Raw genomic sequence first — 288358 nt, 5'->3', positions numbered from 1 at the left:
AATTGTTAACGTTAATTTCGTTTAATATTAATAATTGAATTGATGCGCACATTTTCAGATATCCAAAATTATTATTTATTTAATATTTCATGAGAAATGTTACTGTTCGCAACATTCTAAAAACTTTACAAACAATAGTATTTAACCGCTAGTTCGTTTGTTTATCGCTATGCGACACGCGAACTCGTATTTGAGATTTGGTCATGAAAATTATATAAAGCTTGCAAAGAGCAATTGACAGGAAATTACAAATGTAATTATTTTCTATCAGTTCAATTTCTGATGCAATCCCAACATAGGGAATTCAGAATATTAGATTTTTAATATTGGCAGTAAATAACAAAACATAATTTTAATTTATATTTAAATTTAAAAATTTGCTCCTTGAAATATACGAAAAATATCCCTAACATATCCTATAAAAATCCTTAGGATATTCCACAGGATCTCCCTGGATTCTCCAGAGGTTAATATACGGCTATCATTTACTCTTCCTCAGGACATCCAGAGGAGATCTGAGGATTACAATAGGATATCCTGAGGATATCCTACATGTATGTCCTGGATGCCCTTTGGACGTCCTAAGGACATCCTTGTGCTGTCTGGGTTATATTGCTATGTTGCTGCAATATTATATTGCAATATTTCTGTAGGCGGACATTTTACTGTTGCTGCAATATCATTACAACGTTGCAGCAACATTTCGCAACGTTTCTGCAATATTGCAATCTTGCAGAAAAATGTTGTTGCAATGTTATTGCAATTTTTCCAGTGCTGTATGGGTTAAGACCGTCTTAAGCACAATCTTAAGATGTCCTAAACCAATCACAGAGCCGTATTAGCATCTTAAGACATTACTTAAGACGGTCTTGAAATAAGAACTGACTATGAATACCAGCCCTATGGTATTTCCCATGAGCTTTCATCACTGACTACGTTTACACGTTACCTTTATGCGGCGCCTACAATAGAGATTTTAAGTCCTAAGCCTTAAGAAATTGACTAATCACAGTCAAGTATGAGAAGAATACTCGACTGTGATTAGTCAATTTCTTAAGACTTAGAGCTTAAAATCTCTATTGTAGACGCCGCTTTAATCGGGTTTAATAACATCTGTAGTTTTAAAATTGGCCAATCACAATCATTCCATTCTCAGAGGAATAGTCGTGATTGGTCAGTTTTAAAACTACGGATGTTATTAAACCCGATTAAAGCGGCGTCTACAATAGAGATTTTAAGCCCTAAGCCTTAAGAAATTGACCAATGACAGTCGGGTATTCTTCTCATACTTGACTATGATTGGTCAATTTCTTAAGACTTAGGGCTTAAAATCTCTATTGTAGACGCCGCATAAACGCAGTCACTGCCGTGAAGTTGACGATGGATGATGCGATAGATCGATCGATATATCGTCTTCTCGATTATCGAGCCACTCGTGCGTATCGATCGTCTGATTCTCGCATCGATCGATACGATATATTCGATATGCGCTAATGAAGAATCGATTCTTGGGCGAGTCTCAAAGGTAAAGGGGATTGAAGACGAGGAGTGATTTTGCGCGGGTTTGACAGACTTATTAGCCGTGCTGTCACCTTATCGCGAAAGGAATTCGAGGGGGATTATTGTCAAACCCCCCCCTTCCCCCCGCCCCCCCAAAAAAAAAACCATCGAATATATATCGAAGCTTGGTAAATCATGGAAAAGTGCCACCTAATACGAGTTGATCGCGTCGTGGAACGAGCGTAGTACATGAACCGCGATTTGATGTACTTCACAATATACTTTATGACGAAGGAAAAATAGAGGAAAGCGTGAAGAAAATCGCGTTTAAAAAGTTCGACCGGTACATGACGTAAAAGCGTAGGAAAGCCGCCCCCAGACCTCGACGTCGCCGAATCGCGCCGGGTAGTCGCTGCTGAACGAAACGCGTTCGTTCATTGTCTATCATAATCTAGAAAGAGAAAGGAAGATAAGGGACAGCAAAGAGGGCAAAAGTTAGATTTACTTAACCCAAATTTGTCCAGTGGAATCGGCCGGGTGAAAATAAGACGCCACGTCCCCCGGGCTTCGTCGCTGGATTTTATCGATGGTGCACGAGAATAGATCAATTGTAAACTGTATCTGTTTTCAGCGCCGGCTATGAGATCATTGTACAAACATCATGACGGACACTCGCCCTTGCCGCGACACGAAAGTCCCTCCCTCTGTCTCCGCCGAGTTTTCTCATCGGTGTCGCGCGACGAATACATTGAAGGAGCCGCGAAGAATGCGCGAGCGTGAGCACGAGTCGAGGGGTATCGGTGTGTGAAAAATCGTGCGGGATCGGGACGGTCGGCGAAGCATAGTGCCGAAAATTTGAAGCGTCTAAGTGTCTCGGCAGCTCGGTCAACCATGAAGAAGCAGTTTTTCCGGGTGAAACAGCTCGCCGATCAAACCTTCTCTAGGTAGCTGACTCAACGCCAACCATATTAATCGCGTTCTCCCTAAACTTCAGCTACAAGTCGTATCTACGTACTCTATATATCGCATTAAATTTCAATTATCTTCAATTATCTTCTTTCTTTATCAATTACATATATATATTACATCCTAAATGGGATAATAACTCCTTCTGCCGCTATAAAATATTTGTACTCTTGTAATACTATAATTGCGAGCAAAGAAGGATCTATATATAAATGTATATTTTATGTTAGGGGTGATGTGTCAAAATTATGGACAGATTATATTTGACTAATAAAATATGAATTATATCACAAGAGAGAGATAAATTCTAGATTAAAGTATTCCAAAATTGATTACTCGTATGGATATTGAACAGATTAGAAGAGATAAAACAGAGTTTGTAAAAAATAAAAGATAAGATTTTCTTGCAATTAAATATAGAATATTTCAATGAAATTTTATTTCTTATATGAACAGAGCTGGTAGAACGGAGGTATTAACGGATGATTTGGTGGCTGCCGACAAGCATGTTGAACAGATAAGAGCAGCTCTTACCGGTCTCAGTAAAAGACTCGGAAACCCACCGAACCAAGCTATTACGCAAGACCAGGTTCTTAAGGAGAAGCGTTTGGTAAATAAATGAATCTTATCAGTGAATATAAAATCATTTATAAATGAGAATAAAATTTTAAGTATATTTAGCATAAATCTTATCAATAATTGTCATTATATCAAAATTTAAGATTTATTACTATATTTCTTTTATTATTGAAATTGTTTAACAGCGTTTACATATATTAATTTTATTTTATTTCTTAGAAAAAATGCTCCGAGTATATACTCGGGCAAACCATGTTGGAAAATGCTGGTGAAGATGGCCTCGTGAGTTTTGTATTAGTAGAATGTGGGCGAGTACAAATGTCACTGGCTAATGAAACCGTGGAACATGAGGCGAAAGTCGAGCAATATGTAGCTGCTCCGTTGCAGCATATTTTAGATACCGATGTACCAAATATATTGAAGCATAAAAGGAATTTAGCACGTCATATTTTAGATATGGACAGTGCTAGAACAAGATATTTTCAAGCAATTAAACATAGCACTGGTAATAATCATTAAATTCCAAATCTTTGTTCAAAAAGTTTATAACAATAGCGTATAAAAAATATTGAATTTAAATTTTACTCCTTTTTTTATCACATTATTATTATTTCCTTCTGGTTTATCTTGCATAAAGCAAGTATATAAGTATACAATATAATTTATAAGATTATTATGAATCTGAAAAATTAAAATTTGATATATGTTAATTAGGTACAGGTGCAACAAAGATAGATAATTTGAAGGAGGAATTAGAAGATGCCGAATCAAAAGTTGAACAATGCAGAGATCAATTGGCTGCAGAGATGTTTCAGCTTATGTCGCGAGAGACTGAACTAGCTCAAACAATTATCCAATATATAAAACTTCAGCGAGCATATCACGAAAGCGCATTGCATTGTCTTGAAGATCTTATACCTGGATTGGAGAGTTATATTAGTAAGTTTCATGTGCTTTTCAAAATCATATACAGTTATAGAAATGCTTTTATTATAAGGAAAATTCTTGACAAACTAATAATTTGTAAGCACAAATGAAATATAAAATGATTAATTGCAGATGATAACGAAATGAAGCCAGTCTATGGATATCCTCTGGAAGAACATCTTAGGGTGACAAATAGAAAAATTGCACTGCCCATACAATTATGTGTATCCGCACTATTGCGTTTGGGTATAGAGGAGGAAGGTCTTTTTAGAATAGCTGGTGCCGCATCGAAATCGCGACGAATTAAGTTAAGTCTAGATGCCTGTTGTCTCAGTTTAGCGACAGCCCTTGAATACAAAGATCCACATGTTATTGCCGGCGCGTTGAAATCATACTTACGCGAATTACCGGAGCCTCTATTGACATACAAGCAAGTATCGATTATTTTGAATCAAGACCACAGTACTTATTATCATTCAGTATATAATGTATCTATAATTATTCAGATTGTATCATGAATGGATGGCTGCGGCAAAAATCACGCATAATGACACAAGGTTACGAGCTCTTTGGGAGGTATTATATAAATTGCCACCAGCGAACTTGGAAAACTTGCGGTTTTTAATTAAGTTTTTAGCTGTGCTCACGAAGAATCAAGATGTAAATAAGATGACACCGCAAAACATCGCTATTGTCATTGCACCAAATCTGATTTGGAGTCCGCAAGAGGACGCAAATACGATAGTGTAAGTAATTTTATATACATTATATATTTATTCATATATATATTTTTTTAAATAATTATGCTTAATCAATATTATGTTAGTAAAAATACAATTGCAGGATGAATATGAGTACAGCGAACAACTCTAGTCTTATAGTAGACCAATTAATTACATATGCAGATTGGTTTTTCCCTGGCGAAGTGGATTTCGATCTAGAGATCGGCATTATAAATGATACGGAAAGTCAAAATATTGGTATGCGCCGTTGTGTGTCCAATTGTAGTCTCAGTGATCACGGCGAAAGTCCAACGCAAGGCAGTCCGAAACCAGCGGCGCGTCGAAAGAATAAACCGGCACCAACACCGCCAGGTGGCAATACTCCGGACAGACATGAGAAAAGAGACGACAAGCCGCCCCCGACGCCGGACAAACCACCGAGAGTGTTGACATCTACTCTAAATCGATCGACCTATAAAGCACAAAAGCACGAAGTAAACACCGAATTGATACGACGCGAAAGTAATACAGAAAAGCATGACAAGCATGCGGAAACGGATACGAAGTCGCAATCAATTTCGGAATCGATCCCGACGGAATCAATTCATTTTGTTGATAATTCCGAACAGTTACAGGAAATCGGCGTTCCCCAAAATGAAGTCTTCCATGACGTGGAAAAAAGTACCCAAGAACTGCAAAGATATGACACAAAAGTAAATATACCAAGTGCAAAAGAGAAACCAAATGGAAACTCATCCGATAATGTTGCTAAGATAATTACAGAAATCGAGCATAGTGAAATTATAGTGCAGAAACCAAAACCAGTGCCTACAGAAAAACCCTCCACATTAGAAAGGAGAAGACCAATTGCGGCACCAAGAAGTATAACAAATATTGTGCATAACACAGGTAAAATATTTTTCTTAATGTTATTTTATATCTATATTAATTCATATGTATTAAACTTTCGTATTTGCTGTGATGTTAATCTATATCTGATTATTACAGAAGAAGGCGTTGAATTACGTAAAAAGTCAGATAGCAATGTTACAAATATGCATGTGTCTTCGAATGAAAGAAGTGGTAAACCTGCGATCCCTGAACGACCACCTGGTTTAGTTCGTCCATCAAGTCTCATTAGACAACAGCTGCGTCCCACTAATGATAATCTAGAAACAGATCCAGGGGTGAGTAAAAAAAATTTGATGTAGTTAAACTTTTATTTCTCTATACACATATGTGATAATCATTTGTAACAAATGTAGCTACTACAAGTGGACAACAAATAACTGCCTGGGTATTACATTTTGAAATAACGTAAGCTATATTTGAAGTAAAAATAGCACACTGATTTGATCCAAAGCTTTTTCACACATGTATATACGCTTTCTATTTTATGTATAAAATCTATATATCTTGTTACGCGGTAACTTTTACAAAATTAAGTGTTCTCGTTAAATTCTTTACAGCCTTTAACACTGGAAAGGGCTCATGTGTACTCTGTGGACAAACAGCAGGTCAGTATAATACAAGTGCGTGGGGGGAACAACGTCATCCCGGACATGGAGAACACTGGCAACACGGCAACTTCGAACTTGCAGAGAAGTCCAAGTGTGGGTAGCCGTCCGTCGTCAATGTCATTGTATGGTGCTGAACGTTCGGAGAAGCTTGAGAAGCTGGACACGCCGCACGAACAAACCAAGGCACACATACGAACTAGATCGGAAGGTAATATTATGGACGTTCAAACACAGACCAACACAGTGGTGACGATTCTTAAGTCGCCACAGCAGAAGCCGGCTTCGCCGAGAGTTCATCAGCGACCGCCGAGGCCGCAACCACCGCCACCGCCGCCGCCTACCACACGGCCTAAATCGGAACAAGAAAGCACTAATCTCTAATGGAGCTCGATACGAAATGCAAGAGACAATCGCGACTTTGAAAGATATTGCAGATGTCTTTATTTTTAAAGACGAAGATTTTACACGTATAATATCACCAATAAAATCTATACATGGACAAAAAATTACTGAAAATCTTCGATTGATGAGAAGTATTATGATTGTATTTATATAGAGGAACATCGTATTCGTCCATCGAGGATTGAAAAAGAGGCGAGTATATTCATAGATTTGATAATATTCGGACAAAGTTACTCTATTTTTCCCGTGATCTCCCTATTTATATGACTTCTTATCGTATTCCAACGGATAATCTAATGAAAAGAGCGTTTTGAGAATTGCCATTATACGCTAACAAGAAGAAGATCCACATAAGTATGCATTTGGACGTTTAGAAAGCGTTTTGCACTTGGCAGCTTTTAGTACGCCATGCGTTGTATCCGAACCAATTTTAGGTATACATCTAATTTCGTAATCATATTTTTGCAGCTTATTACCAATTTTTATACTTATTCCGAATAAGAAGAGATAAGCTCTAAGAATAAAAATATGAGTTTACATTACATTTCTATTGTAAATATTGAAGTGCACAAAGTGTGCTCAATATATAAAGTTGAAGTGTTATTATAGAATAAACTTTAGTCTGCAAAATGTTAAATGACATCAGCGTTTAAAATACAAATTTTTAATTAATATGTCCATTTTAAAAGGGAAAAAACGAGTTAATGTTTGAAAGGACTGATATGATCAGTATATTGGAATTGAATCAATGGGTGATATTTATTAGTGAAGATTGTTTGTTAATCAATCGTTATAAAATGCTGAAAAAGAAATTGAACGCATCGGCGCCTTATATTTAATCGATTTGATGCATGACTCTGGATTACTGTTAATATCTGAAAAGTAAAAACAATTCTTTTAATATAGTTAAACATTAATTTTTATGTTTAAATCACGGAATATTTACGATTGTATGCAATGAACTTGTGATCTTGATTATCAGGCTAAAATAATTATGCCAGTTGAGTCTATATCAGATATGTATCTACAACAGAATATTTTTCAATTATATACAATTATTATATATTAACGCAATCATCTTTGTTAGTTTTCTCTTTTCTCCAAAATAATATATACATAAACTTCATAATTTGCAATTAAATAATTTACAATAAAATTTTCTAAACTTCATTTCTCAGAAATTTTCACTGCGCTATTTCATAGATTCGAATAAAAGTCGTACCTAAAAAATGTACCTAAAAGATCCCGAGTTTATTGCACTTTGTTCTATCGAAAAAGAATGATAGATTTGCATTTTTACAAATTTTCGCGAGCGCTTTAAATATATGGAATTATTTGGAAATTATTTTGTATTCACAATATTAATTAAGCAGCGAGTTAAATTTATAAAAATCTAGCCAATGACAAATCACGCATTTACCCAAGGTATGCTTAGGCTGTGAATGTAATGGACTATTAGAGGAGTTATTTGTACATAAATAAAGATTTACTCTCTATTAGAACGAGGCGAATGGATTAAAGCTACTTCTAGATTATCAATCCACTGGATTTATTAATATATATGCAAACATAATAACAATCGTGCTATTACATAGAGCGTATACATGTATACACTAATATAGTATTATAAAAGAGCTGCAAGATGCTCATCGGCGACGTCTTTAGGAGTCATACCATCGTTATCCGCTATAGTTTGAGCTCCACTCGAAAGTAAATACTTCACCGCTTCTGCATGACCACAACTTGCCGCATAATGAAGGGGCGTTTGTCCATCCCGATCTTGTGAATTGACATTCGCACCACTTCTGATCAAGTATTCTACGATTCCTACGTGACCGCGATCCGCGGCCCAGTGTATAGGTAACAAACCATCTTCATCCAGCGTGTTCACGAGCGTGGGTTCGCCGTTCAATATTTCTCGCACTTTTACCTCGTTACCTTCCTTGACCCAATCCAAGAACGTCTTATCAACATCCCTCAATTCCGCATCTGTATTAGATAACTTGCTAACAGAAGTCCATCCTGTAGAATCGGCTGTCGCCTCTTCCTCCCACGACGGATTTATCTTTGCGATAGCATGGATGTAATTGGCCATCGCGGTCTCGCGGCTCATATCTCCGAGATTTTTCCACGCTTCCCATTTATGCTTAGCTTGCACCTGATACCAATTAGGCCTCGGTATGTCGCAAGGACCCATAGTCGCTTGTTTATACAGACCATAAAATCCAAGTAATTGACCCGAATCTAATTCCGATACCAATGTTTGGAGATATTTGGCAGCTCTATTGAAGGTTTCCTCCAGATCAGTTATACTTAAATCGCTCCCGGCCATCTCAATTTACAAATTTGCAATGTCTTTCAGTTAAGCACTATTACCGTTATTATTGTTATCGTTGTATTTCTTTATGGACAAGATTAAATCTTTTCCCTCCAAAGAATGCTTACGTTCCAACACTGAATCCATATCTTGTTTCTTCAAGAATGTTATATATCCATTGTTCTGATGGAGACCAGTTTGTTTATCGAACAATACAGTGGCGTCGTGCACATATCCGAACTGAGAGAAGTATAAAGCAAGCTGGTGACGACCTACTGTCCAGGGAACATTAGCAACGTGAATCATATATCTTATGAAACCATTACTAGCCATGGCAGGTGAATGATTTACTCGTTTATTCCCGATGTATATCCAACAGATGTATCGTATGATCTTGCATCAATTCGTGTATATTAACGTTGGAATTTGCACCAAGATTATCTAGCGTTATGTGCATACACGAGAGTCCCCACTTATTCAACAAATGCTCTATGGACCAATCGGCGCTGCGCTCTTGATATGTACAAAGGAACCTCGCATGTGGATTCTTCTCCAGTAGAAAAGCTACGACTACCACTATATCTTCAAACACGGTGGGTTCGTAGAAGCAGTCTGAACCAATAATCAAATCCAACTGTCCAAGCGAGAACAAACTGGATAGAAAGAAGCCCCAGGTGATGCCAACGATTCGTACCTGATCTGCAATTCCGTTCAATTCGCAACACCTTCTAATGTGCTGCAGAGTTCTTGGTTGGTTTGCAGAATCACTCAAGGTTACAATTGCGCCGCATTTACTTGCAAGAATACCAGGTAACGAAGTACCAGCACCAATCTCCAAGACACGCTTGCCGAGCAGATTTTCCCTGCGTTCCCAGAGATACCAGGCGAGCACACGCGCACAAGGCCAAGTGTAAAAGCTATAATTAGCCTGCAGCAACTGCAATTAGTAATGAAATGTTTGTTTTCATTCTTGAAATTGGTGCTTCCTGCAAATTACATATCTCATATATCTAAAAGTTTAATTTTTTGCAATTCTAAGTTATATATAAAAGTATCTTATAATATAATTTTAAAACAAAGTCTCAATTATAAATAATATTTTTAAGACACACTTGCATTGATATTTTAATAATTGTAAGTACATCATTACGTATGTAAACACGCTATAAGATACCGAATGGATATTGAGTACATTAATAATAACGAAAAGTTTTACGATATTGACAAAAACAGTAAGAAAGATGCGAATCGTATAGAGGAAGCAAAGAAGCAAATATATATAATAATTTTCTACGAGACGGATCTCAAGACAGATTCTCTCGCTAGTCGTTCTCTCGCTAAATCGTTCGCCTCGAAGAACCATCTAACCAAACAGCACCGTAACACCGGTAGCTCGCGTTCACCGGGAATTAGCCGCCCATAAAGTCGCATGACATACACGCTCATCGTTTCCTCTCACCTCTGGAATAAGAATCTCCAAGCTCTCCTCGCCTTCGTCGCCTTGCGCACAATTTTGCGTCTTTCGCGACTTGAAGATGTATTTTTTCACTTGCTCGGTCACTGCATGATCCCCATCGGACATTAGGGCGCGCGTGGGTGGTGGAATCGTGTCGTGCGAAATACTCTCTTCTAAACCGGGCATTACGTCGCACGCACGCGCTCTAATCGTCCCTCATCGTGTCCATAATATCGCGCGTCGTCCAATTTCCAAAGCCGGTCGTGGATTCATTGAGTGATGAGAATATATGTTATCTAGAATTGTAGTTGATGGTGAAATCGTTATGCGGCGTTTACAATAGAAATTTTAAGGCCCTAAGCCTTAAGAAATTGACCAATCACAGTCGAGTATTCTTCTCATACTTGATTGTGATTGGTCAATTTCTTAAGGCTTAGGGTTTAAAATCTCTATTGTAAACGCCGCATTAAGCTTGCCGCTCGATATAAATAGTTGCATTCTATCTTTCTCTCTCATGTATATTTCTATATTATCAAACAATTGTGATAAAAAGTCGAGGAAGATAATATTATTTCTTATAATTTTTTTCTCAAATTATTTCTATTAAAAATATTTTTCAAGATTTTTTTACATTAAATTTTTTTTTTTCTTTTTATTTACTTTGCTCTTTGTTACGCAAAATTTATTTATTATGTATTGTATGCATACATGAATAAACATTATCTTTCTAAAGCCAAAAATATATTGCACAAGATTTATAATGATTATTTTACGTATATAATAATTCATATATAAAATAGACAAGTTTATTTGTAGTCATCGTACAATATTCCTTTTGCCACTGTACTAGCTGTTTCCTTATCCAATAATTTTTCTATGATAGCTAAGCCAAAAGCAAAGGCAGTCGCTGGTCCTCGACTCGTTATAAGATTACCTATAAAAATATCGAAATTGATATCAATTTGAATAAAACTTTGAGATGTACTTGATAATAAATATATAGTAAAAAAATATTACCATCTGTCACTACTTTATCCTCTAGATACTTATATTCATCGATTAAATCATTTTTCATGGCTGGATAAGAAGTGATTTGTTTTCCTTTGCCAATACCATGAGCCTTCAAAGCTGTTGGAGCTGCGCAGATAGCTGCTATCAATCTGTTTTCTTTCTCTTGTTCTTGTAATAGCTTTCCAACTTCTGCCGACTAATGAAAATATTAATTTTAGATAATTATGTAATTATATATCATAACATACAAAATACTCTTAAGTAATCTTACAGATGCAAATGTTTTAGATCCACCAAGACCACCAGGTAATATAACAGCATCATACTTTTGATTTTTAGTAGCATCAGCGAAATTAGCATCTGTACAGATTTTAACATCACGGCTACATTTTATACAGTTACCATCAGATAGACCAGCTATGGTGACAGCAATCTATTCAATAATTATAATCATTGTATCAAAATTTAACAATTATTCCATGTTGATTAAATTAGCGAAAAATATTCTTATTCCAATAAATATAAATATAAAACAATTAAGATTCTTACAATTATCAAATATTGATATGCAAGTACGCAATATTTTTATGAAAAAGATTATGATAAAAGAATAAAAAAAATTAATATATATATCGTATAATTTTTATTTTCCAGGGAATATTATATAGATTCTCACAGATGCTACGAGACATGTTAATCATCTAAGATAACGTACCCCGGCACGTCTTAGAACGTCGACAGTTATCACGGCTTCCATTTCTTCCGTTCCATCGGCAATTAGCAAAATTGCGGTTTTCTTTGCCATCTTCGTGCAAAAATTTTTACGTGTTATTCCGTGGACGGACCGTGAGAGGTTGAAAAAGACACTGCTCAACATTGACAATGGACGCGTTCAGCTTCAGCAGAGGAAACCGTTCAGTAGCAATCAAACGTGATTGGCTCTTACTTTTAGAACCAACAAATCAACGTCGAGTGTTGACATGATAATAACTGAGCGCTTTTTCTGCCGAACGCGCCCAATGTCTCACACACACACATAAAAAATATTACCAATGTAAGCCCGTATCAGACTAAGCATTGAAAATTGAAGATTAAAGATTGGAATTTGACTAATCAGAATAAAAGACACTAAAATTTCTTTGTCTTAATTGGTCAAATTTCAATCTTCAATCTCAATTTTCAATGCGTAGTCTGATACGGACTTTAGGTCTATTCGTTTTATTTTAAATGCCGAAAGGGAATGCAAGAAAATGCGGCTACAATATTGCAGCAATGTTACAATCTTGCAAGTTGCAATGAAATATTGTTGAGACATTATTGGAATATGGAATTGTAATATTTTATGAGAATGTTACAGCAACATTTCAAAAACATTACAAAAAACAGTTTTCGGTAATAATTATTCGGACAAATAATTATCCGAAAAAAGTTAAAATTATCCGTTTATTGTCTACTTAAGATATGGAGTTTAATATTTATATAAATAAAGTTTTAATTTTTATGAATTAAATTATTTAATCATTATCAATTTCTTAAACTTGTAAATAATTTATAAAATAGCGATGTTAATTAAATAACAGAAAATTGTTTAATAGTTCCCATTTTTATATAAAAGCAAAAATTTGATAATAATGTTTTAATATGCAAAATATTTCAAATTTAATAGATAAACTTGGAGAATATATGAAGACATCCAAGAGAGACGAGAAAAAACTCGTTGTAATTGCGTAAATTCACAATCTTTTTTCTTATCTCTCTTGGATGTTTTTATATGTTCTCAAAGTTTATGTATTAAATTTGAAGCGTTTTGCATATTTGTAGCAATGTATTTAAATATTACAAATACATTGCACCGTAACATTATTTACTGTAGTCTTACATTGAAATATTTCTGTGGGCGGACAACGTTGCCGTAGGCTTGCAGTAACATTGTCGAAACATTTCGCAACTTCTATGCAATATTATAATGTTTCAATGTAAGATCTATGCAACGTTTTTGCAATCTTTCGGTGCTGTATAGGATCTTTCATATGTGTACCATATATACTATATATATTTGTTATCTTGATTTATGTTTGTATTGTACTTTACGTACATGTGTGACACAAATATTCTTATCGCGTTACGTTTGACTGTTGATATTTGTTAGTCTCAAAACTAGAAATTAAATATTCATATATTTCGTTCAACATATTTCGTGTAGATTAATTCTTGTCAATAGAATCATTTTTGGTAAATCATCGCATTTCTGTCTAATAAGACAAATATTCGGTCAATATATGCATATTAGGTCACACCTCGCTGATAACTTTGACCTTGACACATGTTGTCAAGAACATGATCCTGAGTGACTTTTCCTTGTAACTTAATTGGCGATCTCTTTTATAATTTCTGAGATATTTAAAGTTAAAATTTAGATAATTATATAGAGATAGGGAGACATCCCCGATTTCTATAATTTTGTAAATTATTAAATAAATAGAGAGGAGTGTTCTGAGTAATTCCCCATAAGAATCAAATAGCGGTCTCTTATAATTTCTGAGATATTTAAAGATAAAATTTGATTCAAAACAAAAAATTGACGTAACCCAAATCAAATTTTAGTTTTAAATCAGAAATAAGTTTGGGTTAGGTTATATCTTCCAAAAGTGGAACCCCTCTGTAAGAGGGAGAAGGGGGAACGCGGAACCCACTGTGTCCACGCATATATACTTTACAACGCGAAGCGAGGTCCATCCCACGATTGTTGTATGGATAGGAAAATGTATGCGTGGACGCAGTGGGTTCCGCCCCCTCCCCGCCCCTCCTTGGAAAGGTTCCACTTCCGGAAGATATAACTTAACCCAAATCTATTGCTGATTTAAAACTAAAATTTGGTTTGGGTTATGTCATATAACCCAGACGAAATAAATTTTCATTTTGAATCAAATTTTAACTTTAAAAAATATTTAAAATATATATCTCAGAAATTATAAGAGATCGCCGGTTAAAGTAAAACTTTTCCTTGTCATATAAGGAAAAGTTACTCAGGCTCATGTCCTTGACAACATATGTCAAGGTCAAAGTCATCGGCGAGATGTGACCTAATATGCATATTTATCAAATATTCTTATTAGATATTTAAATCATATAGTACTTGCGTCATATAATTGTTTAACACGTGAATTTTAATGGTTTTTCGCGCAAGTATACAATATTTGACACACTTTCACGATTCCGTTCCTGACATATACGCGTCGCCCGTATCGCTAGTCGCCAGTTCATAATTGCATTTCATTTCATGCATGATGCGTATGATGCATTACCCAAAGAATATAAAGACGTCTTCAAGGCGTCTAAAAGACGTCCTAAAATTATTAAGACGTCTTACAAAACTATCAGAAAGATGTATTTATGACATCTTTAAGATGTCTTATATCCTGTTTTATGACGTCTTTGAGATATCGCTTTTAAGCCATCTTTGAGATATTGTCTTTAAGATGTCATATATAGGATTTCTTTGAGACGTGTGTAATTTTGATCAGTAATATAAATATTACAGTTTAGATAATAATAAGGAGCTGGAGAATTATAATATTTATTATATTTTTTGATCTTTATTTATTAATTTTATTTAATTAATTACAATAATTAATTAATAATATAATAATTATAATTAATAATTATTTAGCACTATATATAATTTAACAATTTAATAAAATATGCAATAATTAAAATATTTTATAAAATTTTTTTATTTGTGTAATTAATACGGTCTTCTGCGTGTCGTAGCCATTCTTGAATCATCTTCTGTTCTTCATGAAGGCTGCATGCATTTTGACCTGAGATATACCCTGAAACAGATATATATATATTTATATCATTTTTTTACTTATCCTTGTTTAACATTTGGTGAACAATAAGGCGGATAAAAGTTTTAATGCATCATGCGCATCATGCATGAAACGTGTGTGACGGAACGTAGCCAATAAATTCCAGTTAAGCAGTGTAAAATGTAAAGGCCATTGCAGGTAAAAAAATTTTAGTCGTAACCGTAAAGCCATAAGTAAATCGACTAATCATAGTTCAAACATTCTTATTACGTTTTCGAATGCTTGATTATGATTGGTCAATGCTTATAGTCTTACGATTACGACTAAAACTTTTTAATGTGCAATGGCCTTAAAGATAGCAGTCTTCGTGCGTTTTTCGTAGAGATCGGTGTTCATTCGCAATTCGTAAAAATGAGTGATCGTAATGTTATGATTGTCTCGGCTGTTAGAACACCCATAGGTAATAAACGAAGAATTATATGTAATACTTGCCAGTAAAATTAAATGCAGTAATTTGATCAAGTTATCAAAGTGTACAAATTGTTGTAGAATTTAAACTACAGAAGCAAAATTGTGAAATATGTTGTGCTATTTAAATTATTCCGAATATAAACAATAAAAATTAAAATGTCTTATACACTCATTCAAGTTATATATGTATATATATACAATATATAAAAATATACCCAGATAGCATAAGGATCTCCTTAGGACATCCAAGAGGCATCCAAGACATATATGTAGAATATTCTGAGGACATCGCATTTTAATCCTCGTATCTCTGAACGTCCTAAGGCAGAATAAATTATAGCCGGATATTAGCCTCTGGAGAATTCAGGGAGATCCTGTGGAACATCCCCTAGATATCTATTCCGTATCAGACTACGTATTGAAGATTAAGATTCAAAATTCAAGATTGAAATTTGACCAATCAGAATAAAAAAATTGTAGTCCCTTTTGATCTGATTAGTCAAATTCCAATCTTTAATCTTTAATCTTCAATTATTAATGGGTAGTTTGATATGGGCTTAAGGATTTCTATAGAATATGATAGAGATATTTTTTGTACGTTTTAAGAAGCAAATTCTGAAATTAAAATATAAATTAAGATTGTGTTCTGTTATATTTACTGCCAATACTAAAAATTTAATACTGAAAATAATTCACGTTCTTTGATATGTATGTGAATAGCGATGCCGTTCAAACCCAAACTGATGAAGATCAGTAAATAGATCTTTTTAAACTCTACAACTTTTATTGGAAACAATTATCTATAAAATTTATATTTTTCAAAATTTTTCACATAACCCGGTTTCCATACCTTTTTCTCATCCTGTATATAGAATATTGAGGTGCATCAAAACACAAAAACGAAATTTAGCTTATTTTTGAATATTTACTTAAAATAGTTTTGTAGTAATGTAGTAAAATCTAATTATAAAATTTATAATAATCCAATTTTTTTTATTTTGTAGGATCATTCTGTGGGTGCTTGTCTTCCTTGAAAGCGTCAGAAATGGGAAGCATTGTTATTAGGGAAAGTCTGAAAAGAGTTGGATTAAAAGGAACAGAAGTTTCTGAAGTCATTATGGGACAGGTATCTAATTTGTATAGATTAGAAATAATAGAATGCATATATTTCCAAGTTTATCTAAATTTATATACATCTTGTTAACGCATACATTTGTTAACGCATATTTTTAGGTACTTGCTACAGGAGAAGGTCAAAACCCTGCAAGACAAGCAGCAGTCAATGCTGGCATACCTATTGATGTTCCTGCTTATCAAATAAACATGTTGTGTGGCTCTGGCCTACAGTACGCACAATCTATAATATATTGTATAATATATCCATTCTTAACCATGCAATAAAATGTATTTTAAATAACATAAAACTCTATAATATATTATGTAAATATGTTATAGGTCTGTAATAAATGGTTATTCTTCCATAAAATCAGGAGAAAGTGATATAATTGTGGCCGGTGGTCAAGAAAGCATGAGCAGAGCACCGCATGCCATTTACCTCAGGAATGGTATAAAAATAGGGAATTGTGATTTAATTGATACAATGATGAATGATGGTTTAACAGATGCTTTCTATAATATTCATATGACAATCACAGGTAAAACAAAAATATTACAACTGGATATAAACTCTACTATAAAAATTAAAATTTTATACAAGTGTTTTATCATATACATCTTTTTATTATTTACATTTTTGACAGCTGAAAATGTTGCTGAAAAATATGCAATAAGTAGAGAGGCACAGGACTGCTATGCGAGTAAAACTCAGCAGAAAGCAGATACTGCTATTAATGCTGGATATTTCGACAAAGAAATTATTCCGGTAACCATTGCAGGTATAAAAGAATCTATCGTTGTATCTAAGGATGAATTCCCAAAATTTGGAACGACTGTAGAGAAACTTGCAAAATTAAGACCAACATTTAAACCGGTATATAAATATTACTTTCTATAACATTTCGTACAATTTTATAAAAAAAAATTCAATTTTTGATATTATTATATTCGATTTAGAATGATGGCACAATTACTGCTGGCAATGCATCTGGTATGAATGATGGTGCAGCTGCTGTAGTTCTTATGTCTCAAGAAGTTGTTGCAAGTAAAGGAATTTCACCAATAGCTAAAATTGTTGCAGTAGCAACGATTGGAGTTGATCCTCAGATTATGGGTATTGGCCCTGTTGAAGCTGTTAAATTAGTGGTTAGTATATATCTATGGTATTTTCGAATTAATTTTATATTATGCTAACATAGTGTAAAATGGAATATAATTATGTATGTGTGATTGAAGATACATTAATTTTTTTAGCTGAAAAAAGCGAATTGGTTAAAGGAGGAAGTAGATTTTTATGAGCTAAACGAGGCCTTTGCAGCACAAGCAATTGCATGTGTTCAAGAACTCGGACTAGATCCTGAGAAAGTTAATGTAAATGGTGGTGCTATCGCTCTAGGTCATCCTATTGGCATGTCAGGTATACATTGAATTAATATTGAATTTATATATACATATATATGTAACGCGGTCACCTTGCTCGACGCTCGGATCGGCTCGTCAGTGTCCGGGTTCGAGAGGAGGGGAGACTCAAGCTTACGAGACACAGTATAGGTAGAAACGATACTTTATTTAGTGAGAGAAAGATAGATACAGCGTGCAGAGCCTGGCGATGTCATGCGTGGAGCGGTGTCGCTGGTATTATTCTGTACATAGAAGTATTACGGTAAAATTATCGAAAACTGAATATTTTACGAAATATTTTATTTTTTATATCAAAATATGTTAGATTAAGATATAAAATAACTCAAAAAGTACTTAATAAAAAAATACTTTATTATAGTGTTTTGAAAAGCTCTCGATGTCAGGTACAAGAATACTAAATAAAAAATGGGGGTTTCCATTTAAGATTTTAAAGTTGACCTTTACATGATCTTCAAATGATTTTCCAAGGTCAAATCATTGTCACCATCTTATGGCCCCCTTGAAGCCACACAACTTTTGTTTGAAACATTTTTCTCTTCCGGGCTTGGTTTTTGAGATATTCAACTGGATGGAGTAAAATGGGCCACCCAGTATATATAACTTTCTTCAACAAAATTCTCATTTCATAAAATTTTGTTGCAGGAACAAGAATATTGGTCACGCTGTTACACATTTTAAAAAGAACTGGAAAGAAAAAGGGCGTCGCATCGTTGTGCATTGGAGGAGGAATGGGCATTGCCATGGCTGTTGAAAGAAAGTAACGCATAAATTGATTTATATATAAATCTTATACGAAACTTTATTATATTTTCATTAAAGTATATTTCTTGATAATAATAGCATTCCTCTTGTGCAATATATGTTGAATAATGATTAGACATTTATTATAGAATAGTGTTCAAGTTGCGTGTTTATTTAAACATGCAACTAGTATTATACTATATCCAGTTCTTTTTTAATGTAATAAAATATTTTTACAATATACAATTCACAATATTTTATACATAATGTAAAAGTATGTAAATCGTATAAAATACTATACTGTGTATAAATATCTTATGCTAACCTAATTGGTTAGCATATTTTAACCTTATTTTACCTAATTTGAAGATAAAATATATTCAATAAAAAAAGTAAATCGTAATCCAGCGTCAGATTATATCTACATCCTAAATTATATAATAATATAATATTTAGGGTGTCCGACAAGTAAGTGACTAAATGAAAGGTGGAGATAAATTGGGTCAAACTGAGTCGAAAAGTCCTGAACTATTTTTTTTTTATAACGCTTAATAAAGGAATTATTATTGAGTAAAGTCTGGCCAATCAGCGCCAACCTTTAGCCGGGCGCATGTTGGTGAGACGCGCGAAGTGTGTCCCTCCACACTATCAGGCGCGCGGTTCACCGACGTGCGCCCGGCTAAAGCTCAATTTCGTTATGCATAAGGAAATGGACCAATCAATTTCCTTATGCTTGTGATTATGCGCTTATGCAAAAGTGTGTGATCCCCGCTTTATCCTTTAGTGGCCGCGTTAATATACTCTAAAATAAATTTAATTTCTTAAAGTCTAAAGTTATTATCATTTATTTCTTTCTTCTTTGCGAGAATAATATTTTACATGTGCGCGTATATGCATAAAATAATTCCAATATTTATAAAAAAATATTTCAATAATATGTATTATACATATTTTACATAGATAATACATAAAATAGTTATAATAATTTCAATAATAACACATATACCCATACAGCACAGAACATTGTAATTACATTGCAGCAATGTTACAATCTTGCAAGTTGCAATGAAATATTGTTGAGACATTATTGGAATATGGAATTGTAATATTTTATGAGAATGTTACAGCAACATTTCAAAAACATTACAAAAAACAGTTTTCGGTAATCGCTAGTTCGTTTGTTTACCGCTATGCGGCGCTCGTTGCGTTATCTATCCCGCATTTAAGTTTCAGTCACGATGATTACATAAAGCTTGCAAAGAGCGGCTAATAAGATTAAAGATATAACTATTTTTATCAGTTTAATTTATCCGATACAATCCCAACACAGGGAATTCAGATATTGAACTGAGTGTTCAGAAATCGGACAAATAATTATCCGAAAAAAGTTAAAATTATCCGTTTATTGTCTACTTAAGATATGGAGTTTAATATTTATATAAATAAAATTTTAATTTTTATGAATTAAATTATTTAATCATTATCAATTTCTTAAACTTGTAAATAATTTATAAAATAGCGATGTTAATTAGATAACAGAAAATTGTTTAATAGTTCCCATTTTTATATAAAAGCAAAAATTTGATAATAATTTTTTAATATGCAAAATGCTTCAAATTTAATTTAGATAAACTTGGAGAATATATAAAGACATCCAAGAGAGACGAGAAAAAACTCGTTGTAATTGCGTAAATTCACAATCTTTTTTCTTTTATCTCTCTTGGATGTTTTTATATGTTCTCAAAGTTTATGTATTAAATTCGAAGCGTTTTGCATATTTGTAGCAATGTATTTAAATATTACAAATACATTGCACCGTAACATTATTTACTGTAGTCTTACATTGAAATATTTCTGTGGGCGGACAACGTTGCCGTAGGCTTGCAGTAACATTGTCGAAACATTTCGCAACTTCTATGCAATATTACAATGTTCCAATGTAAGATCTATGCAACGTTTTTGCAATCTTTCGATGCTGTATATGGGATATCGTCCATATACGTATTAAAATAAAAAAAAAAATCACGCGCAGCTAACAAAAAATATTAATAAATCTATAATATTTTCGTATTTTTGATTAAAACGGCCGATTGATATATGTCCATGTTAAATCCACAATTATGGATCTATAGCACGGACATGCACCAATCGACCATTTTACCATGGCACCGAGAAATGGATCCGGCCACGTAGTTCCGCTGGTTTTAAAATGGATCCAGTTAACGCCACTGTACCAACTAGAGAAAGCGTTACAGGAGAAACAGCGGCGTGGCCCCTCTGAGGCTTCTCTCTGATTTTATATTATATATAATTTTAAATAAGAAGCTTTTTGTATAAATTAAAGGCGACGGAATCATTCTAATTATATATATCTTCATTTCTACATATAATATTTATTATTTATCATATATTTTGTCTACTAAAAACTATCCCAAGTGCTTATACGACTCATTGGTCAATAGCTTTACCGCTTGAGATCGATGCGTGACTTATTTACCAAGTCAATTAAAAAAAAATAAATTAAAATCTCTCATGAAGGGAAGAATGCAAAAGACTTAAATATGCAAGTAACGGAGAACAACAGTTAATACTTTAATTCTGTTATAAGCGGCCAATTTTTCCCGACGAGACAGGCGCGAAATCGTACCGCGCATGACCGGAATCGATGTTACTTCGCGAGTACGCCTGACCGCGTCGCTACCGTTCGCTGCATTATGGCCGCCGCGTTTGGGTGTTGTGGACACTGATTTTTCTTGAATTTTCTTACGAGTGAAAGAGACTCTTGGAACGGTTAGTCATCGCCGTCATCATCGTACCCGTCGAATCGAACGATCGTCGCGCATTAGCCCGTGTTTGCCTGTCCCTCGAGTTTTTAGGCGGCTTGTGAGTGAAACGGGCGGTGTGATCATCTCCGCCGAGGAAGGATGACGCGTGTACGTCGTTGAAAGAGAGAGAGAGGCAGTCTGCCGGAAACAACGCGGGTAAGTTAATCGGCATTTCCATACAGTCCAGTATTCGCTTTGCGGCCCCTTTCGTTCGTATAAACGTCCGTGGCACACGTGTGCATTTTTGTGCCTTGCGGAGCGACGCGACGACGATCGCGTCGAGTCGATCGCAATCGCGATCTCGATCGCGTCAAGATATCCGCGTGCGCGGCCTTGCGCGGAAACATGTTCCTTTGCATCGGATTCGGATCCGCTATTTCATTGATCGGGAATTGATCGTCGCAATCCATTTTTTAATCGAACGAGGCGTTTAAGTTTACGCGCTTGTTAATTAAACTGTTTGAATTGCTTTCACCGTGACTCAAGACCACTGTAAAAAAAAAAGAAAGAGAAAAAGAGCATGTGGTGTATGTGAGAGAGAAAGAGGGAGATAGAGAGAGAAAGAGAGAGAAAGGAGAAGGAAGAGAGAAAGGCATAGGTATAATTATTAGTTGGATTATACTTAAACACACAGAATACAGTATATACATCTAATGTATATATTTAATAATATATATATATATCTTTTAATACATACTTAATAAAATAAGTATTTTAGTTTTGCAAATTATTTATAATTCATGAAAATATATATGGGACGTTCCATCTAAAGTGGTCACCCCCCTTTTATCTTTTAAACTAAAGGAGATAGACCATAACAAATATATATATATATATATATATATATATATATATATATCAAATTAAATGGTTTAAACTGAACTCTATTATGAGCATAATAGTTGCTTACAAAAACTATATGCATAATTTTTTTTTAATAATGTGGATATTTTGAGACAATGAAAGTTGTAGCAAACTGTTTGAAACGAATATAACAATTTATGATTTAATGTAAATATTTTACACATTATATGAATTTTATCGGCTTAAAATATCGCGGACGTCTATCTTTTCATTTTCGGTCCCGATATGCCCAATTTCTGACTCGAGATCATATGATCAATCTCTCTAACAAGTCAAAAGTTGCCCATATCGCAGGGGCAAAAATGAAAAAGCAGACGTCGCCTGCGATATTTTAAGCCCAATATAAGCTCGTATAATATATAAAATATTTATTAAATCACACATCATTGTATTCGATTCAAACAGTGCTACAACTTTTATTGTGTCGAAATATTCACATCGTTATAAAAAAAATTATGCATACTGTTCGTTAACACAGATAGCTTTCGTAAGCAATTATTATGCTCACAATAGAAATGAGTTTAAACCATTTAATTTGATATGTATTCCTCTCTTTTAATTTAAAAGATAAATGGGAGTGGCCACTTTAGATGGGACGTCCTATATATATTTTTATGAATTATAAATAATTTGCAATTATTTTATTTTTGTGTCCTGAATTCCCCATTGCAATACTTCCTACTTTTTAGGATACACCTGTATACAGTGTCCTAGGCCACCCGTACACCCCTTTTCTTTCAAAAACTAAGCATTTTAGAGAAAAACGTTTTCAACAAAAATTGTATGGTTTTGAGGGGAACATAAGATGGTGTCATTGGTTTGATCTTGGATGGCATCGTTAAGGTCAAGTTAAGGACACCTTCAATTTTTTAAATGGAACCCCCTATTTTTCATTACGTATTCTTGTAGCTTATCTCGAGAGCTTTCCAAAACACTATAATAAAGTATTTTTTCATGAAGTATTTTTCGAGTTATTTTATATTTTAATCTTACATATTTTGATATAAAAAATAAAATATTTCGTAAAATATTCAGTTTTCGATAATCTTACCGTAATACTTTTATGTAGAGAATAATGAGACAAATCAATTAGTGCAAAAAAAAAAAAAAAATGTAAATAATTTTCTTAAAAACAATTATTTTTTATACTAATTGATTTGTCTCATTATTCTGTATATAAAAGTATTACGGTAAGATTATCGAAAACTAAATATTTTACAAGATATTTAATTTTTTATATCAAAATATGTCAGATTAAAATATAAAATAAAAGTACTGAAAAAGTACTTAATAAAAAAATATTTTTTTATAGTGTTTTGGAAAGCTCTCGACATAAGCTATAAAAATATGCAATAAAAAATAGGGGGTTCCGTTTAAAAAATTAAATGTATCCTTGACTTGACCTTAACGATGCCATCCAAGGTCAAACCAATGACACCATCTTATGTTCCCCTCAAAACCATACAATTTTAGTTCAAAACATTTTTCTCTAAAATGCTTAGTTTTTGAAAGAAAAGGAGTGTACGGGGTAGTCTAGGACACCCTGTATATGTATACGTGCGCGTGCGTGTGTATGTGTGTGTTGGTTTATTTATTTGTTTCTCTTTATTCTAATTTGTATAAATTAGTAGGATTAAGTATGTTTCAAGAATAGATATTATTTACGCTTTTTTTTATATCAAGAAATTTTATGTTTGATTTAAAGATATATTTGTCAAAATCCAATACATACTCGTAATAAACTTGTAGACAATATTCAAGGACATTCTCAAGTCATACTTTTATATTATATGTATATATAATGTATTTTTATTTCGTAACGTATAATGTACAAATACTTTAAGACTATAGAAAACTTTCTCAAATAGAGAAAGTTTCATATCTTTTGTATTCATTTTTTTTTTTTTTTTTTTTTTTTTTTTTTTTTTTTTTTTAAGACACTAAACATCTAAAGACACAAACACAAGCATGTTAGCGGTTAATATTTTGTCAAAGTGTCTTTCAATTTTATCGATAGCATAATATAACAGTACAATCGATATCATATCATTATTATATTGATACGGTTCAGGGGGTGGATGATAGGAATTTACTGAAAATCCAAGATCAAAGGCATTCAAAACGCTGGAGAAAGACGGCGGAGCTTCGGAGGAGGGGGAGATGTCTACTGGCACCCAGGGTGAGATCCGGGTTGGCCCCTCGCATCAGGTTTGCCAAAATATATCTTGAAAAACTTTCTAGCTATTTAGCTGTATCGCACATTGTGCCTTTTTCAAGGCGTGTGCTTATTAGCATAGAAGTTTATGACGTGGTAAGGGGCGTGTGGATCGCGCGTATAAAATCACAAATCGTTATTATCGTGCATTAATTGGTCATTGTTACATCATGACTGTATATGACTATATAATTGTTATTATGACTATATAACTCATCCTATATATATATATATATATATATATATATATATATATATATATATATATATATATACAGATACAAGGACAATTTTTATGCAGTTTTAAATAGCATTGATTTTTCTTTTGTGATAATAAAGTCTTTCTTGCAATAGAAGATAATTGCAATGTCACGGAGAAACATACATTGTGCAGATTAGATGCCTAATTAAATAATTAAATTTATTGATTTTAAATGATTTATTGACATTAATGATTGAATTATGAATATATTATATTAAATTATGAGGAAGAAGCATATAATTTAATACAAATACTTTCACATATCTATTGTACATACATTACATGGCAAGGGACATATATGTATATAGTATATCTTATCAGACATAATGTAATTTTGTTTTATTTATGAAGATTAAACAAGAAAATACGAAAAAAGAGATTCTGGAGATCCTCACACACTCCTTACAGCAATAAATATTAAATGTAAAAACGAATGTAAAAGAGAGAGAGAGAGAGCTGCACATATGTGCACGCGTGTGTGTGTGTGTATGTGTGTGTGTGTGTGTGTACGTTGTATATATATGCATGTGTTACACATGTGTTTAACAAATACGCGCGCCTGCACGTACAAACGATTCATTGAGAGATAGTAAAAATTGAAGTTTATTTTCTGACGGACGATAAAAAGAGTTACGTAAATATACATATATATATATATATACTATATATGTACACATATGTAATCTAATCTGAAATGTATGAAGTATCAGTCTTGAAGTTTCTCGCGAATAAAACCGATAAGAGGTACCCAGATCGACATATACACGACTTCTCATAGAAACTCGCTTTTTTTTTTTTTTTTTTTTTTTTTTTCCCATCGAATATCGTACACCGACTTTAAAAATGTTGCTTATATTATAAATTTGACGTGTTAAAATCAAATAAGCATATTTAAGTTACGGTCAAAGAGAGATGTGTTATAGTCGTAATCTTACATAAAAGCGCGCGTGTGATATAAAATTCTTTTTAAAATGATCACAAAAATGTCAATGAGATTAAATCTGTTCCGATTTCGATCCCGATGGTTCAACTAAAGCATCACGCATTAAAGAGCTTGGAATGTTTCAGGTGTAGACCGATTTTATCTGCAAGTATGTGAAACATATTCGTCAAGCTCTCGACGATATTTGTTGTATCGTAGGAATGATCGCCGCCTCACCATCAAAATACCGATATTCGAATAAACCGAGAAGAAAATCTTTCTTTGCAATGCGCTGCGCATGAAATACATACTTTGAGAGTAATGTGTAATGGTGGTAATTGCAGTTTACATTTGGCGTTTGCGATGGCATTTTCTTAATTTAGGGTGGTATTTAGTCACGGTGAAGTAAATTAAATTGAAACGCGTCCGAGATAAGCGGATGAATTCACCTTCGCACTGTTTATACTTGTTGGCATACAACAATTATTCGCGATTGCTTACTTGAACCATCTGTGAGCACGAATATTGTCCCGAAATCTAACGAGTCTCCTTTCGCACCTTTCACACCTACCGTTTAGAATATTCTGTGTGTAAGATATTCAAAGAAGATATACAAGAGATATTTTTAAAGTTACATCTCGATAAACATCGTCAAAGTACGAAGATAAACTTTGTTTTCAATCAATAATCGCGTCTGTATGTACAACTAATCGATCATTAGTAAGTTTTACTTTGCCTATTTGTCGCTTTCCTCTTCTTAATTACGATTACGGCGGCCTCTCTCTAGAATTATTTCACTAAAAATAACTCAATCGGCGATCATGACGTGAAATGATAAATACATGATGCAAGTTATATTTGTAAATACATATAATTTGTATCATTAATCCGTAATTATCATAAGTGCCGTGGATAATTATCACGTGCTAATAAAGTGGGCGCGCTTGCGTGCGAATTTATCTCGCGTGTATATTTATATATATATAGAGAGAGAGAGAGAGAAAAAAAAAAGTAAAATTATACTATCCTCTAGATGAGATTTTCGCATATAATGCTCGAAAACGAAAGCCGATAGAAAGAGAACAAATCGCGGTCTTCTTAATTCTGTCTCTTTACGAATGCAAACAGAAAGAGAAAGAAAGAAAGAGAAATGGACAGGCAGATTTATGTCGATTAGTCTTTGGGAAAGTTAGTCCCTTGAGAAGGCAGGCCATTGAGAACGCGTAGGTACGTCACTCTTAACTAACTTGCTTTGGCATTATCTGTGCTAACCCCGCGCAATCCCGAATTTTTGGGATTTACAGGAATTGGTTTCTTGTCAGGCCCGTTTGCCTGAGTATCGGCCGGGTATACCTCCCGGAGAGCTGCCACCCGATCCAGAATTCTCCAAGGAGCGCGAGGAGCTAAGATGGATACCGGCGATGGCGTTGGACGGGGATCTGCTCATGTACTTGAGGGCGGCCCGTTCAATGGCAGCGTTCGCCGGTATGTGTGACGGCGGTTCACCGGACGATGGTTGCGTGGCCGCCGCCCGAGACGACACTACCATCAACGCGCTGGATATCCTGCACGACTCTGGCTATGATCCCAGTAGGGCGCTCCAAGCACTCGTCAAATGTCCCGCACCGAAAGGCATCGACAAGAAATGGTCCGAGGAAGAAACTGTACGTTTCTCGTTATATTTATGACTCGTTCATTACGGGTTTACGGTACAGAGCACGAGAGAATTTCTAACGGACGGATTTTTCCCCGCAGAAGCGATTCGTCAAGGGTCTACGGCAGTTCGGAAAGAATTTCTCGCGTATTAGAAAGGATCTTTTACCACACAAGGATACGGTAAAGATTAATGTTTTACTAGACTTTTCTCTTTTCGTACCTAACTGTGCTTTTTATTGTGGGTTCATCCTTCTTCTTTCATCCCATTTCTTCTTCTTCTTCTTCTTCTTCTCCTTCTCCTTCTTCTCCTTCTTCTTCTTCTTCTTCTTCTTTCTTCTTCTTCTTCTTCTCCTTCTTCTCCTTCTTCTCCTTCTTCTCCTTCTTCTCCTTCTTCTTCTTCTTCTTCTTCTTCTTCTTTCTTCTTCTTCTTCTTCCTTTTTTCCCCCCTCCTCCTCCTTAATAAAGCAAGGCAGTCAATAAATGAATATCGTGGAAATAAAAAAAAAAGAGAGAGAGAGAGAAATTACAATAAATATCATTAGAAGAAATACATTTTATTATCAAAATAAAAAAAGAATTGTTCCATAAAATTCTGTTTTAAATAAAATTGAGAGCGCCCAACATTTTTCTTTATAGGAGCGTTTTTTTTTAAAAGATATATATTACAATATAAAAACTATGATCGCACACATTCCGATTAATAAAAATTACTTGTCGCATACATAAGTTTATTTTTTCAAAATTATTCGCGACGAATATACGGGCGATGAATCTTTTGTATCCATCTAATAACTTTATTACTCGAAGAAAAAATTTTATGATGTAATAAAACATCTATATTTTTTTTTTTTTTTTAACGCTTAATCTTTGCACAGCCGGAGCTGGTCGAGTTCTATTATTTATGGAAGAAGACACCGGGCGCGAATAATAATCGTCCTCATCGACGACGCAGGCAGAGCTCGCTACGGCGAATCCGCAACACGCGTAACTCCCGTGCCGGCACACCCAAGGAGGAGATCCCTACGCCTACCAAGGACACACCGCCAGCAGTTAACCTTAGCACGAAGGAGACCGCGTCCGAGGTTGAGACCGTACCGGTCGGTACCCCGGCCAGCCACAATCCAGGCGGCGAGATTAGCTCCGTGACCGAAGACGACAATTCGGAGGAGGATAGTGACTCGCGCGACACTAATACGAACGGAGCGGCGCATTCGTGCCAGCATTGCTTTTCCAGTAGCTCGAAAGACTATCAAGTAGCCGGTAAAGATCGACTATTGCTCTGCGCGGAATGCCGGGCGCACTTAAAGAAGACTGGGGAACTGCCGCCCTTGCAGCCGTATCTGTTCCGCCCGGTGCCCGCGGAATCGCCCGAGAGTCCCGGTAGGATGCGCACGCGGAATAAGGCTAAGGAGACACCGAGACCAGCGAGACCGCGACGAACCGGCGGCGGCACAGACACGCCTGATCAAGAAAAGCAGCAACAGCAACAGACGCCTGATAAAAACAAGAAGAAATCGTCCGGCAAAGCCGACACGCCCAAGAAGGGTCACAAGCGCTCGAGTCAAACGGACGATACTTGCAACGACGAGGATAAGGAAGCGCAAAAGCGAAAACGCGGTGGCGGCGAACGGCCCGATAGCCCGTCCGAATCTCTTACAACCGACAGTAACTCCCTGATGGATGAGCCGGAGAGAGAGACGGAAGGTGACGCAAACGAGAATCAACCGACGCCGCCAACGGTAGCCGGTGTAACCGGTGGAGAAGAACCCGTCAGTAGTCCGGCCGTCACGACGCCCGAGGAGCCGTCCGAGCCAACGCCAGCATCGACTCCGGTACCGGCCGCGATACAGAGCCTGCCGATATCGGTGCCGGTGATACATAATCTGGAGAAAAAGCCTTCCGTCTTATTGGATCAAGAACTGGTAGATCAAAACAAGATAGCCGACCAGACGGAAGGCGTACCATTGGTCATGAACCAAGCACTGAAACTAGAACCGTTGCCGATCGATTCGACGATGTCACCAACTATGTCTAACGAGGATATGGGCAAGGAGCCCGAAACGGCACAGTTGAATTTGAGCACATCTGCGCAATCTGTTGGGACGGGTCCGAGCGACACAGCAAGTCCCGCGGTTACGGTTCGCAATCTATCGCAAACTATACCGAATATTATCACGAGCGTAGGCTCACAGGCAGCTATATCAAGCTCGCAAATTCCAGTGATATCGCCCGGTCATCAACAGACCGGCACTGGTACCGGTGGACTGCCGACAAGTCTCAGTATGCAGTACGTGCAGCCGCCACCGCCATTACCGCCGCCACCGGTACAAAACGTGCCGCAGAACCTTTCACAGAACATGCCGCCGCAGATGACGCCGAGCAACTTGCCGCCGAACGTGCCGAATATGGGACCAACAAATCTACGCCACATAACCGAGAGCTTGCCAACTTCGGCGCAAACACTGCCGCAAAGCATGTCGGGACCGCCACCGTTGAATCTCAATATTTCGCAGAACGTATCGGCCGGTATCAGTGGCTCGATCGGCCAGATACCGCAGATGCCACCAATGTCGAGTTCGCCATCGCAACCGCTCGGTTTGACCGTAATGTCGTCCGAAAGTAGAAATGCCGAAAGAATGATGGACGATAGACTGTCAGTGAACGATCGAGTGCGCGATAGCCGAGCTCCCGACTCTCGTATGATGCCAGAGCGCGTTTCGGAACGAACAATTGAGAACAATGAGTCGGAACGATCGGAGCCGAGCAATTTGTTTCAGCCGATACAATCCGGCGGAATGTTGCCGATGGAAAAGCCCGCGGGTATCTATAATTTATCGGCCGGTACACCGCCGATGGAGCCGCAGAATTTAAAGATAAAGCAGGAGATCGTACCACCGGAGCCGGATCCTCTGCAAAGCTTGAAGGAGGTTAAGGTACCGGGCTTCCAGAGCTCCAATTTTCCAGGTCCGAGTTTGGACAATATCAAAAAGGATCCCGATGGCGCGAGCAAACCGCCAACACCAAGCAAACATTCTATGCCGCCAGTTAGTCAGGCGGTACCGTCGATTCAGCCGATCGCGGCATCGCCGACACCGACGCCGAATCTGCCGCCGCCGCCCAGTTCGATACCTCAACCGGTAATGCATCCGGCGCAACAGCCGAGCCCGCATATGGCTCATCCCTTCCATCCACATCATCCGCTGATGCACCATTCTTTGTTCACTGCTATGCATACGTATCATCCTCATCCCTATCCAGGATACGCACCAGGATACCCATCCTTTCCGCCTTACGCTTATGGTCCGGTACCTCATGCCATTCCGCCGCCTTCGCCGCAACGAAGTCAGGAAAGCGGCAGCGCTATGATGGCGGCGCATCATGCCAGCACCAGCTCAAGTGTCACAAGCAGAGAAGAGGGAGAGAATCTAATCGCGAGTCATCACCATTCGTCTAGTATGCATCAGCAGCCGACGAACTTGCACCACGACAAACTATTGACCATCTCTTCTCACAGTTCTCACAGTCATTCATCATCCCACAGCTCGCATAGTAGCCAGCGCAAACCGTCGCTCGTTTCGGCTACATGTCTAACCTCATCGGCTAGTTCCGCGCATCATCATCATCGTGCGTCGCAGCCACAGCAACCGCAACCGGTCATACAGGAGCCGAAGATCGAACAAGACATGGAGATCGAACCGGAAGAGTCCGTTAGTCCTCGTGGACCGTCGCCAGAACCGCGAATTGAGGATTCCGAGTGTCATCGTTCGCAGTCGGCGATTTTCCTGAGGCATTGGAATCGCGGCGAAAATAACTCGTGCACGCGCACCGATTTGATGTTTAAACCTGTACCCGATTCAAAACTTGCAAGAAAGCGCGAAGAACGCTCGCGGAAACAGGCAGAACGAGAACGAGAGGAGCGTGATCGCGCCGCTGCTGCAGCTCAACAGGCTAGAAAAATGACGACACCGGAGAAACAACCCGAAGTATGCAAACCACCCAGCCGCGGACCCCTCGAACCAGTTGTTTCGCCATACGATCGTTACGCCGCGCGTCCCGGTTCTTACGCGGACACGCCGGCGCTCAGACAATTGTCCGAATATGCTAGACCGCACGCCGCTTTCTCACCCGCCAGACATCCCGCCCCGCCCGATCCGATGTTACATTATATCTACGGACGTGAGGCTGCAGCAGCACAACGGTTGGAGTTGGAGCATTTGGAGCGCGAAAAGAGAGAACGCGAGATACGCGAATTACGCGAGAGAGAGCTGAACGATCGATTGAAGGAGGAATTGTTCAAGGGTACGCCTAGACCGATGCCGGCACCGCCGGTTGATCCACACTGGCTGGAGATACACCGCCGATACGCCGCCGCCGGTCTAACACCAGCCCCTTCTGGACCACCCCAGGCCTTACATCAGTTCGGTCTCTACGGCGCTCCACCGGGTCCAAGTCAACTCGAGAGAGAACGACTCGAACGGCTAGGTAACTATTGATTAAGCTAACATTTCATAATATTTTATAACAGCGAGTGTAGAAGTACAGACTTCGCGTCGACAATCATTCGTTCGTTCGTACGAGTTATAGAGTTTACAAAATTGGGATTGATTTAAGAATATATAGTCAAAAGGATGATAGAAAAATCGATAGGCTGGGAAGAAAGATGGATTTAGATTGAGAGCGCCAAGTTATTTCAGAGATGCGCGTGATATAGTTAAACGTAAATGTTTAAATTCTTATGGCCGATTTCTTCAGCGCCAATTAACTGCGGTGACAAGATAGCTAATCTTGGCTCTCTGTGTAACCAATGATATATTATTAGAAGAACACGGTCTTTTCTCTCGAATAATTTTATCCAACGGTTAACTGGAGATGAAGAAATCGGGCAACGATGAGAATCGTATCTATGATCTTCGAGTTATGTGATCGAAGCGCTGTCGCGTTTAGGGATTCCGACTGCAGCCGGCGGGGGGCCAGCGGGTGGAGCGGCTGGCCATCCCGTGGCGGCTCATCATCACGGCCAGTTGGAAGAACGGCTGGCTCTGGCCGCTGACCCGATGGTCCGATTACAAATGGCTGGCATCTCGCCCGAGTATCACGCTCACACTCACGCGCATACGCATGCGCATACGCACTTGCACTTACATCCGGGACAGCAACAGGCCCAGCAACAGGCTCAGCAACAGCAGGAAGCCGCTGCGGCTGCGGCTGGATTTCCTCTGCCGGGTAGGTCCTTACACACAGGATGTTTCTTCTAAGCTTCTCCTGAAGAGCTTCTCCTTTTAAGAAAACGCCGCTCTCGCTTATTCCTCGTCGCTCAACAGCCGTTTCTCATTGATCGTCAACCTACACTTACCGTCTAGGTCGAGACGATCCTTTATTTTCTGCACCATATCAGCACGCCTGCGAACTTCCGGTTGCTCGACTCTGATCTTTGGCTAGTCGCTTATCACCGTCGCAGGTGCAAGTGCGAGTGAGTGTTGTCGAGGAATAGGCGCGAATGTGCGTGTGCGTGTATCTTAGAAATGAGAAGTAACATTTCTGGGATATTTTGTCGGTAGTTGAAAGAGGGTTCGACGGTTGCAATTTTCGCGCATAGTTTCTTCTATATTTGCGAGATAATCGAATATGCTTCCGCAATTTTGTAACGCGTCCCTACTAGTACTCTTGTAAAACAATTATTACACGAGGCAATGTTTATATAATTAAATATAATAAATATTTTATAATGTTTTTTTTAAATTCATCTTGTTTTTCTAACACGGCGATATCTTCGTTCACAGCTGCGGCCGGCGCCAATTATCCTCGTCCCGGTTTAATGCCGCGCGATCCTGCTCTGGCACTTCATCCGGCGGAACTTCTAGGAAGACCGTACGCGGACATGGCGGCGCATCACGAACAGTTGCAACGACATCTCATGATAGAGCGCGAACGATTCCCTGCTCATGCATCTCTCGTGGCTCATCATGAAGAATATCTGAGGTTTGTAGGCATTTGAAATCACTATCAAAACTTGCCTAACTTCTTATTGCATAATGCAATGATTTAAGGTAGCGGGGTATCCGCACTAACAAAAGGTGTTTTTTAGACAACAGCGTGAGCGCGAGCTTAAAGTTCGCGCGCTGGAAGAAGCCGCACGTGGATCGCGTCAATAATTATATTTTTTATTTATGTACATATAATATATATATATAGTTTCTTGATTGCGTTTAAGCACGATATATTAATACATATATGTATATGCGCGTATGTTGTATATATACGCGTATATATTATATATATCCGAGCGTTCTTTCAACGCATCGATGAGTTGAAGATTAAAAAAAAAAGTCAGATCTCGCTCTGTAATCATATATTCTCTAAGATCAGAAATTATTTTTATGATCTTTCAGGTCGCACAATATAAGCGATGGATATATATATATATATATATATATATCCATCGTACGTATATATATATATATATATATATATATATATATATATATATATATATATATATATACACGCGCGCAGCGAGCATAATCATTGTAATTCTCATTATTGTAAATAATACGACAAATTGATTTTTCCGGTGCTGTAACGCTCAGTTACTGGTACTTTTTAGAATGATCACGATTTATATATAAATGGCAGATATGTAAGCCGTTCAAGTCTTTAAATATAATATTGTTAATTCTTATATTTCGCTATTGACAATATCACAGTTTGGTGATCTTGCCCGGTTTATTCGATTGAACTTGCTTTTTTATTTGATTTTAAGTAGTATATATGCCAAAGCGCTTGTACAAGGTAAAATTCTACCGCGTTCTTTTTTTTTTAATCCTATGTATATGTAAATATTATATATATATATATATTTTTTTTTTAATATTTGTTCTCGTAAATAGTAAATGCGCATAGTCATCGTCATACAAAAAGGGATAAAAAAAGAAATTACAGATTGCTAGAGAAGGTAATAAATCAAGCGATCACATAAAACGAACGGGATCTTTCGTTTGTACATCTTTTTATATCGAAGAACTTTTGCGATATTTTAACTAATTTTAATTATTACGCTTAATAATGAAAAATAGTTGAAACAATCTAAAAGTTATGTCTAATAATTAAAATTAATTATAACGATGTAAGAAATATCATAAGTCGTTCATTGATAATAAGTTAGGCTCGTGGATTCATTTTTTGCATTTGTATTATTGATCAACTACTTGTGCTATGTCATCAAAGACTTGCAATATCCAACAAAAGGATATCTTAATAGGAGTGTGTGTGTATATATATATATATATATATGTATGTATGTATGTATGTATGTATGTATGTATGTATGTATATATGTATACACACATATAATATACATTATATATATAATATGTATAATATATATGTATTCGACATGTTAGTAAAATAATTAAACTTCAATTATATATTTTTATGTGATTATATGATATGATCAATATACAGAACGTAGAGATACAATATGTATATAGATCTACACGGAAAGTTCAACATACATATATTTAAAAAAAAAAATATTTAACATGATTTTCTGTCACGTTATAAATAAACCCAAATGTGTACTCGTTTTTTATCCTGCTACATATACACACTATTACAATAATTAAAGTTAGTTAAAAAAAGTTTTTTCAGATGTATAAATAAAATGTTTCACTTGTTTCAAGATTGCTTGATTCATTACCTCCTAGTAATCTGGATTCTTTTCTCTTATACGACGAGTTGTTTCAACTTATTTTTATTATTGTGGTAGTGTATGCATGTGTATAAAAAGATGGGAAATTAGTACATGTTTGCGTTTACTTATAACGACAGAAGATTATAAATTCAATCATCAATTACTTAATTAAATAGCTTCATTAAATCAAATCAATTACACAGTGTAAAATGTACATGTCTCTCAATGGTCACTGGAATCATAAAATCATGCTATTTTGCTATATCAACATTTGATATTGCCAAAGAAACATTATTCGTAAATTATACAATGATAAGCGTTTTCTTTTAAATCCATCGTTTAGTTTTCCACGTCAATCTATCTTGATCGTATCACACAATAGTATGAAAAATGTAATCTAAGTTTATTTATCATTTTATTAAGTATCAGACATGCGTGTATATGTAGACACTTTTATTTAGATATATTCTTTTATTGGATATTGCAAATCTTTGATAATAAAGCAGTTGATCAGTGGTAAAGACACAAAAAAAAGGAAAATAAAAAAGAAATACTTACCGTTGAATGATTTTTCAGAATGGTGTTTCTTTGACAATATCAAATATTGAAGTAGTGTAATCTTATGATCCAGTGACCATTGAGAGACGTGTACATTTTACACTGTGTAATTGATTTGATGTTGATGAAACTATTTAATTGAATAAACATTTCATACAAAATTCGAATTGACTCCTGTCTTCTTCTTAGCTATTCTCTTTCGAGTTTTAGTTAATTTTATGCAATTATTGTGAAGAGAAGATTGTAACGCCGCAATTTAATCGATATATTGCAATACACAGTAAGATGTAAATTCTTTAGCGTCTCACAGCAATATAATCGCGTTAAAAAGGACAAAATCGGGGAAACGAATCGCAAACATGCTGTGCAACGGTATGATAATTAGTTTTGCAGATAAAATTTGTTTCCTTTGCCCTACTCTATCACCCGGTCGCTACGGTCATCTACGTTTTTTATTAAGCATAATGCGAAACGCAGCCGTCGACCACTTTACATGGAATGCATCGCACTCGGCGCGCACACACGTGTATATGTGAGAGGCAGGGATGAAGCTGTGAATGTATTATTTCAATTCTAGCGCAATCGTATTTTTATATATATATATACACACAAATTGTAAGTAGTAAATTAAATTTTTGAAGATACGAGAGAGGGTAACGATATGGAATATAATAATATTAGATTATAACTTTGATTTTCACTTTGATGTTCTCGCAAATTTCAATGATGAATTAATTATAATACATTTACCCCACAAAAGATATAATATTTATCATAATTTTATCATAATTTTTTTTATATTTCCGCATTGAAGCGTTTTTTCTATATTTTCGTTGCCGCAACTTTCGCGTATTATGGTAGACATCAGAAAAGAGAAGAGAAGGAAGAAAGTACCGAAAAGGAAAGAGAGAGACAGAGAAAAGATCTTTATCCTCTGATCCTACACATGTGCGGCTCACATGAGTGTCGAGTTTAGCTGGGAAAAAGAGGGAGTAAGAGAGAAAGGAGAGGGAGGAGAAGAACGGCAACGCGGAACTGAGGGATGTAAGCATGCGTGACACACTAGAGATGAAGAAATTTCATATTCCAAAGGAAAGGAAATCGGCTGCGGATCAGTCGCTCATTAATAAAGGCAACGTTTTCGTGAACAGTTTGAGATCGTACCTACAACATGGCAACGCATAGGAAAGAAGAGCCGACGAAGCAGCGATATCAAGCAAACGCTCGAGAAAGGGATCGCACTCATAGGTGAAGAGTATTTTGCATTCGCATTTTAAATTTTTTAATTTCGGAGAACGAGTGACAGATAACGCTTGATGATATATAAGTCAAACGTTTGAGGAAGAATGGAAAGCATCGATTTATACGAAGATGAAGGATTTAGAGAATTGCGTGTAAAATCTCTTTCGATACAAATGCAATTTATCTTTAAATTCTTCTATTTAACGTAAATATGATGCGCGAGATAAATGTAATGGATATAAACGACCATATGCGGAGACACAATTGAAAGAATACAATCTTCATTGTGCAGCGTGAACACGGCTTTCAGCGTCCTGAGAACTCTGATTCCGACCGAACCGGCTGACCGGAAGCTATCGAAAATAGAGACTTTAAGATTGGCTAGCAGTTATATTAGCCATTTGGATGCTATACTCATCGCGGGTGCCATAGATCAACCCTGCTCGCGTCTCCTAAAAAATGGAGGCATTTGCTCGACAAGGCCGCAAGTTTGTACTTTTTGCTTGGCAATGCATAAAAAATGTGTAAGTTGTAATTAGTACTTTTGTAAATTACGTTTTGACATAGTATTCTCTATTTTATATTGTACATTGTGGTGTATGTGTGTATGTGTGTGTGTATGTATGATTGATGGAATATTTTTCTTTCAATACAAAAAGAAAAATATATAAATATACATAAATTATATATATGAGATATACACAAAGATATTATATATATAAATTTACAAAATTATATATGTGTATATAAATTTGTAATTATATATCTTTAATTATAATTATAAATATTTACAAAATTATAATTATATATGCGTATTTTCATAAATTATACACGATCTATATATATATATATATATATATAATAGGTATATATATATATATAATTTCGTAATTAATACGTATATAATTTCGAATTTTGTGAATTTTTAATCCATTTTTTTCGTTTTATTTAAATATATTAATTATGCGATTATAACATTTTTATCTTTCTATTTTGAATTTGTAGAGTTTTAACGTTTCACAAGTAATTTCCGATTATCCAAATGTTGAGACAGCGCCGTGCATCTTTACGCCAACGAATACAATGTGTTTCGATATAGATATAAATGATATTTAAAATCTGTGAGTTAATTATATAATATCTGTATATTTGTTGTAAATATTATCTATGATTATTTGTAGCATATGTTATAAGAATTATATATTAACTTAATTAAGAATTATATTAATTACATATTCCATAAATTTTACATTAATATAAATTTTTTAATAATATTCTGATTTTATGGGATAATAATGTAATTCATATATATATATATATATATATATGAAATTTTTATATACATATATCTAATAATTAAAAATAATATTGACACTTTTTACATTTCTAAATATGAGAAAAAGTGTAACGATTATAATTTTGCTATCAGAAGATGTATTTAATTTTCAAAATTAATATATCTAAACTTGTCAAAAATTAATAACAAAACATTATTTAAAATATTTAAAAAAATCATTTTTTTCGAAGTAGCTGTTGTCGATAAAATACTATAGTAAATCGTCTCAAGTATCATGGAATTATTTAAAGATGTCGCTACTTTAATTTAGCTTTATTCTACAAATTATTTTTCACATGCACAGTTAAAATAATTTACAAAAAAAAAAAAAAAAAAATTGAGCTATCTATCGCTTTTATATATTCCCTTTACATTTTCTTTCGCACATATTGTCAAAACACTTGAGCGTCAATCTGGCGCTAGTCAGTTTTATTTCGATACAACGTTAGTCAATACATCTCATACAATTGTACGAGCATGTAATAATATTTTGCGTTTTTAACAATCAACGCGCATTTTTTTATGAAAAATAATTTCTCCGAAAATTTTTAGCCATTTCCGTAATATAATACATTCCATTAATAACGATAGTTGTCTCGATCGGAAGTCAGACTTGGAAAGATTGCAAGGAACAATGCATTGAGTTCCGAGGTTCATTTTAGTTTCAGTTCCCGTTTTTGTGCATGTTTTCTCGTTCATCGTTCGTATTTTAGTATTCTATTATTCGAATTTCTTCGTTTATACATCGATTCCGACAACTGGACGATGCTCAACATCGATAACGACGTGGATCGACGACTGAAAAATCACGTATTCTTGAAGTTTATCCAATATAGGACGCGAATCGAAGTGTAGCGTGTGAGGACGCTCATCGAATACATTCATAACGTATTGAACGTAAGTTATTTATCTGGTTTGCTCCTCGATGAATAAAATATTTATTTATTCTATTTTATTTTTTTAATTATATCGAAGCAAAACAATATCGAGAATGATTGTTCTCGCACAAAGAACGCAGCAAGGCATATATATGTGGCAAGAAAAAAAAAAACATTAAATAACCAATAAAATTTTCTAAAATAACAAAAAGTTCAATCTCTATATGTTATTTCTTATTGCACGATTACTCCTTTGCCGTATTTTTTGTGTACAATAGTTATTATAATCCTTTGCATTGAAAAATCCTGTCTTCCAAATACTTTTCACAAGCACACGTCTCATATGTGGTTAATCTGTTATGATATCACGATCTATTAACGTGCATGAGACGTGTTTGACATTCCTGGTTCGAAAAATATAATATCTGTTGGGAGACACGACCCCAACGCAAAGGATTAAATAGTGTATTGCATGCAAATGCCTATGGATTAAACATTGAAAGGAGAGTAAAATACTAGATAATATTAATTAAATGAAGAAAAATTTTAATATTTTTTAATACGTTGATTGCCGTCAGATCTATGTTACATTCTGCTGCCACTTTATGATTTCGTGCTATTAGCTATTATATCCAGTCACGATTTTAACACTTCAAAGTTTCTGGGACCCTAGATTAAATGCGCGCGCCTACTGCGCCTGTCGAGAAATACATCGCTAGTTATATCTCTGTTAGTAAAACAGACACATATCTATACTATAGTATATAAAAATATATCTATATATTAGCATATACAGGGTGTCCCAAAGCACCCTTGACAACGCTCGTGAGCAGATAGAGTACAGTAAACTGAACAGAAAAGTTCCGTACCATTTTTTTCTATAATGCTTCATAAAGGAGTTATTATTGAGTAAAGTCTGGTCAATCAGCGCCGACTTTTAGCCGGACGCACGTCAGTGAGCCGTCCGTCCGTTAGTGTGCGTCGCTGTAACGACGGAGCGCTCACGCACACTACCAGGCGCGCGACGCTGATTGGCTAGACTTTACTCAATAATAACTTCTTTATTAAGCGTTATAGAAAAAAATATTACAGGACTTTTCTGTTCAGTTTACTTTGCTCACGAGCGTTGTCGAGAGTGCTTTGAGACATCCTGTATATATACATATAATATACAATATATATACAGAATGTCCTAGATCACCCGTTTGAACAAAAATTGTATGGTTTTGAGGGGAACATAAGATGGTGTCATTGGTTTGACCTTGGCATCGTTAAGGTCAAGTCAAGGACACCTTTAATTTCTTAAATGAAACCCCCTATTTTTTATTTCATATTCTTATAGCTTATGTCGAGAGCTTTCCAAAACACTATAATAAAGTATTTTTTCATAAAGTACTTTTTGAGTACTTTTATTTCATATTTTAACCTGATATATTTTGATATAAAAAATAAAATATTTCGTAAAATATTCAATTTTCGATAATCTTACCGTAATACTTTTATGTACAGAATAACGAGACAAATCGATTAGTAAAAAAAAATAATTTGTTTTTTTTTTTCGCACTAATTGATTTGTCTCATTATTTTCTACATAAAAGTATTACGGTAAGATTATTGAAAACTGAATATTTTACGAAATATTTTATTTTTTATATCAAAATATGTCAGAATGAAATAGAAAATAACTCGAAAAATACTTAATGAAAAAATACTTTATTATAGTGATTTTTTTTGGAAAGCTCTCGAGATAAGCTAGAAGAATACGTAATGAAAAATAGGGGGTTCCATTTAAGAAATTAAAGATGTCCTTGACTTGACCTTAACGATACCATCCAAGGTCAAACCAATGACGCCATCTTATGTTCCTCTCAAAACTATACAATTTTTGTTGAAAACGCTTTTCTCTAAAATGCTTAATTTTCGAAAGAAAAGGGGTGTAAGGATGATCTAGGACACCCTGTATAGGATGAATGCGATTGAATTTACCCTCCATCGATAAAAGATGCGCGCGCGCGCGCGCGCAATCTAATAGTTCCGCAATTCGACTTTACGCGGCGTTGCATCATTGGCCGCCATCTTGTAAGAGTTGCCTGTCCGTAGTGTTTGGAGGTTTACGCGAGACGGGACAGCAGCTTCTCCGCCGGAGGCTGGAAGTGCTGCTGAAGTGATCGGTGCAATCGGTCCTTGGCAGTCCCTGGGCGTCCAGGTGACCTCGCGCGAGGCCAGGGTACCATCGAATCGCCGGGACAGCCGCCAACGGATCCTCCTGTGCATTCGAATCCGTCGAAAGATGGTGAGTGTCCGACGTTAACACCCTCGAAGGAGGGAAAGAGAGAGAGAGAGAGAGAGACAGAGAAAGAAAGAGAGAGCGTGTAGATATTTATCGAGGCTACGATGTGTTTTTCTTGTTCCACATGTGTCGCGCAACGTCGTTGCTCGTCACGTACTACGTGCGCCGACATTTTTTTTTTTTTTTTTTTTTTTTTTTGCAGTATCCCATATTAACCTATAACGAATATAGAGCGGACAGAGCGATCGCGAGATCGCTCGTCGACGGGGACGACAAACGACAAGCTACACTCGATCTCTGTCGAAGCAACCCGCGTTCGAAAGTGTCTCGTTCGCGCCAAGTATTTCTCTCTTCTCTTTCCCTCCCTCCCCCCGCTCCCCACCGCTCCCCCCTTCATCTCCCGTTGCTCTCGTTTCTCCGGAGGCGATCTCACCTGACGATCTTCCGCGTCGCGCGGATATAGAGCGTTTGGGGAAACGGCCGTTCGCGCTCTTGTCCCGCGATCCTCGTCTGTCGTTTCTCGCACCTTCGGGTTTTGTTGTCGCCAGAGACGGGGAGGGCGGAGATCGGATTCCGCGAATCTGTCAGAATTTTTAGGCATTAAATCGTGGATACGTGAAAATGGGACCGTACGGCCCGCATTCGTCGCGCATACATTTCGCGAGTGTAAACATAGATGGATGATTTTCGGACGGCGATGGAAGAATTCGAGCGGCGATGTCACGCTATGTGAGATAGCGTTCTCTCTCGCTCGAGACAATGCACGAAGTATGTATGTCGCTCGCTTGTTTGTACGATTGATTGGTTGGTTGGTTATTTGTTTGTTTGTTTGTTTGTTTGTTTGTTTGCGCTTTTGGCTGTCATCGAGAGGGTGGGGTAGCGCCGCGCGCGCGGGTACTTCCCCGGTTCTTCTCTCTCTCCTCGCACATGTCTCTATCCGCGTCGCGTGTTTGCGCGTAAAATTTTGCGTTAACTAGAATGTGTCGACGTGTCGTCTACGATCGCTTACCAGTCAATATTCCGCGCGCGTAGCGCTTCCCCTCGCGCCCCGAATGCCGATCGCACAGCTGCACGCATTATGCCTAATCTCCGCGAAATCTCACTCCAATCGAGACTCCTCTTTACTCTCGTCTCGATTCCTCCTCGAATAGGAATCTCTAGGGTAATCTTCGTCGGGGTTCGTTCGGTGCGATGGAGATACTCGAAGGTGTGTGTGTGTGCGCGCGCGCGTGTGCGTGTATTGTAAGCATATGTACCTGGTTGTTTGACAGATTTACGAAAGAAAGGAATTTAGAGAAGAATTAATTTTAATTATAAGAAATAAAATTTAGAGAGATATCTTTTTAAATCTAACACATTTTGAATAAATGAAAAGGAATGCTCATCAAGTAGAGAATGCGTATTAATTCGAAGTAACACGCATAGAGGAGAATGACAGAGATACAAAATACAGATACCGTATATACAGGGTGTAACAGAGCGACCGTATCAGCAATTTTTTTTTTTTTTTTTTTTTTGAGGAAACAACGTATTTTCGTGAAAAATGTTTCATGCAAAAGTTGTAGAGCTCTATGTGGCGCATTGTATAATAATATTAGTATGACCTTGAATAGTACCGTCAAGGTCATATAAAAATTACTTTGATTATTTTTAATGGAAACCCCTATTTTTTATTGCATATTCTTGTAGCTTATATCGAGAGCTTTCCAAGACACTATAATAAAGTATTTTTTTCATCGAGTACTTTTTGAGTTATTTTATATTTTAATCTGACATATTTCGATATAAAAAATTAAATATCTCGTAAAATATTTAGTTTTCGATAATCTTACCGTAATACTTTTATGTACAGAATAACGAGACAAATCGATTAGTATAAAAAAATTATTGTTTTTAAGAAAATTATTTACAATGTATTTTTTTATTTTTTTTTTATTTTTTTTTATTTTTTCTAATTGATTTGTCTCATTATTCTGTACATAAAAATATTGATTTTTATGATTTTTTAAAATGTTAATTCTAATACATAGGTTCTTATGCAATCTCATTTCCACCTTAATGTTGCGTTGCGTTGCAATTGGGTGATTTCTTTTTCTCTTTTATTCGAGACATAACGGCTTTTTCATTTCTCTCCCTTTTTCCAGTTCCATCATTTGAGCGTTATCGTATCCTATACAGTATATCATTAGTGAAATCTAATAATTTATTATCTCACTTGTATTTTCATGTTTTTTTTAATTCTTCTTCATTTTTTTTTTTTTTTTTTTTTTTTTAATCTCCTTGAATTGAATTGATTAAAATTTATCGTGATTCGTCACGTGGCTTATGTATATACTTTACGCCATCTTACATTCTTGATTTTACCGTGAAAAATGTTAAACTTTCTTGCCATTAAATGTTGTTCATAAATATTTAATTAATGATGAAACGCGCGCATTATAAAAGAAGGAAAAATATCAATTGTGAAAATCATTGTATCGATATCTTTTCCGGCCAAGTCAAATGTATATAGGTAAAAAAATTGCAATATTTTTTCACATTAGATTCATATATAAAGAAATACACAAATGTCTATGATGAGGAAAAAGAAATGTAAAAAGAAATTATAGATGCATGTAATTTTGCGTAGCAAATAAATAAATCGAGATTAATCTTTTCGTTACAAAAAGCCATTGTAGTAAACTAAAGGAATATTTTCCGCTATATGTGTAAATGTATTGCAGTGACTCATCGTGTTTTAAGTCGCTAAATTTTAATAGTCTCTTAGTGGACTTACGATAATTTATATGAATATTTTGTTTATGTAATACGATAAAGTTGTGCTCTTTCAACTTTATACGTGAGTAGGTATGATACTTTAATAGCATTTCGCTGCGCATTTGATTCCAAAGGTGAAATATCTACGCTTTCGGGAAGCATGAGAGAAATACAGGGTGTCCTAGACCACCCGTACACCCCTTTTCTTTCAAAAACTAAGCATTTTAGAGAAAAACGTTTTCAACAAAAATTGTATGGTTTTGAGGGGAACATAAGATGGTGTCATTGGTTTGACCTTGGATGGCATCGTTAAGGTCAAGTCAAGGACACCTTTAATTTCTTAAATGGAACGCCCCATTTTTTATTGCATATTCTTATAGCTTACCTCGAGAGCTTTCCAAAACACTATAATAAAGTATTTTTTCATTAAGTATTTTTCGAGTTATTTTCTATTTCATTCTGACATATTTTGATATAAAAAATAAAATATTTCGTAAAATATTCAGTTTTCAATAATCTTGCCGTAATACTTTTATGTAGAAAATAATGAGACAAATCAATTAGTGCCAAAAAAAACAAAACAAATAATTATTTTAAAAAATACATTATAAATAATTTTCTTAAAAACAATTATTTTTTTATACTAATCGATTTGTCTCGTTATTCTGTACATAAAAGTATTACGGTAAGATTATCGAAAACTGAATATTTTACGAAATATTTTATTTTTTATATCAAAATATGTCAGGTTAAAATATGAAATAAAAGTACTCAAAAAGTACTTTATGAAAAAATACTTTATTATAGTGTTTTGGAAAGCTCTCGACATGAGCTATAAGAATATGAAATAAAAAATAGGGGGTTCCATTTAAGAAATTAAAGGTGTCCTTGACTTGACCTTAACGATGCCATCCAAGGTCAAACCAATGACACCATCTTATGTTCCCCTCAAAACCATACAATTTTTGTTGAAAACGTTTTTCTCTAAAATGCTTAGTTTTCGAAAGAAAATGGATATACGGGTGGTCTAGGACACCCTGTATAAACTTTCGGCAATCCCTCTGTATGTAATTTCCCACATTCCCGACTTGTCGTTCTTACTCGACGAGAGTTCCCTTAATTAACGATCGATGTTAATATATGTATACAACTTATCGGCAGCGCGTTTCCGAATGTTTCTGTAGCGATATCGCGAATGTGTCGGCATTTAATAGAATTGTAATGATAGTGTACGAATATAAGGCGAAGGTCGAAGCATTGTTGAGAAAGAGCGACGCACATTTGTAATTGCGACTTTTTTTTTTTTTATTATTTTTATTATCTTTATTTTTGTCAATGTACGAATACATTCATACGAATGAGTAATCGATCGATTTGCATTTCGAGAAAGATGAATTATTATTGAAGCGTACTTTCTGACGGTGGAACAAAAATCGTAAAAAGCTATGTATTAGAATTAATAATTAAGTAGAGATGCGTATTAATAGTGAATTAAACCATACATAGAATGAATATACATTCTTTGAGGATCTAAATTTTTTCTTCCATTTATTTTACAATATATATATATATATATATATATATATATATATATATATATTTTATTTATTTTTACACAGATTTTCCATTTGTCAAAAGCGATCATATCGCAATGTCGAGCATGCCAGATACTCGACTATTGAATATGTAAAATCGTGCGATGATTAAGATTTTAGTATTACTTTTCTAATTCTATGTCGAGGAATCTCGAGAGAGAGAGAGAGAGAGAGAGAGAGAGAGAGAGAGAGAGAGAGAGAGAGAGAGAGAATCGTCGCCCTGTGCGATATGACGAATAAAAAAAAAGAACTGATTTGATTGTTGTATAGAGTTCGGCTTCGACCGGTGGTACGGAGGGGTCTAGTCCTGCCTCTAGCCCTGCCTCGGCCGCGAGTCTTACGATGGCTGCGCCGAAATACGGTACGTTGGTACCGAATCGTATTTTCGTAGGTGGCATCTCGGCGAGCACCAGCGAAGCGGAACTCGCACAGCTCTTCTCGGCCTACGGCAATGTCAAAGCTACGAAAATTATCTCAGATCGCGCCGGCGTGTCAAAGGGTTATGGCTTCGTCACCTTTGAAACAGAGGAAGAAGCCAAGCGACTTCAACAAGAGGTTCGTAATTGATTGCGCCTTTTGACGATTAACACGATTGAAATATTGTACATATCAAACTTATGCTCTTCTTCACTGACCTATTTTCTTTTTACTCTAGGCCGAATGCATTGTTTTGAGAGAAAGGAAGCTTAATATAGCACCCGCGATCAAGAAGCAGACCTTCTCTAGATCCTTCGACGGTAGTACCGGTTCGCCTCCCTCCGTGCCTACAAGTACTTACTATTACGCGAACGGTATGTTATATATATGTGTAATTGCATATGTATGTATTATATATATACATTATATACTCAGTGCAATGATTGAAGACTGCAAAGCTCGCATTTTTAATCGTTTCTCTCTCCTGTTACGTTATATAGGTATGGGTCTCGCTTATCAGAACGGTATGACGTTCTACAATACGGCAGCTGCCGCACCAGCGACTTCTATCGCTCCACCTACGGATCCAGGAACGATTTATCAAGCCACAGGAGTGTTTGGTAAGCATTACTCGAATATCATATATATATATATATACGTTCGTACAGTCACCGTAAAATTTGTTGCAACAGAACGAAAGAGATCGTACGAATTTTTTTAACTGTTTAATCAAATTGTTAATTAATTGTGTATCTATGAAAGACAGAAATAAATGTAGATAATTCATATGTCGCAAGACGAATTTGTCTAGCAAATGCAAACATATACAATCTTTGCTTAATCGAGATACGAGTCATGCTAATCATTGATCTTACGACACACAACCGGTGCAAGTTAAATTGATTAATTTTTGTTTAAATGTTTTTTTTTTTCCAGGTCCTCAAGCTGCCACAAATCATCAAACATTTGCTCCTGTGATGTATCCATGTCCAGCCCCATCGTTGTACATGCCGCAACAATATCAGTATTCGCCTATGCCGGTATGTAAAAGAATATCGATCGCTTCCCGATCGTTTTTCATACTCTCCTCTTTCACTCTCCAAGTTTAGCTGTTCCTGGGTTTCCCTTCACACGTGTAAACATATAGATAGATCCTAGCATAAGATTCTGACCGTCTTTGTCTGTATCTTTATTAAATGGTGTATATCGGTTACGGTTTGATAGACAAACGGTCTGATGGGAGAAGCCATACCACCGGCGTTTCTACCCAACCCTCAGCAAATGCCTACTTACGTCCTTCTCGACGCTATACAGTATTGAGGTCTAAAGGTATAAGGTCTATGGCAAAACGATTAGCATGCCGCTCGTGTCATCTCTTGAGCATTTCACTTTTTTTTCTTTTGCCAATTTCTTGATGCACGGCCTATCGATGCATGTTCGTTCATCGCCTTTATTGTCTCACGATTTGTAACTTGCATTCACCGATCTCAGAACATTCTTAAGCTAATTTTTGATGATTTATAAGTTTGTTATAACCGCGAAATAATTAAATCTAATCCAAATGAGTTGAAGAATGCATTTTGAGAAATGTATAAATTTATAGCAAAAAGAAAAATTAAATAATATACGATCTGATTAATAACAATAAATAAAATAAAATAATATAATGATGATAGTGAACGTAAATGCATCATTAATAATGATATAATTTTAATGACACTTATAATGAGACTGATAGTGTGATAATGATATTATTAATAACATAATAAATGATAACCATATTTATAATCAATTAAAGTAAAAATTTATGTGTATATAAATTAGTAATGAACAGAAAAAAATCAATAATCAGTAAATTTCAATAATTAGTGCTTAAATGTATCATAGATCTATTCGATATGGTTTCTTCATTCTTTTTTTTCTTTATCGTTTTCCTCATTTGTTTTAATTTTTATTAATGCATAATTATTTTTTTAATAAATTATGATTAAATATTGTAACAGATATATTAAGATGCTTACCGATTGTGTATTTATTCAGCATGATCGCCTGCTTCATTTTTTCTTCTGTAGTTTCACTTTCTGACTTCTAAGTCGCATTCGACAAATCTTTAAGTAGCACACGATCTTTTCATACGCAAAAGGCTTTATTGAAACGATATTGTGTAATATTATCTTATAATAGGTTTCTTTGCGAGCCAAATTCTCTTTCTTGACACTTGGAAAAACAGAGCGAAAATAGAATATACTGAAGATCACTTCCTGTAATTTATCGAGAATGTATTATAGGCAATATATAGGCATGCACGCAATGTGGGTTTTGAATGGCTTAATCTGAATATTTTCTTATTTTATATAACAATAGAGAAGAGTAAAAAAAAAAAACGATTTACATCAAAAATTGCTAATAGTTACGCTATGTAATAATTAACGCTTCATCTATCAATGCAATCCCTGATTGTTTGACTTGTTTCTTACGTACACATCTCTTTCCTAACTTGGAATAATCTAGGAAATGACAGGTCATTATGGAAATACCTCTCACACATATCAAAGTATAAAGCCTCATTGTGATTTTCATACAGCTATATTTATAGACTGGTTTATTTTCATTAAAACAGGGCTATTCCCGTAATCTTTAGTTAATTAATTCGATCAATTCACACCATTTCTTTCTACTTCTATCTTTAAATGAAAGTAGAGAAACATCATATAATTTAAATATTTTCATATAAGAATAACATTTATATTTTTTTTTTACCGTTATGTCTCTTACATATGACTCTTGATCTATTTTCTGTGTTTAATACATATTTACTTTTCAATTATATTACTTCATTGAATAATACAGATTAAACATAAATGAAAATCTTAAATTTTTCAGTTACAAATATGTATATTTCTTTACTTAAGACTTGAAGAGATTAAGACATTTGCAAAAAAAAAATAGATTTTTGCTTAACACTGAACCATACATACACGTACAAGATTTCCCATTGTTGATTTATGACATTGTTATTTTCGTTTTATAATTGATTGAGATGGAAATAATGAAGTAGTATGTTGTAATTGCAATGCTTAGTTTGCTCGTCAACTTATAATTTAAAATTTAGGAAAATGTAATTTATATTATACACTCGAAGAGAGAGAGAGAGAGAATAAAACTTTTTTATTCCCAATTGGAAAATGAAATACAATGAAGAATTGACTAATGTTTACGCGAATAGCTGCCATAAATATTTACATCAGTGTTGACGTTTCCAAACAACTGGATATTTAAACGTATCTCTGCCTATTTTGTCTACAGTACGAACCGTACTACGCAGGAGCGGCGGCCGCCGCCGGGGCACCTCAGTACTTGTACGCTACTACCGGTTCGCCGAGCAATACGAGCAACGGTGGTGGTGGTGGTGGTAGTGGTGGTGGTGGTGGTAGTTGCAATAGTTCCGGCAGCAACGGCAATAACGGTACAGGAGCGACCAGTCCGCCAACGGGCCCGCCGCCGCCTCTCCCACCTCAGCATCCGACGCACTTTTACGCATCTGCCGCACCGCCCCCGCATCATCATCCACCTGTGCCAGCGGGTCCACCTCCTCCCCCAGCGCAAGTGGATCATCTGTACTATCCTTTTGCAACTGGACCGCATCCCGCGCTGCCGCCGCCGCCGCCGCACGCGCCTATGGGATTGACTGAACAGCAGCTATTGCTGTACGCTACGGACGCCACATCGTGCCAGCAAACCTCCACGTCTGACAGTCAGATTGTTCCACAAGAGGTAAATTCATCTTTTTCTATGTATATCACCGGATTTTTTTTTTTTTTTTTTTTTTTTTTTTTTTTGTTTAGTCATTTAGCGTTTAACGATTGTATTCGGGATGAATCTCTTTGGTGTCGCTTCGAAATTTCTACAAAAGTAATATCATTATTGCAATTATTTACTATCGATAGAACAATAGTATATATATATGTTAGTAATTGCTATAAATAGACGTTATGAATGTGGACGTTACGTTTGCTACGAAGATTTATTCAATTATACTGCATGAGAAGATTGGAATTATGGTGAATGATTAAGTGCGACAAAGAGCGTGAAATGAACGATAAAGAAATGGAATCAGTCGTGAAATCGGGTTCCGATGAGTGGTCTCTATCGCCGTATAATGAATGCTCATCGTTGCTGAATACGCGTTTCTTTTTTTACCATGCAGCGTATTGAATTTAGACAGACATTATTCTGTGAAATAAAATCGTAGGATTCACGTTCAACGCTGAGCCACTCGGAGCAACCGCACGGTGAAACGCAACAGGCCTCTTCAGGCTCACCGGCAACGCCTTTGGTGCCCCTAATGCCCGTCAAATTCCCCGTGTCCGGTCGTTATCATGCTAATTATCATCCGATCGCGATACACACCGCACCGCAGAACGATAGCGAGGACTGTGCCGCCAGTCCGATGCATTGTCGCGCCATTCTCTATCATCCGACTGTGTACATTTCTCACGCACACGCACCGCCGCCCTATACGCATCACAACGCATCATCCGGCAGTCTCCTGCCGACACCGTTCTCGGCCTCACCGCGTCAATCCAGCTACGACATCAACACGAAGACACACGCTCACAATTCCAGAGACTTCGGCGGCAATAAGTATATGGGCGGTCAGGGAGGTAATAACGGTTTACGCGGTCAGGGAGGTCAAAGTCACGGCTATCCAATGAATACACATGCACCCAAATCGCAGAATATACAGGGTGGTTCACAGTCGCACAACAGCGGAAGGTGTAGCGGAAATGGGGGGGCGGACGGTTACTCACACAAGTATTCGACGATAACGGTATCGTCGCGATTGCCAGTTCAGTACAATAGGAGGACAGCTGGATCAAACGTGGGCTCGTCGGCGATCCTCAGATCCGGCAGCGGCGCCTACGGCTCGAGTCAGACCGCGCACAAGTTTAACCACCCTACGGCGTCCAATTACGGTAGCTCGTACAAGTCGAGCAACGCGAATATTATTCACGGCTATGAATACTCTTCGAATGGACGCGCGAGAAACTGCGGCGACGATCACTATTATGAAATCGGCGCGGCGGGTAACAACAAATCGATGGGCAATGGTGGTTACGGTTCTATGGGTCGTAGAAATTACCTGTACAATAACAACTATAGAGGAGGCGCTGCCCGATTGGACTTGCACGTTGGGAACGACAACAATGGTCGGCCTAATAACAACGACGCTTCTAAGACAGACAACGCCGCCGTCGTCGTCACGTCCACGACGTCGACGACGACGACAGCATCATTGTCCTCTCGTCTGTCTCCAGCCGAGCGGGCAAATACGGACGCGTCGAAGGATGCTCAGGAGAAACCGGCGAGCCCACCGCCAGCTCCGTACTCACCCATGACACGACCCCTTCCAACTATCTCACCACCCACCCCCCAGGTCCAGTTTTATGCTCCGGTCCAAAATCGGTATCAGCCGCCTTCCATGCCTTCGTCGCAACTGCAGCAGCAACAGCAACAGCCTGCCAACAGTCAACGCAGCCGGTATTCCGTGGGTCAGACATTGGCTAATCGGAAGCCATCCGACAAGTACTCGAACGCTAGCGGTTCATCGCAGACGACCATGCTGCGACAAAGTGCCAAGTACAAGGTGAACGGTATAATGCAGACCGCGGCCACGACGATGACGAGCAAGCTCGCCGACGACAATTTGGGAGGCGCCGGCGATGGTCCTGGTAGGCTACCGTTATCGCCACCTAATACACCGCGGACGAGCGGCCATCCGGCAGCCGGTGATCAAAATCAATTAAGCGATACGTGCCATCAGATGCAGGCGCTGACTTTGTAGACTCTTTCCATCCACCCCCGCTCTCTTCTTTTTTTTTTTTTATTTTTTTGTTCTCTGCCTCCCTTTTGTTGTCTTCTTATCGAGAGTATATATAAATATATGTATATCTTATAAGGGTCTAAAGAGAGAAAAAGAAGCCACGCGCGACCTAAGATACGATGGCTTGCGAAAACTGTGAAAAACAGTAAAAGAATCGAGACATGCAATATACAACACATATATACACATACACGCTACGGTATAATTTCTCTGGTGATCTCAGACTCGACATGTTAAAATAAAATTAGACATTCAATGTAGAAACGAAATCTTTTCGAGTTCGATAGCTTTCTGATCGGTCGAGGGTGATTCTGACGAAAGCTCTCTACACGCGTGAACGCGATCTATACAGCCCATGTATAGAGAGAACAGGATACGATATATTATTAATTGTTACGTGAAAGGAAAGAAAGTGAAACGAATGTATGTATCTAGAAGAAAAAAAAAAAAAAAATTAAAACTTGAATGATATCCGATGGGAAATGTGTAGCGGAGTATTAATAAAAAGAAAACTCTTATCTTAAGACATACACACAACATGTACACACATAGATATGTCATTTACATATATCTACGTTATATAATATATATATATTATACTATTACAGTATCCGATGTTATATGCGTGATAGGCTCGACAAACCATGAATCTCGCGAGCAAGGCTAGATTAGTTAGCAAAAGATAGAACCGAGGAAGAAAAAAAAAAAAAGAAGAAATAACGTTATCGTACAAAAAGATGAGCGATTTGTCATGTGTTCAAAAATAAAAAAAAAAGAAAGATAAAAGGAAAAACAAAGCGAAAGGGGTAACAGGAGGGCGAGATAGGATTGATTTCATAAACGGTTGCTCAAGGCACTGCCACATCTTCATTCATTTTTTTTATTTTTTTTTTTTATTTTATTTACCCCGAAAGATGCGGGGGGGATGTACCCGTACTTATAGTTTTTTTTTTTTTTTCCCCTCTCTCTCGTTAGAGTAACCGTGAATATATATTTCATCTCGCGTTCTTTTTCTAATGTACAGCGAGCTGATAACCGGATTCGTTATTCTTTTTTCGTTGACATATTATCCTGCGCTGAACGTTATACATGTAGCTGTTAAATATTGGGAGGGAAAAAAAAGAGAGAGAGAGAGAAATCGTGACCCAAGTACGAGAAGACGAAACGCCCTGTACCCAAATGAAAATAAGGTAAGATATTAAAAGAGGAGAGAAATAATAATAATGAATTTAAAAAAATGTGTCGGCTGTGAGCTTCCAAGCAAATAACAATAATTAAATTATTATAAATATTAAAGGTTAAATAATATTCTACCTAATTGTTACGAAGGTGAATTTCTTTTACCTGTAAATGTGAAACAAATTTGTTATCTCGTATCTCACGTAGCTATGATTGTCCATTTGAAGGAGAAAAAGAGAGAGAGAGAGAGAGAGAGAAAGACATTAGATTCGTGGACGCCGTTATATAAATGTTTCGCGGCGCGTACATTACCTGAAGATTTCGGTGGACATCCGTATCGGTACGTAGATAGAAACCACACGAACGCGACAGATAAGGGCCTACGGGGAAGGCGTAGAGATAACATCCGAGTGAACACTGTTAACACACAAAAAAAAAAAATTAATTTATTGAAAAAAAGCAAGAGTGCCTTCTATTTGTTTTCGTAATTGTATTGTTGAACATTTGTTGCGTTACGTTCCGAGAGCCTCTAATGTTGTTATAAGAAAAAAAAAAAGAGATGTTTGAAGAATTGTTGTTCCTCTATTTATTTATTGATTTATGGGCATATGTTATGCTAATATGCCCAACTATGTAGCCCAGCGAATTCGGAAGTGTGAGAGTATGATATACTGTAACAATAGATTTGGAGAACTTTGTAACGTGAAAGAACAAACGTCAAAATGCAAACAACAAAGTCGCATGATGATGACGTTGCTGTTTGGCTGAGATAAATATTAGACAGAAAGAAGAGGAACGAGTGAAACGGGTTGCATGAATGAGCATTATTTGAATGAATGAATAACTTAGGTAGAAAGAGGAAAATAAAGAGAGAAAGAATGTGTGTGTGTGTGTGCGTGTGTGCAGTTTATTGCAACACCTAGTACTCTACGTATAGGCAGAACGCAAGAAGAAGATATCCTCGCATGTATACATATATGTATGTGTATGTATCCATGAATGCGTATACATTTATACATATACACACACATGTACGTATGATGATATGTATATCGGAGCGATGATATAACATATATATATATATATACCGAAGTATGCAAAAGAGATACGCATTATTTAGTCGTGTGTATTTGTGCTCGCGCGCGAATCTGGATAGGTGGCTGTGATTTATTGCGTGCAAGTACAGATTTAAATGTGAGCATACGTGTGGCTCGTGTAACTACTCGCACACAGCACACATATTTCATATATATATATATATACTATACATATTATATGTGTATCTATATAAGAAGAAAGAGCGATAGATTGTTAAAAAAAAGTGCAATTCTATGTTGATTTTGGTACAATAAAGCTAACAAATCGAATATTGTTAGATTAGTAAACGAGTATTAAAAAACATGTACTAAATTTGACGTAGAATGGTGCTGACTTGATCGAATATAAAATATATATACATATATAATACATTAAACAGAATATATACTATAGTTTTAATCTAAAGAGAAAAAAGGAGTCTAAGATAGACGCCAGAGCTATATGTAGTAAAAAATATAGGATCTACGAATGTATTATACGCAGTATACACAATGAGTGTAGATTCCGGATCGTGGAATGCCTCTAGTATATCCCATGCGAAAAAAATTGATGTGGATGAAAGCGAAAGCGAAGAGTACAAGCTTTCGAGAGTAGATAACAATGTAATTTAATATAGTTATTGTCTTAGGGAGATTATGTTACTTCGTGAAGAATATCGCGATTGTACTTAATACGAATACGTATTGTTATCACGCATAAGATATTTTCCGCAAATTGATAGCAAAATTAATTGCACACACTGGATATATTGAATACAATCGGAAGTAATAAGTACTTATTATTGTGCCTTTGTTTACTGTGGGTGACATCATCTCAAAATAATTATAGTTTATTTGATAAGATATTTAATTGTTTTTTAAATTCGTTAATTATTTCTTAGAATTATTAACACAATGTATCCACGTGGAATTATAATTTGCTACGACGTAGATAAGGTAGAATCGACCCATTAATTCTTCAGAGAAGAAGCATAAAACATGGTGCATTCCACGATCCAAACGCGCGCGTACCGGTGAGATAAATTTATGTATTAATAAACATAAATTATACACAAAATGGCATACAGGTTATATATATCACAAAGGTTATATAAGATTTAAGTGCTCTATCATAATTAAAAAATATGTTACGCATAAAAAAAAAGATGCAAGTATCTAAAACAAGATGTTAAGAATAATAATAATAATAAAAGACAAAACATCTGTGCATGGAAAAAATCATAGATAGAGAAAAATTAGTCAAAGAATGATATAGAACGAATCTATTGTAAATTTCTTCTGCAATTATATAATAATAATTATATATATATATGTATGTATGTATGTATGTATGTATGTATGTATGTATGTATGTATGTATTTATATATATAACATATATATATGTATATTAATATATACATATATACACATTTATAGTGTGTGTACATATATATGATTATATATCGACATGCATTTTATATATATATATATATATATATATATATATATACAGGTTGTATAATCGTGGCATTCATTTCGGTAACAGTTTTTCTCACGAATTTAAAATTTAATGTTTTCGTAACAAAAATGTTGAAATTTTAATAATTTAAAAAAAACATTTTTTAGAAAAATAAATAAATAACGAACTCTCTTCATTTAATTTTTGAGCGGCTTTAGTAAGATAGTAACAGATATGTAATATTTAATATTGTGTAGAAAGAGATTATATGTTCAATTTAATTTTTATTAAGGAATTTTTGTTAAGGAAAATGCCACTCTCTAATTTCTTTAGAAAATCTGTAACCGAAAGGAAGTACGATAGCTTGAGCCACCATGTATAACTATTAATAACAATCACAATAGTAAAATAATACAATGATATATTAATAGCAAATCTCATTGAAATAGTAAAACATGCAAAGCTCGATCGTAGACTGTATTCAGTCTAAGTGTCTACAAGCACGGTGAAACAATCGGATGGGCAAGAACGGTTGGTAGAAACAAGCGTTACTCTTTGGCCATAAATAACAAAACTGTATTTTTATTGATACTATAATACAAAGATCATATAAGTCTCCTCTTGATGTAATATCTTACCCATACGAAGAAATTCGAAGATTAATTATATCGCAAAATGTTTAAGACACGATTGAGCTTCTGTCTCTTTCTTTCTTTCTTTTTTTTTGTAATTTTACAAAAGAATCCATTTTAACAGTTACATTAAAAAAAAAAATGGCACGCTTCTCCACCGACATATATCGATACTGTTATATAATAATATAATGCGCTACTTCCCAAATTTATTTTTAAATATATAAATCGAAACGGTACATCTGTCAACGACAAACTACTTGTTAAATACTTTACGATACATCGAATATTTTACTAGAATCACAATTATAATCACATCTGCAGGAAAATTACTTCGGACGTCGAAGTTAATCTATGTTATTTCTAATTCGTCGATGATATACATCTGTCATTCTGTAACATACTGTAAATGCTTTCATTATGGCAATGTGGCGGAGTTCTCGCGCATCGATCATATTCAGATTCATGTTGAGATAAATCGAATATAAAGCCTAATATATATTTTTTTTTTTTCGTATTACAAGTGATAAAAATATCCAAATAGAATAATATAATTTTGGACAGTATAATTTTTGTAGTCTAGCTAATAGCTACAGTATTGTAAAAAACGATTCTTTGCTAATATAATGAATAGCAAATATTATTTCAAATATATGAGATACTGCAAATAACAGTATGAAACCGTATGCATGAAAAAGTCTATAATACCATAGTGCGGTATCTTATATCGCTATGCAGTTAATCACAATAATACTTGATTCAATATTTCTTTCAATATTCCAGAAGTTGCAGCAGTTTAAATTATTGTATATAGGCTTGTATATCGCGACTATATAATTTATAATTCGGTCGTCATATGAGATGTCAAAGCTTGAACGCGAGTAGCGTTGCAACTTTTACAGAGAACGTGATCATCCAGAGGATAGCAGCCACGTCCCTCCGAATCAGAAGATAATACTAATCCGCAATCCTCGCACTTATAACACTGAATATGAAAACTTCGATCTAGCGCCACTACTCGCACAGTCTCATCCTGACCAGGTTCGGGCATAATGGGCAATTTACAAACGCAGCAACGCGGGGCGAATTTCCTACGTAAACAAGAACGCCAATTAGTGACTAAAGAAAAAATTAAACGAACAATTATGGAAATAATTGAAATTATGCGAAAAAACTTACTTATGAAAACATTGAATGCAATGTATCTGATTCGTAGCGTCCACAGTAAATGGTATACCATCAAGACTTTGTCCACAAACAACACAGGTGAAGCAGGAAGGATGATACGGTTTACCAGTAGCTCTCAATATTCTGTCCAATATTGGTCTGGTACAAACGCAACACTTCTCCAGAGTATTGAGATAGTCCTCTTCGCAGTAGGGCTTTCCTTCCAACGAATAGAAAGGTTTTCCTTGTAGATTAACCTTGCATACAAAACAGCAGAAGCAGTTTATATGAAAAACTTTATCCATCGCCGAGCATCCAGTTCCCTCTCCCTCGACCTTGCGTCCACATTGCGCGCATATGCCGTATATATCATTGTCTTCATTGTTATCTGCCATTCCTTGGACTAATAGATCCGTGAGAACATCAACCTACAGATAAAATCAATAGACACTCGATTCACATGTTCAATATACATCACTATAATTATCTATTGATTAATTGGTGTAGTTGATTTATTCTAATCAAATAACATATTGTTATTACAAATAATCTTATATTAAATCATATGTGTGTCGATTTTACTTTAATAATTTAAAATGCACACATTGACAAAAATTAACATTTCAGATATAGTATGGAATTTTGAGACTCACTTCTTTAACAGGAGATACTTTGCCCTGTGGTTGAGTAGATGCAGCTGACCCGTAGCCAGAATACATTGAGTAGTTGCAGGACAATTGCGATGGTGGTCTGGGGTTAATCGGTTCGTATATGGATTCATACGTCGAGCTGGACTGAGAACTCGGACCGTAGATATCTGTAGGGTAGTTGCCCGATGGAAAATCGGTTTGATAAGTGGCACGTCGCAGCTCGCTGTAACTCGACGAAACCGGACTCGGTGGCGGAGGCAGTTCCTCGGGTGGCGGTGGAAATGAATTCCCAGGTATGCAAGAAACATATTCTGATGGTTCTGGCGGTGGTGGTAAATCATCTGAAATCAAAGATGTATTACCTTATATTGTTATACAAAAAAATTGTTTAGAAATTGTATTTTTAGCTTCTTAGGAGTATTTGAATATTAGACATTGAAATTTTTATAAAAATGTGATCACACACGCACATTCAGATGCTATCAATTTTCCACAAATTTATATATATTTAATTAATTTAGAAAAATTGTTACCGTTGCCATGTGCAGGAGGGACATTGCAGTATGTGTTCTCTGTTTTAGAATTCCACTGTATGTTACTATATATAATATCCTTCTCACTTTCGCTAGGATATTTGTATGTAGGAACTGGAATGGGTACTGGTGGTTCTATATTGCTGTACACCGCGTTTCTGGACGCTCTGCTCGCGCGATCATCTACAGGCACCTGTGGAGCCGGCATATTTCCAATATTGGAATAATAATTCTTCTCATCATATCTGTATTTTGGTTCAAACTTCTCTTCTGGCTGACATGCATACAAATTGTCATTGTTCTGATAAAGTTTTGGTGCTTCCGTGCCATTCGTAGGTACCATTTGAGAGAAGTCGTTCTTTATATCCAGCGGAACATACGGAGAAGGTGCATTCATGTACAAATTCGAAGTCTTGTCACTTGAAGCCGTATTATTGAGAACTGTGCTATATGATGGCATAGGCGGAGCCTTTACGGTATAACTTTGCGGTATCTGAAATAAATATTTCTATGTCTTTCGAAGTCTCTATAAATAACTCCAATATCCGATATATAAATGTATTTTGTTACCATTGTTGCATCCGTGTTTGAGAGGATGCATGCAAATTGAAGAAAAAAAGAACACTATTTTATAATAGTGTTCTATAATGAGTTAAATGTTAGATTACAGGAATATTCACCTGAGGTTGAGATTTTTTTGGCTTTGGCGGCACTGCTGGTCCAATCTTCTTACCAGGTTTAATAGTCTTGGCCGCTTCATCGGCGTGATTGATCTGCAAGCTTGCAATTTGTTGCTCCAGATTGCCCACGTTTGACATTTTTCTATAACACAACAGGTTATGTTATCTATATGTACAATCTTTATGATGCCACTTATATCGTCACAAAAATTTTATTGAACATGATTTATTATTTTTGAAAAATTGTTGAGTGCGCGAGAAATATCTTTAGCATAAAGCAGTATATGAAGATAGAGATCTCCATACCACAAGTCACACAATTGAAGGGCTTTGACAGCAAATGGCAATGACCCTTTGCATCTACACTTAAAACGCGACTTTAGCAGCACTTTGTACAATTAAAATGATATAGGGATTTAAGAGACAGAGATAAAGATAAAGTAAAGAAAGTGCGTACACACAAAGTGCAGTTAAAAAGAACAGACCTAATGACCCCCATACGAAACGTCACCGAATTATCGTTATTGTTTCCAATTTATATTTTGTCAGATATAACACGGATACGCACGTACACAATCAAATTATATAATAATACAATTTACCCGCAAGATACGTACTCGGCGAGTACTTGATTCGTCGAGAGGATACTCCAGGAATTTTTTTTTTTTTTTTTTTTTCTCTCTTCAGCTCAAGCTTGGTCTTGTTCGCCTTTCGATCAGGGCGTGAACGGGGCTCTCTTAGCAAACCGACCAGACATCCGGAAATCTCGTGTCTCGTTTTATCTCTACCACACCCTCGCAACCTGTCTGTCCTGATCCGTTCGACAACTCGCGACACGCCGTTTACCGAATTTAATTTCTGATGAATCTCACGATTCTTCGAATCCGCTCAGACACTACCGCGTGTACTATACTCGGTATATTACATATGCTATAACACTATATACATACCTGTCTCTCTGTCAGAGTGCGGACCAGTTTGAGCTGTTCGACAGTTCGGATGGAGTAGGAGAGGATATATGTATATATATATATACACCATATATAGGGTGGGGCATTTATTTGAGACACCTAAATATCTAAAGAATTAAGCAAGATAGAAAGAAATGTTTCGGACAAAAGTTGTTCGGTTCTAAGGGGGTCATAAGATGGTGCCATTAGTTTGACCTTGGGTGGAGGCGCTTCGGAGATTTCAATGTCAATCTTGTTTTTTTAAATGGAAATACCCCAATTTTTTTACATAAATCGATTCCTTGCAATATTCTGCATAAAAAGTTATAGGGGTATGATGGCCAAAAGTTTAATAGTTTATGAGATATTTAATATTTTATTTTATTACTTTACTTCGACATAAATTTAGATATAAACTATGAAATATCTCATAAAATTATTTATTGCGCAATAATTTTACCTTAATATTTTAAGCTCAAGAAATGAGAGACATCAATTGGTGTAAAGAAAATAAAACAAGATTGATATTGAAATCTCCGAAGCGCCTCCACCCAAGGTCAAACTATAGTGGCAACATCTTATGACCTCCTTAGAACCGAACAACTTTTGTCCGAAACATTTATTTCTATCTTGCTTTATTTTTTAGATATTTAGATGTCTCAATATAAATGCCCCACCCTGTACATGTATACGTATATAAGTGTAGTATGACGCATGACACGTGTGCTTCGTCACCAAACTTTTCAGAAACAAAATGTGTAATTTTTATATTGAAGCCACTTGCCACATTTTATATTGCAACAATTTATGTATAAGATAATAGGTAAATTACTTTTCTACCTCCCCCCTTCCCTCTTTCACTCTCTCTCTCTCTCTCTCTTGCCCTTAATATAATTTCATTTTTCTTCTTTATCTATAAAACATTAATAGACACTTTACATGTTTAGTCATAATTTACCGAAAAAAAACGTCTGATATTCTAATGGATTTCATCCAGAGTTGGATTTATATGTCGGTAAAAGAAAAAAAAAATCTGATACTTATATAGAGCTTCATATATCTTGACGCCAGAAATTGCGAGCTGCATCTAGCTAATCATGGAACAATACTTCCCATACAACACCGAAAAATTGCAAGTTGCATAGATCTTACATTGAAACATTGTAATATTGCATAGAAGTTGCGAAATGTTACTGCAATGTTACTGCAAGCCTGCGGCAACGTTGAAATATTTCAATGTAAGACTACAGTAATGTTACGGTGCAATGTATTTGTAATATTTAAATACATTGCTACAAATATGCAAAACGCTTCAAATTTAATACTTTGAGAACATATAAAAACATCCAAAAGAGATAAGAAAAAAGATTGTGAATTTACGCAATTACAACGATGAGTTTTTTCTCGTCTCTCTTGGATGTCTTTATATATTCTTCAAATTTATCTATTAAATTTGAAGCATTTTGCATATTAAAAAATTATTATCAAATTTTTGCTTTTATATAAAAATGGGAACTACTAAACAATTTTCTGTTATCTAATTAACGTCGCTATTTTATAAATTATTTACAAGTTTAAGAAATTTGATAATGATTAAATAATTTAATTCATAAAAATTAAAATTTTATTTATATAAATATTAAACTCCATATCTTAAGTAGACAATAAATGGATAATCTTAACTTTTTTCAGATAATTATTTGTCCGATTTCTGAACACTCAATTCAATATCTGAATTTCCTGTGTTGGGATTGTATCAGACAAATTAATCTGATAAAGATAGTTATTATACCTTTAATATTACTAACCGCTTTTTGCAAGCTTTACATAATCATCGTGATTAAAACTTAAATACGGGATAGATAACGTAACGCGCGCCGCATAGTGGTAAACGAACGAAATAGCGATTATCAAAAACTGTCTTTTGTAATGTTTTTGAAATGTTGCTGTAACATTCTCATAAAATATTACAATTCCATATTCCAATAATGTCTCAACAATATTTCATTGCAACTTTCAAGATTGTAACATTGCTGCAATGTAATTGCAATGTTCTGTGCTGTATGGGTTATAGTTTTTTTTTTTTTTTTTTTTTTTTTAGGTATCTTTGAATTCTAGTGAAGAGGAGAATAAATTTTATTTATTATTTAATAAAGAAGAAAAAGGAAAAAAAAACAAATTGAACATCCGTTATACTAATGATGTATTGCGTTTGAGAATTTTCCTTTTGTCCGGGATTACCAAAAGATGAGTCACCATAGAATGTCACGATTTTTAGTTATTCAGATACGTATTATAATGGATACCAATTAATCGTTTGAAAGATCAAATGACATTAATTTTAATCAGAAACAAACGAATAAGATAATATTACAAAAGCGTTGATTATTTTTCTTAAACCATCGCACTGTGATTATCATAATTTGCTTTTGTATTTTGCCCAGTTCTAGAGAACGGTAGTTAATTATGGGAGAATTACGTAAAAAAACAACGACTTGCTCGTGCATCGCTTTTTTTTTTTTTGCCATTCACGTCGTGTCAAATTTAAGTCTTAGCGATTGCGTAATCGCTTTTACAATGTTTATTTGTATTTCTCTGTTATCTTTTGTCGCAAGCGGAAAGATACTTCGTTGTAAATTCTTCTACGTTATTATTTTTACTGCTATCTTATGCTGTTCACGTAATTTTTTTTTTTTAATGTTACTAAAAATATAGACCATGATTATCGTTTGTAATTCTTTCTCATTCTCTCTTTCCCCCACACAGTAGAATAAATAATTGAGATACAAAATATCTCCCACGCACGTTTTCTATTATTATTATTATTTATTATATCTCGATGAAAATTTTTCCTACCGTTTTCTATTTTCACGAATATGTAATTCTTTATCGATTAATTACGGTGCTTTTCCATGTTTTTAGCTACATCAAAAATAAATAAATTTAATACATTTTGAGATTCGTGAATTTATTGCGCATAAAGCAAACTTTTAACTTTTTAAAATATAATTGATAATTTATGAGTTAAAGTAAAGATTTGCTCTGTAGAATTAAAATTATTTTCATGAATTTTTGTGATGTACAATTAAAGTCGTGATACACAATCGCTATATAAATTAATTAAATTTAATATCAGATATAATATTTACGATTTTACGAGATTAAATTATATTCTAGAAGACAAATCTTTACTTTAACTCGCGTACAAATTAATTATTTTATATTTTAAAAGGCTAAAATAAAGAAGCTTGTGCGCGCAATCAAATTTATGAATCTCGAAATGTATTCTATATTTGTTTACTTTTGACATAGCTAATCCGTACAATATCTTTTTATCGTTTGCATTGTTTATCACTACGTGATCACTTGTAGTGTTTTTATAAATTTTTTTTATGATTAATGTCAAACGTGAGACTCTACAACACACGAAACGGAAAAACGGATCCGTTCGTCTCGAGTATCTAATCGTTGATGTGATGAAAATGCTTGTTGATATCAATCGACGAACGAGACATATATTATCTATACTTTTGTCATTGAACATAAGTATGTATATATATTACATCTAAACGCTACACATCTCGATTTCGTTTATCTAACTATATTATCTAATTACATTATGACTATCATATTATTTTCGTTTATCTACACTTTAAGCTGTTTTTTACTGCTGTTGAAAGCGCAATTGTTGAAGGATATTTTTTATAGGAAATTTAGAGAACAGCAAAAATACAACTTTTAAAATAGTAAAATAACATTGTATAAATATAACATTTGCTTCCTTATATAATATAAAATTCTTATCGTGATCTTGATACTAACAAAAAGATCGTGGAATTTTTTTGTACGCCATCCTATAATTAAAAAAGTAATATCAATATAATTATGGTATTAATCCACGTATTATTCTCAGCGCTCCGATTACATATACAGGGTGTCCCAGTTTAAAGGACCCACTCAAATATCTCAGAAACACTGCGTTAAATCGAAAAATGTTTCAAACAAAAGTTATGTGGCTTCAAGGGGGCCATAAGATGGTGACAACGATTTGACCTTGGAAAATCATTTGAAGGTCATGTGAAAGTCAACTTTAAAATCTTAAATGGAAATCCCCATTTTTTTATTTAGTATTCTTGTAGCTGACATCGAGAGCTTTCCAAAACACTATAATAAAGTATTTTTTTATTAAGTACTTTTCGAGTTATTTTATATTTTAATCTGACATATTTTGATATAAAAAATTAAATATCTCGTAAAATATTTAGTTTTCGATAATCTTACCGTAATACTTCTATGTACAGAATAATGAGACAAATCAATTAGTATAAAAAAGAAAAATGTTTTTAAGAAAATTATTTACAATGTATTTTTTTAAACAATTATTTGTTTTTTTTGGCACTAATTAATTTGTCTTATTATTCTGTACGTAGAAGTATTACGGTAAAATTATCGAAAACTGAATATTTTACGAAATATTTTATTTTTTATATCAAAATATGTCAGATTAAAATATAAAATAACTCAAAAAGTACTTAATAAAAAAATACTTTATTATAGTGTTTTGGAAAGCTCTCGATGTCAGCTACAAGAATACTAAATAAAAAATGGGGGTTTCCCTTTAAGATTTTAAAGTTGATCTTCACATGACCTTCAAATGATTTTCCAAGGTCAAATCGTTGTCACTATCTTATGGCCCCCTTGAAGCCACATAACTTTTGTTTGAAACATTTTTCGATTTAACGCAGTGTTTCTGAGATATTTGAGTGGGTTCTTTAAAATGGGAGACCCTGTATATACATATATATTTCAATATTGCATTCGAGAATTATGATAAGAATGTAATATTAGATATTGCAACATTCTGGAATTAATTTATAACAGTGTGTGCGCGGAAGAGGAAGGAAGGACACATAATTTAATGCTGTTCGTCTATGCCGATAAACTTGGGGATCTCCCAGAAGCGTGTCACGTGCTTCTTTTCGTAATTCAAGACATACACAACTTTTCATTTACCATGTAAAGTCCGATGTCACCCGCGTATCAATGAGATAAAATAGATAAATAAAAGGATCTTTCGTTGTCAATAAATACCTCTCCGAAATATATATATATACAGTATAGAGTCAGAGATCATATAGGTTATATTGTGACATTAGAAAAACATTTATACTTTAAACATGTCAATACACATATACAGGATGTTAGAAAAGTCTGGAAACGGTCAAATATCTCGAAAACGAAACTTTTCTGAGAAAAATGTTTCGAACCAAAGTTGTAGAGCTCTAAAAGTGGCGCATTATATAATAATATTAGTATGACCTTCAATAGCATCGTCAAGGTCATATAAAAATCATTTTGAATTTTTTAAATGAAACCCCCTATATTCCCGAAGCTTATCTCGAGAGCTTTCCAAAACACTATAATAAAGTATTTTTCCATTCAGTACTTTTTGAGTTATTTTATATTTTAATCTGACATATTATTTTGATATAAAAAATAAAATATTTCATAAAATATTCAGTTTTCGATAACCTTACCGTAATACTTTTATGTACAGAATAATGAGACAAAACAAGATCAATATGGATTAAACGATGAAAAGAGAAGAAAAAGTTTCATGAATATTAATACGACTGCTGCCGTCTGCTCCGAGATTAGGCTTATTGTTAGTTACATCCCTGGCAGCCTCTTCTCCTTCTCCCTCCCTATTACTTGGCCAAGTTCGCAGCTGGCAGCTTGCATTAGTACGAACAGTCCTTACGCAGTGTTTGTACTGGGTATGCTGGTTACGTCGTAGCCATATAAAATTGCGACAGTCGCGAGTCGCTAGTGATCTACGATCAATGATCGCAACACGTATATAGGTAAATAACATTAAATTATGATGTGACCTTCAGCTTTATGAAATCACGATTCTGTTGTTTTTCATACCTTTCTCGAGATTTGAAAATTTATTTATGTCAACTCGCTAATTTTTGCAAAATCTGTATCTGCGATCTAGAATAATAGAGATCTACTAATTTACATGTGATTTTTTGTTTCATATATTATTAGCATTCTCTTGCCGTTTTGTAACGAATTTTATTTGTGTAATAATCGATGTTACAGCGAAAAAAAACACACGTGATCGTTTAACTCTATTTATTTAAAGTTTTGTAGGTCACTGATTATCTAAAATTTATCTATCTTTTTTTTTTCTCGAACCCTCTGCATCAGGATATGTGTCTTTGCTCAATTACATCATAAACGAAAAGCTGACTTTATTTCAATAAATAACAAGATGTCTTTTTAGAGTATTGTATCAATACACAAAATGCAGAATAATTATGACGTGAAAGCCAGTGGCGATGCGACCATTGTCACAACAATGCCACATCAACGTATGCACGAAGCAGAAAATAAAAGGGCCACTGAGAACACCTCCTTATCCCCGAACAACAATCAAACCTATTTTGCTGATGAAAGAGTGCCAGTGCCAGAAACAGCAAGTGTAAGTTGATATTGTATTTTATGTACGATTTATAGACAATTGCTAGGCATAATTATTTAGAGCGTATTGTTTCTTTCCAGACTCTAACACTTGCAATTTGATATATTATCAGTATTTGAAATTTTTAGAAAGCTTTATAGTTTTATGATTTTATCTCTTAACATAAACTATAAGCGGAAATTTGTTTACAGGCAGGATTTAGTTTTAGGAAATTATGGGCTTTCACAGGACCTGGTTTTTTAATGTCTATAGCTTATTTGGATCCTGGTAACATAGAATCAGATCTACAATCTGGAGTGGTGGCAAGATATAAGGTACATCTTTGGCAAAGAATCATTAAAATTAAATGTTGCTTGGAATGTGTTTTATTTATTTCAATGTTATGCAAAAGTTCGATTAATATTTTTGCAATTACCTTTTTTGTTTACACTTTCGCAATTATCTTTTTGTTTACACTTTCAGTTATTATGGGTGTTATTAAGCGCTACACTCTTAGGTCTTGTTATGCAAAGACTCAGTGCGCGTCTTGGTGTAGTAACTGGTCTACATCTAGCAGAAATGTGTTACAGACAATACAAAAAAGTACCTAGATTTATTTTATGGATAATGATTGAAATAGCTATTATTGGTAGCGATATGCAAGAGGTAATAGGAACGGCTATTGCCCTTTATCTCTTATCAAATAAAATGTAAGTATCTCTGATACAATTAGTTAATATTTATCTTCAATGCACACATAAGCTAACATGTAAAAAATATTTTTGAGATTAGAGTGGAGATCTAGAACATTTAAAATGTGATTCGCGTTATTAATCTCTTCAGTACTGGATGCAATTAGTCGTTATTTAAGAACTTGAAAATTGTTTAACTATACGAAATATAGGGGAATAAATATTAATATTTTATATAGTATAATCAAAAACAAATTATAATCTACAAAATCTACACGATACACATATTTTGCAACTTATTGCAAAATTAAAATATCGTATTATATTTACATAGTCGCATATATAATGCATTTATTCTTTGCATGATTGTTACTTTTACTTGATTATTATTTTGTTTGCTTTTTGCTTCTTCTTTCTCCAAAGCTTAAGATCGTAGGTAATGCACAATGATTTTGTGAAATATTGACATGTGGAATATTTTTCCCTTTTGGATTCCAGGATTCCTATATGGGGTGGTGTACTTATTACAGTAATAGATACATTTACATTTTTATTCTTGGATAAATACGGTTTGCGGAAATTAGAGCTTTTTTTTGGTCTTCTCATTTCTGTCATGGGTATTACTTTTGGTTACGAGGTAGATCTATTTCTAGAATATTTCATTGCATTGCTTAAAGTCTGACATTATGTTAAACTGGTTTTTTACATTTTAGTACATTGTTTCCGAACCTTCTCAAATAGATGTTATAACTGGTATGTTTGTCCCATGGTACAATGGGATGAATTATGATAACAAGGTGTTACTTCAAGCTGTAGGAATCGTTGGCGCGGTCATTATGCCGCATAATTTATACCTTCATAGTGCCTTAGTCAAAGTAAGAACAATAAATAGTAAAAGTATATACTAATTTAACTTTTCGACTTTCCAAATAAATATACATGGGAGGTTTTCATTTTTTTTTTTTTTTTTAGTCGAGGGATATCGATCGAAGACAACCCGCAAAAATCAAAGATGCGAATATGTATTACTTTATTGAGGCCTGCATTGCATTGTTCGTTTCATTTATAATTAATGTGTTTGTAGTGGCTGTATTTGCTCATGGCCTTTTTGACAAAACAAACAACGATGTTGTAAGTATAATATAATACAGTTATTAAAAATAAATATAAATATAAATTATTATGAATAATACACACACACACACACACGCGCGCGCATATATATATATATATATATACTATACTAATTAATTCCCGTTTCATTTCAGTACAAAATTTGCGAGGCGAATAATTATACCCTTGGCATGGAGACTTTTAAAGTAAGTATTTTTTTTAATTTTATTTTAATGATGTCTGTAGCAATGTGTAAACAATTTTTTAATTGCATATATTTGGGGAGAAGGCATGCTTTTCTCAAATATATTTTTTCTTGCAAATTTCAGGAGAATAATGCGACGATAGATGCTGATCTTTACAAAGGAGGGATCTTTCTCGGTTGTTCCTTTGGCGCAGCCGCAATGTATATATGGGCTGTCGGTATTTTGGCCGCCGGCCAGTCGTCTACAATGACGGGCACTTATGCCGGTCAGTTCGCAATGGAAGGGTTCCTGAATCTGCAATGGGCTCGTTGGAAGCGAGTCCTCTTCACTCGAACGATCGCTATAATTCCTACGTTCTTAGTAGCGTTCTTCGCCGATATGAACAATTTGAGTGGCATGAACGATATCTTGAATGCTATAATGAGTTTGCAATTACCATTTGCTACCTTACCTACAATTGCTTTTACGAGTAGTGTTCAGATTATGGGTGAATTTCGAAACGGAATGTATGCAACTCTTGGTTTTTGTATCCCTTATAATATTTAAAACATTATCTTTTTTTATGATCACAATATGTTATCTGTTGCAGAGTAAACAAGATTGTATCGACCGCACTATCGATTCTAGTTATAACGATAAATATATATTTCGTGATACAAACTGTTCAAGAAGACTTGCCCCAACATTGGGCTGTATTTCTAGGCATGTCTATATATGCGATTTTGTATCTTATTTTCTGCGCCTATTTGGCTATTCATATGGCTGTGAGTATGGGTGCAAGTTCTCTCGGTAATTATTGGGTATGTATATATTTTTGCTTATACATAATACTTGTTTATTGTGACATTAAATTATGCATTAACAGAGTTAAAACTTCTCAGTATTTTGTTAATTTACTATACATCTTGGAATTTTTATTTTATAGTGTCATAATTGTAATAATATTCTTTATTAATTTACTTTCTCATATTTCAGTTTGTCACTAAATACATTGGTACACCTGTGAGCCCAACACTTGGTATATCGAACCCTGCTGTTTATGCCAGGTAAGGAAAATTTTAGCGATATTCATTTGTCATAATTGTGACTAAATGCAATTTTACCAAGTAACACTTTCATGTCCATGCAGTGAGATATTTTAATCGGAAAATTGTATGTGAAGAACTAATATAATTTTGTGCATATAATTATACACAAAATATTTAGCGCAATTAAATAATTTTATGAAGAAAATTATTTGTTGGTTACATGTATGTGTATATTTGATATATATGTCCCTCTTATGTTGCACGATTCAGCATGTACATACACTAACAATTTTTTGTATAGAACTTACTTTTTTGCAAAATGTAAAATTATCAATAAAATATATATTCATATTTTATTATATAAAATAAGTTTGAAAACAACAAGATGCGTTTTTGGTGTTTAAAACTAAAAAACCTAATAAAATACTTGATTTGGTGCTTGAATATATATTTTTCCTAAGACCAAAGGTTGTGGGAAACGTGTGTTGTGAGAATGATTAGTGGGAATATAAAATTTGCTCTGTAGTGTAATTTTTGTGCCGAATTAACACAGATAATTGCAAGTGATGAGCCAACTGATTTGTGACTCACCATGCTTTTTGCACCTTTCTACCGTAAACGATAATTAATTCTGTATTATCTATACTAATGAGATTGAATTTCAATGTTTGCATTTGTTTGGCCAGGCAATGCAAATAAATCATAATTTGGTATGCCAAGTGCTCTATTTGCTATAGATATTATTCTTACTGTTCAAAATCTGGTATATGTATATCTTAGCACGCTTTTACATATAAAAGAATTTTTTCTAACAAATGCTTTTAAAAGACCCTTTTAAAACACCATATGTTTTAATTTTAAATGTATAATATTAAGTAAAATTTTTATATTTACATTATTTTTTTACAAGCAAAAAACTTTTTTGCGATTATAACTTAAATGTATGAACTATTTTTTTTATGATTTCTGAAAATTATCTATCATTGATTACTACTATGTTAAATGTGTGTGTATATATTTTTATAAATTTATTTACTTAATGCTTTTAAAAAGAGATATAAATAGATATAGACGACATAAAAAGTTACTTTCATATATGCTCATGATTTAGAAAGAGTTTTCTTCATTCATAGTTTTCACAATACGTTGGAAACATCGTTAAACATTTAGTCGGAATAATTGAATATGCCAGACAATATGCGACTCTTGTATATTCCACAAACATGCGAATATAATGTCACGTTGGAAAGGTGTTTGTAATATCTCGTGACGTCAGCATGTGATGCCCCATGGTATGTGTACGATCAGTTATTCTCAATATATTGTGCAAAAAAAATATATTTTTATATTAAACAAATGATGCTTTATCATTGTGATATGCTTTATCTCCATTATGCGATGATAATTCTGCTGTAGCGTGAAATATCTTTGTTGTTCTACTGTCATCAATTTCTTTGTTCGGTTCCATTAATTCTTATTAATGTGTCTCTAAAAGAAACTCATGTATGACGAGTGATTAACTGGAACTATTTTCGTTGCATGCAAAAATTTTTAACACACGAAAGTCTGAGCTTGAAACGTTGACTTGTCTCGTCATAATGAAGGTAAGGATGCTACATTGAGATTTATAGTGTTGTCTTGATTCAACTTGGATCTATTTCAAGATACAATATATTTAAAGTATCTTAAATGTTAAATATATTGCAGAACAAATCCAGCATTCACCATTCAAGAAAGTTTGCGTGGCAGTTTTACATCAATAGCAGAATACTAATTCATTAATGACAACTATATCTGTAATGAGATTATGTATAAGCGATAAACGTCTTCAATCATACAAGACGTAATTTTTACTGCCTTGAAGAAGAGGAAATATTAACATTCCTTTATTAAAAACATTTATTTTGAATAGAATAATTTATTACATCAAGGAAGAACATTGGATAATTTAGACAGTAATTAACACATATTGGTTAAGATAAATAACATAACATCTGAATCTTATATATTTGACAATCAATTTTTATTCGAATATTTTTGCTTTAATGATATATTTCATAAGTTTCTGACATATACGTATAAAAATTTTCAATTTGTTGCAAGATATCTATATTAAAATGTTATTTTTATATAAAATATAGTTTTGATAATGCATAATTATTTAATTGCATATATAATATGTGAACAAATATCATTTTCAATTAATTTTTATTGGTTTTTATGCATATAAAATAATATTTACTTACTATATATATATAAATAATACCTGCAATCTTTTTAGTATGACAGCAAATCCATAAGTTTATCATCGATTACACATCACACTATTTATATATTAAAGTTTAAAGTATCACAAAAATACTTCTAATCAGAGATAAAATACATATACATCTTTTCTTTTATTTTTATATAAGTACTCTAAAGTAATTACTTGCATCTGTTATAAGATGCTCGATTTTAAAACAGAAACATGTTCTATATATCAAATCCCACATATATTTGCAATATTTCAATGAATATTATATAAAAATAAAAAAAGATACATTCTTATAAATATACGTTGTAATTTGAATTACTACCACAGTTCTATTTACTCATTGATTTTCTGCAACTAAATGTTTCTTTATAGGCAGTGTTATATATACACATTAGCTTTTCACACAAATTTACTATTGTATTGTATGAGAAACTTGTTGAAACTCAATATACTATGACTAGACAATCATTGCAATATCACATGTATTGTATAGTTAGCAATAACAGTAATTAAATTATACAATGATTCTATAAGTACAGTAAAAAAAAGTTTTTATTTCTTCTCATTCAAATTTTTGCTGCAAAATTTGTCCATTGCATATTGTATTCTGCAATATATTGAATTAATCACACATACTGAGTGTTTATTCTACATTCAATTTTAAGTTCAGTGATATAACAAGATATCATAAATAACAATTATCACATAATACATATGTTTTCTCTTTATAAAAGTACCTGATTATTTGTCTCTTTTAAGTCTTAAAATAAAATAATTCTAAAATTTGGAGATATATCCATTTGTCTATTTGGATTTAATATCTCTTAAGTAATAGAGTGTAGTATAAATCATTTTATCTCGATAGTCAGACTTGATTTTTCTCAGTTTCAAATTATTAATGTGTAAAAAGCATTTTGCAATGAGCAAACCAAAATTCTCAAAGAAATGTCGCAAATATTAATATTCTTTCACGAAAATAAATTGACATTTAAAATACGCCTATAATATAGACAATAATAATCGACGTTAATGATGTAATGAGTGTAACATATCACATAATGATTAATAATAAAATGTATAATTTTAAAAACTAGTAGTTGTTTCTCGCACGATATTGTACAATAAAAAAAGTCAATGATCAAATCTTGTCATTCATCATAAAAGATTGTTCTAAAAATATAATATAGAATTAAAAATGTTATTTAATAATTTAAATTGTTTTTTTCATGTATCTAATATTTCATCTCGTTTCTCTTGACATGGCAAAACAACTTTATCTTGCCCAATTTTATTGTAGGCATTATAATTAATAATTAACATTTTTCAATGTCTTGCCATATTTTTGACTAATATTCATTATATGGCATCATTATAATCATTATATGTCAAACGAAAATAATAGTGTCTATGTTCTTTTTTATGACGCCAGTATATAAAAGCTATTATTAATAAAACTAATAAAACTAACATTAATATAGACGACGCCAAGATCGCTGAAAAAATCAAAAAACAGAATTTTTAAACTTGTGATGATATTCTGTATATAAACTATATACAGAATATATGTATAGACTGTGTGTGTGTGTGTGTGTGTGTGTGTGTGTACTGTATAGAGCAAATCGTAGATATAGATATTCAATAGATAAATAATAATTACCAATAACGTCGCTAGGACTTATGTCCTCCCAAGCTATTAAACATTCTTTTTCCCAGTCTTCAGGTACAACATTTCTTGTTAAATTGATGAATTCATCTAAAGGGCATAATGTATTACAGCCTGGTAACGTCATAAGTATTGGTTCCATAGTACTATTTTTATAAGAAATCTATGGATAAGAAAAATATATAAAATATGCAAAGGTAATTACAATTTTTATAAGTATTAATAATTTCACTTAAATGACAAATTTTGTATGAATGTTAAGTAAAATTTATACCGTTACAAAATATTGGTTTTTAGAGTTTGTCCTCAATTCTATGAGAATCATAGCAGTATAAGGTGGACAGTGAGGCTCAAATAAATTCAAAGTCATTAACATATTTGCTACGGTCTCATCATGAGCACTGTACATCCATATCTTCCTATCAGGTTTTAAAATATTTTGTACTTTCTTGACCATGTGATCTATCATTTCTCCAAGTAGTGAACCTAACGACATATTTTTAAAGTAATGTATAATTTAAAACAGCAAAAACAGATAATAAGTATCTTCGAAATAATAGTATAAAGATAATAATAAATGATTTAAAAATGTACAAACACAAATAAATATAAATATAAATAAAATATAATAAATCATTAATAAATAATTAATAATTTGGTACCTGACTTTAATCTTTGAAGTATTATGTTATAAGCTTCTGTCGTGAAACTGAGCGCAGCGAGAGGTTTCATCTTGTCTGGAAACACAGACTTTGTCCATTGAGGTAGAGTTTTGTTGTATAAGTTCTGAAAAATGTATATATTATAAATGTATACTTATATATATCAAATTTTATTATATCCTCAGTCAAATCAAGTAAATTACAATCGTTATCGTATATAATTGAGCATATAAAATATTAACATACCTGAATATATAAAATATTGTATAATTGATTAACTTTTTCTAATGAAGATATTTTATCTCCACTGTTCTCAGTTAAATAGGCATAAAGCTTTGCATTCACTTTATTTATACGTTTCATTTCCGGCGATGTTAAGACTTTTTCCAGTTCATAATTATATCGCCGACAGTATTTGCTTGCTTTCAACACATAATCTTGCTTTTCTGGAATTGTATGCACAGGAATCGGCATCCATTTGATATCATCCCAGATCTGGTTCTTCACTGGCGGATAAAGTCCTGCCAGATTCGCTTCCGCCGACATTAATGTACGATCTACATCCGTACTTTGAACGTAAATGTCATACGGTGTATAAATGTTGCTTAAAAAGTGAGAATATCGTTTCCTTAGCCAGCATCCAAGAAGTAAGTGTTGATGTTTTCCAAGCTATATTTTTTTAAATATTGGATATCAAAAATAATGTGAAAAGTTCTTCAAATTTACAATAAGAAAAATAATTCCTGAAATTTATTAAATAAATTTTTTCACTATTATAAATATTACAATTATTTTTTTATTACAATTTTGTCTACTACTCTTAATCTTTATTGAACTTCATTTATTGTGCATTTATTTTCTTATTTTTTTCCTATTTATTTTCTTATTTTTTTCCTATTTATTTTTACAGAATACCAACTGTGCCAGAGCAAATCTCAGAGTATTATATTTCATAGAGAAATATTCACACATGATAAGACAATTGCAAAAAATATTTGTAAAATGTTATAAAACATGTTTGCTTTCCTATATATAATGAACTTGATAAAATTATCTATGCTTATATTTGTGAACTGCAGCTATGATTGTAATTTACCCTTACTTACATTTGTCAATTGTCCATATGGAACTGGCCAGGATGTTTCATTATAAGGATCGTTTTTGTAACGTCTAACAGGAGTCCTATCACCATGTCTGTACAACTGTAAATATGGGCAAGCAATTTGTAGATAAAATATGAGTCATTTATCCATATTCATATGTGAACACGATAGAATGACTTTAAAACAGAGATAGTGAATATTACAAAATAATATTGCACAAGTATTTACAGAATAATAATGTTACAAAATAATATATTACACAATAAAGTCAATTTTCAAGTTATAAAAACGAAAAAAATAATATATACTACGCAGTAGTAATAAAAAAAATCAATTTTCGAATTAAGAATGAACATTTAATGTATAAAAACAAAAAATAATATTGTGCAGTAATATTTTTCGAACTGATAACTCGCTCACTTACAACATTTGCGAAAACGATCGTGCCCAAATCGAGATCATCTGCGCTCGAACAGCTGGCGACAAAAATACTCGCGAATATGAAGGATACTCTAATGTTCATCATGTCGAGAGAATTTCTCTCGATATGGTTTTGCGAGCAGCCTCACGTGAAGATCGCACGTAATCAAAAGGGGGTTTCTCGTTCGGAAGTAGTGAGGCCTAGGATCTACTAGAATCGATAATATCCATGAACGATTATAAACTGCGTATATATTTCTGTAATGTGCTAGTTGATGCAAACGAACCAACGGTTGACGGCCGTGGTCAGCGACTGATCACCACTGACGGCATTGACCACTGACCACTGACCACTGATCACTGACGGCTGACGCGCTGACGGCTGACCACAGCTGACGGCCGTGGCCGTGCTTATACCTGTGCTTATATGGCACACACATATACATATGCGCAGCTTCACATTCGCATGCATTACAAAACAGGATGTGTTGGTGTGTGTTATGCGCTTTGTTACGAAATGCGTAATGGACCTTACATACCAGGATGCCACAACGGTGACCTATGTGCAGGAACTATAAAGTATTATCTTATATCGCTCTTGTATCGTTGAATGAATTTATCATGTATTTTCTATAGAATCATATTATATGTGTGAATCACCAACAAAGGATTATATTAAAAAATACACATGTAGAACACATTTGAAATGATTCTAAACATTTCCAGTATTTTAACATTTAATACATATATATATAAGTCAAATTTATACATTTTTATTTTCTACTTTTTAAAAATTATTTTAAGATCAATTATATATATAATCATATTTATTTTTAAAAATGTATCTAAATCATGTTTTATACATATATCATCGTTTTTATATCTTCAAACCTTAAGAAAATTTCTTGCGATTTATTTCAATTGCAACTTTTTGCATTCGCAATATTTCAGAAATGTACCTACATCATGTTTTTTAAAATATTGCATTTGCAATATTTCTGAAATCTTTCGGAAGGTCCTCTTTTGTAATTAGTATTAAGGTTATAGTCTATTTACTTACCGCTATGCGGCACGCTTTTCACTGGTCTATACTCGTATTCAAATTTTTGTCATGATCGCATATAAAGCCTGCAAAATACGGTTAATAATATTATAATTATTTTTATTAGTTTAATTTTTTATGCGATTTCCGTACCGGGAAATTCAGATATGGAACTGAATTTTAGAAAATTGGACAGATAAATGTGCAATTTTCACTTAATCGGACAATTTTTGTCCGAATCAATAAAAATCGTTCGTTATTATCTTAGTTTAAAATATAAAACAGAAATTAACTTCCATATATAAATAAAATTTATCGTCATTATGACGTCAATTTGCTACTTGGGATATGTTTCAGAAATATTTCAGTAGTATTATCGAAATATTGCTGAAATCTTTTAGCAAGATTGCATTTTAAATGATTGTGCATGGACATTGAAACATTGCAGAAATGTTGCAAAAACGGTCGTGAAATATTTCTGTAATATTGTTGAAAAGTGTAATATTTCAAATGGAATATTGCAGCAATGTATCAGATGGGGTAACATTTTTTTCTATAACGCTTAATAAAGGAGTTATTACTGAGTAAAGCTCTGGTCAATCAGCGCCGACTTTTAACTGGGTGCACGTCGGTGAGCCGAGCGCCTGATAATGGCGGCAGCGCGCACTTCATGGCGCGTGGCTCACCGATGTGCGCCAGCTAAAGGTTGGCGCTGATTGGCCAGACTTTACTCAATAATAATTCTTTTATTAAGCGTTATAAGAAAAAAAAATGTTACAGGACTTTTCTGTTCAATTTAACCCACTCTACCTACACATTACGGATGGGACGATTATTATCAGACACCCTGTATATACATATATGTACATGACTTGCCATTTACAGAGATCCTTTAGCTACACTTTCTATACTTATTTTCTTTCTACTTTCCTTTCCAAGGAAAAATGTGGCTAAAAGACTCAAACGTTCTCACTATATCAACAATAATAGCACGAGAAGTTTATCTAGATTAATTTTTCTGAAGAGAAAATAATCAAATGTAAAATTTGAGCAATAATAATTAAAAACTTGTATATTTGTTCACATTTTACACATATGTACATAATATCCACCACAATCGTTTGATACATATAAATGTTCCTTTGATCGTACAAGTATTGTTTATTAATAATGATGCTGTGGCCATAACGCTGATATATACTTTAAAAACCCCATATTCTTAAACATCTGCATTACATGTAAAATGCATATATTAATATATATTACTATTATATATGCTTTTACACATATACAAAAGGATTTGTTTTCCTTGCATATATTACAATTTATGAATATACAACTATTTATAATACATACAATCCACCTTAGATACCATTGAACTATAACTTTATATTTTTTTTATTTTAAGGTGTAGCGGAAGTTGCCTACTCCTTTCTAAAGTATAAACGTTAAAAAATAGATTAACAAAAAAATTAAGAATAAAAGTTATCTCTATCTTGCCTGCATATTTTTTGAACAGCAATAATTATAAAAAATTATAAGAAATTATCATAGATATATTATGAATCAATATAAAGTCAAATAAACAAGGCACATACAAAACGATAAAAAATGTTTATATATATTTAATATTATTATTTGTTACTTTATAAAAATGTGTGATATCAGCAAATTGAGCCATTGGACTCTATTTTAATAAAACGTCACTTTCTTATTAACATAATTGCAAATAAAAATGACTTTTGAATGAAACTTGCTGAGAATTGGTCGATTTATTATTCACTGGAAAATCTATATATGTAAGAGAAAATCTGCAACTTCCGAAACAGGCCGCACATATGCAAAAATATACAGAGATTGATCTAGTAAGTTTTATCACAATTCACGTTTACTAATGTAATCGTAGATTGCATTAGGACAGTACTCTTTACTTCTATAAGAAATATAAAATTATAAAGTATGTATGTTTATAACTCAATATTAGTAATCCGAAAAATGGAAATAGGTTTTCAGCCGCGTAGGAGCAATGGCCGTAGCATCACAGTCTTCGTTGGCGATAGCGCTGCGTAAAATTGATTAGCAGATGAGCGACAAATGGCCATAAAATTAGTAAGGCGAATAAACGCGGCGAACATTCCTGCAACGGCCACCATTTCGCATACGTGCGTCTAATGGTGTTTTCCTGAAAAGAAAAAGAAATATCGACATCAACATTTCTTAATAAAAATATAAAAGAACAAAAAAGATAATAATAGAAGAAGAAAATATAATAGAACGACAATTTAAATATAATTTCTTATTCTATTATTTCACTAAGATGATATAATATTACTTGATTTTTATTGTAATTATAAATATTCTTTTTACATAATGAAATGACGTTACGTACCGTCTGTGGCGCCATCGCTTGCAGAGCTTGTCCTTCCAAGCTTCGGACTCTAGCCGTTATTCGGTCGAGATCTCTCTGTAAATGCTGCATGGTTGTTGCAATCTGATTTAGAAATTCGGCGTTGACTTTATTATCGTCTTTTTTCGTTTTCTGTCTACTTCTCTCTCGCTGGCTCTCCTGTATCTTCTCCGCGTGACCATTAACGTTGCTGTATCCATTTGCCAATTCAGTGTTCTCTTTTATAACACTCTCTGTATTTGAATGATCAACTCCGTTATTTGCCATGGTTTGTACCTTTTGAGAAGGAGCAGTGAGCTTAGATGCATCTTTTTGCATTTTCTCAGGTGCTGACTGCAATAAAATCAAATTGTCCGTAAGATAAAATGGTGGCGTAATATGATGTGTAATATGATGTGTAATATAATGTTAATGTCATACCTCAACAGTATCTATAAATTCTTCTTCTTCACCATCAGTATCTTGTGGCAGTGGGCTTGCAGTACGACTGCTGGTCGGACTGGTTTCCAAACTACTCGTTATATGTCGAGAAGTATTGCAAACTCTATGAGGTGATGTTTCTCTAGACACTAATAAAACAACAAAAGTAACTTTAGAGACAAAAAATCGTAGAAAAAATTTCTCTGGATGGCATTATATTGAGTCAAAGAATTTGGAACAAATATTATCATATTGATATAATGTAGCAAGTGTGTTCTTGTGTGTTCAAACAATCTATATCATTTATCATTTAAATATTTGATGTTTACAATACTTATCTTCGACATCTCCAGTTTTTATCTTTGGTAAACGTAATATTTATATAAATAGTAATATTAGCTTCTTATTCTTTTAGTACTTAATTCAAACTACCTCTAATTATAATCCTCTAATTGTTTTGAATATATACACACAACACACAAGATTGCTGCTAAATATATTAACATTTGGACAAGATAATAATAAATATTTATATATTGTTGCAAAAAAGAGGAAACAAACCTAATGGCGAACCAGACAATGGTGATCCTGGTTGAGAGCGTATACGCTCCAATACTGGTCCCACGAGTAATTCCAAGTCTTCGGCCGGTACACTTTCGTAAAATGAATCCAAACTACCGAGAAACGTTGCCACATTATCCGTATAAGACATAGTTTCGACAATCTGTAATTAGACAATCTTGTTTCATATACTCTTCGTCTTGCATTAATTTTATTAGATCAGATTCAAAATATATATTTACTTTCGTCAGTTCCTCCACATAATTGTTCATGGCTTCCATACGACTCATATTGCCAAGACGCGACCACGCGTCCCATTTCGCCTTTTTGACTACCTCCCAGAATGCGGGTTTACCTTGTTGGCAAGGTCCCTCGATCGCTTGTTTGTAGTATGAATAAAAACGCAGCATAATCTCGTTGCTAGGTTGATACGCTCCTAAAATATTATATTATTTGTCAGCATATTTTGTATATCAGAGGTACAGTAAGTATATTGGACAATATTAAGATAAAGTGTTAAACATTGATGACTATAGGTGAAAATAATCCTTTTCTAATTCTAATACAGCATTCATAATTTTATAAAGTAATATCAATGCAAGATAGCTATTAAAGTAATTTTTATGAAAACTGATCATTATCCATCTTAGCAGGTATCATTAAGGCAGAAATATCCATTAATATTCAAATACCTTATGTCTCTACAGAATCATTTTTACATAAGATGTATATAATTGTACTGTATCGTATTTATATGCTTTTTTGTGTATTTTTATAGATATGCATCCATAATACAAGGGTATTAAGAAATTGGATAGAATAAAAAGTTGTTGTTTGATGAATGCTTGCTAATATAGTAGTCAAAGATAATTAAAGCATTTGTCAACAGAGTTGCATAATTGCTGGTGGAATAAAGTCAATTATTGTGATCGGTGAAGAGGAACAATCTAGTTTTAACCACCAAGCATGGTTCAGCTAGTCTTGCACAGTTAGAAAGTAAAGTGGGAAGTAATACAATCACTTAGCTATATGAAGTGGCTGGAAAGTATACATGCAATATTCAACATCAAGGCCAAACAGCAAAGAAATGCATATGCACTTAAGTAATAGTAAGAATGTGTATGGATTTAAATAATATTAAAGCGATGTATCTTACAATATTGATGGTAATATTGACATTTATTATTTTGATTTTAACAATTATATGGTATCTGCACAAAAATTCCTAATTATATATAATTGTAACTTCTAATAAAAGAGAGAGAGAGAGAGAGAGAGAGAGAGAGAGAGAGAGAGAGAGAATTATTTTCATAAAAGATATAATTAGATTTCTTTTCTTTATGAAAAAGAAGATAAATAGCACAAAAATATTATTTGCAAAAATATCTGTGATTTTAATACTTTTACATCTCAGACTATATTACATATGCGCAAATTAAAGAGATCGACAGATCTCCTTATAATGACAACATCTGGCAACAAAAAAGTAGTGAAGTAAAATTGCTACCGCGTATTTATTAAATGTGAATTTTAATAATCATGCATCGTGTGACGCAAAGAGAGTTTCTAATGTGAAGTAAACCGGGTTCTCTCGCAATTGCTCGAGTAAAGGTTGAGGATCGCGATCGAGGAGTTTCTTCCGCAACGTGCACGATAATAAATACGTTGCACATCGCGAAGACTGCGGGAGATTTTCATATTGCTTTCGACGCCGCAAGTGAGAAATTGCATTCACTTTCTTCGACTGGCGTGATTCGTGATCTCGCGAATTTCTCTGCACGATAGCGTGCAAAAATCCCTTGTTTCTCTCAATTAGAGAAACTCCTCTGTAACCGGGGAAAAAAAAAAAAAAAATATCCGACAGAAATATTTAAAAACACATGCATACGATATCAGTACAAGAATATGACGTAACACGTGTATATGTAACAAAAAAAAAAGCGTTATTTTATCATTTACATCTTTTTAGCCCAAAGAGATTAAAATTTGTATAATTTATTTCAATTCTTTTGTCGCTAAGAAAATGTACGAAAAGAAGACCTTGTACCACTTATCCTTTGCATTATCATGAATAAATATAAAAGCCGTGTCGACTCTGATACTGCTTAAAAATCGGCTGGACTTTAACCAGCGCGCAATTAAGTATACGTGCGACCAAAGGGAGAGAAACGAGAGGAAAAAGAATCAACACACAAGCGAGAGAGAGACAGAGAGAGAAATGCAAAGCAATATTGCTGCAATCATTTGCTTTTACAAATGCAAAAGTGAATGTAAGAAATAGATAAAAATTTAGGAAATATTTATTTTATAAAGATCTATATACATACATAGTTTTATATATATATATATATATACAGGGTGTCCCATAATTCGCGGATCACCCGCTATGTGTAGATAGAGCAGATGAAACCGAGAAGAAATGTCCTTTACCATTTTTTTCTATGACACTTAATAAAAGAGTTATTATTGAGTAAAGTTTGGCCAATCAGCGCCGATCTTTGTGAAGTGTGCAGCGGCGCACACTATCAGGCGCGCGGCTCACCGACGTGCGCTTGGCCAAAGATCGGCGCTGATTGGCCAAACTTTACTCAATAATAACTCTTTTATTAAGTGTCGTAGAAAAAAATGGTAAAGGACATTTCTTCTCGGTTTCATCTGCTCTACCTGCACATAACGGGTGATCCGCGAATTATGGGACACCCTGTATATATATATTGTAAGAATGAATAAAATATATATATATATATATATATATATATATATATATATATATATATATATATACGATTCTCTTTTGAGATGTCCGATAATTTACGATGACATTAACGCAAAGATTAACAATAACGATAAGATTCTTCATAAAAAATTACCATTTTTCGGTAGATTCCTGATGACGTTTACGGCAGCGTTGAATTTTTCCTCCGTCGACATATTTTCTCCTCGATAGTGAACAAACGACAGAGAGTGCAATATTTTGATTTTTCTTCCTATTTATTCTTTCGAGGCGCGGTATCACTCTTCTTTGTTTATTCGCGCGATGCGCTCGATAAGAATGCGTATCTTCTCTTCGCAGTCAAAACACTCCCAGAGGGATCACCTTAAATCGGAGCGCACTTGGCCGACGACGTTTGGCGACTGCCTGCTGTTGATATCGCGGTGACTCGCGACTCGTCGTCTTCTCCGTCAAGAATCGGATCACACACCGAACCGATTCTAGCTCCGAAAGAGAGCTGAGAAAGAGTACTAGAATCGCAATTGTTATCGCTCACCGCCGGTCATTTGGATCACGCGATGGCTACAACGATAATAATGCGAGACGATGACTGACAGATCATTACTGGAGATTATGCTATACCGATTGATGATTGGCGATCGCCCGCGATACCCGTGCGCCAGAGGATTGTCCGATGTCCGAGAACATCTTGGGCGCGTTCCATTTAATAACGACCGCAACGCTCGCGATATTATTTCATCCTTGTTGTTCACCGAAAGTTAAACGAAGACAAATAATGCTCGCGAGCGTTGCGATCGTTAAGTGAAACGCGTCCCTTAAGGCGCCTTTACATGGCAGCGTAAGCGTCGAGCATCTGCGCAGAAAATTGCGCAGAATCTAATTTCAGGCTAGAATCTATCTCGTTTAAATCCTGCGCATTTTTCTGCGTAGATGCTTAACGCTACCATGTAAACGCACCTTTACGCTGCCATGTAAAGGCACCTATTAACAGCAAGAAGCTGGAATCTATCTCATTCAGATTCCTGCGTAATGATTTTTGTGTAGACGCAGACGCTCGACGCTCGATGCTCGATGCTGCCATGTAATGGCACCTTAAGGCCGATATTACATTTGTCGTACGACAAACTTTTTAAGCATATTGATTGGCTGCAAAATAGAAACTTTCTCGAGTCTCTAGAAATTAGCTAATCAATGCGCTTAAAAAGTTTGTCGTACGACAAATGTAATATCGACCTAAGGCTGTGTTCCGATTCACCCTTGCACCCGATATTATAGCATACGTGACATAGGTCTAGTTTCCACCGAAGTATTAATTCGCATCTCGTGCGGCGTAGAACCAAATTTAAGTCGATGGAAACACAACTGACTGCGTTTATTTCACTCCTATTTCGATCTACAAGCTTTGTCGGACTAGCAGCGAATTGACACGAAATTTAGTCGGTGGAAACGGTTGAGACTAAATGGTGTCAACTTTTATTTTTCATTATTTTATAATCAATATATAATCGATATATAATCGGAAAATTAACAAAAAGATTGTCAAGGGTTATGTTTATTTACATTCACAAGCAAAAGTTAAGTTGGCTCTACTGAAATATCAATTTTTCTCGCTTCTATTCTACTTTCAGTGGAAACAGTACATTAAATTCGATGCGCACCGAAACAGAATCGAATTGACGACTTTGGTGGAAACTAGACCATTGACGACTTCGGTGGAAACTAGACCATATACTATTATATCGGGTGCACCGCTAGCAGCAGCTAGCCTGTAGCAGAGAGAAGTTTTTCTCTGCCTGTAGCTACAAGAATAAGTGTGTGTATAACGTGTGGTTTATGCTGTTTTACACCGATAGAGTTTTTGTAGTATAGGATAGGCAGATGTATAATTTCAAAACCCGAAATAAACAAAAGGGAAAAAGAGTGGCTCAAACTAGATTATATCTAATATAGTAAATCTATCTTTATTAAGTATATTTTAAGTTTTTTATATTTTTGAAAGCAATTATCTGAACTATATATATAATGTATATAACATAACATATGTGTGTTTGTCAACAGGTTTCAAGATTCTTAAAGATGACTTCGTTTGGTCGTGGACGTGGATGGTCTATTCAGAACCAAAATCCGAATAAAGAACAGAGCCTGCGTAGACCAGGAAATGCGACTTATGGCAACAATTTTGTCAAAGATATAATAGATAAAATAGTTACCTATGATATACATGAACATATCTCGCCGCAATTGATTCAGGAGATTACAGACTTGCTAACCAGCGCAGTCAACAAAGACAGTTTAAAGTATTATTCCAAAAATTCTTCTCTGATAGATTCAAGAATAGTTATTTCATCATTTTTTAACACAAAATTACAAATTTCAGGGATACATGCGATAATCTTTGGAAGCAAGCTATACTTTATGACTCGCTTACTGCAAAAATAGGAGTAATATTCAGTGATTATAAGGTTGCATTAATAGAAGATAATAATAAAGAAAATATACGAAGTCGTTTCTTACGTCTCTTACAGGATAATTATATATGTAAGTATTTGATAGTTTTTTTAATTTCTTATTTAATATATATATCAATGTTATGCTATATATTTAGATTGTTTTCTTAGCTAGGGAAAAATATAAAATGCAAGATGAAAAGAAATTTGCAAATATAATATTACTTCATGCGGAAGTTTTTTATCATATGAGGCTTAGTGATGGTGGTAAATTGAAAATATTGGCTGAACCATTAATTCAATATTTGGAAGACTTATTGCAAGATAATGTCAAAGAAAATATTTATTTCATCATGATACAGGTGATATTTTAAATATATATACATATATACAAGAAAACAATGCTTGCTTATTTATCAAAATATGACGTTACAACTTAAGAGATCTTATTTTTAGATTCTTAGATCTGGTAAAGATCTTCATACAGTATGTCCAGATCGATTAGAGAATTTAATGCTAATAATTAGGCAAATGTTGGTGAAGGAAAACAATTACGATTCTCAGAATCGTGCAATGTTATTGTTAATGATAGAGTTAGTCAATAACAAGTATGAAATCAATGATGTACAACTAAAACACTTTTATCTTTCAAACATCAAGAGTCTCTCCTTTGAATATCCATTTTCTCAGAAAGAATTAAGAGTAGTTGCAGAGGCAAAAACTGAAAATGGTAATTTTATTAAATACTAAGTTAATGTTTATCAAATATTAAGTTAATGTTTATCAAATATTAACTTTATCAAATATTAAGAAAAATGTATGTAAATGACAATTTTGCCATCATTACTTGTAATATTCATGATGCATAGTAACAACTTATTCCTCAAACATAACAAATCATATTAATAGTATTCATAATTTGACTAATAAAAATTTTTCATTTTTGGTTATTATTTTTTTTTATTTTCTGTCTTCCTCTACTTTTTTAAATAAAAATATTTTATTTTCAAATTTTACTTTGATATTTAATAACTTTTATAAGATGACAATAAGTGATAAAATTTCCTTTTTTTATTTAATTAGTATATTGAAAAATTTTTTTATATTTCAGATAATGAATTGCGAGAAATTGATAACAATCAACGAATTATAAGAGAAGAAATAAAAAATGATTTGTCTGAACAAGCCAGTTATTCAAAAAATCCTAATATTCCAAGAGCGATACGTGGATCAGGTGGGCTAGATATGTCAAGAAAAGGAGATAACATTAACACAAAATTAAATTCATTAAAAGTAACACCCAAGCAAAAGAATAATAAAGGCTGGGATCATGATGATAGATTTCACAAAGATTATGAATAATACGTACATTGTACAGGTAAATATCCTAGTTTAAATAGAGAGAATGACAAAATAAATTTTATCGATTAAATATTTATAAATATTTGTAAATGCGAGTAAAATTTGTTTTATATTGCAGTTTTGTTAACTGGTACATAAACTAAATATAGTTACAAGATTTTACAAAAATATGAATACTATGGATATATATATATATATATATATGTTATATATATTGACATAGTCACACAATTAAAACATGATAAAAATACTTCAGATTAATTTCTTAGCTGACGAAAACAATCTCTCTGATACTTTGATAAAGGTTATAAAAGTAATATGTAATGTTATATACAGAAAGTGTTTTTTTATTACAGGAATTATTATTTGGTTAGAAAATATTGAGTTATCTCTCATCTCAAATAAGCAAGTCTCAATTTTAATGTTGGAACTTAAAAGCCATTTATATAAAATCGTTCTATTGTTGCTCGCTCTCATTTGCTCTTAAACTTTCTTTATATAATAGTTCCTGAGCAGAGAATATTATTATTATTATAATATAAAGTTAATATTTGTCTCATAAAATTGTCTTGACATATGCGTAAAAGTTTCCAAATATGATGCTTTATATTTTATATGCACAAGAGTTAATTCTGATTGTGAAAAGATATATTAATAACATCATTTATTTTCACAAGTTTTATAAATAATTTATTTTTGAACTTGTATATACATTGTCATACATCACGTTTGAACAATATTTGCATCCGAATCTTTAGTGTATCATTTGCTAGTGAAATTTTATTTCAGAGTTATTAAACATTTTTATTTTTTTTTTATTTTTGATACTTTATATATATATATATATATATATATATATATATATATATATACACACACACATATACACATATATATTTATAAATTATTTCATAGAGTCCAAGAATATAAAGATAAATTTACGAAATTATCTAAGTATCTTCTTTTTTTATACGATTATATTCGAATATATTAGTCTCTGGATATAGATGTATCTCTCTCCTCTTTGTTTTTTACCTCATATATATTTTTTATAAATTATTTGAGATTATCTATACAATTTATTAGTACAAACCGATATAAAACGATATGAAATACTATACAATATATTGTACATTACATATATAAATAAACTGACTGTAATTCTACTATTTTCCAATTTGAATTTTTCGATTTACCACATTTTTATTCTCAAGATGCGTTCAGTTTGACACTACGAAAATTTCAAAGCGTTTGATTATTTAGGAGCATGATTTCGGCAAAGAAGTCTTTCGTCTTGATTGGTCGATCGAATGCTTCAAAATTTCTATAGCATCGAACAGAACGCCAGAAAATTCAAATATAGAGGATTTAGGCTGCGGTCGAGAAGACGCTAGAAATGCTTCGAAACGTTTGGTTGACCAATCAGGACACAAAGAATAAAGATTACTTTGTTCTGATTGGTTAATGCAACGCCTCGAAGCATTTCTAGCGTCTTCCCAACCGCAGCCTTATGCGGCGTCCACAATAGGTGATTTAAGCCTTAAGCCTTAAGAAATTGACCAATGACAGTCGAGTATTCTCTTCATACTTAATCGTGATTGGTTAATTTTTTAAGGCTTAGGGTCTAAATCACTTATTATGAACCGGGACTTATACGCATGCTACGTATAAAATTAATGACGCATGCGTGGAAAAATCCCACGATCGAGGAACGTCGTTTCGAGATTTCGATCTTGACACATGTCACGTAAAGTGAGATCGACGTCACATGGAGACGCAAATTCAAACGCCTTTGCAATCGTAATACCGGATCACGTATTTCGTGTCATATTACAAGTCACGCGCGAGCGCTGATATCGCGAATCGCATTTCTATCTTAATCTGTAAGTAACGTTCTATTCACTTGCATTTCGGCGTAAATGCGCATCGGCAAAATCGTGACGTCGTTTTGCACGACTGTTTTCTTACGTTTCTAATTCCGATGTAATATTGTTCGATTTAATCTATTGCAAATATACTCATCGTACATGTCATTGTTTGCGATTAATCCATGTTATTACAAACGCGGAGGAAAAGGGGTTATCTACTTCGTAGTATGTACAAACATTACACACAGCGTATGTTTATTCTATCTTTCAGGTAATTTATAAACATCGATACGCATAGGCTTTGTTACAGCTTGCTAGACAAGGCCCGAGTCTCATAAGCCATCATTAAACGGACGCATCTTGAAAGAGATTGAAGAAAATCAGGTGGGGAAAAAAAACTTGTAAGAGAGATACCATAGAATAAAACAAATTTATGAGCATCTTTGTCAATTTTTCGAGTAGTTGCATTTAATTATGTATCTCACTGATTGATGCATATAATTAAATTGAATAATGTGAGATAATGTCATTTTTTTTTTTAGTGTGCAAGATATCTAAAACAAACACACGAAACGGGTGTTTCTTTATCAATGAAATTGATCTGACATGTCTTACACTGAACTGGAACATGGTTATCAGGTAAATGTGCTTGTAACTCTGAATAAAATTTTGCTCTTGACAGATGTCTAACATATTTTGCTTGCAGGGTCTCAGGAATGCAAGCAGACCAATGTTCTACATAGGAGATATAAATACAGTGCAACCATCTGTTATTTCCTCAATCTATCGTTCATCGAAAAGGGTAAATTGAAAATTACTATTTTACTATTCTTAAAATTTAGTTGCAAGAAGAATTTATTAGCATGTGTATAAAATGATATAAAATGCACATTAAAATCATATCTTTTTATTCTGACAAAAGCATATTATAGATTATATATAGTTGTAGAATTTTATAGATATAAAATAAAATGTTTCTTCTTTTTTTATTGTATATGACATACAAACAATTATTTATTTTACATTTTTAATTATATGACTTGTATAATTTATTTTACATTTTTGATTATATGACTTGTATCTGATGATATCATGGCAACAAAAAAGTAATATAAGATAGAACTCACATATTTGTAATAATTAGTGATTATTAAAATAAGAAATAGATTAAAGAATGATAAAAAAAATTAATTGAGATATTTTTTTTATTTGTATTATGTCATAAAAACGAATATTTGTATGTAGGTATTAAATAAAAATTTATTTTTGTAGAGGTTAGAAATATGTGCATGTATGCGTGTTTATAGATGCTTCTTATACATTTAAAAACACAACTGATCTATTCATACTTATTTACAATATATTTATTTTTAGCAAGAATAAAAATACAATATATGAATAGTTATGTAAACAGTTGTGTTAAAGAAATCTTTTGCCTTTACAGACTCTTTTTAAACATTTAAAATATATATTTACATTAATAAATCTCTATTTAGTGGAGTGTGTGAATGTAATTGGTAGAAGAATAAGTTTTGTGATGTTTGGACAGATAGGAATTTATTTCATTATAAGACAAATTATTCGAGCACGAATGGTATGCATACATGTATAGTATAAGAAACTAAACCTAAACTTTCTAATAATGCATGTAGTGCAGATATTTAGTCATTTTGCTCATTGCATAAAAATAGAACAGAAATGTGTTTATATGTTGACTACATTAAGTGTAACGATACTAACATTAACTGAATTATATATATATATATATAAACTTCTAAAACTAGCTCTGATAACATTGTGGCAAGTTTCTACAAGTTACATTTCATTATTCAGCAAAGATTTACCATTTGTTGTTTTAATAATGTACATGAACATAACTTGTGTGGACACAATGCACTTACAACCTAAATTATTTTGCTAGAAATGTAGCATACTATATTATGCATTACATTTTGATGCTATATGAATGTACTATCAAATATATGAGTCTTAAGTAGCAGTGATAATGTTTAAATGTCATTTACACACACTCACACACACAAGAATAGAACTGATAATTTTTATTCAATCTCTTTATCATGATATATTACTATAATCATATTTTGTGATCAATATTGTGACATCGGTTATTAATATAAAATCATTATCTATTATCAGAAAAGTAGATATAGGAGAGAGATTATCAAATTTTATAACATTCTTGAAGATATGTAACAATGATTTCAAGATATATATGTATATATAATACACATACAGAGTGTCCAGGAAGTGTCCAGGAAGAAAGGTCAATATTTTGGGAGGTGATGGCATCGGTCATTTTAAGCAAAAATGTTTATATGAACAAATGTCATATTCGAAAAAAAAAATTATAAATTTTATATTTATATTTTATTTTTATAAATTTTTATTTAAGGATTTATTATGAATTGTAAAAAATTTAACGAACAATAAATTAGAAACAACATGTAGTATTTCTTGCTTATCAGTAATTTTGCAATTATACATTCAAACAGTTTTATCTCGGAAACCGTTTGAAATAGGACACTCATTTATATGAACATTTTTGATAAAATGATCTATATCAGAATATTGACCTTTCCTCCTGGGACACCCTGTATATGCACATGTGTGATAGACTCTCTTACAAAAAGATGTATTTAAGATTAGCTATATTCAGTTTATCATCATGTAAATGGATTGTAAAAATCGTGTCTCTGTGTTTTTGTGCAATATACATATTTTATGTATATCTTATAATCATAAAAATAATTAATTTATATAATTGAACAGAAACAAGATATTTATACATATATATAATGATCAAAGATTTATATTTTTTTAATATTAAAATTTAATGTATTTATATATTGTAGTTATCTATGATAATTTATCAGAGATACTATCAATTAAATTTACTATTATGCGAAAGATACTTCTTCTACTTATTTATTATAATAATTTCAAATAACAGGAAATGAAGATAGATTTTATCATATCCAATTTTTTTTAGCTTGCAGCAAATTTTTTTTTTTTTTTAAATGTGATATTCTTAAATCTTTTTACAGTGATTAACAAACACTTTCAACTCACTTGTTGTTGCATGACTTGGTATTGCATTTTTTATTGATATGAAATGTAATGAAAGATAATAAATATAATACAGAAATAACAAGAAATAGATTGAAAGTAAATCGTTTATAGGTGAACAAAATTTTCATATTGAATCACGAATTTAAAGAAAATTTTTATCACATCCAAATTTATGTTTCACGCTTTGTTGCTTGATACATATTACCTTTCTATGTAGGCAATGTCATATGTGATCAACGTGTAACTTGCTTATTGAAAGATCAAACTAAAGAATATAATGAATAATCTTACGAGAGTTCGCGATGAAAATTGTCCTGCTGATGACAAGCCTAGATTTCTGTCCTGTCTAAAGGCATATTGGGTGAGCACTATTTAGCTTGAAGATTTTATAATCTTCGTCCCTGCTTGTTACATATCAGAGTTTAGCAGTTTTATATTCATTTTTAGAAAATATGTTATATAAATATCAAGCTTTATGTGTTCTACTTTGGCTATTACTGATTTTCGATATGGTAGCGAATTTTATTTCAAATTTTCTATATAATTATGTTACAATTTTCTTATTTATTAATATTGATTGTATCACCAGGACTTATATACACAGTGTATTTTTATGAGCAAATGTTACTTACTTGTTTGTTCTTTTTTCTAGCCGGAACTGCCAGAAGGATGCACTCAAGATGATGCTTATATGGGTGGTAGCGATGTGGAAGGAGAAGGAAAACAAGTTTTGGTTGGAATATGTGCAATGGCGAAGAAATCGCAGAGTAAACCGATGAAAGAGATTTTAACAAGGCTTGAAGAATTCGAGTATATAAAAATTATTGTTTTTCCAGAAGAAGTGATATTGAAGGTAACATATATTTTTATTGTAGAGAAGAGAGTCTATGTTATACAAAATATACGTCTTATATGTCTGTTCTTGTTTATAGGAACCTGTAGAAGATTGGCCTATAGTTGACTGCTTGATAAGTTTTCATAGTAAAGGTTTTCCTCTTGATAAAGCTATTAATTATGCGAGTTTACGTAAACCGTTTATTATTAATAATCTTCCAATGCAGTATGACATTCAGGTGTGTACTTTTTATATTTCAAAATAGTCTCTAATATCTTTGCATATTATATATATAAACCATATTATCAAGAAAAATTGTCATAGGATCGAAGAAGAGTTTATGCTATACTGGAGAGCGAGGGTATCGAAATTCCACGGTACGCTGTTCTTGATCGAGATTCGCCAGATCCGAAACGTAAGTTGTAAAATTGATTTTGATTGATAAAAATTATTCATTGTAAGTACTTGTTTTTTAACAATTTAGAGTTTTGAAATTGAATAATACACACACACACACACACACACACACACACACACACACACACACATTATGGTGTATCCAAATAAGTTTAGAAATTCTTGTTAAATATACATATATTCAATTTTTACGTATATAGACTATAGAATATATTTCAGAGCACGAATTGGTAGAATCAGAAGATCACGTAGAAGTGAACGGTATTACTTTCAACAAACCATTTGTGGAAAAGCCAGTATCCGCCGAAGATCATAATATATATATTTATTATCCTACTTCTGCTGGTGGGGGCAGTCAGAGATTATTTAGAAAGGTATTATCTTTTCTCAAGTTAAATATGTAACAGATTTCTTATATGCAAATTTATAGGAAGCAAGCATTATTTTTTTAAATGGAAAGAATTGAAAATTTGTAAAAATATACAAATATATTTATGATAATATCTATTCATTATACAGATAGGTAGTCGTAGTAGCGTATATTCACCAGAATCTCGCGTTCGTAAGAGTGGATCTTATATCTATGAAGATTTTATGCCTACCGACGGTACTGATGTTAAAGTTTATACCGTGGGACCTGATTACGCTCACGCTGAGGCAAGAAAAAGTCCGGCTCTAGACGGAAAAGTTGAGAGAGATTCGGAGGGCAAGGAGATTCGTTATCCAGTGATATTAAGCAACGCCGAAAAACTTATTAGTAGGAAAGTATGTATGGCCTTCAAGCAAACGGTTTGCGGTTTCGATTTATTACGGTATGTATGAATATAAATAATCACTATCAATTATGCATGTAATGTAATCAGCATTATGCAAAGAATTAAGCCATCTTTTTCAATTATTTTTTGATAGATAACGATAAGTGTTTTGCATGCGTTAAAAGATACATTCTCTTTATGTAAATTTCTTTTGAATACATGCGATGTTACTATGATACATGTTACGTTATATACGTCGATAATTATCGATGTAATTATCAATGTTATTTTAGAATATGTATCGCGTTACATATTTAATAGCTTTGACTTCCGTTGCGACAGTAGCTTCAGTCGGGCAAGCAATATTGACTCCGCGAATACATCGTGTTTTCTCGTATAAATGGTTGAAAGTTAAATGATACAATTGATACAAGAAGTATGGTTTTACTTGTAGAGCGAACGGTCAGTCGTTTGTGTGTGATGTAAATGGATTTAGTTTTGTAAAGAACTCGAATAAGTATTATGATGACTGTGCTAAGATTTTGGGAAATATGATACTAAGAGAATTGGCTCCTACGTTACACATTCCATGGAGTGTTCCTTTCCAATTGGATGATCCTCCTATTGTCCCAACCACATTTGGTAAAATGTTAGTATAATCGTAATTCAACACTATAACTAGTAATGTTATTAATATCAAAGTATATTATTAATTTTAGTAAATATTTATTTATAGGATGGAATTACGCTGTGTGGTAGCGGTTATTAGACATGGTGATAGAACTCCAAAGCAGAAAATGAAAGTAGAAGTGCGTCATCCAAAGTGAGTACAAAACATCTGATATATATTGATTATTTTTATTAAAAAATATCAAAATAAATATAATATCTTACAGATTTTTTGAGATATTTGCAAAATATGATGGTTACAAGCATGGTCATGTTAAGTTAAAGCGACCCAAGCAGTTGCAAGAAATACTTGACACAGCTCGTAGTTTATTAACAGAAATACAGCATCGTGCAGCGGGACCCGAGCTAGAAGAAAAGCAAGGGAAATTGGAACAACTCAAGAGTGTCTTGGAAATGTATGTATCAATCAACAACAGTATAGTGCAAAAACTGTAATCAATCTCTTGTGGGACTATTATTAATATTATATATAATTGAGTAAATTGCATGTATGATAAATTTGTAATAAGATTATTAATTGCGTATTGTATAGGTATGGACATTTTTCTGGCATAAATCGTAAAGTACAGCTAAAATACCAACCGCGAGGACGACCGCGAGGAAGTTCCTCCGACGACGGTAGCGATCTTAGTATGCCACATTTATTTTCTAACTATATTTTATATGATTATATATGCACTGTATATATATTGCATATATATTTTTTAAATAGATATATTTTAATACAGAAAAATATATAGATTTAATATAGATAGATTTGAAAAGATTTAAAAGATTTCATGTATATAGAAATATGCATAATTTTTTTCTGCCTTTAGATCGACTAGGAGAACCGTCTCTCGTTCTAATATTGAAGTGGGGCGGAGAATTGACGCCGGCTGGACGTATTCAAGCGGAAGAGCTAGGACGTATATTTCGCTGCATGTACCCAGGTGGTCAAGGTAGACACCTTAGTGGTTCGTATCTTATGTTCATATGTTTGCCATGCTCGCTTTTAAGTTTCTACACAGTATCGGAGATCATTTTTCTATGTCAACTTTCCTCTGTTAGCTGAATTTGATCTAGGTCTTTATTCTATATATATATATATATATGGATTTTATAATCTAAAAGTCTCTAAGTTTTTAGTGCATATTAATATCGGTTGTACCTTAAGAAAGCTACTTTGTACAAATTGCAAAAATATTGGACTTAAAGTTCGGCGTGTTATTATTGAAATTGAATTTTGAAATATTATTATATATAATTTAACTGTATTTTGTATCTCAAGAGATTCACAAAAACTACTCATGTGAATAATTTTAACACCAAGTTTAATAAAAAAAATAATTGCCAGTGTAGCGATCGCTGTGGCATTAACAACTGTATTGGCAATCATATCTTAATAGTTAGTAGTAAAATGTAGTAATTACATTCTCTCTCTCGAGTCACATATAGGATAATTTATCTCAAATGTTATTTCAGAGGAAGAATCAGAGATGTTACCAAATCACGGTAACCTTTTATTTACGATCCACGCTTATTTCATAGTTCTCTATAGATTATATTGCTGTCTTTAGAAATAGCGATGTTATGATAGAATCGGCAGCGTTAACAGTAAGAGTACAGTTGCACAATTTTGTATCTTTTTATTTGAATACTCGATTCAACTGCCATTTGATTCAGCGAGACGAGTTCTTGGCAGTTTAAAGAGTTGCATGGTTTTAGCATTGTACACTATGCTAATTTGATTTTGCTTCTTCTATATACTGATGAATGTTTCTTTGTTTTTAATGGCACTACAACACTATAACACATTAAATGTTATTTTATTTTTCATACAAAACACGTATTATATGCACGTACTATGTACAATATGTTTCTCTGAAAATGTAATTTTTCATTAAAAATTACATTATAATAGCACTAGGAGAGTTTTAAGGTAACTGTAAAATATTTAAAGACATGAAAAATTTCTTATGGTATCTTTCGCGTTGTAATACAATATGTAACATTAATTATAATATCACAATTAATACATCTATTTTACCATAATCTCGATGCCAAAACTTCGATAGGTTAACAGTCATTTTTAACAATAATCTCTGAATTATTGTTTAATTGTTGTTGCATTCTCTGTAATTATTGTTGTATCTCGAGGAATCTCTCCATTATATTGATATCCCTTTGTGTTAAAACATAGGTGAATATGCAGGTGCGCAAGGATTGGGTTTGTTACGTCTGCATTCCACATTTCGTCACGATTTGAAGATCTATGCTAGCGACGAGGGACGCGTTCAAATGACTGCGGCAGCTTTTGCAAAAGGATTGCTTGCATTAGAAGGAGAGTTAACACCCATTCTCGTACAAATGGTGAAAAGCGCAAATACCAACGGTCTTCTGGACAACGATTGCGATAGCAGTAAATATCAGAATATGTGAGTAAAGATATTTTTATTTTTGTGCCTAAAATAAATGAATTCTAACTTTTGCTCTACATATTCGCGGCGTTTATCATTACAGGGTAAAAACGCGTTTGCATGAACTGCTTCAACAAGATCGGGAATTCACCCGCGAAGATCGCGAACAGATCAATCCGGGAAACGCATTGAGCATTAATGCTGCTTTAGATTTCGTCAAGAATCCAGTCCGATGTTGCCAACATGTTCACATTCTCATTCAAAAGCTTTTGGATATTGTACGAATTAAGAAGGAAGATCCGAAAACGAAGGACACGATACTTTATCATGGTGAAACGTGGGAACTGATGGGACGTCGCTGGGGAAAGATTGAAAAAGATTTCTGCACGAAAAACAAACGCTTCGACATCTCCAAAATTCCCGACATCTACGATTGTATAAAGTACGACTTGCAGCACAACAATCATACGTTGCAGTTCGAACACGCGGAAGAATTGTACACGTACGCTAAATCTTTAGCCGATATAGTAATTCCTCAGGTATAATTTATTTTTGCCGCTAATAATAATAATAATTTTATTAACGATTTTATTTTTCTACATGCGAAATACATATGTTATATATTAATGTGCAGGAATATGGTTTGACGGTACAAGAGAAATTAACCATTGGCCAAGGTATATGCACACCCTTGTTGAAAAAGATACGAGCAGATTTGCAACGAAATATTGAAGAATCGGAAGAGACTGTCAATAGGCTTAACCCTAGGTATCGAGTTCTATTTTCAAAGATCTTTTTTCTAGCATATATATTTTCTTTAGTAAATAATAATTAATGCGATCTTACCATAGATATTCCCATGGTGTTTCGAGTCCTGGACGTCATGTACGTACGAGGCTATATTTCACGAGCGAGAGTCACGTACATTCTTTGCTTACCGTGTTGCGTTATGGTGGTTTACTCGATGTAAGTAATCTGCTAGAGCTAAAAAAATTTTTAAAAAATTTTTTTTCTAATTTTTGACATATCGATTTATAGGTGGTAAAAGACGAACAATGGCGACGCGCGATGGAATATGTCAGCATGGTCTCCGAGTTGAACTACATGTCACAAATTGTCGTTATGTTGTACGAGGATCCGACCAAGGATCCGAGCAGCGAAGAACGTTTCCACGTTGAGTTACATTTTAGTCCTGGCGTTAATTGTTGCGTACAGAAGAATCTGCCGCCTGGTCCTGGTTTCAGACCACATTCGCGCAACGAGAGCAGTCATAATATAGTAAGCAAAGATTCTGAATTATCTGGCTAATATATTAAAAATAATAATACAAATAAATTAATTTTATATATTGACTTTTTTTTTTCAAGGGAGAAAGCGGTTCTGGCCAGGACACTAGTTCACAATGTAGTACTCGGATAGAGGAAGAAGATGCGGAATTGGGAATTATCGAGGATGATCTTGTAAATCCTGCAGTGCGAACTGTAAGTGGTTTACATCACACAGTTACATTTTTGACAAGTGAGAAATTGTATGAGATTTATTAATCACTTTAAATATTTTTGCGATGTGAAAATTTACTTCTAGAATACATCTCCGCCGCTAATGGAAACGGATGCTACGGACTCTATGTTGGACAGTCCGACGACTAGCCGTGCAATTGACATGATGGATCTAGATCCGAATATGATGGACGAACCGTACGATAGTGGATTCTTACAAAGTTCGGCTCCGATTCCCATCAGGTTTGTTCGCTGTTTGGGTGTTTCTATATTTCAATACAAACATTTTCCATGGATAATAATATCTAAAAAATTATTTTTATTTGCATTACCGTACGTGCAGCGCTAGAACCGTGGCCGGACATGAAGCCGCTAGACTTGGCAGCCAGTTAGCGGCGAGTCAACGACAACGACGAAGCAGGGAGACGGGGACCATCATGGAACCGCGCGCGCGAAGCTACGATCATCAGCGGCAAGAGAAGCCCGAGAAAGGTAAGTGTGCTTTATTGAATGCAAGTTATTTGTATCAGTGAGCAGATTTGCGATAGATTCTGAAATAAGTGTGAAGGATGCTAATAATAAATCAAGCGATATGTTAACTTGTCGAGATGCAATGTTAACATATTAATTTGCTATGTGTATATGTGTACATGTATACGAGTGCGCGCGCATACATGTACGTATGCACACGAATTTACGGAATGTGTACATAGACATATACAGTATCCTTAACACGATAATGGTTTGTGCATGATTATAATTATTAATTGTTATATTCTTTTATATATACTTGGATTTTTTCCTTTATATATACTTGGATAGAACCAGTAATCAATATTTATGGTATGCTATATATGAATGCCTCCCTTCCAAATTATGTAACGGCTCCCTCTCTACGAAATTGTATACCAGTTTCATACCATGAAATTATATTTTATCACGAAATAAATTCTATGTTAGTAACAATAGTTAGTAACAATAGCAAAATATATCGGAATGTTTATACCATATTTAGTATTCGATATTCTAAATTGATGAATCGATAGTTTGATACGGATAATTATATAACTTATATAATAGTTGAAATTGTGTATGAATAATCAGTTTTTTGGAATATTTATGAATGATTCTGAAAAAAATATATCAAACAAGATACCGGTTTATTCATCTAAATTTCAAGCTATTAAATTTGTAACTTGATATTTCTTATTATCTATTGAGTAAGTGAAAATAAAGATTATAATATCGCCAACTTATACTATTTTTTAATATCATGTGTAGATAGGATTTGGATGTACCCAAACGATAGTACTAGGGATATCTCTATCTTCTTTTCGAATAGTATGTCATTTCGCATAATAAGCAAAAACAGAATGACGTTGAATTTAACATGTATTAAGGTTGAAATTGTTGGACTATTACACGCGTAGAGCTTTTAGGGCTAATTACTGGCAATTGAAATGACGGTGGAACGTTGCCATAGTACTTTTTTTCTGTGTTCTGCTATCTTTTTTTGTAGCTGCGGACAAGCTGCAGTATCAGAGCTTGGACGCGGTCAACAAGGAAGGTATGTTCATCGGCCACCAATTTTTATACAGAATGATTCTTCAAGATAATTCACAAATGAATCTTCTTGAAATGATACTTTAATGATTCTTCTTATTTGCCATAATCGAGTAGATCATTCTACTTACTCTTTCCTTTTTAAATACGATCTCTTTTTTTTATATCTGAAACTCATATGCATACGTTGCAATGAAATAATTCCCTATAGTAGACTAGTGTGTACTGGTTAATCTTATACCTTGGCAAATGTAGCACAATTCTGATATGAAGCAGATCATTTTACAGATTTTTACTTTTGTTGCAATTAGAATGTGCATAGTAGTTGAACAATATATCGATATCAGAATGCTTCACACACACATTATCGGTACTTCGAAGTGCTGATTAAAGCAACTCTTTCACGCCTTACATATATCTCGTAGCTGGTAGTCTGTGATGTATCTCATCCCTTCCTCGATAAATTAATTTTCTGTATATTTTGTCTACAAATTAATTTCTCACGATATGTTGCAGTTTATATTTATCGATATTTCATTACTTTTATTTTAATCAGTTCTGCAAAAGTATATCGCACGTATTCTCTGTGTAGACGAGAGAAAAATTGGTATCTTTTTTTAATAGCTAAATCTTTAGGATATACATATATCGGACGAAGTGCGAAATACGGTCTGGTTAATCTATCCGGTGGGGCGATCTATCCGAAAAAGTTTCTAATGTATCTTGTTTTATATAGTATAGCCGAAAGAGATGTGTATTTTGCCGAAAGCCAAAATAGGAGACGATGAGTTCCCAGTTGAAATAACTCTTTGCTCAGCGATAGTTGTGCGCGTGGAAGCCAACTAATCAAAATATATCGGCGACTGTCCGGGTCACACGTATACCTGTGTAGCGTGTCATCCATTCAGCCTGCCATCCCAAATCCTAGATTCCAAAATCGTAGCATCATCATCATCGTCATCGTCATCGTCATCGTCATCGTCATCGTCATCATCATTATCATCATCATTATTGACTCTCTACAAGCCTCGGAAAGATTCATGCGTATTACACGCATATAAACATATGCTTGTATACTGAAACCACTTTCGAAATACCATTTAATTTCATCAATATTGTCGAATTTTTCTTAATGAAAAGTAATATCGCATTAGACCTCAGTTATCATTCTCAGCATCTTTTTTTTTTTATATCTGCACATTTCTGCATATATTTCATTTCACATAAGTTCATCGTCATTGTGTTTTCATCTTTCATTGCTTCCACTTTCATTGAATTTCTTCCGAATCTTTCTGTTGATATTTCTTGCTTCTGAATAAACAGCTCATAAAGCGTGTGACATCTTTGTTTCGGTTTTTTTTTTATTTGTACGTGATTCATAAAAAAACGCATTAAAAAAGAACTCGGATCGACATACACACATGCACACATGTTGACATACCGTATCTTTCTGTTGTATCATCAAGATCGTATACTAATACCGTTCAAGCTTTGGCTATTCAAGCTTTGACATTCTAATAAATGTCAGAGTATATACGAGGCAGTCTTTAGTGTAAAAGGTGTCGTGTGGTTTGGTTGGCTTACTTGTTGCATGGCTATCGTGTGCCACGGTTGTTGTATTGTGTGCACACTCGTGAATCTGACAAACTATAGCTATTAAAACTATACGCGAAAAGGGTGTCGAAGGTATACACTTTTCTTAATTTACTTTATTTCTCTTTCTCGGTGACGAATCTTTATACGAAACATCGTAATAATCTAAATATCTAAAATATAATAATTGTAGTATTTTTTCGATTATTGAAGTATTTTTTGTTTAATGAGAGATTATTAAACTGTTATTTGAATTACACATATATACAGTATGTAATAGAATAAAACCTTCTTCAAGTTAACAAAATTTATATTATGTATATACAGGGTGTCCTATTTTAGAAGTTCCACCCTCATAACTTTTCAGGATCAACGTTTGAAGGAAAACGACTCGGATAAAAGTTGTAGGGAACAAAGGGGGCTAATCTAGTAGTGACCTTGGATTTGACATTAAAGGTCATTTTCAAGGTCATTTGAAGGTTAACTTCCGTTTTTTAAATGAAACCCCCTATTTTTCATTACACATTCTTGTAGCTTATCTCGAGAGCTTTCCAAAACACTATAATAAAGTATTTTTTCATTAAGTACTTTTTGAGTTATTTTATATTTTAATCTGACATATTTTGATATAAAAAATAAAATATTTCATAAAATATTCAGTTTTCGATAATCTTACCGTAATACTTTTATGTACAGAATAATGAGACAAATCAATTAGTGCCAAAAAAAGACAAATAATTGTTTTAAAAAATTCATTGTTTCTTAAAAACAATTATTTTTTATACTAATTGATTTGTCTCATTATTCTGTACATAGAAGTATTACGGTAAGATTATCGAAAACTAAATATTTTACGAGATTTCTAATTTTTTATATCAAAATATGTCAGATTGAAATATAAAATAACTTAAAAAGTACTTAATAAAAAAAATACTTTATTTTAGTGTTTTGGAAAGCTCTCGAGATAAGCTACAAGAATATGTAATGAAAAATAGGGAGTCCCGTTTAAAAAACGGAACTTGAGCTTTAAATGACCTTGAAAATGATCTTTAATGTCAAATCCAAGGTCACTATTAGATAGCCCCCTTTGTTCCCTACAACTTTTATCCAAATCGTTTTCCTTCAAACGTTGATCCTGAAAAGTTATGTGGGTGGAACTTTTAAAATGCGCCACCCTGTATATATTTCAGAGATTATTATTAATACATATCTTACATATTAATTTCTGAATTGTTCACAGAAAATCTCCATAAAAAAAAATACGCGTACGCAAAGAAAGCGTAAACGAGAAGTTGATTACAAACTGCATTCTTACAGCATTAAAGCTTGCAACAACATTGCTGCAACATTGCAATATTGCATATTGTAGTTTAAAGTTGCAGAAATATTACAAAGACATTATTTTACAATATAACTTTAGTAATGTTACAGCAATATTCCAAAAATATTCCAAAGAAAGTATTCGATAATTGCTAGTTCATTTGTTTACCGCTATGCAGCGCATATTGCGCTATCTATTCCACATTTAATTTTTAGTCACGATGATTATATAAAGTTTACAAAGAGCGACTAATAAGATTAAAGATATAACTATTTTTATTAGCTTAAATTGTATGATATAATCCCAACACAGGGGACTCAGACATTGGACTAAGAATTCTTTTAATAGTTTCCATTCTTATATAAAATCAGAAATTTGATAATAATTTTTTAACATGCAAAAGATACTTCAGATTTTAATAAATAAATTTTGAGATTATATGAAGACAAGAGAGATGTGAAAAAACTTGTATGCGTAAATCCACCACAATCTTTTTGCATATCTGAGTATTTCGGATACAAAGAGATTGTGAATTTACAAAATTGCAAATTGAGTTTTTTTCTTATTTCTCTTAGATATTCTTTGCCACTGAAGGAAGTCGAATGTGTACCGAAAAATTTGCAATTTATAATTTCGTTATTATTATAATACAGAAAATCTATATACACACTAAATCCTGATTCTTATATGCCTAATTTCTTATTATTTTTTTCATATGTTAAAGATATTATGTCGATAAATATACATAAAGCATTATTGCATATATATTATATTGCTATGTTGTTGCAATATTATATTGCAATATTTCTGTAGGCGGACATTTTACTGTTGCTGTAATATGATAACAACGTTGTAGCAACATTTCGCAATGTTTCTGCAATGTTGTAATCTTGCAGAAAAATGTTGCTGCAATGTTATTGCAATCTTGCGGTACTGTTATTATGGGTTATAATATCGATGACGCTTGAATCTTTTACCGCGTAGCAAGAATACAGCATCATTGATCCAAAGATTCGTCCCGCTCTTCGGTAAATTGATTTTTTAATCGGCTCTTTCTCTCTTTTGTTTTTTTTTCTCCCTTTCCTCTCACGACGTCGTCATTCACCGAATGCTGCGCCGTGTACACCCCTCTGATAACGCTATCACCTGGATCTATATGCTGCGCATTTTGCATCCCTCTCTTCCCCTCTACGTATCGCATCGCACCGCACCGCATCGCACCGCATTCATTATCAGCCACGAAGCCGACTCCTTTGGTGGAATCTCGACGCGACGAACTGCCGAGGAAGCCGGTGTCCCTGTCGCAGTCGTACAGCTCGCCGGAGCTGCCGGTCTCGCCAAACGAAAGTTTCGCTTCCTCGTGCTCGCTTCATAATGCACGCGACGATAAAGAGCCGCCGGTCGTCCCTTGCTCGTTGCTCAATCCGATCCCCAGCAACGAGCGGACTGTCACCAGGTATCGGAGTCTCGGCAGAAAATACGAACGATCATATTCCGAGGTGACTTTGCTCTCGAGACCCTTCGAATTCTACGGTGAGTCCAAGAAAACGATAAACGCGAGATGACGAAGAGACCGTTGTACAGAGTAATGTACGAAAAAATTGTCTAGTCTTAAATTTTTATTTATTTATTTATTTTTTTTAATTTTTCATATTCTTTAAACTCTTATTTGCACTAATATAAATTTTATACGATTAGATTATTTTTTCGTATGTTTTACTCTGTACTATCCGTAAATTTAATATCGGATTCAGCAAACGCGGAGAAAAACTTGATTTGTGAAATTAATGTGAAAGTGATCTCACATGTGACTTGTCATATCTTTTTCTGTTATAATACCACAATTTAGATATAAATCGAACTTATATTGTCATCTCTCTCTTTTTTTTATAAAGTATTACATAAGTAACGTGAGGTGAATTAAACGAAATTTAAATTATAGAAAGAAACAGAATATTTACTGTTATATACAGGATTGGGAACGTTACTCTATAAAAGTGACGCGTTACTGATTTTAAAAGGTAGCGCGTTACCGTTACTTAGAAAATAACGATTCGTTACTTTTTCGTTACGTTTTAGTTTTTTGTAATGCTAAAATAAGCTATTAGATTATAAAATTATTTAATGATCAATATTAAATGTAATAATCTAAGTTACAATTAAAAACTTTAAATTAGTCTCTATACAGCAAGCGTTTTTTATATTATAACTTATTTAAGGATTCTAATTTTTTTATATTAATATCTTTACTTTTTAATACATTTATCTTTATAGGAATTTAAATTGTAATTTACAAATTCGAATTTTGTCGAAAATTTTTATCAAACATTGTTTTTAAATATTGATAATATTATTAAGAGTGTATTCCAATATTCACTGCCAGTATTGTAAAATCTATAATTTACATTACTATAGATTTTCAATACTGGCAGTGACTATCAGAATGCAGCCTATGATAGAAGACTACAAAATATTTTTCAAAAAATACATCTATCTACTGAATAGATATAAGATAACGAAGAACGAAAAAGTAACGATCGTTACCGAAAAAAAAGTAACAGTAACGGTAACGACGTTACAACGCGTTACTTCCCAACCCTAGTTATATAAATGACGTAACAAATTCTGCACATATTTGCAAATTTCAGTTCTGTATGAATACGTGTGTGGTTTTTTTTTTTTTTTTCCCCGTACTATCGCCAATTTCTATTCGTCCAATAATTTCTTATTCCGTATGGATCATTCCCATTAATTAAAGTTTATTGAGCTTTAATTCTAATCCTCTGTTTTTTTCTTAATCTATTTACAGAAAAAGACGGAAGGAAATTATTGCTTAACATTAAGATTTATGGGAACGATCTTATGTTCACTAGCCGATTCGCTTTGCTCATTATTGCCCTATCTTCCTTTTTACTGGTATCTTCTTGAAACGCGAGCACGAATGCAAGCACGGGCACGAGCACGAGCACGAGCACGAGTCTGTCGTGACAAAATCTAGAGCTTTATTACGTTTAGCCTTTACGGCTTTAATAAAGATGCACTCTTTACTTATATAACAATTTCATGGCGTTCACCACTATCACCACCATCAATACCAATCCACGAGATTGATCGTCATCATTGTCCGGAAGTGTCTTTCAACGTCTGACTATCCTTGGTCCGTCCAGATACCCGCGTCCTGGAGCCTCATTCCTCTTCTCCTCTCCTAGACGCGCGACCTCGGATCATTCAACCTGATCCTACCTGCACAGCACGGCGCCACCGACACAGTATCTCCGGACAGATGAGTTATTTCAAGCTGTTGGGCTACAATGTCAGCAAGAAGCTCACCGGCTCGGCTAACAGTCTCTTCAGCACTGCCGTGATAAGTGGCTCATCAAGCGCGCCGAATCTCAAGGATATGGTGCCGCCGCATACGTCCGCAGTCGCCGGTGAGTAATTGGCGAATACTCGACATCTGTGTTATATTTAAATAATATTTAAATAAAAAATAATATTAATTTTTATTTTTTTACCGATAGCGATAGAAGGTTTCGGCGGGGTGCCGCCCATCAGACCCCTGGAAACTTTGCACAACGCATTATCGCTACGTCAACTAGATTCATTCCTGGAGATGATGACAACCGCTCCGTTGTACCGGACTCCGGCCTCGTCACCGCCCAAGTCGTCACCGGCTGGATCGACGCACGAGTCTCTCAATCCACCCCTCGGCCACACCGGAATCATCCGCGAGTATCACTCTTCCGATACGGAAGCTGTCAGGTATCATAAAAAATTACAAGTCTATAAATATCGAGGGGCTATTCATTCAGGAAATCATTGAAGCATTCTGGTATAAAATCAAAATCGAAATCACGAAATTTATTAAAATTAGAAAAAAAATTTTCGAAATCAAAGTCACAAAAATATATATATATATATATATATATATATATATATATATATATATATATATCATTGAAATAACTTGAAATTAGAATGAAATCTCTGAACTTTTGAAATCAATATGAAATCACGTAGAATCAGAAATTATTTCAGAAATCACACTGATCGGATCGTATGAAATCACATGGTTTTCTAATTGCTTGAAGTATTCATGAAATCGATAAAATCATTTGAAATCGACTTCAATCTGAAATCACTTGTTCATCGCACTCACTAATGCATAGCCCCTCGATAAGTATATATCACGACTTTCTTCCTTTTCACGTGACTCGAGTTTCACTTTCCATTGTATTTTGAGTAAAATCATTTCTTTAAACATGTTTTGAATTTTACGATTTATGCACACGACGAAAATAAGTATTTCATTACAGATATTACCTAAATTTGATCTAGAATTTATAGATATTATATTTTATTATTCGATTGCTATAGGAATCATATGCGCGAACTACGGCAAATTTAATTTTCATATTACTACATTATTATCTCACAGGTATATTACGCCGACCTCGATACAGTATAAGCAGCCCGGGGAAGCGGAAGTGTGTGACATCAGAAATATGCCATCGCCTACCAGTCCGAACAGTGCGTATTCATCTTACAATCATCTTGTGTGTGATGATAATATCAATACTACTTTAATAATCTTTATGCATTATTTAGGTATAGGATGGAGTAGCGAACCGCAATCTTTTCTATCTTCCGAGCCATCATCACCAGCGCCAACGTCGACAGGCGAATGCAGTATGTCTATAAGCCTGATCAGTAACGAGAGGTGAGTCTTAAAGTACATTTATGTGATTCATTTTTTCCTAATTTAATTTCTTCATTCCTTTTATACCGAATTAATCTGATTGTGATTAACTAATCTCGTTTGCATTTTGCAGATATGTTAACTTTATATTACTGTATATTTATCTATAAGTTTAACTTTCGTTAAACTTATTTTACGTTTTTCCTATAATATCTTATTACTAATAGTAGTTTAATGCTAATAGTACTAAATAAATAGTACTAAATGTCCATTTCGAAACAACGTCTCTCCATTCGCAGCGCTCAACTCTTTATCCCGCCAAAATTCTCCCCGACTTCTTGCCTGGACGTCGATTTTAACGAATTTTGTATGCGTCTCGATCAAGAGAATCGAGAAAGTCGCGGCAGTGTCTCATATACGGATTATTATAGTAACGAGGACGGTCAGATACGCAAAATCACGCAAATGCCGCAAGTGATGCAGTCAGGTGCCAGCAGCACGCAACCGAAGCTTGTATGTAGCGATGAGTTTACCTGCGAAAATATCGACGACGATGAAGATCACACGCTAACCTTGAAACAAAGCGAGGAGCAAAAGAAACAAGACGTTAAATCGATATTCGAGCAAAGAGATAATGTTAATCCTGTAAAGCAGCAGCAGCTAAGCGGCAGCTATAAGAAAATTGGACGGTAGGAAAATAGCGGAATACCCAATTATATAATATAGTTAATATTAAAGTGAATATACATTTATCGCTAATATCATCATTTGCTTATTCTAGCTTCCTAGTGGAAAGTACGGATATATCGCACGCTGATGTCAGAATTAAGGAAACCGATAATGCTTCCGACAAAACAAAACTTATCACCCAAAAATCTGATCTTTCAAGCGCGGCAAGATCTTCCGCGAGGAAGGATTCCAAAAAAAGCAGCGGCTCACACAACACTTGTCAGAAGCGGAAAAACTTCTCGCGCTCTCAAAGCGTCACGGCTCCAAAGTCCGTCGTGCCGAAATCTGAGCCGAGTTTTAGTTACTCAAGACAGAGCTCTTTCTCGACCATGTCGGATGCGGATTTGGAAAACTGGAAATTGAACATAGATTCGACACTGTCTTTGGAAAAAAACCAACAAGAAGAACCTGTACTCACTGTAGCCAGTAGTCTTACGGATAGCTCTAATATTACCGTGGGCTTCGACATTAAACAGGAAGAAAAGAAATAAATATCCGGTAACAAATTAATGTTCCGATTTTCCTTTTCACGTCTATGGTATTCGATCTATTCTTACTCTGTAACATCACGTTATCAGACCTTTAGAAAAGATAGTTTATCTTTCCTATAGACTACCATGAGAAAGATATTAAAATATTCAAAGTAACATTTAGCACAGAACAAAAAAGTTATTTTGATGTTTTATAGCATTCTTTGTTAAGGCTGATAAAAATAGGCAAGCAAGACCACTCATTTAGAGTGAATTATACGATAGTGAATTTATCCGCCCATCCCTTTCCTTTTATTTTTTAATTTGTATAGTATTATAAGATAAGATTTATTAAATTAAATAAACATTATATATTATTTCTATTTTAATTCGGAGAACAGTTATTAATTTTTGAAATTGTGTTTTGTGACTTACAAAAATACTTTTTATTTATGCGAATAATATAATTATGTTGGTTGATCTTTTCGTTAAAGATAAAAAGTAATGAACAAGAGTAATAAACATTCAATTAAAATTCTATGAATTTTATTTAAAAAATCAATAAATTATTTAACTGATAGCAACAAAATTAACTTTTCAATCTCGTATTTTTACCTGCAGCGTATTTTGTTTTAATTTCTAATTGTGATTTAATCATTTTATATAATGCATATATTTTAACATAAAGATAATTCTTTATAAGTATTTACTTTAAAAAGAATTGAAAGTAATGAATTTTTAATCAACAAATAACATAGAGTGACGATGCAACTTTGATTATTTGATTGCTTATGATTTTAATGAAAATCTTAAGCAGATAATGTTTTCTGCAACAATATTTTTGATTAGGATCATCGCTGTTGACTGTGAACCATCCGTAATTACGCATAGAATTATCTCTTTCTGAAGAGATTATTGCAGATGTACAAATGCTCTATTGATGTAGATAAATATGATGATTATGTGATAGATGTGCTTCAATTAAATATAAGGAATATATCACTAGTATTTCAGGATATTAGAATATATATCTATGAAGGAAAAGATACAGAGAAGAAGAAATATGTGATTACCAATATTACTACAGATCGAGAAAGATGTATAAAAATGTATACTTACTGGATATAACATGTTCTTATTTAAAAAATTAAAGGATCTCTATTACAATAATATTGATGTAAATTAATAGTCAGATGCTTGAGGTTACCGAAGAGGCTTAAAACATAGATTAGCTGATTCATTTGAATTTGGAAAGCTAGTAACAAATATTACGTTCCTGATATTTGTTTTCCTTATATAAAAATAATTATCAAAGTTGTAGGAGAATTTTCCGAGCCAAAGAATACTTCGGTTAAGCAATATAGTATTGTTTGAAGTTACACGAAAAAAAAATCGTGTACTGATATACTTGATATATGATTTCAAATAATAAATTAACAAAGAGAATATATAATAAGTACTATATATAGATATTAATACGTGTAAAATAGAGATACAAAATATACGTAGGTGTATACTCATACATAACACATACATATCTATATTACACAAATATTTTAATAAAATAATTCAGAATGAAATATTCGGTGATATTCTATTTTTCCTAATATATGTTTAAAATTACGAATTGATATTTTTCATAATCTTATTCGATAATTTAATCTTCATATCGTTTAATAATTCATTTTCTATTTTTCACAAATATATACAAATAGATAAGAATTTAATCATACTATTTGAAAGACGTCAAAATTTGTAGAAAAAATGGAAAAATACAATATACAAATATGATTTTTAAATTTTTTGTATATATAGTTACATGAATTATAAATATAATTATGTATTGCGTAACTATATAGATATATATTATTGATATTTAATTTTTTAATACTTGTTATTATATCGGTGCTAGCGGTGACTCGCATTTTCATATGACAAACTTCGTTTTTGTTCGCACAGAAATAATAGTCGCAACTCGGTAACAATATCGTCGGTGATTTTACGGCGATTATTTTTGATACTTCCTGTCTATAATTGGTTTCACGTCAAATCAAAACGCAGAGTCAATTTGCGATTTCAGCGGACACGTGCTCGCCTCTTGTGTCCTTTCGAGGGACAGCCAGCATATTGTTCACGAACGGGAGAGCGGTCGGTTCGATCTCTCGGAGCATATTTCTAGGGGTGTGTTTCACCCCCGAATCAATTAAATAGATATTAGCCGTGTCACTTGACGCGGTAAGTGAAAGAGAGATAAAGATCGCCGCTTACAACGAGTACGTATAAACATCGCGCGTCAAATCGGATTCCGTGTTTACCCCCGAAGTGACTTCGACGAGGGGGGTGCATAAAGTTATTAGTTATGCCCGGCGCATCCCCCCTTTGTCTCGCAATATTTCCTCGCCCTTAGAACGCTCTAATTACGTCGCGTACCGCTTCTCCCGATTCTTTTTTTCTTCGAAATCCCTTTGTGTATTTTCGCCTCGCAGCAACGTGACGCTGACGAATGGCTTTACGATTAATCAGTCGATGTTTCAATTTTTGCTGAAAGTACAAATGTGTCATTTGCATATCTAAATGTTTTGCAATGAATTTTTTTTTTTTATTCTCATAGATAATAAACGTTTCGACGTTAAACGATTCTTACGTAATATGTAACTTATGTAATAATTTTTTCAATAAAAATTGCAATAAAGATTCGAAACGTGAATAAATTGCCTAATATAAACGGAATAACTGAATCTATATAGGATTTTGTAAGCTCGCATAGAGAGCGACGTGGATGTTTAATACAGCCCCACTGTAATATGCACTATATACATAACTGCAAGCTGACGCTTCGGATCGATGTTTTAGGCGTCGGCGCTGGTAAGCTTCAGAGCTTTTCGCCGTCATTTTCCGGAGCTACCGATTCGATATCTATAAAATCACATATAAAATTATTGCGTTTTATTTCTACAGCTTGTAAAGCGAATTAGAAAAAATTCACAGGGAGTGAAATCTCTCGGAGAAGACATTTATTTTTGGAATTTCTATAATCTATTTGGGATCAAGGATTTTGGCTTTATGAAGAGGTAGAACTAGGAGATATATTTTAAAATCATAATTATTTGGTGATAAGTCATTCTATCGCTTTTCAGTACTCGATATTACTTGTAGTGTAAGATATATATATTGCTTTTATTATTAAAATTTTATTAGATACATATTATTAGTTCTCTTTTTGTACGTTATGTATTTATTCTCCTCAAGTTTATTTAGTGAAAAAAAAAAAAAAAAAAAAAATTATTTATTTTCATCTGTTTATACAAGGTGTCCCAGAATTACCGCACCACTTGTTTATGACAGATTATTTGGAGATGATTTTTCCTCAGCGAAAATGTCGAGAGAGGTGATTATCTTTTGCAAGTTACCAATTTTTTCCATCATATATCATTGTAACTAAGTCTTAAATTAAAATTCTCTCTCTCTATTAAAGTAAATTCTATCTGAAATTAACTAAAGCATGTAATTTTAATTCTTTATAAAGTTTAGTTTGCAAAAAGCCCTTCTTTTTGAGTCGCTTATAACACGAAAATTATTGATATTTCGATATTTTTGTTGAGGAAAAATCGTCTCCGAACAATCTCAAAAATCTGTTAGTAGGTAGTGCGGTAATTCTGGGACACCCTGTATATTCAAACGCTATCTGTATCTTAACAATTATTTTAATCCTAGATTTCTCACGAAAACTCTAATAGCGTTTTTGAATGTAGCAGGTTTAATCGCTCTTAGAGCGATTAATGACGTCATTGCATCGTCTCTGCCAATAAAAGGCTTGAATTCATACCTATACAGCACCGCAAGATTGCAATAACATTGCAGCAACATTTTTCTGCAAGATTGCAATATTGCAGAAACATTGCGAAATGTTGCTGCAACATTGTTATGATATTGCAGCAACAGTAAAATGTCCGCCTACAGAAATATTGCAATATAATATTGCAGCAACATAGCAATATAATATATATGCAATAATGCTTTATGTATATTTATCGACATAATATCCTTAACATGTGAAAAAAATAATAAGAAATTAGGCCTATAAGAGTCAGGATCGAGCGTGTATATAGTTTTTCTGTATTATAATAATAACGAAATTATAAAATGTAAATTTTTTAATACACATTCGACTTCCTTCAGTGACAGAGAATATCTAAGAGAAATAAGAAAAAACTCAATTTGCAATTGTGTAAATTCACAATTTCTTTGTATCCGAAATATTCAGATATCCGGATGCAAAAAGATTGTGGTGAATTTACGCATACGAGTTTTTTCACATCTCTCTTGTCTTTATATAATCTCAAAATTTATTTATTAAAATCTGAAGTATCTTTTGCATATTAGAAAATTATTATCAAATTTTTGATTTTACATAAGAATGGAAACTATTAAAAGAATTCTTAGTCCAATGTCTGAGCCCCTGTATTGGGGTCATATCATACGACTTAAATTAACAAAAATAGTTATTATATCTTTTTAATCTTACTAGCCGCTCTTTGTAAACTTTATATAATCATCATGACTAAAAATTAAATGCGGAGTAGATAGCGCAACATGCGCCGCATAATGGTAAACGAATGAACTAGCGATTATTGAATACTTTTTTTGTAATATTTTCGGAATGTTGCTGTAACATTGCTAAAGTTATATTGTAAAATAATGTCTTTGCAATATTTCTGCAACATTAAACTGCAATATGCAATATTACAATGTTGCAGCAATATTGTTGCAAGCTTCAGTGCTGTATGGGAATGTAAAATATAGTGATTAATTGAACCGGGTTAGGTTAACCGATTTATTCGAAAACGCTATAAAAGTCTCCAAAAAGTCTCGTCATTCTATATTATACCGTATATTACGAAAACAGCACGATTACCGAATTCGCGAAAATACAAATGGGACAATATGGAGCGAGCTATACGTAAACGTAGCCTCCTCTAGCTTCCGCACGTGTTCGTCCGATCCGATTTTGATGTGTCGCTAACAATGCACCGACCCCGTTGCATCGTCGCCCGCAAACAGGGTCACGCCTTTGAACGAAATTATGGGATTTCGTCACGGGTCTTTCCAGACTTTCCCGATACTTATTACACGGATTCGACGCAGATATCCCTCGAACAGTTGCGACGAGAGGGTGAGCGAACGCGAAAATCGACGTGTTAGATATTTGAGATATTACGATCTAGCGTATTAAAAGTAGTGTCTGGAAAATTAATAATAATTAAATTGTTCACAATTTATAAGTCGTAAATTCATTGTAAATTTAAGAAAAATTATATCGATAATAAATTTTGTGAATTATATATTAACTTAAATCATACATTCAAAATTTTTGATGCATCAATCTGTATTCAATTCTGTTAAAGTGAAAAATGAGCTTTTTCAGATATTTTTTATTTAATTTTTTATTTTTGAATTTCGCTAACTTCTGTGATGTAGCTTCGGAATAAGAGGCTTTATTAAAAGCTGCTAGAAATCTAGATTTTTCAGAATATCTGTTAGATTTCGAGGCAATTTATTGATGATTTTTTCTATTAGAATTTTGGGGATTGTAACTTAATATTTTTCATTTGAAAAATATATATCGATGTATAGCGAATATAAATCGACATTAATAAATTAAAATTCTGTTAAAGTAAAGCATTAACGTTCGTAGCTTTCCAATTTACAGATTCTTTTGATACTTTATTTGGATATCAGTTTACCTTTAAAAAAAAAAAAAAAAAAAAAAGAGCTAACAAGAGAGATTTTTAGAAATTCAAACAAATATATTTTTATATTATATTTTTAGTTATTTGACAAACTGAGTTTTGACTTTTGCATTCTATTCGTGTCCATCTTTCATGTTTCGGTCAATATCTGCGAGATCAGCTCTCGTAACATCGGTGGGTCGTGTCGAAGCAAGCACCGCCCAACAAGGTTGAAAAGGGATGAAGAGGGTCCAATGTCACGTTGGCATCGCGGCGCACGCGTTTCGCGGCGAACGGATTCCGTGCATTCGGGGATTCCGGGGGCGGTTACCACCGGGGATGTGTCCGCGAAATTTCCGAAAATTCGCCCTCTCATGCTCTCAGAAGAACGCGACCCTCGGGCCCCGAAACGTCGCAGGACGTCGTGGTCCCCAGGTGTGTGTGTGTGTGTGCGTGTGTGTGTGTGCGCGCGCGCGCGCGCGCTCGCGGACGCGTACTTCTTTTTAATTTTTTTCCATCCTCCACGAGTGAGCGAATCTGCTGGTGCATCTGGTTGCCGGTGGACAGAAAACGGGATATGAGCTACACTGAACCGCTGTGGGAGATCAATGGAAATCAAGCACCAGTGAGTCCGCGGCGAATCCTGATATCGCGCGCGGTGTTCCCGATTTATTTGTGATAAAGAACAGGACCACATTCGCGTACAATTATTATCGATATAGAAATATATTGTATTTTATAGCGCAATATTTATTTATTTATATCTTAAATTATCGAAAAAACATCGCCCGCGGTAACAAAAATTATTCATGCAATTATATAAATATTATCGTTGAAAATCAATTCGTGTTATATTTTAATAATTAACACGTTAACCGCCGAGATTAAAATCCGCTTCTACAGGCAACATGCCTTGTTACGAAACATATTTTGATTTAAAAACAAAAATAAAATTTCAGAAAATCTTTCTTTCTCGAGATCCGGATGGCAGTTAACATTAATTTTATAATATATGTAATATCAGAAAAAAATAACGATATTATATAAGTTATATATTCGCATAAAGCTGAAGATTCTTAGATATCCAACGCACAAATGCGTCAAAAGACGTAAAAGTGTATAAAAAGTGTCCTAATGTATTAGACGCGCTGTAGATATCTTTCAGATACCGGCTTTTGGATTTTTGCGTGGTTCGTGTTGCCTGGACCAACCGATTCTCTCAGATGAAATCTATTCGCGACAGGTAATCGCGGCGGAAATGTCGCAGTACGTCGGCGGTGATATCGCCAGCTACCCGATGTGGGATAGTTCCGTGTTATATCAAGCACAGCCGTCTACCCATCCGCACGTGAACGAGCACGGATTGTATAGGCAACCCTGCGCCTTATTGCACCAGAGGTAATCCTTTTCACACAAAAGTAAGCATGAACCTATTTATTTTTAATCAGAACGCGATATCGCTTTTCGTCTTTATCACGGATACTCGAGTACCATCCGAAAGGATCGACAAATTATGCAAATATCTATGACACGATTGCTAATGATTGTTTATTCCATCGCATCGTGACGTCGAAAGACCGATTAACAAGAATTAAAGAATCATAAAAATTAAAAAAAAAAATAAAAAATATATATATATATATATTTTTTAATTTTTATGATTTTTTCTAAATATTCTCTTAATATTTCTAAGGGCGGACATTTCAATGTTGCCGCAGACTTGCAATAACATTGCAGAAACATTTCGCAATTTCCATGCAATATTACAATGATTCAATGCAAGGTCTATGCAACGTTTCTGCAATCTTTCGGTGCTGTATGGGTATGGATATATATATATATATATATATTTAATTTTTATGATTCTTTAATTCTTGTTAATCGATCTTTCGACGTCACGATGCGATGGAAAACTGTTTTTTGTAATGTTTTTGAAATGTTGTTGTAACATTCTCATAAAATATTACAATTATATGTTCCAATAATGCCTCAACAATATTACATTGCAACTTGCAAGATTGTAATATTACTGCAATGTAATTGCAATGTTCTGTGCTGTATGGGTCCCATACAGCACAGAACATTGCAGCAACATTGCAACAATATTGCAACATTGTAGCAACATTGCGGCAATGTTGCAATGTTGCTGCAATATTGCTGCAATATTCTGGGCTATATGGGGTAGTGTCTATTCCCTGGAAAACATGGAAAACTTAGAATTGTCAGGGATTTCTTTTGTATCTGTGGGAAAAATCATGGAATTTTATTAAAACTCATTGTCAGGGAATTTTTTAAAAAATTCTCTTTTTTATAATTTTGTTCTTGTATTGTAAGCAGTCGGCACAATTCGCCAAATTGTGAAATAAGTGTTTAAAATATATATAAATCTATACACACTATCTCTGATTATATATATTCAATAACAGTCTTAACAAAATATTAAAGATGCAGTTTATAAGATACATATATGATTTATTGTAATTTTTAGTAATAAAAAAATGAAAATGTTATACAAATGAAAAATGTTTACTTTATGAAAGTTGTTTGGCTTCTTTTAGTACATTTGCAAATTTCACACTTGAAACCTAAATGACTCTGTATTTTTCCTTCGTGTGAGTAAAAAAAATGCATGCAATAAAAAAAAACTAAATTTTAAAAGACTAACCAACAAATCTTTAAAATATTCTCTTCATCTGGAGGTTTAAATAAAAATATCTGGAAGTCCAGAAAATTTTCAAGGCATTTTTTAACAAGATTTAAGTAGACATCTTGTATATATTGCAAACTTCCGTTCCCGATCAGAATCGCGCATGGATACAAAATAGATTCTCGGGATTACCTCTGATTACCTTGCCGCGAATGGATGTTCAAGGAAATTACTTGGTTTGGAAGCGGCAAGAAACATCTATTTTTGTGAATTTTTTTGGACAAACAGTTACTGCTATCAATTTCAGGTCTATACAGATATTTTATTCGACTTTATACAATATCCATGAATTTTTATATATAAAAACAAGCTGAAAATTATGCAAATTAGAAATTTGCACATTGCTTCGTCATAGAGGAATTTTATTTCGCTCACAAAGCTTAAGCTCTTTAAAGACAAACGAGTTTTGCAATTTTGGCTTTCTCATAGAGGAAGCAAATTCAATATCAACTAGCCTTTAACTCTGTTAAAAGATATAAAAAGATTTAACTCGATATCTTGAAATTTGCGAAAGTTACAACGTGTACAGACATTTCTCAAAAAATTCAAAATTTTATAAAAAATGAACCCTTTCATCGATACTCACCAAATTCAATATCAACCATCCTTTAATAATACTCTATCCATGTAAAAAAATTTAACTTGATATTTCAAAATTTTCGAAAGTTACAGTGTGTACAGACATTTGTCAAAAAATTCAAAATTTTATAAAGAATAAATCCTTTCACCGATACTCACCAAATTCAATACCAATCATCCTTTAATGTTTCTCTATCCGTATAAAAAAAATTTAGCTTTTTTAGAAAATTATTTTTTTATTATAAAAGAATAGTTGTAATAGAAGTTATAAAAATATTTCGTCGCGTTAGGTTCGTCTATCGGCGTGCAGGATACCGCCTGTTGTATTTGTCTGAAACAAAATTTGAAAAGGTTTTATCTGTTTAAATAAGATTACGCTATGGATGAACCACGTTATACAAAAAAAAAAAATGCAAAATTGAGGAAATGACAGGACTTTGAAAAAAAAGTTGCGATTTTGACCAAAAATTTTTGTCTTAATTATGCAAAACAAATAATTAAATTTAACAATATCACTAAAAGTATTGGTTCATCCAGAGGAGAATGTATTTATCTACATGCTTGCACAAGGACAAATCGATTGATCGAATATTTTTTGAGTTATGCTGCACGCCAGTTTGGAAAAAGTCGTTTCGAGAAAAACGCGTTTAAAGTTTGGGTATTGAAAAATAACAATTTTTGGAAACTTACAGCTGTTTTGCGCTAGTCAATATCAACAAAAAATTTGCACTGTGGTCCAATAGTTAGGTCTAGTGTTTTCATAATTCTTAATATGGTATAATAGCCTTCATTGAAAACACCAGCAGCTATAAAAGCGGCAATCTCAATAATCTTCATGCCGAAATTCAAGTGTTTTGGAGCTGAGTACCCATTCTCTTTTCCACGTGACCAATACACTCACTTTTCACTACTTGAAAATATATTTACACAAACATACACAAATTTACACAGACGCGCTGACTCATAAATACCGGCTCATGTTCGGAGTCTATTCATACAACGGACTAAGCGGAGAAACGCGCCACGCGTTCTCCGGTATACCTGCATGATGCGTAGCTATAAAATCGGTAGCCTCGTTAATATTTCGAATTTCGATCTGTAGCATCAGGGACATATTTTTCAGGTGTACTACTATTGATTTACGCATTTACAAAAAAATCTATTTTTTTGACCCTCCAAATCAGATAACCCCTTTAATTGAGAATATGGAATTTTCAGTCGTTATACGCCAAATGGCCGTTCGCCGAATCTGCCGTCGTCAACGACGAAGAAACCGAGGCGTCGAGTGGCGACGGTCTCCCAGAGGAGAGCTGCGAATATCCGGGAGAGGCGCAGAATGTTCAATCTAAATGAGGCTTTCGATAAACTCCGCAGGAAAGTATGTAAAATGCTTTTTTCTTCTAGAGAAAAGACACTTCGGGATTCACGTTTCCTGTGTATGTGCGATGATTTCAGGTACCGACGTTCGCTTATGAGAAACGGCTTTCGAGAATCGAAACGTTGCGCTTGGCGATCACGTACATCGCTTTCATGGGGGAGCTACTCGGTATCGAGCCAAGTAGTCCGAAACCGGAGTATATACCACGAGAGTATTACTTGCCGAACTGAATCTCTTCCTTGTCTGTCAAAGAGATATTGATGTCACCCGATGCGAGACTTGTCAATATTCGAAATATTAATTCGGCGAAACACATGGTCTTCCATTATTGATTAGTATTATAGTGTTAAATCAAGAGATGCACAATTTAATATATGTCCGTATATATATATATATATATACAGGGTTGGGAAGTAACGCGTTACTTGTAACGCCGTTACCGTTACAGTTACTTTTTTTCGGTAACTGTAACGGTAATGGCGTTACAAATTTTATTTGTAACGGAAAAAGTAACTTCGTTACATTTTTCGGTAACGAGTAACGAATTTAACAGTTACTTTTATCGTTACTTTTTTCAAATTTTTTGATTTATTTAAGATATTATTCTTGCTATTGTGCGTGATAAAATTTTTATCTTAACCGTAAAGCCATAAGCAAATCGACCAATTAGCATTCTTATTATGTTGTAAAAATGCTTGAATGTGATTGATCAACTTATGGCTCTTGCAGACCAGTGCGATGACGCGACGCGCGATATCCAATGAGAGCTTTATCTTTTCGGAAAAGAGCTCTCATTTACTACCAGTTATAAGTATCTTGCAACGAAAATTAGAAAATCTCAATAAATCTGACCTTATAGATTGCCATTCATTAGTTGAAGCTATTCAGCAAGGTTTAAATAAAAGGTAACTTATTAATTTGATTAATACATATGTTATTTAATTTTAAATAAGGATTTAATTGAAAAATATTATTTTATTTTAAACTATTGATTCAAAAGTATTAATTTCAATAAAACAAACAATGTCGCTTAATTTACTATATTTGATTTTAAATTTCTTACAATATTTGAAACAAAAGAATTAATAATAGCGGCATGTTTACATCCAAAATTTAAGTTAAACTGGTTAACCGGAGAAAAAAGAAAACGTGCTGAAAATTACTTGGAGGATTTATTGGGAATCCGATCAACTGAAAATTCTTCAAAAGCTGGAAAATCTGACGATCACGATGATTTTTTCATTTTTGAGCAAAAAACGGTGCAAAATGAATCTGAGCAAGAAGAATTGCAACGGTTTTTAAAATCAAATAATTGTAATATAGAAATGTTAAACGACTATCCAAAACTTAAAAAACTTTTTATTAAATATAATACAGCTCTACCAAGCAGTGCATCTGTAGAAAGAATGTTTAGCATCGGTGGCTCTGTATTAACACCACAAAGAGGGCATTTAAATGATGATACTATGGAGCAACAAATTTTATTAAAAATTAATAAAGAATTTCGATAAAATTTAATCATTTATTTTGTAATAAACCTTGAATGAAATCTTGCTTATAATTTTTTAAAAGTTTTTCTTATGCAAAATAATTTATTAGTTTGTATTGTAAAAAAGTAACGGAAATTGTAACGACTCGTTACTTTTTAGTAACTGTAACGGTAACGAGTTACTTTTTAAAATTAGTAACGAGTAACGGTAACGAGTTACTTTTTAGAAAAAATAACGGTAACGGTAACGAGTTACTTTTATAAAGTAACTTTCCCAACCCTGTATATATATATATATATATGTATATATATATATATATATATACCATATATGATACTTCTCCCATAATATTATACTCGATCCTTTTATCCTTCATCTTTTCGATATTATATTTTGCGACATTGTTAAAAAATGATTGCAACCAAAAAAGAAATGTAAAAATATAATTTTTAAATCTAATGGAATTTTTTAATGATTCCATAAAACATTTGATCTCAATAGTATCGAAAAGATTAAAATCTCCGTTAATCAAATCTTTCCTTGTATACTACGCAGACAATAATCTTATCTCGATTATCGCGAATCTTTTGCGTGATTGGAGGAGACGATTGCAAGATATGAAGGGATAATATAAATTAAATTTCTCTGATGTCTTTTATTATTCGAAATACAGAAATTGTACATTGTAAGATGGGGGTTGCAGCGAAATAATGAAATGTTTTGCGATTTTTCGTGCCAAGAAAATTAATATCGAGAGATTATAAGATTAAATTAGTTTTTCCAATATTAATAAAAATTTATTTATTCGAAGTTACTCTTGTTGAAAGGACATATAACTCCGTCTAACACTGCTGTAATTTCTCAATTGAATAAAACAATTGCTACATGTTGCTGATTATTGTGTAAAACAAAAAAATGTGAGTGTAGTATAAAAATCCCAGACAACACAAGGATGTCCTTAGGACGTCCAAAGGACATCCAGGACATACATATAGGATATCCTGAGGATATCCTATTTTAATCCTCGGATCTCCTCTGGATATCCTGAGGAAGAGTAAATGATAACCGAATACTAACCTCTGCAGAATCCAGGTGAGATCCTGTGGAACATCCTAAGGATTTCTATAGGATATGTTAGGGATATTTTTCGTACATTTGAAGGAACAAATTTAAATTAAAAATTAAAAATTTAAACATAAATTAAGATTGTGTTCTGTTATTTACTGCCAATGATACTAAAGATCTAATATTAAAAATAGTTCACGTTGTTTAATATTTGAGGCTTTCATGCTGTACATGAACATATTTTAGGGTTTGGCTTCCGGGTTTGAGTCGTGTAATATTTTCTAAATAATCCAATATCTGAATTCCCTATGTTGGAATTGCATCAAAAATTGAACTGATAGAAAATAATTATGTTTGTAATTTCCTGTCAGTTGCTTTTTGCAAGCTTTACATAATTCTCATGGCCAAATCTCAAATACGAGTTCGCGCGTCGCATAGCGGTGAACAAACGAACTAGCGGTTGAATACTATTTTTTGTAAAGTTTTTGGAATGTTACGGACAGTAACGTTTCTCATGAAATATTAAATAAATAATAATTTTGGAAATGTGTGCATCAAATTCAATTATTAATATTAAACGAAATTAATGTTAACAATTAATTCTTAATCCTACAGACATTCAGGGGTTATCCAGTGGACATTTATAGGACACATTAATACTTATTATAATACTTAAGGATTCTAAATTATATTAAATAACCGACACAACTAAAAATAATTATGTATGTATATTAAATTTTTATAAATATATTTATAATAATATCTTAAAACATCCTACAAATGTCCCGAACTGTCCTGGACATATTCAGGATGATCCTGAGAATGTTTTGTGCTGTCTGGGATAAGTTAAAATAAAGATTTAAATAATAATAACGTTATCCGATACATATTTTGTTAGAAACTACTTTCGGATGTAGATTCTGAAAATTATGTCGAATTGCCAATCATGTCTAGATTTACAATGAGAAAAGCTTTGTAAGAGCTAGAGAAGAGGAAAGACCACACATTCACTTTTATCATTTGTATAGCATAAAATTGTAAAGTCGGATTACGCGATTGCGCGCAATATTGCATTCTGATGTATATATATAAGGTGCTTTTATTTAATAATTTATATATATTTAGTATAAAAAAATATATGTATACCTATACCTAATGTATTGATTGTTTAATTTAATACAGGATTGAAAATTTGTCAACAATTCTCTATCATCATATGAGTGTAAAGTATTAAGGTCCGCTTTGGCGGCAACGTGTCATTTAAACGAGCGAGACTCCAAATTAAGAAAAATTCTGTATGTGCATCGTTCGATAGCGATTCGTCGCGTTACCGTTGGTATCTACGTCTGACCTTTTATCAGCATTCCAGAGGAAGAGCATCGAACCTGCTCGAGGTAACTGTTCAGCTTACTCGGTGTCGGTATACGACGAATATACCCGCGTCGATTTACCCTCCTTATCGACCCTACATTAAAAGAATGAATCCTTCCGTGAGATCAAAAGGCCGACAAGAGCCGGCACTATACTATACGACAGTATCGCTTAAGAGAGTGACGGAGGTGGGGAGGGGAGAGGGGGGGGGAGGAGAGGATAAGGGGTTGACCGAGAGGAACCGGTAGCCACCCAAGAAGAGAAGCGGCTTTCTCTCTGTGCCGACTCGATCATTTAATAGGACTCCCTCGGCCCTTTTTTTTTTTGCCGATCCTCTTTATCCCTCAAGGTTGCCACTAAGAGATCGTCCCAGCGAACGAGCGAGAGGAGGAGATGTCTTTTGCGCTCGAACGATGCAGGCGAGCTCGTTAGGCTGACGTCTCAATTTTAGATCGGCTATCGAGAAATCGCAAAAGGAGGAAGGAGAGAGGAAGATATCGAGGGTGGATATTCGCGTTCGAACGAACGCTAGAGCGGGCCACACGCATTTGTCTTTCACGCGTGTCACAAGCAAATATTAATATATACATATATATGTAAGTAAATGCACAGATGTATGTAGATACATGTATGTATGTGAACATACGCATTCTAGATGCCTGAAATAAAGACAAGTTCGAAGACAAGAGAATAAAGTAACAAGCAAGAGAAAGAGAGAAAGAGAGAGATGCGATAAGAGATAGCGCGCAGAGTAAAAGAGCTCTCTATCGGTTGCGGGGGGGACACGGGAAGAGAACGGGAGCAGGAGAGGGATGAAGGGATGGAAGGAGGTGGAGGGGAAGGGTGAAGAGACAACGCGCGCGATGGTGGAGTCGAGGGTGAGCCCTGCGGGGAAAAGAAGAAACGCGAAGATAGAAGCCTTGGCTCATAATAGGTGGAGAGAGGCCGGCGCCTCTCGTAGCATCACCACGTGGCATGCGGCCAACTACTGTCTCCTGATCAATATGCTTACAGGCTACCTCGCCTCTCTTTCTATCCCTTTCCTCTCGCGGCCTCTCCCTTTTGCGCCTCTCCGCGGCGAGCGGCGGCGGATCAGGAGGCCGCGATGCGACGCGTTGTCATCACGGCGATATCGAATATATTCGCTTATTCGTACGTCGAAGGCACCGGGATGTCGTGCCGTGCTGTATCCTCTCGAGATCCGCCGCGTCTTGACACGATTGAGAGATCTACACCGTGGCGCGTTTCCGTAAATTTCATCGCATTCCTTGAATAAAGTTGAATACAAAATTATATAATTTTCAAGTAATTAAGACATTTGTACTATTATATAACGGCATATACACTTCTTTTCAATTTAAAAAAAGAAGCTATATTTTTCAATTTTTTTTAAGTCCAGATTACAGTAATCCTATTTAAAAATGTATTCGATAGAGAAATATGATATAACAATTATATCGCGTCGATTCATTGTAATTATTACACGCGAATAATTATTATAAATATATCAAGATATCGATGAGAGAGAGAGAGAAGAAATTTCAGCGTGAAGAAAGTCTCGAATATCTAAAGTTCGATAAACCGCGTAACGCGTCGATCTTCCTCTTCCACTTTTTATTTAAGGTTATTAATTACAACCATAGTCACACGTTTCGACGTGTATAAAAACGAATTACTTTGTATCACGAATAAACTTACAAATTATTTTCGCGTCTCCTGGTAACAATTCTAGCTACCAAGAACTCCGTGACAAATGTCCCGAAGCTTTCGACCCTTGCCGAATGGAACGGTCATTCTTTTCCGCTTTTCATTATCGTATCATCGGCAAAGTTTCTCGCCGGTAGTGTCCCGTTGACGCCTAACAGGTGGTCTCGGTCGCTCTTTCGCGAACGGTGGACGCCGTTAATGAGATACACCGAGATCATCGCGGAGCTGCGATCTGCCGTCACGGTACCACGCGTTAGACACGTGGTGACTGGTTCGAGTGATCTGTCAGTTTGCCTATCTCCCTCTCTCTCTCTCTGTATTCTTCTCGTCCTCGGTCTCAATAAAAGTGCGAGTGATATATATGCCGCGACTACCATCAAACATGACGGGGCTCTCTTTTCCTCTTTTTTTATTCAACATTTTTTAAATCATCGCCGACCCTGAAGGAATCGTGCTGTCATCATCAGGGTCGACTTTACACATTCATATATACTCTTATACGGAGACTTTAAATATCTCGACGGCGTTTGCGGCGAATCGCGAAGAGCTATCGCGTTATAAGGGTCCACCTATGTAAAGTTACCGAGGAGTTTAGTCGGCCGTTGTAGAGTACCTATATCGCGGTGGGTGGGTGGACAATATCTCGTGGATCGCGCTCGACATCGTCGGTGATGGTAGTGGTGGTGGTGGCGGTGGGTGGGTGGTTGGTTGGTTGGTTGGTTGGTTGGTTGGTTGGTTGGTAGGCTGGTTGGTTGGTTGATTGGTTGGTTGGTTGGTTGGTTGGTTGGCTGGTTGGTGGTGGTGTTGGTGGTACTGCTGGCTGCTGCTACTGCTCTGCTGCCGTTGCTGCTGCCGGCTCACAGCCGCTGGTAATGGTACGGCGGTGGTGGTGCCGGTATCGGTAGTGGTAGTAGTAGTAGTAGCGGTGGTGGTTGCCCCTCAGTGTCCGGCGCGCCTCCGACAAGCGTGCTTCGGTCGTTACAAGAGGATCCCTCGATCGCGCTCTCGGCGTTCACCGCGGATGACATCGGCCAACTTGCTGCCGTTGTCGTATAACAGAGAGACAGCCAACAAACAGGATCGAGATAATAACGTTAAGCGGGAACGAAAGAGGAGGTGAAGAGCGGAGGAGAGCGCGTCGGGGAAGAAGCCGGGAGGAATCGGGACGAGGCTACGATCTAACGTGTACGTGGAATTACGCGGTTCCTTCCTACGTCGGATCGTTGTCGTCGCGCGAAGAAGGATGCGATTAGCATCGGCCACGTTACGGTGCTCGTCGTCGTCGGTGACGGGGTGCGCGGTGACAGATTCGCGCGAGTCGCTCGCGCGGGTCAGGACGGACCGCCCGCAACGTTTGCCGCATGCGGCAGATAGGCACGACGACGAGTCCTGCTAACCGGCGAGTCGCAGGATCCTACGAGCACGCGGGAGGGGTGGACTTCCAGAGGTGAAGAACACGAGGATCGCACTTTCGTAGCGCACCGTGAGTCTCACGGGCGAAGGCCCGGTTGATCCGGAGCATTGGCATACACGGAGTCGCGCCAGACTTTTAAATGGTGCATTATTATTCCGGGGATCTTAGCCGTAGTGAAGAGTTAGGTATACATAGGAAGTGTCCGAGGAAGTCGAGAAGACCCTAGTCGATAGCGAGCGACGTCGCCGCTTCGTTCGTTCCGAGGAGCCGATGTGACAGGGAGGAAGAAAGAAAAAGAGAGAGAGAGAGAGAGAGAGAGAGAAAGAGGGAGAAGAAAAGGGGTTAGAGTAGCGAAGCGAAGCGTGCACACGCAGCCAAGTTCAACGACCCGTTCGGATTAGCTCGCGCGAACGAGCGGAAGGTCGGCTCAAGGACGCTGTTCAACGAAGAGTCCGACGAAAAAAAGAAACGTATACTATCGAAGGAGGAGAAGAAGAGAGAAGACGCGAGATTAATATACGCAAGTACGAGGAAGAAACGCGTTTATGGGTGAACGTGTGAACGCGGAAGCGAAGCGAGCGCGAATGGCCGAAACCACGAGCCGCGTGCACCGGTCGGTTACGGCGATCCATCGCTCGGGTGAGATCGATCCTCAAGTGCCGGCAACCGGTAGTTGGTGATGGGGGTTTTAGGCGAGAATGCCTTCTCCCTGTCTTTTCTGTCGCTGTCATCATCACCGTCGTCGTCGTCACCGCTACGCGCCGTCATCCCCTACGTCGAGTCGTCGAGTTATTCTACCTCGCATCGTCTCGTTCTTTCCAGCGACCGCCGTCGTCGTCGTCATCGTGTTCCCTGCAATTCCCTGGCACCACTGCCAAGCCGGCATAGCCGGTCGCAGCCAAGAAGCAGTACGCCTATTAACGGTAATCCGAAGAGTTTCGTCATCGCGAGACATCTCCCGCTCTTCGGTATCGAATGCGTCATTGGTAGCGACGTTAACGTCGTTGACGTCGTCGACGAGGAGTCTGACGATACCCGAGGAACAACGCCTGGGGTACCGGCATTGGTTCGGGAACAGAAGGAAGAAAGAAAGGAGCACCGTAGCAAGAGAAGGAGGTGGCGGAGGTGGTGGGGGCGAACGAGGTGACTCGCCGTCGAGATGCACCAGGTGCCACATAGAACGGAACGCGGCGGCACCTCGAGCGAAGGCCGAAACGATAGGAATTCTTGGAAGCAACAGCAGCAGCAGCAGCAGCAGCAGCAGCAGCGGCAGCATCAGCCCTCCTCCGAGTATAGTCACAGCCAAGTGCTGCAGCAGCAGCAGCAGCAGCAGCCGTCTCGATCTTGCGTCCGTGTCCGTGCTCGCGCCCGTGTTCGCGCCCGCGCTCGCGCTCACGCCCGTGCTCGCGTTCGCGCGCGCGCCCGAGCACGCCGATTGTCCAAGACCTCGAGCGGGAGCGCCGATCGGACGACGGCGACACGCACCGGCGTGTTACGGCGGCAAGACGCCGGGCCCAACGTGGTGGTCCGCGAGTCCCCGCCGCTGCACTGTCCGGGTCCGGCGCGTACCGTCTACGGCGGCGCCCCGCCGTTTCTCCCGTCCAATTTGTTGCTCATAGGACTGGCCCTCTGTTGTCTGGCCCTGCCGGCGGTACAGCCGCGCCTCAGCGGTCACTATCAAACGTGTCCGGGTTGCCCGCATCAGCAGCCGCAGCAGCAGCAGCAGCATCATCATCATCATCATCATCGTCAACACGTGCATCACGACGGTTCGGCGAGGAGCGGCTTCTTCAAGGACACCGCCGCCCCCAGCCCGGACGATCTCAGGCTGGAGGCGATCAAGCACCAGATCCTGCAGAAGCTGGGTCTGAAGGCTCGTCCGGACGTTAACAGGACGTTGGCCACCGTGCCCCGGCACTTGGCCCTGGAGACCCTTTACCGGGCGGAGGCGCAAACGCCGCCGCGCTACTCCGACCGGTCAAGGGTCGATTACGAGAGTGAGTACCCGGGCGAGTTCCTTTACGGCGGCGACGAGTATTCGTATAGGAATCTCGATCAGGAGACTACCACCACCGAGGGTAACGCCAGGACTACCGCGAGGTCCTATCAGGGCTACGACAACGTTCAGGAGCTCGACGATTTCTACGCTAGGACTTCGGAGATCATCACCTTCGCCGAGCCCGGTGAGTTTACTCTCGCGTTCTTTCTACGGATTTTGTCAAAAATTTTATGCCCGTACTTTCATTTCTTTATGGATATACGAGCGATATCGAGAGATACTACAAGTATTATCATATATAAATAATACGTAACACGTGACTATGTTCACGTGATTGTTACGGCGAGCATTCGATTTTCTCATTAAATACACCGAAAGACAAAGTAGCAATAGAATTTTGATCAGAAAATTTTGAAATATTCAACTGTTTAAATATACAATATAGAATAATAGAATATAAATGTAGAATAGATTATAAATATAGAATGAAAATATTTAATTATTCAATATAACGGAAGAAGGTAAGAATATATGAGACATGATGGAAATTTATAGGTATTATAAAAATGCGAGTTTTAGACGAATACGTCAATTTTAAATATTTAACAATCTATACGTAATTTGAACTTTATATTTGTATCTATACGAAGGCATGTTTCAAGATTTATCGATTATACAATAATTATAAAGAGATCGTAAAAAAAAAAAAAAAAAAAAAAAAATAAAATTTAACCGATTATATAATTTATTTATATTCACATTTTTGTCGGAGTTATATAAATGCACAAACATTATATTTATGTTTGTGACAATATGTGCAATGACGTCACGATTGACATAAGATATATCTTGCTTTGCGTGTAACGTGTCTAGGAAATTAGATTCGCCGGTTATATCATACCGGTTTCCATCACCGATATCTCACGTATCCCTAACTTTCTCCTCTGTACATCCTCCGTACGTAATACAGGAATTTAACGATGAAAATCCGTGAGAAATGTCGCGTACGCTCCTGCGGTCAATATCGAACAACCCGAGATCTAAAGAACGCGAATGCCCTTGTCGCGCGCGTGCGGCGATTTCCAATGCAGCAATTTTAATGTGTAAAGCCTCACTTCCAAGAAAACACTTTCCAACACGCCGTCGGTAGGAGATGTCGGTGCTCGAGGCAGGAGAATCCTTGAAAAAGTTGCAAAGATTCCTGCGAAACAGAAACGTAAATTGCAACCGGGGACTTAGATACAACTTTTGTCAACTTTGCTCGATAAGTGTCATAGATTTTTCCTCCAATCAAAATATTCCATTTATGATGTGTAAGAAAATTATTGTACGCCGGATAAAGGACGTTCGTTGAGCGTATATAGACATAAATATTCGATTTATAAATTAGAGGGACAGAGAGAGAGAGGAAAGAGAGAGAGAGAGAGAGAGAGAGAGAGAGAGAGAGAGAGAGAGAGAGAGAGAGAGGAGAGAGGAAGAGTTACATATGTCATATGCCCATACAGCACTGAAACTTGCATGAGGGTGGAACTTTTAAAATGGGACACCCTGTATATATTTCAGAGATTATTATTATTAATACATATCTTACATATTAATTTCTGAATTGTTCACAGAAAATCTCCATAAAAAAAAATGCGCGTACGCAAAGAAAGCGTAAACGAGAAGTTGATTACAAACTGCATTCTTACAGCACTAAAGCTTGCAACAACATTGCTGCAACATTGTAATATTGCATATTGCAGTTTAATGTTGCAGAAATATTGCAAAGACATTATTTTACAATATAACTTTAGCAATGTTACAGCAACATTCCGAAAATATTACAAAAAAAAGTATTCAATAATCGCTAGTTCATTCGTTTACCACTATGCGGCGCATGTTGCCCTATCTATTCCGCATTTAATTTTTAGTCATGATGAATACATAAAATTTATAAAGAGCGGCTAGTAAGATTAAAAAGATATAATAACTATTTTTGTTAATTTAAGTCGTATGATATGACCCCAATACAGGGGCTCAGACATTGGACTAAGAATTCTTTTAATAGTTTCCATTCTTATGTAAAATCAAAAATTTGATAATAATTTTCTAATATGCAAAAGATACTTCAGATTTTAATAAATAAATTTTGAGATCATATAAAGACAAGAGAGATGTGAAAAAACTCGTATGCGTAAATTCACCACAATCTTTTTGCATCCGGATATCTGAATATTTCGGATACAAAGAAATTGTGAATTTACACAATTGCAAATTGAGTTTTTCTTTTTTTCTCTTAGATATTCTCTGTCACTGAAGGAAATCGAATGTGTACTGAAAAATTTACATTTTATAATTTCGTTATTATTATAATACAGAAAATCTATATACACACTAAATCCTGATTCTTATATGCCTAATTTCTTATTATTTTTTTCATATGTTAAAGATATTATGTCGATAAATATACATAAAGCATTATTGCATATATATTATATTGCTATGTTGCTGCAATATTATATTGCAATATTTCTATAGGCGGACATTTTACTGTTGCTGCAATATCATAACAACGTTGCAGCAACATTTCGCAAGAAAAATGTTGCTGCAATATTGCAATCTTGCAGAAAAATGTTGCTGCAATGTTATTGCAATTTTGCAGAAAAATGTTGCTGCAATGTTATTGCAATCTTGCGGTGCTGTATGGCTGTGCTATGATTATTATTTAATCGCATTATATATTGGATCAGCGTCTCACGTAATAGCATATTCGATAAATTTCATTCATGTTTCGGAATTGCATTTACACTACTTTTGAAATATCGCAAAATAGAGGGATAGAAAGGCCAAGCGATTTATGAAACTCGACTCGACGAACAATCGGCAATATAATTTGATGAGTGCGTACGCGAATTATAAAAATCGAAGACCAACGGCGCTTCATTATCGCAACTATCCGCGTTCCCCTTCTTTTGCCATTTATTTGATATAGCCGGGTGGAACTATTGAATTAAGCTGAATTCGTTCGATGCCAAATCGCGCGAGGAGAACTTACTGATCCCATGTCTGATTGGATGACCCAGTCACTCGATGAAAGTTTTTCCGAAACTTCTCTCCCGGAGCGTCTCTCGATACACTTTAATAAAGATCGCTTGAGTGATCGCATATCGGTATGGATCGAAAAATATATAACGCGACCTTCCGTTCTGTCATCCATTTAGTGCCGGTTTACAATTGGCTATTTAAGCCCTAAGCCTTAAGAAATTCACTAATCACAATCGAATATTCTCCTCATACTTGATTGTGATTGGTGAATTTCTTAAGGCTTAAATTACCTATTGTAGATCGGCATTTATCGATTATACTTGTAACGATTATTCCCCCTCTTCCCCCTCGAATATAGCTCTGCCAGGATTATACCGGCTCGCATTTAGTCTTTCATTTGCGGTAACATGATCGATGCTCGTTGTGGCTATTTATGATTCTCGCGCATCCCTTATGCTAAAATTACAAATGTACAAATGTTTTATGATACTACGATCAGTAGTGTGTAATGTGTAATGTGTAATATTCACCTAAGTATCAATAATATATAATATTAATGTAACATAATGTAAATATTATGCGTAACGCTTGAATAATCTGAAAGAATTCCAAGAATAAAGCAAGAAGCTGATTTTTCGGAAGAAATTAAATTTTCAAATTACAATAAGAGAAACATAAAATTGTTCATTCGTAGTCTTGGCATAAGGGCGACAATATAAAACTTACTCGAATCATGTATAAAAGAATATTTCGAATTCTTCTATCGAGAAATATTTTAGGAATTCGGGATAAATCTCGTCTTTGTGAAAATCTTGAGGTTGGTTAGAGAAATTTTTCTAAATATTAACTTCTTCGCTGTTACCTTTTTTAAATTGTAAACAAAAATATACGTTGAAATTTTTATTTATGATATGTTACTGTTTATCTATAATATATCAAATTTCATTTAAGTTTAGGAAAAACACAAGTTTCATTCTGCTATTGTACTTTGAAAAATAGAGCGAACGTGACACTTTGTGTATTAAATAACAAATACGCGAACGGAATTGAAATAGCAGTTGCAATAAGCTTGGGGGTCTCTGATAACAGGACGATTTCCACGAAACGCCAAACAACACGTCGCATGTTCAACACACGTAACTGCGGTTTACAATTCTCGATTTGATATAATTTGTAACAAATGTATGTGTTTATTTATTACTCTTACATAAAGATTACTCAGTTATACAAATATTGATATGCGCATAAATTTTTATAATTTACGAGACCTGATTACGATGTTAATTAGACAATAGTTGCTTTTTGCTTCCTCATAGAGGAAGCTTTGTTTTCGCGACAACATTTTTTTCGAGTTTTCTACCCTAATGTGTTTAGAATGGTTCCAAAACGTCGAAAAATCGTATTTCTAAAAAATGTCTGTATGTATGTACGCAATATATTGTACAACCTCTAACTTCCGCAATTTTTGAGATATCGGGTTAAATTTTTTCTACATGGATAGAGTATCATTAAAGGATGGTTGATACTGAATTTGGTGAGAATCGATAAAAAGGTTCATTTTTTTATAAAATTTTTGCTTTTTTGAGAAATGTCTGTATACATTGTAACTTTTGCAAATTTCGAGATATCAGGTTAAATTTTTTTAGATGGGTAAAGTATTATTAAAGGATGGTTGCTACTGAATTTGGCGAGTATCGGTGAAAGGGTTTATTTTTTATAAAATTTTGAATTTTTTGACAAATGTCTGTACACGCTGTAAGTTTCGGAAAATTTGAGATATCGGATTAAATTTTTTTATCTGTATAATCTATAACGATTATATATAAAAATAAAAAAAGTGTGTAAATTAGAAAATAGCATATTGCTTCTTTATCTTTTTATTTCCTTCACAAAGCTTCCTACATGAGGAAGCAAAAATTAAAAAAACCGCATGCTTAAAGCAGCTTAAGCTTTGTAAAATAAAATGATGAGGAAGTAATGTGCATGTTTCTAATTTGCATAACTCTACTTTTTATAGACTTTCGTATTTGTAACTAATTTTTGTCGAGATTAAGATTATCAAATCGCGCGTCTCGGAAACGTTTACGACAATAAACCTAAGGCTGACTCATCGCAAAATTTCAAGTGGCTCGTCATGCTTGTAACTTTTCTATCATGATTCCCATATATTATTCAGTATAACATCATTTTAGTTTCGCTTCCGTAGTTTCGCCTAGTTCGCGCTGGGTCGAGTCGCGTCCACGACGTTTCGTATATGTAATTGCGGAAAATCGCGGTCAGATTCTTCTTCCGGATCCGGTTGATGAAATTTTTCGGGATAAGAGAAAGATTCTTCGGATGATCTTCGCCGGTTAACGAAATTTGCGTGCTTCATTGACGAAAGGCAGAATGGTATCCGTCGTTCGTCGACGAGTCGCTTTGACAAGCACGCGTCCCCGCGGGGCCACACACTTGCAGCCACGTGGCCCGCCGCAGTCGCCGCGAGTGTTGCGACAACACAGAAGCGGTCTATAGTTCACTCCGTAGTTCATAGCGACTCTAAGTTTAACAATAAGTGTAATAGAACCCCAAGGTAGAAACGGTAATGTTACCGCGACTCGTTGCCGCGCGGCGTAGCCGGCGCTTGCACCATTAAATTAACGAGCCTGTATGAGTTTCGATATTGGGTCGTCCTGTTTCGCTCTGTTCCGCTCTGTTCGCCCTTGCGGAACACAGTCGCGTAATGTTTCGGGACGCGTTTCGCACTAGTTCTCTATGTAAAAAATATAGATCTCGAAAAGTACAATTTTTTAGAAATAGAAATATTTTAAAAATTATATTAAAAATGTATAAATTTTAAAAATATTCACGTGAGAGATATTTTCAAAATAATAATTCTCAAGAATAGAGGTATGTTTTTTTGTTGGTGTTCTTTATAGTATTTTATTTAATTCTATTGTTCTAAAGAAACCGTCCTTCTCTTTTTCCCTGTTTTCATTTATATAGATAGATTATGGGAAAAATGTTATATTAAACGAGTCGGCAATAATGATTATATGAACGATGGAAATTCGGCTTAACTACATTTTACGGCTCGAAATCGTTCGCGATCGATACGCGAGCCGTGTCGGCGGGAAATCTCGAACTTTTCTCGACCCGCGCGCCCGATATCGATATCTCGGATTCTCTTCGCGCGAAAAATGAGGCAGCAACACACACGAGCGGGTTTTTCGCGGCGCTTTCGCCCATCCGGATCTCGGCCTCATACGAAGATTTCCCGTTGAATTTTCCGAATATGTCGCGCGCTCAGGCCTATCACACACACACACACACACAATACGCCATATGTGATACTTTAACGTTAATGTCGCCGTGTCACTATACATAGCCGATGAACACGTCATTCTTTTTGAAGAAACTAAAGAAACTATAAACGACCACCACACCACACTGCATCGACCGCGGACGGCCGGCGAGGGGCGCGAGTCGCGGGGGTGGTAGCGGGCAAAAGTTTGTGTTCCATATTTTTTTTTTTTGTCTACGTGGAAAGCGCGAAAAAAATGCCGCGAGACAATGCGACTTCCACACTTTGTAATCGTAACGATATATCACACCTCCTCCCGCTCGGTTGAATCAATATAACCGAATCGCGCAGTCGGTTGTTAAACGATAATTGACTTGTCGTGTTGTCAGAAATTTTCTAAGCCGACGTGCTACCTTTCTTCGCTTTTCTATCGTTTTTGCGGAAATTCGGACCTCATTCTCGGACCAGAGAGTTAACGTAATTTGTAATACGACGCGAAAACCGGAAGATAAATCAGGGTTTGTGTAATTTTTCACACCTATTTTTCACACCTCTCTATTAATTTGTTTCCGGCTAATCGATCGTTTCTAACACATTTGCGATTGAAAGGGTGAAAGAAATAGTATAATGTAATATATATATATATATATATATATATTTTTTTTTTTATGTATAATATATCTAATATCAATTAAACAAAAAACGCATACCACTTATGACACTTGGAGAATTTTTACTGAAAGAACTATTGGAAGAATTTTCAAACTCAGGTGGGTCATAATCGGTTAACTGGACTATGCGATTCTGCAGGATGGGCGACGTTTCCCTCGAACGATGGAGAAATGATCCTGACGGGAAAGTTTCGCTTTTAGCGCCACCGTAAAAAGATACGTAACGCTCGCCGGTACAGCCTGTTAACGAGTTTTCTAATAATAACCGTGCAAGTTAAACTGTCGTCGAAAACAATTTTACGATCATTGTTCCACGTATCGTCCCATATCGCCATTTTGCTTGCCAAACGTTGATCGATTGAATCTCCCTTAAATCTCTCTTATGGAGTATGACTCTTATTCGGTATATGATGACGAAGTAAAATCCCTTCTTACGATCGTAAGGATCAACCGTTTGATCCTTGACCGCGAGATTAGTATCCTGTGTGCGCTCTTTTCTCTCTTTCTCTCTCCTAATCGTATAAATTGAGAGATAATAGAGGATAAGTATACTCGATTGCAATCATTATTACTGAATTATTATTAATAATAAGATTTTGATTTATTCTTTATGTAATTATTATATGAATTAATATATTTTTTTATTAGGCGTACAACTTTGCTTCCGCCGTTTTTTTCCCCGAAATTCGAGGCTTTATTGTAAAAAACTGGTTGTACATTTATGATTCAAAGTATTGTCCACTCCCAATGATCGTGCCAATTCTTTTTGACTTTGACTCGAGTCTTCATTAAGTAATGCCTCCAATTCTGCATCTTCGAAAACCTTCTCTCTTCCACCGCTATGCCGGTCTTCGACGTGAAAATCACCGTTCTTGAAGCGTCGAAACCACTCGCGACACGTTCTTTCGCTAATAGCGGCTTCGCCATAAGTATTTGAGAGCATTCGATGAGCCTCAGCCGCAGATTTCTTCATATTGAAACAGAAAATTAAAACCTCCCGCAAATGACGAGAATTTGGCTCGTAAACTGACATTTTCAATCGAGAATAACTTTATGATGCAGACACAAATCGACTAATGTTTCTATGGGGTTATGTTGACAGATGCCCAAGTTTAATCGCATGACGTCTATGATCTATTTATTTCGACCACTACTTACCGCTAAAGCCATCTATAAGAAAACGGCGGAAGCAAAGTTGTACACCTAATAGTATCTTATAAAAGCGCGATTATATAATAATAATAATCAAAGTTGGGAACGTTACTCTATAAAAGTAACTAGCGTTACCGTTACTTGTTACTGATTTTAAAAAGTAACGCGTTACCGTTACCGTTACTTAGAAAATAACGATTCGTTACTTTTTCGTTATGTTTTTGTTTTTTGTAATGCTAAAATAAACTATTAGATTGAATAAAATTATTTAATAATCAATATTAAATGTAATAATCTAAGTTACAATTAAAAACTCTAAATTAGCCTCTATATAGCAAGCGTTTTTTATATCAAACTTATTTAATGATTCTAATGTTTTTATATTAATATCTTTACTTTTTAATACACTTATCTTTATAGGAATTTAAATTGTAATTTACAAATCCGAATTTTGTCGAAAAATTTTATCAAACATTGTTTTTAAATATTGATAATATTATTAAGGGTGTATTCCAATATTCACTCTCAGTATTGTAAAATCTATAATTTACATTATTATAGATTTTCAGTACTGGCAGTGACTATCGGAATGCAGCCTATGACAGAAGACAAGAAAATATTTTTCAAAAAACACATCTATCTATTGAATAGACATAAGATAACAAAGAACGAAAAAGTAACGATAAAAGTAACGGCTAATTCGTTACCTTTACCGTTAGAAACAGAAAAAAGTAACGATCGTTACCGAAAAAAAGTAACTGTAACGGTAACGACGTTACAAGTAACGCGTTACTTGCCAACCCTGATTAATAATTATGATTAATTATTATTTGTCATATCGCTAATTATAAAATATGATTATTTTCAAACTCTTAACAACACAAATAGGCCGAGCATTAAGTATGTTCTGTGCCCAATCATTATTACTGAATTGTTATTAATAATAAAATTTTGATTTATTCTTTATAATTATTATATAAATTTATATATTTTCGTAGTATTTTATAAAAGCGCGATTATACGATAATAATAATTATGATTAATTATTATTTGTTATATCGCTAATTATAAAGTATATGATTATTTTCTCGAGCTCTTAACAAAATTACATAAATAGACCGAGTATTAAGTATCCTGTGTGTTTCATCCATGACTAAATATTTTTTAGTTATGATTTTACCAATATTACGAGAGACGATCCTCTTTTCTTATTCTATAAACGACCGATCGAATTCAATAGGATAATTTATCGGATATAATCGAATTAATTCTTTTCGCTGATCCGGTTATTCGAATCTGCCAGACCGACGCGAAAGGGAAAGAAAAAGGCGATGAGATAACGTCCTTTCACGATAATGCAACGGGGGATTGTATGAATGCAATCGACAGTACGAGAACTCGTAATGGACTTCGTCGGACGATCGAAAGTTTCCGCGATGGAGGCTGCCGAAAAAATTCCCATCGTCGAAACTTGTTTCGGTGAAAACCTTTCCAGGCGTTACTGCAAATTACGAAGGGCAGATATCTGCGAGGAAAGAAAAACGATTATCTAGAAACGTAACGTTTGAAAAATAAATAATAAGAGAAATTACGTATATCGTACCCTCTTTCCAGGTACTCCTTTAAAAGCAACGCGTTACATAAACACAAAGGAGTAATCTCAGTATTCGAAATAATTGAAAAATATATATTTATATAAATATAAAATAAGATCTTTAACAATCTCGTGACAAATGCACATTTTTTATCTTCCAAAACATGAAATAATTTATCAACCAATTTATATAATCTGCATCTTCCGATGCAAAAAATGCGACACCACCATGATACTTTTATTCGTATACGAGAATCGATACAGATTGTCAGCATACGCCCGTGTAAAGCGGGTACACGCGTGAAGAGGTCTTTTAACTGTCAGCAAGAGCGGTAGCAGCAACAGCAACAGTAGCAGCAATAGCATCACGAGGACTTTACAACCCGTGAGTAACGTTCCATGCAAAAACAACGTTTATATTCTCGCCACCCCGCCTTCAGAGCGGGTGGCCATACCGAAGCACTTGGACCATAAGATACCATAAGAATTTATGCGTCTCACTCAACAACGCCACCAACAGCATTACCATTTCGTCGTCGTCGTTATCGAAGATGCGAAATCCCGAACGACGACGACGATGACGATCGCAAAAAAGAAAAAAAAGCAGAAGGGAAGTTGGATAACGGATAACGAGAGATGAAGAGAGTGCAAAGCGGTTGAAAAAAAAAAAAAAAGAAAAAAAATTAGGATGCTGAAAAGGGGAGGGTATCGTCTATGGCGAGCTTTTAATTTTTATAGGGGATAAAGGGCAGGATACGATAGATTTTTTTATTTAAAATTATAAACGATACGTGAACATTTGAGACCGATTTGTTTTGAATTCGTCGCCTCGTTATCGAATATCGATCGCGGAAGGATCGACAGTAAAGACATCGAGGATGAGCCCAAGATATATTCTTGATATTATTATAGTATAATTAGATGGAGAAGAGGGAAGCTATTTTCCCATATAGCACAGAACATTGCAGCAATATTGCAGCAACATCGCAACATTGCCGCAATGTTGCTACAATGTTGCAATATTGTTGCAATGTTGCTGCAATGTTCTGTGCTGTATGGGTTACGACAAGGTACAAGTCGACATGGAAAGGGAAAGAGAAGACGCTCGATAACTCGCGACATCTTTTAACGACATATAGGATGATATCGCGACAATATACACGCTCGTCTACGTCCTCTCTCTCTCTCTCTCTCTCTCCTTGTTTTTTCTTCCCTAAGCTCTTGCGTATTCTCTCTCGCGCGCAAATTCCATCCCCTTAGACGCGGCCATTCCACCGCCATTACCAAACGGTGCCGTAAGCCAGCAGTCGTAATTTTGGCGGTTTATTGTACCTCATGCGTTTCTCATGTTCAAGAGGAAACCATTATCTCTGACAGGGTGCATTGCGTATAGTGTATTAAGCAGTCGCGACCGATGACAGACGGCCGAGTCCGCTCGCTTGCCCGATGGTCGGAGATCCCCACGTGACCCGCTGCCAAGGATCATTTGCCCCGCATTTGACCTCCCCCCCCCCCCCCGATTAATTACACGTAATCCTGCGCCTCCGGCTGAGCACGCTCGCGTCGAGTCGCAAATCGCGAGGATTTTCAAATGAAAAATAGGCGCATATGTGGGATATATAAAAAGTACTCCTCTTCTTTTAGAAAATAATGCTGAAAGGTAACGTATGAATAATTGAATAATTTCTTAAGCTTTTTTTTTTTTTTTGAGGGGTGGGTGTGGGAGGCGCGAGGGGGGGGGGGGAGAGGGTATAAAGCTCTCGATTATATTTTCTCGTCTCGCCATCAATTTACCGGTCGGCCAAGCGAAGATCGCGACTGCCAACTTTGATGATACAGCTTGATCGACTACTTCGATTACTTACTCACACGCGAATGTGAATTGCGCATCGAGAGGGATGATAAATCGCTCAAGAAGATTCGATTCGCTAACTCTTCTTGCGAACCCTCAATAACACTTAGTAACAATGGAATAACAATCTGAACTACGTATTATTTGCGATGGTGCACGAGGTATGCATGCGACAGTAGCATGCGACAATAGAGTTTAATGAGACACGTTGGGCGTCTTGAGAAATTATGCAAGACAGGACGCCTGTTATCAATAACGATAAGACGATCTTTCATCATGTAATAGTATTGCATGTTTTTCTGTTGACTAGATTAGATAGACTTAGATTTTATAATAATTTTATAACTATACTATTATAATAGTGTTTTTTTTTTTCTATAATTCTACACTGTTAATATATATAAAACAAATAAATATTTCATGCTTCAGAGATACTTTTATTCAAATAAATATGCCGTGATTCTGAGAGAAAGAAAAATATATTTTGCGCATATACACTATTTGTATTTATTTATGTTATGCATATTATAAATAATAAGAGCATGCATAATATAAATAAATATAAATGGTACGGAATACGCGCGTACAGGATATATTTTAGAACCATGAAATATTTCTCTATCGTTTTTTTTTTTTTTTTTTTTTTTTGGCGAACAAGATATTTGGTTATATGACTAAATGATTGACGTTAAATAAAATATATTGTATATACAGGGTGGATCCGAATATTCCGGCTAGACTTTGAGATTTTATAGGAAATTTAATTCTGAACAAAAAATTTCCTATAAACATGAATCGAAAAATGCTTCTTTAAAAAGTTAGCGTCCAAAAACTTCTGAGAAATCACAGTTATTTTATAAATTTTTACAAATATCACACACAAATATTAGAGGTTTAAAAAATGCGGAAAAGAAAAATTTTTTTAATGGAATAACCACAAGCCAAATAAACGTTAAAAATTAGCTAAGGCCATAAATGTATTTTTAAAAAACTTTACCATTGATAGCCGAAGAAATGCTTTTTTGTACATTTGAAATTGGTTATCTCAAAACCTATGAAACGTATTATAATCATTTTGATCTCATTTGAAAGATAATTTGGTTCTCCACTTTTTTTCGTTTTTCACTTTGTATATACAGGGTATATCATAAATACCGGATCAACCCTTAAGGGTAGATTCCTGAGATAATTTTAAGATGATTTTTTCTCAGCGAAAATGTCGAGAGGGATCATCATTTTTTGCAAGTTTCCAGTTTTTTTCATCATTTATCTTTGTAACTCAGCCTTAAATTAAAATTCTCTCTTTCTATCTATTAAAGTAAACTCTATATCTGAAATTAACTAAAGAATATGGTTTTAATTCTCTTATTATATATTATAATTCTCGATTATATATATATATATATATATAATCAAGGTTGGGAACGTTACTCTATAAAAGTAACGCGTTACCGTTACCGTTATTTGTTATAAAAAGTAATTCGTTACCGTTACCGTTACCGTTATTTAGAAAGTAACGTTTCGTTACTTTTTCGTTATGTTTTTGTTTTTTGTAATGCTAAAATAAGCTATTAGGTTATAAAATTATTTAATAATCAATATTAAATGTACCCATACAGCACCGCAAAATTGCAATAACATTGCAGCAACATTTTTCTGCAAGATTGCAATATTGCGGAAACATTGCGAAATGTTGCTGCAACGTTGTTATGATATTGCAGCAACAGTAAAATATTCGCCTACAGAAATATTGCAATATAATATTGCAGCAACATAACGATATAATATATATGCAATAATGCTTTATGTATATTTATCGACATAATATCCTTAACATATGAAAAAAATAATAAGAAATTAGGCCTATAAGAGTCAGAATCTAGCGTGTATATAGATTTTCTGTATTATAATAATAACGACATTATAAAATGTAAATTTTTCAGTACACATTCGACTTCCTTCAGTGACAGAGAATATCTAAGAGAAATAAGGAAAAATTCAATTTGCAATTGTGTAAATTCACAATTTCTTTGTATCCGAAATATTCAGATATCCGGATGCAAAAAGATTGTGATGAATTTACGCATACGAGTTTTTTCACATCTCTCTTGTCTTTATATAATCTCAAAATTTATTTATTAAAATCTGAAGTTTCTTTTGCATATTAGAAAATTATTATCAAATTTTTGATTTTACATAAGAATGGGAACTATTAAAAGAATTCTTAGTCCAATGTCTGAGCCCCTGTTATTGGGGACATATCATACGACTTAAATTAACAAAAATAGTTATTATATCTTTTTAATCTTACTAGCCGCTCTTTGTAAACTTTATATAATCATCATGACTAAAAATTAAATGCGGAGTAGATAGCGCAACATGCGCCGCATAATGGTAAACGAATGAACTAGCGATTATTGAATACTTTTTTTGTAATATTTTCGGAATGTTGCTGTAACATTGCTAAAGTTATATTGTAAAATAATGTCTTTGCAATATTTCTGCAATATTAAACTGCAATATGCAATATTACAATGTTGCAGCAATGTTGTTGCAAGCTTCAGTGCTGTATGGGTAATAATCTAAGTTACACTTAAAAACTCTAAATTAGTCTCTATATAGCAAGCGTTTTTTATATCAAACTTATTTAATGATTTTAATTTTTTTATGTTAATATCTTTACTTTTTAATACACTTATCTTTATAGGAATTTAAATTGTAATTTACAAATTTCTATTTTGTCGAAAATTTTTATCAGACATTGTTTTTAAATATTGATAATATTATTAAGGGTGTATTCCAATATTCACTGCAAGTATTGTAAAATCTATAATTTACATAGATTTTCAGTACTGGCAGTGACTATCAGAATGCAGCCTATGACAGAAGACTACAAAATATTTTTTCAAAAAACACATCTATCTATTGAATAGATGTAAGATAACAAAGAACGAAAAAGTAACGGCTAATTCGTAACCGTTACTATAAAAATGTAACGACGTTACCGTTACCGTTACAAACAGAAAGAAGTAACGATCGTTACCGAAAAAAAGTAACTGTAACAGTAATGACGTTACAAGTAACGCGTTAATCTCCCAACCCTGTAATATTATTATACGAGATAAAAAACATTTCAATTATGTTAAACATTTTCCATTTAATATATACTTCATATTTATTCGCTGCGTTGTGTTTAAACAGCTGATGGATCGCTTTATGAATATTACAGAATTACAATGACATAATCCGCGAGCGCAAACAAATCGCATCGCGATGGACGGACGAGAGCGCGGTGCAAGACAGATCGACGCGACGCGACGCGAGGCGTCGCGACGCGGCGCGACGCGATGGGCGAATTGACGCAGTATTTCTCAGGACGTTCGTCATTGCCCGGATGAGATCCCGTGGATCAGGGAGAGGGAGAGAGAGAGAGAGAGAGAGAGAGAAAAGAAGAGACCAGTGTCACAGGCGCAGGGGCTGGCCATTATGCGCGCTCGACGGTTGTTCTCTTTTAAAAGGACTTGGCGGCGGATCTTTTCCAACAATTCTTTATGAAAGCTCGAGCATTCGTGGGCTCGTAACTCGCGGCTCTTAACAGTCACCGGCGCACACAACATCCCCTATTTAACTATCCTCGCGATTCAGCGCATGTTTTAGACGCTACCTATTCAGAGACGTGCGCTATTTATTAAGTCTGATTCAGTTGGATCGTATATAATATCCTCCCGCATCCCTTTCTCTCCTCCAAATATACTTGAAATCGTATCTTTTACATATTTAACATACTCATAAAGCTTGTCATACGCTGCATTTCTATTATCTGCATCAATTTTTATATCATCTTTACTTGATATACTAATACTTGTGATTGGAATCATTCATTTTAATCGCGACAATTTATTCATTACATTCCGTTATTAATTATTAAGTATTTCTTTATTTGTATTTGCTCCTTGATTTTTATTCTTACACTTGTTTCTAAGATATTCAGCAGATTAATCTTAATTATATTAACAATAAACTTTTTTTCTTTCCATTTACATTTTACACACTTCAATTTTCTCATTGCGTCATTGCAATTGTATCGACTGTAATATATTATACTCGTACTAATCCGTACACGATAATAACATATTAGCGTAAACATCGTCCTGGTACTTCGGTTCGCGCGCAAATTGAGTTCAAGTATCTTGGAAAAAAAGTTTAATGTCGCTAATCCATCTACGGGCTTTTAACGTGGATACTTTATTCAAGGCCGCACCGTGAGAGCTAATACCGTATAGAGACGACTACTGTCTCTCGCGGATCTTGAGGGGGATGGGGGAGATGGGGGGGGGGGAGGAGGGGAGATGGGGGGAAGGGGAGGGGGGTATCGCTGGGAGCCGATACAGATGAGATGACGAGAAAACGAACGATATCGATTCCGTTTACGTTTGTTCTCGCAACAAGACGCGACGCGCCGGCACTTGGTTCCATTTATCCTCTTTTACGATTGTGGAAAGATTGCCGCGGCGTATATAGGCGGGCGTATATATTTTCGCGCAACGCCGCGATTCTATAAAAACGTCCTGCCAAATCGTGAAAGAGGACGCGATAAAAGTTGCGCTATAAAAAGTCGATCGAGATACGAAGAAGAGGAGCCCGATAGGCAGTAAACGACGTCGTGGAGTGGTGAAAAGGGGGGAGGGAGGGGGAGGGGGAGGGGGGAGGGGGAGGTGGGTTAATTTTTTTCCCCTTTATTATTTATTGGCGTCACGCACGCACGCACGCACGCACGCACGCACACACGCACGATGGCCGATGACGTGAGATTTAGCGTGACGACTTTTCGAGAAATTCGCCAATTTTCCCTCCCACGTAGGAGAGAACCAAAAGCGTAACATCCCGCGCATTCGATGGAATCGAGTTCGTTCAACCTGTGGGAATTCCGAGGGAGAATACAAAGTCGGACGCTATCCGACGCGGGGGTTAAAATTCTCTCTCCCGCCCCCGCAATGCCGCGAAGCGACATGCACTGTCCCCTCTCTTCTCTTTTTCCCTTTTGCGTTTATCTCATCTCTCCTTCTCTATCTCTTTCTCTTTTATCCTCTTGCTTTTTTTTCTATTTCTCGTTCTTTCCATCCTATTATTCTGGATCTCTTTCTCTCTACCTTTTCCGCAATTCTTTCTCCATCCCCCCCCCCTCTCTCTCTCTCTCTCATCTCTCATTTTTTCGTTCTCCCTTTCATCCCTTCCTTTTATTCACCTCTTTTTCTTCTTTTTTCCCGCCCTTTGTTATCTCTTTCTCTCTTTCTCTTTCCGTCTGCTTCCATCCCTCGATTTTCCTTTTCCTTCATTCCTCTTGCTCTCTTTCTCTTCAGTCTCTCTTTCGCTTTTTCTCTCGTTTTGTCTGTTTCTCTCCCTTTATAGGGAGTATCAGGACCGAGAGTTTGACGGTTCAGGATGGGACGAAAAGGTTCCGGATGAGTTGGAGTGGGGCAGGGTCGAACTCATGGACGAACGAGCCGACGGATAGGACGGCTGGCGCCTGTAGTCAGATCGATGCACGTGGCTCCAGCTGGGCGCCGCTCTTCGTATATCTCCTACACCCCCTTTATTCCCTCTTGACTCTCCTCATCCTGGTACATTCTGCGCTTCAAGATAGAAAAGGGCAGGTCACTTCCTCTCGCTCTCCCTCTCTCCTTTTCTTTCTACGTTCACCCTTTCCCTCCCTTTTCTTCCCTCTTGTGTTTCTTCCTCCTTACGCTTCCCTTCCGTCTCTACGCTCTTATCTCTCCTCTTCCGCCCTCCGTCGTTTTTTCTCTCTCCGGCTCCGCGACCTCTCTATCTATCTCTACGCGTTCATCTCCTTCCCTCTCTTCTCCTTTCGCCCCGCTGTCTCGCATGCTATCCGCCGTTGTATCTTTTTCTTGGCGTTGTCTTTAATTTCTCCGGTGCACGTTCGTCTAATGTAGTACCAGGAGCCGCGCGCGCAATCGCGCAACCCTCTTCACGTAACGCGCAACGTAACTCATCGTTCCACTTCGACTCCTCCATTCTCTCGCGTGTCGATTCCCCCCTACGGTTCTCGATCCCCGAAATTATCCATTGTAAATAAATCGGCCGATTTCTAGCAAAACTTTGCAAGCAAGCGCGATATCGGCGCGCCCAAGCATTGCGCGATTCTCGAAGGAATCTCTCCGCGCGTGTGACTTCGACACTTGACGATTGTTTTATGTAAGTCGACAAATTGTATCTCGCGCTCGTGTAACTTTGAGAAAATCGAAATCACACGAAACGATATCGCGTGATCCTGAAACTTCAGGACGTCTGACCATGTCTGATCGTTTCCACTCGCTCCTCCTTTGCGTGAGACATCGGACAATCGCTCGCTCGCGATTCCAGCTCAAACCGCACCAGGACCACACCCAAAGGACCGATAAAGGATACTGAGATTTTCTTTTATTTTACGAAAAACGGATACGCGTTATCGATACTCCAACGAGTCCGATCGATGACAATTAATGACGACGGTAATCGTCGCGACGAAGCGATTTTGGGATATGTGTTCACGCGTGTAACATCACGCGCGTATAATACGTCTCGCACGTGCTTTAAACAGCGGGTACGTAGTTGCGAGCGACCACGTGGCGATAGATCTGGATCAGGGTTACTAACTGGCTATATCTGACCCTCTTATTTGACTGGTCGTATTACGGTCAATCGCCTCAGCCCTACACAATACGAGTCGGTATTGCGCTTGTATACGTGGTACTATGTCTGGAACACGTCAGTAACATGTCGCGCTGTAATTAGATTCGCATTGTAGGCCTGCTCTCAGGTTGAATTTCTTATCCGTTGACAATACCTAAGGGTATATGTGTACGGGTACGTGTGTATTTGGATGCGAATGCGGTATTATTTTAAACGTTTTATATTTAGTTAATATAATATTTTGTTGTAACATAATGTAACTTAACGTATCTTGAACCTAAGGCCGCTTCAACACCCATACAGCACCGAAAGATTGCAAAAACGTTGCATAGGATCTTACATTGAAACATTGTAATATTGCATAGAAGTTGCGAAATGTTTCTGCAATGTTACTGCAAGCCTGCGGCAACGTTGAAATGTCCGCCCTCAGAAATATTTCAATGCAAGACTACAGTAATGTTACGGTGCAATGTACAATATTTGTAATATTTAAATACATCGCTACAAATATGCAAAACGCTTCAAATTTAATACATAAACTTTGAGAACATATAAAAACATCCAAGAGAAATAAGAAAAAAGATTGTGAATTTACGCAATTACAATGAGTTTTTTCTCGTCTCTCTTGGATGTCTTTATATATTCTCCAAGTTTATCTATTAAATTTGAAGCATTTTGCATATTAAAACGTTATTATCAAATTTTTGCTTTTATGGGGCTTAAATGGGAACTATTAAACAATTTTCTGTTATCTAATTAACGTCGCTATTTTATAAATTATTTACAAGTTTAAGAAATTGATAATGATTAAATAATTTAATTCATAAATTCACAAAAATTAAAATTTTATTTATATAAATATTAAACTCCATATCTTAAGTAGACAATAAACGGATAATTTTAACTTCTTTCGGATAATTATTTGTCCGATTTCTGAACACTCAATTCAATATCTGAATTTCCTGTGTTGGGATTGTATCGGACAAATTAATCTGATAAAAATAGTTATTATATCATTAATATTACTAACCGCTTCTTGCAAGCTTTGTATAACCATCGTCATTAAAACTTAAAATACGGGATAGATAACGCAACGCGCGCCGCATAGTGGTAAACGAACGAAGTAGCGAGTATCAATGTTGCTGTAACATTCTCATAAAATATTACAATTCCATATTCCAATAATATCTCAACAATATTTCATTGCAACTTGCAAGATTGTAATATTGCTGCAATGTAATTGCAATGTTCTGTGCTGTATGGGCAGTGGATATCTCGAGAGTCACCTGAATAAGAAAACTCACCGTGAAACCTCACGGACTTCCGGCTTTCCGCTCTAGTAATCACTCTCCTATCCGGCATCCTAACTACGAGAACTTCCTTCCGTTCCATATGACTTCACTCTCTCTCTCTCTCTCTCTCTCTCTCGCGGAATCATACCCGCCCTTAAGCGCACTCCGTTTCAAGTAATGCTTAAAAATTGCACTCTCTTCGTCTCTTCATCAATCTCAGCCAGGCGATCCCCTCGCTTCCTGTTACATCCTCGTTCCCTTGTCTCGTTCGTTCCCGTCTCTGGTAACAGTTGTAATCCACCTTACGCCCCCTTCTTCCGCGCGTCCTGCCACGAGCCAAACTTCTACTTCCTTCCGCACTGATCTAGTCTAATGCACTTTGCTGGTCCACGCGAATTCGTTTCCCCCGCTGCGATGATTGATTCGCTATCCGTTCGATCGAACTTTTCGATGCCTACGACTTGCGTACCTGTTCAAAATGTAATAAATACTCAAGAATCGTTTAACGTTATTGAGTTTATTTACGGTGACGTATCTTCTCTCAAATAAACTTTATATTCAATTTTATATATTATTGTAACTGATAATTGATTTTTTAAAATTTAATTTATGAAAAAATTTTCTAAATTTTATTTATTTATTTATTTATAATTTAAAAATATTACTATCCTTCGAATTTAAACAAAAAAATCGACTTTAGATCGATTTTTCCAAGAATCTACACAGGTAAAAGATAATATGGCAAACATTCTGTTACTAATATTTTTTTCGAATTAGTATCTCGATGAACCAATCTGAAGGACTATGGTACACGATCTGTCCTTGCGAGGTCCTTCCTGGTCTCCGGATGATGAAAATTCACGAAAAAGAAAATTCTTCTCGAAGCCTCGTCGTTATCTCCGTCCACCGCGCCGTCGTCTCCGTTTCGCTGTCTGGCTTTAAGTTGCCTCAGCAGTTTTTTGCGGGATCGGCTCATTTGGGAAACGGCGAAATAGGGTTCGCTCGACGGTGCTTCTTCATTTATTCATCCGCCGACGATCCTCGCAACGACGCCGATTCGTAGGACAGGATGTGCGATCTCTCCTCGCGTCTCCTCGTCCCGATACATCGAGACGGCCACGAATTGTCCTAGAAATCGCTGCTTTCTCTCGCTATTTCCTCGGCCTTCGAAGCCCAGGGAGCTTCGTGTTTATCCTCCGAAGGCTCATCCTATCTCCGACGATCTCTCCGACTGTCGCGGCTCCAAGGACGAACCCGAAATCTCGTCCGTCGGCAAGTTGTCAGTGACAAACTATGTGAGCTACCGACTTACAGTCGGATTCTTCAAGTAGTCTCCGTTGCCGCCCTTTCTTCCCAATTTCTCTCCCGCAAGAATTATAGTCTCCGACGCTTCGTCGGGGAATCCACCCGCGTGTCGACGGCGGAAACAAACCGCCCTTGATATCACGGCACGTATCGTCAAAATAGCAACTGGATTTTCGTATGAGAAATTGTCTTTGAGTCAATGGTTGAAAAGGGCGAAAGTAACTTTGCTTTATTATATAATGTTCTATTGAATGTCTCACACTGACGAGAAGAATCGTTAATTTCTAACGTGTTGCGATTGCTATTGTATATTTTTTAATACTAAAAATTGTGAAACATAAGCAAAATAAAATAAGATGAAAATTGTGCAAATTAGAAACTTGCACATTGCTACCTCATCATTTTATTTCGCTCATAAAGCTTAAACTCCTTAAAGCAACCGAGTTTTTCAATTTTGACCTCCTCATAGAGGAAGATATCTTAAAATTTGCGAAAATTACAGCATGTACAGACATTTCTCAAAAAATTTCAAATTTTATAAAAAATAAATCCTTTCATCAAATTCAATATCAACTATCCTCTTTAATAATACTCTATCCATGTAAAAACATTTAACCCGATATCTCGAAAATTTGCGGAAGTTAGAGATTGTACAAACATTCCGTACGTACATACAGACATTTTAAAAAAATATGACTTGTCGACGTTTTGGAACGATCTTTCTAAACACGTTGGCATAAAAAAACTCGAAAAAAAAAAGATTTGTCACAAAAACAAAGTTACCTGTATAAGGAAGCAAGAATGAAAATGGAACTGTCAGAAACTATTGATGACGCGGCATTAAATGCTGATATAATGCTGTCTATATCGTTGAACATAATTATTATGACTGTCATTATGACTTTATGATGGAGTCGCATCGAAGACTAGACAGCGAGACGAGGTGGAAAATAACGATAAAAAACTTTGAGAAGAATTTTATTCCATTAGGGATTTTGATCAATCAGGAATTTCACAAGAATTAATCATATTACAATCTTTCGGATTGATCATCAAGATACTGATTTTAAAATGCTAATAAGAAAAAGCTTCTGCTAGATTTAAGCACATAGGCAGACTTAATCTCATTGTCAGCCTAACGTAACTTTAATTTTAAGTTACTAAGGATTATCTTTTTAATTTGACTATATCGATTTACCTTCTCGTAAGAGCATATTTGACGGGGGGATAATTCCACTACTCGATCAGTATGACCAGATCGACATTGTCGGCAACGCCTCTTCCTTTCCCCAAACCTTTTCCCTCTTTCCCTCCATTTCTCGATCGTCGTTTTCCAACCATCACCCCTTTCTTTCCCTTATTCCCCATCCCATGTTCTTTCATCCTGTCCTTTCCGAACGTTTCCTCGATCTCTTTCGGTGCCATCGCGCGTTTTCCTCGGTATCCTATACTGCGACGCGTTTCAAATGGACAACTTGGCGACGGAGAGACCTTACTTCGTCTCACTGACATGCGCGTGTGCGAAATTTACGAGATTCTTCGCCATCGAGAAAAAGAGAGAAAGAGAGAGAGAGAGAGAGACAAAGAAAGAAAAAGAGATCGCGCTAGCCCCGATTACGCGATCAAAGTAAAGAATACAAAATATACAAGGGGGCACGCGGATATTTTCATTCCATTTCGTATTCAACATGATATTTTTTTAAATAGGAGATACGTGAACCACATGATAAATCTGATCTAGTTTTTAAAAACTTTTTTATAAGTCTTTTCGAATTTAAAGTTTATATTTACAAGGATTTTTAATATTAAGAACTAACAGGATATATATATATATATAATAAAAAAAAATACCCGGTTTTGCCCCAACACGAGAAAATAACAAATACGGCGGCTGTATATTCCGGCGTGCAAAGTGACGATCAAAACTAACGCGATACACTTTCTAGTATGTACAGAATGCTACATTTATCGAAACAAATGCTCTGCGTATAAAAAAATCCGTAACGACTCGATTTGTTGCCCCGATATCGATCTTTTTTGGATCAAAAAATTTTGAACTTTTTTCAAAAAAGAAATATCGTGTGCACGTGGGCACGATTCTCAAAACAATGATGGCATCAATCTATAACTAATAATACGAATTAGCCAAAGATAATAGTACTTATCACGATCAACCGTTTCTGAGATATCAATATTTTTGTATGTTAGCATCATGATTGACTTGGGATGCGTTCCACTTAACGATCGCAATGCTAGCAAGTATCATCTATCTTTGTTTAACTTTCGGTGAACAACAAGGATAAAATGATAGCGGTGAGAGTTGCGGTCGTTAAATGGGACGCGCCCTTACTGACTTCTACGTGTCGCATGCGATGTTTATCTCAGTGTTTATAAACCGCGTTCTGAATGTTCTCATTCAATTTCCATACATACTTTATAATGGAAGATATCACCGGCAATCAGTCAGTTCTAATGAACCGGCGATTGCGGATATATATGGTGATTACAGTTACAAAGTATCGTGCTAAAAATGTCAGCGTATTACTCTAATGAAGTGGAACATTTAGACAGATTATCTTCCTCTCACGTCACATGCGACGTAGAAGCTAGTAAGTCCATTATAATGCTAACATATAAAAATGTTTATATTTGAGAAACGGTTGAGCTTTCGATCTATGTTTACTAAGATTCTATCTACCATATAAATATTGAATGTTTTTTTTTGAACGAAAAGGGGTGCGGGACACCCTGTCCTCAAAACCTAAGCATTTTAGAGAAAAACGTTTTCAACAAAAATTGTATAGTTTTGAGGGGAACATAAGATGGTGTCATTGGTTTGACCTGGAATGGCATTGTTAAGGTCAAGTCAAGGACACCTTTAATTTCTTAAATGGAACCCCCTATTTTTTATTGCATATTCTTATAGCTTACCTCGAGAGCTTTCCAAAACACTATGATAAAATATTTTTTCATTAAGTACTTTTTGAATTATTTTATATTTTAATCTGACATATTTTGATATAAAAAATTAAATATCTCGTAAAATATTTAGTTTTCGATAATCTTACCGTAATACTTTTATGTACAGAATAACGAGACAAATCAATTAGCATAAAAAAATTATTGTTTTTAAGAAAATTATTTGCAATATATTTTTTTAAACAATTAGTTTTTTTGGATTAGAAAGCTCTCGAGATAAGCTACAAGAATATGTAATGAAAAATAGGCGGTCCCATTAAAAAAATTTTAAGTGATTTTTATATGACCTTGACGGTGCTATTCAAGGTCATTCTAATATTATTATACATATAATGCGCCACTTAGAGCTCTACAACTTTTGCATGAAACATTTTTCTCACGAAAATGCGTTGTTTCCTCAAAAAACTGCTGATACGGACGCTCTGTTACATCCTGTATATAATTATATTAAATAGTAGGGATGATTTGGATTGTCTCTCCGTATATGCGCCCTTGGAGACAGGGGTAAAACGGAAGGATGGTTGGGGACAATATATCAATGTCTCAAGGACGAAACTAGGATCTACGAATCTAGGGCCGTATATCTAAGGTTTAAACTTGGAAAAAGCCCTGACCTTTTTTTACTATGTCACCCGTAGTGCTTCCAAGGAAAAAGCTTTCTATTAAATTACGAAACGCGGAACCGAGGGTTCTTAAAAATGACCGAGAGGCTTTGGTAGAAAGTGCCGGCGAAAGATTTCAATAGTAGGACGACGCGAGTTATCTCGCGGCAGATGGCTGACACAAGGTTACGAGGAGTTTGCCAATCATTGTCGAAGCAAAATACTCGAATCGTACATTCGTGAATCTAACATTCCAATTTAGATCCGACGTCCGGGAGCCTATAACTGTTTCGAGAACAATACCGGAATCGCCAAAGACAGCACTATTTCCGAAATATCCTTCTTTTCGTACGTGATGATGTTGATTGCAACCTCATCAATAGCAATGTCATAGACCTATGTAGTTTTCGTATACTGCAGCTTTACAACATATTTATTTAAACGCCCCGATCCTCGAAAATTATAAACCTATTTTGTTTTTGGAATCAATTTTTAAAATTTTAGTTTGGATCAATTAAATTTGCATGCATCATGCGATTTATTATCGTGATCTTGCTATGTCGATACGTCATCGATAGGAAGTTTAGTTTCAAGCAATAATTTTGAAATCTGTTTAACATCTTTTAGAATTTCATTTTATATTTTTACTCTCTATATTTTTTTCATTATAGAGATTATACTACTGTCTTTCTCTGTCTTTGTCACGGAAAATCGCATTTTACTCATCGAGGATATGATAGGCGCGATATAAGAGGCCTATAACATTCGAACCTTGGCCGTGCTAATAGACTGACTCGCTCGATAGCGTTCGCTCCCCGTTACAACTGCACTATACTTGATCGGTACCGTTCCTCGCACTGGTGGTAACACCATCCACTTGTAATTTTCGACAAATCTCAATTTATCGCACAAATAATCTTATTTCTCTGACATCATGTACGATTTGCAACGAGTCGTGGCGAGATTTTATTCGAACGTTAAAAATCCAGATCTCGATACAATTTTACATCTATAGATGCAATTGTTGGCACAAGATACTGTTCATATAAATGATTATCAAAAAATAATATATTGTGAAATATGTTTGCGTGATAAAAAGCATGTCATAGAAATACATATTTTAATCGTTGATCAGTTAGAAAAGAAAATCTTCTTTGAGATTAATTTGAGACGTTTAATCGAAGTTCACGCGAAATATGTTATAGGGGCGCGATATTTCTACCGCTCGACGTTACGGATATATAACAAAAAGCCGCCACGGGTCGACGACGCATCGCGTCGTCTCTCTCGAAATGATATTCATCGTAGGATAAAAAAAAAAGTCCCCTGTGCGACGAGAGGAGAGAGAACGGGGCGCAGATTCCGTGGTGGTGTCGCATTGCGGCGTACGGGGGGCAAAAGTACCACCCGATGTACCGACCTCGAAATGTGCGACAGATGCACTCGAAACTCGAGCGAGGCCATTAGAAAATCGAACTACGAAAATGTAGAACACGCGACCCAGGGATGGACAGATAGATAAAGAAAGAGAGAGAGAAAGAAAGAAAGGGCCCAAAGAGAGAGAGAGGCTCCTGGAAAAGGAGCGTGCGAAAGATCAAAGATGCGAAACTCTTTGTACAAAGAGCCGAGGTAGAGTGAATTAGCTCGAGATGTCGAGAACCCAGAAGATAAGTGGCCAAGTGTCATGAGTATCTAAAAATCTTCACTAAATCATTTATAAATCGAACAAAGTAGTGATTTTTTGATAAAAATGTCTCTGACCAGAGTAAAACAGACAATTGCGATACCCTTGTGACACAATTAGAAATCTGTTACATTAGACCGATCGTAGTGGAGAATGAGAAATTAATTCCTGATAACAAATGCAAATTGCAGTATCCAAAATATCCAAGTAGGATTTAGTCCTTCCAAGACTTACTACGCGCCCATTTCTTTCCTCTCCTCTAATTTTTTAACAATGGAATGCATAGTTGTTTCCTTCCGGATATCTGGTACAATCGAAGGGGAACGAGGGATGTGTCCGGGACACCCTATATGCGAAGAGAAGAGATGCCAGTATGGGAAGCCAACACGTAATTTCGGCGTCTCGTGAGCCGCGATTGTGCCACAAGTATTCCCTTACTAAAAATCCGTACTCTTGTTGTCGATCACGTGCCAAGGACGTAGAGCATTCTGGAGCCGCGTTTTATATATCACACTTTTTCCTCTATATCCGCATATCCGCCTCGATTTTCTTTCATATGACAGGACCGAACTTTACTCAGTTAGACGTGCGTTTAACTCGTACGATATTAACGCAAAACAAATATTACATCGTAAATATTAATGTATTAGTATGTTATATATTGTAACATAAACATTTATAAGAAATTTTCTAAAATTGCAAACATATAAAAAATTACAAATCAATACTTGTATTTATGATAACGTTTATATTCAGCATTCCTTTTTGACCAGACTGGTACCATACAGCACCGAAAGATTGCAGAAACGTTGCATAGACCTTGCAACATTGTAATATTGTATGGAAATTGCGAAATGTTTCTGCAATATTACTGCAAGTCTGCGGTAAAGTTGAAATGTCCGCCCTTAGAAATATTACAATGTAATATTACAGTAATGTTACGGTGCAATGTAATATTGAAATGCGTTGCTACAAATATGCAGAATGCTTTAAATTTGATAGATAAATTTTGAAAATATATAAAGACATCCAAGAGAAATAAGAAGAAGAGATTGTGAATTTACGCAATTACGAGTTTTTTCTCTCTTGGATGTCTTTATATATTCTCGAAGTTTATCTATTAAAATCTGAAATATTGTGCATATTAAAAAATTATTATCAAATTTTTGGTTTTATATAGGAATGGAAACTATTTAACAATTTCCTGTTATCTAGTTAACATCGCTATTTTATAAATAATTTACAAGTTTAAGAAAATGGTAATGATTAAATAATTTAATTCATAAAAGTTAAAATTTTACTTATATAGATATTAGACTCTGTTTTACACCTTAAATAGACAATTAACGAATAATTTTAACTTTTTTGGATATTTATGTATCCGATTACTGAACAATCAGTTCAATATCTGAATTCCCTGTGTTGGGATTGTATCGGATAAATTAAACTGATAAAAATAGTTATATCTTCAATCTTATTAGCCGCTCTTTGCAAGCTTTATGTAATCATCGTGACTGAATGCGGGATAGATAACGCAACGCGCGCCGCATAGCGGTAAACGAACGAACTAGCGATTACCGAAAACTGTTTTTTGTAATGTTTTTGAAATGTTGCTGTAACATTTTCATGAAATATTACAATTATATGTTCCAATAATGTCTCAATAATATTACATTGCAGCTTGCAAGATTGTAATATTACTGCAATGTAATTGCAATATTCTGTGCTGTATATAGTCTCAAATTAAATTAAATTAAATAATAAAAATTAAAAAAAAATTATATGAAAAAAATTCACAAGACACGCCAAAATCCTGCATATGCGACTTTAATTTGTTTAATTAAATTTAAGTTTGGACTAATTCTTTTTTTCTCTTCCCGAATATTCTATATCGCGTGCGTAACGATATAGCTGTTTAAGCAGCAATCTTCTATTATTAAGATGTATATCGCATATATATATATATGCCCCGCTGCATCTCCGTTCTCAATTCCATCCTATAAGGGAAGGAGAATCGAATCGTGTACATTCGGGCGTGGTGCCTTAGCGAAGGACAAGAGTGTTACGATCATCGATATTGTTTTACTGTGCTCTCCTTGAATTTCGCAAAATCAATTAGAAACTCTTTCTCTTTTTCTCCTCTCATATCTCTTTCTAATATTTTATTTTATTTTTGACGTAAGCTCGTTTTATTTCGTCTCCATTTAATCCTCAAATCCGTTTCCGCAAACCGTTTACACAAAACCGTGATCTGTTTCGAAAAATCCGCGAAGAAGAACACACGCATACATATACATATATATACGCACTTTTCTAATAAATTTTTAACCTAGAGGAGACTCGTCCCAAAAAAATGTGTAATAGTGAAAAATAATAATACGAAATATAATGGGGAATGAGAGAGAGAGATGCTCCGCCGCAAGTTTTCGCTAATCTATCACGAGTCATTACATCCTGGTTACCGGCTATCGCAAAGACGATGAAACAGCGATAATCGCGTATCGTCGTACTTGGATGCTATAGCGCGCGAAGCGGCGCAGCTAGTTGACTGCGGAGACGAGGGTGCGGGTGGTTGGTGGTGGCGGCGACGGCGGCGGCGGCGGATTACAACGGAGGGGTGTGCGGTGAAAGGCAAAAGGCAGACGGGCGGCAGACACTCTGTGCTTATCCCCATCCCGACCCACCCCGCTCGGTCCGTGACTCACCAAACCGTTAAAGGATGAAGCCGCCCTGCTTTCACTCTACGCGCACCGCACACAGACGCTCCCAGGTGCACACACACACACACACACACACACACACACACACACACACACACACACACACACACACCCTCTCGGACAGAGGACAGGGAGAAAGAGAGACGAAAGGTGCGGTGCTTTCGAGTGAGCGAACGTTGAACGCACATGCACATACATGTATGTGTACGAGTGTGTATGTATAAGGGTGGAAAGCGCAGGAATCGTATATATAATTATGAGCAAAGTCTTCGAGGAGTAGATTTTCTCTTAATCAAAATGTTGAGGCATTCGTGATTCTTTATACTACAAGGGCGATTGAAAAAACATATCTTCCGCTTGGGTAGTTATTTAAGAAATATAGCTTTTGATTATATAAATGCGATTGAACAATATTTGTATTTATATTATTGTTCAATTTAATATTATATATATTTAATTATATATATATATATATAAAGAAATAAACCTTATTTTTTAAAAATATTAATTTAAGACATAATTATTAGGTGTACAACTTTGCTTCCGCCGTTTTTTTTCCGGAATCATTTCCATGTCTTTGAGGCGTTTTGAAATTGCTTGTTGAGTCACTCCCAATGATCGTACTAATTCTTTTTGACTTTGATTCGAGTCTTCATTAAGTAATGCCTCCAATTTTGCATCTTCGAAAACCTTCTCTCTTCCACCGTTATGCCGGTCTTCGACGTGAAAATCACCGTTCTTGAAGCGTTGAAACCACTCACGACACGTTCTTTCCCTAATAGTGGCTTCACCATAAGTATTTGAGAGCTTTCGATGAGCCTCAGCCGCAAATTTCTTCATATTGAAGCAGAAAATTAAAACCTCCCGCAAATGACGAGAATTTGGCTCGTAAACTGACATTTTCAATCGAGAATAACTTTATGATGCAGACACAAATCGACTAATGTTTCTCTGGGGTTATGTTGACAGATGCCCAAGTTTATCGCATGACGTCTATGATCTATTTATTTCGACCACTACTTACCGCTAAAGCCATCTATAGGAAAACGGCGGAAGCAAAGTTGTACACCTAATACAAAGACGTATCTTTTAATGTCAAATAACAAAAGATTTTACTAAAAGCACTACACGTGATTTTTTACAATGAAAGTTCGACATTTGTTACAGAATTTGTCATTAATGTTTAGAGATTCTAAAACATTCTGTATACGAATAACAGATGGCGAAAGAGACGAGAAGAACAAAGCCTGGAAAAATCTATCTGAATCATTCGGATGCGACTTTTTTTATCGGGAATACGCCGGAAATTAATAGTTGCATGCATTGTATATATATAATTGTTCCTTTTTCAGAATGATTTTTAAATTGAATCATTAATTTAATGTAATTTATGTCTGTTTAATTCTCTCTGTTCTTCCTAAATTAAGATACACGTATACTCTGTTCCAGGGCACACGTTAAACGGCCAACCATTGTTAGAATTCCCAATGTCAAGCGGCGAACCGGCATTGGAACCTTTAAGAATCAAAAGGGCCACCCTGTGGGCGAGAGTTGAGCTGAAACACGCTCATCACTATCAGCATCATCGTCACAATCAAATCAACCAAAGAAACATCACTCTCTGGGTGTTTAAAGTACATTGCGGTAACACGACGCACCTTCGAGGCAAGGTAATTTACTTTATAATCGATAATTTTATACAAATCTTTGACACAGATTTTAGTATCACGTTCTTTCTTAATTCTTTAATCCTAAATTTGACTAATTTTTATCGACTATATTTGTCTTTATATATTTATATTTTCTACATTAAAAAAAGAAGAATAATTCTAAAGTAGTGAAAACTCATCCCCTCCCCGGTAGTCTTAGAATAATAAATCTCTCCATCTGAGATGAGCCGTTTAACTTACAGGAGCTTGGTCAACATCTGGAGATGGTAACATCTCTCGTAGTGAACGTCGGCCAGCTCGGCTGGCAGAAATTCGACGTGACGAAAGTCGTCAGCAGATGGTATACGAACTACTCGAAGGATAAGCTGACGTTGCTTGTCGATTGCAGCGGGTGCGGCTCGCACGTCCACGTATCGACCTTCGACGGGTATTCACCGCACGTGATCGAGTCATCCCTAAATCCGAAAGGTAATCCTCGAAGAACCTCAGTGAATTTGAGAGAAAAATCGCGATAGATCCATTCTATGGAACTATCTCTATACGATGTACGGTAGAAGATTCCGAATATCATCTTGCAAATTAGCTGTAAATTTTTATTAAAAAATTACTAATTAATCATTAATATAGGAAAATAAAGTTTAATAAGAAACATATCTTAAAATAATAAATAATATAAAATTAGTATAAAGAAATTAAAATTCCGACTTTAACCAATTGTTGATGAGTTAATCGTGAAAGTGATGGCACATTTTGATCGATTTAAAGCGCCGTTGAAAATTATTACTCCGCTTCGACGCTTTGACGTGATAAATAATTCCACGATTATGTATAATTTTCTATTATTATTATTTCTATCTTATACACGCGTGGAAGCATTCAGTAAAATTTGAACAATATTCGATAATGTATATATCGCCTTTCAGGGGATCACGATCCGGACAGGCCGTTTCTAGTCGTGCGTACGGATCCGGCGGCTGTGAAACGTGTAAGAAGACGAGCGATCGAATGCAGCGGTGCAGTAAAGGGCCAATGTTGCAAGCAACGGTTCTACGTGAATTTCTCTCAGCTGGGATGGGATGACTGGATCATTGCTCCTCAGGGGTAAATAAACCGAACAGCAATAAGAATCATGTAATGATATATTAGCCCTATCGCGGTAATGTCATGCTATTATACCGCAAGATATTTCCAAAACGCGTATGAGTCAAGATATTTTTAAGATATCTGTATAGATATATATATTTTATAGATATATATATATGAGAAATCTAAAACATTTAAAAAATTATCCATACAGCACCGCAAGATTGCAACAACATTGCAACAATATTTTTCTGCAAGATTGCAACATTGCAGAAACATTGCGAAATGTTACTGCAACGTTGTTATGATATTGCAGCAATAGTAAAATGTCCGCCTACAAAAAAATTGCAATATAATATTGCAACAACATAGCAATATAATATATATGCAATAATGCTTTATGTATCGACATAATATCCTTAACATATGAAAAAAATAATAAGAAATTGGTCTATAAGAGTCAGGATCTAGCGTGTATATAGATTTTCTGTATTATAATAATAACGAAATTATAAAAGGTAAATTTTTCAGTACACATTCGATTTCTTTCAGTGACAGAGAATATCTAAGAGAAATACGAAAAAACTCAGAAATTACAATTATGTAAATTCACAATTTCTTTGTATACGAAATATTCAGATATCCACGGATGCAAAAAGATTGTGGTGGATTTACGCATACAACGAGTTTTTTCACATCTCTCTTGTCTTTATATAATCTCAAAATTTATTTATTAAAGTTTGAAGTATCTTACATATTAGAAAATTATTATCAAATTTTTGATTTTATATAAGAATGGAAACTATTATAAAAGAATTCTTAGTCCAATGTCTCAGTCCCCTGTATTGGGGTCACATCATACGACTTAAACTAACAAAAATAGTTATTATATCTTTTTAATCTTACTTGCCGCTCTTTGTAAACTTTATATATGCGCTGCATAGCGGTAAACGAATGAACTAGCGATTATCGAATACTTTTTTGGTAATATTTTCGGAATGTTGTTTTAACATTGCTAAAGTTATATTGTAAAATAATGTCTTTGCAATATTTCTGCAACATTAAATTGCAATATGCAATATTGCAATGTTGCAGCAATGTTGTTGCAAGCTTCAGTGCTGTATGGGTAGCGTCACATGCGTATGGGCATACACGCTTTTCCCGTGTTAATCACCGATATACTTGACAGATATTACGCCAATTACTGCAGAGGAGACTGCGCGGCCGGTCACAGGACGCCGGATACATTCCTCAATTACTACACCCACGTAATCGAGGAGTATCGGAAGATGGACCGACTGGCCGGCATGCAACCGTGCTGCGCACCTCTCAAGTTCTCGCCTATGTCGCTCATCTACTACGGCCCGGATTCGAATATCATCAAGAGAGACCTGCCGAAGATGGTGGTGGACGAGTGTGGATGTCCTTAGACCAAGCAAGAGCGCGCGACTTAGGAAGGACGCTCGTAAGAAAGTTTATCGTGCTATTTGGCGGTAAAAGTAATCGCGGGATCATAATGGCAGGCCCGGATTTGATCCGGCAAATCGGTCCAGAAACCGTCCGAATTTTGCGATTGGTTGAGATTTTCAACGTATGAAAACCGGCGAGTATATAGGAAATCGATCGAGCGCTGCGCGAACGATAGTTAAGTATACGTGGCGTTCGAACGAGGCCCATGGGAGATGCGGTTTTCTGAAAACGCGATCTCCCGAGGGTATAGATCGGTTTGCAAAGATAGTCAAAGGGACTAGGTAATTTTGCTAGATTTACACGCCACGCCGATGCGATTACGATTCGCGCGCGTGGCGATAAAATAAAATTGGCCTTTCTAAGGTTCGAATAAATAGAGTAGATTTTACCGGGTGTAATATGTAAAAAGAGAAGAAAAGGAGACACGGCGTCTCAGTTTCAAAGCGTCGTTTACGATATACATATACATATATATATATATATAATATATTTATCTATATTCGGTTTATTTGTATGCGACAGCGTAAGAGAAAATGATGAGGTACGTGAAAAAATATTCACAGAGTCGGTATTCTTATCCAAGAGCTTAGTCTTTCTTTATTGATTGCGTGATGAGAAAAGAGAGAAAACGAAAGAGTGAGAGAGAAAGAGAGAGAGAGAGAGAGAAAATAAAATGATTGAAAGTGAAAGACGCGACTTTTTTTTTACGATTATATATATATATAATAAGCAAACACATCTATATACTCGGACGCATATATACACACGACGTGATTCAACCAAAGTATATAAATATTCGTGTACGGGCGCGTTAAGATTTAAGTATAAAAATGATAAAAGAACTCAATCTAATTGCCTTGTTTTTTATGCAAGACTTATGAAAGTATCGAGAAAGTAATGGTTAAAGAGTAACAAAAATACTGTTTAAAAAAAGTCAAAATTATACATACATAATATATATATATATATATATATATATATATATATATATATATATATATATATTATAAATATAATACACACATGCGTATGCACGCACACGCAGACTCATGTACCGATATACATTTATGTTATAAATGCAGAATGTGCCGGGGTCAGAATTGGAATTCAGGGAACGGGACGGGCGGAGCGAAAAGTACTCGAAGGTTACAAAAAAATTGAAAAGAAATTATTATCCTTTACTGTTTTCAAGCACAAAATTGACCCCAGAGACTATGACCACCGGTACGTGATGTTGCGGGCGTGCGTATATTTCGAGAATTTTTACGAACGAACACACCGATATGTAATTTGATAATTCGCAAAAATATATGACGATATATATATATATATATATATATATATATATATATATATCCGGTTACATACGATTAAACCGAAACTTGCACACTTGTGCACTAAATCTTGCACCGTAATATTAAGAGCAATTTCTTCGCAGTCTCTTCATTCAAATGAAAAAAAAAAGACTATACAGGGTGTAACAGAGCGCCCGTATCAGTAGTCTTTTTTTGAGGAAACAACGCATTTTCGTGAAAAATGTTTCATGCAAAAATTGTAGACCTCTAAATATTATATAATAATATTAGTATGATCTTGAATAGCACCGTCAAGGTCATATATAAAAATCAGTTTGAATTTTTTTTAATGAAACCCCCCTATTTTTCATTACATATTCTTGTAGCTTACCTTGAGAGCTTTTCAAAATACTATAATAAAGTATTTTTTTTTATTAAGTACTTTTTAATTCATTTTATATTTCAATCTGACATATTTTGATATGAAAAATTAAATATCTCATAAAATATTTAGTTTTCGATAATTTTACCGTAATACTTTTATGTACAGAATAATGAGGCAAATCAATTAGTATAAAAAAAATAATTGTTTTCAAGAAAATTATTTACAATGTATTTTTTTAAAACAATTATTTGTTCTTTTTTTTCGCACTAATTGATTTGTCTCATTATTCTGTACATAAAAGTATTGCGGTAAGATTATCGAAAACTGAATATTTTACGAAATATTTTATTTTTTATATCAAAATATGTCAGATTAAGATATAAAATAACTCAAAAAGTACTTAATGAAAAAATACTTTATTATAGTGTTTTGAAAAACTCTCGAGATAAGCTATAAGAATATGCAATGAAAAATAGGGGATTCCATTTAAGAAAACATCTATGACATTGACCTGCCCTTCAATAGGTCACTCAAGGTCAAGTACATATTTTCATCATCTGTCCCCCTTCATGTTCTACAACTTTTGTCTGAAACATTTTTCCGTATCTTCCATATTTTTCGAGATATTTGCCTGAGGAGATTAAAATGGGACACCCTGTATATATACATATATAGAAGCTATAACGATTGTATCACCGCTCATATAATAAACTCGTAAAAGTTTATCGGAATGCGTGAACTGGAAGAGGAGCGTGTGTCGTTGACGACGAGATACGTTTCTAACGACAAGATTATTAGAAATAATAGTAAATAATAATTAAAAAATGAAAATTTCGAAAGAAAAATAAATTTGGAGAGTTTGCAAAGTGATCAAATAATTACGAAATAACGAACAATAATACGACAATAAAAGAGAAACCGAGGGGAAGAAAATGTCTCAAATATAGGACGACAATTTTTAAGTGTGATAGCGCACATTCTTTTTCAAAACAGTTCGCCAAATGCATCTCGACGAGATACATCCGCATCGCGATTTGCTCTTCCGAAGAGATGCGTGCGATTAAAAGAAAATTGAGAAAGATATAAATGAAATTTTTTTCGTGGGATAGTCACGTGTTCGACCCACGCAGCCTTACTGGGCCTTATTAAGGTATCGTCGTACTATTACTAAATTATTATCGAAGTAATGATAAAGCGTAAGTGCGATAATGACGGATAATCAAATAGCGGAGAGAGAATAACGATAAGAAATAGGTTATGGAAAAGCGACGGTGAATGCGAGTCTCTTATCGCATTTGATCGATCTGAAATGTGATGAATGAAAAACGAAACAAAGCAAGAATTAACGGGTTGCAAAAAAGCTCATGAAGAGTATGAGAAAATTGCGAGGATGCAATCCGCTAACGAAAGGGTTTGAAAGTAGAAAATTAGAATTGCCGAGCGATTGTCCGTTTTCTCGGTGCGATTTTGACTGAACTTTTTTTTTTTCCTATTGCTGAAGTGCAAGTGAAGTCTGCAACAATGTATGAATGCGCAATAGGAGACGGATAAAAAATCGAGTGATAGAGAGAAATAAAAAAAAAAGAAAAGAGAGAGAGAGAGAGAAACTGAGAGAGCGCGAAAGAAAAAAATTATAAATACAAATAGACATTCCGACGTTCAGCTAGAGAAAGGAAAAACTAATTGCGTCCACAATACAGTTTACGAATGACTTTAAGCAAGCGTATTTCTAGCACTGTTAAGAAATATTTCTTCGAATTCCTCTACTTCTTCATCTTCTACTATATAACTACAATACTATTACTTCTTCTTTTCTACTTATTTCCTTAAAACGGAGAAGCTCTATAAATGCGTACAAGTCTCGATAAAGAAAAAAAAAGAAGCCTTTAACAAGCTCAAGGAGTGTGTTTACGATTACTGTATCGATTTTAATGTATAATAATGAAAAAAATAATAATAACAATGAGTGATGATGATAAAACATAATAATGAGACAACAATAATAATATTAATATAATAACAGTAATAATAATATTAATAAAAATAATGATGGTAATATATTAATAATAATAACGGCAACAACAATGATAATAATAATAACAATAATATTAATATTATTAATGATTATAAAATACGGTAATATATAATATATTACTACAAAAATATTACCATAATAATAATAACAATAACAACAACAACAACAATAATAACAGTAATAATAATATGATATTTATTAATAAGTAATAATTAATACATAACAATAATAAAATAATAATAATAAGAATAATAATATATTATAAAACTTATAACAATTACACACACACACACACACACACACACACACACACACACACACACACACACACACACACACAGAGTAATAATAATAATCATAATATATATATATATAGTACCGATATATAATAATATTAAAGATATTAATAATATTCATAATAATAATACATTCTAATAAAACAGAAGATAATATAATAATAATGATAATAATAAGAAAGACACGAAAGAACGGAGCGCGGGCATCAAGGCTGAGCCGACGAAAGTCTACCCTCCTTAATTTAAGAATGAATTCCAAGGGAAGTGAGAGGTATTCGACGCTTTGAGTCACTTTGTGATTATTTGAGACGCTGATCTCGTCGATCGATCCGACGGGCGATGATACGTTACCTTCTCGGCACTGTGTATAAAATTAAACAGGAGAAAGAGTAAGAAAAAGAAGAAGAAGAAGAAAAAAAATAAATTCATAATTCCCCTCCCCCCCCCCCCCCCCGCCCCTCTCTCGTATTATCGTTCCTGATTCTATATAGATCGCTTACATGTTACTTGCGCGAGAATAATAAACGAAAAGTCACTATCTCTCAGTATATATTCGAGTAGATTAGCTAACTATATAATTAATTAACTTAAAAAAAAAAAAAAAATGGAAAATGGAAAAAAACGTCTTTTTTATCTCTCTCTTCCAGTAACTTACCCGCTAATTTGGAAGATGCGATGGTCGCCGCTCTGGATGCGTGCGACGCGCCGCGGAAAACACACACGACGCAACTCGACACTCAATTGCACTGACTTCCGCGGGAAGGGAAATTTTTCGAGCTTCGAGAAGATGCGATTTGCGATTGCATCCGTTTTTTTTTTTTTTTTTTTTGACGAACGAAAAATTTGAGGAATGTCGCGCGAATAGCCAGTCAATCAAATAGGCAATCGTCATCGATTACGGAAAAGCCGATCTTCGACTATATAGGATACTAGAAAATTATCTCAACCGAATGAGAGCCCCATCGCAAATCTAATCGCGCTCAAACGACATAGAGGAAAAAAGAAATGTTTTACAAGCGTTCGCGAGGGAAAGATAGAAATTTAGCGCATTTACGCGAATATGTATAAATTCGATGCAAAGTGCCCTTGCACTTGAATGCCTTTTTTTAGCGAATTCTCGTCTCGGGGGCTTGCGCGCGTCGAGTCGTGCATTTTGCGTTTAGCGAGTATAGTAATAGAGGGAATTTCGAAATGTACTGATATTTAATAGCGCGCAGATCTTTTTTAGGATACACGCATAAAATGTTCATCTAACTATACAATTTTGTAGTGCAGGTGAAAGTGCCTTATAACGGTCCTCCACGAACGCGAAGCGAATTCGTTACGCGAATTTTCTCCGCCCGCCGACCAAAACGAGCGAATTGTCTTGCGAGGGGAATCATTCGGAGCCAATACAAGATCTGCCTGCGATTAACGCAAAATAATAACACGATCATCACGCGTCTATCCATACAGCACAGAACATTGCAGCAACATTGCTACAATATTGCAACATTGTAGCAATATTGCGGCAATGTTGCAATGTTGCTGCAATATTGCTGCAATGTTTTGTGCTGTATGGGTAATCGGTTTCCAAAAGTCGACTGGAAAAAAGAACATTCGCGCGATCGTTAGCAGCGATTCTGAATACGAAACGAGATGCAGAAATAGAAGGGAAGCTACTATGTGTGCATGCGTGTATATGTGTGCTGTGTGCGTGAAAAATAGAGAAAGATAAGTAGTAAAGAAATTGGAAGAAAAGAAGAGAGAATGCGAGAAAAGTTTATTATGTCCTGCAATACGAAACCAAAATACGATTAGAAATTCTAGACTGTAATATAATATACAATCTAATAGATATAATTTTACACGATATAATAATTTTTAAAACGGATCTTGCAATAAACATACGCATAAATTCTAGAAATTATTATTTGAAATTCGGAAAAAATCCGAATATAGTGTAATAATTAAAAGTGCTATTTCAAATTGCTATTTGAATAAAATTCACGATACGAATAACGTTGAAATAAAATTTCAAAAATAAATAGTAAAAAAATTTTTTTTTAAATTCCGCATTTGACAACAATAAGATAACTTTATTTTCCAGAATGTAAAAAAAAAGTGAAAAAAGGTATATTTAATAAATATATAATTGCAGGCTGTGTGTGTATGATGAGACGATCTAAGAACCGAGTACACGAAATACGTAACTGTACATAACTCAAGTTTATGAGAAAAAGAGAGATAATGTAAAAGGGAGAAAGAGTGAGTGCGAGAAAGGAAACGAAAGAGGAAGCGGAATGTAGTGACGAATATCCCGACAGAGTAAACATGTCGAAAGTGAGTGATATCAAAATAAAAAATCATGTTCTCTCATCTTCTCGAGTTCTTAGTTTCGGCACGGCGTCAGCCGAAAAGGAAAAAAAAAAAAAAATCAAAAGAGGGAAACAAAAATGTGTGTCGGTGATTTTTCCCGCGTCCGGGCGAAGATTCCTTCTTTCTTCCCGTCGCATTTGCTGCAGGGTCAACGCGTCCGTTGCGAGATATTAATTATATATTTCAAAGATGGATGCAATTCCGAAATAAAAACCCCTTAAATATGTCAAATGTGGTCGCAAGTTGTTAATTAATTTTGAAAAAGAAAATACGTTTCCCGATCGTCCTTTTACATGTCATCCTTAATCTCGATTATTTTTCATAATCTGATCCTTTCCCATACAGCACAGAACATTGCAGCAATATTGCAACATTGTTGCAATGTTGCTACAATGTCGCAATATTGTTGCAATGTTGCTGCAATGTTCTGTGCTGTATGAGTTTCTTATTTTATAATTCAAAATTAGTGGGAAATAATTTTACCATATATATGCATATTACCATATACACATATCACAATTATATAGGATGGGGCATTTATATTGAGACGCCTAAATATCTAAGAAATAAAGCAAGATAGAAAGAAATGTTTCGGACAAAAGTTGTTCGGTTCTAAGGGGGTCATTAGATGATGTTATTAGTTTGACCTTGGGTGGAGGCAATTTCGGAAATTTCAATGTCAATCTTGTCAATTTTTACAATTTTTGAATTTATAAAAGCTTAATCAAAATATTGTTGTTTGAATCTTTATTCGATAAATATGCTTCAATAAGTTAAAGATTGCAATTTTAATAAAACGAAAAGATTAAATCTCTAATAATATACAAAAATTATACCATTTACATATAAGAAATAGAGAGAAAAATGAGATAAACAGTGAAAATCATTCATCTTGGTATCTTCAAATCAGGATTTTCGCGACTTTACCTAAAATTTCAAGAATTAATATACAGTGATTGCGAGATATTTTGCAGCTTGAGAAAATTTGAAAGGTATGTGAAAATATGGATATATATATTCTTGTATTTCACATTAAATTAAAGAATTCTTTTCTATGTTCATTCCTTTTTACAGAGCAAATAAATCTCATCTTACAAACCGATTTTATCTATTTATATAGAATATATGTATATAAGATATGTACAATGCTCTCTATACACTACTCTATACACTTCATAACGAGTTTCTTTGTACAGATTTCTCATACTCTTTTCTTGATATGTCAGTTACAAGAAAAAAAAAAAAAAATCTTTAGCGAGCTCTCAACGATTTTTCACGCCAGGGAGATCGAGCTTTTTTCTCTTAGCGTTCGTCTTCGATGTCAGAGCCGGTAAGACACAGCCCTTCGATTCAGGGATCAGAAGCCCTTTGTGCTCCAACCGACGAATATACGTGGTGTTTGGTATTACCGAGATCGGTCCGAGGTAACGCAATTCGCGCGATCGATTTATTTGCAGCGGTCGATCAACTCGATCTTCCCGCGAATTGTCATTCTTCGCAGCTTCCAGGTTCTTGTTACTGTTCGTCGCTCTCCTTTCCTTGATTAACGTCATCTGCCATCTAGAAATGAATAATGCAAATTATTTGTAATACTATAAAAAATGAGATAAGATAGAGAGAAATCTCTGTACAAAAGTAAATTATAATTTTATCGTTTTCTGCGTTTTTAAATTTTGTTAGAGATCTATTGTAATATTTATAGTGTATTAGATAACTCAGAGATTTATTTCAGATTCAGTATTAGCTTTACTTTATTTTATTTTATTTTATTATATTATATTTTATTCTATTTTATTTTATTTTAGTTTATTGTATTTGAGCAGTTTGGTTATTAGATTGTTTCTATATTGAGCGTTTTGAGTTTTAGGTATTAGCTGTTAATTTTAAATTTGTCTGATTTTAGTAATTTGAAGTTATTGGTTCTTTGTAGATTTTATAGCAATTTCAATTTTAATCTTGAGTTTGATATTAATTTTAATTTTGATTTTGATTCTAATTTTAATTTTAATTTTAATTTTAATTATGATTTTAATCGTGATTCTAATTTTAATTCCGATTTTGATTTTGATTTTAATTTTACTTTTAATTTTAGTTTTAATTTTAAAGGTAATGAATTAATTAATTTCAATTCAATTTTTAAGTTTTAAGTTTTAAATTTCAAGCTTTAATTTAATTCAATTTCAATTTTAATTTTAATTTTAATTTTAATTTTAATTTTAATTTTAATTTTAATTTTAATTTTAATTTTAATTTTAATTTTAATTTTAATTTTAATTTTAATTTTAATTTTGATTTTGATTGTGATTTTAATTTTAATTTTAATTTAATTTAATTTAATTTAATTATAATTTCAAGGTCGAGTTTTTGATTTGAGGATTTTAAATATTGTAATATTTATAATACACATTTATATACATATATTATTTCAATGAAATATATAACAATTATTCTATTATAAAAATTTATTATTTTTTGTTTCGATATAAAAGCTAACTAATTTGTCATCAAGTTAAATAAATTCATTATTAATTTAGACTAACTTTCCGGTGCTGCTGCGACAGATTCTGGAAGACCTTTCCGTTCTCTCAGCCGCGAGCGGATTCATTGCGGATTCTTTCGCGACGAGTCGCTGCAACTCGTCAAGGAATCTGTCGGCGAAACCATCCTGCGAGAAAAACGAGTGCTGCAGCAACGCGAAGCACTTTGGCCTGGCATCAGGATCCGTACGCAGGCACTGTGCCAAGAAATCGATCGTTACCGAACTCCACGTGGGAAAGAGATCTCGGAGAGCCACCGTTGCGGATCTTGGTAAGCCCGACACCTTATCGGGTTTTGCACGCCGAAGTAGGAATGATATACGACTGCTGCTGTTCGTTGGCTGTTTCCCGTAAAGAGGACCTGTTCTCGACAATACGTTGCCAGAATAACAATACCAGATTTAATAGCGCGAAATAACTAAGAAAATTCATTAAATCTATTTAAGGACCAAATTGACAATAAAAACGATTAGAAGTACTATTATATCTTATATAAAAATTATTTTTATTACTGAAATTTTAGATTCATAATCAATGGTCATCGTAAAACTATCTATGGATGCCATTTATAAAATTCTTATCAAATGATACACGAAGCAAGTATTCCTTGTATATATTTTCGTCGAATTAATATTATTTCTCAAAAAAGAATCTCTTCTGGAATATTTGGCGCTTAACGATCTTCCTACGTCAATTCTACGATTATCCAATAAAATTCTTTAATTGGTCATGTACCCTCTTCATCGCCGACTCACCAAAGACTTTCGTAATGCGGTACAGCTGATCGACCTCGCTATCACCGGGAAAGAGCGGTTGGCCGGTGACCATCTCGGCGTAAATACAGCCGGCCGCCCAGACGTCGATCTCTCTACCGTATCTGGTTTCGCCGAGGAGGAGTTCCGGGGCGCGATACCACCTCGTCGCCACGTAATCGGTGCAAGATTCATTAGGTCCGGTGATGTAGCGCGCGAAGCCGAAGTCGCAAAGTTTGATCACGCCGTTCGGTGACACCAGCACGTTCTCGGGCTTTACGTCGCGATGCATGATCTATCGAAAGGAAAACCTTATGAGAAAAGTCACTCGAACAGAAAAAAATCAAAAGAGCAAATTAATTAGACAGAGAGATCGATAGAATATCGACGGGACTGGATCTTGACGCTACATATAGATACGAAAAAAATGTTCACGAGAAAATCTTTATTTAAGAGAATTTATTAAAGATAGAGAAAAACTAAAGAAGGAAAAAATTGTTTAAGACTTCTTCCTAGTTTGACACTCTGAAAATAAGGCGATTATTGGGAATTTTTTTTTGGAAAGAAAAGTATAAAACATTAATTCTAAACTCTGCACGTTTATTAAATAACATTTCAAGTATATCCTGAATTTTTTTCAAACAAAAATATTTGTTTACTTCGGAGTTATAATAGTACAACCCATACAGCACTGAAGCTTGCAACAACATTGCTGCAACATTGTAATATTGCATATTGCAGTTTAATGTTGCAGAAATATTGCAAAGACATTATTTTACAATATAACTTTAGCAATGTTACAGCAACATTCCGAAAATATTACAAAAAAAGTATTCAATAATCGCTAGTTCATTCGTTTACCACTAAGCGGCGCATGTTGCGCTATCTATTTCGCATTTAATTTTTAATCACGATGATTATATAAAGTTTACAAAGAGCGGCTAGTAAGATTAAAAAGATATAATAACTATTTTTGTTAATTTAAGTCGTATGATATGACCCTAATACAGGGGCTCAGACATTGGACTAAGAATTCTTTTAATAGTTTCCATTCTTATATAAAATCAAAAATTTGATAATAATTTTCTAATATGCAAGATACTTCAGATTTTAATAAATAAATTTTGAGATTATATAAAGACAAGAGAGATGTGAAAAAACTCGTATGCGTAAATTCACCACAATCTTTTTGCATCCGGATATCTGAATATTTCGGATACAAAGAAATTGTGAATTTACACAATTGCAAATTGAGTTTTTTCTTATTTCTCTTAGATATTCTCTGTCACTAAAGGAAATCGAATGTGTACTGAAAAATTTACATTTTATAATTTCGTTATTATTATAATACAGAAAAACTATATACACGCTAGATCCTGACTCTTATAGGCCTAATTTCTTATTATTTTTTTCATATGTTAAGGATATTATGTCGATAAATATACATAAAGCATTATTGCATATATATTGTATTGTTATGTTGCTGCAATATTTCTGTAGGCGGACATTTTACTGTTGCTGCAATATCATAACAACGTTGCAGCAACATTTCGCAATGTTTCTGCAATATTGCAATCTTGCAGAAAAATGTTGCTGCAATGTTATTGCAATCTTTCGGTGCTGTATGGGCAAACGGGGTATCTGAAAAAAAGATTTTTGTTCGTAGCGAATATGATTCCAACCGTTATAGCCGTATCTAAAATGAAAAAACCAAAAAAATTATTAATCTATATGAGAGTGTGGCTATCGCGTGAATTAGAATAAAAAAAAAGTATCGAAAAATAAAAAAATGGCAGTGTCTGAAAAAAGAATTTCATTTTTCACCAAAAAATTGGTCAGTTTTGTAAATCGCAAAATTTGAATTTTGCAAATCGATTTAATTCTATTTCACACGATAACCACACTCATACGGATTAAGAATCTTTTTGGTTTATTTTTTTTTTTATTATTTCAGACGATTATAATAGCTGGAATCATGTTCGTCATTCTTTTCTGGACATCTTGATTGGACTCCTATAACTTCGAAACAAACGAATATTTTTGTTTGAAAAAAAATCAAGATATATTTGAAATGTTATTTAATAAACGCGCGAAGTTTAGAATTAATATGTTTTATACTTTTCTTTAAAAAAATTTCCAAATATCGCCATTATTTTCAGAGCGTCAAACTAGGAAGACCCTTTAAACCTAATTAATTACACGATACAAAGTACCAATTAACTGCATATTTTGTAGAATCTAGATGAATAACGAATAACGTTTTCCATGTGCGTTATAAGTCTCTATGTCGAGTTCGACCAAATGCAGCTGTCACTATACTTGTTCATTACAATGCTATCATTCATTAAGTATCCGGCCATTGCGTGTTACTGTACACGTGCTGCTTATTGCAGCTTGGAATTTAAGCGTCACGGCCGTGAACTTTACCGTAACGAAGGTGTACTTATTACCAAAGGTTGCCGGTAAACGAAAATACTCTATTCCGTGTATTCCGTGTCCGTATAAATATACACAAATTATTCGAAATGACGCAAAGTTAACTTTTATCTTGTTATAAAAGTTTTCAACGATTTATTTTACGTAACTCTAAATTGATTAAATTGTACGAGACAATTAATGATAAATTGTCACACATCCATTTAAAGATTGCATAATTATTTTATTGTGCGCGTTTCTTTAAAGCGTAATATGATGCAACATATGTAAATAAATAGTGACTTGATTAAATCTAAGATTATATTACCTCTTATTATGTATTACAATAACGGTCTTCACATATGACAACTTATTACGTAACTAAACAAGCTTAAATTATACGTAACGATATATCATGAGACGAGCAAATAACTATAGTTAAAATCATTGCATGCATTATGAAGATTTTTTTATTTTTGGCTTCCTTATAGAGGAAGCTTTGTTTCCATAAAAAAATTTTTTTCGAGTTTTTTATGCCAATATGTTTAGAATGTTCAAAAACGTCGAAAAATTATATTCCTAAAAAATGTATGTATGTATGCGATATATTGTGCAACCTCTAACTTTCGCAATTTTTACGAGACATCTACTTAAATTTTTTTACATGGATAGAATATTATTAAAAAATGATTGGTATTGAATTTGATGAGAATCGGTGAAAAGGTTCATTTTTTTATAAAATTTTGAATTTTTGAGAAATGTCTGTACATGTAATTTACGCAAATTTTGAGATATTGGGTTAAATTTTTTTACACGAATAAAATATTATTAAAGGATGATTGATATTGAATTTAGTGAGGATCGGTGAGAGAATTCATTTTTTTTTTAATTTTTAATTTTTTGAGAATTGTCTGTACACGCTCAAACTTTCAGAAATTTTGAGATATCTTCCTCTATGAGAAAGCCAAAATTGAAAAACTCGTTTGCTTTAAGGAGCTTAAGCTTTGTGAGTGAAATAAAATGATGAGGAAGCAAATTTCTAATTTGCAAGTTTCTAATTTGCATAATTTTCATCTTGTTATATATATATATTTAAGGTTGGGAACGTTACTCTATAAAAGTAACGCGTTACCGTTACCGTTATTTTTTGTAAAAAGTAATTCGTTACCGTTACTCGTTACTGACTTTAAAAAGTAACGCGTTACCGTTACCGTTACTTAGAAAGTAACGATTCGTTACTTTTTCGTTATGTTTTTGTTTCTTGTAATGCTAAAATAAGCTATTAGATTATAAAATTATTTAATAATCAATATTAAATGTAATAATGTAAGTTACAATTAAAAACTCTAAATTAGTCTCTATATAGCAAGCGTTCTTTATATCAAACTTATTTAATGATTCTAATTTTTTTATGTTAATATCTTCACTTTTTAATACACTTATCTTTATAGGAATTTAAATTGTAATTTACAAATTTGAATTTTGTCGAAAATTTTTACATTGTTTTTAAATATTGATAATATTATTAAGAGTGTATTCCAATATTCATTGCCAGTATTGTAAAATCTATAATTTACATTACTATAGATTACAGAAGACTACAAAATATTTTTCAAAAAATATATCTATCTATATTGAATAGATATAAGATAACGAAGAACGAAAAAGTAACGATAAAAGTAACGGCTAATTCGTTACCGTTACTGTAAAAATGTAACGACGTTACCGTTACCGTTACAAATAGAAAAAAGTAACGATCGTTACCGAAAAAAAGTAACTGTAACGGTAACGGCGTTACTTCCCAACCCTGTATATATATATATATTATAACGAGATATAATTTGAATATGAATTTTCGCAGGTGTTGCTCACTTTGTGATTGTGACAAAAGTCCAAACCGCGTAGTATTTGAAAAATATGTCGTCTCGATCTTTCCCAGTCAAGACCACCCCCGGCATCCTCCAATTCATCGAGCACGGTATGATCGAGATACTCGAAGACGAGATAAAGTCGTTTCTTACGGCGGAAGACCTCGATCATGTTAACAAGATTCTCGTGATGTAATTTCTGCAAGAAGGATATATCGATTTGATAGAAAGAATCGACTTAATAAAGCGCGATCGGTTTATAAATTAAATAAAGTTAATAAATAAAGAAAATGCTACATATTAAATGGGATTAAGAATACGAAGCTTATCCAATCATCCGAGTTATGGATGAAAAGGTATTTTGCTTTGTTACGAATTAATATAATATTGTTTCTCTGATCAATTCGATACATACCTTTAACATCATTATTTCGCGAAGTGCCATTTTTCGCACCTGCACATCCTCTTCCGTCTCCAAAAACTTTTTTATCGCTACTATTTGCCCGGTTCCACGATGCTTGCACTTCATCACGAGACCGTAACTACCCTCGCCTACTATCTCGATATTCTCATATTTCTCCATCTCATACAACTTTCGCCGGTAAGTAGAATATGTTTCTCGTGTGTTAGAGAAAAATCGGGGATTTTGTTCACTCAAATTTATATACTAAATAGTATGTAACAAAATATAATGAAGTGTTAATCAGTCATTTAATTATGACGTTTTAAATAATTTTACATTAAATTAATATTTTTATAATTTGTTCTTTTCACCTTTTAAATAACAGCATTAGGTTCATGGAATATCACGCATCACGATAAACTTCAATCAATTTTCCATCCAAACTCCATGATTTTAATACCGTCTTATGAGAAGAAACTATTTAAGATAGTATAGTTTGTATAAATTAAAAATATCGGAGCAGATAAATGCGATAACGTCGCGGTCTTGTATGTATATTTGATACGAAACAGCAGCAACTTTAGACGCTGACTCGTTCATCGACGAGCCCCGACTGCCCCGAAGAGCCTCGTGCACGACCCTCATCGATAATTATCGATCTGCCGGTAATTAGTCAGGGGTGGTCCCCGCTTGACAGGGTACAGGTGAACCGACTAAAAAGAGGAATCAGGCATTATAAGAAAAGGGGAGCCCTTTTCTGTAAATAATATATTTTTTTTTTTTTTTTTTTTTTCATTTCGATTTTATGAAACAGAAAGAGAGAAAGAGAGAGAACTAAAGTTCTTAAGTATCGAAATTCTAGAAATGAAGTAAGGCTGCACATCGCAACCTATCATCATATGTATCCCAAATTATATTAGAAAATATTTATATGAAATTTGAATTAATTACACATACAGTATAAAAATTTACCAAACTCCTGAATTCTTCGATATAAAATAAGAGTCAAAAGATATAACGTACGAGATTCTCTGCAAACGGCTGGAGAGTGAAAATTCGAAGCCAATACGCTATTACGGATTATTATAAGGATGAAGACTTGACTTTGTATAAGACGTATGAAAGAATAAAATTATTGAAATGTGTAAGCAAAAATTTCGGAAGATGGGTTATTTTTTTAACTCGATATTATCGATAGTAATTCAAGTGAACTTTCAAACAAATGCAACTTCCCCGTTATCGTGTGAAAGACGATTCGTCATGATGATTTGTTGCCGCGACTCGTTGAGTATAATCGATACACGCGAATAGCACAATTGGAGCTTATTTATAGATGAGTTCGGTGACTTTCCTTTCATATCGTGACGGCAGGTATAGTCGATCGTCCTTAAATCGAAACACATACATAGACACGATTTCAATATTGCATAGTAGAAATATTGTTGTACAATGCATGCGATGTGTCATAGCATATTATCTTTCGCCAGGATTTTCTTAGATGAACAATAATAGAGCTTTCTAATAATACAGATATTACGCATGAGAAATCTAATCATTTATGATAGTGTTTGTAATAAAATCATTTTTATCAGTTCCCATACAGCACCGCAAGATTGCAACAACATTGCAGCAACATTTTTCTGCAAGATTGCAACATTGCAGAAACATTGCGAAATGTTGCTGCAACGTTGTTATGATATTGCAGCAACAGTAAAATGTCCGCCTACAGAAATATTGCAATATAATATTGCAGCAACATAGCAATATAATATATATGCAATAATGCTTTATGTATATTTATCGACATAATATCCTTGACATGTGAAAAAAATAATAAGAAATTAGGCCTATAAGAGTCAGGATCTAGCGTGTATATAGTTTTTCTGTATTATAATAATAACGAAATTATAAAATGTAAATTTTTCAGTACACATTCGACTTCCTTCAGTGACAGAGAATATCTAAGAGAAATAAGAAAAAACTCAATTTGCAATTGTGTAAATTCACAATTTCTTTGTATCCGAAATATTCAGATATCCGGATGCAAAAAGATTGTGATGAATATGTCTGAGCCCCTGTATTGGGGTCATATCATACGACTTAAACTAATAAAAATAATTATTATATCTTTAATCTTATTAACCGCTCTTTGTAATCTTTATATAATCACCGTGACTAAAAATTAAATGCGGAGTAGATAGCGCAACATGCGCCGCATAGCGGTAAACAAATGAACTAGCGATTATTGAATACTTTTTATTGCAATGTTGCAGCAATGTTGTTGCAAGCTTTAGTGTTGCATGGGTTACTTCTAATTTATGACATTCTGTATATACATATAATAATCAACACCTATAGAAAACTTACTTATATAAAAATGTCTTGACGAAAGATAATAATGAAAACTATAGAATTAAACAATAAAAATATAACAATAACACTTAAGATATAATAACACCTTATAATGTTCAACACACACACACACACACACACACACATAAATAAAAATATTTTAAATAAAACTTTTTTTCAACAATAATAATAGTGATATATCGAAAAATATGCAGAAATATTTAGAAATCGAGGAACAATCGATGTATCTAGAAATATTCGATGGGCGTTGTGCGTAGGCGAGCGCGTCTGTCAAGCTCACGTGGGCCACGACCATGAGTAGCTTCGCGGGAAAGATTCATCAAGAACAGCGCAAGAAGGAGCCGCTTCGAGTCGGGATCCATTCGGAGGCGTCGTGTCGGCCGAGAGCAAGCACGGAAATAGATGCACCACATGGCGGGGCTCTCTTCTCAGCTATTTCTCTCTCTCTCTCTCTCTCTCTCTCTCTCTCTCTCGATGTATATACGTCCGTTCGCTTTTACATATTGGTCCAACGCCGGATCGTCTCTTCGGTGGCATCAGTGCATTAATATGATGCGCAGCAGGCACGTCGTACTCGAGCAACGAGCACACTCGTCGCGATCGAGGCCCGTTCCGAGCTTCGCGGCCTCAGGTGTGCGGGATCGCGTGAAAATTGCGTGAGTTTCGGTTTCAATTTCGAACAGTGAGTTTGACGCGGGTAATCGCATGGAGAATGGGTCGCAATTTAACGCTTTCACGATCGATAATGGCATAGTACTCTCTCTCTATATATATATATTTTTTTTATTTTTACAATATCTTCAGAATCGTCGTAGTAATACGTCATAGTAATGCGTCTTTCCGCGAGTCGAAACTGATGAGAACATCCGTCGTTATATTATATTTATTATATCATACGCGATCGACGAATAAAAAATGTCAACAAAATATGTGGTCTCACAAGAAGATATGTGATTGATTAGAAATTAAAATATATAATTTAATAACGAGATCTTTTTCTGAATTAGCGTTGAGATTTGCACTGAAAATCAGATCAGATGTACCTGACGATTAATACAAAAATGTAGACTCAAGAAGATTTCACGAGTGAGGCAAACTGAAACGATATCCTTGGAGCAAAAAATATCGAGTCGAAAATATCGCGTCGAAAAATCCGAGAAAACGACCGGTCGCTTCCACGATATGTGCGTACAAGAATATACACATCTCGGTAACATATGAGTAGACAAGATGGGTTCAACACGCGGGATATGCGGGTGTGCGTGAAAACGCGTAAAAGCGTCCTCTCCAAACATTAAGTACATACTCGTTTTGAAGAGTCTGTTCAGTCGAAAGTGCTCGGATGCATTCAATGTGCCTCCAAGAAGATGCGGTTTCGCGATGCGCTGTCGACTTGAAAGAATGTCTGACGAGGAGTGACAGTGGGCAAGCGTGACGAAATCAGTGAAATTCCAGGCGATTCTGGATAATAGAAAACGAAGATTTTTAATGTGTATTCAAAATTGCAACGCGACAAAATTATGGCGTTCTTGTTTGTTGACGATCTTTATGGAGAATTTTTTGGTTTTAAGCAATAATTCTTTTTTAATGTTACATAAATAGTTGTCATCTATAAAAAGCTTCGCGCTGATGGTTTCAAAATTAGAAATCGTCTGCGCTGATCATCGGAATGAACTATCGCATCGTTGATGCAAATCCAAATACCATTGTATCGAGAAATTAAAATATTTTTAAGAAAAATTATTTAAAAAAAATAACTGGGAGAATATTGATCATTAATTTTATGACAATTGATGTGATCCGCCAAATTGTTTCGAAAGAGATTAATGAGAAGATAATTCGAATGAGAGAATTAAATGGAAAAAACGTCGCGCTCGGATCTCAGGACACGGAGGTGGTAAACAACCATCGGGGATATATCAATCAGAAAATTGTCGCGTCGATCCGAGACAGGAACCGATAAACTTGCGGGCTGATTAGATAAAAATATGGCTGCTTGCCATCCGACACCTGCCGTGCAACGCATGCAATTGCAGGACTCGACTCGGATGAGTTACGGCGCGGGTGCTCCGAATCAGAAGACCCTTCAACAGTCGACCTATCCACCGCATTTGCTCAATTGGGTCTATCTGGCCATCGCCGAGCAAAATCCATCGCAGCCACTCGATCAGGTAGTCATCCGCGAATTATTCGTGAAGAATAGGATTTATCCCAAGTCTTTGTCTTCGGGCAAAGTTTATTTCCAAATCGTATTATAAATCTATAGAAAAATAAGAATTGTACGTTCCCATACAGCACCGCAAGGTTGCAGAAACATTGCGAAATGTTGCTGCAACGTTGTTATAATATTGCAGCAACAGTAAAATGTCCGCCTACAGAAATATTGCAATATAATATTGCAGCAACATAGCAATATAATATATATGCAATAATGCTTTATGTATATTTATCGACATAATATCCTTAACATATGAAAAAAATAATAAGAAATTAGGCCTGTAAGAGTCAGGATCTAGCGTGTATATAGTTTTTCTGTATTATAATAATAACGAAATTATAAAATGTAAATTTTTCAGTACACATTCGATTTCCTTTAGTGACAGAGAATATCTAAGAGAAATAAGAAAAAACTCAATTTGCAATTGTGTAAATTCACAATTTCTTTGTATCCGAAATATTCAGATATCCGGATGCAAAAAGATTGTGGTGAATTTACGCATACGAGTTTTTTCACATCTCTCTTGTCTTTATATTATCTCAAAATTTATTTATTAAAATCTGAAGTATCTTTTGCATATGAGAAAATTATTATCAAATTTTTGAATAGATAGCGCAACATGCGCCGCATAGTGGTAAACGAATGAACTAGCGATTATTGAATACTTTTTTTGTAATATTTTCGGAATGTTGCTGTAACATTGCTAAAGTTATGTTGTAAAATAATGTCTTTGCAATATTTCTGCAACATTAAACTGCAATATGCAATATTACAATGTTGCAGCAATGTTGTTGCAAGCTTCAGTGCTGTATGGGTTAGAAAGTTACAAAAAGTGTCATCTAGACTTGCCTCTGAAGAAAATAATAATAAAAGCAATTATTTGAGACCTTTGTTTGCGAGCTTATTACTGTTAGTAAGTCGACGAGCGGATTATTCTTTATATTTTAGAGCAAGCTATTTCCTACAATCTGGAACAATTTTCCTGGCGTGTCGCAGACTTATCTGCATCAAGGCTCGCTAAATCCGTCCGGATCCATCAGGCCAATGCGAGGCAGCGTGGCGGAGAATATTGCGGATTTAGCGGAACACTTTACGGACTTAAGTTTAAGCGACAAGAAACAGACCAAGAGGCCGCCGTCGACATACCTGTGTCACTTATGCTTCAAGAAAGGTCACTATATCAAGGACTGCCCGCAGGTCGGTACTTTTCGAATTAAAATTACAATATCCTCTTAATAATAATAAGATTTCATAGATTTACTTTTTACTTATTATTTATATTATATTTTTTTATTCATTATTTTAAATATTTCTAAAAATAAATATATTAATATTTTCCACCCATACATTATAATTTATAATTATTTTGAATACAAATAAATCGCAGATAACGTAGATAAAATCTGTAGATAACTTAAAGCTCGAATATTAAAGATTGCGATCGCAGATTAAAGCTTAAAGACTCTTTCGGAATATAATAGTTATCTCTTTATCATCTGATTCGATTCTAGATTTCAATGTGCAATTACAATCTATCGTCTGCATCAAAAATTCCGATCTATTATCGTATATTATCTCATAGAAGCATGTGCGCAATACACAAAATAATGTTCCAAATACATTTTGTTTAAACTTTACTGTGATAATATAAGGAATGATTAATTTTCGATTTAAGTAATGAATACAAACAATACAATAGAGACTAATCGGACGAGAATAGTGAAGAATAGATCTAAACCCGATCAGTGGTGTTTGAAAAATTCGGACCTTCGAAGTAGAATAATTATATAAACTTTATCTATTAACAGGATATTTTGTAGAAAATTTTCTGAATCATTTTAGTACACACACACGCACACACATACAATTACAAAGTATTTAAATATACACAAAATGCATATATAAATAAAATAATAATTTATATAACATATAACATACAACATTAATATAATATACATATAATGATTATAAACAACTTTTATATTTCGAATAAATATCCGTGGAATAACGTTTAAATATATAGTTCCAATTATGTCGCCAACTTTTTACTATGCAAATCTGTTCAAATAAGTCTACTACTCTGTCACAATCAAAAAGATTAAATAATTAATGATAGAACGTGAGAGGGAATCTCTCTTCTTTCTCTTTCGAAATGATTCATTGTCAGAGATAAATCTTCACGGACGCAAAATCGTCGTAAAGAGCCATCAGTTTAGCGATACTCGTAAACGACGCGCGTGCCTTGATGTGACAACAGCGAGATACTCGTAGCTCAATTGAGCGTTAATTGACATAGCAAACAGCATCTCTGGGACACATGACGTCACATGGTCAATCATCGCGACATGCTCGATGAGAGTGTATCAATTAAGCCTCTTCTCCCGGCTGAGGTGACATTTTTCACGTCACTATTATACAATGAATGTAAGGAACAGGGAAGATAGTTTAATATGATTTTAACGGAAAAATAATTGATAACTCTAATTAATTAATTCGAGATGAATATTCGATGTTCAACGAATGTTTCTTCAAGAGAGAAGAAATAAGATTTAAAAGGTGAAATGATATCCTTCCGAAAACTACACATATATATATATATACATATATGTCATTGAACTAGGTTCTCGCACGTGTCTCCAAAATCTTTTGATTATTATTTCTTATATTACTCGATATACAGATGCTGGAATAGCGCAAGATGCGATTACTTTTGGATTTCACGCAATAACCACACCATATGCAAAAAGAAACGAACCGATCGACGACTCCGCGAGGAATTTTCGGCGATCGATTTAATTGTTCAATCGTGGCAAAAATTGCATTTTGTGTTCGGCAATTAGGAAATGTCTCACTCTTTTAATTTCCGCAGGCGCGACCGAAGGGCGAGGGCCTGACGCCGTATCAGGGCAAGAAGCGGTGCTTCGGCGAATACAAGTGTCCGAAATGCAAGCGCAAGTGGATGTCGGGCAACAGCTGGGCCAATATGGGCCAAGAGTGCATCAAGTGTCATATAAACGTGTATCCTCATAAGCAGGTGAGCGAGAAGGATCCGTCTCCTCGATTAGGTCGAGATATCCAGCAGACGAAGTCCCTTTCCCAATCGGACTTGATAAAAGATGCTTGGAACCGCTTTCTACTCTCTCGAAATATTACGCGACCGAGAGAACGAAATCTCGCGTAAACCAACGGAAAAGCTAATTATAGTCGCATAATCGCGCTCGCTCGCTCTTGCCGCCCGGTGTGCAGAAATATCCGGTCGCGCGAAGAGTCATCGGTAATCGTTACGTTACAAATTTCACAAAAGACGCTCGCAAATTTCTATTATAATCAAACCTTAGCTACGCCGCGAGCAAATCGTCTAGACGTAACCGATGCGAGAATCGTTGTATAGTTATAAATCTCTTTGATTTACATGTATATTTTATATATAATAAAGTCATACAACGAGTTATATTATAATCTAATTAACAACATTGAAATTAATAAATAACGTTATATAATATTAAAAAATACAATATATGGATAATATAAATAATATTAATAGAGTATATATATATATCCCTCTTTCTTTTTCTCTCTCTCTATTTCTCTCCCTCTCTTACATAAAATAAGAAAATCGAAATATTCTTGCAAGAACGCGACTAACTCGCTATTCTCGTCAAACACTCCTAGAATGTGGGCAATAAAATCGCTCGTATTATTTTCAGAGGCCGTTGGAAAAACCCGATGGTCTGGACGTGTCCGATCAAAGCAAGGTCCATCCTCAGCACCTCTGCGAGAAGTGTAAAACGTTGGGCTATTATTGCAGACGCAGCGCAATAATAACCTAGTGACAATTGAATTCCGTCCAATTTATTAATTGTCTAATCGTACTAAGGAAGAGAGAAGAAAACGTTCTATCGGGATGAACTGAAAAAAAAAAAGAAAACAAATCTGAGAAATCCGTCATGTTCGATATATGTTAAACCGGTATCGGATCACTTGGATGTAAATCTAGACACATGATAGAGCGCCCATCTCTATCGTGAGAGATTAAAGACGAACGAATTTACATATACATATTGCACGAGAGAAATAAACGGATATATTTTTATGTACAATTACAATGAGAGAAAGGAGCTTTTCATCGTATGATCTTTGGTAAAGATCGCGATTTAAGAAGGCGCGACACTCTCTCGATCTATTATGTATTACTTAGTTGAACAATTATCTACACAGATACAAAGTGTGCATAAGAATGTGCACCAGCAACATAATTTTTTTCGACTTATCGATATTTGACAAGCAGCACACTGTCGCGTATAGGGAAACGCGAGTGAAAAACGAAAGCATCATTCTCAGGGATATAATATTTTGATCCTTTAAGAATTTTAATAATAATTAATAGCGAGCAGTAACGATCATAAACGAAAGTTTCACAAGTCACAATCATTTCGAGTTACATGAAACGCAAATCATCATCGAGATATGTCTTGTTCAACGGATTCAGGAGCTTGCAAACAATGGTGCATGTATAAATCTCTTATTATTCAATATATTATTTGCATATGTACAGATCGGGATACGATATAGCGAGAATGAAGAAACATTCAAGTTGCGTTCAAAGTATAAGTTACGATACGGTAATTGAAATCGATACAATTTTGCTAGGAATTCAGTTTTTGATTGCAGATTTTTGGCTAGACGAGAATGATGCCTATATTTATCCGGAAACATGACGATGATGTACAGTACATAGTCGTTTTTCGCATATTTCAACAACATTCTCAAACTGAACTCACAAAAATTGCAAATTTTGTTTTTGATCTTCGATTAGCGAAATCACTGTCGATTAGTTCTCTCTAAAAATGGCATTGAACAGGTACAAATCTAATATACGTGACTATCCATGCAGACGTGAGAGAGAGAAAAGAGAATTTTCTCACCTGCAGTTATAAATAGAATTTGTAAATGTTTAAATAGAATTTGTAAGAATAGATATCTGATGAGAGATATTATTCGACTCGCATCATTCTACGTAAAACACATATAACACGTTGATAAAAACATTAATCGCAAGAAATTGATCAATCGTTTCTTCAGATAATTTTGGCCTATGCATTTGGCTTTTCATGAAGAGAACTTCTTTTATCGGTGATGCAAAAGAGAAATTAAACAAAAGTACATATCGAGTGCTAAAAGCGGTGTCGAGAGCTATATTATATATGTTGTCATTGTTATTGCCAAGATTATGCATTTTATAAATGATAATCTTGACAGAGTAAGACACGTTATGATACATATGTATTATTTGTATATAATGAGTGACAAATATACAAACCAAAGATATGACAACTTTATATTTATACTACGTATTTTCCCTCGTTCAATCGAGAGAGTGAGTTCCTCATCTACACAAAACATGATCACACGCATCGTAGAAATGTTTTATATAATACAATTTACATAAAAAATATACAGTGGTCAAGGATTAGTGACGACGAAGAGAAGATCCGCCGCCGGATCCTCGCTAAAATACGCCGTGGAGTTAATCATCGTCCCTGTAGAATCTACTGTCGTTGTCTGCAAACAGAACACTTAGTTACATTCCACCACACATCAATCGGAAGAACAAATGAGCAAACTATCTCATTTCTTCTCTAATGAGATATAATTATATCAAGATAAAATTGTGAATGATTATAGAGATCACAACTCACAATTTTAAATGTCCGCATAAAGATAATATCAAATATTTTTATGTTAACGTTACTTAACGTAACGTTAATTTAGCGTTAACTTGTAAAAAATTGAATCGTTTAATCGATACAAAGCAAACGCTTATTTGTTTTATTTGAATTAATCGGCTACCCTGACTCATAAGATCCTGTTAAGATGTAAGACATTGATTCACCTCAGATGGATCCACGCGATAGGGAGAGCCTTCCATCGCCGAATGCTGATACTGCGCCGATTGTTCGTACGATTGTGTGTGCTGTGTGCACTGTTGCATTAACATTTGTTGTTGTTGTTGTTGCTGTTTCCATTCGTATTTTCTCATCGCGAGAATCAAATCTTGATTCTCATTGGTTTGTTCAATATTTTGCGTCGTGCTCCTCAACGACCTGCTGTAGTTTTCTTCGTTTAGCGATACCGGTTGAGATTGTTGCTGCTGTTGTTGTCGTTCGTCCGTTTTATCCATCAAAGAGTTCGCCGAGTAGCAAATATCAAAGATATTCTGAGCAGTAGGCTGCACCGCGACTGGACTAGAGACACTGGGCGGTGGTTGGCTAACTAGAGTGATCACTTGCTGCGACTCTTTACCTTCAGCGTTGTATACCAAACTCGGTAACGAAATCGGGATCGGAACACCGCCGGATTGTACAGAGTTGAGAATGTCGACTGGCTGCGTTACGGTTTTCACGTCCGTGTTATTTTCATTAGAGCACTCGGTATCGGTTGAAAGAAGAGTAGTACTTTCTGGTTGCGGCGCTATAGATCCCGGAAAAGATGGCGGCTGTTGTTGGCCAACCAAACTGATGACTTGCGGTTGTTGCGACGGTTGTTGCAAAGGTTGTTGCGGCGGTAGCTGCGGAGATGGCAACACCGCGATCGGCGGTTCTGGAAAGAGTTCCGTTTTTAGATTCGGCAAGAACGCATCAATCGCTCTCCATGTGGGCGCCCAGAGATTGGAACTTGGCGCCAAAACGTTGGCCGACGACATCACCAGCAACATATTCTTCAACGATTCAGGAATCGCCTCGAACAGAAGCTCGCTATTGTCGGCATGCATGTACGCACGTAGAAGCTCCAGCACCGTCAACCACAGCGGCAGAAAACCGGGTAGAGTCAGTAAAGGAGTAAGATGGTGAAGAAATACCTTAGATAATAACATTGCGGCTCTGACTCTTGTTTCTTCGATGCCGACAGGATCGTTGGACGCGATAGGACCCAACAATTGTGCTAGTAACGGAAACAATACTTCCTCGAGACATTGCGACCATTCTATAGCAGTAAGTTGTGCCAGATCGTGCGCTAATAAAGTGCTCTGAAGATATGTTATCGCTGCCGTGCGCACTGGCCGACGGGCGTCGCAGCAGAGTCGCGCGATACCTTGCAGCAACGGTCGCCAAGCTTGCGGCCATAGGGATATTCCGTCATCGATGCTACCCTCTTCCGCCCACCATCGGAATACCTGTGCAATTCTCGTGTGCAACGTGTGCATCAGATCCAACAGCTGTACCGGACTTTGCTGATAACCGGGTGAGTCCTCCGCGGAATTGCACACTTTATTTCGCTTGCCCGCACATTGCAGTACCGCTTCGGCAAATGTTCTCACGCAATTGACGCACAGGTCAAAGTTGAACGGTGTCACATGCGCCATGTCACGTACCAAAAAATTCAGGCTTTCACAGCACTTGACAAACGCTGCCGAGTCGTGAGGCTGCAAATCTCGCACCAGTACTATCGTATCAGCGGCTACCGGAAGTGGTGCTTCAGTGCCGGTCGGCGACACTAGCACCCATTCCGGCACGGGACTAATGGGCCTGGGATCCAAAACTGATGTACGAGCGTTTGTTGTTTCATCCAGCACAGTGTTGGACCGTTTTGGTGCTAATGCGCCGGCACCTGCACATTCCAGCAAACTGAACACCACCTTCCAATCCTCGGCACTATGAATATTTGCGGCACCTGTTTTCAATAGTTCGAATAGACCGTAGGCAATCTGCCGAGCCAATGGCGCGGTCGTCGCGGATGGCAGATAGGTTAGAGGTAGTAGAGGAGACAAACATGCAAACTCTTCGCCGCGTAAAAGTCTGATAGCAAGTCTCAGCATACCCACGGCTACTCGCTCAAGGAGATAAGGATGGTTCTCACGTGCCGCCATCGTCAACAAGCGATCTAAGTGACCCTGAACGACTGGCCAGATACACGTTACTCTGTCGCGATTCTGTATAGTTACTTCTAGCAATAATTCCAATATAAATATAGATATATCTTCGTCATTAGGATTTACCGATACTAAAGCACCAACCAGAGAATTGAGCGATTCACTCTGTAAAATATAAGGATAATTGTCAACATGCAATTCAAATTGTAAATAAACTGTTATATGTTATCAAACATCGATTTACCTGAAAGAATTTGCTTTCTTCGATAATTTCCTTGAGATAACAATTGGCAATAAACTCCACGGCTTTTTTTCGCGCGGTTGCTTCAGCAGGATGTGCTAAACGCGATGTATCCATGGCGATATAGGAATAAAAGGTAGAAAATATTCCTTGATCACCTGGTGAAGTTTTAGGCGTGGTCGGTTCCCGGAGTAGAGATATCTTGCCGGATGGATCGATAAAGTCCTCCGCCTCCGTGAGATTTTTCGGCAACAATCTCGCTTCATAGAGCGATTGCAGACAATCAATAATGTTCTTCCATGACGCTCTCAAAGCATCTCCGTGTAAATGCGTGATCTTGAAAAGAGTGCGAGCGGCCAATTGTGACTTTGAGCTTCCACCGAGGTGCAGAACTACTTGTTCGGGTTTCGCGCCAATTATCAGACTCGTGAATTTGCCGAGGCTCACTATGAGCGTATCCAAGTCGCCGCACATGCTATAGTGAGCACTGATCGCCGCGCAACTGAAAAAAGAAAGTCCAGTTAGTACATAAGAACATATTTATGATAGATATTTAGAAGATTGAGTGTAACAAACCTGAGAAATGTTTGGGCGACTTTGCGTTGCAACGATCTGTCCGGCGTTTTATCATAAGCTCGACAAAGAGCGCTAATGATCGGACCCCACGCGTGCTCAGCCAAATCTCTGTCGATGAATTCGCCGGAATTGCCTACTTTCAGATACATGCTCTCAGGTCCGGAACCTCTTCTCAGTAAAACCTTCCATAGATAATTTTCCTTCACTAAACCGGTTTGTTCGGCCGGCATTACAATTTCTTCCCCTCTAAAATAACAAATTAATAATATTTATACAATTCTGAAATATAAGCCTGACATACAATCATAACCTACTTTTGTATAATACTTACTTAATTGAAGTATATATGTCATCGAGCATATCCTGATCAAAATCAGCATCGCCGTTAATTTTTTTCAAATTTCTCTTGAATTCCTCGGCAGTCATGGGATTATTTTGCCTCTTTACATTATAATTATGTTGATCAACATTTAACATAATTACTGCATAAGCTAATGTAAAGGCAGCATCGGCTGAAGCAAACGGTTTACCATTGCTGTCCTAAAAATAGCAATAATCGGTTAGTCTAATTTTACATTCACGTTATTTTCAATAATTATTTGAATACATGTACTCACATGCCAATGTTCGGCAAATTTTTCGAGTAGAAGAGATATAAGAGGGGCTTCTCCAGGTAATCTAAACGATTCCAGATAAAGTCGCAGAGCTTGATCAATTCTTGTATTTCTCAAATCAAAATTATGCACAAAATAATTGAGAATATTTTTGTTTTCCTTCTTGCTGATGTATTCACCTATCGCTTTTTTGTCCAAACCGGGATTTTCTTTTAGAAGTTTTGCGACTCTTTCGGGATCTGAGTGACCAGGAGTACCGCCCAGAAGACCATGCTCCATAAGTTTTGCAATACCCTCCCGCGGATTCTCGTTAAACTTCTCTGTGCCAAGGACCAACCACTGGATTTAATAAAAAAAGATCTAGTTTATTGTAGCCTATTACATCGAAATTTGAAAAAGAAACGATTACTTACCCGTTTACTCGCTTTTATAGCGAGCAGATTTTCGCGTGTGGGAAGATTCGACGATGTTTCGTGACGTGACGGCTTGCACAATTCTTTGCTACCTTTACAACGAATTTCCATACCAGCAATCAACATTATTATAGCATCCAAAGAAATCAATTGCATACTATACATGCTGGTAGTTATTGGTATAGAAACATTCTATGAAGGAAATTTTCAGAAAGAGATATAAAGTTTCAGTATATTAATTAGTAATAAATAATAAAATATAAGAGAAACAATGTATATACCTTAGAAAACATCTTCATAAGTTCCTCGTACATGTTTGTGCAGTAAAGTCCGCAATCGTAATTTAAATACAACTCAGCGGGTAAACCGGGTATTCTCCACAATCTTACTATAGCTTCTGCAAATCATAAAAATAAAATTTTACATTATTAATATCACATACTGTATGATATTACAAAGTTAAGACACGTACCAAGCGCTAATTCTCGTTGTTCATATAATATCCTATTAGATTCAGAGTGAACAATTTCCATTAATTTAATTAAATAATGTTCCAGTTGGAATTTTAGGTGTTCTCTTTGCGATTCAAATAGTAGAAATGACACTTGAAGATCTACAGCGAGGATCGATAATCTGTCCGTTCCAAGCAGCTGTTACATAAATACAAGATATTACAATATTTATCACATTGTGTTAATACATGATATTAAATATAATTATGACGCTTAATTGTTTCATTTACCAAGATAAGATTTCTACACAAGTCGTCCTTCGCGAGCGTGAGTAAAGATGAGAAGTTTGAAAGAGAATCGGCGGCAATCTCCAATGCCACTTGCAATAAGCTAAGACCCAAGTGAATCATAATTTCGTTATTTTGCTTGTCGAGGGGACTGCACAGGGAAATGAGAAATCTAAACAGTTCGCGAACGCACAACGCGCCGTATGGCGCGCGCTGTTGCAGTGGAATAAATCGAACACCCTGACTGTTCACGTACTCCTCGATTTGTTCGGGCTCTTTCGCTTTAGACACCTTACATGTGCTTTCATCTATCGACAAGTCTTCCACACTACTGATCGGAGATTGCGCTAAATCAATACTTTTTTTTTCGTCACCTGTACACAATTATTTATAAAATAAAAGTTTAAAAATTGATTTATTTTTTAAAGTGACAAGTACCTTGATTTTCTGACACAGATTGCTTGACAGAAGATTCAGACGTTTCATTTATCGTATTTTTTTCATCGACTGCATCTTCTTTCTCTACGATCTTAGTTTCTATTGAAGTTACAATCTTAGTTTCTGTTGGAGCTACAGTTTTATTTTCATTTTTAACATTTTCAGACACGCCGTTAATCTCTGTCATTTCTGTCTCGTTTTTAACATCACTAGTGTTTACTTCTCTATCATTCTCTCGCTTCTTATTCGTCTCCTGATTATCCACTGTTTTACTACATTTGTTAATGTTACTATCCTTGCTAGTATCAATCCTGCTCTCACTTTTTTCGTCCTCGTTTCTATCAATACTTCCATGATCTAAAGATCCTTGCATATCAACAATATTGCCGACTGGTGAAACGGGCGTAGTGGCCAAGTGAGTCGCTCGTATTCTGTCAACCGAAGTCAGAATAAGCGGCTCCTTTTCATCGACGTCATCCGTAATGGACTTGGACTTTTGTTTTGTATAACTTTTATGTTTTCTATTTTTGCTACGAGTATTTTCTATACTGTTTGTCCTCATTTTCTGTTAAAAAATAAGATGTTATATTTTGCACGTAGATATGTATTCTAAATCGCAACTTACAAAACTTACTTTCATATTTGGCAAGATTCTAGTATCATCGACAAACTGAGGTAATCTGATGAATAAATGTTGCACCATATCTCTTAGACAATGCTCTGCCGTTCTTCTAAGTATTTCTGCAAAGAAGATATTTGATTCATTCATTTGCAATTTGTCAGCAGAAATGTGAAACTGTCTTCAGTAAAACTCACCACTAAGACGTGTTTCAAAACATATCCTAAAACAACTCAGCATAATTTCGCATACACTTTCATTGGAAAGATGATCGCCCGCAGGTGAAAGCATTAGAGCTCTCAATACCTGTAAGATTCTCATAAGGACCACTCCATCACCGGATGCATCGGTGCCCACAAATCTCGCATGCGTAACAGCATCTGCTATAGTCTCTACACAAGAAGCTATGGCAGAATGATTAGCATCTAAAAAAAAATTATGTATTAGAGCACAAAAGAAACAAAGATTGTAGTTATTACAACAATTGAGACTAACCAACAAGATCATAAGAAATTATTTTATTAACAGCAGATAGCGCTAGACTCGTCACGGGTCCTGTGGTTTCCTCCGATCTTATAATTTCCAAGAAGGGAGTAAGAAAAACTGCAGGTTCCAACTGAGACAGATCTCTGTGCTCGTTTAATACTTCCTTCAAGGTATTCAAGCCCTTCATTAAAGTATCCTGATCGTCATCCTATAAATTGAATTATACCATTAAAATACACTTTCCAGATCTCTATCATAATGTCAATAGTCCCTATCAAATTTATACAAGTGTCAAAATCAATAAATCACTAGAGCGATTTCTGCAACCTGTCTGATTTGACAGAAACAAAAATAGAAATGCTCAATACACATAACACGAATTATTTTATTAGTAAAAAGAGTTAATAAAGGAGAGACAAAACTCGGGCTATTCTAACCTGGTGAGAGTGCGACGACCATCGGGCACCTCGCCGCATTGCCGTCACCAGGAGGCATACTTCGCCCTCGACGACGTACAAGCCGCCTCTACAGGGTCCTACGGATCTCGCGGTTCTGTTCATTTCGCGTGATTTTGTCGCTATGTCATGACGGGATCGCGAGAAACCTTACGGCTATCACAGTCAAATAATTTGCCACATTCGCCAAATGTTCGTCAGCATACGTCAAGTATCAAGAAGAGCCACTTGCCACTTGCCACTTGCCACCACTTCCAACTTCCAACACGATAATCATCGACCACTGTCAACCATCGTCGACCCACGAGTCTCGCAAATTAGAACTACTATATTCGATTAATCGATATTAATATCGAGAATAATCTCTTCGCCTACATTTATAAAAAAGAATTCTACAATATATATATATATATATACAGGGTGTCCCAAAGCACCCTTGACAATGCTCGTGAGCAAACAGAGCACGGTAAACTGAACAGAAAAGTCCTGTAACATTTTTTTCTATAACGCTTAATAAAGAAGTTATTATTGAGTAAAGTCTGGCCAATCAGCCTCGATCTTTAGCCGCGCGTCTGGTAGTGTGCGTGAACGCTCCGTCGCTACGGCGACGCACACTAACAGACGGACGGCTCACTGACGTGCGTCGGGTTAAAAGTCGGCGCTGATTGACAAGACTTTACTCAATAATAACTCCTTTATTAAGCATTATAGAAAAAAATAATGTATATATAATTATATATAAATATCGATGTATATATAAATATCCTTGTAGTTATCCTTGGATATATAAATATCCTTGTATATATAAATATCCCGCCTGTATATAAATATCGATTAAAAAATTATAAAAAAACTAATTTCTAAAATTGAGCAATATTTATATAAATTTAAATAAATATCGACAAACATGCACAATCATTCCAATCGGTCTTCTTAATTAAAGTTGGATTTAAACTCAAAGATTCCGGGTACATCAAGCGACGCGGTAGCGTCGCGACACCAAGTATATAAAAAAAACGTTTTGGCTTGTCAACGATTTGCCTATGCACAGGGGCCACGAAGCTACCAAGTAGCTTATCCGGAGTTTTACGTCTAATAAACTTTCGATTAAAATTCGTCAGGAACCAAGCCGTTAATCAAAAATCTAACAGCACTTTTCTTATACAATGTGGATGCAAGCTTTCGATTGCGACCAGTTTGAATAAGATTGGTGCAGTAAATCCTGAGGAATGATAATCGTATATCAGAAATGTGACATTTTTCGTTCTTCATCATTATCATCATCATAAGTTTCATTGTCAGACTCTCACGTACGTACGTTCGCACGCACACACGCAAAGCGATTTTGTCCCTCAAGGCGCGTTCGCAGCGCTCATGTACGATTATTCGCTTGAGTGTGCAAATACGCCTTGAGAGACAATGTGTATGTGCGGCGCATAGGACAGAAAGAAACTATTGAAACGAGATATATGAAATTTATTGACGTCATTATCGGTATTTATGTTTTCTTATATTTTATTTTAATATATCAAAATTAATAATATATTAATATTATTTAATTAAAAAGCATTACACATGTTGCACACATATTACACGCGCGCGCGCGCGCGCACATATGTAATGCTATTTTTTTATTTTGTCATTATGTTTTTATGAAAATAAAAATTGATTATTAATAGCAAGAAAATATATTTATACTGAAAATATATAATAAATGTATAACAAAATTTATAATTTTAATAATTTTATTTTAATCAATTTATTATTTAATTTTTGTAACAAAATTTTTTCAGAAGTAATCATCGATATTAGAGAAAAAATTTCTTTGCATTCTGTCCAAAATGTAATAAAAAATTGGCTTCAGCATGCTGGAGATAGGATTAATCAAAGTTCCAAGAGACACGCTAGTGAAAAGAAGAAATAGAAGAAGAAAAAAGTTTCAAAAATACTTAAAATAAACTTTTTCTAAGGCAAAAAAACGTATTATAAAGTGTGGGAAGAAAAAAGCATTCCAAAAGATTGGAAGAAGGGGGTCATATATCCAATATTTAAGAAAGGAGACACTAAGGAGGTCAAAAATTATAGAGGAGTTACGCTGTTAGATACGAGTTACAAGATATACGCAAGTATACTAAATGAGAAGCTGAAAGAGGAAATGAAAGAGAAAATGAGGAGACACAGTTTGGATTTAGGAAAGGTAGAGGGACAAGCAACGCTATATACTTGCTGAACTTCATGGTACATAGAGAGGAAACCAAGAGAGAAAGTGTTTGCGTTTTTCTCAGATCTCAAGTCAGCGTTTGACAAGGTGGACCGAGAAATTTTAAACAAGAGAATAAAGAAGATAGGGATAAGCAATAAGCTAAGAAACAGAATAATGGAGATTTATAAAGTAACGAAGAATACAATTAGAATAGGTAAGGAAGAAAGTGAGATTTTTTGGACGGAAAAAGGAGTCAGACAAGATTGTCCCATAAGCCCAACGCTGTTCAACATCTATATTGGGGATCCAGAAGAGGAAATGAGAAGAGGGCAGATCGGGGGAATAAAGGTAAACAGAGAGACCATAATATAGAGTCCATAATATATGCAAATGACATTGCTTTGTTGGCAGAAACGGAAGGAGAGCTGAAAGACATGATAAAAAGGTTCAGAAAATACCTGGAAAGAAAGAAATTAACACTAAGCGCAGAAAAATCGAAGGTGATGGTATTCGAAAAAGGAAGAGGAAAGAAGAAGGAGAGGAGCTGGACGTGGAGAGAGGAAAAGATCGAGGAAGTGAAAGAGATAAAGTATTTAGGATATATTTTACAGAAGAATAGAGGACCAGAAAAACAGATAAGAGAAGGTTACAGGAAAGCTATGGTGGCGATGAACACATGGAGCATAAAAGAGAGAATTTTCAGCAAAGATTTCGGAAGAAGAATGAAAATGTTTAACGCACTAGTGAACAGCGTAGCATTATATGGGGCGAAGGTGTGGGGTTGATATAGAGACGAAAGGATGGATAGGATACAGAGAAAGTATGTGAAATGGATTCTGGGTCTGGAGAAAGTAACACCCAATCATATTCTGGAGGATAAATGTAAATTGATAAATATTAGTTTGAGAAGTATAAAGAGAGCGGCAAGGTATGAACAAAAAGATAGAACTTCGGACAAGAAGATAATTAAAAATTGCATGATGGAGATGGATAAAAGGATCGGAGAAGGAGAAGTCAGCAGATGGGAGAGAAAGAGAAGGGAGACACCGGACTGGGCTGGAATAAGTGAGCGAGAATTGAAGAAAATAAGGGAAGAGGAGAATGGAGAAACAGCAGAGGAGAAGATTAGGAAGGGCATAATGGAAAGAACAGAGGAAGAGAGAACTAAGAAGATAGAAGAATCAAGGTATATTGAATTATACAAGGAAATCAGAGGAGACACGATCCCAAAATACTTAGAGGACAGGAGAAAGGCAAAGGACAGGAGTAAGGTTACAAGATTTAGGACAGGAAATGAGATGAATGCGAGGCTACACAGGGTGAAACAGGAAGATAAGATGTGTAGGATATGCGGAGAAAAAGAGGAAAAGGCAGAACATATTATATATGAATGCGTGGAGACAATAAGTATAAGACAGAACTTATTTTAAGTTCTATTAACGAGGAAGGAAAAGGATTAGAACAAATGAAGGAAATAGTAGAAAGAAGAAAAGAGGTAGAGAGACGAAGAGAAGAGGAGGCAAGGAGGGAAAATTAATAGGCATAAGGAAGATATATAGAACAAATTAATTAAAAGGGCTGTGCACAAAAAGAAAAGCAAAGACTGTAATATCTAGATTATCAGACTTCCTGATAAATCTGCTAATATCTATATTAGCAGACTTCCTGTTAACATTCGACTCACCATCAGAAACAGATCTCTCCAGATAATAAATAAATTTTCTCATTCCAACACCCGTAATTCATCAGTAAACAAAATCTTAATTAACGCTTCCATAATCACTAAGAAATTTATGCAGGATAATCCAAATATCATTTTCTCGAGGGCTGATAAAGGAAATGTCACAGTAGCAATGGATAAAAATACGTATCTTTCCAAAATGTTGGATTTGTTTAAAGACAGCAATACATATTTACCCATTAAAAAAGATCCTACTAAGAGATTGATCGGGGATCTCCATTGCTTGCTCGCACGATGGAAAAATAATAATTATATATCGAGTACAAAGTATAGGAGTTTGAACTGTACCGTATGCAATCCCAGCTGAAGAACTTTGCTAAACAGAGTAACATATTGAGTTATAGAGATTTGGTAGTAACAGACAGTAAGTACAATTAATTAATAAGTAAATACTATGTACGAATACTTTGGTTTTCTTTCCATATGTATAATTAATATTATATAGTAGCATGTTGTGTAATGCGAGATGCTTATAAGTTTTCCTTTGCCAGATAGGCCTAAAACGAAAAGGATTAAAATTAAAGTAACAAAAATTTCCAAAAGATTATCAAAAATCATTATCGATATATTAATAAAAATATATGACTTATGGTATAATGCGATACGGGCACGCCAAGTTTCTGTATATCACTTTAATCCTAATCCTTTTCGTTCCAGGCCTATCTGGCAAAGCCATGATTAATTTCAAAACAAGTCAATCAGTTTGGCACAAAGCACTTTTAAACTCGAAATTAGTGATCGATGTGATCGACGTTATTGTAGTAAGAGTTAAGTAGAGTTTATGATGTACTATTTGTACTAATAAAATCTGCAATATAATTGTGCTATTTTATATATTATATATAATATTTATTTGGGGGAGACATAATAGCATAATTTTATAAAAATAAAATGCATTTTAATTTTCTCGAGAAAATCTATAATATTTCTATAAATACAAGACTGATTTTATCAAACAAATACTATTGCAAATTACAAACTCTGCAAAACTGAACTGCTTTTATATACTTGGCTACTTAACTTGTTTTCATATTTTAATTGATTATATATTTGGAATGATTGACATATTACACTTATGAATTTCATACAAAACCCATACAGTATTGAAGCTTGCAACAACATTGCTGCAACATTGTAATATTGCATATTGCAGTTTAATGTTGCAGAAATATTGGAAAGACATTATTTTACAATATAACTTTAGCAATGTTACAGCAACATTCCGAAAATATTACAAAAAAAGTATTCAATAATCGCTAGTTCATTTGTTTACCACTAAGCGACGTATATTGCGCTATCTATTCCGCATTTAATTTTTAATCATGATGATTATATAAAGTTTACAAAGAGTGGCTAGTAAGATTAAAAAGATATAATAACTATTTTTGTTAATTTAAGTCGTATGATATGACCATAATACAGGGGCTCAGACATTGGACTAAGAATTCTTTTAATAGTTTCCATTCTTATATAAAATCAAAAATTTGATAATAATTTTCTAATATGCAAAAGATACTTTAGATTTTAATAAATAAATTTTGAGATTATATAAAGACAAGAGAGATGTGTAAAAACTCGTTGTATGCGTAAATCCACCACAATCTTTTTGCATCCGTGGATATCTGAATATTTCGTATACAAAGAAATTGTGAATTTACACAATTGCAAATTGAGTTTTTTCTTATTTCTCTTAGATATTCTCTGTCACTGAAGGAAGTCGAATGTGTACTGAAAAATTTACATTTTATAATTTTGTTATTATTATAATACAGAAAAATTATATACACGCTAAATCCTGACTCTTATAGGCCTAATTTCTTATTATTTTTTTCATGTGTTAAGGATATTATGTCGATAAATATACATAAAGCATTATTGCATATATATTATATTGCTATGTTGCTGCAATATTTCTGTAGGCTGACATTTTACTGTTGCTGCAATATCATAACAACGTTGCAGCAACATTTCGCAATGTTTCTGCAATATTGCAATCTTGCAGAAAAATGTTGCTGCAATGTTATTGCAATCTTGCGGTGCTGTATGGGAAGCAAGGAACCAAAAGTATTATGTTTAGATAAACATGCTGATTAGATACACGCACTTATCCCTACTATGTTATATATATATACATATGTATATATGACTTAAGCAACCATTTATACTTAAAATTGTCAGTCTTATATACCACTTATTGTCAGTTATATAGTTGACAGAGTGCCATACGTGTCATTATATAATATTTACAGTGTTTATTATATTTAATCATTTTATTCTACAATATATTGTGTATAATAATAGCCAAATTACTCATAAAGATAGAGAATATTTAACTGGATATTTAAATATATTAACAATTAAGATAAAACTCATCACGTCTAAAAAAAAGTTCAAATTTAATGAAATTAATTTAAAAAACAAATCAAATATAATAATAGAATCCAAATAATTTCAAATAAAGCAATAGAAAGTTCCAACAAAAAAATTTATCGAATTAATCATTTCTTTATCTCTAGGATTCAGATTCATATAGTAGTGCGTGAAAAAATGCGGATGCCAAAAATAGTATTTTTTTGGTTATTCTGCCTGTCAGTTTGTCATGGATATCGTTTGCTCGGACTCTTTCCCTTTTATGGTAGGAGCCATTTTATTATGTTCGAGCAATTGTTGAAAGGCTTATCCAGGAAGGGTCATCAGGTCGACGTGATCAGTTCCTTTCCGTTGAAGAGATCTTATCCTAATTATACTGATATTGTGGAGCTTGTGCCGTCTCTAGTATTCGTTAACAATATATCATATGAACGCATGCAACAGATGTTTAGAGGAAATCTAGCGTATACTATTGCAACAGTGGTAGGCAATGATATTTGTGGATATTTGGAAAATCCGGCAATTCAAGAGCTGGCGCGTAATCCACCGAAAGATCCACCTTATGACGCGGTGCTCATAGAAGTGAGTAAAAATCTTAGTATACAGCGCCAGGTTTTTCATTGCATTCAGATTTTTCTTATTATATCTTTTGTGAAAAAGAATATTAAAGTATACTAAGAAAAATTAAAAATATTTTTCACAAATCCGCTATCGTTATGCATTGTTGCGCAGCTATTTTCCAATATGTTTCAGGGTCGCTATTCTGTACATGCGCGGCTACCGATAGCTGTAAGTTATATAAATGTCGTTGCGTGTGTATTTTGATATATGAAAAAATATGCGCAACGACATTTACAGAACTTACAGTTGTCAGTAACTGTATACAGAATAGCGTCCCATTGCGAAGTTAGAGAAGCCTATACTGGAACATAATATTAAGCTATACAATTTAAATTATTTTCCGTTTTATTATTAACATGGATATTGTTTATATGACACAACGAATTTATTGACCTTATTTTTATCGATTCGCGATTACTTTTATATTTATGTTTACGTAACGGCTTAATATTATGTTCCACTGAAAAGGATCCTAAAGCGGAGATCGAAACGTCTGATCAATGTAATTTTCTTTTTGTGACTTAATTTTTCAATTTATACTCATTGTCAGTTTTCGGATTAATATACATTCTCGCACGCTTTTACATAAGCTGTTTCGGCTCTGGTATTGACTTAACATTATACCTTATATTGATTTATCTCTTTGAGCCTATGTAATTTTATTTTAATTAATATCCAAAAATCAAAGAAAAAGCAATGTATACAAACGTTATTTAGAAAAATGTGAGTAAATGTATGAATTAGTGATGGAATATTAATAGAATCATTAAACATGTAACAAAATGCAATAGATTATAATAGAATACAATGTGAATTGATAATAAAATCCTACACAAGACTAAATAAATTATTTATATTAATAAAACTAAAACAGCTGATAATTAAAAACTGCTATTAACAACTAAAATTTAAGAATGCTGAATTAAAACAAAATGTTTTTTTTTTCCTTTATTATTAAATATATATACACTCTTAGGCCGATACTATATTTGTCGTACGACAAACTTTTTAAGCATATTGATTGGCTGCAAAATAGAAACTTTCTCGAGTCTCTAGAAATTAGCTAATCAATGCACTTAAAAAGTTTGTCGTACGACAAATGTAAAATCGGCTTTAGATAAGCTACTCTCATGTGCTTAAGGGGGCATACCCGTTTGAAACCTCGAAAAATGAGTATACTTTCTAGATTATTTTGCAGCGCAACGACTTGATAAAAATTTCTCAATTTTTTTACGATATTAATACAATATTATTAACTACTTAAACAAAAATCTTCAACATAAAAAAAAATTTTTTTTTAAGTTATGGGAATATTTGTGGAGATCCTCCAATTTTTAGGTGACTGCACAGTGTGCATGAAAACGTTCGTAGATCATATCTGAAATCAAATATCCAAGTTTTTTTTTATTAAACATTGTAATAGCTATCTGCTATTCAAACTTCTTTCAAAATTTCAAATTTTTTTATTTTTTCAATTTTTTTTAATATGATACTCGTGAAGGCATTGACACTATGATGTATGCTACAACTATCATTAATAGCACAAGTCTGCATAATTTTGCGGTCCGGAAAAAATAAGTAGTTTCCTTTTCCTATAGTTTTTGTGCATTGAATCTAAATCCGCAAGACAAAATGGCCTATGACGTCAGGATTTCGAGAAAAACAGGGTTGAATCTCCCAAGAAAAGCATTTTTTACCATTTTTGAAAATTTGTAGCAAATAAATCCGACGTGCAAGAAACTTCAGACAGGGCTCAAATAAGAATTTGAACATTGTACTTTAATATAAAAATATTAAATCTTTTACCGCAAGTACTATTGAACCTCAATAGAACGATGCAAACAGCAAAATTTTAATCATAGATTCAATACGCGAGATTAAAAGTGAGTGACATTATTTACTCACAGATAAAAGTAAAAAATTATAATTTAATGAAAAAAATTATAATTTTTTTCAACAAATAAAAAAAAACGTTTTTGTGCGATTAAGCACTTTTAATCTCATGTTGAATATAATATTGAATCTATGATTAAAATTTTTACTATTTTTTTTTTTTTTTTTACTATTCATTTGAGCCTTGTCTAAAGTCTCTTGTACATCGTACATTCGTCTGCTATGAATTTTCGAAAATGGTAAAAAACGTGTTTTTTAAGGGTTTCAATCCCGTTTTTCTCGAAAACCTGATGTGATAGGCTATTTTATTTTGTGGATTTGGATTCGGCGCACAAAAAATTATGTAGAAAAATATTCATTCTTTCCAGTTCACGAGTTATTTCACTTTGCATGTAATGTATATAGAATTTTCTTACGTTTAAAGACAGAAAGTTTATTTATCAACAAATATTGATACATCAATTTTTTTGCAATGTGTAAGTCTCTCTGCGATTATCTAATAAGATTTAAGTGCTTCTCGTTTCTGTATCCGATTTTATTGTAAATTAAATAAAGAGTTCAGAATCTTTTTAACGAAGTTGGAATGATTCTTTTCCTATCTAAAAGTACAACGAAGCCAGTGATAACCGTTTTAGTTGATAAATATGTATTACTTCAAATTATATGTAATGTTTTTTATACTTTGGCAAATATTTTAGATCAATTATTCTCGCTAACAATATTCGCTAATTTATATTAATATCACAAACTTTTACACTGATATCTCTTATATCGTACGTTTTAAGATATATGCTCTATGTTAGGTCTTTGGTGCTCATTGTTTCGGAATCATCGCGCATTTGTGGAACATTCCTTTGATCGGGATCAGCACAATGTCACTGTTCCCATGGCAATTTCCACTGATCGCTCAACCAGAGAACTTGGCTTTCATACCGAGCAATGATTTGAGTTTTACTACTCCCATGAATTTCTGGCAACGTTTGTACAATACGCTGCACACGCTCCATTCCAAGTTGTACTTTAATTATCTCACGAGAGTGCAGGACGAGATAATAAGAAAGCACTTTGGACATGACATGCCGGGTGTACGGGAAATAGAATCCAAAATAGCATTGATCCTCATCAATTCTCACTTTTCTCTAAATGGGATTCAGCCAAAGATACCTGCCGCTGTGGATGTGGGGGGACTGCATATCCAGGACGAAGGCTTAACGTTACAACCTGTAAGTCGACTCTTTCAATCTATATAAGAACCATTTCCACTTATTCAATATGGCACATGAAGCGATTTGCGCGATTCGTGAGGGACAATTTAGTTTCTTGTAGTCACACTAATAATACTTGATAATATTTCATAAAAAACGCTTTAAAGAATTATCAGCATGTAAATTTTTTTATGCCCTTTGCATATTGTGTGTTTGCATATTTGTAAATCTTTAAAGATCAAATCTTAAAAATCAATTTGTTGGCTTATCATCAGTGTTTTGAAAGAAAGAAATAAAAAATCAATATATCAATTGCGGTTTAAAAATTTAATTTATCAGAGTTTAATAGAGAAATATATTTAGAGAAAAAAAGGGAGAGAGAAAGATTGAGAGAGAAAGGGAGAGGCAGAGGGGGAGAGAGAGAGAGAGAGAGAGAGTTGGTAGATATTTAATATGTATAATTATGTAAAGTTTAATTAATTTTCAGATTATTACAACATTTTATATCTTTATACATAGTATTACATTAATACTCATTAACAAAATTATCAAAATAAATGATTAGCACGGTAACAATAGTTCATGATTTATGATATACGAAATAAATGTACAGTGAAAAAACCAATTAGCCAATCGCATAAAAGACAATAACATCATTCAATCGTATTGTACATAATTTTTCAGCAATGGTTTTTTTTAAATTATGATTTATTTGTTGATGTATAGATCTTTTTTGCGTGATACTGATATATAGAAAGAATAATTGATGAATAATGACACGCGATAAATGTATTAAACATGATAATTCTAATTCCATTTGACGATATTATGAAATATTTTATAATAATCTATTTTCTTTAATAGCGAAAATATCATATGACCTGAATCTATTATAACATTATCTCTTAGTTACTGATAACACAAATGATACGAGTTTAAAAAATAGAATATTAATTATGTTTCTTTCTTTTAATTATTATCTATGAAAGATATAACATAAACGTATAGCGTAAACAAATGTATGTATATATATACATATATATATATATACTGGGTGGCCCATTTTAATTCATCCAGTCGAATATCTCAAAAACCAAGTCCGGAAGAGAAAAATGTTTCAGACAAAAGTTGTTTGGTTTCAAGGGGGCCATAAGATGGTGACAATGATTTGACCTTGGAAAATCATTTGAAGGTCATGTGAAGGTCAACTTTAAAATCTTAAATGGAAACCCCCATTTTTTATTTAGTATTCTTGTAGCTGACATCGAGAGCTTTCCAAAACACTATAATAAAGTATTTTTTCATTAAGTACTTTTTGAGTTATTTTATATTTTAATCTGACATATTTTGATATAAAAAATTAAATATTTCGTAAAATATTCAGTTTTCGATAATTTTATCGTAATATATATATATATATATTCGTTTTGCAACGAATTTTTTCGCAGGATGTGGAAAAATGGATAAACGATAGTAAAGACGGTTTCGTCTACTTCACTTTTGGTTCTATGATATTGATTGAGACGTTTCCACGCGAGTTCCTGAATATACTTTACGCTTCTTTAAGCAAAATAGCACCCGTGCGTGTTTTAATGAAGATACCGAATCCGGAAAATTTGCCACCTGATTTACCCGAAAATGTTTACATATCTCCTTGGATGTCGCAAATTAAAATATTGAGTGAGTCATTACTTTGTAGAAATTATAAAATTATTCACTATGTAAACACAATGCTGTCGTAGAGCATCCTAAGATAAGAGCCTTCATCACTCATGGCGGACTCATGGGAACGCAGGAAGCGGTAGCATACGGTGTCCCAATGATCGGTATACCACTCTTTGCCGATCAGTTTATGAATATTGATGCATATGTTGCCAAAAACATTGCCGTGCGATTGGACTTGAAAAAAATGACAGAAAAAGACATGGACGCAGCCTTAAACGCAGTCTTATGGGATCCTATATACAAGTACTAGCACACAATCTGTTTCTAATTTCATAAAAACTAACAATTTTTTTTAACAGACGAGAGAATATCTCTATGTATTTACAGATGTGATACACGTAGCTCATGATTTATATCTAATTAGTCTTAAATATGCTATGAATATTTGATTGTTAATTCAAATTTGCAAGTTCTTATCTTTCGCTTTCAACGATAAATTAGCTCTTAGCTTATATTTTTCTCATTATTTGTTTGTTTCAGAGAATCTGCTCGAAACTTGTCTCAAAAATTTCTCGATCGGCCGTTAAACGCGCTTGATACCGCTATTTTTTGGATCGAATATATTATTAAATACGGCAGCGATGCCTTGCGATCGCCTGCATTGGATTTGACTTGGTGGCAATTATCTCTCGTCGATGTGTTCGTCTTTCTTCTACTTTGCATAGCAATTATTATTATCGCTATAGTATTTGTCGTGCGTTTCTTGTTGAAAATGATAAATGAAGCTTACCAAAGTTCATTGCATACAAAGAAAAGAAATTAATTAATCATATTGTTTTTAGATATTAGATACATTTTGTTTTCTGTATTTAAGACTACCATATATTTAAGATTAATTGATGCATTACGCATTTAAGAAAAACCAGTTATATTCTTAATAAATACACTATTGAATAATAAAAAGAGAATAAAGAAAAATTATATTTTTTCTAAACTGTAATAAATTTTCTCTTTACCATTCCCTCTCTCTCTCTCTCTCGCTCTCTCTTTTAGTGAAACTGATATCTGGGAATATTTTGGGAATAAAAAAGTTTATTTTATATATATATATATATATATATTTCATATTTCGCTTTTATTTTTATATCTATATTATAAAAAAATTGTTGGTGTTTTATTAGCAAAATCGGATATTAGTATTAATTTTTTCGAAATCTACATATATATACGTATATAAATTAAAAATAAAAATATAATATATAAAAATATAATATATATGATATATTGTATATTACATTTTATATATTCATATAAAGAATTTAATTATAAACCTATATGTATTACAGTTTATATTAAAATCTTATATACAATTTTATTTCAAAGTAAGTTATTGTTTATGTTAAGTTAAGTTATTGTTTACTTTTTCTACTACTAAAATCGTGTTTTATATTTCTACAAAATAATTTATTTTGTTATATCTGATTTTATATTATTGTACAAAAATATATATATTAATATCAATATATTTCTAACGCTATTTATTATTCACTATTATATTATAATTAATAAATAAATAACTTTTGTATTTGTTTTTTTTTTTTTTTTTTTTTTGTAAATTGCATTAACAAAATAATGTCAAACAAGAATTGACAATCGTGCTATTTCTTTATCTCATTGATATGATACGAAGTATCATCGATATTATAGTAACAAAGCAAAACAGTTGTTTCAACATTCCATTTCCTTATGCATAACGAAATTGACCAATCAATTTCCTTATGCTTGTGATTATGCGCTTATGCAAAAGTGATTGAGATCGAAGATTGAAGATTGAAATTTGATCAATCAAGACAAAGAAATTTTAGTTCCTTTTATTCTAATTAGTCAAATTCCAATTCTTAATCTTTAATTTTCAATAGTCTGATACAGACTTAAGAACATTGCATGTAAAAAAAGGCCGTAAACAAATCGACCAATCACAGTTCAAACATTCTTATTATATTTAGAATGCTTGATTGTGATTGGTCGATTTGCTTACGGCCTTACGATTACGACTAAAACTTTTGAACGTGCGATGGCCTTAACGTATTGAAACATGTTTGGTCCTATCTAAGGACGGCAACGAACAACGCGTAAAGCCCGTATCAGACTATGCATTGAAAATGAAAGATTGAAGACTAAAGATTGAAATTTGACTAATCAGAACAAAAAGGATTAAAATTTCTTTGTTCTGATTGGTCAAATTTCAATCTTGAATCTTGAATCTCAATTTTCAATGCATAGTCTGATACAGGCTTAAGACGATCTTAAATATGAAGTAATTAACGAACAATCATTTTATATTGGATATACTAGCAGTAGACTACGGAAAATATGTTTTTCCAAGAAAATTATTGGTTTTTTTTTTTGCTAATATATCATAAAAAGATTAATGATACAAATGGAACGATCGTGAATATCATAATAGAGCAAGCGAGGTGCAATTATTCTATCAAAAAGTAAATAAGAAACGTTAATTAAACTTTCTGAGATACAGTTATAAACAATAGAGCTGTTATATTATGTTTGAATATTCTCGCCGTTGGCTGCTGTGCTATATAGTTCCGATAGGCGGCCGATAGGTGGCGACAGCATCGCTTGGAAAATGATTAATTTGTTAATTTTCGATGAAAAATGCAATAAATCATGAAAATAATGATGGTGCAATATGGAGTAATTAAAGAGTAATCGTTTCATGCTGGATATAGTTGCAGAAAACTATTGAAAATATGTTTTTGGGTAAAAATGATAAATTTTATGTTTTTTGTAAATATATTTCAAAAACTATTAATTTTAAAAGGGGAGCAATTGTGGATTCTGACAGAGCAATTAAGGAGCAATCGTTTGAGCTATTAATTATTAAAAAATATGCACTTCCAGCGCCACCTTATTTCCGGTCTATCAAAAAAAAGATCGAAAAGTGTCTAGAAAAAGCGTCTCACGAAAATCGCCGGCGTTGCCTCTCTCAGGGTTCTCTCTGCTGCTAGTATATACGCATTTCCTCTTCGTCTCTTCGCCAGCCGCGATATCCCCTCTCCTTCAACTGTGCGAGAGAGAAACAGATCCGGCCAATATATCTCTGTCCTTCAATGTTAAGATCACCAAATCGTAAGAGCGCGCAGTCTATAATGTCTATTTCTATAAGTCTATGCTGGAAACTTACTATCAGCCGAACAGCTGGAGCAGTCGCGTAATTCGTGCTGTGGGTTTACGATCTGTTTCCCAATTATTGACAGCAATTAGTGAAAATATACATATATTTAAACCCCAAACACATATTCGAGGTTGAATAATTGAAGGTAAGAATGAATCAAGTGCGAAAATCTTTTCCTCTCTTGACGTTTGCCACGTACTATTAATCGCCTGCGTTACAGACGAATCGATCCTTATCGAGACGAGACTCCTCTTCAAAAATTGTAATGACACAAGATGACTAATGTTGAGACGAGATTTTTTGTGTGTATGCCTCGTGCGCACGAATTTGCAACATTATGAGATTTGTCGAAATTAATAACATATTCATGCAAATTGTTAGCGGAATTTATACAAAAAAATAATACAAAAGATATAATTCATTAATGAAAAAACTAATTAGATTACATTTTTCATTGTATATATTTTTATAAAAATCTTATTGTTGAAATGATAAATATTCTTTGTTATGTTTATATCCTATCTGCTGATTCTGGTTTTAACCGACTTGAGATATATGACTTGTCGGATTAATAATGTAACCTAAATAAACAAGTTTTGCTATGCCTTATCTCTCCTACATTAGTCACGTCTCCGATATAAACAAGAAAAAAAAATTCATTGAGCTCAGGATTTATTTTTATTTTTCCAAGTAATTTTTTGCATTAATAAAATCGCACGTGTACTTAGATCTATTCCTCTATATAATAATGTGTTAAATATTTATTCAGATATTTCTAATAATAAAGTGCAATCTTCAATTGCAGAAAGAGTGTTTAATGAATGATTCGAACTGTATCTGACTTGCTATCTGATAGTAAAATCTATTTTGTAGCAAGAAATATATACTATCAGTCTTTAGAAAACTCAAGTTCTTTTATCAGATTTCATACAATACCGGAAATCGGGCGCAGTTTAAATTCTCTATAATTGAATAGTGCACGCGAACGTGCGAGGCATAATCGAAGTGAATGATCTCTTTAGCTCAATCAAATGGGTTCAGTTTCCAGTACAAAGAAGTCAATCATGCCTGTCACGCGAGATCTCGTCAACGAACTCATCGCAAAGGATTCAGTCGTCATATTCTCCAAGACTCACTGCCCGTACTGCAAAATGGCCAAGGAGGTAGCTTTTGCCCATTGACATTTTAATTCCATCTCGCGAATCTTCTGTTTTTCGGCTTGTCGCTGTTTCATGTCCCACTCTTTCTTCTGTCTTTCGCGATCCGCCTCGCGTATACGCAATTCTGCGATATAAAAGATACGATTATTTATATGATTATAAAGATAATATTTTAACACTAGTACATACATTAAAATACATACTTTCTTTCAAAAGTTCTACTTCATGTTCATGTCTGACAAACTCCATTCGAGCATCTAATTTTTCTTCTTCCATCGCTATTTCTCGTTTTAATACCTTCTTCTGTTTGTACAGTTCGTTTAATTCTATGAGAATGAGTGATTTCAATCTTGTTTATAATTAACAAATTCTCCTGGAAATTAAATGATAGTAATGACATTTAATTATCAACGTTACAACAAATGTTTATACGTCTGTATCCAAATAACAAGCTCGCAAAGTCATTAAAAAGTTTTCTTGCATCGATATCTAAATTTTTTTTATGACATGGAATATGATTTTCCAACTTTATATTTCGATTATTTCAAAAAAATATCTGAAATATAAAGTCTTTTATGACTGATTATATTTATTGTGAATAAAAATTAAAAATTAATCTTTGTACAATTAATCAGAAATTTTTGAAACAATCATGATGCGGTTCTTTATATTCTACTAAACTCAAAAATAAAAAGATTTATTGGCTACCCTAATTTATTGTTTGTTCATACTAATTTACTGCTGATATTTATAGGTGTTTGAATCATTAAACAAACCATACACAGCGATAGAATTGGACAACAGGGAAGACGCACAAGATATACAAGATGTGTTGGGCGAAATAACAGGTGCCAGAACAGTGCCCAGGATATTCCTCAATGGAGAGTGTTTAGGAGGCGGTACCGACGTGAAGAAATTGTTCGACAATGGCGAGCTTGAAAAAAAATTTTAACTTTTAATCTTCGAAGTGCTCTATGACACATGACAAATAATATATCTAATATAAAATAAAATATAATCTTTTCTATAATATCATCATGTCTGCTGACGCTCTCATGTAAAGGCGAAAGAAAGAAAATATATTTGCTGAATATTCATTAATTTTAATTTTACTTTAGACAATTTCTTAAGTATGAACTTTCTTAAATTTTATTGTTTACAAAAAGAGTTTATAAAATATAGAATTAAATGTGAATTACATTTAAAATTGATCTCATAGGGCTGGACAAAATCGATATATTGTATAAAATCTACATAACGTGAAACCGTTTTAAGTATATTGTATTTAGTATATAAATTATGAAACTATATAAATTATGATAATTAAAAATAATTATATTATGCGCAATACTTGTGCGACATGAGGTAAGAAATAAATTTAGTTTCAAAGTGCACTTTCTGCACTTTTTTTTCCCCCTTACTACTCCGTTGTCGCGAATCATAAATAGAATACCTAGTTCATTTTAGACCGCGAGATGTAAAGTGATGTAAGTACAAGAAACTTAACAAATAATTGTAACAATTAAATCGCGCGACATCGTGTTCATGATCTGCGAACACCACGTGTTCATTCGTGATGACTATATTACTTGATTCGTACACCTAAAAATATCCGCAGTCCAGCGGAGATCGCCCAATCGCATCGATCCCAAAACAAAACTATCGAAGTCATTACGAGGAATGGATCTATCGCAATATCGTAAAATCATAATCTACTTGTTAACATTTTTGGCATACGCCTGGTCCGGCTACGGCGCCGGATTGTTGTCGAATTTACGGGACGCCGTGCTGGCGGCGGAGTCTGTCTTTCAAGACCTCTTCACCAATGCCATAACTGTCGCGAGAAAGATCAAAGATATACATGAAGTGCTCGATGCCGCTGTGGAGGAGAACTGCGTCTTCCAATGTCCCGATGGTGCGTATATTTACGTTTGTGGATTTATTCATCGCGTTATCAGGTTATCTTTTCATCGCGCGCCACCATTGGTCGATTCCGATCGATTCGGAGCTTTTTGTTTTACCTGCACCTTTTACACTTTATTTTTAATTCCTCTTTTTTTCTAAGGATTTCTATACGTATCTCTATTGTTTTCTACGCAGAAAATGCAAAACTTTAAGCAATCCTTTTTAATATTGATATTTGAAGTGAAATATTCTCAACAGCTGACGGGTTACGTTCCATTTAGCGATCGTAATGCAATGTGGGATCATGCCATCTCCTTGTCGTTCATTGAAAGTTAAATAGAGACAGATTATGTTCGCGAATACTTCAATCGTCAAGTGAAACGTAGCCATGGTCTACGTTGTGATTGGGCAAATCTCAATGACGCATTATTTAAATCTTTCAGGCTCCGCGCCAAAACCAGACTGGAATCATAAACCGCGAAGCAACGGATGCGGTTCTCTCGGAATCGAGGTTGGTGTTTACGGCGCTTCTTCAGGAAACTAGATAAATAAATACTAAGAAGCATCGTATATGTACAGAGTGGAGCATTTATATTGAGATACCTAAATATCTAAAAAATAAAGCAAGATAGTAAGAAATGTTTTATTGTTAGACAAAAGTTGTTCGGTTCCAAGGGGGTCATAAGATGGTGCCATTAGTTTGACCTTGGGTGCAGGCGCTTCGGAGATTTCAATGTCAATCTTGTTTTATTTTCTTTACACCAATTGATGTCTCTCATTTTTTGAGCTTAAAATATTAAGGTAACATTATTGCAAAATAAATAATTTTATGAGATATTTCATAGTTTATGTAAAATTATGTCGAAGTAAAGTGATAAAATAAAGTATAAAATATCTCGTAAACTATTAAACTTTTGGCCATCATACCCCTATAACATTTTATGCAGAATATTGCAAGGAATCGATTTATGTAAAAAAATTGGTGTTTCCATTAAAAAAAACAAGATTGACATTGAAATCTCCGAAGCGCCTCCACCCAAGGTCACTAAATGGCACCATCTTATGACCCCTTTAGAACCGAACAACTTTTGTCTGAAACATTTCTTTCTATCTTGTTTTATTTTTTAGATGTTAGGTGTTTCAATATAAATGCTCCACCTTGTGTGTGTGTGTGTGTGTGTGTGTGTATAATAGCTATAATATACATATAGTTAGCCAAATAAATATTCAATGTCGCACACGTGTAAATTTATATATATATATATATATATATGAGCAAACAAGCATGCTATTATTATCTACAGTTTAATCAAAATTTCTAATTTAATTTGGATTAACGTTAATTTTTTAGAATTAGTTTGTAATATTTTATATTTAATATATATTTAATTTAATATATTTAATATATTTAATATTCATATTTAAGAAGGTAAAAACATAATTGTTGACTTTCTCTCTCTCCCCCCCCCCCCTCCTCTCTCTCTTTATATATATAATATATATATATATATATAGGTATATATATATATATATATATATATATATATATATATATATATATATATATATATATACATATACATATATACACACATATATAATATTAATTACACACAGCAATTTTTATTAAAATATAATTGTTAAAAATATTTGTATAATTTTAGGTAAATCAAGAATACCTCCCACTTGCTGAAATGACAAAATGTTGTGACTTCCATGACATTTGCTATGACACTTGCAATATGGATAAGGAAAAGTGCGATTTGGAATTCAAGAAATGCTTGTACAGATATTGCGATACGTATCAGATTACCGGCGTTACTATCGTCAACACATGTAAAGCTGCAGCAAAGGTCCTTTTCACAGGGACAACCACATTGGGTTGCAAGAGTTTTCTTGATGCCCAGAAAGAGGCTTGCTACTGTCCTGATAAATGGAGCAAAAATAAGAAACCAAAGAAAGCAGCGCAGGCCGGCGGAGAATTATAACGTTGCACATGAAAAAAAGTAAAAGACAATATAATATATATTTACATATATAACACAAGTGTAATTAATAAAGTAGGATTTCTATAATATTATTGTTATTTATATGTTCATAGTTTATAAGATTCAATAAATAAAGATTATTCAAAAATTGAAATAGAATATCTTTTTATATCTTATATTATGTTGCTAATTAGGAGCTGTATTATATAAGACCATTTTAGGCAATCCATTTGCAACGAAATTCGCGCGGGGCAGATTTCAATTAATAATTTTATTAATAATTTCATTGACTTCTATTTACGTATCATGTAATACAGAAACATTCAAAAAAGTTATATAGATATATGTTAGAATGTACACATACATATTAGGATATGCCGCATATGTAATTACAAAATGATTTCTGTTTTGAATCTCGTAAATTGTCTGAAATGGATTTTAAAGACTATAAGATAAAGGCACAAGTGTGATATTGAACTATGTTACAAAGATCTAGAACTGTTCCATTTTGTATATAATTTTGTAATCGAAATCGTGCTTGTCTTTTGAAAAAACAAGGGACAGTCTTTCACGATATAAATGTCAACATGACAACTGTCTTGGACAAAATTACCGGCCGTGATCGGTAAAAATAATTAATAATAAATTGTCAAGTAACGCCAATTTTTCAAAACAATTATTAATGCTAATATAAAACTGAAATGGGAAACGCCAGCTCTACGCAGCCCTCTAAGACTCAAAAAGATCATAAGAAGAAAAGTGACGGCTGGTAAAATAATTTTTATTTTATACATATAACAATAAAGCAATGCCTTTTCGCTTCGCATAATTCTAATTTTTGACGTATTCATTTTTGATCATATGAGATATAGTTTGCTTAAAAGTCTGTTACTTTGAATCATGCCGGAAGAAGAGAAAAATTATAATTTTCTTGTAACATATTCATATGAGAAATATTTCATTAACAAAATTTCTCTCTTTTTTTCCTGGTTTCTTATAAAAATAATAAAAGAAGTGATTTTCTTCTTGTCGGATAATTATTTATATAAGGGCAAGAATAATTTGTTTTTGACATCATAATTTAAGATACAGATATCGAAACATTAGCGATCAATCGTTATTAAGCACGCAAAAGCGTACTTTGCAGTTTCGCCTTTCACGTAGCGTAGATACTAGAAAAGACAGACGACCCGCAAACGGAAATGGCAAAACGGTCGGCCAAAATTCACGAGACTGGCATAACGTTCGTGCGACGAATCCTTTCATCATCTTCTTCCTACGATTGCGTAGCAAGAAACCGAAAGAGCATGTCACCGTGATAGCGCGAGCTGCTGGCAAACTATGGGCCCGAATGACTCCCGAACAGAGGAAGAAGTATGTAGATCTCGCCAACGCAGAGAAAAAACGACGCCAGGAGAGGAAATGGAAGAGGAAGCGTTTGTCCACACGTTCGAGGTAATCAATGCAAAAAAAAATATAACAATAGGACGCATAAATATCTCTATCGTCTCTAAATGAAAAGATTGAAGTAAAAGTCCAGGGGATTAAATTCATCATTCAAAAAGTTAATAAACTTTAAAGTATAAGAATCCATATATAATTTGCACACATCAAAAATGCATATTTTTTTAAGATATATGAATTATAGATTTTTTTTAACTCGCTCCTTTCTCTTTCTCTCTCTCTCTCTCTTCAAATCCTTCAAATACAAAATATAGCCGCATTTTTATGTCCAGGATGAAATAGTGAAGCTTTTAGAGATTCGAGCTCATGATGGGATGGAAATCGACGCGCAATACATGTTGTGACAGTGATGTAATTAATCTGGAAACGATCAAAATGCAGTTATATATTTTTGATTTCTTTTTTATTTGTTAGTAGTCTTTTTTTTTTAGATCTATGTACAATAAATATTGATGTATTTTTATACATTATTAATTATCTTATCATTCAGTTAAGCCTAAACTAGGCGATCTGCCGTTTCCTTCCATTTCGCGTTTATCTCGTTCTTTCGTCTGAAAAAATTAAACTCGTAACGCTTCGTACCATAAATATATTATTTTTTTTTTTTTGCCGTGTTGACCGTTCCGCGAAGCGTCACCCAACGAGGGTAGGGAAGAAGGGGAGGGGAAATTACGCACAGTTCAGGGTGATATATTTACGAGGGTAACGCGAATACGTGTATACGTTACCGTTACTCTTTCCCTCATCTCGTGAAAGAAAGTCGAAGGACACGCACGCTTTCTCTCGCGATTTCGATACAAAAAATAATTTCAACGCGAATTTCTCGCGACGCTTCGCGAAAGAGTCAGATTTGCGCGCTCCGTTTATCCTTTCCGAAACTAGAGCTACCCTCTCTCTCGATGATAGATAATAAAAACATACTATAATGAATACCGAATGAATGCGTGTGTGATATCGTATATATGCGACAATTAAAATATAACGCACAATGTGATTACGTTTATTATGTCTATATGTTGTGTATGAGTGTGTCTGTGTACGCTTTTCATCATACTTGTCATAATAGTAGTAATGAGATTATTAATTAATAATATTAATAATGATAATAATAACAATTGATAAAAATTATGCGAACGATGGCGCTGATGATCGAAATTGATACTTTTATACCGATAAGATGATGTCGGCGACAATTAATCGATTTTTCGTAATAATACAATAAGGATTATCATAGCGATACGTAGTTATTTTTTTTTCTTTTTTCTTTTTTTTTTTTTTTTCTTTATGATACAGTAAAGTACAAGTGTGCCAAATAAACAACAACGTTCAACAATCGATAATATCAAACAGAATATTTTTTATTCGTAAATATTTATATATATTTATATATATATATATATATATAAATACATAAAACGTAACACCGCTGCGGTTTCGCAAAGGAATGCCCTACTAAAAATAGGTATTCGCATTTTTTTCACTCTTCTCTCTTTCAATCAGGGATGAAGAAGGGAAAGAAACAATATCTTGGCCGACTGAGATTAAATCCGACCAAGATAACGTTTTTATCTCTCCGTTTTATCTTTCCTTTTATTTTAAATACACAAGCAAACTCGTGCTTTCGAAAGAAGATAACTATGATTAAATTGTACCTTGTGTGCAATCTTTGTGTCGACAAGTTAAGAATCAGTTTAATACGAGCCTTCCTCGAGTATAGCGAAGAAAAACATCCTGCTGTCGATGGACGTAAGTAGAGAAGATGTGGAAGGATATTAATTATCCTCCTTTCTTATTTTTCCCCTTCTGTTTTTTTTTTCTAAAAATAAATCTGGTGTTAAACATTGGGCATATGTATTTGCATAATAACGTGATTTCGAATATATTAGCTTATAGTATATGCATACAGGATGTCCCATTTTAAAGGACCCACTCAAATATCTCAGAAACACTGCGTTAAATCGAAAAATGTTTCAAACAAAAGTTGTGTGGCTTCAAGGGGACCATAAGATGGTGACAATGATTTGATCTTGGAAAATCATTTGAAGGTCATGTGAAGGTCAACTTTAAATTCTTAAATGGAAACTCCCATTTTTTATTTAGTATTCTTGTAGCTGACATCGAGAGCTTTCCAAAACACTATAATAAAGTATTTTTTCATTAAGTACTTTTTGAGTTATTTTATATTTTAATCTGACATATTTTGATATAAAAAATTAAATATCTCGTAAAATATTTAGTTTTTGATAAGCTTACCGTAATACTTCTATGTACAGAATAATGAGACAAATCAATTAGTATTAAAAAAAAAAAAAAAAAGTTTTTAAGAAAATTATTTACAATGTATTTTTTTTTTAAATTATTTGTTTTTTTTTTTTGGCACTAATTAATTTGTCTTATTATTCTGTACGTAGAAGTATTACGGTAAAATTATCGAAAACTGAATATTTTACGAAATATTTAATTTTTTATATCAAAATATGTCATATTAAAATATAAAATAACTCAAAAAGTACTTAATGAAAAAATACTTTATTATAGTGTTTTGGAAAGCTCTCGATGTCAGCTACAAGAATACTAAATAAAAAATGGGGGTTTCCATTTAAGATTTTAAAGTTGATCTTCACATGACCTTCAAATGATTTTCCAGGGTCAAATCATTGTCACCATCTTATGGCCCCCTTGAAGCCACACAACTTTTGTTTGAAACATTTTTCGATTTAACGCAGTGTTTCTGAGATATTTGAGTGGGTCCTTTAAAATGGGACACCCTGCATATAAGCTAATACATTAAAAATATTTCATTCAAATATTTCATATATATATATATATATATATATATATATACCTATATATGAAATATACGCTAATAAATTTGTTATTCGCGAATATATGTATTTCACCAAGATGAGATAAAAAATAAAATATAATTGTATATCTGACAAACGGATTACGCCAAATACAATATTTCTATTCTATCCTGTTAAAGTATTTAATTTTTTCGCAAATCACCGCGCCGAGTTGTCAATACGGCATTCTTATCGGTAAAACGCAGAAATGAACATCTTCGCCTTTGAAGGTTCCACGTAGTGTTCTTAAATTGAGAAGGAGAGTTGCAAACAAGCCAGTGTGAAGAGAAGAATAGAAATATAGCTGATTGGCTGACGGACAGAAAATAGAAGCAACGAGTGGTCGAGGAAGTAAAAATGTCCATGGTGCCAATCATATGATGGTAGGAGATCGAGTTCCCACCGGCGATCGTATCGAAGAGAGCATTAACTTGTCGCGTGAAGAAGTTAATTTGTTCGCCCGTCGAACGTCGGGAGAGATCGATGTAGTGATCAAAATGGGGGACGAGCGCGACGGCTAGCGCGGCCTCATTGTGCTGTTGAGGGGCTGCATGAGACCACCGTTGATATAGCCATGGTACGTAGTGTAGACTGCCGCCGGATTTTGTTGATGCGGGTCCTGCGGATACGTCGGTACATTTACTACGCCGACTGGCAACTGGCTCGCTTGATTCATGAAGCCGCCGAGCTGCGCCGCTTGGTTCATATAACCGGTAGCCGGTTGCGCCACACGATAGCCATACTGAGCGGCTGCCATGAGATTCGTGTTGAGGGCGACATTCGGGCTGACACGGCTTGCAGCACTCTGCATTTGCGGACATGTGCCACCCGGATCGAGAGTCTGCCGGTAAAGGCTTTCGCTGGAATACGCCGGCGTGAGCGACGGCATATTGGCGTTCGCGGACGATCGTGAGGTGGATCGACTGGGTGGTCCGGGCGTGCCGGGCGGTACAGTGTTGACGTTGTAATAATTTTTCGCGTAGCCGAGCGGTACTTGAGGTGGCGTCGGTAGTTGCCGCGATGTTTGCGGCGGTGTCATGGTATGCGGGATCGGTGGCGGCGGTGTGAGGTTCATCGCCGGCGGTGGCGTGGGCGATATCATATCCAAACCATTGGTCAATTGCTGCAGCTTGGTCAGACTACACGAGTTGGTGGTCTGATGACTGCCGCCAGAGGCGGAGAGTGTCGGTGCCGGTGTGTGCGAATGCGGCGGCATCGCGCTGGTCTGTATGTAAAAGTTGGTGGCGGTAGTGCAAGGAGTCGGTGCGCCAGAACGGCCACTTCGATGCTGGATCACGTAGGTGTTCTGTGTAGGGAAGCCCTGCGAGCCCGCTACCGCCATGTAATTGCTCTGCGAAATGACCGCCATGTTGTGCGAGTGCGCAGCGTGTGGGGTGTGCGAGTGCGGGTGCACCGCTGGTGGCACACTCATCGACGATGGAGACTGTTGATACTGCGGCACTGCAACATGTGCCACAGTACTACTATGGCTGGTTTGAGACGTCGCAGCGTTATGTTGGGAAGATTGCGTAGTGTGAGACGTGGGCGGAGTGGCCCGGTGTGACCTGCTGCTCTGCTGCGTCGATCTGGATCTATGAGCGATTTGCGAGCCACTGGTTCGCTTGCTATGCGATTGAGACTGTTGCGGCTGCTGCTGTTGTTGCGATTGTTGTTGTTGATGCGTAGATTGTTGTTGCTGCTGCTGTGACTGCTGTTGCGATTGCGTCTGCTGAGACTGACTATGTGTCATATTCTGATTCTGCGCCAACGATAATTGCATCGGCTGCGGTGTATGCGACTGGGGCAAGGGCTGTGGCGTATGGCTCTGTGGCAGCGGTTGTGGGCTCTGCGTCGGTATACTCTGCGGCGTGTGAGACTGGGATAACGGTTGCGGCGTGTGGCTCTGAGGAAGCGGCTGCGGACTTTGAGTCGATATGCTCTGCGGAGTGTGCGATTGCGGGGTGCGCGGCTGTTGGAGGGACTGCGACTGATGCATCGAATGGATCCCTGGATGGTGCGCTGGCGGCGTATGCTGCGATATCGAACTACAGTCGGTGGCGTACTGCACCTGTGGTGGCATATTCACCGATGGCACTGGTGTTGAAGTCACCGGCGTTGTGATTTGCATGGGGACCGAGATGGGCACGCTGACGGGTGGCGGAATCGACGGTAAAGCGCTGGGCGGCCTCTCCACGCTATTCTGCGATGCGAGATCGCTGGCTATAGAAGTGGGTGATTCCAAGCCCAGTTGGCTAACATCCAGATCGCATTGACCGTAATGCAGCGAGTGAACAGAATTGGTTGTCGAGTCCGGTGTGTAAACTCCCATAGATGGCAAGTCAGGTTGTGACGGCGGCGTTCTTTTCACTGAGCCTGGATTCTCCAGATGCGGAGTTGTCTTGCCGCTCTCAGGTGAATGCTGCTTCAACTCTTCCGTCTGGCTCTGTAATTGCAAGGTCGTATCCTGATGCTCTACGGTAGGCAATGTTTTCTCTTGCGGCGTAAGCGGTTCGGTCTCGGATGTCAGCACTGTATTAGCATCAAGGGCGCATGTATCCTTTTTCTCCGCGAGAGAAGGTTCTACTTTCGGTCGCGACAAATCGATTTTTACGGCGTCTTTCGTTTCGCAAACGAGCTTCTCTTTAGGAGGATTATCATTGTTATCCTTCTCCGGTATATTCTTCGACTTTTCGACTTCTTCCTCTTTTGGTGAAGCAACTGGTTCAGGTACTGATTTCGATGTCTCCGGACTGCAAACGGGATGTTTGTCAGTTTCGAAGTCTTTATCACATTCGTTTAAAATTTCTTCAGTCTGATCATCGCCGACCGTTAGTGGTGGATCCGCTTCCGCTTTCTGCGATGAGTTTTCATCGTTGCTCTTCTCTTGCAACTTGTTATCCGCCTTTTCGTTCTCGCATGGTTTTTTCGTAGGATTCTCCGTATCAGGCGAGGCCGATTGCGTCACGAGTTTAGGTGTCAGTGCGGCTGTTTCTTCCTCTTCTCCTTCATCTTCATCGCCGCCCTCGTATTCACCGGAACTAGCAGATACCACTTCTGTTTCCGTAGGAACGGGCAATCCATTATCTTCTACGCTCTTACTTTTATTATCTCCATTACTAAAGTGTTTTGCGGAAAGTGATTCGGGCACGGACGGCTGCTTACTTCGAGTCGGAGAGCTTTTTATGGATTCAGGCGGTGGAGACAACGAGGGAGGTGGTATCACAGGACTCTCGGCTCGGTTTTTCGCGCTCGGAGATTCCGGCGTAAGTTGTGGCATCTTCAAAGTCTCCACCGTCACTTTACCTCTACCTCGCCTGGACAACGGCAAGTTCTTGATGTCTCGCGCTTCCTCTTTACCGTTACACTGTATTGTTTCTTCCAATGCTTTCTTCTCTTTCGCTTGCAAATATTTAGTTTGCCTGCTCGTAACCTTATGTAAAATATCATCCACTTTGCACTGCTTCTTCGCCGGTTTAGGTGGACTCGAGTCCAATTTGGGAAGTGTCTTTCTAGTTTCTACAGATGTTTCTTTTGCAGATTCTTTTTCCTTCGTTTTATTATCCTTCTCTTTCACTTTCTCCCTTTCTTTCTCGCGTTCACGCTGCGTTTCTCGCTCTTTTTCCTTTTCCTTCTCCCTCAGAGATTCTCGCGTCCTCTTTCTACTGCCGACTTCCAGCTTCTCTTCCTCGATCTCAATCTTCTCGGAATGTTTTCGTTTCCTTAAAGGAGTGATAATTGATTCGGATATAAGCGTCTTGGGTGGTCTAATCCTTCTCCTCGACATCGTCATTATCTGCACCGCTTTTGGCGGAGTCGAAGGAGTCGTGTTTTTTGCCGAACTGGCAGTGCGCGAATTTCTCGGCGTAGACGTCACATTTTTAGTTTCCGTTCCTGCGTCTTTCCGACTTTCCACGCTCTCGACATTACGGCTTTCCCTTACAGATGTCTTCGGCTCTCTCAATTGTTTTATCGCCTTAACCTCCTTTGTATCTTTGAAATTCTTTTCCTCTTTGGTCGCGTACTTGTAAGATGCTGCAATCTTCTGCAAAGTTTTCGGTTTCAAAGGCGTCAATCTCCTCTGGCTTGTCCTTCTTCCCCTGGGTTTCTTCTTTATTTTCACTTTTTGTATCTTTTCGACGATCGCCGGCACGGGTTTAGGTTCTACTGTAGGAGATATTTCCGAACTGGTGTCACCGCTCTCTTCCGGGCTCTGATAGGGATTAGGAATTTGTGTGAGCAATGGTATCCATCTGAGACAGTCGGAATCCAGTTTGATGCGGGAACTCTTTCGTACTTTCGCCATATGAGCATCTACTTTGCTCCAATCGACTACCACAGCCACTTTATTAATATTCCCGTCGCCTGGCAAGTGAACCGATCTTATGAATCCGAGCAGTTGCATCGCAGTGGCGATGTCATGCGCCGATACGCCAGTCATCTTTGTAATGTCGCCGAGTTTGATGTCGACGGCGTTTCGATGCGCATCCAGGTATTCGAGTACCACACTCTTCCAAAAAGAATGATACGATACTCGACCGAGATCCGAGAGCGGTTTCTCTGGTGTTCCCGGAATGCCTTCGACTTTGGACAATAGATAACTAAATTCTATGAGAAACCTGCCAAAACCCTGTCGCTGATACTGCGGCAGCGTCATAATACACGACACGTTGTATCTCTGAGCCGGACAGTGTTTTTCCTTGCTGAAGTAACCGATCAAATGGCAACCGTATCTGTCGTTTTTCGTCATGGCGTAGAATAGAAACGGCTCTACGTCGTAATAGAGAGTCTTATGATCCAAAAATAACTTTGCTAACAGACACAGATTTTGACAGTATATCTTGTTTACGTTACCATCGATCTGGAACAACAAAACACATTCTCATTCAGTTTCATAATCAGATGAGAAAAATAGATCGATAATTTATATTTATTATAACACGTACCTCAAATACAGATAATCCATTACACCTATAGATCTCAGTAGCGGGTGGATGCCTCCATTGACACTTGTCCATATGCCTATCCAACACGGCTCGACTTTTCGTGTACTTAAGACAGAATTCGCAGAAGAATAACTTCGGCAATCGCGCGTATTCTTGAGGAAATGGACTCGAATACCATGTCTCCACCTCATAACGGCCAAACACTATTGCGGCGGGGTTGCGCGACGCGGTGCCGGATGCGTTCGATGTGTTGACGCACAATGATCGTTCGCTCTCGTCGCTGCTAACGGTCAATTGAGCCCTCTCACGAGCCTCCTTGACCAAATCCACGTCCTTTTGCGTGACACCTGGTGGCAATGTTTGCGGTACGACAGGTTCCTCTGTAAAAAGAAGGAAAATGAATTGTGAATATTACCAAAACCATGCAGCGACCTGTGGATTTTAACATTGTTTTTTAATAATCCGTTCTTCTTAGACTTTGTAATCAGAATTGAATTTTGCATACTTCATTACTGATATGATTAATTGCATTTTATATTTACGATACTGCCACCTACGACTGCAATAGTTTGTTGTATGAAAAAACATAGGGAAAACTATGTGTTTCATGTAAAAGGAAATTGACAGACGAATTCGTAAATGAGAAATGTCAGAAAAAAATTTGTCGTGAATTTAATGTGGAATACATCATTTGTACGCACACTTCAAAATATTAATTTCCAAGTATTTTGAAGCATGTATTGATCACTATCTTTGAACACGAGATATGTTATACGAGAAATGAAAATAATTTAACGTTATCCGACTTGATGATTTAAATATTAAATGATTTGGGCAAAATTAGTCGTCAAAACGGGGAATTAGCTGTGCTCCATTGGAGGAATCAACCGATCAAACAGATACAAATTATAGGAAAAGCAAAATTAATCGAACGGCATAGCACGATGACATAGGCAATCTAATGTAATATGTCAAAGGAATGTGCAAATAAGTCGATTGCCGTTAATAATGTGAGTAGTATTCAAAGCAAAGCTGTGGGTTAGATTTGGGGGATGTGTTGGCAGAGTATCAAAGTTGGCTCTTCGACGGCAGGAAGTTCTTTTTTTTTTTCGTGAAGTAGGGGTAAGAAGGGCGGTGATGCCTGCTAAATGTCAGCAGCAGCAGGTAGGCTCCAGTGTGAATGATATAAGAGGGCGGCTGAGTGTAAGATAAGCCACCCAGTGCCGTATTTCTTCTCTCAATGCCTGGAAATTGGTCTCATTTTTTTTTTACAAGGATAGGAGGAGCAAGGAACGAATCGATTTAAAGTATTCGATTAAGCGTTATATAACACGTCGAATTTCATTTTGTGTAAAGTACGGCGCGATCAAAATTGGCAATATTTATTCAAAAAATAAAATTTTATGTTTTTCTTTTTGTCAGTTGTCTTGCAAAAATGCAACAACAAAATTCGTCTCGCGCATTGATGTACAAAACTCATGTAATCAAATGTACAATGAGAGATTAAAGCAAAAATTGTGCAAATGTTATATGTACATGGTATGATTTGTTTGTTGATGCAACTATAATTGCACATCTTGTATTTTGACAAGAAAAAAGAATGAAAAACGACTGAATTTAAAATAACAAATGTAAGCTTAATGTTATTCCCACAGACTTCTATATATATATATATATATATACTAGACTGCTAACAGTGATGTGAAAGATGAAGTCAGGGAAGCCATTTACAATTGGGCCGAATATAACCAGGTTGTCAATCGATAGTTATTTTTGAAGAGAAAACTGCAATATTAATACACAAGTTTTATATATATTTAATATAGAAGTTATATTAAATATTGTAGCTTTCTCTTCAAAAATAAGTATCGATTGACAGCCTGGTTATATTTTGCCTAATTATAAATGACCTGTCACATCGCTGCTAGCAATCTATCTAGATATAATATAGAAGTCTGTAGTTGTTCCATTTAGCAAATATCTCTCCAAATATATATAGCATGGATTAAAGGAAAAAAATGCCAGAGCCAAATAATATGATTAACAACATGCAATAACCATATTAGTATCCACGGTGTAAAACAAATGAAAAGGAATTTTCTATAAATTGTTGCAGTTGATGTATGATATATATCTCCCAATTACCATATCCCTGCATTTTTTTCTAAATATATTAAATATCTCGATAACATTGTATGTGTTAGCATTGGTTTTACACCATGTAGCAGATAAATGTCCTATCAAGAAACCTGATCGTTCACGATTCATTGTTACAATCAACCATTTACAGTAAAAATTTTATAATTGAATATTTTTTCAGTCTTCATAGTTTCTACAGTTTTTTCTAAGTCATCGGAACAATCACGTTGTCTTGAAAAAAAAGTTATGGTCATCAGACGCACGTACACCACACACACTACCACACCACACCGCCAACACATCCACGTGGTTGTGAGCGAGGATTGGGTTAGAAGGAGGTTTTCATTGCGAGTTTTTTTAGGGTGCATCATTTAGGTTAGGGACTTGTGAACGGGTGGGGTAGACTCTTACCCTTCCTGGTGGAGCAGGGTGTCGCGCGGGGTGTCGTGGTGGTGTTGGTAGTGGTGGCGCTAGTACAGGCTCGTGGATTGGACTTTAGGTTGGGATTTGATTTGACGGAGGGATCGGATCCGAGGTCTGAGGATTTCGCAGCGGCGGGCACAGGGTGGCGTATCTGTGTATTCGAATCCATAGCCGTTTGCTTCTTACGCAATTGTTGATGCTGTTGCTCGTGTCTCGACGATGACGATGACGGTGACGACGCATCCGCGCCGGCGCATTTTACGAACGATGACATATCATCTCGCATCAATTTTCTCCTCTCGTGCTCATGCCTTTTACTATTCACCGCGGTTTTCACCAGACCCGAAGGCGTCATCCTCGGTATTTTTTCGTTAAGCGAGCTAAACACGCACTCGTCGGAAGGTACGAAGATACCAGGCTTCGGTATTCTCGATATCTCAGCGGTAACTTCTGTCTTTTTTCGGTCCTTGAGTTTACTCGTACCAGGTAAATCGTCCGGTTTGTTTCTTTGCACGCCTCTCGGAATTTTGTTCGTTTTAGATATATCATTCGTATTAGGCCTTTTCCTTCGATCTGGCGCGTAATTTGGCGCCGGTACACCGGCCGATCTCGCTCTGCTATTTGCAGGTGCTGAAAAAAAGTGACTCAAGCCGTCGAAGAGACTCCTCAACTGGCCGCTCCCGGGCTTGACTTTGTTATCCGCGTTCGCAAAGCCAATCGAAGTTTGTGCGACGTTTTTGTCTTTCTTTTTATTGTCCGACGAATTGACAATAACAGCAGGTTGCTGTATATGCAAGCCAAAAGTCGGAGTATCGCTCACATCAAGTTTAGGTAAAGATGCACCAAAGGTGTTTGTGATACTGCTGAAGAATGGCGACTCTACATTGAGCTTGGCGGCGGCGGCGGCGAAACCCCATGGCTTGTCTTCATTTAAGTCACAAACAAACGGTACTTTTGCCTTGGGAGATTCGAGTCTCCCGTCCTGGGTTTCGTCCGACGAGGAGGAATCGGTACTCTCGCTCGAGCTATTGTCCTCCTCGTCGTCCACGTCGTCCTCATCGTCATCCTCGTCGCTACTGTCGCTACCCTCAGAACTCTCGCTACTATTATTACCGGCCTCGCTGCTGCTGCTGCTGCTATTGTTGCTAGATATTCGTGCTGATGTTCCGACTTTTTTCGGATTCGCGGTAGTACCCCGGGTTGACCTAGCGCTAATGTTCCGCGAGGGCCTAGATTTATCACCGCCCCCCACCCGCTTCAATTTACTGTGTTCAGCGTTAAACGCACTCAATCTAAAGAACTTTTGCTTCTCCTTGGAGATCCTGTCGTTCTTTTCCTCGAGTAGCCTACCCTGGCCTGCGAGTGGGGTGGGGGGTTGTGGTAAAGGAAAGGAAATCAAAGGTGGTTGACGAGGGGGGACAACACCCGCATTACCGTCCGTGCTGCTGTCCACCTGAGCCATTCCCGTACCGCTCTTTTTGCCGGAATATGTGTTTGCCAAGCATTTTCTGGATACCATCGATCTGCAAAACAAGCCATCAACAACATGTGCATTAGTCCCGTTATCAGTATATAGAATCGTATTATTACGCAATCTACATATTTTATTTCTCGAATTCAAAAATATCATTTATCACGAAATATTGTATATTTCTAAAAGTATGTACAAAGGAGTTTATTATCGCAAACACAGGCGCGCATACTCACTTTCGATTTTCGCGTAACTTGCTGAGCCTCTTCCTCACGCTCGGTGTGTCATCAGACGAATTTGCATCCTGCGCCTTGCCCCGCTTACCGTCCTCCTTACTCACTGGCGTATGTGCCGTTTGACAATGTCGACACTTCCAGGGCGTCTTGTTCTTCTTGTCGAGAACGGGATCGAGACAAGTGGGATGATAACAATTTACGCAGCCAGAGCACTTAACAAGATAACTCTGCGATTCCCGTTCTAGCTGACAGCCGGCGCAGATCGGCGAACAGTCATCGCAGGACCAAGTTATCCCTCGATCAACGAGTATCGAAAGTTCCGGGGGCGCACAGGAATTGTGCAAAGCTGCGCCGCAGACGCTGCACCTGCTCAGCTTCTCATTGGCGTTTCGTTTGGTGTTGTTGTTGTTGCCGGCTACCGTGGCACCGAGGCACTCCTTGCATATCGGTAGTGGCGCCGGCAACTGCGAAAAACAAACAGAAAAATGGACGTAAAATAAATATTTAAGTGTATAAATATAATAGTACAATGTCTCGCAAATTATAGAATTTATAATATGTATAGCTATATATTAATAGTATATATTAATATATAAGAGAATATCAATATCAAATATTACTGAGAATTCTTCGTATCATTTATAAATTGCAAAATAATTTAAAATATCAGACTTCCCCCAAGGTCTTCACACGCTAGCTGCAGTTTTTGCGTATCGACGACATATCGTATATATACAAAAGGCGAACGAGCTCTGATGCGGAACATAATTATTCATTTCGATGGCGGTATTCTTATGCATCGGAGGGGTGCATCTTATTAAGAGCGCGGGTGAGAACGCCAACGATGCAACAACGGTTTCGAAGAGGAACGTTTTTCCTTTATTACCCTTCACGTATCCTATATTCTGCATGTTTAAAAGATTTTTGTCTGTTTGAGAGATTTTAATCCTTTGCGGTTCTATATAAATTTAAAAATATTTCATAAACATTTCTCTCTCTAAATTGATGGCAAATATCTCTTGCGGTTCTATTTAAATTTAAAAATATTTGACAAACATATCTCTAAATTGATGACAAATTTCAAAATATTCAAATTACTCATATAATACAATTTAATAAAATATAAATGTTATATAAATTGTTAAAAACAAAACAAAAAAATACATGACTAAAAATATTTAAACATTCAACATATATATAAATTATGATATTTCCAGCAAATAAAAAAAGAGTGAAGACAAAACAATTTCTGAATATAAGTCGGTTTTTTTTCTTAAATTTTCAAAAATTTAGAATTTCGCAAAGTTCAATAATCGCTTTAAATATTCAAGCACATTATATTGTACAATAAAAGATAGATAATTTAGTGTAAAATACTTTTGCTTCAGTGAGTCAGAAAATGGTGAATTAGAGAGAGAAAGCATAAGATATGCGGGCGATCAGCCTCCGTGTAACAGCAGCGACCTGTTGCGCGATTGGTCGACTCGCCTTTACGCGCGTATCCGCGAATGCTTCACGTGCCAACATCGCCCATTAATTCTCTGCCATCTCCAAGTTGCGTGAGATAAACTCCGAAACAAGTCATTCTTCGGGCAATCTGCTATCATATATTACTCAAATATCGACATATCACGTATAATATAGCTAAATTAATTATAAAATACTAACAAAATAATTTTATCTAAAATTATATACATAATCGTAATGTGTCTCTAATAAGATCTTAAACTGCTTATCATAAGATTGTATCTCTTAACCCGTTATCTATTACATATTATGCTATAAAGTTTCGATATATTTTCAAAGCTAAAAATAAGGAGGTTAGCATAAACATTTTTAATTTTGCAAATTAACAAAAAATTATCTAATTTAGCTCGTGGAAGCGCTATTTTTGATTTTTCAACTTTTCAAGCGGATTATGTAAAAAGCTTATTTCCAGTAAAAAAAAAAATAAATTTTAGAATAAAATTTTACGAATTAATTTTCTCTGCTAACTATTTTATTCATAATATCGAAGTACCGGGGCTACAACAAGCAGCAAACAATTTCATTTTATTCGATTATAGTTAGGGATCGATAATCCCGCTTTTCACGAGACACTTGTCTCATATCGTTATTACGACGAGTTTATTTGTCTTTGTGTCGTCCAAGTCTCGGGCTAGGTATACTCGCGTGAGCATCGGGATCGATCGCGATGGAGTCACCTATATAATTTTCAAAATGGTCGTTCTCGTAAAACATTACACGGTGGCCGGATCGATCGCCCTCGCGCCTGACGATTAACGGGAACGGCGAGGTGGGTCGCGGGATGAAAAAAAAACGCGGGAAAATGGTCGCCGAGCGGACGCGGTAGGGCCGATGGGGCCGGTATCCACCACCTGATGCGCGACCTTTTGGCGGATCCGCGTCGGCGCCGGGGATCGTTGACGAGGATTTTTCACGCTCGCCGGTGGAGGTAGAAAGAAAGAGAGCGCGATTCCGCGGGAAGGGATCAATAAGAGAGAGAAGGAGACGTCGGTGTCGCCGGAAGTCGATCGAGATAGCCCAGATCGTCCCGGCGATCTCGACCTTCTCTCCTTTCCCCCCCCCCCGCATCCCCCTTGTGTCTCACCCCAGCGACCGCCAACCGACGTTCCCAACCTCGCCGGAACGTGGCCACTACGGCGTGACCTGGCGTAATATTTTTCCGGCTCTCTCTCGTTCTCATTTGCGCGTAGCGGCGTGTAAACTAAGCGATGCATAACGCAAGCAACGCACGCTAAGGAAACATCCTGTACGATTGAAATTAATAATTATCAATTGCCCAATAATATCCTCGTTTTATAATTTTAGCACCTATGATGTAACAATTAATCTTTGTTATTTATGTTGGAGAGTTTTATGTTGGTTTCAAAGATATAGTTTGTCGATCATTATTTTTTTGATTCACGATTTAAATAATTACGCGGGGAATCAATCATTGCAAGATACTGGATCGAGTTTATTTAGATACGGAAGACCGTGAGAGGAATAATATTAATCCTTTTCAAATTCGCAAGAATTAATCTGACAATGAAAGAAAGAATCTTGGCATTCATTAGTTATCTCGTAGCGATAACGTTACTCGAGACCCCTATCGAGCTAGCCCCCCTCCCCACCTTGCAAAAATAAAAAAACAAATAGCGTACAATTATGAGCTATTTATGAGCTTTCATATCCCGCAAATTAAAAATTTTGAGCTCGTTGCACTACACAGGAATTTAATATTTATGGTGGGGGGGGGGGGGCTGAGTCGATATCGACTCAGGTTAGGTTAATAATTTTCTTACATCTATTCAAAAGGATATAAAAGTTAATGAATTAATAACAATTCTTACTATCCAATTTTGTTTAGAAATTTTATCTATTATATTATTATTGCATGTGATTTGGATTTTTATGTGACTGAAGTTTTATTGTAAAAGAGTTGTAGCTCAATCGAAATTTGTGTATTTTACGAGCTCATAAATCGATAAACAATATTTGACGTAGGGTGATTTTATGGGTTAAGGGGATGAGCTCAAAAATTAAAACTATATTAGCTTAAAAGTTCATAAATAGCTCCTAATTCTGCCGCAAAGATTGATTGAATATTTTTACTTTTAAGTGGTGGGGGGCTGAGTCGATATCGACTCAGCCCCCCCCCCACCATAAATATTAAATTCCTGTGTAGTGCAACGAGCTCAAAATTTTTAATTTGCGGGATATGAAAGCTTATAAATAGCTCATAATTGTACGCTATTTGTTTTTTTATTTCTGCAAGGTGGGGGGGCTAGCTCGATAGGGGTTTACTCGAGTATTTAAGAGTATTCGAACACTGTCGTCATTTTCGCTACACGCTCGAATTTAAAGATCATTAGTTTAACAACGCTCGCGCAACCGTTTCTCTGATAGCGATAGCAAAGATTTAAATGTTATATGAAAATAGTAATTTAAATTAATTATTTTATCATTGTTCGCTTTTGTCTGTAATCGTCAATTAAACTTTCAATGTCGAATAGTTCAAACACAATTTCATCAAAAGTTTTGCTAAAAGTCTCAATGTGCTATACAGAGAAGAAGAATCCATGGAATCAAATCAAAATTAATATTATCCAGGATTGCGATAGTTACTTTATAAAGGTAACTCGTTACTGTTACCATTCTTTTTTCTAAAAAGTAATTCGTTACTAATTTTAAAAGGTAACTCGTTATCGTTACTCAAAAGATAACGAGTGGTTACAATTTCCGTTAGTTTTTTTTATGTATAACACTAAGTTTACAATTTTTTTAAATACCAGATCAAATTAAATACTAAAAATTTTTGAACATTGTCTTACAAAGACACAAGATACCAAAATGAGCTTCCAGTAGTTTTCATGTAACGCTGCGTTCCAACACTCTTATCAATATGTTCTTTTGTATGAAAATTATATCAAATAAATTCGAAAAAAGTAACGATAAGAGTAACTGTAATTAAATTCGTTACTCGTTACCGAAAAATGTAACAAAGTTACTTTTTCCGTTACAAATAAAATTTGTAATGCCGTTACCGTTACAGTTACCGAAAAAAAGTAACTATAACGATAACGGCGTTACAAATAACGCGTTACTTCCCAATCCTGATATTATCCAATATTGACAAAAATAAATCTTTATCTTCTGACTAAAAGATTACGTCGTCAGAAAAGACGAAGACGATACGAAGCTGTAATCACGCCGATCTCCGTCGATAATTCTAACGGGTCAGGGGACGCGCTTCCCAGAGTGACTCATCATCGTCGCTACGCGACTTATAAGCGGTTCAAGTGACTCACTTTGGGCGCGGGCGGTTCCGCGGGCGGCGCATGAGCGGCATCGCTTTGCTTCTTGACGTACGGCGGCCTGTCCGGTTGTCGCAACAGCTTGCCATCCTGGATTACCAGATTTCGTTCGACCGCTCGCTTTGCGGACAACCTGAGGGCGATTCTAAGATCACCTTCGGCCTCCTCCTCGACGGTGTGACTTTGCCTGATGTACTTTTCAATGTTCTTCAGGCTCGAGCCGTCGCGTTCGCCGAGCTCGCGCACAGCCTTGCCTATGACCTTGCTGATGTCCGTCGACTTGGAAACCTTGAGCGTCTTGGACTGCAAACCACCCGGGTCCTTGTACGAGGACTGGCCCTTGTTGAAGATTTTGAGCACATCGCCACGCTTCACGGCAACCTCCAGATGCTCGGCAATCTCCTCCTCGTGGTAATTGTGATGCTGCCGTATCGCGTGGCATATTCGTTCGACGCTCGGTCGCTGTTTCTGGCTGCGGATCTTGCGAATCGCGTCCAGAAACCAGGCCGACCATGTCTCGGGCGACTCGGGCTCGTCCATCGCGTCTCCGTCGGCGGCGCGAACGGCGCGGACGGCGACGACGACGACGACGAAGTCACGGCCAGTGCTTCCTCCACCTCCTCCTCCTGCCGATAGGCGGCGACGTCACAATCGGAAGCGACGTTTACATCCTGTTGCGGACTCTCCGATTTCTCCGCTTAGATGCTAGCCCTCAACGTCTCCTCTCGCGTTCTCACCGCGGGCTATTGCGCTGACCCTGAAAAGATAATACACGGAATTATAAAGTTTATACTTAGAAGCTTTTCAATCGCTGGCGTTAAACAATCCTTCGATATGTCATTTAAGGCTGACATTTTCTAACTCCGAGTGAGAGAGAGAGAGAGAGAGAGAGAGAGAGAGAGAGAGAGATCGAAAGCCGTTGAACAACACATACATCATGTCAATTGAATTACTCGCTACCATTTAACGGTAAAAGGCAAACCTATGAGATAAGATGCATGGCTATAATTATTATTACTGACATTATATGTATCTTTACAGTATAATTTCAGGAAATTTAATTTTTTATATACCATAAATACAGATAAACTATTTAATCTCAATTAAATAGCTACAACAAATAAAGCGTTTACGCAACACAGTAAAATAATTTGATCACTCATTGAAGCTTAACTTTAGACGCAATTACGTGCTTAGAATTTTACAAAAAAAATTTCACAAAATTATAAATTTATTCAATTCTCTCTTTACTCGTGTTCAGAGACCCCCCCACGATTTGACATAAAGATTATCTTCGCGTGCTCACGTCATTCGGAACCCGAACTCACCGGAATTGTATCCCGGATTCAGAATCCGGGATTTACTCGGCACTTTCTTTGTTCGTCGCTACGTAGCGTTACAACGCAACACGTTCGATTCTTACGATTGGGTCGCGCGATTTTCGACTCCGCTTCGCGAAACGATCGTCCACTTTTCCTCGTGAGCGATGAACTTTCTCTTGCGCGCGCGAGAGACACACACCCGCAAGTAGGCACGCGCATACGCACGCACGCACGCACACACGTACGTGCGTGCCGGGCGCGCATACAGCGATACAGGGCAAATATTTAAAATCACTGTATCTGACAGCGGTATTGCGCAATGCGCGAACAGCTCGCAAAGGCATATTAAGTCAGCGCGGACACGTTGAAAGTGCAAATACATCGGCGAGATCTGGGGTCGCGATACAATAAAATATAAGAATAAGCCTAATATTACATCCGTATAATGTTAAGCTTGTCGAACGTATCAAATATAGAGAATTCCTAGAATTCTAATAGAAATTCCAGAAAATCTGTATCCGGTAGATCGACAAACTTTTCGTCGCATAGATGTAATATCGGCCCGAGAATAGAACGGAGTAGATATATCGATTGAGATTACTGAGAGAAACATCCTGCCAAGAAATCGAGATAATGTAATATACAGGGTGTCCTAGACCATCCGTACACATCTTTTCTTTCAAAAACTAAGCATTTTAGGGAGAAAAACGTTTTGAACAAAAATTGTATGGTTTTGAGGGGAACATAAGATGATGTCATTGGTTTGACCTTGGATGGCATCGTTAAGGTCAAGTCAAGGACACCTTTAATTTCTTAAATAAAACCCCCTATTTTTTATTGCATATTCTTATAGCTTATGTCGAGAGCTTTCCAAAACACTATAATAATATCTCAAAAACGAAGCCCGGAAGAGAAAAATGTTTCAGACAAAAGTTGTTTGGTTTCGAGGGGGCCGTAAGATGGTGACAATGATTTGACCTTGGAAAATCATTTGAAGGTCATGTGAAGGTCAATTTTAAAATCTTATATAGAAACCCCCATTTTTTATTTAGTATTCTTGTAGCTGACATCGAGAGCTTTCCAAAACACTATAATAAAGTATTTTTTTATTAAGTACTTTTTGAGTTATTTTATATTTTAAGCTGACATATTTTGATATAAAAACTAAAATATTACGTAAAATATTCAGTTTTCGATAATCTTACCGTATTTTATGTGCAAAATAACGAGACAAATCAATTAGTATAAAAAAATAATTGTTTAAAAAAAAATTATTTACAATGTATTTTTTTAAATAATTATTTGTTTTTTTGGCACTAATTGATTTGTCTCATTATTCTGTACATAAAAGTATTACGGTAAGATTATTGAAAACTGAATATTTTACGAAATATATTATTTTTTACATCAAAATATGCCAGATTAAAATATAAAATAACTCGAAAAGTACCTAATAGAAAAATGCTTTATTACAGTGTTTTGGAAAGCTCTCGAGATAAGCTACAAGAATATGTAATGAAAAATAGGGGGTTCCATTTAAGAAATTAAAGATGACCTTGACTTGACCTTAACGATGCCATCCAAGGTCAAACCAATGACACCATCTTATGTTCCCCTCAAAACCATACAATTTTTGTTCGAAACGTTTTTCTCTAAAACGCTTAGTTTTTGAAAGAAAAGGGGTGTACGGGTGGCTAGGACTCTCTCTCTCTCTCTCTCTCTCTCTCTCTCTCTCTCTCTCTCTCTCTCTCTCTCTCTCTCTCTCTCTCTCTCTCTCTCTCTCTGTGTGTGTGTGTGTGTGTGTGTGTGTAGGGTGTCCCAAATTTTGCAAGTCACTTTTTATTTATAGATTGATTTAAAGTGGATTTTTTTCTTGATGAAAACGTCGAGAAAAGAAAGATCATTTGTTGTAATTTTCAATTTTCAATATATTCAATATAATATATTTAATAATATATATCTCAAATGTATTCATAAACAAAATACAATATTAAATTATTAAATAATTATTAATAATTTAACAATTATCAATTACTTATGCTCAAAACATTATGAAAACAAGGATAAAAAATTAATTTTGCTATATTTTCGCGTAATAATTTCAAAAGTTATTTTTATGATATATTTAGGCAGGTTGTCATTTTTTTCAATCTTAGAGAATTTAATCTTAGAGAATCTTTCTCGTTCTTTACCTAGTTACACTTAATCTTTAAACAATAAAAAAAAAAAAAAAAAAAAAAATCCCACAATATCTGAAAACAAGTATTGTAAGACACAAAGATGTATTACAGTAGCAAGGCTCTTTTCCGAGCAAAATTTGTCAAGATCCAAAGAGACATTTTTTTTTTTTATAATCCTCTAAAAATATTATGTTGGTAAAACCATTTGTCGAAAGCTGAACTTTCACGGTAAGAAACCCTTGTTAGCCTCGATTCTCGCGGCTGTCATCGTGATCGAAGCGTGAGAAACAATGAATTCATCGATCGCCTAAACACTCCCGATGGCATATGTATACACGGCGTTTATTTAATGCGCACAAGATATACACGAAGCGTAATTCTCAGGTAAGCGTAGCGGAGAGTTGGGCCGTAAAGGTCGGCCGCGAGATCCATTGTTCGAGAGGAGACACAAAGAGGCCACCCACCGTTTTCGTACCGCAATATCCGTATCGCGTACGCAACACGCTTCGATCCCTAGAACTCTCGTAGACGCATTATATTGTATATATAATAAGAGATTGAATTAATTTAACAATTGGAGAGAGCACGGCAATTGCAAAAAATTTTCTCCTTTAATCGTAAAGATGTAAGACCAACGATATATTCTTAATACGAGACAATTGATTTGGTATGCGATATACTTGTGATTAATTCATTTGAAAATAGTTTAAAAAAAAAAAAAAATTAATATTGTAATAAAAAGTTGTAATAAAATAAATTCTTTTAAATAATTTTTAAATAAATTTTCTGCGATAATAAATAACGCTTAAGAATTTAGAGATTTCCGAGTGAACGGCGTAAATGAAACATGGGCGAGATAATGTCAATGGATGTGAAAGTCTCGGCAAAGCAATAGTATCCAATATTATAATCAAGCGAACGCGGAAAGGATTAATTATGCGAGAATCGTGCGACAGCTGTGCGCCGGCGATGTGATACGAAATTGACCTAGGCCAATGATAATAAATATGGCAATTCTCCTTCTCTCTCTCTCTCTCTCTCTCTCTCTCTCTCTCTCTCTCTCTCTCGCTCTCTCAAATGCCGAGAGAAGGGTGAAAAAAAGAAAGTGTAAAACCTTCTGTAAAACCGGCTTCGTTCGATATCCTCGCCATCGACTTTTCTCACCACGTGCGCGCGTTCTATTCTCGATACTGACGTCTTGCGGGAACGCATCGACGATTTCCCGCCAAAATCTCGTTGGCCCCTCGACATCCGGCCTTGTCGGTCATTCTCGAAACGACGATATTCATCCGTGACGCGTTCCAATTTATTACAAGACGGGATCTTCCTTTCAAAAATCGCGAAACCGCTTAACGTGTGTACGTTGAATATTCTGCAAACCCCGTTGTGTTAATTTGAATGACGTATTCTTTGAAAAATTCATAATTAATTTTTCAAAAATATATTTTTAATACACTAACGTTTAAATAAATTAACGTGCCCCCCCCCTCTCTCTCTCTCTCTCTCGTTTATATAGTATAAAAATTAATAAAATGAAGCTTGATTTTAAGAGACACATTCTATAGCATGTATTTTTTATAAACTAACTCTAGCCTCTTTGAGTTTCTCCATGATAAACGCGAGGAAAAAAAAAGAAGAAGAAGAAGAAGAAGAAGAAGAAGAAGAAGAAGAAGTTGTGCGATTCGTATAATTATGGCCGGAAGAATGACGCAATGTGACGTAATTCGGGGATGCACTCATAACCGTTTGCACTTCAAGGCTCTCAGCTGATTAACGCTAGTTACCTAGTTATTGCAATTTTATTGCTCTATCTACTTTACGATACAGTCATTATAAAAGCAAAACGCGAATTATTAATTCAGTTTTCAACGATTAATTGATTAGTAATAATCGGAATTATAAAATCTGTTTATTCAATTGATTGGAGATTGTTTTCTTTATATTTTTTACACTGTACGTGCGCATGAGAGAGGGGAGAGAGAGAGAGAGAGAGAGAGAGAGAGAGAGAGAGAGAGAGAGAGAGATCTTAGAGATTAAATACAATTTAGAAAGGAGAAACGCGGCTGAAGAATTGGAAGCCTTTCGAATAGACAGCGCAAAGTGCAAAGGTTAAAAACGCATGTCAAAGCAACGAGAGAAACTGATCCTCGCGTCGCGTGTTGCGAACGGAAACGTCAATGGGACGCTTGCTTAGTTTATCGTCTCAGCTTTATCGCGGCCTCAATGAGAGATACCATAGTACTCGCATCTTTACTACGCGGTGCAACTTTTAATATCTCATTGACGACCCCCTCCACCCCCCCTCTCTATCTCTCTCTCTCTCTCTCCTTTTGACGGGGAGAGGGGGGAGGGGGAGGGATTTCGCGATGACGTTGACATTTATATATAATGCGGCGTCTACGATAAAAGATTTTAAGCCCTAAGCCTTAAGAAATTGACCTCGATCATAGTCGAGTACGAGGAGAATACTCGACTGCGATCAGTCAATTTCTTAAGGCTTACGGCTCAAAATCTTATTGTAGACGCTGCTTAAATCGCAAAAAGTTAAACTAACTCCGAGTACCACGTGTGTCCCTCGAATGTAAATATTAATCACGTAACGAGATCGCGGGAGTAAACGGAATTTTCGCGACAGTTTTCATTAATAGTATGATAGGGTGGGATATGTCGTCGTTTACCTCTCCCCGATTTCCATCCGAGTTTAGATTACGATGAGAGCGATATTATTTCATGAGAATACGAAATAAGGAAATCAACGCGAAGAGCCCTTCCAGTTTTAAATATACATCCAAAGAAAGTAAAAAAAAAAAACACACACACACATTTCGAACGGGGAAGAAAATGACGAGATTCTCGCGGAGTATACGATAGTCAAGGATTAATCGTCGCGTAAAACGAGAAAGACAGAGAGAGGGGGACAAGTCAGCGGGCGCGCTTTTCTCTCTCTCTCTTACACCATCGCGCGCTACTATCTTATTAGGCGAAATGAAATACCGGCTGAACGAACACGTCCGTCTATTTGTCCGGTTAAGACGATGGGGCCGAGGGCGAAGAGAGGCCACCGGCTGCGCGTGTTTGTCGGGGCCCCTCTTACCCAGAGCGAGCGAACGAACGAACGAACAAACGGACGAACGAACAGGCGAGCGAGTGATGGCAATAGCAAGGTGAAGACGCGGAGAAAAACGGAGACAGAAAAAGCGAGAGAGAGAGAGAGAGAGAGAGAGAGAGAGAGAGAGAGAGAGAGAGCCAGCTGCCGCTGCCGTCGCTACCGAGGAGCGATTTGTCGTCAACGATTCTTCTAACCGCTGCCGTCCGTCGCTCGGCGAAGCGTGGATTTTACCATCCGTGCATTCGCCTCGGCGAAGTGACCGAGGCGACACGAAAAGGTGGAAAAAAGAAAAAAGGAAGAGAAAACGGGAGGGCGCGAGAAAGAGAGATAAAAATGTACGGACGGTTGGACAGATGGATGGATGGATGGACGGACGGGACGGACGGACGGACGGACGGACGGGACGGGACGGGACGGGACGGGACGGTCGGACGGATCGATCGATCGTGACGAGAACGCGAATTTGGCGCGCGCGAGATGGAAAATCACGGGGAGCGCGATAAAAGGCAACGGTCACGGGAATCGCGCGTTATTGCGGCACTCCGACGTCCGACGGGTGGCCATTTTGAGGGAATACTCTCGTCGCGCGGGATCCATGTAATCGCGTTAAAAGCCGCTCCCGATAATTGCAGCTTCGACTCGCCGATGACGACGACGACGACGACGACGACGACGACGACGTCGATTCTCCGTCGGCGTCTCGACGCCGACGGTGGTATTCCGACGGGCCACGGCAGCAACGTCGAAGCAACACCCGTCGAACGCCCGTAGAACGTAAAACGTCACGTGAATCGGCGTAGCCGCGATAGGGGCCCCGAGCGCACCTCGATCCGAAACGTCGAGGCTGGTGGCGCGTGATCCGACAGCGCGCGGATGAGACAGACGAGAGCGGGCGCGGGCTGTCGAAGACCGTGCGACGGGCAGCCATCTTGGAGCGGAGACACGGGCCGCTTCTCGGGTCTCCGTTTCGTTCGCGGGCTTCCTCACGTGCCCCGTCCGGGCACGTCTTTCCCCGTTTTACGACGACGCCGTCGTCGCATAAGACACTCGCGATCGTCTCGTCCCGTCACGGCACGACCACGATCCGTAAAGAGGAAAGAGGAAAGAGAGAGAGAGAGAGAGAGAGAGAGAGAGAGAGAGAAAACCGAGCGAATGTTATGCCGCGTCAATGTTGTATGTATACCGCGTGCAAGAATGTCCTCCGTCTTTTTTTCTCCACCTCTCCCACGCTCTCTTTCTCTCTCTCGCTTGCTTTCTCAGGCCAAGTGGCCGTGTCAGCACCGTTCTCCGGTCCCGTATGCGTCGGCCGACGACGACGAGGACGGGACGACGATTCCCGTAGTTTTTCCACGCAGCGATCTCGCAATGCCCAGCGGGCGGACGTTACCTGAACAAGGCAATCCCATGGATAAATCCGCACGACACGGAACGGGTTACGGATCCACTGGGTATCGACGCACTGGGATACGTAATCACGAATCACCAATTATCTCGCGACAACGGCGTCACATTTCACACAAATCAACAAAAGTTACCTACTTGACAAAGATGGCGGCCCGCGCGGGGGTTACACATTACGCACACGCGGTGGGGAGCGCACTGCGCGCACTGCGCGCTCTCCGGCGGAAGCACGAAACACGGAACGCCGTAGCGGCACGCATTCCCTCGTCGACCAATCACCGGACCGGCGTCCCGCTCGCCTCTCGCACACCAACACACTCTCCCGCTCCTAGCGCACACGTGCGTCATATCGGGCTGTCCAACGCTTGTACTACGCACACGCGGAAACGGCGGGAATCGCGCTTGTTATATATACGTGTGTGTGTGTGTGTGTGTATATATATACGTATCCGCTAATGGTGTACGGTTAAATTAATGCGTGCATATGTCGCGCACGCGTAGATATATATATATATATACAAGGTGTCCGGTAAAGATTGTGTCAATGCTCGTAGAGCGGATAGAGGACGGTAAACTGAACAGAAAAGTGCTGTAACATTTTTTTTTTTTTTTTTTCTTATAACGCTTAATAAAGGAGTTATTATTGAGTAAAGTTTGCCAATCGGAGCCGATCTTTAGCCGCGCGCCTGATAATGTGCGTGAACGCTCCGTCGCTACGGTGGCGCACACTACCAAGCGGGCGGCTCACCGACGTACTAAAAGTCGGCGCTGATTGGCTAGACTTTACTCGATAATAACTCCTTTATTAAGGGTTATAGAAAAAAATGTTATAGGACTTTTCTGTTCAGTTTACTATGCTCTACCCGCTCACGAGCGTTGGCACGTTCTTTATCGGACACCCTGTATATTCGTACAATCGGATGCGTTAGCACAACCGCAAAATTCAACGTGCTCGTATATGTACATATATATATTACATATACGTTGCGAGCGATTGTCATCTAAAGTCACGCGGTAACGCGGAACAGAGACATTGCGAATAATATACGGGACAGTGACATCTATCCGAGGTGAAAAAAAAAAAAGTACCGTACTTCAATCCAAGCATGCGAGTATCGATTGAAATGAAGAAGAAGAACGAAGCGTGTTCGCGTTCGCAAAAATATTTTCCGCGAGCATCATCCGTTTCCTTCTCATCCTCGACAAGCATGAGGCGCGTCGAATCAATTATAAAAAAAAAAAAAAAATGTTTACATTCGTATATATAAAGTGAACGTTGAACGCACCCGGCTGTACACGTACATATATATACACGTCACCCGTTACAGGTGTCGCGCTTCACAGATATACATGTGTGCGCCTCGCGCGAGATACAAATTCGTAAATGTGTGTGGTACACACACACATATATGTAACTGCGATCGCGGCACCCGATGGTGCGTGTTGTATGATGCGCGGCGAAGAAACGAGGCCGATCGCGAGGCGCAATGACACATACAAAGTTCGATCAGCGCCGGCCCGGCATCACTATATGGCCAACCCGCCTTTTGCACCCGTTTTAACCGCTTCTACCCAATTGGGTTGTCGAGGCGACAAGCGTGCGCCCGAGGATGCTTTGTGAACGAGATGCGTCAGGACCGTACCCTGTCGCTGGAATATATTGGATTTCTTTTTTTTTTTTCAGCTTCACTTTATCTTAATCGAAATATAGATAATACGCGAATGTATCTGTGTGAGCGAATACTAGAGCGAAGAGAATAATCAATTGTAAATACATACAAATGTATGTAGATCGCAGACGAATTAAACAAAGTATCGTTTTAATTAACATATTATATATATATATATATGTCTATATTTCTTCATACTTATCGTTAAGAGGCGAAGAGGTATAATTAATTTGCGAAAAAAAGTCAGTACCGATGTCGTAATTGAACAGATTATGAACAGAAAAATATTATTTATGTGATATAATAATGTAAAAGGTACCGATTTAATTATGTACGATACTGCCGTGCGGTGAGTGATGTGTATTACCTCTTTGCCGTTTATACGCAAGACGCACGGTATATTATTCTATGCAGTTTCGTAATGAGATTATTGGTTTTTTTTTTTTTTTTTTTTTTTTTTTTTTTTTTTTTTTTTTTTTTTAAGAATCGTCCTCTCCCCCTCTATTTTCGGCGACCGTTTATCCTCCATCTTTCTCCGCTTCTCTCTCCGTCTGTTTCTGCGGGTCGATGAGCCTCTGTCCTGCTCTAAACTCCGCAGTTCGGCCGCGCACGACGCACGCGTGCAACATCTCGTACAATTGAATATGCTACACTCCCAGACGATATCATCCGACCAGTGGCCGCGCGTATGCGAAGCTAACCAGCAAATTCTCCGTAATATCTACATACCCGTTGATTGTATTGATTTTCTCGACAGTATGTAAATTAGCGAGTCGCAATGTAAATACGCGCGCAAACGAGAATTTCTGCGCAGCTTATGCTTTCCAACAAATGATTTATAGCTTTGTCAAATCGGACAATCTGGTCTCTTATTAATATGTAGCTATTTTTTTTAAATAACTCGTTAATATATAATATATATGCAAATATATATAATTTTATATTAATTATATTTATATATTTGCATGATTATGTTACAAATGCAATTATAGTTACACAATTATAAGTGTATATATATATAAAATATTAAAAATCTGTTAAATATATATATGTTAAAGTCAGTTTATCATTAAAATTAATGAAACTTTTATATTTTGCTAAAAATATAATTAATGCTATAATTGTATTTGTACTACAAGTTTTATACAAAAGATGGGGAAAGATTCAGGTAAAAAAAACGTCAAAATGTTTATTAAGTACACAATTTCTAACTTGCTGCTGAGTTGACGTCGATCAAGACTGGAAATTCGGCTTTCCCTCGTAAGTACATCCGGATCTTTGTACAATTTGCGTTGCCGCCCAAATACCGCATTTTATACACGTTTCTATATCTTTATCTTGTATAAGTTGTGCAATAAAACCTGAAGCAATGTTTTCAATTAGTAATAAGTATCTTTCTTGCCGTATGGTGTAATGAAAAGTCACACTTCCTCTACTCGCCTCCAACAAAAGCATCTCCAGCACCATTGGTATCTACAACTTTATCCTCTGGCAGTTTTATGATGGGATATTCTGTTACTGTTCCATCTTTAGCTAAAAGCACTGCTTTAGCACCTTGTGTTATGATAACTATCCTTTTCCTTTTGTCATTGATTTTCTCCATATTTAATATTTTCAGTGCAATTTGCTTCCTGTCTGTTACATTAAAATTATTGTTCTTAGCGAATGCGTCCGCTTCTGTCTCATTACCAAATAAGATATCCACATAGGGAAATACAGCTAACATTGGCTTTTGAAAAAACTCGCACAGAAATGGAGCACTAAGATTCATCATGAACATTTTATTATTTTCATAAGCATGTTTAGCTACTGTTTGTATGGATTCTGGGCTAACTGTCAAAAAAAATCCCTAAAATAAAAAATATAGAATCTTATTATGTAGTATAGCATTTTATGATTATATACTTTTTTTACTCGTATAATATTAGGAAATTTCACTTACCGATATGTAGATATAATTTGCAATATCTATCAAGTGCTTGTTCTCTGGCTTTTTAATGTGTAATGGTGAGAAACAATTTGCTGCTGCTAAATTAGCACACAAAGAGCGTTCTTTTCCTGTAATAAGCACTGCACACGTCCCAGTTGGTTCCTGATCAGTATATTGATACCGAACATTTAAACCATCCATAGTTGCTTTATCTTCTAGAATCTTTGAATACTTATCTTTTCCAACACAGCCCATATAAGTGGCAACTTTTGGTTTTTGCAGGAACCACTGCACAACACAAATACTGATCACATATTGCTTTGCAATTTTAAATTTTGCTTCTCTTGTTGAAATAAATTTGTCAATACTTATAAGTAATCATTCTATAAAAGTACTACTTACTTGTGTTACTCTCATGGTATTCTGTACAGATCCACCCGCAATAAAGTCAGCTTTGTACAAGTCAATTATTTCCTCATATATAGGTTTGTGCTTCTCCTCGGCGAGAATAGCATTATTAGGCTTTAAATCATATTTTTTTAAAAATTCAAAATCTACGGTTGCTGAAATATCCAGAAGAGGATTCCCTATACCCAATAGTAGCCCTTCTCTGAAATAAATTATATATTAATAAAATATTTTTATATCACATAGAGTTTCTCTATATAATATATTTTATAAAATTTTATTAAAATAAAATTCAATAAAAAAATAAAAAAAATTACATATGATTGTAATTATTATTAGTTTTATTCTTTAATCAATTTGATACAGGCTTGATTGATAAAAGTATCTGCAATATTTTTATTTTCTTTACACCAATTGATGTCTCTCATTTTTTAAGCTTAAAATATTAAGGTAACATTATTGCAAAATAAACAATTTTGTAAGATATTTCATAGTTTATGTAAAATTATATCGAAATAAAGTAATAAAATAAAGTAGAAAATATTTCTTAAACTATTAAACATCATATTTCTATAACTTTTCATGCAGAATATTGCAAGGAATCGATTTATTTAAAAAAATTCAGGTATTTCCATTAAAAAAAAAAAAAAAAAAAAAAAAGACATTAAAATTTCCGAAGCGCCTCCACCCAAGGTCAAACTAATGGCACCATTTTATGACCCCCTTAGAACCGAACAACCTTTGTCTGAAACATTTCTTTCTATCTTACTTTATTTTTTAGATATTTAGGTGTCTTAATATAAATGCCCCTGTATATATGTATATCGAATTCCAGTGTCGGTTTTTTATCAATTTAAAATAATTCACAAAGTTCACAAATTGAATTTCGCGCGCACTCATATGATGAAATCGCGCCGATAAAAATCTGCTTTGAGAATTACATAACCTATATTCCATTTCCCGCGGTTTAATTTTATATTGAATATAACATCAATCATCCGCGTTTATTAAATCAAAAAAAGCACGTTCTTTACAAATAATCACTTAGCATCATTAAAAATAATGCGGTTTTCGTTATCGGCCTCATTGATCGGTTCACATCGCGATACACATAACCTTAGCACTTCGAAATCTCGTCATAACTCGAGAGAAAAAAAAATAGATTTGCACTCTCGAACTATGATAGCCGACAGATCGCGAGAGGAGAAAATAGAGAATGCTTAATTGTGCGCGGCGAGATATTTCACTTACTGTAAGTCTTCAGCCATTTGTGCGGTGCTTGTATTCTCGTACGATCACGAGGGAATGCGTTGAAATACAACCAGGATAGTCAGCTGCGACGAGTTACAAAGGCGCGCCACCGATGTTTCCTTCAGAATGACAAAGGATCCAATGGCAGCGATTTAGTTTTATACGCTGTTACTAAAAAAAGATACTCTCTCCTTCACCTTTGAACATATAATGTTATCGCTAGTGCCACATTGCGATAACTTATCAAGAGAGAGGAAATTATGAAATTACCATACATAAATTAAGCGATCTAAATATACACTAATTTCCGATTTACAACATTCAACGATGTTCATCAGGAATAATTATTCCTAGCTTATATAATGCATATTATGTAAATGGCATTCCTCGCGTATCCGTTTCAATAGAATTATCTTCTTAGTTATGTATTATGTATTTTTTATACTATTGTTAGAATGATGCCAATATACAGTATTCAGCTTTAGAATGATATATATATATATATATATATATATATATATATATATATATATATATATATATATATATACAGAGTATCCCGCAACGTGATGTCCACACTGAAACTTGTATATTCTTTATGTCATTCTAAAGTCAAAAAGTCTTAATACACATATATGTTCTAAAGTCGCTTGTTTCGAAGTTATAGCGAAAAAATGCAAAAGTAGTTATTTCTCACACTAATGCGAGAAAAGCACCTTTATGACTTACCTTACCGCCCTAGTAGTGCGGAAATAACAAGCATTAGAAAAAATATTGTATGTATGGCATGTGCGGAAGACAACGAAATATGTCGCAAAAATACATACAAAAATTTTATTTACCGACAAAGCTACTTTTACGAGAGACAGCATTACAAATAATAGAAACTCATACGTTTGGTCACCACGAGAAGAAAACCCTTATGCTATTACTGAAACACATTTTCAAAATCGATTTTCAGTGAATATCTGTGCGGTATAATCGGTAATCGTCTAATAGGGTCCATCATTATTGAAGATCATTTAAATGCTGAACGATACTTGCATTTATTACAAGAACAGTTGCCCGAAATTCTTGAAGATCTGTCTTTAAACATTAAAACACAAATGTGGTTTCAACAAAATGGAGCACCACCTCACAGAAGAGAGCAGAATTGTTACGAGATATCTAAATGAAAAATTTTCTGAGGGCTGGATTGGCCGGGGAGGTCCAATAAATTGGCCTGCAAGATCTCCCGATCTATCTCCTCTGGATTATTTTTTGGGGGGCACATAAAATTTCTAGTCTACGCGAATAAGTCAGTCAATCGGCAGCAGTTATTAAATAAAATAACAGACGCTTGTAATAATATACGTAACGATGCGGAACTTCTTTTGCAACTTCTACAACATCAATAATTCAAAGAGCAGAAGTATGTGTAGACCAAAATAGTCACTTTGAACAATTTATAAAATTGTTTATAAAGTAAATTATTGATTAATTATCAATAAATAATATCTTTAATAAATAATATTGTTCTTATTTTATGCAATTTTGTTTTTTCACTATAACATTGAAACAATCGACTTTAGGACATATGTGTATTAAGATTTTTTGACTTAGAACGATGAAAAAAATACACAGTTTCAGTGTGGTGGACATCACGTTGCGGGACACCCTGTCTATATAATTTAGCCATAAAGAAGACCTAGAAATGTATATACAATACAAAAGATAAAATAACAATGAGAAATAAATTATTTTCTACAGGTATGAATTTGAAACATATACATAGACTAAAAAATAGAAGAAAATAAAGAAAATAAAATCAACTATGCAAGATAATTTATTTAAGTCACAATTTGATTATCAAGTTATATAACTTCGAATAGCGAATACAAGAAAAATTCATGAGTAAATGGGAAGAATTCCCATTCTTTTCTTTTCATCTCTCAATACTTATCGATATAACATACAATTATGTATGACAAAAGATTTTGTTTAAGACTTAAAAATTTGATTAAAACAATTGATGAGCTCTCATGAAATTAAGTAAAATATTTATTGCTCAATTACATGGCAAATATTTCTGTGACTAATTTTTGAAAGTTTTTATGTGGTTGAAAACGCAGTGAAATCCTGTAACACATATTTTACACACAAGTTACTTATCATGCTATTTTAATTTTTCACGACGATTCTATGACTAAACAACAGAGAGCTTTAGAATCTTATCTGTAAAGTTTATTATAAAGGCTACTTACCATTATATGCGCTTGTGTATTTTTATATCTGATAACTTTTACTAATAAAATATCATATGAAAATATATATCTGTATTATAAAGCAAACTATTCCTAATTATGTAAATTTTTATCTTGTATTTTATGTGGGAAATAAATTAATTCTTCCACATATCACTATTTATACTTGATAGTATAAATTAATAAATAATCAGAAAAAGAGATTTCTCAATTCTTGAATAAATAGTTTTGAAATTTGTTCAACTATCGAAAGATATATCTTTGCTACAAAAATGTAGGATTATAGATTGAAATAATAATAGTTTAATCTCTTAGCAAGAATGAACAAAAATGTACAACGCGATGTTATTGCCATAATTCAATTGCGTCATCATTTATTAAGAATATTTTATATGGAACATCCGTTATTCTCCTCCGAATTTTAGAGATCATTACAGGAAGCGCGAGGAAAATATTCGTTCTTACGATACCTTCGTGCTCCTGCCGAGTAGAGAGACTTTCGCTCTAACTCTAGGGCGATATTCGACTCGTGAGCACGTTGTAGCACATGTCGATCTCTCAGTTTTGTTCCTCGCTTTATAGAAGATTCTCCTCGCATCTCACGGAATTGGGACTCTAAGAAGTACCGCTTCTCCTAAGAAAGAAAACATGACTCTCAAAGGCGTTCGGATGGAAGACGGGGGAATTAACGTGTCGTTTTTATTCCTTTTTTTATTATTTTTTTTTAATTCGTTTTCTTTTACGCGTATCGGAACGATACCGAATAACCGAGTGACTGTGTAGGGATGGACTTGCCTTGGATGCGGTAATACAGTTTCGTCTTTATCCAAATGGAATCTTACTCCCTCTCTGCGTCTCTGTCTATCTCGCGGTATCTTTCAACGTGGTACAAAGTGTTGAACAATTACCTCTCACACCACGTCGCTTCTCCATCAGACCTCTTTGCCGTTTCTACTCTCGAAGCTCTCTTCTCTCGAGCCTGGCTCGCTCTCGATTCCTTCGATGTACATCCATCGTGGACGTTGCCAGTGTAGAGGGCTATCATCGTGTCCTATATCATATATCATATTACAACGTGTTAAAATTCTTGCTGGAGCGGTTTCTATCGGTTTTGCGCTTTTTTTTTGTCGTAATGCGGCAATCGACGACGACCGACACGTGTGTATGTGTGTTCGCTTTCCGTTTTTTTATCACGCGAAGTCAAGGGATAACCCGTGTCCCGACGTGTCCGTTATACATATTTTTTTCTCGAGTTCTTGTGCCGACTCTCTTAAAAATCCGTGCACGGATCCGATCGGCGATTCACGGTCTCTAGTGAGAACTCTGCCGAGGGACCGGGTACTTTTTTTTCTAAGTGCTTGCGAGGGTCTGTGCCGGCGTATCCGAGAGATATATCTCAGCGATATATCTCAGCTACAAGAGACTGGACTCGGAACTTCTCATCTCGTCGAGCTTCTCGGCCAGCGTGTGTCCCGAACCGTTTGCAACTCGGCTGCGTGATTTTATAGACGACGACGACGACGACGACGACATCGACGACATCGACGACAACGATGACAAAGCTGACGACGACGGCGACGACGATGATGACGAGACGAAGACGATGCCGACGACGAACCGCCGGAATCTCGCACGTCCACGTATGGGCTACGTATAGAGCAAGGACTGCAATCATCGGACAGACCTTCGCTATCCGACGATCAAGTCCAGCACCGATGTTACCGTAATCCTCGAGAGTGCTTGCATTACAGCCGATACGTCGCGTATCGAATATATCCGACGAAGCTCTCCGGTGTGCATGAGTCTCCATGTGTTTCCCGAATCTTTTTTTCCCGTACGACATGTATGTGACTCTCGCACGCGTGTACCATACGCGCGTGATTCAGTATCGCACAATTTCCCCGCGTATCCGTAACGAGCCTCGGGTCATTCGCCAAGTCTACGTATCGTGGATCGGGGATTGATCTAATGATAAGCGGTATATTTTAGAGAGAAGGGAATATCTCTCAAAAAAGAATCTTCAGAAAAACTTAAAAAAAAAGGGGAAAAAGAACTTTAGAATATATAAAACAAGATTGTCTCAAAACCAGTTTTCTGAAGAGAGCTCCATCATTTAACTGTCATTTTATTTATTTAAATACATAAAAAATTTAATATTTCTGAAAGTTTTCGAATTTAATCTTCTTAAATTTTTAAATAAATGTAAATATTAGATTCTTTAATAGATTCTCAAGTCCTAAATTAAAGGATTTTGCTTGGTTCTGAGGCACCCTTTGTATATGTTCTCGTTGATGATCGTTTGCCTAGGGGTTTCCCGATCTTGGCGAAAAGATTCCGTGCATCGATACGATAAAGCCAAAGTTAACACGGCATCGACGCACCGCTCGCTATGTACCGATCAAACTCGCAACTCTTGCGCAACAGAGCCGACGAGAGAAGGTTCGACCTACTCTCTCGCGCCAACTTAGAATACACAGATCGGCCGATCTTTCTCGGTTCGGAATAGTCTACTTATTATCGGACAGGAATCTGCTCACCACATCTCAGTATGGAGAGATGATTGAATTGTGCGCCTGGTTCTACACGTTCGTGTTCCAACGTCACTCTGACTCGAGGCTTGCTCGGTTATCTCTGAAGACACTGCATGGTGTTTCTTAAAGTAACTTTCTGGGGGGGATTCACACTTTGGCTGTGACTGCGTATTAGACGTTACAGAACGTGGCCGGGCGCCTCTGCCTGCCGTTGGTCGGGTAGAAAAGAGAGTCTCTTCAGCCGAGTCCGATTCTGTAGACCTGCTCAACCTCCGAGTCTGCAAGTTTGACTGGCACATAACACAATAAGCATTACCATGTACATACTGATAAAAGTTGGATTAAAAGAAATACGAAAAAAAAGAAACATTTAATTCCATCTATTTACATTTACTTGCGTCTTCATCTGTGATATTTCTGAAAACAGCAATGCTTTAACTTTGGCTTTAATCAAAAGTTTATGCAAGAGAACAATAACCGCACTACCATATAAAGATGTAACCGCGGAAGAGAATGACACAAATCTTTCATTGTGTTCACAAAATAAAGACAACAATTTTATAATCGAGAAGGAAGAAAAACGACGCAATCTCAAAATTATATCAGATTATAATAAATCCATTTATAATTTATATTATCATATATAACGCCTTAATATGCTATTTAAATTTATAAATTTTTAAATGTATATAATCTTAGAAATTAGCCGAAAGGCTTTTCTTATTCTTCTCGACTTTGAGTTTCAATCTACAAATGATACAATCGCTTTTGACGAACAAATTCAACCTAGTTCGAAAGAGCCAGCCGAAGGAGGGATGAATTCTCAGTTACAATTTGAAGAGATGTCGGTTGTATTTTTTAAGGTTTATTAAAAATAAGAACTTGCAAAAACCACACGTAAAATGATGCATCAGATATATAAAACAGGATCTCATCTCGTATATTACTAACACGAAGGAATATAGCAGGTTTATTGAATCCGACATCTTCTTTTCCAATGTTTTCCCGTTTTAATATGCATATATATATAGAGAGAGAGAGAGAGAAAGAGAGAGAATTAATATTCCATGTCCGTGTATGCGTGATGAAGCGACTTATTCGCGCTATACGTTAGCTCGTGTGAAACCATCTTATCTGCAGTGCCAATTGTTCTGAAAACATCAGTTATACAACGAACGATTTTACATAATGCTCGATGGATCTTGTTATGATAGCCCTTATTTCTTTAAAACAGCGAAAAGATAGTAGAGAAAATTAGGGATCAAAGTCGTTATAATCTTGGTGAGATTAAAACTTTTTCTCATGCCATAGATCATAGATATGAAAATGCGTCTTACAATCAACGGTCATTCCTACGACATTGAAGTCTAAGCTTTAACGAAACTGTAACGCGTTACAATCCCTGTTCTTTGATTGACTATTAAGGCTGACACAAGAGATTACGGGACAGAAAAGAGAGAAAAGAAGCAGATTCGTCGAATATAAGAAATATATGTCTAAAGTTATGACCATCTTAAAAATGAAAAAAAGATCAACAGCGATATGTTAGTTTAAGCATATTGCTCAACTAACATTCGAGACGAATAGGGCGGGTAGTTCGCGATGAAAAATAGCGAGCAAACATGACAGATCATGTAAAGATTCTTCGAAGAACTTTGTGAGAGAGATTCGGATTACAAAAGTCTTTCCATATGCTTTTAAACGGATTTCCAAGAGACAACCAAGAGAATCCGAGGGAAAAGATTGCGTTGCCGATTTTCAAAAGCTTCTCTTTTGTCAATTCAAGTGTACTAATATAAGAATGTTGCAAAGTATAAGGATGTCCCGGAACAGTCAAATATCCTTTATATAGACGCAAGCTAAGAAAAATCCAAGTTGTTTTCAATTTTAGTTTAAAAAATTTTAAATTTATATAATTAAGTCCTCCCTTGTGATATTTGAAAAAGAAGGTATCGTACAAAATAAATATAAAAAATATTAATAAAATAATTAAAATCGATCTCCTAAATTTGTCACTGAAACTGTATAGCTAACAAGATTTTCGATAGTTTCGGAATCTTTTATATTTATATGCAGGGTTGGGAACATTACTCTATAAAAGTAACGCGTTATCGTTACCGTCTATTTTTTGTAAAAAGTAACTCGTAATGTTACTGATTATTGATCTTAAAAAGTAACCCATTAGCGTTACAGTTACACGAAAAAAGTAACGATTCGTTATTTTTTCATTATGTTTTTGTTTTTTGTAATGCTAAAATAAGCTATTAGATTATAAAATTATTTAATAATCAATATTAAATATAATAATCTATGTTACAATTAAAAACTCTAAATTAGTCTCTATATAGCAAGCGTTTTTTATATTAAACTTATTTAATGATACTAATTTTTTATATTGATATCTTTACCTTTTAATACACTTATCTTTATAGGAATTTAAATTGTAATTTACAAATTTCAATTTCGTCAAAAATTTTTATCAAACATTGTTTTTAAATATTGATAAGAGAAATATTGATATTATTAAGAGTGTATTCCAATATTCACTATTAGTATTGTAAAATCTATAATTTATGTTACTATAGATTTTCAGCACTGGCAGTGACTATCAGAATGCAGCCTATGATAGAAGACTACAAAATATTTTTCAAAAAATACATCTACTTAATAGATATAAGATAATAAAGAACCAAAAAATAACGATACAAGTAACGACTAATTCGTTACCGTTACTGTAAAAATTTAACGACGTTACCGTTACCGTTCCAATCAGAAAAAAGTAACGATCGTTACCGAAAAAAAGTAACTGTAACGGTAACAACGTTACAAGTAACGCGTCACTTCCCAATCCTGTTTATATGGATGATTGCATAGGTTCGTGCCCGATTTTCATAGATAGCATTAAGTTGCTGCATGGCGGAGTTCTATTGTTTTCGTGTGGTAATTGTTGCTTACACCGAATAGATGACGTTGTCTTATGTCAATTTAGCGTCAGACATTGTTCAAATAAGTCCATTTGTGCATAAGAGAAATCATTAAAAATGGAGAACGAAAGGTGCATTTGCGGCATGTAATGCTATATGAATTTCGGAAAGGCGTGAGTGTTGGGATTGCACAAAAAAATATTCAAGGCGTTTATTTGAACCGCGCTCCTGCTCTCCGTACAGTCAAAAAGTGGTTTGGCAGATTTCGAAATGGTGATTTCAACATGGAGGATCAACCCCGCTCTGGACGGCCTTCTGGCATTGATGATGACATTGTGCATGCCTTAGTGGAAAGAAACCCAAGGATTACAACTGAGGATATTGCTGAGAGACTGAACATCGATAATTCAACCGCTTTTCGTCATTTAAAAAAGCTTGGATACATTTCCAAGCTTGATACGTGGGTGCCGCATCTCCTGACTGAAAGGAATAAGCTGCAGAAAAACTGCAGGAGTTGCAATGGGAAATTCTGCAGTACCCGTCATAGTCTTCAGATATTGCGCCTTCAGATTTTTATCTGTTCCGATCTTTGCAGAATAGTTTAAATGGCAAGAATCTCAATTCCGAGGAAGCTGTCGAAAACCACCTTACAAACTTTTTTCAAGAAAAACCCAGTTCTTTCTTCAAAAATGGAATCGACAAGCTTATAGATCGTTGGCAAACCATTGCAGAAAAGAATGGAGACTATATAATTGATTAATAAAAGTGTTATCTCTAAAATATAATCTATTGAAGTTTATATTTAAATCGGACACGAACTTATGCAATCACCCAATATATGCGTCAGAATGCTGAAACCTTTTCGTCGTCAGGTATGCATTGCGTGACAAATTTCTTATTTAAATTAACGATCGTCACATATAATTGTACCAGAAATAAAATCCAGTAACGATTAACGACACAACGAATAGCACAATTGCATAAAAAACGCGAAAATATAGTTTGTACTCTCCTCACACCCTATCGAGAATAAAATGTTTGCGGAAATAAAAGATAGAATGAGACTTCGACAGAAAATTGCATGACAGAATCGAGAAAAAAAAAGAAAAACAATTTTTAAAACGGGACTGTGCACACGTAAATGTAAAGTAATCCTTGACATTTTAAAAGCCACTAATTTCCAACGTAACGAGTGACACAATGCAACATCTGTCCGGAGAAGAGTATCTAATTATTCATGCATCGATGAAGATTGAATAATAATTAACTTGATCAATTCATTTATTAATATTATCATTAATAATTAAAGTAATATTAGAAAAAGAAAGAGATTGCACTGTATCATATTTAAATAAAAATATAGAAAAATAGAGATTGGTTCGAGAGAGTCGCTCGATGGAGATCATCGCAGAACTCTACCTGTAAACTATCAGACTTGAAGTCTCCGAGACGCGCGCGCACAAGGATGACAATAGAGTAACACGAGCGAATAACGCCGTGCGCGTTTCGGATCGAGATGTTGACGGATTTTTGTTGAGCGAGCGCGAGACGGAAACGCGCGCGCGACGCAGGAAGCCAGCGCGCGTCCGATCGTACCCGATCAAAACTTTCGTGATGGAAAGGGGGCGACGGGTTTCTGTTGGGATGGTTGTTGTTGCTGGTAAAGGGCACATCGCGAGAGAAAGAGAGAGCGCAGTCGGTGTGATGTAATTAAAGAAACACGCAATACACGTCGTTTTTTTTTTTGTGAATTTCACAAATACATTGTTATTACATATCTCTTATATATTCAGTATCATTATTATTTGCATCATCGTGGTTATAATTTATATAATCTTTAATGAAAAAATACGGTTTGTTTTTCAGCAAAAAAACCAAAGGCGTAGATGGGAGAATAGAAGAAAAAAAAAAGACTTACAGCAAGTGCCTACGCTCAAAAAAAAGAAAAAAAAGAAAAAAGAAATGAAAGTGCGATTATTACAGACTACAACACGTCTTTCTTTTTTTTTTTTTTTTATATATGTCGGAATTAATCCTACGTTAATAAAAAGATTACGTTACGTTACCTATATTCTAACGATAATGTTCGACCTTCAGGTTTCCCATACAGAATCGGCGCATCCTACCGGGTCTAATGTAAGTCCAAATATATAATTCTGTCTTTTTGCGGTAAAAGCGGGAGACGGCATTGTGAATTTTTTTTTTTTTTTTTTTTTAACATTTGAACCTGCACGCTTACCCCCTCCCATTTGGGGAAAGATTTTGGTGAACGCTTCTTTTTTTCTTAAGCACGGCCTACGTCTTCTCGATACTCCTTCGCGAACACGCTAAAAACACGTTAAGGCTACCAATTTACGCTCTATACAAAAGCATGTGTCAAAAATAATGGAATAGTGCTTATTTCGGCGACATGTACACAATCGTTTCGGAAGATGAGGCCTGCTCTCAGGATAGTTGAAAATTGAATATACAGTTGCTCGCTGGAAAAGTATTCTTCCGCTATTTTTTGTTTAAGAATCGCGTCACCGCTTTTTGCCAGTTAATCTAAAATTTGAGTCTTAAAGAAAAGAATAGAGCTCCGATCGAGATACGCGAGGCGGCCAATCGACGAGATCATTAATTTAATGATGCGGGTGAAAAAATCATGACGCATATATAATATCTAGTACAATTCATCTGCAGGTATATTTTCTACAGTGTATTTAAGAAAGTATCCATAGTCATTGTTTGAATAAAAATTCATTCATGCATATTGCATGAGAATTTCTTATTTATAACCATAAATAAGATTTTCTTATTTACACGCATAAATAAAATATTATTTACATGCAGATATGAATTTTTTAAGAAACAACTATGAATATCTTCCCTTAGAGCATCCCTTAGCATCGTTTGTACGAATGTTCGCGCTACTCCCGGCGGAGGAAAAGTCTGATACACATTCATTTGATACAATAAATAAAAGTGGACGGGAATTCCGCGAACAACACGCTTCTCGATCAGGATGTCTTTTTGCTCTAGCTCTATTGCGCGGGGATGATCGGCATAATATCGTAAGAATAAGATCTATCAATGTTGAATTACGCTGCGTCTGCGATCGATTGCTAATCGTTCAGCAACTTCTGCGGCGAGATGCGACGCGTATGCGCGCGAACAAGAGCCTATCGATTGCTGGCGTAGCGGAGAAGAACAGGCCAAGTAGTGGGTCATCGTCAGAGAAAACCGAAACGATCGCCGCAGAATACGACCCCACCGGAATGCTCGTCGATCCTATATTTTCTTTTTTTTTTCTCCCTCCGAAAATCAAATGTGTAAATTTACGCCCAAGATCTATGTTTTTCTGAAAACGAATGAGAGATAAAAACGTTTGTCAAAATATACTTATTTAGAAACGTGACGGTCGAGGATCGAGGAGTCTCCGCGGTGGAGGAGCTACATCGAGTTCTTAATGTCGAGAGGATCACTTTCAATTGTGATTTTATACAAATGTATGACGTAGAGGGAGGGGGGGGGGGGGTTTGCGGGATAAAAGGGCATAAAGACAATAAGATAGTTGACAATCTGAAAGGATCGATAAAGCCGGGAGTCTCGGACAGATACGAGGGATTCGTCGGTCGGGAGAGGAGATAATTAAGATATTTCCTGTATCTGCTACTTTTCGACTGGTTGTATTTCGTTTAGCTCTTTAACTTTCCGTTTACTTTTTTTTTTCGCCTAAATAAATCGCACTGCGGGTAAATCGCACTTGTTCTCATAGAGCGGGCGGCAGATCTTCACGCGTGCAGTTCGCAAGACGGCCAAGAGTATCTCGGTTCCGAGGCTTCCTGCTTAGCGACAGACAGACCCGACGGACCGACGGCGACCGACAGAGACCGATCCGAGCCCGACGCGACGATTTAGTATGGTGCGAACCGGCGCGACGGCGATGGCCCTCGTAATCCCGGTCTGGTAATCAAAATTAAGCCACGTCAGTCACACGAGATCGATGATACGGGTTAAAAGCACGGACAAATATAGATTAAAAATGTAAAAGGCTGTAATATATTTGCGTGGTACGAGAAAACAGAAAAGAGAGAGAGAGAGAGAGAGAGAGAGAGAGAGAGAGAGAGAGAGAGAGAGAGAAATATAACAGAGCGTAACAGTATGTGTATGTAGAGTGAAAAATTACAAAGTAAACAGTATATATGATTTAAAATAAAATAAAATAAAATAAAATAAAAAGTGGGGGGGGGGGGAAGAAAAATGGGAAGTGGATATACAACAGCTCGAAAAGTACCTCGTTTTTCTCGCTAATATTTTTACTAATTCTTTCGTTTTGCGATAAGAATGTTTGCACGGGTTAAATAATTTTTCTTCATCTATCCAGCACTCTTCTTTATGAAAGATCGCGTTACCAAGAAATATTCTATATTTGTTATACTTTGTTCTGATGGAACAAAGCAACATTTCTAGGAGATGCAGAGAGTTTTCGACAACGATTCTAATATAAAGTGATATCCTATACAAATTTTTCTTACCGTTATAATGTGGCGATATATCAAATAGAATAATGGAATGACGGGTCAGGTTTTTTTTTTTTTTAAAGTCAGAAATAAACAAAGACACTGCCTTGGCAGTGATCGTAACATAAAGAAGAGGGCGGCGGCTAATTATCAGCTGTATATCGCGATTTATGAGAAACGGGATTTCAATTCAAGCATAATATTGTAACCCAGTGGTACTTCACTCTACTTACCTACGCTCTTCAAACGAATCTCGGCTGAAGTCCTCGTACATGCCTCTACTATAACAGCGGTATAATAAATAATCGAATCTACCAATGAGATCAGATCAAGATATACCATATACTGGCTCCCTTGTCCAAGGCTTAACTTTGTGAATTAGTCCCTGTATATATATATATATATATATATATATACATATAAATATGTATTCTCACGTGCAAAGGAAAGAGTTGCGTGCCTCGCCTGATATGACTTTGGATCGGGACGGAATGTCGAAGAACTACACATTATGTTAGTAAATCTGTCATGAAATATTTCCTATTCCTCTATTACATTGACATACACGCGTACATCTGGTTAGTGTATGTGTGTGCGTATAAAAGGGAAATTTTGAATTTCATGAAGAAATCATTAAAAGATCGAGAAGTCTGGTGGTCTACGATTAGAAATCGTTTCTAGAGACTAGAATACAAAAATGCAAGATGCTTGAAGTTACAAAACTTGCGAAAATGAAGGACAAGCAATTATAGTAATTCGCTATCCGCTATCTATATAAATCGTTGGCTTGATTGATAGTTCGAGAAACTTTACCAACTTAAAAGGAAGGACTAATATGGATAGAATGTGGAATAGAGTCATATGAGGCAGACAGCGGTAGACTGGATTTTTAACCCATGCGATTTGCAAATTGCAACTTTGCAAAAACAACAAGAATGTATTATTATAACAAATAAGAGCCATTTGCAGCCCAGGCTGGAATCATAGAGGGTAATAAGGTGATAACGTGCAACAACAAATTCAAAGTACTTAGAAAAACTGAGAAATTCAATCTCAATTCTGTTTTCTATTTGAAGGTTGCGAATGGATTTACATATATGAAAAGCTTTGAACCTCGTGAGTAGAAGTCAGCTTCAAGAACTATGGATTGTAATTTCGAGGAGCACGGAGGACGTAATCGGAATATCTTCGCGAGACTCTCGTTACCCTTCATGTGGAATTTCTCTTCGATCGAATATGTGACAATTTTAGAAATACTACGAAACTCGAAACACAATTTAAATCGATGACTCACTGACACAATTTCGATCCATAATACAGATGAGAATTTCGCTCCTTTATTTAATACAAGAGACGCGACTATAAAATAACAAAATAAAAAAAAATCGTTATATAGTTTAAGATAGAAAACTAGATTTTAATTATTTACGATTATGAGAAACCGAGTGTACCGCACGAGGACAAAAAACACACAACATTTTACCATTTTATATAAAAGAAAAGAAAGAAAGAAAGAGATAGAAAAGAAAATTTATTTGATCTAAAAATAATTTGCTAACATCATATCTTTGCGAATTCGTTATAACATTTTATTATCATAGAGCAATCAGCACGCGATCTAAGTCAATAAATAAATAAATAAATAAAAAAAAAAAATCAATCTTTTCGCATGAAAATACTCAACAAAATGAGAATAGATACTCAATAAATTTGTCGTAAGCTTGCGGAACTGACTTGAAAAGATTACGGGAGATGCCGATGTGTATAAACTTACTGATCCAAATCGTCTGGAGAGCTGGTTTCTACTTACGACACGTTTCAAAGACAATCGATTCGATGTGCCATTCCAAAATCGCGTCAGCCCTGTTTCTTTTTCTTTCTATCTACAGCGTATGATAGTTTGGTTTAAAATTGCAGATCGCATCCTGGTTCGCGGTAGTGCAATCAAGAAATTCTAGTTCGTATTCCTTAGGAACGTTTCTTCATCCCAGGCCTCCGCGCCACTCCCGGCTGAGTGATGTACGTAATAGGGAGCGCTTGAAACACAAAGGATGTTCAGTGAGAGACATACAGGCCAATCTCGCAGTTAATGCCATGGAACAAGAGAGTCTATGAACTAGGACACCCCTAGAAGAGCAGTCGACATGTTCAAGGCACCATCAGTCGAGACTCGAAAAGTTTCGAACCACCATGAGATGCAGACGACGTATAAGCGACTGCTATATATTTCTGACGTGATCGTTTGTTGTTACAGCGACAAGAACGAGGCATGACTACTCGCTAACAAAATGAGTCAAAGACTTACTCTTGTACGACTTGAACGCTGACCCGGGACTGTCTCTCTAGGGTTGCCCGCGTTCATGGACAAAGATGGTACGCCTGAGGTGCACTGAAATTTAGAATGTACAGAAACGTCCAAGCGTCATATAATTAACATTTCACTACGATGGAGTCTGCACTCGTGTGGGCGTCAGGTCGACACTCGTACGTGTGTAAAAAATACTAAAAGTCTTAAAATCTCAAGTATGAGAAAGTAATATCTTGCATAGACGATAACGAGTCATGCGTTGTGTCGCGCAGTAATATTGTCGGAGAGAAGAAGTTTCGTTTCCACGTCTTACGGTAAAAAAGTAAGACAAAAAGAAGAGATATAAAAGAAAGTTTATACATTTTAAAGAAAAAGGGCGAAAAATGTAGAGATTTATATAACAAGATAGGAACACATTGCGGAACATTGCAAATCTCGCGATCGCCTATCCAGAATTAACATTCGTTACTACATGGGATAAAAAAGAAATAAGGACAGACTAAGGAGATAAAGTCGAAATATATATGACAAGAGAAAGAATACGACAGATTAGAAAAAAATGTCGACGAATCACCGAATCCCAATTCGCATGAGCTGTTAATCCAGCCTGGAACGTTCACAATGTTAAGTCGGACGAATGGGCAGTCGATAGGCCGGATACCTACTCACCTGAACCGGCCGTTGTTGCCACTTGGAGGGGGTGATCGGCGGCTGAACATGCCATACTCGTTACCACGGGAGAAGCCAGTGTCGCGCATGGATCCCATACCTAGAGGAGGCATAGGAGGCATTGGGTCTCGTCTTGATGGTAGAGGCATTGGTGGAAAGTCTAGCCCGCACATGGAACTTCCCATGTCACAGGGCCCTGTCATACCCGTAAACCGCCTCTCGTAGAGATCCCTGGTGTCCTCGAAGCCGCGCCGGTCGTAGTAGCTCTCGTAGTCCTGTGTTAACAGACAAAATTCAAGAAATTAATAGACGGATAATACTTCGTATCCCGAGTACAATCATTCATATTATCTATTATCTATTTTGCGAACAAATATCAATAAAATAAATACGAGTATAATACACAACGATAATTATGTAAAATTTAACGAGAAAGGAAACTTACTCCAAAGCGGCCACCACCCATGAGACGGTCCCGAAGGAAAGGTGGTGGTGGCGGTGGAGGATACGGATCACGTCCGAACATTCGATCTCTGTATCCATTTCTGTCTGGTCCACCTCCCATACCTCCCTTGGGACATTCCTTGGACCAGTGACCGCCTCGTCCGCATCGATAGCATTGTTCCGGATCACCCATTCCTGGCCTCTGTCGCACCCGGCTGGTAGATATCTGCACTTTCATCGGCTGCCCGTCTACGATCTGCCCGTTCAACTCCTTGATGGCGTCATTCACGTCTCCCGTCGCTTCAAGATGGACGAAACCGTAATTCCTCACAATGTCGCATTCAACGACTGTGCCATACTTGGCAAACAGTTCGCGTACTTGCGGCGCTTTCGTGTTATCTGTGAGATTCCCGACAAAGATCTTTGTCGTAGGAGTGTTAGGACCCTTACGACTCTTCGCGGCCTCACATTTTATCGGTTGCCCATGGACCATATGTCCATTCAGATTTTGTATGGCATTTCGCCCTGCTTCCTCATTTTCCATATGCTGCGAATAAAACATGTACATTCCATTATCGATTTTGTCAATCATATTATCGTCTAATTTCTAGTAATCGGAATGCCGATTCAATTAATACGACACTTACCACAAAGCCATAATTCTTTACCACGTCGCATTCCACGACCTTGCCGTATTTCTCGAACAGTGGTTTAATATCTGCGTTCGAGGTCTTGTCGGCTAAATTACCAATGAAGATTTTAAATGTGCCAACGCTGCTAAAACCCGGCATTTTGTGGCTCGTAGAACCTAATGTCATAAAAATATATATTTAAAAGAAAAATATTTTTTTCTCCTTATTACCCTTCTTACCATTTATATATATATACAATTAATTGAATTTTTAGATTTATTTTGCATTTTTTTTTAAATAACACTTTCTGTGTTTCCTCTTACATACATATTTATTAAAATATTATTTGCAATAAAATTAATTTGTAACAATTTTTAATTATAAAAATAACAAAAGTCATATTAAAATTTCAGAGAGCTAATAGCGATAATCTCTTTCCATAGTAATTCAAACAGATGCAGGAATCAGAAATTACAAAAACTTGTAAGATCTTTTACACGAGCAAGGGAAGATATCGGAGCACCTCAAATACCCATACCGGAATTCTCTCACTTATTAGACAGTGACTTTGTCGATGTATCATTTTATCGTCTCACATCCGATATTTTTCTGCTCACCTATACATCCTACGACTATTACATGTTACTTTTCAATTTTTTTATTTGCGCAATTATATGCCCGATATATCGCGCGATACCAATCCATCTTATTTCATATAAGACCACCATACTTTATTCCATGGATTCTGCGGGCGAATTACTCATGCGCCTCATGGTGTTGCGTCGTCTGAACAGAGCATCGAAGCCGGTGTAACATCGGAAAATATAAATTTCGATGTATAAACATACGAAGGTGCGTGTAATCCCTATTTATATATTTATTAAAGGTAGACTCGCATTTCCCAATTGCGCCATCTTGAACGTTGGCGCTAGAGCGAGATGGCAGGCAAGCATGATATCGGAACTACATAACAAACTCCATTCAGTCGCATTGTATACCGCTTTATCAAGGTTAACCGAAATTATAAAAAATAAAATTTTTTTTTTTCTTTTCTTCTTCGAAATATTCCGACTGACGTAACTCGCGCGCGCTCGATGATGCAATCTGTCGAGACCGGCGTCCCTTACCACGAGGATCCAATCGGAAGGGAATCGAAGAGGCGACGCGATCGTTCGGTTTCGATACCGACGCTTTCCTTCCTCCATCTTGCCGAGATCTCGCACGCGCGAGACCCGCTGGCGATTAAACGATTTACGCACAAAAGGGAAACGCGTTTCCTCGGTTCCCTATACAAGCGCATTCGCGTATTGCTCGATAGATACCGAATTACACCCGCCCTCGCGAAGCGAACGCCGTTAACGCACGGCTGTGAGAAGCAAGATTTTTTTTTTCACCGCACCCGGTATGGCGAAAGCGCGTACGTACCTGTGATCGGATGTTCCTCACGATATTAAATCGGTACACGAGCGACGCTTGACTAAAGAATCGGCGAGAAATTCACTCGGATCGCACTCACGGAGTTTCACGCGGTAACGCGAACGAAACTCGTGCCGCCGGTTAATCTCGAAAGACACGCGACGAAACGGAAACTAGTAATGGCGGCGTCTCGCGCTCGTTGCGTCGTTCGGCTCGCGTCGCGCGTTCCTCAACCCATCGCGTCGCGTCGCGCGCTCGCCCGGTGACGCCAGCGCCACCGCGGAGCAACCAATCACGAGCGAGCGCGGGAGAATTCTACCGCGCCGCGTCGCCACTGTCGCTGTCCATCTTTCCGAATTATATTCAATCGGAGATTCATCGTGCTCCCTTGTGTACGCGCTAAACGGAACGGGAAGAGGCGTCAGTATATATGTATACTACGGTATTACGCGTCGATTTTTCATTGCACGATCGCACGTATATGATAAAATGTAGATACAGCGCCGATTTCTTATCAGTGCTGATCTCTCAAGTATTTACAGAGAGCTTTTAGTATGTTTAAGATGTATCATGTATACATTTGTTTATAAATTAACACGAATAAAAGATAAATTTATCCTAATTTTATTTAAATATAATAAATACGAGGAAATAAATCTCTCGTTATCGATAGTTAAATAGTAATAGATCTATTGAATTTGGTGAATATGGAGTATGCAATGTATATTCATTCATGACAGTATTTCGATATTTTTAGAAGCAACGTCAGGGGGTGTGACGGTGCACTTTGTTCGCACACCCTTCTGCCGAATTTTCACAAAGTTAATATAAAGAAACATGTCAAACAATACTTTTTACTTTATCCCTTTTCAACAAATAAAACAAATAATTTACCAACCTCGACGGCTTTCCAATAAGACTTATTCAACCCATTATTTAATAAACTAATGCACATTTTCGAGCAATAGTTATTGGTAATCGTCCAAATCGCAAATTACGTAAAATTTGTCGCGAAAGAATACACAATAATTGAAATCTTGCCAGATTAATACATTGTGCATTATACAGCACTACTAACTGTCTCACACAACAGACGTCAGAATGACAAAAAAAAATATATATATATATAAACGTAATAATAGCTATAATAAAATTTTATATGATTATCGTCGAGATTCAAGGATTGTCCATCCAATAATACATTGATCGTTTCAAGTACGTGGAGTCGCGAGAGATAGACAAGTCAGCGTGGAAAATTACCGCACGGAGATCGTACAACTGCGCACGAGTGCGACGAAGACGGTGAATACATTCGTAGAAGCGTCATTTTGCCCATCGATATAAGTTTCGTCTCTCGTCGCGCGATACGACAAACGCACAACCGGCATAATCTCATCGAGAGTTCAGATTTCGATGATTCGGATTCGTGAGAAAAAGAAAAAAAAAACCTCCACGTGTATACTCGCGAGAAACGCCATCAACGGCAATTGCTGTAAATGAAAAAGAAGAAAGAAGAAACCGCGTCAAAAACAAACGTCGGCGCGATTGCGCTGGTAACGAGGGATGCATTTTTAATCGACAAAACCGCCCGTGAAAGTGAAGAAAGCCCGTGTTGATCCGTCGAAAGTTTGTACGACGACGTCACGAAAATGATCTTTTATACCACGAACGAGATCGGGGGCACCGGCTAGACGGCAGCCGGGATAGAACCGAATGGGATGCTCGATTCGAGACAGCGTATCGCCAACTATTCGTTCGATCGTTCGTGCTCCCGCGACTATATATGCGCGACGCGATTAAGCTACCGATTATATTTAATACGGCGAGGATAGATTGATGTACTCACCAAGTCAGTAGTCTGTAAAACTGCTAAAACTGCGCTACACACGCGATACGACGCGACCCACACGCTCCCGAGGTAAAAGATGGCGAAACGGAAATGTGCAGCGACGCGAAGAAACGTTCACGTCAACTCGAGACGTTTCCTGCGAGAACTGCTGCTGACCTACTGCTGCCAACCTAATCCTAACCTATTGCTGCCAACCTAATCCTAACCGCTGGCCATAGACGATAGATGCGGTGTTGTTCTCGGGGACGCTTTTTCGCGCATGCGCAGCGCAGTGATAGAGAAATCCAGCAACGGCGTATATAGTTAGTATGTAGTGTGCACACAAGGGCGATTAGGCGCAAAAGTTTTGGCGGGTTCCAGAGGAGGCTAAGTATAGAGTAGGTAAGGAATAATAAATAGATATTATTTTCTTTATTAGTATGGAGGATAAAAACAAGAAAGAAACCATTAAGAAAGAAGAAAGACGTTTTGTTAATGCGTGGCTAGATGAAGATAATTTTAAAGGATGGTTGGCACCCCATCCAATTGAAAATAAAGCTTTTTGCAATTTATGCGATACTACCATCAGATATAGCAAAACAGATTTAATACGGCATTCGCAAAGGGCCAAACATATAGAACAAGGAAATCTTCAAAGCCCCGATCATAATAATAACAATGGTCTGCATAGTGATAAAGTTAAACGCGCGGAAATAAAATTAGCAGCACTTTTTTTCGGAACATAATATTGCTTTTTATATTGCAGATCATTTAATTCCTTTATTTTTAACATTATCTCAGTAGAGGTTCCATATAGCACCCTTTTTCTTATAAACGTGACACATACCTAAAGGCCACATTTAATGCGCATGCGCGAAAAAGCGTCCCCGAGAACAACACTGGATAGATGTAATCAGAAGAGGCTTCTCAATCGATTAATAAAGACATTATTTAATTTGTATGACGAGCTTCGTGTGCTTGGTTTTTATTACAAGAAACTCTCTTTTTACTAGTATGATAATTATAACATCATCTAATGGAAGATTTATATTACGAATCCTCCATAATTGTGACGACATATCTCTAAAAAATAAACTTTTATTGGATATCGGATCTTGAATATTCGATATAGTGTGAATCTTGTATAAGTATAGTATATGGATGTATTACACATCACATATTGTGTGATGTATTCAAATATTAGAAAGAAAGCAAATAATTTAATTGTATAAAATGCAAGTAAAATAAACTCATCATAAACTTATCATCAAAGTCACGAATTTGACATACAACTAGAAATGACTAGTAAATAGAAAAAAAAAATCTTCCTTATTTATATCTCATATATATATAACGTATCTAAAATATTATTATACTTTCAATTTTAAATATGGCAGTTGAATTATATGAAAAATATATAAGCGTCACATATCTTTCAACAAATAAAGAAAAGATATCTGGAAAAAAATGACGCCATTAAATGATTGTCGAAAAAATAAATTTGATTATTTTCAGTCAACTATAACTATTGTTTATATATTCTTTTTTTTAAATTATACAAATTAATGCATCTAAATCTAAAGGAAAAACATTTAATATATTTATCGCATATTACACATGCAGAAGTTGTAAAAAGTATCTCGAATTTAACGAAATTTGAAGAAGAAAATTTATTTTTATAATTTTTTAAATTAAGATTGAAAACATTCTGCTTGGCTTTCTCAATTTTTACCCGCAAATGTGTTATAAATTCAGAGGTATATGTGCAAAAAAAGATACATCTTCTAATCTAAAATAACATTTCCTACATTATACATTTTGTTATTGCACTATACAATTGTTATCTGTTTTCACAATCTCCCTTTCTCCAATTACTTTCTCTATACAAAAACATATAAATTCGAAGAGTACATCAGCAGCGTAACGAAAATTCGGAGTGATCGATAATCAACCAAAATTGGTTTTAAAAAATGGATCAATATGTGTGTTTTCCATTTTTTTTGTTAGAAACAAGTTAGAAATATAAATTACATATTGTACAGATAATAATACAAACTTGCGCATTTGATACTCTAACAATCGTCAATTAATCTTTAATCGTCGTATGGGAACTTTTTTTTATTTTATGCAAATTTATTATGTGCACGTTTTTATCAAAGATAATCTTCAATAATAAATATATTCTATATGAGGTACTTAAAAGAAGAGAAAACAGAGCATATAATATAAATCGCAAGAGTAGAAACTTTTAAAAGTTCCCATTAGGCACGTTATACATATTTCTTACGTTCAAACAAAATAATTTGATGCAATAATGAAACATTTTACATAAAGATGAATTTATATCTTTCATATGAGATGTATGTAAAACATTTACACGCTGAATTCGTTTTGTGTGGCTTTGCCAGTCCAAAAACAGTATAATATATTCCTTTTTTATACAATATGCTTTCTAAGTACTATTTAATAAATAGTAGATACACACATTTTAAATACTATTTAGTAAATAGTAGCCAATAAGTAGTACATCAATAACATATTTAACAAATTTTAACATGGAAAAGCGTGTCCAAATCGTACTCTCGCGTTTTCTATAAATATGAAAGGAAATTATACATACACAAGAGAGCTTCCAAGTTCCCCGCATTTGCTTTTCAATCTTTGATTTCTTTAAAAATATTTTCACATAACGAAGATGATGTTTCTTCTCTGATAAAACGTAATACGTGAATTTGGAGACAGACTCTCTATATGGGTATATCTATATACAAATTATATACATAAAAATATCATTCATTTTTTACAATTAGTCATTCGCTTCTTTATGTACACGTTCATTCATATTCTCTTTCTTTCTTTCGCATATTTATAAACTTTAATCATCAGTCTCAAGGCTGCAGTCTATCAACAGTTCTATGTACACTAAAGGATATATTACAAAGTATATTATATTTACAGGGGTAGAAAGTTATTTAACTAGATAAGTCAGTTTTTTCTAATCGCGTCAAATGCTATACGTATTTGATAGTGTGATTATGGTGTACTTTCGACACTAGTGTCTTTTTAACGCGAAGAGCAGTTAAGCGAACTGGTGGATTCGCGTGCCAGCATTCCGACATTATTTTGCTCATTGCATATAGAATCTGTAAAGAAGATAACAATATTATTCGATTCATAAAATCGACGGGAATAAATTGAAGTCACGGAAAAATGTGTCTGTCTTACCGGATCGTTATCCCATTTTGTCGGGATAATTGGACGTAATCGTTTCACGCAAACTACCAAGCGCATATCCTCAAAATCTGGATCGCTTGGTACGACATCGTGATAAGGCAAGGCGTAAGGCTCGACGGTTGAATTTTTACCGCCCGTGACACACCTTCTGCATGCTTCCCAAAATACGAGACCGATAGAATACATATCTGCCATTTTGAATGCATCGAAGGAAGATGTATTCAGAGTTTCGTCCAACACTTCCGGTGCCATGTAACGTCGCGTACCCACTCGAGTATTTGGCGCAATGTCAATCGCTCCGCTCTCGCTATACAAAAATAAATATCTCACTGTAGCAATTTTTCTCGTTTAAAATCATATTAAAGATAAAAAGAATGCTTTAGCATAAAGTGTTCGTATACCTAATGTAGCGAACGGCCAATCCAAAGTCAGCTATGGCACATTCTCCATTCCTTTTAACTAAAATGTTTCTGCTTTTAATGTCTCTGTGAGCTATCGCGGGCTTTCCTTGTGTACCAAAGATCTCGGTATGCAAATGCGCGATACCAGAGGCGATTGATGAACAAATCGCTAATAGAGCATGATGATCCAGCACGGTTACTTGTAAATAATCGTGTAACGAACCTCTTTCGTGATAATCCGTAATCAACAACATTTGAGTCCAAGAACCAGTTCCCTTGATATCGGCGGCGATAAAACCCAAGATGTTATCGTGTCTCAACAGCACGGTTTGATAAATTTCCGTTTCTCTGAACCAAGATGCTTCCTCTAAAGTGAAGAAAACTTTCACCGCTACTTTTTCGCCGCCTCGCCATCTGGCGAGCCATACCTCGCCGTAACGACCTTTTCCTACGCACTGCGACATGGCTAATTGTTTCGCGATAGTCTGTTGTACCAAGAGTGGCAGTCCCGATCCCGATCCGCTGCTTTGATCTATAAAATCCTTGAGGGTTCCTTGCGACGGTACTAGGCACGGATCTAACTCCTTCTTCCAACACCTGTGATACATGATTCCTATCGCTATTATGGCGATCATCAGCATTGCCGACAGGACCACTGCTAGAATGATAATCGGCGCTCCCGTTGTAATATCTATCGAATTGGTACCCGCGGTAGGACGCGGCTTGTAGGCTATTTCGGGAAACTGATCTTTGTTACATAGATCCGTGTTGTTGCAGCACGTTATACTCTTCTCTTGTAAGTGAGGAACTTGATTCCCTTTGCATTGCATAAAACCGCCCTCCGCAGGTGGCAAGCAACCGAACGACCACTCGGGCACGTATTCTCCCAATTCTGACTCCCACACTTCCTCCACGGCACTGAAACATTGTCCTCCGGCTCGTAATTCACAGGTCCCGTTTTGCCTGCCGTCCGGACAGTGTCCATCGCAGTAACAAATAATACCCAGCACTGCAAAAAGGAGAACACAACGTGATATTATTAGTTGTCGATCCGAATGAATCAAAATAGTATACATAGATAAATAAATGCGCAACACTCTAAAATTAATCACATCTGATCATTTAAATGTTATTTTTGAATCGCGCATGTGATTCTTCTGACATTAAAATTTATTTAGAAGCAAGTCACGAGAAAGAGAATATAGAAGATTCGGCATAGAAAATTAGATAAACAACGCCTTGCGTGAGATGCAATAAATAACTTAATAATTGATATGAGATGGAGGAGAGATGGCTAGAGAGATACTAGGCGCGCGGATTTGAACGGATTCGAGAGGTTGTTTGACAAGTCGTGAGATGTGTCATGTAGGCGAACGACCGTCGTCGCCTCCCACGGAAGAACATATATAAATATCGTTACGATGAAAGGAGAGATAAGTAGATAGGTGCGTCGAAAATCGGGGGAAGATATTTCGTAAGCGTTTCCTCTGTATGCGCATACACAGTGATATGATCCATCGAAGATTTGATATATCTTGACTCATAAATCTCGAGCAGAAAAAGCACGATCAGCATCACGCAAATATCTCGTATTTCGCCGTTCAAAAAATAAATTTTCCATTTACCGAAAATTTCAATTATGATCTACATTGATACAAAATATCCAAAATTAAAATATGTGATTCTATCCCAAATTAAATTTTACAGATCGTGAAATTGTAGAGGAGAAGACATCCGCCTTCGCGCTACGGTGGCCGATAACGGCGGTGAATTTGATGCAAACATGTTTCTAACATGTTTCTAACGAGTCCGCGAGCAGACAACGACGACGACGACTGCTCTCGCGACGGTGTAACGGCCGCAGCGGGACACAAAAGGGGAAAGAGGAAGAAAGCGGTTGAAATACATGTTGAAGATACACACGCGAACCACGGAGGCTGCGCTCTTATCTTCCGCCTCGCGAATTTACTCCCGCACCGTTTATTTTACGATGACCGCTCTATTTATATCCTACGAATATCTGAATGACGGATCGATTCTTCTGCATCCGTCCAAAGTATCTGCTTTTCCTCCGTTTCCCTTCTTCTATAAAAGGCATAAAATTTAGTTTTTAATTTAATGTTAATTCGAAAACATGTTATAAATATTGATTATACAGGGTGTTACAAAAGTCTGGAAACGGTCAAATATCTCGAAAACGAAACTTTTCTGAGAAAAATGTTTCCAACCAAAGTTGTAGAGCTCTAAGTGGCGCATTATATAATAATATTAGTATGACCTTAAATAGCACCGTCAAGGTCATGTAAAAATTACTTTGAATTTTTTAAATGGAACCCCCTACTTTTCATTACATATTCTTGTAGCTTATCTCGCGAGTTTTCCAAAACACTATAATAAAGTATTTTTTCATTAAGTACTTTTTGAGTTACTTTATATTTTAATCTGACATATTTTGATATAAAAAATAAAATATTTCGTAAAATATTCAGTTTTCGATAATCTTACCGTAATACTTTTATGTACAGAATAACGAGACAAATCAATTAGTATAAAAAAATAATTGTTTTAAAAAAAATTATTTACAATGTTATTTACAATTTTTTAAACAATTATTCGTTTTTTTTAGCACTAGTAATAATAACTAATTATAACTAAATTTCTGATATAAAAAATTTAATTATGAATTGATCAATAAATGTCATTAAAATTCAAGCAGATTTAGATGGGGGGGGGGGGGGGGAAGGAAAATACCACGAGATAATTATAATTTATTAAACCTTCTTTTCTAATGTTTACATTCTTCGAAGAAATCTACGTTATACTTGAGACTTGAATTTCGTGATAATCTCATTACTATTTGACGGAGCACGATCAAGTTGTAGGAGCAAATCGTAACTATGCTTTTCAAGAGAAACAAACAAAATGACAAACGGACGTAAACAAAGTAAAGCAACGAACTCTCAAGTGTCACGACATCCGCGAGTCATTTATCCTTACATAGGAATGAGACGCAAATAGCTTGATAGAAGTGTATTTTTCCACATCAATAACATTCTGTCAACGCGCACGATCGTTATTATCATCGTTCGTGATTCGCGATTAATGATTGCAATATCCGGGAACGCGGACACAAATCTAGAAAAGGAATCATCTAAACGGTACTTGTGATATCGATCTTATCCAGATTCCGAGGGAGGCACAGTGGCGGATTTAAAAGCCCAGGAACCCTAAACGATAATTATGGGAAAATTGTGATATATTTCTAAAGATATCGCAATATACAGGGTGTCCCATTTTAAAGGACCCACTCAAATATCTCAGAAACACTGCGTTAAATCGAAAAATGTTTCAAACAAAAGTTGTGTGGCTTCAAGATGGGGCCATAAGATGGTGACAATGATTTGACCTTGGAAAATCATTTGAAGGTCATGTGAAAGTCAACTTTAAAATTTTAAATGGAAACCCCCATTTTTCATTTAGTATTCTTGTAGCTTTCCGAAACACTATAATAAAGTATTTTTTTATTAAGTACTTTTTGAGTTATTTTATATTTTAATCTGACATATTTTGATATGAAAAATTAAATATCTCGTAAAATATTTAGTTTTTGATAATCTTACCGTAATACTTCTATGTACAGAATAATGAGACAAATCAATTAGTATAAAAAAAAAAATTGTTTTTAGGAAATTATTTACAATGTATTTTATAAAACAATTATTTGTTTTTTTTGGCACTAATTAATTTGTCTTATTATTCTGTACATAGAAGTATTACGATAAAATTATCGAAAACTGAATATTTTACAAAATATTTTATTTTTTATATCAAAATATGTCAGATTAAAATATAAAATAACTCAAAAAGTAATGAAAAAATACTTTATTATAGTGTTTTGGAAAGCTCTCGACGTCAGCTACAAGAATACTAAATAAAAATGGGGGTTTCCATTTAAGATTTTAAAGTTGACTTCGCATGATCTTCAATTGATTTTCCAAGGTCAAATCATTGTCACCATCTTATGGCCCCATCTTGAAGCCACACAACTTTTGTTTGAAACATTTTTCGATTTAACGCAGTGTTTCTGAGATATTTGAGTGGGTCCTTTAAAATGGGACACCCTGTATATGCCATTATATTTATTTACATCAATTATTGTATTTTAATTTATATTTATATAAAAATATTATTTAAAAATTACTCTACACGTATAATATATAAATGATATCTAATGTAACTTTTATATTTTAAAATCGTTATCTTCTCTTTCATATATTTATATAAAATTCCTCCGGACTATGAGGAGAGAGAAGGCGCTCTTCAACGGATCTCCGAACGAGCGCTTAGAGTCCGCTTATCAGTACGTCCGTCAATGGCGAGGAAAGCCGTAATGAACTGTTTAGAAAACTGTCATGGACACGCGAGAATGTGCGTATATACGAACGGGCGACTCGGACGAGAGGCGTAACGCGCATATCTGCTTTCGTGTGGCTTTCGCGACGCAATCGGTGCCCGTAATCGCACGAAGGTTTCAATGAATCGCGCGAGGCACACACACACACACACGCGCGCGCGCAATGTGCCAGCTAGTCGCGGACCTTATCAGCGTGGCAAAGAGCAGTATCAGCGATAGCCCATTCCGTACATTTATGAGTCGCCGAATCCCGAAGTTCGCCGCCGATTTCATTCTACAGCTATTCCAAGATCCCGATTCTTTTTTTTTTTTTTTTTTTTTTTAAATCAACAATATCGCGATTATAATAGAGTTTTGGTAAAGATAGGCGCATTATAAGGTAATTTATCGATAAGATAATACATAAGGTTGCCTTAATAAAACGCGTCGTTCAAATTAATAGAAAAATACACTTGTGTAAATATTGAAAATTGAAAGCTAATTTTCGATTTATACAACAGGATGCTGATACGCGGATCGGGTGTGAAAACTATCGCTCTCTATATTATCTTTCTCTCTCGCTTTATCGCACTATTAATATTTACCAGTCAATAGAAGATGCATGATTTTAGGGATCATGCATTTTCGTTTGTGTTAAACAATGTTAAATTCTCATCGATAATATAATTTGTACCGTTATAAAAATAGTTGAAGAAAAGATCTTTTCTGTCGTACATAATTTTTTTAAAAATTTTATCATACTTATTCTTGCATACACTTTATCATGCCCTTAATTCTTATTTCAGGATCGCAAAATCGAATAATGTCATCGAGTTTTAATCAATGCTGAGAAGCAACGTTTCGGAGACCAGACGCTTCTATCGCGCTAGAATGGCATTCGCGTTGCACGCGAATGTGCATAGGAAACATAATACCCGCGGGCTGCAAATAATATCGTCGGAAAAGGCAGCGCAAACTGGCACAAATGGACTCGCGTAACCGTGATACGGGATCGTCATTTTCGCGGAAGAACAATCGGCCGCGTGCGTAATCCTATATTCCGTAATCACTCGCCGTGATTTCGAGCGGGAAATCCCCGCCGATCGTGAGGAAATAGCGCGAATTCCAATGTCCAATGTCGCGATGCGACAAAATGGAATGAAAAACTGAAGAGGGTAAAGTTGCCAGATTTGAAAATCCCGAACGGAGGTCACGAAGCAATTTTACAAAAAAAGAAGAGGGGGGGAGAGGGGGGAGGCGAACGGGGCATGGAATGGACAGATAGATGAAAATGAATAAATATTGCAGTCCTAATTATATATTTATTATATACATGTATATAATTAATATATTTTAAATTATATCTGTTATACAGGGTGTCCCCAATTTAAATGGCAAAATTTCAAGAGCGTGTAGGGGATCGAAAAACTAAGACGAGAAGTCCTTTAGAGGCTTGCTCGTTTCTGCTCCATTTTAGAGAAAATCGCAAAAATTCAATCTCTCATTGTCGATAGCTCTCTTGAGTCGATTGGCACCGAATAAACATTCTGCTTCAAGGTTCCTTACATATATAAACACTTGATGTTATCCTTTACGGTGCCAATCAATTCAAGAGAGCAATTAAGAGACCGAATCATAGATGCAGTGCACCAAATATAATTAGAACAATGTCTAGCTGCAATTAATGAAGTCAGTACTAGATGTAATGCTTGCATTCATGCAAGAGGGCAACATTTTGAACAATATCTGCATTAAATAGATGATAAGATATGTAAAATGTAAATAAATAAGTAAAAAAACGAAAACTTGTTTTGTTTCTTTTTTTGTGATTTTCTCCAAAATGGAGCAAAAACGAGCAAACCTCTAAAGGACTTTCTGTCTTAGCTTTTCGGTCCCCTACACGCTCCTAAAGTCTTGCCATTTATATTAGGGACACCCTGTATATACCGTATTATATCTATCGTCTAGGAAGGAAGCAGGGAGGAGGAGGTCTCTAGTATTTTCTCAAATAGCATCGCTTGACGAAAAAAAAAATTGGGAAAAACATTTGCTGAAATTGGAGGACAAATAGCGTCTTCCGGAGGAGAGAAAAAATTTTACTAAATCGGGAGGACTGTCCTCCCGATTGGAGGGCATCCGGCAACCCTAGAAGTGGATTATAATTTTAAGCACAATATTCAGCACCATGCACAACGATTCTTCTCCTACATTAAATTACCAATTAAAGTAGATTCAAGTTTGAACGATCACTTGCTTCTTTCTAAGAAGGAACTAGTGGGAATTCGTTAAATCTCAGTTAGTTTTAATTAACGTTTATGGGCTTACATGTTAGTGTTTGTCGCCTTTTCGTTGTCACGGATAAAAATAGCGATCGTTTTCGCGTGTCTACAATCTGGACCCATATCGATTTTTTTTTTCATTTCATATTTAATTTATCGTAATTATCGATCATCCTTTGCACCGAGATCTACTTTGTTATTCAGATAACGTGTGCACTTGTTTTTTATTTCGACAGAATTGTCTTAAATCACGAGACATTAAGTCTCGATAACAACCGATAATAGTGCCGGAAACAACATTATTCATTAAGTTTAATGCATTTTCATAAAATACGTCATAGAATAGCTTATTTTTATGTTCCTGGATACGGAACGCATACATATTACATTAAGGCCGTCTTTTAATTAATTTTATTCATTTTAAACAATGTATAGGCACGATGTCCTTGCGAGTCTCGTGAAAAAAAAGCACGTCATATGCGACAAAGAAAGAAGAAGAAAAGAAAAGGGAAGAATGAGAGAGAGAGAGAGTGTGTGCACAAGTGAGATGAGGGGAAAAAGGATCAGGTTCCTCTCCACGTTTTCAACGGGAGTACGAAATTACGTCCGGCAAGAGGGGAGACACGCTAAAACGACGTCGACGTTTATAACTCTTTGATGTATTTCGAGTCTTATGCGCCCTACCGGAGCAAGGTAAACAATCTCTATTTCCTACGAACAGACAGATTTCTGTATTTCGTTTCGTACATATTTAGCGTATAAAAGCGACCGTCTAATCAGAAGTTTCGATTACTAAATATGAAGATACGGTTTTTGACGTCAACGCGACATACGAATCGAGCAGGCGCGCTAAGCGAATCAATTACTTTAGAAAGGACGCATTACACATTTTCGAAATCATTATCTCTTACAAAAATATTTAATAGTTTTCATATAAATTTATATAAATTTTTTATCATCGTATACAGGGTGTTCCAGATCATTTGGGACAACACTTGTGTGCAGATAGAGCGGACGAAACTGAGTCGAAAAGTCTTGTATCATTTTTTTTTTATAACGCTTAATAAAGGAGTTATTATCGAGTAAAGTCTGGCCAATCAGCGCCGATCTTTAGCCGGGCGCACGTCGGTGAGCCGCGCGCCTGATAGTATGCGGCAGCGCAACTTCACAGCTCACCGACGTGCGCCTGGCTAAAGATTGGCGCTGATTAACCAGACTTTATTCAATAATAACTCCTTTATTAAGCGTTATAAAAAAAAATGGAAGATGACTTTTCGACTCAGTTTCGTCTACTCTATCTGCACGAGTATTGTCCCAAATGATCTGGGACATCCTGTATATATATATATATATATATATATTGTTTTAAAATCATCACTAAAGTCAATGATTCAACTTTCTTATCATTGTCATTATTTAGTTTTAGCAAACGTTGGTCGAGTGCAATCGGACTGTGCGAATTGAAAAAAGGAAGATATTGAAAATATAACGATTATACATCGTAATTACTGCAATTTCAAAGGGTTAAAGTCTGGTGTCACTTGGCTGATATCAAATCGATCGCTTGGTCCAGTATCTTGTCCGTAAACGCTCGAGGTTGAAGCATGACCGAAGCATGCAAGAGAGAAAGAGAGAGAGAGAGAGAAATCTCGTTTGTAAAGAAAAGGGAAAGAAAAGAAGAGAAAAATGGAAAAAGGTCGTGGCGGTGGCGCGAGAATGGCATCGATTCTCAGTTACTGCTGGTATTTCAGTCTAACTCCGGAGCAGTTAATTTCATCTCTGTCTGTCTCTCTGTTTCTCTTCGTCTCTCCCGCGTTCTCGTCCCTACACAGGCGTAAAAAAGAACGACCGCGTGCCATCTAAGGAATTTCTTCAGTGAGAACTTATCGATTGCGAGGGAAAAACTCGGAAGAGTGGAGGCTGTAGAGAGGAAGCGTCTCTCCGTGAAAGGAAATCGAGAAAAACGAGACATCGGACCGAGAACGAGAAGAGTCACACCTTACCCGGAGGAATCGTCGTCCGTTGTCGTCGCGCTGACGAACGCTCCTCGAACAAGAGCGCGCTTCCTTGAATAATCGTAAGCGAGAAGCTCGAGATACGATCGAGAGAGCGCCGAGTAACATAATCTTTCACATCATCCCTCGTTCGGGCAAAACGAGGGAAGAGAAACGGGGACGGAGGAGATCCACAGACGCCGGCGCGGTAACACATCTGCGATGCGGAAGGCAAACGACCGCGGGCATGATCGCGTTTCTCGCAAGTAGTCCGCGTCCGATCGATGCCGACGGCCCCGGCAGGCGACGGGACGCGTTCCCCGCATCTTGCCGTCGCGGGAGCATCATCATACACACGTATATAAGCGCGCGCGCGTGCGCGCACAAAATAATGTGCGCATACGTTGCGTACGCGTTACATCGCGACAACGTCACGCGCAAACGGCACAAGATACTACTCACCGCTGAGGCATCTCGCGGCGAACACTCCCAAGCCGAGCCATAAGACATATTTACATCCTTGCCGATCCCTGGAAGCGGAGTGCCCAGCCATTTTCTACACTCGGCAGCACATACTTCACTGTGACGTAAAGCGCTCCGCGTCGAGTCGCAAGGCGCGGGCTACCCCGGCCCCCGGCCTCGGCCGTCTCCGTCCTCAATCGGTTGGTGGGGATGGATCGCTGCGACCATAGACATAGTATATATCTAGACCGAGCGTTTGCCTTTATTTAACGAGTTGGATGGGGTGGGGGTAAAACATACTCCGTTTCGTGCCCCTCGCGTTCTCTCTCGCTCGCACGCAGAGCGTAGCGCTCTCTTTCGTCATGCTACGTGCGAGCGAGAGAGAACGCACGAAAGTGAGTATGTCCTTTTCTACGCGCACCACGACTCCCACTCCTCAACGCTCGATCTAGATATACTATGTCTATGGTTACGACGTGGTGGGACGTGGTCTCGTGCGTCTTCGGCTCGGCGAAGAGGATAGTCGATCCGAGAGCTACGCGGAAGCGAGCGAGAGATGGCGACGCGGACTCTCAGGTCCGTACTAAGAAACGAGGCAAAAGTAGAGTTTTTATCTGAGAGATCTCGTGACAATACGATAAGGAGAATTGAGAGATACAATGACGGATAATATGTTTGTTACGATAAAATCTAATTGTCAAATGATCGTTGATGCGAATTAATTTTCTTTAACGATATATATATATATATATATATATATATATATATATAAAGTTGAATGAATCTTTGAACTTTATCATAACGAATGATGTTAATGAATGGCAGCGCGCGCACATTTTCCTCTCGGATCATCGAACCGAGTTATCCTCGGGCAATAGCGTTCTGTATAATTATCCCAAGATAAGATCTAGCGTTATATAAAGGAGCGAAATTTTATAACGCGGTGAATAAAATTAAAAAGTGATAAAAAGATATAATTAAAAATCGCTTTTATAGAAATTTTTTTTTTGTATCGAGTCACATTTTATATTAACAAACGTAAATAATACGATATATAGACGTCTTGAAGATGTCTAAAAAAAAAAAAAAACAATAAAACGTCTTTAAGTTGTCTTTTATTAATCATCATTGAGGGACACGTGCTGTTTGGGACATTTTTCCTCATATCTTCAAAACTCATTTTTCCAAAAAACCCGAAGATCATTTGTCTAAAAGCTTATCTTTCTAAGAGATCGGGGTCTGGCTTTAAAACGTGATTTCCATGTAAATCTCTGTTATTGTTTAGGGAGTTTATGTGTATGCAGCCCGTCGTGTATACGGACCTGGCGTCGTTCTGTTAGCGGGGAAGCGCGCGACGGCGCCCTACGGGCGCCACCGAGATCTCTCCTTTTCTCTCACTCACTCTCTTCGCCCTTTCTCTCTCTCTCTCTCTCTCTCTCTCGCCTACGTACGGGGATCGTGATATTCTCCGGAACGAGCGAGACGGGGAGGATCGACTTGGAGCGGCACTCGACTCCTTGGAAAGGCGCGAATGTCTATGCGCGGCGCGTCACCGCGGTATCTAGAAGCCGGCTAGAATCTGGAATCTTTTTCCGATCCGCGGGATACGCGCGAGCGAGATTTCTCTCTCTCTCTCTTTCTTTAAGTTTTATTGTTAGCGGTATTTGCATTACGACTCTCTGATGGGTCTCTCATAGCCAATTCAATTGGATGCGTCAACGCGCGGACCGAATTCGCGCTAGAAAGTTTGCGCTTGTTAAGATTATAACATTTTGTAGTGTCGATGTGTAACAGGTAATAAATATAATACTTTAATGTAAGAATTAGGGCCGCGATATTTAATAGTAATAATAAGCGAGTAAATTGATTCTGAATAAGATATGCGAGAAATAAAAGAGATGAAAAGAGTGTCAAAAGATTAAAAAAAATCATCTCCAACAAAACATCAGGGTTGGGAACGTTACTCTATAAAAGTAACGCGTTACCGTTATCGTTACTGATTTTAAAAAGTAACGCGTTACCGTTACCGTTACTTGAAAAGTTAACGATTCGTTACTTTCTCGTTATGTTTTTGTCTTTTGTAATGCTAAAATAAGCTATTAGATTATAACATTATTTAATAATCAATATTAAATGTAATAATCTATGTTACAATTAAAAACTCTAAATTAGTCTCTATATAGCAAGCGTTTTTTTTTTATATTAAACTTATTTAATGATTCTAATTTTTTTATGTTAATATCTTTACCTTTTAATACACTTTTTTTATAGGAATTTAAATTGTAATTTACAAATTTCAATTTTGTCGAAAATTTTTATCAAACATTGTTTTTAAATATTGATAATATTATTAAGGGTGTATTCCAATATTCACTCTCAGTATTGTAAAATCTATAATTTACATTACTATAGATTTTCGGTACTGGCAGTGACTATCGGAATGCAGCCTATGATAGAAGACTACAAAATATTTTTCAAAAAACACATCTATCTATTGAATAGATATAAGATAACAAGGAACGAAAAAGTAACGATAAAAGTAACGGCTAATTCGTTACCGTTACTGTAAAAATGTAACAACGTTACCGTTACCGTTAGAAACAGAAAAAAGTAACGATCGTTACCGAAAAATAGTAACTGTAACGATAACGATGTTACAAGTAACGCGTCACTTCCCAACCCTGCAAAACATACATGATCGCTCTTATTTTCAAGAAGAGAGAGAAGAGAGAAAGATTGAAAGAGAGACCCAAATTTGTTTCTCCCCTCTGTCTCTCTCCCTCTCTTATATTTTTTAGAATTAATTTCTTAATTAATTTCTCCCTTTTTTCTATCTTTTTCTCTTTTTTAAAACATCGATTTTATTTAAAATGAAAAAATGTAATAAAAAGTGCAATTGAAAGAAAAAGATCTGTGTTTCAGCGAGGATCGGAGAAAGGTCCATGATTAAGCGCATCGGGGGTGCACATCACGCTGCGCTTTTAAGTAACGATACGGCCAGCATATCCTCCGGTGCATCGCAACTCGTCCCGGCTCAGCTCGGCGTGCGAGTATACTTGGTATCGATATCAGATTACCGGTTAATTGCTGACGGCGCGGCGGCGCTCGGCCCCGAAGATTGTTGCACTCTGACAGCAATATTTCACGCTTCAGAAGGGCGAGACTACTCGCTACCTCTTTCCAAATGACCTGACGCCTAATTGTAACACGACTTAATTAATGAAATGTTCTACGTGTTATGTCACGTCACTGTGAATGTTTGTTAATTTACAATGGCCTGCGAAAAGATATTTTATTTCTATTAACGCAAAGAAAGATCATCAATGTGTGTAACATATATGATAAGTTAGTTTGTTATATATTTAAGTGCAAGGTTGGGAAGTGACGCGTTACTTGTAACGTCGTTACCGTTACAGTTACCTTTTTTTCGGTAACGATCGATACTTTTCTTTTCTTCGTTTCTAACGGTAACGGTAACGTCGTTACATTTTTACAGTAACGGTAACGAATTAGCCGTTACTTTTATCGTTACTTTTTCGTTCCTTGTTATCTTATATCTTATTCAATAGATAGATGTGTTTTTTGAAAAATATTTTGTAGTCTTCTATCATAGGCTGCATTCCGATAGTCACTGCCAGTACCGAAAATCTATAGTAATGTAAATTATAGATTTTACAATACTGAGAGTGAATATTGGAATACACTCTTAATAATATTATCAATATTTAAAAACAATGTTTGATAAAAATTTTCGACAAAATTGAAATTTGTAAATTACAATTTAAATTCCTATAAAAAAAGTGTATTAAAAGGTAAAGATATTAACATAAAAAAATTAGAATCATTAAATAAGTTTAATATAAAAAAAACGCTTGCTATATAGAGACTAATTTAGAGTTTTTAATTGTAACATAAATTATTACATTTAATATTGATTATTAAATAATGTTATAATCTAATAGCTTATTTTAGCATTACAAAAGACAAAAACATAACGGGAAAGTAACGAATCGTTAACTTTTCAAGTAACGGTAACGGTAACGCGTTACTTTTTAAAATCAGTAACGGTAACGGGTTACTTTTTACAAAAAATAACGGTAACGGTTACTTTTGTAGAGTAACTTTTCCAATCCTGTTAAAGTGTACATCGTCAAAATATTTTATTTTTTAGGTAGACAGATTTTTTTCTATCGGTGCGTATTTTACACAGGTAGCGTGCACAAAAGTGAGGGAAAGAGGAGCACGCACTATATACAGACGGGGAGTATTGAGGCACGACATAAAGGCGCACTATTCCCGCGGGAGAACAAAGCTCGTGGCAATTCTTTCGAGTTGCAGCAGCTGCCAGATCAGGATCGCGGAACGACAATTCGCATCGAGATTAGGTCGTTGTCTCGCACAACGATATACACATGCACACACACACACACACACACACACACAGATATATATATATATATAGCGTTATCCATATAGCGTAATCTGTTGCGTGTATATCGTTCGAGCGTGAAGTCGCGCGATCCAGATTGAAGCGCGTCCGACTTGCGCTTAAAAGGCGTCAGTCATTATATTTTTAGAGATGATCTTCGGCACTTTTATGGAAAGACGTGCACGCGTGCTGATCCCATTCGATATGCAGCGAGCGGCCGCGTGCTTTATAGCGGTGTATGGATTTTTCTCGAAATCGACCTTGATTTTTTTCGGATATTTTATGCAAAGAATTCATGTAGAGATTTTATTTTAAACCCTATACACTCGATTATAATGATTAGAATTCAATATTATACTTAAAATCAAATTTATTTCTCGGCGAGAATTTATCTTTATTGTATTAACTGGTCGATATTTAAGTATCTCGATGTAATTAAAATTCCATTGTTCTTACGCTTTTACACCTTAATGTAAATACTAATATCGTTTGCGGCTAGTGTTGTCGTGCGAGAACTCGTGAACAGGATTAACAAGCAGCTTGGAGAATTGACAGTAAATCACTTAACATCGCTATTAAGCTTATAGAATGTATACATTGTTGGAAACCACTAATGTACGCTCGATTATGTTCTCCGAAGTAAATGATGGCTCTTTAGTTTAACTTCAGTATTCGCCTCATCGTCGATCCTCGGTATATGACGCAGAAATTATTCTAGTCTATAACGTGCGCTTATAATGATATGCAGATGCTGGTAAAAGACGCAATAAAAATTGTGCGCGCGCGAGGCATAAAAGTGTCTGTAAAGACGATGTTAAATTCAATAGCAACGTCTTACGCGCGACTAGTCGCAATTAGCCCACTTGAACGAGGGCCTCGCCTATCATTCAACCGGAAATCGATTCGATTCGTCGACTGCCGTCAAATATTATGCGAGATAATCATTGCTCGGAGCGAAGTAAATTCTGAAAGAAAAATTAATAGCTTGGTCGCCATCATCACTGTCATCGTTTTTGCAGAGAAATCGCAGTGTCTGTTGAAAAGAATAATTTCTGCCTCCGGGTCACTTTGAGATTAATGCTTAATTGTGAATTATCGAAGATGTGAAAAACTTTCGAAGTGGGTTGAACGATGAATGTGCATGCGAGGCGTATTAATCGCTACAGTTGGCTAACGAACGTTCGGGAATAATTATCGCAAAACCTATTTTATTATCTGCCTCTGCGTTCCTAACGAACTTATCTGGATTGTCGTGAAGATTCCATAACGATTTAACGATCGCGGTACGTCAATTCTGCGCTATTTCTTCCCATACAGCACCGCAAGATTGCAGCAACATTTTTCTGCAAGATTGCAACATTGCAGAAACATTACGAAATGTTGCTGCAACGTTGTTATGATATTGCAGCAACAGTAAAATGTCCGCCTACAGAAATATTGCAATATAATATTGCAGCAACATAGCAATATAATATATATGCAATAATGCTTTATGTATATTTATCGACATAATATCTTTAACATATGAAAAAAATCATACAATTATATCATACAATTTAAGCTAATAAAAATAGTTATTATATCTTTAATCTTATTAGTCGCTCTTTGTAAACTTTATATAATCATCGTGACTAAAAATTAAATGCGGAATAGATAGCGCAATATGCGCCGCATAGCGGTAAACGAATGAACTAGCGATTATCGAATACTTTCTTTGGAATATTTTTGGAATGTTGCTGTAACATTACTAAAGTTATATTGTAAAATAATGTCTTTGCAATATTTCTGCAACATTAAACTACAATATGCAATATTGCAATATTGCAGCAATGTTGTTGCAAGCTTTAGTGCTGTATGAGTTAAAGAGAGAAAGAGAGTTGCTAAAAAATTTTATTATGAACCTCCCGATCTTCAAATAAATTGGATTGCAATGTTTTTTTTTTCGTTTTATAAACAACCGTAAGCGGATGAGAAATCCTCATTCCTTATTCACGTCGAGACGGTCACGTCGGAGATCCGAGACTTTTTAAGCGTCATGTTAACGAAAAAGGAGAAGCGTCGCGCCGACAATCCGGAGCTTCGAACCGGATTTCGGGATTAGAATCAGATACCTCCTTCTGCCGCGTTCGTTTTATACGTGCGAGGGCGACGGAGATCTCGCCTTCGTATACCGCCATTGTCCGGCCTCGAAGAAACGCGACAATGGATAACAAAGGGACCCGGTTCGCGCTCCTCCTGCGACCACGAAATCACGATCCATTCGTCTCGCTTGGAAATATATTACGCTAGCAGACTACGAACGAACTGACAGAAGGAAAGAGCGCAGCGGAACACAATTACCATGATCGGCCTCTATCAATTTTTAGTTGCTGTTATTTCGCGCCACTTTGGGTCGAGAATGAGACGCCCCTCATGATGTTATCTTTGTCAATCCTCTTCAACGTCAGTATTAGCGAAATAAAAATTTTGTTAATAAAAAAAAAGAAAAAATGAGAACCATTGCAGTCCTAATGAAAATGAATTGAGTTTTTCTTTGATAAACAAGAAAACGCGAAATATGTATCGTCACAAAATGTGCTTCGGTTAATTTCAAGTGGATTTTAATTCGTATGAATGATCTAAAGTTTAACTTACCAAAAAAATTGAGCAAGTCTATCTTATGATTTCAGCCAAAGAAAGATTTAAACGTATAGAATTTATAAAAATAAAGTTTGTATATCAAATCGTTTTGTGTAAATTCGTAAAGGAAAAGTATTGGTCATAAAAAAATATTATATATCCCGTTATTGCCATATCTACATTATATAGATTGTCGACTATATGTGACCTTTAGCGAATAATGGGTTAAAATTGAAAAGAGAGGAACGTCGAGAGAATTATGATGATAAATAGGATTCTTCTACGAACGAACCTTACGCCTCGTCGCGTTGCACGACAATGGTCGAACAAAGTGAGCAGGCAAGAAGGTCCGGACCCCGAAAATCCCAATCTATTCGGCGCCAGCTACAAGGATCGCTCTAGCCGTTGAAGTATATTTCATTCGTCGAGAGGAACCAAGGGATCCGATGGCCTGACGTCGGAGCCATAAAAGAACGAAATCCTCGTCTGGCAACTAACGCGCGACGGCGTCCGTAGGCCATTCAGGCCCTTTGGGTCTTTTGGTCTTTCTCTCAATTTCTTTGTCCCTCTCTCTTCTTTATGCATGATGTAAACTTCAGTCCTGTACGCGGCTCAGAATACGCCCCTGAGACTTTTTGTAGAAACCTAAAAATAAATTTGTATGTATATAATATATTGAAAAACGTTTAAAATTCTTGTAAAATATCATTAAAAATATGTTCGTAAATTTATGTATATATATATATGTATATAATAAAAAATTTAAACTTTGTTGGAAATAAACTTTGTTAACCTTATTGTATATATGTATTCAGTTCAATATAATATTGCGTTGATGAAAAATTAAATAATGTGTGATTTTTTTTCATTGGCGTTACGTCATACAGGATGTTCAGCTGATTCACGTGAATGATCATCTAAATCCTCAATGATTTAATCGAGGAGCTAATATATTTCTTTTTGTTTTCAGGAGTACATTGTACTCTCCTTCTCATAAGTGACGGCTTGTAACCAACGATCAACAGTCAAGATTAGTCGGTGGAAGGTTACATTGGATAATCGATCGTAATTGTGTCTACTTAGCGAGGGGTCCTCGAAGCTGTTCGTTCGAGTCTTGACTAGCGGGTATGTATCCGTTACCGGACATCAAAATCGAAATACAAATCTCAAACCAAACGATCGAAGTAAACGTTAGATGTTGCGCTTTGCGTTTGCTATTATTAACCATCGAGTAATCTTAGTATTTGATCGGGTAATGTAATAAAAAAAAAATCCAGGTAACCGGCAGAGTGGGTATATATTTCTTGTTAATTTTCTTCAAGGATTTCGCACAAGTTTCTCTTCTTCTTCTTCTTCTTCTCTCTCTCTCTCTCTATGTCTGTCTGTCTCTCTCTCTCTTTCTCTCTCTCTCGATCCTGGATCTTAATCGACCGTCGTTACCTTCATCATTGCAGTTTGGCGCCGAGATAATTAATCGTCCTGTCGACTACTGCTTCGAGTGGTCGGCGAAAGATGCTGCGCGCCTACAGTGGTTTATCACGGAAAAAAAAAAGGTATATAGGAGAGGGAAGAGAGGAATAGTGGCCCGTAGGTCTCCTTCCAAGAGATGAGCATTCGAATGAATTCGCTCTATAGCGCGCTGTAAGAGACTACCTGCTACGATAACAAACAGTTTACTTCCTCGTAGAACTCGTGCCTACGGAGAAGCGGTATACGGATATCTTTAAAAGCGGTCTTTTTATCGCTAAGAGTCAGGTGTGAATTGAAGCCACTGCTAGTTTTCGATCAAAGAGAATGTACCGCCGAGTCAAACCGCGTCCGAAGAAAAGACATCAGTATGGTCAGCGAAGAGATTAATCGATCTCTTGTATCGATTAATCGGTTTCGAGGGAATTTTAATTATCCATTATGTAAACATTGTAAACTGTAAATAGAGCAGAAGGATATATTCACTTATAGTAACCCATACAGCACAGAACATTGCAGCAATGTTACAATCTTGCAAGTTGCAATGAAATATTGTTGAGACATTATTGGAATATGGAATTGTAATATTTTATGAGAATGTTACAGCAACATTTCAAAAACATTACAAAAGACAGTTTCTGATAATCGCTACTTTGTTCGTTTACCACTATGCGGCGCGCGTTGCGTTTTATCTATCCCGTATTTAAGTTTTAATCACGATGATTATATAAAGCTTGCAAACAGCGGTTAGTAATATTAAAGGTATAATAACTATTTTTATCAGATTAATTTGTTTGATACAATCCCAACACAGAAAATTCAGATATTGAATTGAGTGTTCAGAAATCGGACAAATAATTATCCGAAAAAAGTTAAAATTATCCGTTTGTTGTCTACTTAAGATATGGAGTTTAATATTTATATAAATAAAATTTTAATTTTTATGAATTAAATTATTTAATCATTATCAATTTCTTAAACTTGTAAATAATTTATAAAATAGCGATGTTAATTAGATAATAGAAAATTGTTTAATAGTTCCCATTTTTATATAAAAGCAAAAATTTGATACTAATGTTTTAATATGCAAAATGCTTCAAATTTACTAAATAAATTTGAAGAATATATAAAGACATCCAAGAGAGACGAGAAAAAACTCGTTGTAATTGCGTAAATTCACAATCTTTTTTCTTATCTCTCTTAGATGTTTTTATATGTTCTCAAAGTTTATGTATTAAATTTGAAGCGTTTTGCATATTTGTAGCAATGTATTTAAATATTACAAATACATTGCACCGTAACATTACTGTAGTCTTACATTGAAATATTTCTGAGGGCGGACATTTCAACGTTGCCGCAGGCTTGCAGTAACATTGCAGAAACATTTCGCAACTTCTATGCAATATTACAATGTTTCAATGTAAGATTTATGCAACGTTTTTGCAATTTTTCGGTGCTGTATGGGAACTTCGAGAACTTTGAATTTTAATTCTTTAATATTATGACTGAAAATTTGCTCCCAGAGAATGTTTAATATCATAAGTTATGATATAAAAAAAAAAAGAACCGAATTCTCGATTTTTTTCAGTGATATTTTCGAATCGTTGCAAAACGCTCGCACCCGAGCATTACCAGACTAGTTGGATGACATTGCCGACTCATAAGAGCCACGATTTACATTCGATTTTAATCAGGAGTGATGTAATCGAGCGCTTAAGCTAATGAACGAAGATTTGGCGGATTTGGTGCGCCATTGAATACGCTAATTCTACGTAATGCCTATATTTAATTCGATGACTGAATAGGAGATTTGAAGGAAATTTTCAGTTATTATAATCATTTGTTTTCGAAATTAAATATATCTGATAAAAATAATAATACCATGCTTTCTTAAGATAATTTTAGTAACTGAACCTTTCATTTTCGATCCTCATTTTCTTATTAAAGTGAAAGAAATAAATCATAATAATATATTTGCCTGAACAGCTGTTAAAATATCAATATCATAAAAAGATAATAATATTAATTTTCTCAAAATGTTATCCAGATAATTTGACGACAATCGAAAATAGAAAGCGTAGGTGTCTTTCATACTGAGTACAATCCTGAAGCTTTCTGGCCGCTTCGTCCTTATAGAGGCGCACACATGAAGGTGGCAGGCAATATGTGGGGGCCCCGGTATAACAAAGATTCATCGGGACCGGTTTCATATGCCGGCCTTTTTTACGTTCCCTGCAGAGACCCCGCCGAGCCACGGGTGTGAAAACCGACACCCACCCACTTGTTATTTTGTCAAACAAGAGCCCTGAAAATTATAGGAATCATATGCTGAAGCACGTTTCCTATAACAATCTTATAGCACAAATAGTTCCCGAGCGCATTATTCTTTTGTAATTGCGTAATATAGTATATATGTATAGTCATAACATTATATAATTAATATAACACATAATCACATACAAATATAATAAAATTAGTATAACCATGATTTTATTTTTGGTGAATATTTTGATACATATATCTATAGTGTATAGAGAATATCAGATATTAATATTAATAAAACTAAAAAGAGAGAAGATATTGCATAATATATATTATAATATGTTTAAAATATATTTTTATCTTATATTTATATATATAAATTTTATTACTATTAATATATATTATATGCATCAAAATATTCATTGAAAAAGAAATTCATGATTGTATATATATAGAGTGGGGCATTTATATTGAGACACCTAAATATCTAAAAAATAAAGCAAGATAGAAAGAAATGTTTCGGACAAAAATTGTTCGGTTTTAAGATGGTGCCATTAGTTTGACCTTGAGTGGAGGCGCTTCGGAGATTTCAATGACAATCTTGTTTTTTTAAATGGAAACACCCCAATTTTTTTACATAAATCGATTCCTTGCAATATTCCGCATAA

General features: G+C 35.6%; 29 protein-coding genes and 1 long non-coding RNA gene across 102 annotated transcripts; 15 read left to right on the top strand and 15 right to left on the bottom strand.

Annotated features, from left to right (window-relative positions):
* Positions 1-1506: 1506 nt before the first annotated feature.
* On the top strand, positions 1507-8158 carry LOC138941019 (rho GTPase-activating protein 44). 3 transcript variants are annotated; one of them, XM_070310288.1, is made up of 10 exons: positions 1507-1525; positions 2132-2444; positions 2923-3076; positions 3265-3550; positions 3760-3984; positions 4105-4402; positions 4479-4718; positions 4816-5603; positions 5703-5881; positions 6164-8158. In XM_070310288.1, exons 2-10 carry the CDS (start codon positions 2392-2394, stop codon positions 6593-6595), a joined length of 2655 nt encoding a protein of 884 aa, XP_070166389.1. In that variant the 5' UTR covers positions 1507-1525; positions 2132-2391; the 3' UTR covers positions 6596-8158. The 3 variants fall into 3 exon arrangements, with proteins under 3 accessions (XP_070166389.1, XP_070166388.1, XP_070166390.1); XM_070310287.1 differs by lacking the exon at positions 1507-1525 and adding an exon at positions 1536-1688; XM_070310289.1 differs by lacking the exon at positions 1507-1525 and adding an exon at positions 5960-6011 and having other exon boundaries at positions 1536-2444; positions 6164-6254.
* LOC138941021 (acyl-CoA-binding domain-containing protein 6) lies at positions 7976-9047 on the bottom strand. The gene has a single exon (XM_070310291.1). The coding sequence runs from the start codon at positions 8946-8948 to the stop codon at positions 8241-8243; it is 708 nt and encodes a 235-aa protein (XP_070166392.1). The 5' UTR covers positions 8949-9047; the 3' UTR covers positions 7976-8240.
* Positions 9048-9196: 149 nt separating this feature from the next.
* LOC138941020 (histone-arginine methyltransferase METTL23) lies at positions 9197-10665 on the bottom strand. Its single transcript, XM_070310290.1, has 2 exons — positions 10393-10665; positions 9197-9870 (listed from the first exon to the last, which is right to left on the bottom strand). The coding sequence occupies exons 1-2, from the start codon at positions 10573-10575 to the stop codon at positions 9289-9291; spliced, it is 765 nt and encodes a 254-aa protein (XP_070166391.1). The 5' UTR covers positions 10576-10665; the 3' UTR covers positions 9197-9288.
* A 508-nt stretch (positions 10666-11173) lies between these two features.
* LOC138941142 (protein dj-1beta) lies at positions 11174-12337 on the bottom strand. Its single transcript, XM_070310528.1, has 4 exons — positions 12116-12337; positions 11672-11833; positions 11407-11596; positions 11174-11323 (listed from the first exon to the last, which is right to left on the bottom strand). The coding sequence occupies exons 1-4, from the start codon at positions 12275-12277 to the stop codon at positions 11196-11198; spliced, it is 642 nt and encodes a 213-aa protein (XP_070166629.1). The 5' UTR covers positions 12278-12337; the 3' UTR covers positions 11174-11195.
* Positions 12338-15564: 3227 nt separating this feature from the next.
* LOC138941103 (acetyl-CoA acetyltransferase, cytosolic-like) lies at positions 15565-19230 on the top strand. Its single transcript, XM_070310461.1, has 8 exons — positions 15565-15672; positions 16688-16809; positions 16917-17029; positions 17139-17338; positions 17444-17673; positions 17757-17945; positions 18054-18216; positions 18864-19230. Exons 1-8 carry the CDS (start codon positions 15624-15626, stop codon positions 18980-18982), a joined length of 1185 nt encoding a protein of 394 aa, XP_070166562.1. The 5' UTR covers positions 15565-15623; the 3' UTR covers positions 18983-19230.
* Positions 19231-21684: 2454 nt separating this feature from the next.
* Positions 21685-34118, top strand: LOC138941055 (arginine-glutamic acid dipeptide repeats protein). Of its 9 annotated transcripts, none has more exons than XM_070310359.1 (8): positions 21685-21943; positions 24723-24859; positions 27373-27714; positions 27806-27886; positions 28582-32188; positions 32636-32929; positions 33487-33685; positions 33792-34118. In XM_070310359.1, the coding sequence occupies exons 2-8, from the start codon at positions 24812-24814 to the stop codon at positions 33856-33858; spliced, it is 4638 nt and encodes a 1545-aa protein (XP_070166460.1). In that variant the 5' UTR covers positions 21685-21943; positions 24723-24811; the 3' UTR covers positions 33859-34118. The 9 variants fall into 9 exon arrangements, with proteins under 9 accessions (XP_070166460.1, XP_070166459.1, XP_070166457.1 ...); XM_070310358.1 differs by having other exon boundaries at positions 27355-27714; positions 32651-32929; XM_070310356.1 differs by having other exon boundaries at positions 27355-27714.
* Positions 34119-34219: 101 nt separating this feature from the next.
* On the top strand, positions 34220-38357 carry LOC138941026 (basic helix-loop-helix transcription factor scleraxis). Its single transcript, XM_070310305.1, is given in 3 exon segments — positions 34220-37222; positions 37455-37720; positions 38202-38357. Coding segments are annotated over 3 exon segments (474 nt in total). The 5' UTR covers positions 34220-37125; the 3' UTR covers positions 38313-38357.
* Positions 38358-39412: 1055 nt separating this feature from the next.
* On the top strand, positions 39413-55905 carry LOC138941002 (uncharacterized). 4 transcript variants are annotated; one of them, XM_070310254.1, is made up of 8 exons: positions 39413-39429; positions 41511-41703; positions 46323-46607; positions 46708-46843; positions 46970-47089; positions 47406-47509; positions 49776-50243; positions 50722-55905. In XM_070310254.1, exons 2-8 carry the CDS (start codon positions 41701-41703, stop codon positions 52312-52314), a joined length of 2709 nt encoding a protein of 902 aa, XP_070166355.1. In that variant the 5' UTR covers positions 39413-39429; positions 41511-41700; the 3' UTR covers positions 52315-55905. The 4 variants fall into 4 exon arrangements, with proteins under 4 accessions (XP_070166355.1, XP_070166354.1, XP_070166353.1 ...); XM_070310253.1 differs by lacking the exon at positions 39413-39429 and having other exon boundaries at positions 41493-41703; XM_070310252.1 differs by lacking the exons at positions 39413-39429; positions 41511-41703 and adding an exon at positions 42177-42468.
* Positions 39980-42867, bottom strand: LOC138941003 (uncharacterized). Of its 3 annotated transcripts, none has more exons than XR_011448101.1 (4): positions 42356-42867; positions 42134-42281; positions 41397-41676; positions 39980-40107 (listed from the first exon to the last, which is right to left on the bottom strand). It is a non-coding gene; the product is annotated as an uncharacterized lncRNA (long non-coding RNA). The 3 variants fall into 3 exon arrangements; XR_011448102.1 differs by having other exon boundaries at positions 42710-42867; XR_011448100.1 differs by having other exon boundaries at positions 42134-42867.
* A 731-nt stretch (positions 55906-56636) lies between the features above and the next one.
* On the bottom strand, positions 56637-60727 carry Zyx (lipoma-preferred partner zyxin). Of its 5 annotated transcripts, none has more exons than XM_070310574.1 (6): positions 60333-60673; positions 59731-59872; positions 59051-59519; positions 58521-58858; positions 57880-58295; positions 56637-57791 (listed from the first exon to the last, which is right to left on the bottom strand). In XM_070310574.1, exons 2-6 carry the CDS (start codon positions 59866-59868, stop codon positions 57539-57541), a joined length of 1614 nt encoding a protein of 537 aa, XP_070166675.1. In that variant the 5' UTR covers positions 59869-59872; positions 60333-60673; the 3' UTR covers positions 56637-57538. The 5 variants fall into 5 exon arrangements, with proteins under 5 accessions (XP_070166675.1, XP_070166673.1, XP_070166671.1 ...); XM_070310572.1 differs by lacking the exon at positions 60333-60673 and adding an exon at positions 60681-60727 and having other exon boundaries at positions 56638-57791; positions 59051-59543; XM_070310570.1 differs by having other exon boundaries at positions 56638-57791; positions 59051-59543.
* Positions 60728-66410: 5683 nt separating this feature from the next.
* Mvl (solute carrier family member malvolio) lies at positions 66411-75761 on the top strand. Of its 8 annotated transcripts, XR_011448094.1 has the most exons (15): positions 66411-66544; positions 66973-67170; positions 67362-67484; positions 67633-67859; positions 68340-68478; positions 68555-68716; positions 68814-68972; positions 69110-69160; positions 69284-69666; positions 69750-69960; positions 70136-70206; positions 71322-71480; positions 74159-74305; positions 75235-75417; positions 75681-75761. XR_011448094.1 is itself a non-coding variant. In XM_070310161.1 (12 exons), exons 2-12 carry the CDS (start codon positions 66994-66996, stop codon positions 71960-71962), a joined length of 1770 nt encoding a protein of 589 aa, XP_070166262.1. In that variant the 5' UTR covers positions 66411-66544; positions 66973-66993; the 3' UTR covers positions 71963-73499. The 8 variants fall into 8 exon arrangements, 3 of the variants coding, with proteins under 3 accessions (XP_070166262.1, XP_070166263.1, XP_070166264.1); XR_011448095.1 differs by lacking the exon at positions 74159-74305; XR_011448091.1 differs by lacking the exons at positions 74159-74305; positions 75235-75417; positions 75681-75761 and adding exons at positions 71684-71792; positions 71896-73500.
* On the bottom strand, positions 72365-76880 carry LOC138940967 (prostatic acid phosphatase). 2 transcript variants are annotated; one of them, XM_070310165.1, is made up of 8 exons: positions 76581-76880; positions 76298-76504; positions 75877-75972; positions 75017-75439; positions 74771-74894; positions 74383-74594; positions 74103-74271; positions 72365-73938 (listed from the first exon to the last, which is right to left on the bottom strand). In XM_070310165.1, the coding sequence occupies exons 2-8, from the start codon at positions 76397-76399 to the stop codon at positions 73802-73804; spliced, it is 1263 nt and encodes a 420-aa protein (XP_070166266.1). In that variant the 5' UTR covers positions 76400-76504; positions 76581-76880; the 3' UTR covers positions 72365-73801. The 2 variants fall into 2 exon arrangements, with proteins under 2 accessions (XP_070166266.1, XP_070166267.1); XM_070310166.1 differs by having other exon boundaries at positions 76298-76501.
* A 1534-nt stretch (positions 76881-78414) lies between these two features.
* LOC138940968 (acyl-CoA-binding domain-containing protein 5-B) lies at positions 78415-84178 on the bottom strand. Its single transcript, XM_070310167.1, has 6 exons — positions 83594-84178; positions 80966-81159; positions 80724-80886; positions 80163-80311; positions 79725-80075; positions 78415-79517 (listed from the first exon to the last, which is right to left on the bottom strand). The coding sequence occupies exons 1-6, from the start codon at positions 83652-83654 to the stop codon at positions 79374-79376; spliced, it is 1062 nt and encodes a 353-aa protein (XP_070166268.1). The 5' UTR covers positions 83655-84178; the 3' UTR covers positions 78415-79373.
* Positions 84179-84740: 562 nt separating this feature from the next.
* LOC138941116 (uncharacterized) lies at positions 84741-88109 on the top strand. 5 transcript variants are annotated; one of them, XM_070310486.1, is made up of 8 exons: positions 84741-84920; positions 85086-85406; positions 85516-85754; positions 85835-85995; positions 86076-86266; positions 86361-86634; positions 87016-87282; positions 87385-87462. In XM_070310486.1, exons 3-7 carry the CDS (start codon positions 85534-85536, stop codon positions 87264-87266), a joined length of 1098 nt encoding a protein of 365 aa, XP_070166587.1. In that variant the 5' UTR covers positions 84741-84920; positions 85086-85406; positions 85516-85533; the 3' UTR covers positions 87267-87282; positions 87385-87462. The 5 variants fall into 5 exon arrangements, with proteins under 5 accessions (XP_070166587.1, XP_070166588.1, XP_070166591.1 ...); XM_070310487.1 differs by lacking the exon at positions 87385-87462 and adding an exon at positions 87623-88109 and having other exon boundaries at positions 84741-85406; XM_070310490.1 differs by having other exon boundaries at positions 84741-85270.
* Positions 88110-88964: 855 nt separating this feature from the next.
* Positions 88965-110734, top strand: L(1)g0196 (inositol hexakisphosphate and diphosphoinositol-pentakisphosphate kinase). Of its 16 annotated transcripts, none has more exons than XM_070311022.1 (30): positions 88965-89149; positions 89406-89518; positions 89677-89773; positions 89841-89936; positions 92877-93077; positions 93157-93297; positions 93384-93474; positions 93696-93850; positions 93996-94288; positions 94686-94880; positions 94968-95054; positions 95128-95316; positions 95454-95551; positions 95740-95877; positions 96386-96415; positions 97104-97338; positions 97424-97859; positions 97955-98088; positions 98172-98286; positions 98359-98598; positions 98688-98801; positions 98905-99062; positions 99163-99311; positions 104533-104829; positions 106506-106727; positions 106818-107058; positions 107735-107826; positions 107905-108016; positions 108427-108684; positions 108777-110734. In XM_070311022.1, exons 3-30 carry the CDS (start codon positions 89741-89743, stop codon positions 109213-109215), a joined length of 4989 nt encoding a protein of 1662 aa, XP_070167123.1. In that variant the 5' UTR covers positions 88965-89149; positions 89406-89518; positions 89677-89740; the 3' UTR covers positions 109216-110734. The 16 variants fall into 16 exon arrangements, with proteins under 16 accessions (XP_070167123.1, XP_070167114.1, XP_070167117.1 ...); XM_070311013.1 differs by having other exon boundaries at positions 89433-89518; positions 108295-108684; positions 108777-110733; XM_070311016.1 differs by having other exon boundaries at positions 95454-95539; positions 108295-108684; positions 108777-110733.
* A 4599-nt stretch (positions 110735-115333) lies between these two features.
* LOC138941204 (protein Fer3) lies at positions 115334-120083 on the top strand. Its single transcript, XM_070310633.1, has 4 exons — positions 115334-115548; positions 116167-116321; positions 119428-119587; positions 119665-120083. Exons 1-4 carry the CDS (start codon positions 115501-115503, stop codon positions 119815-119817), a joined length of 516 nt encoding a protein of 171 aa, XP_070166734.1. The 5' UTR covers positions 115334-115500; the 3' UTR covers positions 119818-120083.
* A 5728-nt stretch (positions 120084-125811) lies between these two features.
* On the bottom strand, positions 125812-126248 carry LOC138941300 (endoglucanase-like). Its single transcript, XM_070310857.1, has 2 exons — positions 126203-126248; positions 125812-126158 (listed from the first exon to the last, which is right to left on the bottom strand). The coding sequence occupies exons 1-2, from the start codon at positions 126246-126248 to the stop codon at positions 125812-125814; spliced, it is 393 nt and encodes a 130-aa protein (XP_070166958.1).
* On the top strand, positions 126116-168337 carry Actbeta (inhibin subunit beta). Of its 2 annotated transcripts, XM_070310492.1 has the most exons (6): positions 126116-128817; positions 158937-159157; positions 159400-159625; positions 160081-160258; positions 161430-161705; positions 167862-168337. In XM_070310492.1, exons 1-5 carry the CDS (start codon positions 127794-127796, stop codon positions 161668-161670), a joined length of 1890 nt encoding a protein of 629 aa, XP_070166593.1. In that variant the 5' UTR covers positions 126116-127793; the 3' UTR covers positions 161671-161705; positions 167862-168337. The 2 variants fall into 2 exon arrangements, with proteins under 2 accessions (XP_070166593.1, XP_070166592.1); XM_070310491.1 differs by lacking the exon at positions 167862-168337 and having other exon boundaries at positions 161430-162370.
* An 835-nt stretch (positions 168338-169172) lies between these two features.
* On the bottom strand, positions 169173-176772 carry LOC138941154 (cyclin-dependent kinase-like 4). Its single transcript, XM_070310551.1, has 6 exons — positions 176426-176772; positions 176067-176318; positions 175656-175850; positions 171372-171663; positions 170620-170977; positions 169173-169639 (listed from the first exon to the last, which is right to left on the bottom strand). The coding sequence occupies exons 2-6, from the start codon at positions 176232-176234 to the stop codon at positions 169342-169344; spliced, it is 1311 nt and encodes a 436-aa protein (XP_070166652.1). The 5' UTR covers positions 176235-176318; positions 176426-176772; the 3' UTR covers positions 169173-169341.
* Positions 176773-178913: 2141 nt separating this feature from the next.
* Positions 178914-185416, top strand: LOC138941411 (zinc finger CCHC domain-containing protein 24). 3 transcript variants are annotated; one of them, XM_070311061.1, is made up of 4 exons: positions 178915-179083; positions 179435-180598; positions 181594-181842; positions 183515-184131. In XM_070311061.1, exons 2-4 carry the CDS (start codon positions 180416-180418, stop codon positions 183824-183826), a joined length of 744 nt encoding a protein of 247 aa, XP_070167162.1. In that variant the 5' UTR covers positions 178915-179083; positions 179435-180415; the 3' UTR covers positions 183827-184131. The 3 variants fall into 3 exon arrangements, with proteins under 3 accessions (XP_070167164.1, XP_070167162.1, XP_070167163.1); XM_070311062.1 differs by adding an exon at positions 184353-185416 and having other exon boundaries at positions 178923-180598; positions 183515-183679; XM_070311063.1 differs by having other exon boundaries at positions 178914-180598; positions 181642-181842.
* Garz (Sec7 domain-containing protein garz) lies at positions 182576-193339 on the bottom strand. The gene is made up of 15 exons (XM_070311060.1): positions 193079-193339; positions 192651-192849; positions 192353-192580; positions 192171-192277; positions 191537-192101; positions 191102-191472; positions 190832-191009; positions 190641-190756; positions 190360-190551; positions 189950-190285; positions 189664-189872; positions 189333-189578; positions 188760-189258; positions 186539-188680; positions 182576-186207 (listed from the first exon to the last, which is right to left on the bottom strand). The coding sequence occupies exons 1-15, from the start codon at positions 193199-193201 to the stop codon at positions 186109-186111; spliced, it is 5610 nt and encodes a 1869-aa protein (XP_070167161.1). The 5' UTR covers positions 193202-193339; the 3' UTR covers positions 182576-186108.
* A 5894-nt stretch (positions 193340-199233) lies between these two features.
* On the top strand, positions 199234-205750 carry LOC138941092 (UDP-glucosyltransferase 2-like). The gene is made up of 6 exons (XM_070310441.1): positions 199234-199329; positions 199557-199992; positions 202728-203147; positions 204578-204809; positions 204872-205097; positions 205335-205750. Exons 2-6 carry the CDS (start codon positions 199588-199590, stop codon positions 205615-205617), a joined length of 1566 nt encoding a protein of 521 aa, XP_070166542.1. The 5' UTR covers positions 199234-199329; positions 199557-199587; the 3' UTR covers positions 205618-205750.
* Positions 205751-207251: 1501 nt separating this feature from the next.
* Positions 207252-211414, bottom strand: LOC138941148 (hrp65 protein-like). 4 transcript variants are annotated; one of them, XR_011448126.1, is made up of 4 exons: positions 210864-211414; positions 209351-209520; positions 207997-209271; positions 207252-207917 (listed from the first exon to the last, which is right to left on the bottom strand). XR_011448126.1 is itself a non-coding variant. In XM_070310535.1 (3 exons), the coding sequence occupies exons 1-3, from the start codon at positions 210880-210882 to the stop codon at positions 209120-209122; spliced, it is 294 nt and encodes a 97-aa protein (XP_070166636.1). In that variant the 5' UTR covers positions 210883-211395; the 3' UTR covers positions 209029-209119. The 4 variants fall into 4 exon arrangements, 1 of the variants encoding a protein (XP_070166636.1); XR_011448127.1 differs by having other exon boundaries at positions 210872-211414; XR_011448128.1 differs by having other exon boundaries at positions 211009-211414.
* On the top strand, positions 207953-210248 carry LOC138941146 (uncharacterized). Of its 3 annotated transcripts, XM_070310534.1 has the most exons (4): positions 207954-208132; positions 208208-208249; positions 209029-209150; positions 209902-210248. In XM_070310534.1, the coding sequence occupies exons 3-4, from the start codon at positions 209052-209054 to the stop codon at positions 210097-210099; spliced, it is 297 nt and encodes a 98-aa protein (XP_070166635.1). In that variant the 5' UTR covers positions 207954-208132; positions 208208-208249; positions 209029-209051; the 3' UTR covers positions 210100-210248. The 3 variants fall into 3 exon arrangements, with proteins under 3 accessions (XP_070166633.1, XP_070166635.1, XP_070166634.1); XM_070310532.1 differs by lacking the exon at positions 208208-208249 and having other exon boundaries at positions 207953-208132; positions 209010-209150; XM_070310533.1 differs by lacking the exon at positions 208208-208249 and having other exon boundaries at positions 207956-208132.
* On the top strand, positions 210576-213162 carry Gxivspla2 (phospholipase A2 group XII). Its single transcript, XM_070310531.1, has 3 exons — positions 210576-211062; positions 211496-211563; positions 212717-213162. The coding sequence occupies exons 1-3, from the start codon at positions 210828-210830 to the stop codon at positions 213038-213040; spliced, it is 627 nt and encodes a 208-aa protein (XP_070166632.1). The 5' UTR covers positions 210576-210827; the 3' UTR covers positions 213041-213162.
* A 579-nt stretch (positions 213163-213741) lies between these two features.
* LOC138941388 (uncharacterized) lies at positions 213742-214554 on the top strand. The gene is made up of 2 exons (XM_070310995.1): positions 213742-213809; positions 214205-214554. Exons 1-2 carry the CDS (start codon positions 213742-213744, stop codon positions 214497-214499), a joined length of 363 nt encoding a protein of 120 aa, XP_070167096.1. The 3' UTR covers positions 214500-214554.
* Positions 214555-217513: 2959 nt separating this feature from the next.
* Enok (enoki mushroom) lies at positions 217514-241451 on the bottom strand. Of its 7 annotated transcripts, none has more exons than XM_070310981.1 (6): positions 241432-241451; positions 231377-232139; positions 226563-227026; positions 224844-226378; positions 222294-222673; positions 217514-222208 (listed from the first exon to the last, which is right to left on the bottom strand). In XM_070310981.1, exons 2-6 carry the CDS (start codon positions 231920-231922, stop codon positions 217868-217870), a joined length of 7266 nt encoding a protein of 2421 aa, XP_070167082.1. In that variant the 5' UTR covers positions 231923-232139; positions 241432-241451; the 3' UTR covers positions 217514-217867. The 7 variants fall into 7 exon arrangements, with proteins under 7 accessions (XP_070167082.1, XP_070167077.1, XP_070167083.1 ...); XM_070310976.1 differs by lacking the exon at positions 241432-241451 and adding an exon at positions 239381-239607; XM_070310982.1 differs by lacking the exon at positions 241432-241451 and adding an exon at positions 239381-239605 and having other exon boundaries at positions 226290-226378.
* Positions 241452-242233: 782 nt separating this feature from the next.
* Positions 242234-244744, bottom strand: Adk2 (Adenosine kinase 2). The gene is made up of 5 exons (XM_070310994.1): positions 244654-244744; positions 243397-243604; positions 243007-243282; positions 242505-242913; positions 242234-242425 (listed from the first exon to the last, which is right to left on the bottom strand). Exons 1-5 carry the CDS (start codon positions 244668-244670, stop codon positions 242298-242300), a joined length of 1038 nt encoding a protein of 345 aa, XP_070167095.1. The 5' UTR covers positions 244671-244744; the 3' UTR covers positions 242234-242297.
* Positions 244745-246675: 1931 nt separating this feature from the next.
* Lark (RNA-binding protein lark) lies at positions 246676-264321 on the bottom strand. 13 transcript variants are annotated; one of them, XR_011448161.1, is made up of 9 exons: positions 264169-264320; positions 260922-261082; positions 260276-260821; positions 259831-260105; positions 257087-257134; positions 249434-249717; positions 247692-247947; positions 247367-247530; positions 246676-246771 (listed from the first exon to the last, which is right to left on the bottom strand). XR_011448161.1 is itself a non-coding variant. In XM_070310989.1 (7 exons), the coding sequence occupies exons 2-7, from the start codon at positions 261063-261065 to the stop codon at positions 250485-250487; spliced, it is 1002 nt and encodes a 333-aa protein (XP_070167090.1). In that variant the 5' UTR covers positions 261066-261082; positions 264169-264319; the 3' UTR covers positions 250162-250484. The 13 variants fall into 13 exon arrangements, 9 of the variants coding, with proteins under 9 accessions (XP_070167089.1, XP_070167090.1, XP_070167091.1 ...); XR_011448159.1 differs by having other exon boundaries at positions 246676-247530; XR_011448160.1 differs by having other exon boundaries at positions 246676-247530; positions 247805-247947.
* Positions 264322-265737: 1416 nt separating this feature from the next.
* Positions 265738-277095, bottom strand: Tkv (serine/threonine receptor kinase thickveins). The gene is made up of 4 exons (XM_070310983.1): positions 276914-277095; positions 267786-268794; positions 267376-267691; positions 265738-267293 (listed from the first exon to the last, which is right to left on the bottom strand). Exons 1-4 carry the CDS (start codon positions 277002-277004, stop codon positions 267162-267164), a joined length of 1548 nt encoding a protein of 515 aa, XP_070167084.1. The 5' UTR covers positions 277005-277095; the 3' UTR covers positions 265738-267161.
* Between the last annotated feature and the right edge of the window lie 11263 nt (positions 277096-288358).

Source organism: Polyergus mexicanus, unplaced genomic scaffold (assembly GCF_030449975.1).
Source record: "Polyergus mexicanus isolate NDT 795.1 unplaced genomic scaffold, iyPolMexi1.0 SCAF_18, whole genome shotgun sequence".
NCBI classification, from domain to species: domain Eukaryota; kingdom Metazoa; phylum Arthropoda; class Insecta; order Hymenoptera; family Formicidae; genus Polyergus; species Polyergus mexicanus.
Note: the sequence above shows the minus strand (reverse complement) of the source record. Positions and strands in the feature narration are given on the sequence as shown.

Excerpts from the sequence above, each read along its gene's own strand:
- LOC138941019 (XM_070310288.1), top strand. The coding sequence starts at position 2,392 with ATGAAGAAGCAGTTTTTCCGGGTGAAACAGCTCGCCGATCAAACCTTC. Across the intron at positions 3,551-3,759 it reads AGCAATTAAACATAGCACTG|GTACAGGTGCAACAAAGATA; the intron begins GTAATAATCATT and ends TATGTTAATTAG. Across the intron at positions 4,719-4,815 it reads GAGGACGCAAATACGATAGT|GATGAATATGAGTACAGCGA; the intron begins GTAAGTAATTTT and ends ATACAATTGCAG.
- LOC138941021 (XM_070310291.1), bottom strand. The coding sequence starts at position 8,948 with ATGGCCGGGAGCGATTTAAGTATAACTGATCTGGAGGAAACCTTCAAT.
- LOC138941020 (XM_070310290.1), bottom strand. The coding sequence starts at position 10,575 with ATGCCCGGTTTAGAAGAGAGTATTTCGCACGACACGATTCCACCACCC. Across the intron at positions 9,871-10,392 it reads TGGAGATTCTTATTCCAGAG|TTGCTGCAGGCTAATTATAG; the intron begins GTGAGAGGAAAC and ends TACTAATTGCAG.
- LOC138941142 (XM_070310528.1), bottom strand. The coding sequence starts at position 12,277 with ATGTTGAGCAGTGTCTTTTTCAACCTCTCACGGTCCGTCCACGGAATA. Across the intron at positions 11,834-12,115 it reads ACGTTCTAAGACGTGCCGGG|ATTGCTGTCACCATAGCTGG; the intron begins GTACGTTATCTT and ends ATTATTGAATAG. Across the intron at positions 11,324-11,406 it reads GGATAAAGTAGTGACAGATG|GTAATCTTATAACGAGTCGA; the intron begins GTAATATTTTTT and ends ATATTTTTATAG.
- LOC138941103 (XM_070310461.1), top strand. The coding sequence starts at position 15,624 with ATGAGTGATCGTAATGTTATGATTGTCTCGGCTGTTAGAACACCCATA. Across the intron at positions 16,810-16,916 it reads CTGAAGTCATTATGGGACAG|GTACTTGCTACAGGAGAAGG; the intron begins GTATCTAATTTG and ends GCATATTTTTAG. Across the intron at positions 17,030-17,138 it reads TTGTGTGGCTCTGGCCTACA|GTCTGTAATAAATGGTTATT; the intron begins GTACGCACAATC and ends AATATGTTATAG.
- LOC138941055 (XM_070310356.1), top strand. The coding sequence starts at position 24,812 with ATGTCTACTGGCACCCAGGGTGAGATCCGGGTTGGCCCCTCGCATCAG. Across the intron at positions 32,189-32,635 it reads AGAACGACTCGAACGGCTAG|CGCTGTCGCGTTTAGGGATT; the intron begins GTAACTATTGAT and ends ATGTGATCGAAG. Across the intron at positions 33,686-33,791 it reads CATCATGAAGAATATCTGAG|ACAACAGCGTGAGCGCGAGC; the intron begins GTTTGTAGGCAT and ends GGTGTTTTTTAG.
- LOC138941002 (XM_070310251.1), top strand. The coding sequence starts at position 42,779 with ATGCCTAATCTCCGCGAAATCTCACTCCAATCGAGACTCCTCTTTACT. Across the intron at positions 46,608-46,707 it reads CCAAGCGACTTCAACAAGAG|GCCGAATGCATTGTTTTGAG; the intron begins GTTCGTAATTGA and ends TTTTTACTCTAG. Across the intron at positions 47,090-47,405 it reads TCAAGCCACAGGAGTGTTTG|GTCCTCAAGCTGCCACAAAT; the intron begins GTAAGCATTACT and ends TTTTTTTTCCAG.
- Zyx (XM_070310572.1), bottom strand. The coding sequence starts at position 59,868 with ATGTCAAACGTGGGCAATCTGGAGCAACAAATTGCAAGCTTGCAGATC. Across the intron at positions 59,544-59,730 it reads CAAAAAAATCTCAACCTCAG|ATACCGCAAAGTTATACCGT; the intron begins GTGAATATTCCT and ends TATTTATTTCAG. Across the intron at positions 58,296-58,520 it reads AAGTATCTCCTGTTAAAGAA|GTTGATGTTCTCACGGATCT; the intron begins GTGAGTCTCAAA and ends TTTTATCTGTAG.
- Mvl (XM_070310161.1), top strand. The coding sequence starts at position 66,994 with ATGCAGAATAATTATGACGTGAAAGCCAGTGGCGATGCGACCATTGTC. Across the intron at positions 68,717-68,813 it reads TTCATAGTGCCTTAGTCAAA|TCGAGGGATATCGATCGAAG; the intron begins GTAAGAACAATA and ends TTTTTTTTTTAG. Across the intron at positions 70,207-71,895 it reads AACCCTGCTGTTTATGCCAG|AACAAATCCAGCATTCACCA; the intron begins GTAAGGAAAATT and ends AATATATTGCAG.
- LOC138940967 (XM_070310165.1), bottom strand. The coding sequence starts at position 76,399 with ATGATGAACATTAGAGTATCCTTCATATTCGCGAGTATTTTTGTCGCC. Across the intron at positions 74,595-74,770 it reads ACTTCAAAGATTAAAGTCAG|GTTCACTACTTGGAGAAATG; the intron begins GTACCAAATTAT and ends ATATGTCGTTAG. Across the intron at positions 73,939-74,102 it reads AAGTCCTAGCGACGTTATTG|CGATCTTGGCGTCGTCTATA; the intron begins GTAATTATTATT and ends TGATTTTTTCAG.
- LOC138940968 (XM_070310167.1), bottom strand. The coding sequence starts at position 83,654 with ATGTCGACGGAGGAAAAATTCAACGCTGCCGTAAACGTCATCAGGAAT. Across the intron at positions 80,887-80,965 it reads ATGTGGAGGAACTGACGAAA|ATTGTCGAAACTATGTCTTA; the intron begins GTAAATATATAT and ends GTCTAATTACAG. Across the intron at positions 80,076-80,162 it reads AATTTATAGATACTGTTGAG|TCAGCACCTGAGAAAATGCA; the intron begins GTATGACATTAA and ends ATTTTATTGCAG.
- LOC138941116 (XM_070310487.1), top strand. The coding sequence starts at position 85,534 with ATGACTTCGTTTGGTCGTGGACGTGGATGGTCTATTCAGAACCAAAAT. Across the intron at positions 86,267-86,360 it reads TTTATTTCATCATGATACAG|ATTCTTAGATCTGGTAAAGA; the intron begins GTGATATTTTAA and ends TCTTATTTTTAG. Across the intron at positions 86,635-87,015 it reads AGAGGCAAAAACTGAAAATG|ATAATGAATTGCGAGAAATT; the intron begins GTAATTTTATTA and ends TTTATATTTCAG.
- LOC138941204 (XM_070310633.1), top strand. The coding sequence starts at position 115,501 with ATGAGCTACACTGAACCGCTGTGGGAGATCAATGGAAATCAAGCACCA. Across the intron at positions 115,549-116,166 it reads TCAATGGAAATCAAGCACCA|GTAATCGCGGCGGAAATGTC; the intron begins GTGAGTCCGCGG and ends TATTCGCGACAG. Across the intron at positions 119,588-119,664 it reads TCGATAAACTCCGCAGGAAA|GTACCGACGTTCGCTTATGA; the intron begins GTATGTAAAATG and ends CGATGATTTCAG.
- LOC138941300 (XM_070310857.1), bottom strand. The coding sequence starts at position 126,248 with ATGTCATCCGCGGTGAACGCCGAGAGCGCGATCGAGGGATCCTCTT. Across the intron at positions 126,159-126,202 it reads CGCGATCGAGGGATCCTCTT|GGGCAACCACCACCGCTACT; the intron begins GTAACGACCGAA and ends CCGGACACTGAG.
- Actbeta (XM_070310492.1), top strand. The coding sequence starts at position 127,794 with ATGCACCAGGTGCCACATAGAACGGAACGCGGCGGCACCTCGAGCGAA. Across the intron at positions 159,158-159,399 it reads CGACGCACCTTCGAGGCAAG|GAGCTTGGTCAACATCTGGA; the intron begins GTAATTTACTTT and ends TTTAACTTACAG. Across the intron at positions 160,259-161,429 it reads TGGATCATTGCTCCTCAGGG|ATATTACGCCAATTACTGCA; the intron begins GTAAATAAACCG and ends TATACTTGACAG.
- LOC138941154 (XM_070310551.1), bottom strand. The coding sequence starts at position 176,234 with ATGGAGAAATATGAGAATATCGAGATAGTAGGCGAGGGTAGTTACGGT. Across the intron at positions 171,664-175,655 it reads ACTTTTGTCACAATCACAAA|ATCATGCATCGCGACGTAAA; the intron begins GTGAGCAACACC and ends TCCTTTCGATAG. Across the intron at positions 169,640-170,619 it reads TGTCGCAGCAGCACCGGAAA|ATGGCAGATGACGTTAATCA; the intron begins GTTAGTCTAAAT and ends ATTCATTTCTAG.
- LOC138941411 (XM_070311061.1), top strand. The coding sequence starts at position 180,416 with ATGGCTGCTTGCCATCCGACACCTGCCGTGCAACGCATGCAATTGCAG. Across the intron at positions 180,599-181,593 it reads CATCGCAGCCACTCGATCAG|AGCAAGCTATTTCCTACAAT; the intron begins GTAGTCATCCGC and ends TTTATATTTTAG. Across the intron at positions 181,843-183,514 it reads ATATCAAGGACTGCCCGCAG|GCGCGACCGAAGGGCGAGGG; the intron begins GTCGGTACTTTT and ends TAATTTCCGCAG.
- Garz (XM_070311060.1), bottom strand. The coding sequence starts at position 193,201 with ATGAACAGAACCGCGAGATCCGTAGGACCCTGTAGAGGCGGCTTGTAC. Across the intron at positions 192,102-192,170 it reads GAATCTTGCCAAATATGAAA|AAAATGAGGACAAACAGTAT; the intron begins GTAAGTTTTGTA and ends ATTTTTTAACAG. Across the intron at positions 189,259-189,332 it reads GTCGCCCAAACATTTCTCAG|TTGCGCGGCGATCAGTGCTC; the intron begins GTTTGTTACACT and ends TTCTTTTTTCAG.
- LOC138941092 (XM_070310441.1), top strand. The coding sequence starts at position 199,588 with ATGCGGATGCCAAAAATAGTATTTTTTTGGTTATTCTGCCTGTCAGTT. Across the intron at positions 204,810-204,871 it reads GTCGCAAATTAAAATATTGA|AGCATCCTAAGATAAGAGCC; the intron begins GTGAGTCATTAC and ends ATGCTGTCGTAG. Across the intron at positions 205,098-205,334 it reads TTATGGGATCCTATATACAA|AGAATCTGCTCGAAACTTGT; the intron begins GTACTAGCACAC and ends TGTTTGTTTCAG.
- LOC138941146 (XM_070310532.1), top strand. The coding sequence starts at position 209,019 with ATGGGTTCAGTTTCCAGTACAAAGAAGTCAATCATGCCTGTCACGCGA. Across the intron at positions 209,151-209,901 it reads ACTGCAAAATGGCCAAGGAG|GTGTTTGAATCATTAAACAA; the intron begins GTAGCTTTTGCC and ends TGATATTTATAG.
- Gxivspla2 (XM_070310531.1), top strand. The coding sequence starts at position 210,828 with ATGGATCTATCGCAATATCGTAAAATCATAATCTACTTGTTAACATTT. Across the intron at positions 211,063-211,495 it reads CGTCTTCCAATGTCCCGATG|GCTCCGCGCCAAAACCAGAC; the intron begins GTGCGTATATTT and ends TAAATCTTTCAG. Across the intron at positions 211,564-212,716 it reads GCGGTTCTCTCGGAATCGAG|GTAAATCAAGAATACCTCCC; the intron begins GTTGGTGTTTAC and ends GTATAATTTTAG.
- LOC138941148 (XM_070310535.1), bottom strand. Across the intron at positions 209,272-209,350 it reads AGTAGAACTTTTGAAAGAAA|AATTGCGTATACGCGAGGCG; the intron begins GTATGTATTTTA and ends TTTATATCGCAG.
- LOC138941388 (XM_070310995.1), top strand. The coding sequence starts at position 213,742 with ATGGGAAACGCCAGCTCTACGCAGCCCTCTAAGACTCAAAAAGATCAT. Across the intron at positions 213,810-214,204 it reads AAGAAGAAAAGTGACGGCTG|CGTAGATACTAGAAAAGACA; the intron begins GTAAAATAATTT and ends CCTTTCACGTAG.
- Enok (XM_070310981.1), bottom strand. The coding sequence starts at position 231,922 with ATGGACGAGCCCGAGTCGCCCGAGACATGGTCGGCCTGGTTTCTGGAC. Across the intron at positions 227,027-231,376 it reads CGGAACCGCCCGCGCCCAAA|TTGCCGGCGCCACTACCGAT; the intron begins GTGAGTCACTTG and ends TGTTTTTCGCAG. Across the intron at positions 226,379-226,562 it reads AAGTTACGCGAAAATCGAAA|ATCGATGGTATCCAGAAAAT; the intron begins GTGAGTATGCGC and ends CTTGTTTTGCAG.
- Adk2 (XM_070310994.1), bottom strand. Across the intron at positions 243,283-243,396 it reads ATACCATGAGAGTAACACAA|TGGTTCCTGCAAAAACCAAA; the intron begins GTAAGTAGTACT and ends TGTGTTGTGCAG. Across the intron at positions 242,914-243,006 it reads CAAATTATATCTACATATCG|GGATTTTTTTTGACAGTTAG; the intron begins GTAAGTGAAATT and ends TTTTTATTTTAG.
- Lark (XM_070310984.1), bottom strand. The coding sequence starts at position 261,065 with ATGCCGGGTTTTAGCAGCGTTGGCACATTTAAAATCTTCATTGGTAAT. Across the intron at positions 260,822-260,921 it reads TAAAGAATTATGGCTTTGTG|CATATGGAAAATGAGGAAGC; the intron begins GTAAGTGTCGTA and ends TTTTATTCGCAG. Across the intron at positions 260,106-260,275 it reads TGGGTGGTGGCCGCTTTGGA|GACTACGAGAGCTACTACGA; the intron begins GTAAGTTTCCTT and ends CTGTTAACACAG.
- Tkv (XM_070310983.1), bottom strand. The coding sequence starts at position 277,004 with ATGGCTGGGCACTCCGCTTCCAGGGATCGGCAAGGATGTAAATATGTC. Across the intron at positions 267,692-267,785 it reads TTGGCCGTTCGCTACATTAG|CGAGAGCGGAGCGATTGACA; the intron begins GTATACGAACAC and ends ATTTTTGTATAG. Across the intron at positions 267,294-267,375 it reads CAAAATGGGATAACGATCCG|ATTCTATATGCAATGAGCAA; the intron begins GTAAGACAGACA and ends TCTTCTTTACAG.